This window comes from Lissotriton helveticus, chromosome 1_1 (genome assembly GCF_964261635.1).
Source record: "Lissotriton helveticus chromosome 1_1, aLisHel1.1, whole genome shotgun sequence".
Lineage (NCBI taxonomy): Eukaryota > Metazoa > Chordata > Amphibia > Caudata > Salamandridae > Lissotriton > Lissotriton helveticus.
The window spans coordinates 751529312-751817669 of record NC_136057.1 but is presented as its reverse complement, the minus strand read 5'-3'; the positions used below and the strand labels follow the sequence as shown (position 1 = coordinate 751817669).

At 46.2% G+C, this 288358-nt stretch overlaps 1 protein-coding gene across 2 annotated transcripts; it reads right to left on the bottom strand.

Annotated features, from left to right (window-relative positions):
* Positions 1 to 82551: 82551 nt before the first annotated feature.
* On the bottom strand, positions 82552 to 222491 carry PRICKLE1 (prickle planar cell polarity protein 1). Of its 2 annotated transcripts, none has more exons than XM_078674285.1 (8): positions 221950 to 222491; positions 93562 to 93740; positions 89565 to 89678; positions 88942 to 89079; positions 87633 to 87836; positions 86981 to 87167; positions 85271 to 86146; positions 82552 to 84491 (listed from the first exon to the last, which is right to left on the bottom strand). In XM_078674285.1, the coding sequence occupies exons 2-8, from the start codon at positions 93691 to 93693 to the stop codon at positions 83626 to 83628; spliced, it is 2517 nt and encodes an 838-aa protein (XP_078530411.1). In that variant the 5' UTR covers positions 93694 to 93740; positions 221950 to 222491; the 3' UTR covers positions 82552 to 83625. The 2 variants fall into 2 exon arrangements, with proteins under 2 accessions (XP_078530411.1, XP_078530412.1); XM_078674286.1 differs by lacking the exon at positions 221950 to 222491 and adding an exon at positions 103397 to 103582.
* Between the last annotated feature and the right edge of the window lie 65867 nt (positions 222492 to 288358).

Here is a 288358-nt window from a genome sequence, read left to right as displayed (position 1 = left end):
CTATCTGTGTTGCAGGGGTGCCGTGCAAGTGACATGAAAGGTTATTTAATGAACCTTCGTAGGCTCCATGCAAGTTAATACCTTGACACAGAAGTGTACCGCTTAGTGAATTTTTACAGTTGTTGCCACTAAGAAATACTTATTTTTTCCCTACACTATAAGATTTATGTGTATAAGGTAAATTCCCGGTTGACTTGATGTATCCTTTACCTAACCTTTCATACAGGCCTGCTGGTATATACTTTTGGCAATATTGAAACTGAAAAGTTGTTATCGGAATTGTAATTGTACCATGTATTATCCATTCAATGACAGGTCTCTCTGACATTGTCAATGGTAATCTCTCAAGTTTTTCAATGCTCAGTATCGTATAATCTGCTCCTTTTTGTGCCAAACTGATTTGTTTATCAGTAAGGTTAAAGATAGAAAATAATGACGTTATGTTGATTAGATGCCATGGCACGTAGCCTGAACGCAGATTTTGTAACGTCCAGCCTAGCTGTACAATAGAACGTAATTGGGACTGGCCATGTTGTAACATTAGCAAGTCCTGCTCTATTATATCAATAGCAGATGATAAAATGCTGTCCAGTGAATAAATTCTGGAGGACAGAGTCGTTAACCCATTGTCCACTACAGACAGTGATTTTTCCAAATTAATATGATCAATTTCTCGTATTTTTTCAGCAGTTTCAATTTGCATTACTTTCCAAGCTTCGTTGTAAGCAGCATATATACCGGCGTATATGAAACGTTTTTGACGCTGTTTGCGAGGTCCCAATATGAAATCTCGCAAGTCAGCACCTTTTTTAAGTAAAGTTAAGTGTTGCTTCATTTCAGGCAGTGTGGATTTCTGTAGCCATTCGAGGCATAGTTTCCCTACACTGTATGTTGTAATTATCCCTGGATGTTGTCTTTGGGAATATCTTGGGTCTGGCCTGTTCTGTTTGAACCCCTGTATTTTGTTCAGGAATCTATCTTGACAGTTATTAGTGTCTGTGGGCCAGATCAACCATTTTTTCCAATCAGGATTTGTTCTGTTTTGGATTAAAATGTGGGATATGTCTATCTCCACATCTGTAGTGCTATTACTATCAGGTATGGGCTTTGGAATAGACGGTTTGTTTAAGTCTTTTATCTTGGCTAAGCCAAGACAGGTTGTTTGTTGAATGGTGTCGTCAGGAATATTATCTGTTCTGGGATCATGCAGGCTCTAAATAATGATTCTAGACCTTGTACCTGCCAGTCTTTTGTACCCCAGATGGTTTTTGTCTCAATGTTGTTTTTCCAAAATTCAAAACCAAATGTAGACATTTTTTCATAAAATTGTTCAGAATAAATCAATTTAGTATTTGTCAACATGTTTTCAATTCCTGTCTTATTTAACATTTTGAAATAAAACGTTTCTGGATCAGTGTTGTTTAACCCTAAGAAGTATGGAAATTTCTCATAAAATGTTTTCGAACTGCCTTTTGGCGGTGTAGGACAATGTTCCCATTGGTTATAAGTAAAAACATTTCTAGGATTAGCAGATTTATGCAAATAGTGATGACCATAATGATTAAAACAGTACATTTCTTCATAGTTTGATGAATCCTGCAAATAATCATGTTCTGTGAATTTTGCTGACATTTGTAAATCTGACATCATATTATTAATATTTTCAAAGTCCCAATCATCAGAGAAAGTACTTGGTGTCACAAAGTCACTTAAGGAAACCTTGAACTGGTGTGGATATTTCAAGAGCTCAATCGGGCCATAGATTTCGTAATCCGTTGTGTCCCATGCTACACCACCCGGTATAGGATTGGCTGTGATGTTCACTGATGACAGTTCTCTTTTTTCAATGTGAGAAGATCTGTGAGGCTTTAGGACCAAGTCGATGTTCTGACTTGCTGTGTCCATTGTACTATGTTTTCCATCAATAAATCTACCCAAACTTAAAATCAAGATGAGCCACAGAAGGAGGAAAAGTACACCTAACACAATCCATAATTCAATCCATGGAGAAATCAGATATGTTTCTTTGATTTGATGAAAGAGTTCAGTCATTTTTTGTTTAAAAGTTTTAGTTGCTGGCTTTTCTTCATGTACACTCGGATCATCAGAAAAGTCATCGAAATTGATGAAGTAGCCAGATGCAGTTCTGTCAATTGTTGGAATTGCTTCCGGATTTTCATCAATCTTTGGATATGTATGTTCAGAGGCTACATCATTGTAGACTGGTGTTTCTTGACGAACTGTTGCAATTTGGGTTTCAAGAGGCACAAGTTCCATGGCTTTGTTGCATAGTCCTTCTTTGTTCACTCCAGGTTTATCAAAAGTGATAAGTCTCTCAGTTTGAACCTCTTGGATTGTAGCAAGGTTTGGTCTTCTGCTACTTCTTGGGAGTCCACTGGGCCTACTACTTATTATTGGCCACATGATTGTGGTTTTACCAGGTCGATTGATACAACCCTGTTTTCCTTTTTACCAGCAAGGGGCGGTAGTACTACTGATCTTGTTCCACTGACAGATAAGACAGGTACTGCTTTTCTGTAAGAAGGCCCAAATTCCTTCTTCATCGCGATCTTTTCTCTGACTAGATCCCCAATCTTTGGAATCCAGACAGGTCTTGCTGGGACAGGTGGTTTTTCTTCAGTGGCCGTTGGCTTTATCTTTGTGCTACTTAGACTTCTTCTTGTTTCATTTAAGTCCTGTAAAACAGCCAAACGATCTTTGATATCAAAGGTTTTTTGTTTCACCACTGAAGTCTGACAATCTAGATCCTGGATGATCATTCTAGTACCAAACAAAAGTTCGTACGGAGTGATACCTCCTAGAGAATTTCTTGGCAGATTATTAAGACTACGTTGGACACTTGTTAGATGTTTGACCCACCCATCACCCGAACCTAATACCCTCGCTGTTATAGATTGCTTTATGTCACGTTTTTTTCTCTCCACTACCGCATTTCCCTCGGGATGGAATGGACTAGAGTACCGCAATGCAATGCCTATGCTGGCCATGGCCTCCTTGTAAGCTCGAGAGCTAAACGCAGGACCCTGGTCAGAATGTAGCATGCCAATTGCGTATGTGCTGATAAAGACTCGCAAATCTTTTATAACAGTTTTGGCGTCAGCCGAGCGCTGGGGCCACATCTAAATGAATCTCGTCTTAATAATTATGGGATCGCATTTCTCCGTCTGGATTTCTGCGTATAGATAGCCTAATGCTTTCTAATAAAGGTGTCCTGGCAATTGTCTGCTCCGGTTCACAACTGCGATTTCTATTGCAGTTCTGACAATCCATTGCAAAGTTATAAATGTGCACGCTCATCCCCGGCCACCAGTATTGTGATTGTAATTCTATTAGAGATTTCAAGATCTCTTGGTACAGCAGACCAATTCCCATGTGTGCTTCTTGAATCAAGTAAGCTCTCCGGTTCATGTTTGGAATTACTCTATCCCCCACTCCAGGGATTTGAGCAAAAGGAACGGAGTTCGCATCAATTATGTATTTATTTCTGAGTGGATAATTTAGAGGTAACGCCGCATAGTTGCCTTTCATTGAGGCTTTTACTGCTAGTAGCGTTTCACCGTCTATTTGTTTTTTAGTACGCTTTTTTGTAGCTACGGAAGCCGATTGAACAGATGCAACGTGAACGCCATCACGTTGATGACTCAGTGTATGTATCACGTGAGTCTTTTGTAGTTCTTTCTGCAAAAGAACTACCTGTTCCCAAAGTTTTTTATGCTTTATTGTGGCACCAGTCTCATCTTTGTAACCGTTTTTGATCCATGTCTGCATGTCATTATTGTAAGACTGTACGCAAGAATGCGAATTGCACACTATTATTGTGGGGGAATTCGCGATCGGCATTTTCAACCCCCATCTTTAAAGATCTTATTTCAGCTCGCTGAGCTGTACAGTATCTGAGTGATTCAGTTTTAGTGACCATCGGTCTGAATTTGCCTAAGCGCTAGCGACCTTTAACAATCGCGCACGCTGCATTATAAACGTGTTTTTCCACAACGTAATGTTGTGCAAATCTGTCTGTGTAGATTACACAGGTGTATTGCACGAGAGGCAGAATTTCGATTGGCAGAGGATATTCATGTTCGTAGTCTAGATCTTCTAGTTTTTTCATTTTCGGATCAAATGCGTGTTTCACGTCTGTTGCAGCAAGAGAATTTTCCCATGTATCCATTTTGGATCTAATGCCACAGCATTTGTAATGCGTGGTCTTGTTACTGCCTCAAGGGATGATACTGCTGTTAATACAGATATGCTCTTGCCTTGGGCTCTTTTTTTGCTACAGCAGTTTGAACCGCTGTTAGAATTTTTTCAGTAGAACTGAATTTCATTTCAGCTTGTGTGTACAAGTGTGATTTATACGCTATTGGTACCGTTTCTCCCTCATTAGAGGTCAGGTACGTGAATCCGCATCTTCCTGGGATGATTTGGATTACAAGGTTGCGTTCATTTGCGCGTGTTTGCAGTTTTGTTTTAGTTAACATGTCTGTTTGTAATGATCTTAAAATTTCTGTATGTTTCTGAGTCCAATTAATTGGTTTGAAATCAGGTTTTATTAATTCGTAGAGAGGTTTAACCCTCTCTGCATAATTTAGAATGTGTGTTCTTCCGAAATTCAGGAAACCTAGTATTGATTGTAAGTTCTTCAGCGTTTTCGGAGCTTGGAGTACTGCACACTTCTCTAAGAAGTTGTCTGCTAGGCTTATGCCTTCACTTGATAATTCATATCCTAAAAATAGGACTGTTAGGTGGGCAAATTCGTGACTTTTTAAAGTTATATTTGTACCCATCAGCTGCGAACCCAAGTATTATGGTGTTCACTCTTTTCAAGTGTGTGTCCAGGTCATCGTCTGTAAGATAGATGTCATCGACATAAGATAATGCCTCATCATCGTACATTTGTAGTAACTCTGTTACCCTTGCTGAGAATAATCCTGGGTTATTCTTGAATCCCTGTTGGAGACGGCAAAATTGTTTTTGGGCCCCCATTGTTGAGAAAGCGGTCAAATACCTGCTTTCAGGTGCAATGTTTTGACAAAAGAAACCATTTGAAATATCTAATGTCGTTTTATATTTTTTGCGCACAATGTTATTCATTAGTGCTGCACTGTGTGAGTTTTGTACTGCAAATGTTTTGCAGCATGAGTTTAGGTGTCTATAGTCCAAAACTAGACGATATGAATCGTCTGGCTTGGAGACAGGAAACAAAGGATTGTTCATTTGCGAGGTGCATGTTTCAATTACCCCCAGATATTCAAGTTGATCTAAGATCTCCCTGACTTGTTTTTTAGCTTCTTGCTTAACAGGATACTGCCTTTGTGCAGTCGGTTGATTTTTTAACTGGATTTTGTGGTGAGGAGAATCCTCATCCCATCCTACGTGATTTTTATATAATGCAGGGGCTTGGGCCACTGCCCATTTTCTTGCAAATGTGTATTTTTTATGAATTGGAATTTGATTTGAGAAGGCAGGCATAATCATTTCTTCGCCATGTGGGCACTCCCTGACAAACTCTGGTGGCTAGTCTTTTTCTGCTAGAAGGATATCATAGCCTTTCGAAAGGTTATCCCAAAAGAGACCCCATAATTTCCTAGTTTTGTTCCCCTCTATACGTAATGTTATTTCATATAATTTATGGGGTATGCTAACTCTGGTGTCTGCAGTTTCCACTTGAATGTATTCATTCGTGTCCACTGTCTCCAGAAGATTCATCCGGATCTTGCGAGCTATGGTCACTTCTGCTGCGCTGTCTAGCATTGTCTGGGCTCACTCTCCGTTTTTCAGTTGTGTCCTCAAAATCCTCGGCATATTTTATTTAATACTAGTTTTTCGGAAATTGTAATTTTTTACTTTGATGAGCCGGTTCCTTGTCTTTGGACTTGACGTGCTCTTCCTTGTGTACTGACCGTCCTCTTCTTTCTGATATCTGTGAGGAATTCTGAAAAGATCGAGAGGGACGTGTATCAATATCTTGATATCTGTCAGGTTTTCTCAATTTATCCCTATCTCTAAGGTTGTATCTTTTCTCAGAGGGCTCCCTGTGGGGAGACTTGCCTCCTCGTTCTGGAGATCTATCTCTCCGTTGAGGAGACCTTCCTCTGGACTGAAATTGTTTTTCTCTGGGAGTGGTTTGTTTATTACCCTCCCACCTCTTTTTTGGAGTGTTGAGATTATTCTTGATAAATGTTTTTTCAGGATTTTCAGTAAGTTGTGGTTTTAGTGGTTTCCCACCCAAACTATCTCTACCTAGTTCTTCATAGGATTTTTCTATGATTCTGGCAAGTTCAAAAGGTTGTTCTGCTATATCGGTTTCTTTCAATTTCTGGCGGATCGCCACAGATGCTGCTTCTCCTTTTATGTTGGCTAGTAGTATAGCTGAGACTTGCTTAAAGTCTTTCAGTAATTTCATACCTAGAGTTAAAGCAGGTTCTGGACCGTATTCATTTTGAATCTGTCTTAGTACGTCTGGTATAACCGCCATGGACGGAACACCATGTGTTTTTGTGTAAATCGAAGCAAAGACTGTGCCCCAAGTGTCACAGTCCTCCACATGTGGTGCGATCCCCATTGGAAGACAGATAGTCAGAATTCTGTGTTTCTCATTAGGAGTACTATCAGGAAATACTGCCTCTATTTGAGTGATTTTTTGAGCTAACCAGAATGGAATTTGTTCCCGTTTTGCGGGTATTTTGCCAATGACTGATTGTATAGTCTGTGGTGTGATTTTATTTGTATTCCCCTGGTGAGGGGTGTGTTGAGGAATTCTTATTGCTGGTTGGACTGTTGAAGTCCGCATGACATATTGGACCAATTGTCTATGTATTTTAATTAGTAGTTTTAGCTGAACTAAAAGTTCTCGATCTGACATTTTTTTAATGTCGGGATGTGGTGTGTAGCTGGCTAGAACCGGCCATGTGGCTCCTGGTCTACCTAGTGGACCGAGCCTGGTAATGTGATTTTGATGTTTTAGGGCGCCATTAAACCAGAGATATGATTCTTATGCCTTTATAAGGACATGATTTGTTATAACCACATAAGGGCATGAATCGGGAATATTTAAATAGCGTCCTAGATACGTTCACAACAGCTTGTGGACAAAAGCTGTATCACTCGTCTCCAATAGTTGTGTAGTTTGGGGCACGACCATAGCATGTGTAATAATCCAGCGTCAATCAGTTTACAGGGTGGGCAGCATGTGTATGCCCTATTGAAGTACCTGTTAATTTTGTCTGGACATAGGTATGCCTGGTGTACTATGTAAAACTGAATCAGACGAAACCTGGCATTTCTGGAGATTAGTCTGGGACTTTCCAACATCATATTCCATTCTTTAGATGTCCACTGGTGGGCCAAATCTACCTCCCAACTGCCCTGCAGCGGTTTCAGATCAGTTGCAGAGTGTTCTCGGAGCGCCTCCACTAACCATTTAATAAGGGGTTGTCCCGTGCCCATCACATGCATGTATTGCATCAGTAATGTGTTTGCAGCTCCAGCGAAATGCCCCTCCCCCAGTGGTGCCCCAGTGTGCTTACCCCTGAGGCGTGGTTTAACAAAAGTCCAGATGGGACTCCCTCCACGTTTACCAGATCTACAAATGTCCGCAGCGCTCCGTCTTTATAAAGGTCTGCTAGCATGTGGATTCCTGCCTCATGCCAGGCTGCAAGCTCTGCCATTCTGACCCTGCCCCCTCCCCATGGCATTCCCAGTAACAGAATAGCTGCTGCATAAGGCATGAAGTGCCTAGTTTGATTTAAGGCAGTCAAAAACGTTTCTGAGCTACCTGCACCAGTAGAGGGAGCAATTTGTGTAGCCCAGTGCATGGGTGAAAAATATGTGAGGCATATCTATAGTGTATGGGCGGCCATACCCCATTGTGTGTGCGAGATGTAGTTCCGCCATCCAGCCAGATAGTAGTGTTCCATGTTTGGTAGAGCTAGTCCTCCCTGAGTGTTGGGTAAGTATAACTTTGCGAGTGCCACCCTGCACTGTGTGTTGCACCACATGAGGTCTCTAAGTGTGCCCTCCAATGAGCGAAAAAAGGACGCTGAGAGGTAAAGTGGGATGTTAGTAGAATAGTACAACAGGCGTGGGAGAATCACCATTTTAATGAGCACCATCCTACCTGCAACTGAGAGGTTGAGTGTTTTCCAGAACTCTATCTGTGCCCTCAAAGCCGTGACTGCTCTGGTTAAGTAATCTAAGATATCCTGGTCTGTATGATATATCCTTATTCCCAAATAACAGAACATGACTGGTTGCCATGCTACTGGTGTGCCGTCGACCACCAGAGAGGGGGCTGCTGCGTTGAGGAAAAAGGGGAATAGGCATGATTTCCCCAGTTAATACGCAACCCTGAGAGTCTATCAAACAGTTTAAGTGTGTCCGGTATAACTGATGGTATTGTCTGTAGGTTCCTGATGTACAGCAGAATGTCATCCGCATAAAGGGAAACACAGCATGCAACTCCATACCTAACTGGATACCCCAGTGCCCGCCGATTGTCGCATGGTCATCACCAGTGGTTCGATAGCCAGGGAGAAGATTAATGGAGTGAGGGGTCATCCCTGCCTGGTGCACCTGCCGATCTTTATAGGCCATCAAAACAAGGTTTCCATGTGTACCCATACTGTAGGTGCCCTGCATAATAATTTGGCCAGCCTTAGAAAGTAAGGTCCAAACCCGACTCTCTGGAGTACCACAAACATATAGGGCCATTCAACAGTGTCAAAGGCTTGTTCTAAGTTTAATCCTAGGCAGCCCACCTCCAGCCAATCCCCTGTGGCATTCCTCATTACCCGCAAGAACCCGCAAAGAAACCGAAGCTAGAGACGGAGCGGACGCCGCTGTGACGAGGAGCAGGGAGGCCGAATACAATTGAAAAAAGTACAGTGGGCTTAGAGGAGCAAGAAGGACAATTAAAATCCAAAGCTTCCTGCAGTCGACGATAATTGAGTGAAAATCGCGACATTCAGTCTGAACCACTAATAATTAGGACTCTTTACGTCCTGCAATCTAACGGTGGCTTCCTCGCACAGTGTGGAAGAAAAGATCCTGAACCAGATCAGGAGATATTCGGAAACGGTACTATGTATGACTACCGGCACCAGCTCTGATAAGACTGTGGCACAAAAACGGCACCATAATTCAGGTGGAACTAATTAAAAAGACTAGCTTTAAAGAATCAGTCCTGAAGAAGGTGTGAGATAAGAAAAACCGAAACGCTGCGTCGACCAAAAACTGTGATTCTTTCGTATTGACTTTTTTTTAATTGTGTATTTTAAACGTTTTTTACTGTGTATGAAAATGTGTTTTTAAATCATGATTCATGTATAAAATTGTGTTGACCACATAGATATGTATTTCTAAAGATGTGACATGTCCCAAAAATTTTCTGCAAAATTTGTTTTGAAATATATTTTTGTATTAAGGAATAATAAATTTATGTACCTGATATCAGACGAATTTGTTGGTGTAATTGGAACTCGTAATTTGCAACTGCACACACGTGTAACCCAGAAAACAATATAATATATATAGTCTGTTAACGTATCATATATTGAAGATTGGATATTGTTCAAAACCATAGGGTTTGGTCCCAAACTTTGAGTACTTGGAGATATACAGGTTACCCATATTGAGGTGCAGGCCATTTTTGTCCTGCATGAGTAAGGGACACCCCATATATTTTTCGCAATTTCCCCCTGGTCCCACATAACCAGTAAGAGGGGGCCTCCCATCACTTTTTTTATTCCTCATTACCCGAAACACCCTGCATATGTAAGGGAAGTAATTTGAGCAGGAACAAATCCATTCTGGTCCGTATGTACAAGGTGTGGAATAATTGGTGCAAACCTTCCTGCCAGGATGGCTGACAGTATTTTATAGTCCACGTTCAATAACTCCAGGGGTCGGTGTGAGCCTGTGTATGTAGGGTTTCTTTCTTTGTTTGGGGAGGGTGATTAGCATGGCTTCTGTGAGCGAGGCTGGGAGGCATGTAGTTTGCAGTGCTTCAGTGTATACTTGGTGTAGCTGTGGCCCCAAGAGGTCAGAATACATTTAGTAAAACTCATGTGGAAAACCATCTGGGCCTGGGACTTTTCCAGATGGTAAGGCATGATTGGGCCTCTTACTTCCTCTAGTGTGAGCAGCGCTTCTAATTCCCTGCGTTGCTCGGGCGTGAGATTAGGGAAAGCAAAAAGGAAGGTATGTATGTTTGTCTTGGGTACTTCCAGTGCTGATCGATATAGTTGTGTGAAATGTATAGTTAGCTCGCTGTGGACTTCGTGTTGTGTGCATTTTAGCCCACCCTTCCGGGATCTAAGTGTAATGATAGGACCCGATGATTGATCTTGTTTGATTAACCAGACAAGAAGGGGCCCAGAGCGGTACGCCTTAGCATGAATTTTCACTCACTGTGCTGTGTAGTTCAAGCATCTTAGGCGTTCTAGGAGCTCTGCATGTTGATTGCGTGCTACTAACAACGGGGTAGAGTTGGGGGCTTCTGTTATCGCTTGTGTCTCTAGCGCCAACAGATCTCTTTCCACTTCCTGCATTTCTGATTTTATTTGTCTCCTCATACCACAGCCCAGCCCCAGGCACGTCCCACACAGCATAACTTTCAGGGCGTCCCATTCCACCAGGATGTGATGAGATAGGGCCTGTATTATTTGTAAAGTACTCTCTGATGGCCTCGCCTATTGATTCTCGAAAGGCTGAGTCTTCCAGCATTGCCGGTTGTAGCCGCCATGTAGGAATTTCCGGGGCACTGTTTTCCCAGGCAAGTGTGACTTAATGTGGGTTGTGGTCGGAGTGTGTGTGGCCCAGGTATTTTGAGTATGTCACATAGGGAAGCATGGAGGGTGCGCTCCAGAACCTGTCCAGTCATACATGCAGGTCATGGGTTGTGGAGTGAAAGGAGTATATCCTCTCTCCAGGATTACGATGTCACCAGACATCAACCTGATCCCAGCTACGCACCCAGTCACACAGTACAATCGAGTTCACGGATGTAGTAGTGCATCGGGGGTGGGATATCCATCTAGCCCTGTGTCCATGACACTATTAAAATCTCCGCCGATCAGCCACGGTATGTCACACCATTTGGTCAGTATTTGCGACAGTGAGCTCAGAAAATATCCCTGGTCTGTACATTACCCATCTAACCTACTCTTTAGAAACACATATCTGCCTTCTTTATCTGAAATAGCCTCCTCCACTAGGAAAGGGGTGCCTCGACGAATCCAGATCAGGGTCCCACGGGCATATAAGGGAAAATTGGTGGCAAAGACTTTCTCTCCACTTCCTCTGCAATCTAGCATTCTCAATTTGAGTAAAGTGTGTTTCTTGTAAGAGAGCAATGCGTACATTGTGCCTCTTAAGATATGAATACACTGCATACTGGCAAGAGGCTGTGCAGAGTGCAAGCACATTCCAAGTAAAAATCTTATGGTCTGTCGTGGCACTGCTATAGGAGAAGAGGGAAGTGCTACCTGGACCATTTGCGCAAACATATGCATAGGTTGATTACCTCCAGTGTTACCACCTATGCCCCCCAAAATTGCCCAGTTACTAGATTTGAAACTAATGACCCCACATGGCCATGTAGGAATACTAAAAATGCGGTACCTATCAACAACAGGAGCTGCCCAAACCTTAGCAGGGAGAGAAACTTCCTGTGTAGCCAATCAATTCCCTGTGTGAAGGAGAAGGGGTGGCGGGCCTTGTTGGGCATGCCATAGAAGAAACCCCCAAGTACAGTGTAGTGTTTAGAGTGAGGATAACATAACGGGTGTTCTGCGCGTTCCTTGATGCATTAACTAAATCTTGAACCCCCCTTCAGAGTTACCAGTGGAATAGGATTACATTACCAACATGCATTGTGGTGCGGTCCTCCAGGGAGGCCGCGGATCTGGAGCGAAAATTGCAATATCATATAATGTTGTATGTGGCATTATATCTGGTAACTGTTGTGAGACAGTGTCCGATGGGACTACCGCTGATGAGCTCTTATCTTCCTCTCCCTCACCAAGGACCCCATCTCCACCAGACTCAACTTCCAGGAAGCAATGAAAGACGTCACGTCCAGGATGAGCAGCAGCTGCCTGAAGCTCAACATGGAAAAGACAGAGGTCCTCGTCCTTGGACCCTCCCCCTCTGCATGGGACAACACCTGGTGGCCCACCACCCTTGGCACCCCTTCCCACTCCCATGGACCACGCCCAAAACCTCAGCATCGTACTCAACTCCTCCCTCTCTATGACCCGGCAGGTCAACGCTGTCGCCTCCACCTGCTACAACACCCTCTGCATCCTCCGCAAGACCTTCAAATGGATCCACCCCCCCGCCCGAGTCAAGAAAGACTGTCACCTACGCATTTATAACCAGTAGACTGGACTACGGAAACGCCCTCTATGCCGGTATCAACAATTCTCTGCTCTGCAAACTCCAGACCATAAAGAACAGGGCAGCCAGACTCATCTTCGGCATCCCTCGACACAAACGCTTCGCCCAACACCTGTGCAACCTCCACTGGCTCCCTGTTGAAAAGCGAGTAACCTTCCTCGGGCTTCAGGTCTGTTAGAGTGGTGCATTTTCTGTAGGTCTGCTGTCTTACTCTGCGCTGCCTCTGTGGTGGTCCGGAGGGGGGGTGCGGGTCTGGGTCCTGGGAGTGGTGGCGGTCCCGTGGGGCTGGCGGTAGATGTTGTGGCTCTGTTGGGGCTCAGAGCTGCATGATGAGTAGCTCCATGGCGTTGTTTGTTCTTTGGCTGTGGCTGTGTGCAGGGCTCCGTTGCTTACTGCAGGTAGTCCTCCGTCTTTACACCTGCTTGAGGCAGGTGTGAAATACCTGCGGCTACCGCGGCTTGTCGCCTGTTTTTGGTTAGCTTTGCGGATCTGTCACTTCCTTGTGAAAGTGTTGTTGTTGTTTTTTCATGTGTTTCTGTACGGGAATGCCTACTCTACATCTCATTAGCGTTAGTTGGTGGTGTCCGCCGTGGTGTTAGGTTTTGGGACTGTTATCGCGGGAATTCTGACGATATCTGCTGTCAGCACCAGCTTGTGAATGGTGGGGTAAATTTATCACGACTTTGGCTGCGATAAAGTGGCTTTAATTTGGCGATAGCTCTTTGTGAATATGCCCCCTAGAGCTTTCTCTCAATACTGTGGAGGGTTAGCATGCATAAAACTGACAGGCTCTTTTGTTTTTAAAGATACACAACAGCAGGAGGACGAGCCCCTCTAGGATTTTCCTCTTGTCTCCCTTTTCCTTTTGGGATGACAATATCGAGTGGCCACAATATCATTACCAGATTATCAAGGGCCAAAATATCGGAAGGTAAGTCTGTATAGGTTTTCTATACTTAACTCCACATATGTACCTTGATGATATATATCTACAAGGTACATAAATGTGGAGTTAAGAATAGTAACTCTGTACCTCCCTCTGTGCACTTACCTCCTTGATATTTTAGCTTTTGAATTTTTGTTCACGATATTTTGAGCACTCTATAATGTCTCCACAATGTTTCTGGCCAAAATCTTATATGTGGACCGGTCCATTGCTCAATCCAGTTGTTGCTGTACCTCGCCAAGTTTAAGAATAAAAGCCTCCAGATCACCTGATCCCACTTCTGACACCACTCTGTGAAGGGGTGGGCAAGAACAAAGACTAGGATGCTTCGTTTTGATGTGATTAGCAATAGTAGTTTATTTTTCACAACCAAAGAATAACAATCAGTCTCTCAGGTACAGGCTTCAAGATTTGAAAAGTAAAGTCTTTCTTCTCAAGAAGTAATCCAGTGTTTTTTCTTCCTCCTCTGGGTGGATATGTGGTGGTCCAGCCAATGGTTCCCTTGAAAGAAGAGGCAAGAGAACACCAGAGAAGTATCAGGATAAATAAAAAATAATAAGCCATAAACCAATTTCTGGTTCTGTATTACTAGCTGACCCTGTGCTCCAGTATGAGGCAGGAATCGTGTCATAAATTTATACGAGGAAAAATGGTTTTAATGTAGGTCTCTACATCTGGGTTCAAGGCGGCTATTTGGTTTGCCATATGTATTTGCCAAAATTCCTTGTCAATTTTTCGCTCAGTGCCAGGTTTTGATATCCCCTCCCCCTTATTGTGAGCACAAATGGAGTAGATGTACTTTCCCTATTTGCAAGATTGTATTGGGTGAAAGAATTCTTCCCCCCTTTTTACACTGGGCCCTTAAGTTAACACGTCACCTTGTACATATAACCATAGGTCTCACATAACTTCCAAATTTATAGTCACTCCATAGAGTGTACTACGCCAGGTTGACGGCTGCAAATAACCAAAACATAAACAAAACAAATGAAAACTCATAATCCGCTTGCACGCGTCTCCATTTCTCACCCCCATTCCAGACTTTTGTGACTCCCCAGACTTGCAACAGCTCTCCTGGGCTGTAGCAGGAAAACTTATAACCACTGGCGAAGTCCACCACTCCTCCGTCTAGATGCCCTCATTGGGTGCTTCCTCCCCTCAGATGTCGGTGTCGCCTCTGTCGCAGACCTTTGGATAAGTGGCTCCTCTGGTTCCTCCTTGTGCATCCATGTTCGCAGTCTCCCAGTCTCTTGAAGGATCTCATTTCTAGATGCTCTACCTCTCAGTCTCATTCCTCGGCATCTTTGTCCTTCTCTTCGATCTCTTCTCCTGTTTAAAAGTATAGTTCCATTTAAATGCTGCCTGCCCTTCCTTCTCTCTCCTCCCTATCTCTTCTTTTTGTTGTCGTTTTTTAATCGATGTTTTTCGGATACTCTCCTCTGTTTTTAAGGGCCCTATTGGTTCTGTAATCACTCTTGGTGTTGCAGAACAAGGAAGTGATATGTTCCCTCTTCTTGTGAAAGTAATGTCCCTGAATGGTAAATGGAAGTGTACTCCAGCCCTCAGTGTCTGAATGCAAGTAAAAGTGGTATTGCGAATTATTTTGGCTCTGATGTCACGGTAATTTAATCTAGTCAATGGACTACTCTCCATGCCCTGAGTGTACCACATTAAGCGGCAGCAGCAGCATACTGTGCCTTGACTCTAGAAAACCTTGTTCCTGCATCAGTGTGAGTGTGGTCTGCTGAGCCTCCTCATGGATGGTTCTGCTGTCACATGAAACTCACAACCTTGCTCTAACATCAAGTGTGCATGACATTTTTGGCAAGTAACGGTAGTAGGAGTCTGTATTGTGGAACTCTGAATTCTGGCACCCGTGGGATCCATTTTGGATGCCCCAGTTTAGCATGGCAGACTGTGGTAGTGTATTACCTTTATTCCTGTGGCAGGAGGATAGAGATCCAGACACTGAAGTGAGGAGGGTGGAGACCGTACTGCCTTTAGAAATCCCACAAGGGTCTTGTTAGCAAAGGACTGCTGATTAGTTCTGCCTGAGCACTGCCATTTGTTGATTGGTGGGACTGTATTTTCTGTTGTTAAAGTTGAGGGGGTTTCTAAGCAGGCCTTTCCCTTTTGTTGGGCTCTGATGCTGCTTCAGGAAGGCTGATGACAGCCAGCAGGGAACGCACACTTCGTTATGTGCAGGTTATGTATATTCCTGCTTGGAGCCATTGCTACATGCTGTGAGCCATCACTTAGCACAAATGCTATGTGTGGGGATCAGCCTAAAAATGACATCTGAAAGAGAAACAACCCAAATAATTCTGAAGCCTCAGGCAGTGGATCCAGATCCACAGTCTGGAAAATGTGTATAAATATAGGAACCAAACCACCTCACTTTGTTCTAGTCCCAAATCCATACTGGCCAAAGATGGGGGTGTTTCACAGAGTACTCCAAGAGTTACTGTGCAACCAGGGATAGTATTTGCCTGCCAGCCAGTGTCCCAAAGGTGAGGGTACATCACCACAGGTCTGCACTTTTTGCTGGCGGAGGTGAGGGTCTTCATAAAGTGCCTAAAAACCTGCCTGATCAAAGAGTGAGGGAGTGTGCCTGACATTGTAGAAGGTGAGACTGACCAGGGAGAGAAGTCCAGCAGGTACCTCATGTGAGAAACCCCAGAGAAAGCAAGTGTCCCAAAAAGAACGATACAGGAGTGACCTGTGCTGTTCTGTTTTCTGGGCTCAGTTCACAAGGGAGCTGTAGCAAGGTTGTGCCAGACTATCTATTGCACTGAAGCCTGGCAGCTCACCGTGAGGTCAAACAATAGTGCTGGCGATGAGGAAAAAAAGGGGGGCCCTCTCAAAGGCCCAGATTGGTCTAAAAGAGTTGCTGGCCTCTAACTCATCACCATGAGGAACTTGACCTGCAGGACGCACCTGTCACTTCTAACACCTGACCACAGTTGACCAAGAGGGCCACCACTGCTGGAGTCGGGTACAGCCACTGACCCCTCTTTCCTGAGACTTTCCTGCAAACTTGTCCCCGAGAGAAGCCCCCACCTTGGCTCCCCGTGTGAAAGAAGAGTCAACTATTGTAATTGTATTTGCATTTATATAATGCATTTATTTAAGGCGTCAAAGTGCTTTTTTGGAGAGTAGCATGCTACTCCAGAACCCATCTAGGATTAGTGGTGAATTAGTATACTGAAACGTGAAAGTAATTTGAGTGGTGGATATGTTAGTCAGTTATTTGGATTGAGAAAGGATAGCGGAGGGTTAGAAGAGGGAAAAGGTTTGCATTTATATTGCGCTTGCTTCCCCTGATGAGGTGCTGACAAGATTTTTTGGCGAGTAGCATGCTACTCCGGAGCCCATAAAGTATTAGTGGTGAATTAGTATAGTGAAATATGAAATTACTTTGAGTGGTGGACATGTTAGTCTGTTATTTGGATTAAAAAGGATAATGGAGGGATAGAAGAGAGAAGGATTTAGACATTTTTGGGGGGGGGGCTCATAGCAGTAGCAGGAGTTTTGGGATGAGTAAAAGGGAGGTGGAAGGAGACGAATAAGAGGGATGGGTTTAGAAAGGTTTGTTTGGGAGATCTGAATAGTAAAAGATGTATGAGATGATGCAAGGAGGGGTAGAGTAGGGAAGAGTCTAGAAAGGGTTATTTTGGGGATCATACTAAGGGGTTTGGGATGAATGAGAGAGTGGCGGTAGAGAATATATTGACAGAGGTATAGGGTGAAAAATAGGGTAGTGCGTGGCAAAGAGTAATAGAATGAGATTTGAAATGAGTCAGAGAGTTGAGGTAGAGGATATATTGTGAGCGGTATAGGGTGAGAAATAGGGTAGTGCATTGGATATGCTGAATTAGAAGATAAGTAATACATATATAGATACATGGAAGTTATATGTGCATAAGGAAGGCAGTATATGTAGATTAAATATGCATTTAATAAACTCAGGCTTTCAAGTGTTGTATTTAAAAAAACATTATTCAATAGTGAAGCAATTGTAGATAGCTGTGTTAAAAGATTTACTTATTTATGCAGTCACATATACATGTTAAAACCACAGAATAATGTAACTATCAGTAAATGTACATTTTTTAAGCAGATCTAATGAATATATCTTTATTTTTTAAAAACAATTATTATACACGTTTATAGAACGCAATACACATATATAGGTACATATCTATAGTGCAAATAAATGCTTATATGCTGTATATTTCTGTTCAAGTATGGCGGTTATGTTGGGAAGAGCTAACTCTTGAGTCATTTTCTGAAGATAAGGTGGTTATCTGTGGATCTTATGTTGGGGTAAACAGTTCCATAGTTTGCCTGCTTGAAGAGAGAAGGATGTGTCTCCCATGGTTTTTTTCTTCTACGTTGAGATTTGGAGGTGAGGTGCCACTCTAGAGCAGAGGTTCCTTTGTTGAATGCGTTTGGTGATTTTATTCCTGATGAAGAGAGGTCCCGTTCCATGTATCACTTTGTTGATGATATAAAGCAGCTTGAATGTGGCTTTTCTGGCAACCGGTATCCTAGCAAGGCTTTCAAGGCAGGGGAGATGTGGTCTTGCTGCTTTATATGTAAGAGTAGTCTGGCAGCTGATTTCTAGATCTGTTGGAGTCTTTTCATAGTCATTAAGGATGATCCATGGTAGAGGCTATTGGCTTAATCGAGTTTGGACAGAACAAGAGAGATGGTAGACTAGAACTTGTGGGGAAATCCCAAATGGAAGAAGATTTGTCACAGAGTTTTTATAATAACAAAGTTTGAGCTTGCTAGTTTGTTCATTTGAACATTCTTTGATAGCTTGGAGTCCATGGTCATTTAGAGGTTTCTTACTTCCTTTGATACATTAGGCGTTGCTCCCAGATCATCAGGCCAGGCGGCGAGCGGGCCATCATTTTTCCAATCGCCACACGTGAGTATTTCCGTTTTGTAAGCATTCAATTTGAGATGGCTCCACGTCATCCACTGAGCCACAGCTCTGAAACGACTGAAAATAGGTGACTTTCCAATGTCTTTGGAGTATTCCAGTTAAAGGAGTATTTGCCTGTCATCTGCATAGTTATAGCATGTGAGGTGAAATTGATTGATCAGTGCCAGTAATGACTTCATGTGGATGTTGAAAAGCATGGGAGAGATGATAGAGCTTTGAGGGACCCCATCTTTCCTGAAGTAAGGTTTGGAGGAAAAAGGGGGTATGGATGACATTAATACTGTTGCGGAGGTATGATGTGATCCAGTCTAGAGCAGTCCCGTTTATGCCGACTTCGTAGAGTCTTTGTACAGTGTCATGGTCAACCGTGTCAAAGCCAGCCTAGAGGTCCAATGGTAGTAGCGCAGCAACCCCGCTGCATCAACTGTGGTCTCCAGGTCATCCCAGATGGCAGCGAGGGCAGATACTGTGCATCTTCTTGGTCGGACCCATTAAAGACAATGGGGTAAACCCTGTGTCACTCAGAACTTGGGTATAAGCGATATGAGCTACAGTGATTTCCATTGGGTAAAGCAATTGCTGAGCAAAATCTAATTAATAGAAGAAAATGTGTTTATCCCAAATAGCACAAAATGTCAATGAGTAGTCTCAAAATTATTTAAGACAGAGATAGAAGTCAAACACGCACCACAAACAATGAATCTGTATTCTCAAAATATATATGATTTTTATATAACAGTAAACTTTATAAATGGCTGTCACATACAAACATTAGATAACAAACAACAAAATAGTGAGGTGAATTTGGTGAGAACATATGAAAAAGGGTGCTCATGAAATTTACGACGGAAAAAAACATATATTGGGCACACAATAGAACAAGTTATAGATTTGTTCCATTTCAGAATAGAAAGTTCAAACTATTCTTTGGAAAGCCGTCCTCTTAGTGCAAGGATAGAAAGACTTATGAATTGGACAGATAAATAAAGTGTTGACGTTTTGACCCAAAGGTATGCGTGAATAATGAACGTCGCAGCTGGTCTTCCTCAGGACTGGTGTATGGACTGTGGACAGCTTCTATTCAGATACTCGTCCAATCCTGGATGGAGTATAATCATAACCAAATCTGGAGTTGCATATCATTAGAGTTGACAATTAGCAGAAAATCGCCTAATCCCATAGGCAATGAAACCCTGCAAATTTGAGTTTTGCTTTTCACAATGTATCTAAGCCTAAGATCTAATATCAGAAATAAGGTGCGGTCCTTCTTGGAATGAGAACATACAGAGTACACCCTCTGTCCACATTTGTGCATTGGTACATTTTAATAGCTCCTGGCTTGAACAGCATTGTGCCTCTTCCAACAAGAGTTATACGGTCCTCCTTCATGTTTATCTGAAATTTTCACTTCACGTAGCACGTCCATGCAAAAGCAGCAACCGACAGTCTATAATATACTAAATGGTCTGACATTAGCTCGCACATGTGATGGAATAACCTCAGTCTGTTGCTTACAGGGGTGAAATTGCTTTTTCACTCTTAAGGTTCTGGCCTCATCTGTGCCCTCTACCTTCAAAAGATATTCTGTTGGTTAGAGGATGAAGCCTCAAGTGTGTTTGACCAGATGTGACCATAGATAAGTACATATTGCTTTTAGTAATGTTGTGTGCTATCCTTTTGATGGCTTAACTTTTGATAGCTCTACCCTCGAGTAATGCTCACCAGTGGATGTATGACATTACAACGCATGCTTTTACATCGCATGCCTTTACAACGCAAGTATTACAACGCAGTCCATTACAACGCATAGTGCTTTGGGGTGCTGGATAGTGAATAGTTTAATTTACTATTCCAACTCCAGTCCCCGTGGACACTAGGGAAGGTTATTGGATAGTACATTAACCTATTCCCTATCCTAGAGCGCCCCCCAGAGCAATGCGTTGTAATAGTTTGCGTTGTAATGGTTGCGTTGTAAAGGCTCTGCGATGTAAAAGTTGCGTTGTAAAGGTTGTTTACCGCTCACCAGTATTATAGCATTACACAAATGTTGCATCTTCCCTACAGAAAGAAACCTTGTATTTAAAACATGTATTGGTGCAGCAATATCTTTCCTGGCTGCATTTCTACATCAAGAGGTTCAAAACCATGGGGCATATTAACATGTAAGTCCCTGTTTAATGATGTAAAACATAGTAGTTGTATTGTCTGCTATCTCTTTCTTTAAGGCTAACAAAACTGTTTTTAATTTCAGTATGTTGATATGTTTTACCGCATCCTGTTCCCTCCAGACTCCTCGTACCTTGAATGAGACCATGTGGTCTCCCCAACCCATATGTGAGGCATCTGTTGTAATTGTCACAGTTGGAGTTCTTGTGAAAATGTTCTCCATGTTATATGTTACCTGTTTCACCACACTATCTTCTCCTGTAACTCTTGCATGATAACCACTAGATCTTCCCAACTCCCTGTTGCTTGTGACCATTAGTTCAATAACCACAAGACCAATACATGAATAAAGTCTCGCATATGGGAATAAAGTGAGGCACAATGCCATCTTTTCTAATCATTTTCCACCAGTCCTCACTGTCAGAGCTCGCCCATTCCCATAAAGCTGTTTTTCCATCAATAGCGATTTGTGTTTTCTTTTCATTGGGAAACAACTATCCTTGATGAGAACCCCCAATTAAATAGAGTCCTCATTACCTGTTGTATATGTTCTCTGCACTTGTAGAAGTTTGCTCTTACTAACCAGTTGTCCAGGTAAGAATAGACATGTATGCCTTATCTTCTAAGTGCGCTGCTAGACACTTTGTAAACACTCTTGGTGCATATTTTATCCCAGACGCCAGTATTGTGAACTGGTAGTGAGTCTTGCTCACAAAAAATCTGAGGTATTTTTTGTGCTGTACATTCATAGTATGTACAAGTAAGCATCTTTTAAGTCTATAGTTGCCATGTGATCCCCTTTTTGCATTAGTGGTATGACCTCTTGCAACGTTGTCAGCTTGAATTTTTGCATTGTTATAAACTTGTTTATAAACCTGATAAAAATTGGTCGTAGGGAACCGTCTTCTTTGGAAATTATGAAATATGTTAAGTAATTTCCTTTGCTTATTTCTTGTCTAGTGTCTAGGTACTATTTTTATTGCTTTTTTGTCCAGCAATTCCTTTACGTCCTTGAGGAGACTGGATGTTTCTTCTTTGAAATGGGCCTTCAATTCTGGTCCCCTTGCTGGTAGAATTTTGTTTAATTCTATGCAATATCCGAACTGTATTTTGTTCAGTATCTATTTGTCTGAAGTTATCTTCCTTCACTCCTGTAGGAGGCGTTTTATTCTGCCTATTACTGGTGTTGTAAAACAAAGTACAATATCCCAACAGGTAATACTTGGTAGACAATTACGTACGTATGCTGAAAGCATTACAAGAACGAAAATGAAGGAGACTGTTATTCAATTGGTCTTGTGTTGTTATTCATCTTGTATTTGAGAAGAATTATTATGCAAAGTCATTTTTATACAGTTATAGCAGCACTGTATTTAGATAAATCATATGACAACCAGATATGCACTTGGTGCTCAAATATGTACAAGTGAACGGTGGCGATGCAAGTGATAAAGTGGACAGCGTGAGCGGCGCAATGTGAACACAGGTGAAAGTATCATACAGTGAGTGGCTAAGTGGAGAAAACAAATCAAGTGACTTATAAAATAAAATCACGATTTAAAAGCAGCCATAGTAGAGAATGCGCCTATTATTGCGCTGTAGAGTCGACGGTGTTTCGATCCTCAGTTGTTTGGGATCGTCATCAGGACAAGGTTGCCTGTAGTAGTGCTGCTGCGGGGCGAAAAGGGTAGTTCAGGGGAGCGGGGAAGGCGTGTCTTAACAGAACGGGGGCACATTGGAAGGGCGGATTAGCAAGGATTGTAGGTGAGGGGGAAAGAGGCATGCTTAGAGACTGGGTGGCGGAGCGGAGGACTATGGTAGGGTAAGAGCCCATAATTGTAGGTGAATTAATAGGGGCCCTGCGGGTAGTGTGTAGGACCAGGCGGGATGGCGATTGTGAAGGAAGGGCGTAAGGTAGCTGAGTACGATGAAGAGGAAGGAGCCGTGGCAACGCGGAAGCAAGGATGGACAGGAGGAGTGGGGCGGGAGGGAGTGAACGGGAGAGGAGGGGGTGCGATGTGGCCCGGGGTAGAAGGAAAGACAAGTGCTCCATAGCCGCTAATTGAGGGTGGGTCACGCATCGTTTATTCAAGAAGGACAGTGGGTGAAGTGAAGGTCAGGCGGGCGCGGGGATAGGAATGCAGAGGGGTCGGCATGCGTGAGACTGGGCAGATGGGGGAAGCGGGATGGTAGAGAAAGCGATCGACGGGTGCCGTGTAAGTGATCGGTCGGGCCAAAAACAATTAAAACAGGACGGCAGGAAGGGGGAAGAGGGGATGCAGGAAAGTTCGTACCTGGTGGTAGGGAGCCGAGGCGCGGCGGAGTGGTGGATCGGCAAAGTAGATCCAGAAAGGAGAAGCGAGCAGGCGTCTTCTGGGGCAGATCTGGAACGAAAACATGGGTTGGTCTGAAATTTGCGGAGAGTGGGACGGGGGGTGGGGCGCGAGATATGAGGAGTACTAACTTGTGAAAAAGCAGGTCAGAGCGCCGGAGTCGGACATCTCAGAGGGCCAAAGCGATCGGGTAAATCGATAAAGTAGAGCAGGCAGGACCTAAGGGAAAAGGCGGCGGGAGATTAGTGTACATAGGAAAACAGAACAATGAGTGTGAGGGCAGTGGGCATAGGAGTACAGAGAGCTACCTGGATAAATCATGGTCACTACAAGGAATGGATCCAGTGTGGTCCCAGCAGTGAGAGGGGCGGGGTCGCTCTGAGTGGGAGGGTTCTGGGAGGGGCGGATGATGTCTCAGCCGAGGGATCAGGGCAAAGAGAGCATGTGTGTAAGCCAAAGTATACAAAGCCAAACAGCGCGAAACTTTATTAAAAGGCAAGTTAAACAATTGCAGAAATAGCCTGTCTGCTGGTAGAAGGGCTGCAGGAGCATAATTACAGACATGTAGGAACGGGCCGGATATAAAACATGATCAGAGAGGGGAGGAGTTCCTGGCAAGAACCAAACAGGAGAACCATTGCGATGACAATTGTCACAAAGAGCCCCAAGTGATAGGGGCAAATGTATGCAGGTGGCCAGACCCTTCAGCAGTGCTCTGGTTGGCGTAGTAAGTAGAGAGCTCTGCAGGAGGCTATTGGTCTAATGAGGTTAAAGCACTGAATAGGGAGTTAAGACAAGAGATGTTACTTATCAACTATGTTGGTGTTGCGCATAGGAGTCCTAGATCCTTTGTTTATGGCTCTCATTGGTAGTGGTCGTGAGAGGTTGGAGATCTTTTGCTAGTCACTCATTGGTGGGGGGTTGAGCCTCCTCAGTTTGGCTGACCCTTTCCTCTTGCTCTTCCCCGCAAGAACTGGCATTCTTGCTGTTGGTAATGCCAGCTCTGTTGTGTTGTGGCCGAATGGGTGCCTCACTGGAAGCTCTGGGGAGATGTTCCAGCCTGGAAGCTGCCTCTCCCTATAAGTCTGAGTAATGGTGCTGTCCTTCACATTCCTCCATGAACCTGCAAGGCTCCCATAGATTTTTCCTTTTTGATGTCCTTTAGTTGGTTGAGTGTTTCGTCCACCGTGCTGCCAAACAACTGCTCCCCGTTGAATGGGGTATTGAGAATGTTGGCCTACACTTCCGACTTGAAACTTAAAAACTTGAGGATGATGCCCAGCTTATTTGGAAGCTTGGTGTGTCTACTGAATCCCAATGCCGATTGCCACTTTCAGCCAAGTGTGCAGCCCACTTTCTGTATTATTCAAGGAGGTGATTCATCAGTTCTCCCATCTCCTCTCAGTGTTGATGGGAAAGTTGGTTTAGTAAAGCACTGGAATTTGCACCATGAGGTCCATCCTTGTTCTCACTTTTTCTGGTGGCGGCCCTAATGTAGGTGGAATGTTGCCCCCTTTCTTTGCTATTGATGTTATAATGGAGTCAGCAGGTACTGTGCCCTTTACATATTCTAGATCCTTTGACGAGTACTCCTACTTTTTCTCTGCCCTTGACGTCGCAGCTCGACAAGTGGCAGGTTCCTTGAAGGATTCTCTTCCTTGGTCTACGACACTAGGCTGCATGGGTAGGAATTGATACCTGGCCTGTGTCTGTACAACTGTTTCCAGCAGGAAACAAGACTGGGGTCTTTCTTCCTCCAGCTGTACCCCAAACCTGTCAGCAGCCTATTTTATGCCTTGGTTGTACATGCCAATGGCATCTGGAGGCAAAGGCCTCAGCAAATAACTGTCCAGTCCTTCATTAGGGTAATCTGTCTCTAGATCTTGCCACTAAGGCTCTGTATATTCTGATTCCTCAGAACCTTGATACATTCCTGCCAACTGTTCATCATCCTCTTCATAGAAGAGATCCTCTTCTTGAGGTTAATTTGTTATGAGCGCCTCGATTTCCTTGACCTCTTTCACTCTGGTGTTTTGATATCAAAGTCTTTGGCGGTATCCAAATACCCTTTAGACTTACGTAGATTTCTTTCCTTTGCTGTAGCAGGGCGGCCGTCTAGGCTTCGAGATGTCTTCTCTTCATCTTGAGTTCTCCCACCCTTTCTTCGGCATAGAGTCTCACAGTCTTTTTTTCGGCATTGAAGAGTCTTTCAAAGACTTTTGGACAACGAACTTCATGGGTTTTTTTGTTTTTTTTAAACTTTGTTTATTGGCATTTTCAATACAACAAACATAACACAAGGCAGTGAATCATACAGTTGAGATTAACAACAAAGCAGGTGATAGACATATAACATACAGTTGTTCAGAGCAACACAAATATATCTAAAGGAACATCTTGTTCAGGTCAATACATTATGTTCCACAACTACGACTGTTTGACCAGGATCTGAGAGCGGTAATGACCCCTCTGGGTGGGGTGCCACAGGCCTTATGGAATGCGGTGAAATAAGGGACATGGACTTTCTAATGCTCCACTTAACCGGCTTCTGCCTCGAATAGTCATTAACTCTGAGATGTACAATCAGTCTACCTGTGATCCAGTCTGATCAACTGGTTCCTCCCTCCACCCCCCCCCCACCCCCCCACCCCCACCCCCACCGTGCAACAAACTGGCCCATGTCAGAAACGGTTCCCATATGTCTTTTGGCCTAGATGCAGTTGGCATTAGTTCCCAGAAAGTTGTTAATTGTGTGTGACTGAAGGTAACATCCTGTAGCCAGGCTTCCATCTAGGGAGTCCCCCTCCTACCCCAGTATATGGCTACTCTGGGTTTGGCCAAGAGCATGTCATGCAATTTTCTGTGCTCTGCCGGCGTGTCTCTCACATAGCCCAGTAAGCTGATGTGTGGCTCGGGATCGATTGGTGTTTAGATTATATCATGAATTGTAGTAAAAATCTTGGCCCAGATTGCTGCCAGCAGGGGACAGTACCACGCCATGTGTATGAATGTGAGCGGGATAAATCCATACCTCCAGCATCATCTGCTTTGATCCCCATACTATGCATCTGGATATGAGTTCTGTAAAACAGATGCAGGAATTTAAAGTGGACTAAATGTAGTTTATAATTGGGCGAAAGAACAGTGAGCTGACCACAGCAGAACACCCACTGGCCCTCCATTAATGGAATTTGTAGGTTTAAGTTCCAGCCCTGAAATGCTTATGGCGTGATTATGGGGGCAGTGTTCTGCATATTACTGTATAGTCGTGTTATGAGTCTACGGGGGGAGGCCGTCTGAATGATGTTTTCAAATGCCAGCAAAGTTGGCGGGGGAAGGTCGCGTGTATTTGATTGCAAGTTGCCCTCAGTCTGTAATAGAGGAGGAGCTCCAAGAATGTCCTAGCCCTCCCAGCTGTGGTTTCCGGTGGCGCTATGAACTTATCGTCCGGATACAGGTCTGCAAAGGTATGTAGGCCTATATCCCTAGCTATGGATCTGCTGGCGCCTTCTAACATTGCAGAGATCATGAGTTTATGTCCCAAAGGAATGGAAGGGGCATACAGTATTGACAGTTGGGCTCTATCTCAAAGTTATTCCCATGTCCATCTCCGGGTCTTGACCGTGTCTACGCCGTCTCGTGGTCGTCTGTATGTCTGGTATAGTGCCGAGCTTCGATGTTTTGCTTATGACCTGTTCAATTTTGACATTGAAATGTCCTTTCCTTGTCCGTTCTTCGACGACTTGTATTTTTTGGGAGCTTTTCCTCCTCTGGAGTCCCCTTCGAAGGATTAGAGGGGCTCCTTGTCTTGCAGCATACCTGCAGGCAACAAGTGCTTTGGTGCCAAGCTCCCTTCAAAGCCCTTCAGTCCATTTTTCGTGAATCAGGCATTTTCTGCGAGGACGGTGATTATCTTACTTCGGATCTCTATCTTTTTTGCCGCCTGGCCAAGACGATCCGCAGATCTGCATCAGATGTTTCACATCTGCTTCTTTGACGATGTTTTCCTCTTCTTCGCTTGCGAGACCCAGGTCTCTTAGGGTTGAAGTCGTATTTTGCCCTTGCATGTTTTGATGGCCCCATCTTTTTCACTCTCCCCGTCAGCATTTACAAACATGAGCACAGAGCAGGTGCTTCAGTTTTCGCTTCAGTGCTCTATGGGCAGGCAGAGGTTGCAGACCGGGTGTTTGTCCTTCTGCGACAACTTGTGGTGGCAATTCTTGCAGAATTGCAACAGTGTGTTCTCATTAGGCTGCACAGGGTGCTCCCTGAATGGGCATTCCCTAAATCGGTCAAGGAAATTAGTCTCTATCTCCTAAATTCTCCTCCGGTATACCTCTTCGTCAGTGTTGTGTGATGTTGGTGAACATTTCGGCTAAGTTCTTGCTCATATGGCAGATCCTTCGGCAAGCATCCAGGCCCAATGGCAGTAAAAAGAATCTGAAGATAGTGACTAAAAGGTGGAAGATTCTGGAGGAAGCAGTACGATGTCTCAAAAGATACCACATGGGGGTCCGCATAATTTAGTCAACCTTGCTGCATAATTTGGTGCTTTCCTGCCGCATAATTCAAGTGGCCCTGCCTTTATCACTACCTACCCCTAAACCCAAAAATGACCCTTACCACCCTATATTACTACCAATTCTTAAACCTTAAAATGATCCTTACCATCACCGAGCCCTAAAATTAGCCTTACCACTACCCACTCCTAAACCACACCTCTAATTGTTAAAACATTATGGGCAGATTTACAAGCCCCTTGCGCCACTTTTGCATCACTTTTCCCATGTTAAAAGTGACGCAAAAGTGGCGCAAGGGGCTTGTAAATATATATATATATATATGTTTTTTTTGTTTTTTCTCCACAGTGAAAATGTAACTCATTAAACATGTGGACTTTTCGGAATTACATTTTTTATTAAATCTTTTTTTATTTTTTGCCATACTAGAGCGCGCATCTCCCGATTCAGGCAGTATGGAGGATTGGTATTGTGGACAAGTGCCTCGCAGACATGCGCATCACTGCTGCTTGGTCTCCAAGGAGCTGCTGGTGACGAAGGGTATATATTACCTAGTGGCAGTCTCCACCAGGTAGTTATAGTTAGATCTGTTTTTCTATAGAAAGAGGGTTTTTGGTCTACTAATAACTTTGGGCCGTTTGACAAATATTCACAAAACTTTCCCAAAAATCCACCTCGGCTCCTTCCTTTTAGAGCATCGCTAATCATATCTTAAATGCCACAATTTTTTTTGTGAATCTGTTTTTATTGAATTTTTCATCCAACCCCGATTTGACAATTACATATATATTCATTGTTGAGCATTTCAATTGTTACAGCTCGCACCACGTGCAAGTGTTTGCTCAAGGTCAGTACATTTCACAATGCATTATTAAAAAATAATTAAAAAAAAAAAGCAAAAGGAGCCTGGGAGGATAGTACCCACACGTACATTGTCAGTACTTTTCCAATGCTCAGATGAGGGGAAGGGAGGTGGGAACTAACAATGGGCAAAGTGCTGTGCTACGCTCGAGGAGTTTGCGAACTTTGCACTACTTCGCACTAAGCAAATTGCAGGTAGCACAGTGCAAACAAGCATAGCGGATTTGTTTTGCTTGCTCGCGGTCCTCAATGTCAAGTTGGCGACCGCGAGCGAGCAAAACCACATCCCGGCGGGACTTTTTCCTCGTTCGCGATCAGCAACATCAGATCGCCGATCGCGAGAGCGTGGAAAATAAACCTCCCGGTGAGATTCTCAATGTGGGGAGGTCAGGTTTCTCATTGCGAGTCGTCGCGTATGCTCGTGACCGCTCGCGATGAGAAACTACCAGTCCGCGTTGAGAAAGCTGCAGCTTGAGTAGATATCTACTCGAGCGGCAGAAAATGACCACTTGCACTGTGCAAGATGCGGTTTGCACTGATTGCACAGTGCGGACAAGCATCCGACACTGTGCAATCAGTGCGAACAGCATTTTGCACAGTGCACTGCGCAGTTCGCGTAGCTCGCTTTGTGTGAAGTGCACTTCGCGTAGCGCTACCATGCGAACTACGCCGAGGGTTAGTGGGAACATAAGGGCATGATATTCCGTCCATATTTCACAGTCTTGAATGTCCATTGAGGTGGGATTATTGGTACCTCTGCGTGTATATGCACGTACAGACATGCAGATCCATTGGTTATACTGGCGCTTGTGTACAGGTAGGCATCAATAAAAAGACTCACCCATGAACAAAAAAAGGGGGGGGAAGGAGAGGAAGAGGGAAACGTTGTATGTACTAACTGTAGGAGGGGAGAGGGGCGAAGGAAGGGAAATGTAAAGTAGAAAAGAAAACGTGTGTAGCAAACCATATCATCCGCAACCTCTTACATGTACATAGGCGGTATTACATGTGATCCATACGTAACGGAGCTACCAGCGGCCTCCCCGGTTCCAAGATGTGTATATATATATATATTATATCAACCAGCATATGCTTGCCAGCATGATGTGTAAGCTGCTCCGATCAGTGAACGTGCTAGTGGTCTGTGGCTTGGGCATCGGGTGAATCCGCAGGCGGTGTGTCTATGCTATATGCAGCTCAGTGTATAAGGCTTCCCAGAATGTGGCGATATGGATCTAACGTAGCCCCAGGGTTTCCTCACGTTGAATAGCAAAGCTTTCCGCTTTGGCTCATGCATGCATGGAATGATGCCAAGGGGGTGTATGAGGTGGGTCAGATGCTTTCTATTTTTTACTGAGCAGTCTCTTGGCCAATATCAAACCCAGATCCAGAAACCTGGACGTAGCTTTCGTGGTGGCTGTCCTACGGAACTTATGCAATAGATACACAGGCCATTTGAACGGCAACTCCTGACCATTGCAAGCATGTAATTATGAAGCAACTTCCCTCCAATGTATGCCCACCCTATGGCAATTCCAGAACATATGGTTTAAGTTGGCCGCTGGTTCCCCGCATCTCGGGCATATGGCATCTCCACGATTAAAGTATAGGTTAATTTTCGCAGGTTTGAGATTTGCCCTATGTATGATGTATGCAAAAAACACAGTTGATGGACAGAATGTAGAACAATGTCATACATTCACCCCAGTACAAGGATCTGGGCCTAAATCCATCGTTTTTTTGCACTCCACACCACCCTGGGTTAGACACTGGCTATATGCAAATCAGCTCTGACCCTGTGCCTCATGGGAACAGTCCAGTCCGAACTACCAAGCCATGTCTTTCCCAGACCGGAATCAAGCATCCAAGGACCGGTTTCTGGCTATCAGCCTTCATTCAGCCTGGATAGCTTGACTCCAGTGGTGTGGAGAGCCTGGGACTCACGTCTGAGCATACCCAGCCCACTTGGGGTGAAAATTGCAAAAAACACAGTTGATGGACAGAATGTAGAACAATGTCATACATTCACCCCAGTACAAGGATCTGGGCCTAAATCCATCGTTTTTTTGCACTCCACACTCCGCTCTATGTATGATGTATAGCTGTGTCTGCGGGTGCCGCTCGGAGGCTCATTTTGCTGATAGACTTTTCCTGGGGCAATACTCTGGCACCGCGGGACTGCGAGGACCGGCAGCCCGTGCAGCAACGTTCCGTCCTCTTCCCGCCCCCACCGCACCTGGCACCTTAAAGCAGCGCCTCGTGGCCCCGGCTTTGCGGGAGCTGTTCGGAGGCTCATTTTGCTGATAGACTTTTCCTGGGGCATTACTCTGGCACCGGCGGGACTGCGAGGTCCGGCAGCCCGCGCGGCAACGTTCCGTCCTCTTCCCGCCCCCACCGCACCTGGGACCATAAAGCAGCGCCTCGCGGCCCCCGCTTCGAGGGAGCCGCTCGGAGGCTCATTTTGCTGATAGACTTTTCCTGGGGCATTACTCTGGCACCGGCGGGACTGCGAGGACCGGCAGCCCGCGCGGCAACAATCCGTCCTCTTCCCGCCCCCACCGTCATTTCCCTATATCACCGGGTCTGCATCCCGCTTCCCGGGACGCGCGCTGGGCGAAGCCCGGGCCAAGGGCGGGCCCGTTTTAGCCCGTTCGAGACCGGACTGGGCCATACCCCTTGTCTCTTACACACACTCGAGGGGGACGCAAGAAGATCTGTAAGTTAAAATTTTTCTCTTGACTGGGGGATCAATTATTACGAGATGGCTGGTCGCGAGCTCAGGAGTAAAACCACACCTGCGATTATCAACACAGCAGGAACTTTGGACAACTATATTACTAGAGCTAGCTCGCTTATATCCAATGAAATTTCTATCCTGGAAAGGCGCTTATCACAAGAATTGTTAAATACTAAAAGATCGTCACTGGGACATATTAGGAATGCTAAGTCGCCAGTCAAGGGTGTGGCTATAATTAGCAGTTGCATTGAAATGTTGGATAATGTGGTAAACGAGGGGGCAGTCTACTTGGGAGGGGGACACTCTCGCAGTGCAGTAATAGTAATGACCAAAGTATTCTGGAACCTAACCCTGTACCTATTGTTACTATTGATTCTGAAAACACAATTCAGGGGACACAGAATGGTAACAATCTAAGGGGGCAGCGCAGGGGGCCATACCTAAAAGGAAACGCACTGCCCACAAATCAGGTGGCCGTAAGGCTAAGATCGCAAAACAAGCTGGTGGCTCAGATCCCCCCGAAGATAGAACCCCTACTCGTAATATGGTCGATCCAAATAGTGGTAATTCTTTCATTCAACAGGAAGATCCAATGTATACTAAATTAAGCATGGTATGCAAAGCTTTGTTAGACCCCCTGGTAGCCAGACTAGCCCAGATAGAGCTAAGGCTGTCTAGTATTGAGAAGGCTACTGCCCTGGTTGGAGATGGTATGGATAGAGTCAAAATGATGCTGAGGGAGGGAGCAAATGGTGTCAAGGAAGTACAGGGGGGGACCCACACTGATATCATGAATACCCTAGGAAGTCTGGGAGACACAGCCCAAACGCTACACAGTGACACCACTACTATCGCCCCGAGACATTCACTAGCAGAGATCACCAGGACAGAGCCCGACTCTGCACCAGCCATGCAGAGGAAAGTTAGCCCGGTTGGCCGACAGCATAATAAGCTGGCAATCAATTTACCCCCAGAATCAGGCACCTTTGTCGTTGTATTAACAGGGGTACCTGTGTTGGAGGATTCGGCTCGGGAATCTTTCCAATCATTGAAAAATAAGGTTATCAGCTGGTTGAGCAGGAATAGGCTTCTCCCTCCACAATGTTGAAGTGAGATTTTGATGGTACGAAGGGTGCACTGGAGAGGTAATACCACTAAAAGTATCAATGGGGATTGTGTTCTGGTAAACTTTCGAGACCCGAGAACAGTTACGCACATATGTTCTTGGCCCCATCGAGTCCTTGATACTCCTATCCAGTCCTTCCCTCTGTCTTTTTTCTACCAGCCTGGCCCTCAGAGTTTTGTCGGGGAGCTGGAGGATGGTTGGACAAAGGTGGGTTCCAGGGGAGGAGGAACTGGGACGGGGACAGGAAAGGCCAGTTTCTATCCTCCGGGCCCCTGCTTGACCTGTAATCGTTTCAGCCCCCTGGACATGGTTGATTGACTCCACCCACATCCGTTTCGGGAGGGCGCCGAGTCATTGGTCCGCTTCAAGTTAACAAGACCTAGTGGGCCCTCTATAACGAACCTTGATGAGGATTGCTGCACAACCAAGGAATGTACAAGGTTGATTGTGAGCACTAACAAAGCAGTCCTAAATTGCACAGACACCCCCCTTGTATTTTAACTCTCCAGTCCACAGTGTTGGGAAGTCTATCTCCTTGCGATGTGGTACAGGAGACTATGGAGCCTACTATGGGAGAGTATAACAGGGGAGGGAGGAGTGCTTCCAACCTTCACAGCCATGGCACTTTAACAATACTGTCATGGAATCTGGCTGGCCTCGGCAATAAGATCGATTTCCCAGAGTGGGGGGCATTTATAGACGGGAATAATGTGTGTCTTTTCCAAGAAACATGGGCCAGAGAGGACAAGACACGCACTGGATATGCCGCCTATTCTGTACTAGCGAGATGGGGAGGGAGGGGACGCCCTTCAGGGGGCCTTGCAATCTGGGTGGGTTCCCACCTAGGCTGCACGGCCAAGCACCTGAACACATCATCCGATGATGTGCAATGTGTGAACCTGGAATGGCCTAATGGTTCTAAGCTCGCACTGGTTAATGTATACTCTAGACCAGTGAGTGTCACCGCGGAGTCTAACACAGTGGAGGAACTGTCCTCATTCATAAGTTCCATACCCAGCGGCACCCAGTTTGTGATTGGGGGCGACATGAATTGCAACTTCGAGCTGCTGGCAGGCCTCACAGATGGAGGTCTCCTTGAGAAGGATGTTTGTTGGGCTATACCCACTCTAGAGTCCTCGCCTTCCAGGCCTTGGACACGTTGGCGGTACAAATCACGTCTTAAACATTCAAGCACTCCATCAGGGCGTGCAATGGCCGGGTTAATTCAGACCTACCCCCAAAATGGACTTTTAATAAGAAGGGCCATGAGTCCCGGCTGGACTACATATTTGTGGAAACTAGATCATGGGCCACAATAAGGGACTTTTCCGTAATTCCACGGGACGACAGCGATCACAACGCCCTAAGCTTAAAAATAACTATGCCTGGCGTTGTAAGGGAGACTCTTGATGCAAGTGGTGCCCCAGACTCGAGAACCAACGATAGGAGAAGAATAAAGTGGGCGAAAATAGTGGAAAGGCCAGAGCGAGTCTCGGAGCTTTATGCTCTTATCCTCCCTATTCTAGAGGAAATTAGCATTGCACTAAATGGTGGATCCATCTATGACAATTCTTGTAAGGTAGGAACCTTACATAAACAGTTATTAAATATTTTGTCAGATGTATTCCACCCTTCCACGGCTAAGCGGCCGCAGAAGGGTATTAGTCCTAATTGGTACAACTTATAGAAGAGCTATGGTTGCACTTGTTAGTCCTATTGAAAACAAGGCTACCAAGTAACTAGTTCAGACCCAGAGAGCTAATTACAAGCGCGTAATGAAGTGCGCAAGAGAGGAATGGGACCTTGATAATTGGACTGGTCTATCTAATGCCCTTGCAACCAGAGACTTATGAAGATTCTGGTCCATTGTAAATAATGGCTCAGCAGAGCCAGCTGCAGCTGTGGAGGCTAACATAGCTGAAGGTGTTTGGGAAGAACACTTTCGTGCACTCTACGCAGCAGGACCAAAGAACCCGCAGGGAGTCCTTGGGGAGATGCCGTTAGATCAGATACGGCAATCGGACATTATTGACCTCACTGTGAAGGAGATCGGTAACGCCATATCCAAATTGGCAACTGGGAAAGCCCCGGGGCTGGATAAGCTACCGGGTGATCTTTTTAAACATCAATCCGCAATTTGGGCACCATACCCCTTAGTAATATTTAATGCAGTCCTGAGAGGGATGCCAGTGCCTGGTACTTGGCTGGGCGCAGAGATTGTCCCTATCTTCAAGAAGGGTTCACCTCTGCTCCCAGCTAACTACAGGCCGATCAGTTTGATCGATGTTCCGCAAAAAATCTTTGGAAGACTAATACTGGACCGTCTGCAGGACTGGATGGAGGAAAATTCCATACTAAGCCCATATCAGGCAGGTTTCAGAAACAAATGATCCACCATGGACCAGATTCTTCGGTTGAACATGCTATTCTGGAAGTCGGTTAAGTTTGAGGGAGGTAGCCTCTAAACTGTGTTCGTAGATTTGCGAACAGCTTTTGATTTGGTCCCAAGACACAAGCTTTGGGCCGTTCTAGCCGAATTAGGTATTCCCCACCACTTGCTGCACATTCTAATACACCTACACCAGGACAATTTCGCACGGGTCAGGTGCGGAAGAAATGGCCACCTTTCAGCAAAATTCCCCGTTGACAGGGGGGTGAGACAGGGTTGTGTCCTAGCACCTACCCTCTTTTGCCTTTATGTCAACGGGGTAATTTCCCACCTAAATGGGATAAATCATACTGATGCGCCCAAACTCTCTGGTAGCAGGGTGCCGGCGATAATGTTCGCAGATGACACCCTGCTGCTTTCAAAATCCCCAATGGGGATTGAGAGGGTTTTGGATGGCTTTGTGGGATTTTGTGAGGAAAGGGGTCTGGAAATCAACGCTATGAAAACTTTTTCGCACTTTAACACTTTGTCTAAGTGTAAAGTGCGTGCGCACTCGGAGTGCTTGTTGTAAGATTAGCCTGCCCTCCCATAGGAATGCAAGGGGAATGTATGTGTCCATGGTAGTTCCTGATGTGTGGGGAGTGCAGGGGCGAGTTTGGTATGTGCAAACTCGTGAGATTAAATGCTGCGCGATGATGTGCGTGGATTTAATGTGTCTGCTGTGGAAGTGCCACTTCTAGAAGTTGGCATGTCTGTGCAGTGGATGTGAATTGACTGTCTGGCTTGTGATTGGCTGGAGCTGGCTGGTGTGCCTGGCTCCAGGAGTCAGGATGGGCCTGCCCCGGTGGTGAATGGAGAGATCTGCATGTTGATGGGAGGGAGGAGTGCACCTGGGACCTGAATAGGGCTAGGCCTTCCCTCCTTAATGCTGGCTCCGCCCCCTGTGGTGCATCTGATGTCCCTAGCCTGCCCTGTGAATGGGGAGAGGGGCTAAGCACAATAAAGTGCTCCAGAACCAGCTGCATCGGGTTTTCCCCCACCCTGCACCTTTGGGACAAAGGAAATGTGTATATAAAAAGGGGCTGTGACCCCATGAAAAATATTCTCTCTGGATCCTATCTTGAGGGGGGCCTGCTGCTGGGCGCCAAGAGGTACCGCCACTGGGGACTGCCTCCCTGCCTGGAGGACCCTGTGAGCTGGACCCTGGGCCCAGCCTTTGCCCCCCCTGCCTTCCTTCCCTGAACTTTCCCTGGACTTTTGGACTTCTGTCTGCCAGCGCCTGGGAAGCGCTGGCCCCCCTTCTAAAAATAGCGCATTGCGCCGCTGGAGCGGCGATCCCTTTTCTCAAGGGATTCCCCGGCGTGGGGATCCCCTTTGCTTATTTCCGGCAGGGGTGCCCGCCCCGCATCTCTGCCGTGTCGTGTTTTGATTGGTGGTGCGAAGGTGCCCACTCTGCGTCTTCGTGGTGTGTTAGATCTTGAATTGCGGGTACCCACCTCGCTTATTTTGTGCTATTGAGGGTGCCTAACCCTCGTTTTGCCGTGTAAAGCTCACCGCCGCGACCCGGAGGAAACCCGGAAGTCAGGCAGCCCTCGCTGAGACGAGGGCGGGCCCGACCGAGGAACAGGAAGTCCGGGCCGGAGGAGACGGGGAAGCAGGGCTCCCGCAGTTGCCGTGTGAGCCCTGCGTGTGTCTCTCACAGTAGAGCGGGGTTCCCATGTGGTGAGGATAGCCCCACAACCGCTTACAGGCCGCCAGAGGAGCCCGGTGAGGAGGGCTCCCCCCGAGCAGCCCCCGCCCAGCAGCAGCGCCGGGACAAAGAGGAGTCCCCAGCAGAGGCCCGGTGAGTGCGGGCGTCTCGAGGCAGGGGTGCCGATTCCGGTGAGGAGGGGCCTCGGAAGGCAGCGGGTCGCTCCCCTGCTTAGTGGGGCATTTCTGTTTAGAGCCCACGTGGCGCTTACATTGCCGGCAACACTTTATTTAGTGCCTGAGAGGCTTCACCAGTGCGGGGGCAGTTTCTGTTGGCATAGAGCGGCCCTGGTTGGCAGCGGGTCGCTCCCACAGTGTGCAGCATTTCTTGATGGTTCAGAGCCCCATGGCTCCAACGTGATTTGGGGCACATTTGTCTCAGAGCCCACGTGGCTCCCACATTGTTTTAAGGGCACTGCTGTTTCTCTAGAGCCCCAGAGGAGAGCCAGGGTGCACGCTGGTGCCCAGGCTCAGTTCCCCAGCTGCCCAGCACTTAGGGGGCAGCTGCATCGTTTAGGCCCTAAAAACCCTTGCGCATTCTTCTTTGGCTGCCTGCGCAGCCCAGCCCTGACATTTTGGACAAAGGGCGTTTGAGCCCCTGAGAGGCCAAGTTGGTCTGGGGGTCACTATCTAATGTAATTCTATGCAAGGTGATGGTATTTGTGTTCATGTTGGTAATGACCTGATGCCTAATGTGATTTATGCGTAATATGCAATGTCTTTATGCCATGATACCTCTAACTGTATTTATATGCTTAGGAGGTTGTGTTGCCGAGTATAATTTATGCTAGTGAGTTCATGGTTCCCTGCGTGATATATGCCTAAAGTGGTTAGGATTGCGTAGTGTGTACCTACCTGTTACCAGTGCTTACTGGTTGTGTTCTGCAAGTATTATTTTGTGCTACAATTACTCTACATTCTAAGTGCTATTTCTACCTTGTGCTAATTCTGACAGTGGCCCATGTGGCCCTGTCCTGTGTATATAATCCCCTGTAAATACTGCCCAGTGCCAGTTGGTACATTGTAATTATGTGATTATGGTCTAATGTGTTTATGGTAATACAAAGGCTATTTTTATGTGAATTACTTTTTGTGGTGTACCGAGGGTGTTGCTGCTGTGTGTGTGTGTTGCGCAAATGCTTTACATCTTGCTTCCGGGATAAGCCTGACTGCTTGTGCCAAGCTACCAAGGCGGTGAGCAGGGGTTATCTTGGCGTGTAACTCCCTTGCCCTGACTAGAGTGTTGGTTTCTGTCTGGCTTTGCCGCAAGCCTCAGCCAACCAGAAATCCCATTTCTAACATTGGTGGCAGCGGTGGGATTTGGACTTGTGTTTGCGCAATACCACAGCGACAACTGGTTGCACTACAAGCTCTGCATTTAGATAATCACATTTTGGGGAATATTGTTTTTTGTAGTTCCATTATTTCTTCTCCTAAAAGGTGTCCTTTGTGAATTGTGTACTCCTGTTTTAGCTCAGACACCAAGGTTCCTTGTGTTAAACTTTTCTCGAGAACGTATGCCAAAATTGAGCCTGCTTTTAATTTCTGTGGTCTGTTTAGATACAGTATATTGGAGTTGGTAAGGTTCTGTGAAGAGAGAGACATAGAGGTGGGTGAGTCGGACACCCAGTCCAAACTGAGGGACAACCTGATCCTATGGCAGAAGGATGAATGGGAACGTGAGCGCAGTGAGGAGGAGTGGGCCCGGGCCGCACGCCATGAGGGTGGTGGGGCTGTGGGGAGTCCTGAAGAGGAGGTAGAAGATGACAGTTCATGGATGCCAGTAGATAGTGAAGACCCCATATATAGGGAGTCCCTTGCTGGGTCCAGTGTCGGAGGCAGTGCCCCATCTCTTTCCCTTTCCCTGTCCCCAGAGGAGTGGGTAGATAGGAGGGAAGAAAGGGAGCACCAGCTGGCTTTGGAGAAGCTCAGGTTAGAGCATGCCAAGGAAATAGCACAGCTGGGTGAGCAGGAAAGGATGGCGGAGGCTGAGAGAGCCTTTGCCAGGGAGAAATTAGCTCTGGAGGGTAGATTACCCCCTGAGCGCAGTTGTAGTTTTCTGGATTCCCCAGGGAGGGTTGAGTCCAGTGGTGGCAGCAATATAGAGTCCAGTGCAGAAATTCCCCTTCCCAGTTCCCAAAGTATGATACCTTGTTCCCGAGAGGAGGAGTACAGGTTGAAGTTCAGGGACAGTAAGAAACTGTCCCACCAGTCTTGGGAGGAGTTTGTGGATGAATGTGAAGAGGCACTGGACCGTTGGATAAGGCTTAACCCGGAACCGGAGTTGGATGGACTGCTCAATATGGTTATCAAAGAGCAAATGCTCAGTATTTGTTGTCCAGGGTTGCACCAGCACCTGTTGAGGTGTGACTCTTTTTGTCCTTGGGAGCTTGCAGAGGAAGCAGAGCGCTGGGAAAAGGCCTGTGGTTCTGAAGAGGCCTTGGTGAGTGATCCCAAAAGTAGTGGTTCAGGTATCTTCCAGCCCAGCATGGTGGAAGAGGTTCAGAGTAGCCCAGCTAGGTCCCAGTGTAGCGAGAGGGGTGTAGGGGCTCAAGACCTGTCTCAGTGGAGTAGGAGTGAGTGTGTGACCGAGAGTCCCCAGATGCCCGAAACCCTGTCTCAGAGCCTGGATGGTTTCTTTTAGGGAACACCAGGTTGGGGACTTAGGATGTCCTGTTAGTCCATTTGAGGAGGATCTCCTAGTGTCTAGAGGACCCGGAGCATCTGTAAACAGAGCTCCCGTCGTTCTAGTGTCCGGCAGAGCCACTCCAGTTGGGAGGGCACAGAAGTCCGAAGTGAGGAGTGAATGGGGAATGTGTTCCCCAGTGGAAGAACCAGTGGGTCAGGGACTAGCCAGTTGGGCTACGTTCCCTTGGAGTGACCATGGTGACACCACTTCTGTTCTGGGGGGTCTTCACGTACTGTCAGGCGGACAGGGGACGGGAGATCTGCGCCAGACAGATGGTCACACAACATATGAGTCATGTGTTAGCCTCAAGGGGATAGTGTGTGAGTTCCCAGAAGTCCTGGAGTGCCAGGCAAGTATTCCGCCAAAGGTTTTAGACCAAAGGTTGGGAGGCCAGGTTCAGGATCCGCCTGACCTGGAGGGAAGGACATCTGTAACCAGTGTCCTGACCAGTTCATCTTCCAAGGGTACCACTCCAGTTGGGAGGGTGCAGAACTCTGGAAGGGGGTACAGAGGGTGGGAGTCCCCGCCTCTGACCCCGGTGCAACCTGAGGGGTTAAACCCTAGGTTGGGAAAGTGGTGTTCTATGGGCACCCCACAACGGAGGAGAGGGCTGAACTCTAGAAGGAGAGGTCGGGGAGGAGAGCCTCACCCGTGACTTCTGGTCCACCTAAGGGTGCAGACCCTAGGCTGGAGAATCAGTGGCAGTCTAGCACTGTCCTGAGGAGAGGAAGAATGGAGAATGGCTACTATGTACCAGGGGTTACTACCCCCCGCTCTGCGAATAGGCAAGGACCAGTGGCACCTGGGTGGCCTAGGGCCTGGTCCAGGCCGCGGACAGCTCGGGAGTACCAGTGGGGTAGCCCAGTTGTTCCAGACAGATTTTTCAGAAGGAACGACATGGGTTCACCGTGGCGTAGAACAGGAGGGTGTCCCTGCAGTTGCGGGCCCGTGTCCGTTTTCTATCGCCCAAAGCAGGGAAGCCCATCACGGTGGTGATTGGTCTGCCCTGCGTTTTGGATGGAAGGGGGTTGTGTTGGACTTGGCCCATTTAGCAGATTCACTCCTAAACTTTTTGCTTTTAGATGTGACTTGGTGTTGGTTGTTTATGGCTTCAGCTCACTTTAACACCCAGTTAAAGTGTAAAGTGTAAAGTGTGTGCGCACTCGGAGTGCATGTTGTAAGATTGGCCATTCCTCCCATAGGAATGCATGGGGAATGTATGTGTCCATGGTAGTTCCTGATGTGTGGGGAGTGCAGGGGCGAGTTTGGTATGAGGGAACTCGTGAGATTAAATGCTGCGCGATGATGTGCGTGGATTTAATGTGTCTGGTGTGGAAGTGCCACTTCTAGAAGTTGGCATGTCTGTGCAGTGGATGTGAATTGATTGTCTGGTTTGTGATTGGCTGGAGCTGGCTGGTGTGCCTGGCTCCAGGAGTCAGGATGGGTCTGCCCCGGTGGTAAATGGTGAGATCTGCATGTTGATGGGAGGGAGGAGTGCACCTGGGACCTGAATGGGGCTAGGCCTTCCCTCCACAATGCTGGCTCCACCCCCTGTGGTGTGTCTGATGTCCCTAGCCTGCCCTGTGAATGGGGAGAGGGGCTAAGCACAACAAAGTGTTCCAGAACCAGCTGCGTCTGGTTTTCCCCCACCCTGCACCCTTGGGACAAAGGAAATGTGTATATAAAAAGGGACTGTGACCCCATGAAAAATGTTCTCTGTGGATCCTATCTTGAGGGGGGGCCTGCTGCTGCTGTTGGGCGCCAGGAGGTACCGCCACTGGGGACTGCCTCCCTGCCTGGAGGGCCCTGTGAGCTGGACCCTGGGCCCAGCCTTTGCCCCCCTGCCTTCCTTCCCTGAATTTTCCCTGGACTTTTGGACTTCTGTCTGCCAGCGCCTGGGAAGCGCTGGCCCCCCTTCTAAAAATAGCGCATTGCGCCGCTGGAGCAGCGATCCCTTTTCTCGAGGGATTCCCCGGTGTGGGGATCCCCCTTTGCTTATTTCCGGCGCAGGCGCCCACCCCGCATCTCTGGCGTGTCGTGTTTTGATAAGTGGTGCGCAGGTGCCCACCCTGCGTCTTCGTGGTGTGTTACATCTTGAATTGCGAGTGCCCACCCCGCTTATTTTGTGCTATTGAGGGTGCCTACCCCTCGTTTTGCCGTGTAAAGCTCGCCGCTGCGACCCGGAGGAAACCCGGAAGTCAGGCAGCCCTCGCTGAGACGAGCGCGGGGCCCGACCGAGGAACAGGAAGTCCGGGCCAGAAGAGACAGGGAATCAGGGCTCCCGCAGCCGCAGTGTGAGCCCTGCGTGTGTCTCTCACAGTAGAGCGGGACTCCCGTGTGGTGAGGAGAGCCCCGCAACCGCCTACAGGCCGCCAGAGGAGCCCGGTGAGGCGGGCTCCCCCGAGCAGCCCCCACCCAGGAGCAGCACCGGGCCAAAGAGGAGTCCCCAGTAGAGGCCCGGTGAGTGCAGGCGTCTCGAGGCAGTGGTGCCGATTCCGGTGAGGAGGGGCTTCGGAAGGCAGCGGGTCGCTCCCCTGCTTAGTGGGGCATTTCTGTTTACAGCCCACGTGGCGCTTACATTGCGGGCAACACTTTATTTAGTGCCTGAGAGGCTCCACCAGTGCGGGGGCAGTTTCTGTTGGCATAGAGCGGCCCTGGTTGGCAGCGGGCTGCTCCCACAGTGTGGCAGCATTTCTTGATGGTTCAGAGCCCCGTGGCTCTAATGTGATTTGGGGCACATTTGTCTCAGAGCCCACGTGACTCCCACATTGATATAGGGGCACTGCTGTGTCTATAGAGCCCCACAAGAGAATCAGGGTGCACGCAGGTGCCCAGGCTCAGTTCCCCAGCTGCCCAGCACTTAGTGGGCAGCTGCATCGTTTAGGCCCTAAAAACCCTTGCGCATTCTTCTTTAGCTGCCTGCGCAGCCCAGCCTTGACATTTTGGACAAAGGGCGTTTGAGCCCCTGAGAGGCCAAGTTGGTCTGGGGGTCAGTATCTAATGTAATTCTACGCAAGGTGATGGTATTTGTGTTCATGCTGGTAATGACCTGATGCCTAATGTGATTTATGCGTAATATGCAATGTCTTTATGCCGTGATACCTCTAACTGTATTCATATGCTTAGGAGGTTGTGTTGCCTAGTATAATTTATGCTAGTGAGTTCATGGTTCCCTGCGTGATATATGCCTAAAGTGGTTAGGATTGCGTAGTGTGTACCTACCTGTTGCCAGTGGTTACTGGTTGTGTTCTGCAAGTATTATTTTGTGCTACAATTACTCTACATTCTAAGTGCTATTTCTACTAAGTGCTAATTCTGACAGTGGCCCATGTGGCCCTGTCCTATGTATATAATCCCCTGTAAATACTGCCCAGTGCCAGTTGGCATAGTGTAATTATGATCTAATGTGTTTATGGTAATACAAAGGCTATTTTTATATATAACCTTGTGTGGAGTTCCTTTTTGTGGTGTACATAGGGTGTTGCTGCTGTGTGTGTGTGTGTTGCGCAAATGCTTTACACCTTGCCTCTGGGATAAGCCTGACTGCTCGTGCCAAGCTACCAAGGGGGTGAGCAGGCGTGTAACTCCCTTGCCCTGACTAGATTGGTGGTTTCTGCCTGGCTTTGGTGTAAGCCTCAGCCAGAAATCCCATTTCTAACAGGCAGTTTGACAACCAATGGGCAATCCATTGTAGTTGAGAGGCTAGATCGTAATGTTCAAAACAGGGAGCCTCCAGCCCTCCTTGGTGTACCGGCAGATACAGTTTGTTAAGTGCCAATCTATGCCTGGCATTGCCCTAAATGAAGCCTTGGAGTTGTTTCTCAAAGGTGGTGAAGAAGGAAGCCGGCACGTAGAGCGGCAAATTCGTAAAGTGGTATGGGAGCCAAGGGAGTATAACCATTTTAGTGAGTGCTATTCGACCAGTGACAGTCAGTGGTAGCGTGCTCCAGAATCACACTTGCAACTTAATAGATGTCACCGCTCTCCCCAGGTTCCCATCAAAAAGATCGTTGGGTTGGCGGTAGATCTGAATTCCGAGATAGTGGAACGGTTCAGGCTTCCACTGTACTGGTCTGCCACACGTGGTAAATACCGGGTCGCTAAGCCCATCTTTGAATGGGTAAAGGTAGGATATGTCCGCATTCACTCTCAAACCAGAGTGCGTGGCAAACTCCTCCAACAGCTGGGCCTGCTGGACAGGGATACTTGTAATGTCCCTGACGTAGATGAGGAGAACATCTGTGTACAGTGAAAACTGATGGGTAGCATCTCTGAAGGGTATTCCAACCCCCAACTGGGTGCATAGCATTTCTATATCAACAACCTCAATTAGAAAAGAGGGTCCAAGGCCTGGTTTAACGACCCAAACTAGATATATGCCCCAACTTAAATATCATAACAACAATTATATCTAGGAGTCAAAGACAAAGAAACTCACTGTGAAAACAAATCCTCAACATGGAAAAACAATAAGTGTGTTTTTTTTTGTGAAAATTTCTTTATTAGCAGGATATATGAGGTTATGGTAAGCAGAGCATAACAGTTCGGTACATGAGTCACATAATTACATCATATAGTCGCACTGACAGGATATACACATTTTTCATTTTTCATTATGTCATTGTAACACCCAAACTAAACGCCCCCCCCCACCCTCACCCTCCCCCCTCCAGGCACTTCCTATTCACTTTTATACCAGCTCGTGGTGTCGGACATTTGTATACGTGTACATGGCGTGTGTTGCAGTATCCCTGTTGTATGCGCACTAGGGGCATGTGGGGATAGGCACTGTCGTGTCAGTGCCGTCTGTGGCCGTGCACCCGTAGATTCGTGCGATGGGTCCTACCTGTTGGCGGGCGCCGCATAAGTGTCAGTCTATGATGTGGAACTACCCTCATTCCTGGTGTCCCAAGGCTATGGCGTGTTCTGAGTCAGAATCGTTCCCCGACTCTAAGGACCCCAGTAAAGCATTCCAGTCTAGGGAGATGGGGTGTTTCCTAAGCCCTCTGCGTTCTTCACGCTGCAACGTCGTACTTTCAGCCTTTCCCCACCTCACTAGCTCCGCCCTCCATATCTCAGGGTCTGGTGGCTTGGGGGATTTCCACCTCATGGTGATCGCACGCTTCGCTAAGATCATGGCTAAGTCCGTGAACCGTGTACCTACGCTCTTTCTCCGCTCCACGGGGCCCAGTCCCAGGAGGGTATATTCCAATGTGTTGTATGGTTTGGAAGGGACTAGTCTAGCTAAATCAGACTGTACTGAGGTCCAGTAGTACCCCAGCTTAGGGCAAGCCCATAGCATGTGAACCAGTCGGGCATCCTCCCCCCCACACCTCGGGCATGTATCAGGAGTGTCTGGAAACATAGTGTGCAGGCGGTGAGGCGTCAGATATGCTCGGTGGAGGAGCATGAGCTGTATGAATTTAAGCTTCTGGTTCCTCGATACCTTTTTGGGGTATTTCAAGATCCTGTCCCATTCCTTATCTCTGAGCGTTCTCCCAATGTCGTGCTCCCACTTATCTCGTAATGGTTGCAGTGAGATGGCCCTGCCCTCTCTTATACCATGCGTTATCCACCTGGTCAGGTGGCCGCCAGTCCCCATTAGATACTGCATCGTGATTAGAGGGTTCGTGGGTGGCTCCGTCCCGTCAGGGGCCCATGTCTGTGCTATGTAACATTTCACACCTGCGTGTAGCAAGAACGACCTCCCCGGTGAGTGGTGTGTAATGCGAAAGTCCTCAAAAGTCATCATCTTGCCACCATTAAAGAAATCCCCCACCTGTGCCACTCCCAAGTCGTGCCAATCTGTAAGCATGTGGTTTGATAGTGTCCGCAGTCCAGCTGGTAACCCTAGTAGTGGTATCGTAGGGGCGTAAGTTAACGTGGGAGACGCGTAGTGCACAGCCCGCCTCCAGTGTTCAATCGCTATGCGTAGAAGGGGGGGGTGTGGACCTCGGGATCCCCGCCTTCGGGAGCAATAGGGCGTGAACCCTCCCTTTGTTCCATTCTGAGTCAGACATATCAATTTCGTGCAAATTGCGTCCTGCCAGCCAGTAGGCGAGCCATTGCAGTTGACATGCGAAGTCATATGCCCGGAGGTCCGGGACCCCCATACCACCCGCAGACGTGGGAAGCTGCAGCTTCTTTAGGCTAATACGTCGCCTCCCGGTGCCCCAGACCAACTCAGTCAACAGGGTGTCTAGTGTTTTGAATACCGTGGCCGGAATTTTCAGCGGCAGTCCAGTAAAGTAGTACAACAGACGTGGCAGGACTACCATCTTGGTAATAGTCACCCTGCCCGCCACCGCTAACGGGAGCGTGATCCAGAATCGCACCTGTGCTCTCAGTTTCGTAATTGCCCTTCCTACGTTGCCCTCTAGCATGTCCCTTGGATCTCTATACACTTGTAACCCTAGGTAACGGAAGGTGTGCTCCGCCACCTGGAATGAGTAAGGTGCAAAGGGGAGATGAGTATCCGCCCTGGCTGCAGAGAAGAAAAACCCATATGACTTGGGTTCACTAATCGTAAGGCCCGACATGGTACTAAAGGTATTAAATATTTCGGGCACAGGGTCTAAGTCCCCTCCCAGGTCTCCGAAGTAGAGTATAATGTCGTCCGCGTATGCCGATACCACATGCGTCGTCACACCCCTCCGTATACCTCTGTGTTGCGCGGACTCTCGGAGTTTGCACAGTAGGGGCTCTAGCGCTAGTATAAACAATAGCGGGGATAATGGGCATCCCTGCCTGGTACCCTTAGCCACTGCCAATTGTGCCGATATGCACCTGTTTGTGCGGACCCGTGCAGTTGGATATGTGTAAAGTAATTTCACCCAACTAATGTACTCTATCGGCAACCCAAAGTATTCGAGTACCGCAAACATGTAATCCCACTGGATGGAGTCGAAGGCCTGCTTCAAGTCTAGCGATACACAGCCCTCAGTCCCCGCCCCTCCCGGTGTACCTAGCATGATTTGGCTGAGGCGCCGCAGGTTCATAGCAGTGCTTCTGCCTGGGACAAAGCCACACTGGTCTGGGTGTATGAGCGATGGAATGTATTGAGCCAGTCTGTTCGCTAGTAGTTAACTTAATATTTTGTAATCCGTGTTGAGCAGTGATAACGGTCTCTAATTTGCTATACATAGGCTGTCCCTGTCCGGTTTCAGCAGTGATACTATTAGTGCCTGTAGTGTGGACTGTGGAAGACCCCGGGCCTTAAGCGCCTCCCTATATACCTCTAGTAGTCGTGGTGCCAGTAGATCTATGAAGGCTCCATAGAATTCCACTGGAAGGCCATCCGTGCCCGGGGCTTTGTTCCGTGGGAGGGCGCGAATGGCCTGTCGAATTTCTGCTATCGTGATAGGCCTCGCCAACTCTACCCTCTGTCTCTCCTCTAGCTTCGGTATGTCCAACCCCCTCATGAAGTCCCCGAGGGCCCCATCCACCATAGGGTCGTGTGGGCCGTATAACGTCCCATAGTAGCCCTGAAACGCTGCGTTCACACTCAGCTGCGTTGTTGCCATGGACCCCCCCGGTCAATTTCCTCCATTATGGGCAAGTGTATTGGGTCGTCTTTTACCAGCCGGGCTAATAAAGGTCCTGCCTTATCTGCCTGCGCATGTTGTCTACTCGTGTACTCTCGGTAGTCAAGGATACGCAGTTCCTCTAACAGTTCTGCATGTTGGATGTGCGCCTCCTGTGAAAGGCACATTCGTGCCGGCAGCTTCACTCTCCAGTAGTGCTAGGCGTCCCTCTACATCCCGGAGTTTGTCCATCACAGTATGCCTCATGCCCACCCGTGTGCTCATTGCTTCACCCCGAATCGTGACCTTAAAAGCATCCCACTCCACCTGGCGGGCGCTCGCTGACCCACCGTTTATGTCAAAGTAAGTTACAATGGCCATCTCTAGTGATGCGCGGAAGGTCGTGTCCTCTAATAGGTCTGGGTTAAGGCGCCAGGTTGGTATGGGAGTTGGGATCCTACCCCACTGAAAAACGACTTCCACTGGGTTGTGGTCTGAGAAAGTTTTTCCCATGTGTTCCGCCGTTAAAACCGACCCTAAGAGTGGCGTGGTGCAGAATACATGATCTATTCTGGTGTGCAACCTGTGTGGTGGTGAGTAGAATGTATATTCCCTGTCCAATATGTGTTTGCCCCGCCATGCATCTGTTAATTGCCATCCCTCCGCCCACTGCGCCAGGGCCTCCGCCTGTTTCCTACTTTCTGTGGCCTGTAATGGTGGGTGCGATCTATCCAGTGATACATCCAGCACAGCATTAAAATCCCCTCCCAGCAACCATGGAAAATCAGCCCAATCAGCCAGCACTCCGCTAAGCGTCACCAGGAACGCTGATTGGTTCGAGTTCGGTGCATATACACTTCCCAGCACAACAGGGGAACCATCCAACAACCCTTGGACAAATACATATCTGCCATTCGAATCCGCCCTCAGTTCCACCAGTTTGAAGGGGACTGAATTCCTCAGCCACACAGCTGCCCCTCTCGAGAAGGCTGAGTAAGAGGTGGCGAACAATTGACCCTTCCACTTTTTAAGCAATTTCCCACTTTCTGAGGTCGTTAAATGGGTTTCCTGAAGGCAGGCAATATTGACCTTCCTGCGATTCAGTTGAGCTAAGATTCTATGTCTTTTGTGGACCGACCCCATGCCACGAACATTCCAAGTGCACAATCTATAGTCATTAAGGGTCCCCATCCCTAGCAGCAGCAGGTGTAGCCGGTGGATTCCGCACCATGGAGCAGGTATAATTAAACAACCATAAGTCTCGTGCCCGTACAAGAAACAACCCCGTAACTCCCAGGTCCCCGAACAAAACCTTTCGGGATCCAAACAGTATAGCCCAACGTGGGCATGCCTTACAGTTAAACATGTCTATATGGTGGGGGTCTGGGGCCTCTTACACCAGTCCAGAGTCCGTTGGTAGCACTCCATCTCACCAAGAGCAAAGAAGGCCCCCCCTCCCCCCGATCGCCTTGCAGATAGTTCATACGTTACCATCCGACGTGTCGCCCAGCCACAGTCACAGGTCGTGTGCTTCCTGCGCCGTGATCTTGGGAAACAGCTGCAGGCGGTATGCACCTGTTACAACGCATTCGTTACTCCGCACTACCATTACAACGCGACTTTTATAACGCATACCATTACAACGCATTGCGCTGGGGGGCGCTATAGGATAGGGAATGGTATAATTTACTATCCAACACCTTCCCTAGGGTCCACGGGGACTGGAGTTAGAATAGTAAATTATACTTACCACTATCCAGCACCCCAAAGCGCTTTGCGTTGTAATGGTATGCGTTGTAATGGTCGCGTTGTAATGGTAGGTAGTTGTAACGGTATGCGGAGTAACGTCATACATCCGCTGCAGGCTATCAGCAGACCCCGACACCTCGGTGTGGGTGGCAGAACGGCTGGCTGAAGCGGCAGGGTCCCGGGCGTCGTGTTCAGCCAAGGCGGCCGAGGTCAGTTGCCCCAGCCCCTCGGTCCTGGCCGATGACGGTCCCCTAGAGTCCGCGTGTCGGTGCGTGTGATCCTTGGTCGCCCCCTGCTGGTGTCGGCCTTCTCGGCGCGATGATCCCCCACCGCGATCCTCTCCAAGGGGGTCCTGCGAGGTCGGGGGCGTCAGTGTCACTTCGATCCATTCCGCCGCTTCCTCCGGTGATTCGAAAAAGTAGGACCTATTGTTGTAAAGAACCTTGAGTCGTGCTGGAAACAGCAGTGCGTACTTCAGATCCCTGTCCCGCAGCATGCGCTTAACTCCCAGGAACGTCGAGCGGGCCCTCTGCACCGCCGGGGTGAAATCTGGATACACCGAAATAGTCTTGTCCTCAAAGCGCAACGGGGCTTTCTCTCTTGCGGCCCTCAGGACCGAGTCACGGTCTTTGTAGTGTAGCAGGCGGGCAATTAGGGGGCGCGGTGACGCTCCCAGTTTAGGCGGCCTCGCTGGCATCCGGTGCGCTCTCTCCACACTATAGAGTGGTGTAAGGTCTTGGGGATCCACTATCTTCTTCAGCCAGTCCTCTACGAATTGGGTAGGGTCCTTCCCCTCGCTTTTCTCTGGAATACCCAGTATGCGCACGTTATTGCGGCGGGCCCGCCCTTCCGCATCATCCAGCTTGTCCCATATCATTCTGATCTGCTTGTCCATTTGCTCGAGTTTCGTAGAATGGGACGTTTGTTGTGGTATGAGGTCGTCTAGCGCTATTTTGTGCTCCTTGACTTTCTCCGCCAGCTTCGTGTGGTCCGCCTTGAGCAGTGAGAGGCTCGTTGCCATGTTGTCCATTCGGGATTCTAGCGCCTCCCTGGACGCCTTGATTTCAACTAGTATAAGGTCCAGTTTCGCATCTTGTGAGGTTTTGCCCGTCGGGGGAATCATCTCCACGTTCGAGGACGCCAGCGGGTCCTCCGAGCCCGTGGACTGAAGATCAGCTCCAGCTCCCTGGTCCTGCGCCGTGGTCCTGTTCCTGCCCATATCGCGCGTTGAATGTGTCCCCAGTGCTACCGAACAATAAGTGTGTTAGCTAAAGGTGAAGACCCAAGTGTGCCCCCAAGTGTGACATAAATATATGTAAGCTAAGGCTCGAGGGCATGGGTACATTTTCCCATCAGTAGCCACTCTGCACCGCCCTTTTTGACATCATTTGGGTTCTCCTTGCCCAGGAGACAAAGAAAAAGAAAAGGAAAACAGCCTCTTGATGTTATTAAGGCTGCTCCAAAACCTTTGATGTAATGTAATGTCAGTACTAGGTCTTATAGATGATGTTTTAAGTATAAGTGGCGACTGAAAAAAAGCAGTGCAAGAATGAAAAGTGCAAGTGAAAAATCAATTAAAATTGGATAATACTGAGTAGATGTGAGACTTTAATTTTTCTTCTCAGTTTTCCAAATCTGAAAGGAAAAGTTTAAAAACATATTTAACATAATATCTGTGAGCAATGATGGTCGACATGTTTCAGCATTAGGATGGTATAGTACCAATGCTTTCTTCAGGACCCGATGTTAGCTACTGCTAGTATAAAGTGAAGTTAAAAATGTCACCTGCAAAATCCAGGTCAAATAGATCCACCACAGACTTTTGTCACATCATGTTGAGGAGACGAACACACAGGAGAAAACATAAAAATAAATACATATTAGCATATTTGTGGACTAGTATACAGTACCATGATGTTATCAAAACGTAAAACATCATGTGCCGGTATGTTTCTAATACCACTAAGGCACTGCAGTTATACTACTGCAGAATATCATAGCCACTCACCCATTAGTTGTGGTGATGGCGCTTCACCCCACCTGGCTGCAGCTCAGGTATAGAGGAGCATCGCTCTGCAAAAGAAAAAGGAGACATTCGAAAAAACAAGAGTAGGTTGAGCTAAAATTAAACATTATGTTTTCTTATTAAAAGGATGTTTTCGAATTGTAGACTACAACTCGATTCGTCTAGTCAGTTTGTGAGTCAATAATCGTCTTGAGAATATGGTATAAATGCCCCACTAGCTGATTTATATTGTTTGCCCGAGATTGCTGTTAAGAATGTATAACCTTTCACTAAAGACTCAGATTATGTTTGTCCGTTAGCGCGGACAATAAAGTTTAGTTTATACCATCACTCTCTCCTGACTCATTACGGCTTATGAGGAATTAAAAATTAAAATGATCAGGCAGCTCGTGTTTCAATTAAACCAGTTTGCAGCAACCACCCTGGTTATTTGTCAGTAAGCAGCAATATTGGCAGTGGACAGCGTTTTCTCGTATAACTGTAAGCAGCAAGCCGTTTTGAAAGTGTAAGTAGCGATAATAAAACATGGTTACGCTGTTAAAGGTTGTCCCCATAATCGGTCACCAAAACAAAGGTATAGCCTGTAAGCGCGTATAAGGAAAGCACTCAGACAATAGAAATATTACTATCATGCCATTTGTTTTGTAAAACAGACACTCACACGCCACTCGTTGTATCAGCGCGTGTACAGCAGACACTCGCACGTTTAGCGATATTGCTCTGACACCGCCTGATAAACAAATGATGTCCATTCCGGCTTACCTGCCCGTCGGTGTCTCCGGACCGGCTTCTGTGCTGTCTGGGGAGGCACCGAACTGACGCAATGCCGCCATTTTTAATCCCGATGTTTCCGTGCACGTGACCACGCTCATATGACACCGGGCATTCTGGGTAATGTAGTTCTATGAAATCGAAAAACTCGCAGATAAAGCTATTTCTGCCGGTTATATGCCATAAATTCATATTTAGAGCCTCATTTCGATTTATGCATAATCAGAAAGGGTCTACATTTATTATCACAACACTTTCAGAAGAAGTTTTTTAAAAACGCATTCGGCAGGAAAATCAAGTTGGAGGTATAGAAAGCCTCTAGGTTGATCTTATGAACATAGAACTCGTATATCAATTATTGGACTATAGTAAAAGTCGGGCAGTATGGTGCACGAACCTTCTTGTACAGTCTATAATGGCAAAATATCAAGTTTAGAAGCCATATTGAGGAAACAGAAGGAAGAAATTAAAAATTGTAAATTGTAGTGGGATCTTATAGTCTCCAACAGAATCGTTACATATGTTTGCGGGTAGGTTGCTAAAGTCACGCATTTTTGTCATCTACATAATACAGTATACAGGTGCCTTTACTGGCAAATTTGTTGTCGTTGCACCACAGAGTCCTAAATTTAGGCTGAGAAATGAGCATCTCACCTGGTTCAAGTTTAAAGCGACATCCAGGGTATAGGTTCATTTAATCCCTCCTTGTCGCTATTCAACTTGTACACCCACTTCTGTTCTTTCTTAAACAGAAATCTACTGACATCAGGGCAATGTTCAGGTAACAGAGGCTGTTCTAATACAGTCCAAACAAAATCATTCGGACTATGGCCGACTTCAAGGAAATGAGATGTCAAACGAGTTGCTTGCTTGCGGCATCGCACAGTACTCTTGTGCTCCAAAATTCTTGTCCTTATTTTCCTTGTTGTCATGCCAACGTACCGCTTCTTACAAGGGCGCGTGATTAAATAAATAAGATTGTCACTGTTACAGTTCGTAAATCAGGGCTGTTGCCAGGGTCTGTTGGTGCCAATATCAACAACTACTGATTTACACGTTTGTGGGCATACCGAGCAGGTCCCACAGGGGTGGTGTCCCTGTACTGGCGGCAGGTCCCATAACGTGCCAACTTGTCTAGGCACCTTCGTTTTTGGTCTTGTATGGACCAGTTGGTCTTTCAGGTTCTGTCCTCTTTTAAATGCAAACAGGGGCATGGGAATGTTATCACCACCTGTATTTAAAATGGACCAATGTTTACCAAGAAAAATACATACAAGGACCGGCTGGACAACAACGCACACAACTGCAAGGAACTCTTCAACATCGTGAAAGAGCTCTCCAACCCCAACGCCGGAAACAACGACATCACCCCATCGCAAGACCTCTGCAACTCCCTCGCGTCCTACTTCCACAACAAGATCGCGGACATACACAACAGCTTCAGCATCCAACCAACGCACGCCACAACCGCAGCAACGCCACCCACCACCACCCTCCGCGCCTGGAACCCGATCAGCACCGAAGACACCATCCGCACAATGAACTCCGTCCACTCCGGATCTCCGACCGACCCCTGCCCTCACCACGTCTTCAACAAGGCCGACGCTGTCATCGCACCCCACCTGCGGGACATCATCAACACCTCCTTCGACACCGCCACCTTCCCGGAGAGCTGGAAGCACGCAGAACTCAGCGCTCTACTCAAGAAACCTACAGCGGACCCCACCGAACTCAAGAACTACCGCCCCATCTCGCTCCTCCCATTCCCGGCCAAAGTCATCGAAAAGACCGTCAACAAACAGCTGGCCGCCTTCCTCGAGACTAATGGATCCCTCGACCCCTCACAGTCTGGCTTCCGAGCCAACCACAGCACCGAGACCGCCCTCATCTCTGCCACCGATGACATCCGAACCCTGATGGACAACGGAGAAACAGCGGCCCTCATCCTCCTGGACCTCCCGCGGCATTCGACACTGTCTGCCACCGCACCCTAGTGCAGCGCCTCGGCAACATCGGAATCCAGGAGAAGGCACTGGAATGGATCACCTCCTTCCTCGACGGAAGAACACAGAGAGTCCGCCTACCTCCGTACAAGTCAGAGGCCACCGAAGTCATCTGCGGCGTCCCTCAAGGATCCTCGTTGAGTCCCACCCTCTTCAACGTCTACATGAGCCCCCTCGCGGCCATCGCACACCAACACAACCTCAACATAATCTCCTACGCCGACGACACCCAGCTGATCCTCTCCCTGACCAACGACCCCGCCAGAGCCAACCTGCACGAAGGGATGAGAGATGTAGCCGAGTGGATGACGACCAGCCGCCTGAAACTGAACTCGGACAAGACGGAGGTCCTCATCCTGGGCTCCTCGCCCTCCGCCTGGGACGACTCCTGGTGGCCCCCCGCCCTGGGCAACGCACCCAAACCGACGGACCACGCACGCAACCTGGGCTTCATCCTGGACTCCTCCCTCTCCATGACCAGACAAGTCAACGCCGTCTCCTCGTCATGCTTCAACATCCTACGCATGCTACGGAAGATCTTCTGGTGGATCCCCACCGAGACCAGGAAGACTGTCACCCAGGCCCTCGTCACCAGCCGACTGGACTACGGCAACGCCCTCTACGCCGGAACCACCGCCAAGCTCCAGAAGAGACTCCAGCGGATCCAGAACGCCTCAGCCAGACTCATCCTCGACATCCCACGAAACAGCCACATCTCCGGACATCTGAAAGACCTGCACTGGCTCCCCGTCAACAAAAGAATCACCTTCCGTCTCCTCACCCACGCACACAAAGCCCTACACGACCAAGGCCCGAGCTACCTCAACAACCGAATCAACTTCTACGCTCCCAAGCGCCACCTCAGATCAACCAGCCACGCCCTCGCCGCCGTCCCCCGCATCCGAAGAGCGACAACAGGAGGAAGGTCCTTCTCCTACCTGGCCGCCAAGACCTGGAACTCCCTCCCGACCGACCTGCGCCTGACCCAAGACCACCTTTCCTTCAGGAAGAAGCTCAAGACCTGGCTGTTCGAGCAGTAGCGGCACCCCCCCCCCCTAGCGCCTTGAGACCCTACGGGTGAGTAGTGCGCTCTATAAATGTCTTGATTGATTGATTGATTTACGGATGATCTTTTGAACCTGATTCGACCTAGTATTAAAGGTATTAACAAACGTGATTCTGTTTGACTTCTCTTTGGGTGTAGTCACTTCGAGAAGGGCTTCTCGGTTATTATTTGATACCCGCTTTTTTGACTGACAGATTATTTTCCGTGGATATTTCTTTTCTTGAAGTTGCTCCTCTAATTTTTTAGAGTGTATCAAGAATGTTTCTTTATTAGAGCAATTCCTCTGGACCCTGAGGAACTGGCCGAAAGGCAAATTGTTCCTCAGGGCCCTGGGGTGGCAACTATCATAGCTCAATAATGCATTCTTTGCCTTAGGCTTTCTGTAGAGTTCTGATGCTAAGCACCCTGTTTCAGTTGCTGATATCTTCAGGTCCAGGAAGGCTAGATGAGTTTTACTATACTCCACAGTAAATTTTAGAAATGCATTACGGGTGTTCAGCCATTTGTAAAAAGGCTAGTAAATCTTCCTCACTCCCACGCCATATAACCAAGATATCGTCTATATATCGCTTCCAAGTCTGAAGCGACAATAATAATAATGAGAGTAAACACAGGTGGCGGGATTAAGAATTCGCCACAAAACATGTAGGGCCCAGTGTGTCAACCAGTCAGAGAGGGTCTGCGCATTAGATGTAGAGAGGGTCCTGTTGAGGGGCAGGAATTACCTGTCTAGGTCTAAATTTAAAACAGAATTAAAGTCTCCCCCAATAAGCCAAGGGGTCCCGCTCCAGGAGGCGACCACCTCGGATACACATGTGAGGAAAGAGGTCTGATATGAATTTCGGGAATAAAGGGAGCCTAAAAATATCTCTTGGCCATTTAAGTGCCCTTTCACAAAAGTGTATCTGCCGTCTGTGTCGTTGATGTCTTCTTCATAAATAAATGGGGTTCCCGCTCCGACCCATATCAGTGTGCCTCTTGCATGTGCCGAATACGTGGTGCCAAAAATCTGGCCTCTCCACCTTTTGCGCGAGCGGTCCAACTCTACTCTGGACATGTGAGTTTTCTGGTGTAGGGCTATTCCCACTTTATGGTGTTGCAAGTTCGAATATATGGAATAGCAACGTGTGGTATGTGCATGCTGCGTATATTCCACGTGGCTATTTGAGACTGTGTCATGTCTGGTTACTGAGTAGGACCAAGCGGTGCGGGGTGGACCGTGTAGCTATACAGTTGTAATGTGTGGGGGTTACGGGTCGGTCTTAAGTAACTAAAACTGAGGACGTGAACTCGAAACAGTGTAACGTAGAGGGCGAGCGCCATGGTGAGGCTCATCCAAACTAGTATAGTGCCAAACAGTGGCAGTAACCACACCATTGAAGGTATTGGTATGGGGTGGGCAGAGAGAACCTAGCTAGGTGCGTTGCTTCTCCACCCCTCTATGACGCGGAGTTGTCATCCGCACCCCCAGCCTGTGCATTTGCATGCACGTGTGCTAGATGTGTGTGACAACAGTCATAGTCAAACAACAGCAGGTGTAGGTGTGATATAATGCGACCATAGCAGTGATGGCACAATCGCAAAAGGCAGAAAGTAATACACAATCTACATAGGAGAAGCACTGCTCATGCAACAGTCTTAAAGCATTAAAGAGCAACATCAGAACCTAGCTTTGCAACATTAGTCTATACCTGCGTGCGGAGCCCCCGTCAGTGCACCCAGTGGTGGAAGACTCTCACACAATGTCATCAGCAGTCTGCGGGGTAACATCAGGCGGTCTGCCCCCATCAAAGTCATCAGGCCTAGGGGTGGATGAACCACTGGCAGTTGCTGATTCAGAGGAACTGAGTTCTGGAGCCTCCCGATATGTTTAGATCCCTACGTTGCAACTGCTTACAGGGCATTGCGGTTCTCTACTTCACCCTTTTTCGGTCGTGGTGCCGTTGCCTTCGAGGGCATGTCTCCTAGTCTTCTTCGCTTCCCACAGCGACTGGACCTCTTATTTACTGGTCTGGTTGCTTCCTCGATTGAGGGGCGAGTCCCGCCCATAGGCCTGTTTCCTCCAGTCAGTCCCACGCATATTCAGGCGAATCGAAGAATCGGGTAGTACCCTTGGCTACCACTCTCAATATGTCAGGAAACAGCAGGGAGTAGGGGAGGTCCAGCTCGCGTAAGTGGCGCTTCACAGTAGTGAAGGTGCTAGGTCGCCTCTGTACTTGTGATGTGTAATCAGGGAACACCATGATTGGATTGCCACTAACTGAGATCAGAGAACTTGCGAGTTTCCCATAAAACTGCATCTCTGTCTCTATAGTTCAAGAACTTGAAAAGGAACGATCGCGGCCAAGGCCCTGGAGGGGGTCTCTGAGCTGGTACACGATGTGCTTGTTCAACCACGAATTGCGGCGACAGTGTTCATGGAGGCAAAATGTCTTGTAGCCAATGCTCTACATATTGTTCTGGGGATCGGCCCTTCTCTCCCACTGGAAGGCCTACCACGCGGATGTTGTTGCAGCGGAAGCGCCCTTCCACATCTTCAACCTTATCTTCCAAGGCGTGCGCACGATCCAGAACATGTTGTAGGGCCGAAGCATGACTGTGGGTAACAGGTTTCAGTTCAGACAATGACTGGGCTTGCGATTGTACCCTCTCTCCCAAGGTATGGTGATCCGCCTTTAGGAGGGTAAAATCAGATGCCACCTTGTCTATTCTGGCTTCAAGCAACGTTTGTGTCTGTTCCAGAATATTGCCAATCTTCTCGACCACTGTCAGCACTGAATCTAGTTTTGCCACCAACGTCGCATTCGGAATGTCTTTAGTAGCGCCATGTTCCGCGTTGGGTAGGTCCAGGGTAGCAGCGCGCGCCGTAGTTTGCTGTGTATTGGTGTGGAGGCGGCCCATCGCTAGCTTTTGTGCAGAGAGCATTGACCCTGGGCACGGAGTGACTGCGCAGTGATATGTATCCAAGCAAGTTACAGGTATCTGGTTGCCCCTGTGAGCTGTGCATATCGCAGTGTGCGCAGCAGTCAATGCCGCAGTATTTAGTGGCATCGTTGATGTTCCATGCCAGGTTGATTGGGACCAGAGCCCTTGCAGCAGTTCATTTCTGTCCCAGATATGCCTCTAGTTATATATCCAGATTCGTAAGGAGGTGAAGAACCAGCAGATTTCCCTCTGCATCAAACTCTACACACACAGGTCCCACATCAGGGTGGGCAGCTGACATTAGCCATCTCTCACTGATATGTTTCAGGACATGCGGTGCGACCGATTGGGACCATCTGTGCATCATAGGTTGAATGACACAGGAGCTGGACATTTGCGGTGAAGGGTAAGTGGGGCCGGACCTGACTAGGTAAGTACAGGGCAAGTGGAGGAAGTAGGTTTGATGGCGCTCTGGGGCTGCTGGAGCAGACCCGATCCTCAGGGAATTTCAGGCTCTTCTCTGCCTCAGAAGTCGGTTGGTATACAGATTGCGTCCACACCCAAGCTGCTATCACAGATGGTTCAGGGCCAGGGTCCCCCCGGCGTCACAATTTGCACAGAGGTGACCGCCTATGCATACTTAGCGTGCATCCCACAGCGCCGAACCGGCAGCTCCACCCTTTGCATAGAGATCCTATGGTGATGTCTATGTTGAGCCTATCTTCTGGAGGCTCACCGGGGCCCCGGTACAGGTCATAGCAGCTCTTAAGTGAGGCCTCTCAGCAGCGGGCTGCACCGCCCCAGCCTCAGAAGTCGGGTCCGCAGGAGGCAGAGCGTGGGCTTCAGGCCAGGCCCAAGAGGCAGAGCAACTTCGGCGGGAGCATCGACCACGCTGTTCAGCATAGCGGGGTATCCAGCACTCTCCCGGGTGGTCACACCGTGGCCCTCTGCTGTATATGGCGCCAACAGACCCCGCCGCTCGCCGGGCCGTGTACACAGCAATGTCTGTCAGGGTCTGATCCTGCCTGTGATTGCTCTCTGTTCTCCCCGTAGTTGGTTCCGCAGCACGCCCCCACACCAGGGGCCCAATGATCCGGTGCTGCAGGGCCACCTCAGGATGTGGTCTGGGCAGCACTCTCCACGCGCCGCAGTGGCCCAACAGAGTTGGCCACGAGGCCTTCAGGTAGTGTCGACCTATCTGGTCCCACCATGCCAACACTGCACGGGTGAGGTCTGGCGGTCTCTGAATCGGTGACCTCCAGCAAGGGCTCGTGTCTGGTCTCCGATAGTGCAAGGCGCAAGCGCTCTGGTTTCGATGATCTGGGGCTGCTGCAGATTACTTAGCTGTGCCTTGGCTGGAGTCGCAGGCCCACACTCGCCTCACCTCCAGGCAGGCTGAGTGCCATATCTCATCAGAAGCAGGGGTCCCGCCATCTAAGACGACAATTGTAGGGTCGCATCGGGTACCGCAACTGAGTGCCAACAAATCCCCACCGTAATTTCAGGCAGATGGCGCGGATGCAGGGTGGAATTCAGGATAATAGAGGGATTCACGGCAGAGCTTCAGTCAGTTGCGCCCGCCATGTTGGCTCGCTGGCCATGCCCCCTTCTTAAATGCCATCATTGTTGATAATACAGTTGTCCCTTTTAATTGCTGTTGATATGCAAAGGCCCCAAATCACCTACAAGCTACGCCTGTTCGGCTCTGCCCCTTCTATGTTAGTAGTATGCAACAGTGCTGGCTCCATGTGGGCTGCAGGCGAGGCCCTGTCGCCAACCCCCTACTGTGCACGGCAAAAGGCTATGTGCAGTGTGGGATTGGCTGCCTGGAAGGAGCGGGGGGGGGTTAACCGCAGGGCCAGCTAACTCCCCCCACTGCAAACGGAAGAATACAAAGAGCACAAGTCACCGGGGAGGAGGGTGGGCGCATGTGAATTTACAGCACTACATGCCACAAACAGATGCTTACTGGGTAAGTAACATTCACTGTTTGATGGCATCGACCCGCAGTCTCCCTACCCAATCAGCCGGTACATCGAGGTGCTGAAGGGTATTCGGGGACCTGCGGGCGCGCTGTTCTGTGGCGGCCATCTTGGGGGTAGGTTGGCTCGCGAGGCGGCAGTCTAGTGGTGCAGATTAGCGCTGCCCGCGACGCCTTAAAACTGCATTTCCTAAACTCTGATCAGACCTTCACTTCCCTAATATCACTCGTGGCGGATGCCTGGTGGGGGAGAGTGCTGAACATTGCGCTGATTACGAGCGATTTCCTGAAATATTGTTTTAAAATATCTTGATGCACTGTTTTTAATTGTTGCTGCTGTTAAATCATTTTAGGAGCTGACTCCTAGCTCTTCCCTCTGCTGCTATATCCTCGGCACTTTGCACTTTATTTTCTTTGCAGGCACCTGAGGCGGAAAGCCGGGTGACCTTAGGCCTCTCTGCACTTTAGTCTCTCCTTATTCGTACTCACCTCTGTGTGTGCCGCGCTGCTCGACCCGCAGTCTCCCTACCCAATCAGCCGGTACATCGAGGTGCTGAAGGGTATTCGGGGACCTGCGGGCGCGCTGTTCTGTGGTGGCCATCTTGAGGGTAGGTTGGCTCGCGAGGCGGCAGGCTAGTGGTGCAGATTAGCGCCGCCCGCGACGCCTTAAAACTAGGTGCCCTCTTTCCGCGCAGCGGACGCGCGCTGCGGAGGCGCCGAAGGAGCGCCAAAGGAAAGCCCGTCTGCGCCGGTCAGCGTCCCGGAGGCGGCCGGGCGCGGGCCAGGCTGGGCAGGTGGGCTAGGATGATAGTCTATACAAGGGATGCTCTGCTCTCCCTGAGGAGCTCCCTTAACATTTGCCATAGGGTGTTCCCTAAACCTCCGCGAGGCATTATTAGATGTCCGGCCTGTGGCTGGCTACCAGGGGAGCGACTTGTCTCTTCTCTCAGTCCCCCCCTTACCAGCAGAAGATGCATGCTGCTTAACACCAGATCCCTGGGAAAACATGCGGCTGATGTTCACAACCTCCTGATGGACTCCACGGCTGACTGCCTGTTCCTCACTGAAACATGGCTGGGGGAGGATTCAGGGCCAGATATTGCCACGGCCATTCCCCCGAGCCATGTTATCTTCCGTAAGGACAGAGCCGGCGGGAAAGGGGGTGGTGTCGCTTGGTCGTTGATAGGCGCATCACATGTTCCATTCTTCCCTCGGACAACATTCACGGCTGTGAGGTTCTTGCCTTTTCTCTTTCCTTTTCTTCCCATCAATCTTGCATGGGTCTTTTGGTTTACAGGCCTCCGGGCCCCTTGGGTACGTTCTTTGAAGAGCTCTATTCGGCTATTAACACACTATGCCTCAGGTCTAAACACTGTCTGCTCCTTGGTGACTTTAACATCCATATGGACAGTGCGACTGACCCTGACAGCATCAAGCTCAAAGATATTACCTCTTCCTTGGGGCTTATCCCCTATCTTCGGTCTTCCACCCATTGTAAGGGTCACACGTTGGACCAGGTATTCTCTACGGTCCCTGTAGTCCTGGCCTCTTTGGCTCCTGTTTTGTGGACTGACCACTTCTTAGCGGACTTCAAGATCCCTTGCACGGAGAAGGCCATCCACAGCGGACAGTGGCGTGAAGCACGCCCCTCTAGAGCCTTTCACCGGGTTTCCCCTGCCATGCTTATGCAGGCTCTTGATACCCACCCGTGCCCGCTAACAGGCATCCTGGAGTCAGACATCGAGCTTTTAAAGCTCTGGCTGACTCAACGGTTGGCTGACTCAACAGTTAGCTGTCTTAGCCCCCCCCCCCAGCCCCACAGGACAGCCTCAGTCAAGGGTTCCGCCCCTTGGTTCTCGCCGGCCTTAGCTGAGAAGCGACGGCAATGCAAAAAAGCTGAAAGGGAATGGCGTAGGCACTACGACGTCAACTCGAAGGAAACCTATAGGGCCATGGTCAGAGACTACCATCGTGACATCATAGCCGGCAAAAAATCTTATCTGGCATGCAGGATTGACGAGGCCTCCAGTTCCTGTAAAGAAATCATTTTGTACACTCTGTCCTTTATATCTTTCTGATTAACTCTCTATTCCTCATTTTTCTCCTTAATCTCAGTTTTATCTACCTGACGATTGCTGCTAGAATTGTTACTTGCACCTCATGTCATTTACATGTCCCTTACTTTATCCAAGTTACTATTCATGCAATAGGAGTGCTCCTTTTAAACCTTAACTATCGATTGTGTATGACTTTTGTAATCATACTGCACTCCCCCTGTTGATTATTTTGCACACTATTTCGTTTATCTCAATCTGACTAGCTCATTATTCCTCATATCATCATGTTTATCTCAACTCTATTTGATTAATCCAGATTACTGCTGCTTTTTGCTCCTACTTCCTACACCTATACTTTTAATCATGCCCCAGCGCACCCCCCCCTGCTGTCTCACCCTCACCCATTTCTAAATCTGGCCTGTTCTCTTGGTCGATCCTCTACCCTTCTCATCTCTCCAAACACGGTAAAAAATCCCTCAAGCACAAACTTCTCTGTCTTCACCCTGAAACCCTATTTGCAGACCATCATAATACCCTAAACTCCTCCATCATCACCAACTACATCTTCTACACTAAACGCACTTCTAAATGGAAAAGCCTTTTTCTCCGCCACCTCCCTATCACTAATTCCCGCAATATCCCATATGGTTTAATTCTCTCCACGTCTCCCTCTCCCTCCTTTCCGGGTGATATCGATATCTCTATCTTTAATTCGGGAAAAATTCTTATCCAAGCCTCTGAAAACCACCTACTCATCTTTGAGCTCCACTTCAACTCCCTATCACAATCCCTCTCACAATCTGTTCCGGCCCCCTCGTCTCCCCTCCCCACCCCACCTTCAACACCTTCCTCTCCCATCTTCACTCCCACCCCACTCTCTCCTCCCCTTGTACGCCATCCCCCTCACCCACACCCTAACCCATCGACCCCTCCCAACAACTCTTGACCTCCCACGCCCCTTTCTATACCTCAATTAATGACACCACTCCTCCCCTCATACCTCAATCCCCTCCCTCCTTCACACTCTCCCCTGCCCCCAAACATGTCGACCTCCCTCAACCACCACCTACCTACTACGGAAATCCTGTCCCCATATCCCTTAACATCTCCCAATCCCCAAATACGCACAATACCCAACTTTCTCCTTATCTTCGAATGCCTCCCAGCCCTCCAATGTTCTTGTCATCCCTTCCTCTCCCATAACTCTACCCCCCCTCCATACCCTTGAACTCCCCTAAATCGCCATTACCTCCTGATTTCCCCACACCATCTCAGGCCTATTCCCTAAACTCTAATCGCCATTTCATGACCATACACTCTCCGCCTGTCGATCCCTCCCCGATTATTCCACCTTCTACCTCCGCTCTCTCCACCACCTCTACCACACCCCCAGCGTAGACTACCGACCCCCTCTCACCCCCCTTCGCTAGCAATGCTTTCTCCTCTACCCTACCCCCTCCCTCCGACTCACCCCTTGTTCCCCCATGCTTAACTATATCCCCTAATACCCCCACGCCTGACGATCTCCTCTCAACCATTCTCCCCATATCCTCTAGACCATCCAACCCCGCACCTACCCCTCCAGTCTCACCTAACTACCCTCTTTCATCCCCCCTTTTTCTTATATTTCGCTCTCCCTTAATGCCCTCCCTCCAACATACTCCCACTCTCCCTCACCCTTTGATCCGCCTCATTTCCTATCCCCCCCAAAACCCCCCTCACCTCTCTACCTCCTCCCCCAGCGACGCCCACCATGCTCCCTCCTCTGTCCCCTCCTTCTTCCCACGTGTCTCCTTACTCACCATCCCTTACTGACTCTTGACCTCCCCCACCTATTCGTCCTCCAAAAGCTGGTCATCCTTTGCCTACCTCTGATATACCCATCTCCTCTATCAACAACCATAGTAAATTGAATTCCCCACTCACACCTACTTCTAATATATCCCTTACCTCTATTAATACTCGACCACCTCACTACATTCCCCTCCCCCTCCTGGCTTTCCCCCCCTTCCGCTCCATGCTTCCCCCCCACCTCAATAACCTGTACTCACCAATCCCTTTTCTTTATCCGATACACGTTACGCCTCAATTCCATCCCAATCACTCCTTAAAGTTGAACTTTTACTTTCGTCCCTCGTATCAGAACTCTCCGCTCTCAGAACTGATATCTCTCTCCTCCTTAAAACTCACCCGTCTATTTCCGACCACACCTCTATGACATCAGAGTGCACCGTCCCGCTGCAAGCTGACACTCTCCTCATACCACCCCCTAGCAAATCCCCTTTTATATCGACCATCGCCGACCCCCCCCTCTCCTCCCCTGTAAACTCACTACCCGAATTAAGCTGAACGATTACCCCTTTAGCACTCCACCCAGCAACTGTAACTCTTTCTCTCCACCACATCCTGTTACTAGCTACTTAATCATGGGAACTAACTCTCTTTACTCCCCTGACTCCCCCTCTCCATCCCCGCCTACCATCTCCTGCCCATCCACAATACCTGTTCTTGTTAACTCGAACAGACTCCCCCCTCAAACGACATCTCCCAGACCCCCCCAACTACTTAGATCTATCCCCCCCTGTACTCCCACCCCTCCTCCTATCCCCTCTCCCCTTCGCTGCATGTTGATAAACTGCAGATCCGCCTCCCGCCATGCAACTGAGATTTCTGAAACCATTCAGTGAAAACATTGACATCGCTTTCCTTACTGAACCCTGGCTCACCACCCACTCCACCCCTATCCTCGACCTGCTTATCCCTCCTGGCTTCTCTATTATCAGGAAGGACAGAATCAAACAACTAGGTGGAGGCCTTGCCCTCATCTTTAAGGACAATCTCGACATCTCACCCGTCCTACTCCAAGAGCCTTCGTCTTTTGAATACCTCTGCGCCGACCTCTCTTTCCCTGGCTTCCCCACCACCCGGCTACACACCATCTACCACCCCCCAGGAAATTGCCTCCCCTTCACAGAAGAGATGACTGATCTTATTATCCAAGCCTCAATCTCTCACCCCAAAAATGTCTTCCTGGGTGACTACAACATCCACTGGAATAAGAAAGATGACCCTGCGGTCTCCCTTTTTAATGAAACCCTTGACATCACTGACCTGACCCAACTCTGCCTTGCCCCCACTCACATCAAAGGCGCCACCCTTGATGCTATCCTGACGAACAAGGATTCGGCCTCTCTCTCGAACATAACACCTGTTGATTGGTCGGATCATCACCTCATCCTCTTCACCCTTAACAGCCACTCCACTCATCCCGCCCCTATCAACACTTTCCCCGGTAAACCCACTCGTAACCTTCACCTCATCCCACCTGAAGAACTGGAATCAGCAATTAAAACTTGCTTACTCCTTCCCCCCCCCTCTCTTGGCACCAATGATCTCACCGATCACTATAACAAATCCATCCTTGATGCCCTTGACTTAATTGCCCCCATTAAGTTAAAAAAACAAAAAAACATCCCTCCAAAATCCTGGTTCAACGTTGAACTCAATAACGAAAGACGGACCCTCAGACAATCCGAACGCGCTTGGAGGAATCATCCCTCTTCTGAAAACCTGGCCCTACTGAGATCCAACAGAGCTCATTACAAAAAACATATCTTTAACGAAAAAGCCACCTTCATCCGGTCTCAACTTGACCAGGCCAGAAACCGTCCCCGGGAACTGTTTAACATTATTAAAAAACAAACTTCCTCTGACCTTCCAAAACTTGCTGCCTCTGTCAAAAGATGTGAAGAAATTGCCAGCTTCTTTTCAAACAAAGTCAACTCCATTGAACAATCCTTCTCTTCCCCTCCTCTCTCGCTCCAACCTCCCTCCATCCAACCCACCTTACCAAACAGGACAAACTCACCTCTCTCCTCCCACCTAGCAACCTCCCCCCATCCTCATTCCCCAACTCTCCCAATTCACCTACCTCCTCCTCCCTCATTCACCCAGACTCCACCCTACCCCTCCCTTCGTTCACCCCGCTTGACTCTTCCTCCACATTTTCCATCCCTAAAAATAACGCTTCATGGAATCTATTTATTCCTACCTCGGAAACCACTATCATCAACATCATTGCCAAACTCAAGCCATCCTCACATTCTAACGACCCCCTCCCCTCCCACTTAGTCCAACAACTCAAATACATCATTGCCCCAATTTGGACCACTATCATCAACTCCTCACTTTCTTCTGGCTACGTTCCAGCCTCCCTACAGCTAGGTCAAATCTCCCCTATTCTAAAAAAACCCTACTGCCGATACTAATGATCTTAACAATCTACGCCCTATCTCCAACCTTCCCTTCCTATCTAAAGCCCTTGAAAAATGTGTTCTGTCACAGCTTGACAACCATATCTCCTCCTTCAACCTACTTGACACCTTCCAATCGGGGTTTAGAAAAGGATGCAGCACAGAAACAGCCATGCTCAATATTACTGATGACATTCATCGCTCTCTTGACAAGGGCGAATCCTCCCTACTAATCCTCCTGGATCTCTCAGCGGCATTTGATACCGTACACCATCCCACCCTGTTGAACACCCTAAAAGTTCGCTTCGGTCTTAAAGGCACTGTTCTCCAATGGTTCACTTCCTTCCTCCAGAACAGATACCAACAAATTAAACTCAGTCATTGCCTTTCCAAACCCCAACCTGTCGCTCTCGGAGTCCCTCAAGGCTCTATTCTCTCTCCTACCCTTTTCAACCTCTTTATGGAACCCCTCACTCTCATTCTCAAACAAGCCAAAATCAGTTACCACCTATATGCCGATGACACCCAATTATACTACAAGATCAAAACCCACAATGACTTCCTTCACCTCAATGACACTCTGCTAAAAGTCCAAGCTTGGTTCCACCTTAATCATCTTAAACTGAATCCTAAAAAACCCGAAATTATCCTCTTCACTCCGAAACTTAACTCCATACCCATTCAACTCTGGACTAAAGACATCACTGCCCTTAACTGCTCCCTCTCCACCTCTAATTCGGTAAAATCCCTGGGTATCAGCATTGACCAGAACCTTACCCTCATCCTCCACATCACAAATACAGCAAGAAGTGCTCTCTCCACCCTATACCACCTCAAAAAAGTTAAACCTTTCATTCCAGCTGATGATTTCAAAATTGTCGTACAATCTCTTGTCCTATCCAAGATCGACTATGGAAACGCCACTCTGGCAGGCACCCCCAAGGTCCACCTGGCACCAATTAAATCTGTCCTCAACATAGCCGCCAGACTCATTTCTGACTGTCGAAAATTCGACCACATTTCCCCTGTCCTCAAAAACCTGAACTGGCTCCCAATCGAAGGTCGCTCCACCTACAAGATTGCTTGCATCACCCATAAAGCGCTTCACCAAGACACCCCCTCTTACCTGTCAAGTAAACTACAAAAAGCAGGGAGCTCTAGATCGCTGAGAAGTTCTAACTCCCTAGCCCTTATCCCTCCCAAACTTAAATGCAAAAAGACCCAATCTCGTTCATTCTCTGGTAATGCCCCCACTATCTGGAATGCACTACCCAAAGACCTTCGATGCAGCCCCTCCTATCCTCTCTTCAAAAAGAGACTCAAAGCTCTTCTCCTCAATAAATATTGGGGTTCATAATTCTCACTGACCTTGAACTTCCGCATCTTCCATCTCTCTCTCTCTCCGTCACCCTACATTCTCCCCCTCTCATTTCACCCTCCCCCTTCCTCACCCTCTCCCTGAGCGTTATCCTCAACTCCCCCTGCACCACCTCTAATCTGCTCTAATGACCATTTCTCTCACTGTATCTTGTCCATTCTAACTATATATTTTAATTAATATGTACCTGCTATGTTCATGTGCCATCACTATGTAAAGCGCTCTGATACTCTCGGGTCCAGCAGCGCTATATAAAACTTTTTAAATAAATAAATAAAATAAATAAATAAAAATCTTCAGGATAGTTAAGGACTTCATCTCCCCCCCATGGTGTACTCCGAGTACCATGCATTCAGAGTCCTGGATCACCGAACTTGCGGACTTTTTTGCCAACAAGATTCGGACGATCCAGGCCTCCTTCGGAAAGGCGGACTCGTCTACCATTTCTAATTGGCAATCTCCCCTTTCTTGCCCGAATACTGCTGGCCCCACCCTCTTGAATTTTCCACCGTTGACCCTACAGGCCTCCTTGGACCTGCTTTCCAATTTGAAATCGGGTTCCCCTTTAGACCCCTGTCCGGCCAAATTCTTTGGGTCTATGGCTCCCAGCCTTAACCATCTCATCAACCCGATACTCAATCTCTCCCTCAGTACTGGTGAGGTTCCCCAACCTTGGAAACAGGCCCTTATTTTGCCTCTTCTTAAAAAACCCAATCTGAACCCGGACTCTCACGCCAATTATAGGCCTATTTCCCTCCTGCCAGCGCTCGCAAAGGTGGTGGAGAAACACGTTCATGCCACTCTGTCCCACTTTCTCGAGACAAATGGTATACTCCATAAGTCGCAGTCCGGTTTTCGCTCCAATTTGAGTACGGAAACAGCACTGCTTGAGGTCACCGAGGCCATTAAAGAAACTTTGGACAGAGGAGGCACGGCCATGTTGGTCATGGTTTTTTTTTTTTTTTTTTTTTAAACCTTTATTGGAGAATATCAGCAAACAAATACGGGCCTACAACCCGGAGGCCGGCCTCGAAATCGAGTAAAGCACAATAGCGAGCAATCGGGCAACTCAGCAGCATATCAAAGCAAACCGGATTAAACCAAGTTACACTGGAATTAGGTGCGCTGCCGAGAGGCAGGAGAATTGAAGGTTTAATTTAAAAGTTTTTTAAAACGAAGTCCAAAGTAATAGGAGCCAAGAAGGATCAGAGTCCAAACAATCCGCACCAGGACCGAGACGGGCGACAGTATTCAGAAAAATTCACGATCATTATCTAGGAAACAAAAGGCTGGGGGAAAGTAGAACAGGAGAAAGGACGAGCAAACATTATGATAAACCCCAGCCACAACCCATCACGCACCAATCCACCCCTTGACCCGAAGAAAGAAGAGAAGAAAAGAATGAAAAAAAAAGGAAGAAGAAAAATAAGGCCCATAGTAACTGAAACTAACAAGGAAGAACACCCCCCACCCTACACGCATGCAGAGGCTACGGCCTACCCCCCCCTAGCAGGTGTCTGTCGCCCCAAGAGTACCCGAAATGTAGAAGCAAGAGAAAGAAGGAAAAGAAATCACAAAAGACCGGAGGAGGGCCAGGAAAATGACCAAAACAATCAGCACTTGTACCCTCGGCCACCATTCCCCGTATCCCGAACCAGCACCCGAACAACATGTAGATCCCACCATTGTCCATTACAGTCTCAACAATGCAAACAACCGGATGCAACAAAAGGAAAAAACATCCTCAACCTTGTCCCTTTCGATCCAGCATGTCGACGGAGTACAGTTCCAAAGCAGCCATCTTGGACGGAGAAGACAAAAGAAAGTTACACTGCAGAGCACAATGCCATCCACCAAAGTCAGTCCACCTCAGAGCCAAACGGTGAACGTCCAACCAAGAAGGGGCAATGTACAATCGAAATGTTTGAAGGGCAGCCAGCCAAAACCACAGGAGCAACTCCAAGATGGGCCAGGGGGATCCGCGACGAAGCCCCGAAACCGCCGTGTGGCGAGGCGTCCAGACACAAACCGCTTGCCCCTGCCGAGGACCAAGATCTCCATACGTCTCCGCATCAATACTGGGTAGCACGGAAGCAACCACATCTCCCTTCTCCAGCACCGGTAAGTACATCTGAGCAGACTGGTAGTCGTATAAAAACACAGGGTGTGGCGCGGTGTACCGCACCTGGAGCTCAGCATGATCATCCGAGGGCACTGCAAGCACAAAGATATCCAGTCGGCATTCCAGGTCCAGGGCCATGTCACGCACAGCTACATGTAGATCACCCAGGGCGTACATAACGTCAGCAATCTTAAGGGATGCCGCAGGATAAGAGGGCGCTGCCGTCTCGCGCACCCTGGGCGCGGGATCACACCGTCTCCCTCGAGACGGGACGCCGTCGGCCATCACATCAGCAGCCCACCAGTAGCCGATCCACAAATCACTGCCACTCCAGGGGGTATAGCAGCGGGACGGACCCCTTCGTCTGTCACCCGGCGACAATGCAGCGCAAACCGCTATGTGCACATCAAATGGCCGCCGGGGGTAGAGAGTCTCAGATGCAGAGCGCTAGGTCAAAATGGCAGCCGTCTCAGTGCTGGAGAACGAGAAGACGCCCCGAGCCGTCCACCAGCCGAAAGGAGGGTAGAATATATCTTCCACGGCGGAGATACTAGTAGAGAATGAAGACTTGCAGGACAGGGCGGCTCGCTGTAGCAAGGAAAACAATGCGGCAAGAGCAAGCCGTCAGCCGACCCCGTCCTGCTACAATGTCAGCCACTGTTGCAACTTGGGACGGCAGCCTCCGGAGAACAAAGACCCGGTCCCGGCAGGGCAGCACTGAAACAAAGACCGGGACACCTCGCCGCCTCTGGCAGCTGGATCGCGCCGGGAAGCACACCGCTGAACTCAGGATCGCCTCACGGTTACGGGACGCCGACAAGCGGGCAGGAGAACATGCAGGATCAGCAGCGTTTCGGGAGAAGAACGAGAGGGTCGGCGGAGCCGAGGGATCAGGCGGCCATCATGGTCGCGGGTTAGGCTCCTCCCATGTTGGTCATGCTTGACCTCTCTGCGGCCTTTGACACCGTCCCCCATGACCGTCTCCTTTCTAGACTCTGGGAGATTGGTCTAAGGGGGACGGTGTTCCGGTGGTTTAGGTCTTTCCTCTCGAACCGTCAGCAAACGGTCTGGGCCCCCCCCTACTCTGCCGAGATGCCGCCTTTGGAGGTGGGAGTACCGCAGGGCTCAATTTTGAGCTCGTCGCTTTTTAACATCTATAGGACTCCTCTGGCGGCATTGGCAGAGGGGTGTGGAGCCCAGATTGTGTCATACGCGGACGACACACAACTTCTGTTCATGTGTGATAAGGGCTGCGACTTTGACGGGACATCCGTTCGGGGCTGCCTTGGGGCGGTGTTTGACTGGTTTAGTCATAATTGCCTCAAGTGCAACTCCGACAAATCCGAAGTACTTTTTTTCAGCTGCCCCGTGGTTCCAGGATGGAAGGAGTGGTGGCATCCTGCCATGTTCCCTCCCACCAGTGACTATGGGTCTGCCAAAAATCTGGGCATCCAGATTGACAACAGCCTCTCCTTTAAAACTCAGGTGGCTTGTCTGGCCGGCAGGTGTTTTGCGATCCTGAAGATGCTGAGGAAGTTTCTGCCTCTTCTTTCTTTAGAGCATAGAAGAATCACGGTTCAGGCCCTGATAGGCTCGCGCCTAGATTATTCTAATATACTTTATCTAGGCCTTCCGGACTTCCTGCTAGCGCGTCTCCAGGTAGTGCAAAACTCTGCAGCCCGGGCTATTTTCGGACTTTCCAGGAGAGCCAGGGCCAGTGATCTTCTCAGGACTCTTCACTGGCTGCCCATCAAGAAGCGTATCACCTTTAAGGCCCTTACCATCGCCTTTAAAGCCCTTCACGGTATCGGCCCCGGTTATCTCCAGAAATGCATCAGTTTATATCTACCTTCCAGATCTCTGCGATCTGCTACCCAGGCTAGGGCCATCAACCCGGTGATCCGACGGGCGCGCTGCGGGGGTCGGTCTTTCAAACATCTTGCCCCCCCGGTTATGGAACGCTCTTCCGCTGTCTCTCAGATCCAACACCAATCTTCTTGCTTTCAGGAGGGATCTGAAGACGTTGCTGTTTACGCAGTGAGTCTTTTCATTCTGCTCTCAGTTCCTCTCTCTTTTGCCTTCCACTCTGGGTCGGTGACGGTCTTTAGCGCCGGGACACTCTTCGGAGTAGCCGTGCGCTATAAAAATACCCATATAACATAACATAACATATGTGGCTGTAGTTACACATGCTTAGCATAGACTAAAAAGTAATTCTCCTTGTAAGCGTTGATTAACTTGTTCTTGGTGCGTTTGGTTGACTTAAAGTACATAATACTGCTTGACCAACATTTGCTTGTTGCCTTGCCATCACATCTACACAATAAGTTTTTGTAAATGTATGTGGAGTAGTCCATGTTGCCGATTTAAATGTCAGCAATAGGAATATTCCCTATAAATGCCATAGAAGCGCCTTTTTGAGTGTAGAATGGGCTTTTGGTGGAATAGGAAGTGTTCTTTTGGCTTCAGCATAACTTGTTTGGATACATTCAACTATACAACGTGCAATACCCGATTTAGAAATTGCTTTACCCTGAAAATAATTGTGATCTACGGAAAGATTGTGTTCTATCTAAATAGAACATTAATGCTCTTTTGACATCTAATGTATGTAACGCTTTTTCAGCTACCAATTCTGGTTGAGGGAAGAATATAGGTAACTATGGATTGTGCAATGTGAAAATGCAATATTCCTTTAGTTAAGAATTTAGGGTTAGTTCTTAAAACCACTTAGTCTTTATGTACTTGAAAAAATGGTTCTTCTAAAGTTAATGCTTGAATTTCTCCTACTTCTTCTGAGTGAAGTAATTGCAATCAGAAAAGCGAGTTTCCATGATAGGACATGCAATTAGTATGTATGAAGGTTCAAATGGTGGACCCATTAACCTTGTTAGCACAATATTTAAATTCCACATTGGTGTAGGTGGTGCTTGAGGTGGATTAACTAAGTCCTTGTAAAAAGGCTTTAATTACAGGAATTCTAAATAGAGAAGTGTGTTCTCTATTCTGAAGATGTGCAGCTGGTGCTGTAAGATACATTTTAATAGAGGTAAAAGCCAAACCTGCATTTTGTAAATGAAGCATGTAACCTATAATGTTTTGAGGTGATGCTTGTATAGGATTAATGTATTTTGAATTGCAGTAATAAACAAAATGTTTCCACTTTGCTGCATAGTATGCTCTTGTTGTGGGTCCTCTTGCCTCTTTGAGGATATCCATACATTCTTTTGTTAACTTTAGGTATCCACACTCTAAGACTTCAGCAGCCAAATTGCAAGATTGAGAGATCTGGGATTTAGGTGCAGTATTGCTCCTTTGTTCTGCGTGAAATCTTGTTGGTTGGGTAACATTTGATGTGGTACTACTGACATCTCCAGCAGTGTTGTGTACCATGGTTGTCTGGCCCATGTTGAAGCAATTAGTATTAGTACGAGGGATGTCTGTTTTATTTTATGAATGACAAATGGAAGCAAGGAGAAAGGTGGCAAAGCGTAAGCAAATATCTTTGACCAATTGATCCATAGTGCATTGCCCTTGGATTGTGGATGTTGGAATCTGGAGGCGAAGTTTTGGCATTTTGCGTTGTTGCAAATAGATCAATATCCAGTTGTCCCCATTGTTGTAAGAATAGGACTTTATTTCCCACTCCTAGACTTGGCGTCTTCTGCTGAGAAGATCCGCCAAATGATAGCCTACTCCTGGCATGTATTCTGCAAGCAACTGAATGTTGTGCTGTAGAGCAAACTTCAAGATCTTCTGTGCTAGCAGAGACAATTGTGGAGATTTGCCCCCCCCCTCTTGTTTTTGCAGATAATACATGGTTGTCATGTTTGGTTTGATTAAAACAACCTCGCCTTTTAGGTTAGGTTATGTTATAACATTTTATAAAGCAGGACAGCTGCCCCAGCAAAGAGGTGTCCCGGCGATGACAGCAGTAAGAAACAGGTGAGGAAAGAATGCTTTTATCACCAGATGAACCACTAAGCGTTCTAGTTGATTGATGTGTAGAAGAGACTGACTGTGGGTTCAGTGCTCTTGCACAGTTATGTCCTGTAAACATGCTCCCCAACCTGTAATCGAGGCATCCATTGTAATGGTTGTTTGGGGAATTGGGTCCATAAAAGGCTGTCACTCCACTACTTTATATTGAGATTTCATGGAAAATGACAGTACAAGGTTCCAACAACAATGGTGTACATAAGTGCAGTGGGTTTGTGTCACCCAGAATATAACTGCTTAATTGTACTTTTACAACATTATAGCTTACAGAGCTTTGTGGAATAGTGCACAGATTAATACCACATTTAGTGATCAACTACTTAAACATGCCTTTTATTGTAACTTAACTCCCTCAACACCCCACCCCCCCTTTCAGACGTCTCCTGAAGCTTTGTGGGATATCATGCTTTCATTGATATAATTCCTATTGTTGTGTTTTTATCTGAGGTTTGTGAGTCAATTGTCTTGGTCTAGGAGTTCATATCGGACTTAGACCGTAGGTCAATTATCATCAGTGACCATTCTAGGAGGTCGTCCGCCAGTCTATCATCTTTCCTAACTAGTTTCATTCTTACTCCCTCAGCAGTAGCCCATTCACGCATATCTGTTTACCATCTGTCCAGGGTTGGGGGCATTGGTCTTTGCCATGCAATCGCAATGCGTCTTTTTGCAAGGATTAAACCTAGCAGTGCAAATTTCCTGCTTAATTTCTTCTTTTTTAGGTGAGGGAAGCAGACCCTGTAAAACTGTGCGTATTTCTCTTGGAATCGCCCACGCCAATGTCGTTTTTATTGTGTGCAACACTTCTTCCCAGAAGTCTGTCACCTGTGGGCATGCCTTAACTACATGTATTAAATCAGCCTCCGTTTGCCTACATCTGTGGCATTCGCTGGACCGCTCTGGATAGATTTTCCTGAGGGTCTTCGGTGTGAGGTAAGCCTTGTGAATGTAGTTATATTGAATAAGTTTGAAACTTGCATTGGAGCAGCTCAGTTTTACACCTTCATGTATCTTTTCCAATTCTTCTTCTGTAATTTGTCCGACCAACGCTATCTCCCACTTGTCTTGTAATGGAAATGGAGGTCTCAGCATGTCCTCTCTAAGTGCCCTGTATAAGTGTGTTATGTGGTAACCTTGTGCCATTTGCAGCATTACTTGATGGGTTCTCGTCATTAGGGGCTCTTTTGGGAACGATGGCCAAATCTCTCTGGCCACTTCTGAAATCTTAGCGTATTGTAAGAATTGCCCCGATCCCAGCTCGTATGTGGTTTCCGCATTTTCCCTTGTGAGGAACTGGCCATTATGGTATAAGTTTCCCATCAGTATACAACCACTTGCCTTCCATTTGGGTACCGACATTGACTCCGTGATTTTTGCGAATCCTGAGACCACCCACACAGGTGCGTCGGGCGCATATGGTGCAGGTTTCACCACTTTTCTCACCGTATTTTCCCATGACTCCGCCACGTGTCTAATAATATACGGTGCAGTCTCTGGGATCCCTCTCCCTAGCGTTAATAGCTGTGGCAACAAACCTCCTGTATAGGAACCTTCCAGGAGCCTTTTTTCCCCAATTGTCCTGGTCATATAACCAGTAGACTGCATGTTGTAGCTGTGCCGCCATGTAGTAATATTCAATACAGGGTACTTCCACCCCTCCCATCTGCTATGGTCTCTGTAGAGTTGAAAGGCTAATACGCTTGCTTTTATTGCCCCACTTCAGTTCCGTGGCCATCACTGTACTGGTTTGTTGGTGCTCCACCATTGCAGAGATTGGCAAACTTGACGGCTGATCAACACTATATCGTCTAAATGCCCCTCCGCTTGAGACCATTGTTGCACAAGGCATTGTTGTCGAGGACACATATTTAGTCTGGCACGAGGTACTATGGCTATGCATGAAGCCATAGTTCCTAGGAGACGCACAACTGTTGTCACAGATATTTGTTTTGAGGCTGAAATAGTGACACCAGATTTCCGAAAGTCTAAATTCTGGCTGCATTTGGGTAAGCCACTCCTGTCTGTCAATTTAGAATTGCTCCTAATGAAGGCTGTACTTGTAGTGGTTGCAGGTGTGATTTATCAACATTTCTTGTGAAACCTAGTTTGTGCAGTAAATTAGTTGTCGTTTGAGTGCTTTGCACATGTGTAATCTGTGTTGCTTTTCATAAGCCAATCGTCTAGATCTGGAAATAGGTGGATATTTTGTCTCCTTAGATGTGCTGCTACTACCGCCAGACATTTGGTAAATACTCTGGGGGCTGTGGTGGCCCCGAGCAGTAGAAGTTTGAACTCAAAAGTGCTGGCCATTGAAGGCAAAACCTGAGATATTGCCTGTGTGCTGGATGAATTGGAATGTGGAAATAGGCATCCTTTAGATCCAATGCCATCATGAAATCTCCTTTTTGGAGAAGTGGGATTATATATTGAAGAGTGACCATATGAAAATGTTCCGATAGGATATACCCGTTTAGAAGTCCGAGATCTAATATGGGTTTCAGTCCTTTTTAGGAACTAGAAAGCAAAGGTAGTAAACCCCCTTTCCCGGTTATATTGCAACTGATTCTATTGTTCCATTTTCTATCAGATCTTGAATTTCTTCTTTTAACAGGTTTCGATGTGTAGACATTTTGTGAAAACAAGGTGGTATGTTTGGAGGAGTCGAGATTAGCTCCAGACAATAACAATGTTGCATAACATCCAACACCCATTGATCTGATCTTTACCCATTGTGGAAAGAACTGGCGTAGTCTTCCACCTACAGGTGTTATGTGATTGGGTCGCTGGGAGAATGGTAGTTGAGTCACTGTTTGGCTGTAGGAGAGGAACTGTTTTTGTTAAATCCTGCTCTACCTCAAACCATGTTATTATTTCCCCTGTAGGATACTCTATATCCTCTTTAGGAATTTTTTTTTGTTTTGTTAAAACGGGTAAATGTGTCTGTGGAGGTTGTTTTAGATCCTCAACAATATGTAGTGACAAAAAGTACCCCTTTGAGACTGTGTTTGTTGTGCCCCCATTTACTTTGCTGACTCGTTGTCTTTTTTGATTTTCTCTACGAAAGTGTCCACTTGGGGACCAAAAAGGTGTTCACCAATAAAAGGAAGACCAATAATATTGTGATGTTCTTCTGGTTTAAAACCATAGCCTCTTAGCCATGCATGTCTTCTTACCATACAGCTGGTATTTATTCCCCTAGCTGCTGTATCAGCTGCATCAATGGCGCACCTTATGTTTGTGTTTGATATAAGCTTAACACCTACCCTATGCTGTAATTTGGAATGCCAGTTTTTTAGTATTGTTCTGCGATTTGTTGTAAAATGTCTTCTATTTCATCCCAGTGACCGGTCATACCTTGATAACAGACCTGTAAAGTTAACAATTCTCCAGTGGTTGGAGGATTGTGCAGCCACCCTTTTTTCTGCTGCATTTATACATTCACTCTCCTTGTCTGGTGATAGCGCATCACCAGTTGCTTGAGAGTTTACTCTTTTACGTGCTGTTGCAACTATTAAGGAATTGTGTGTAAGCGGAGTCCTAATGTAGGTAGGGTCTGTTGGGCAATGTTTATACTTCAGTCCACTCTTAAGAGTGATCATTCTAGATTTTAATGGCTCCTCAAAAATATCAGTAACATGTCTAAGCATACCTTTTAACATCAGTAGATATTGGGTTGATTTTCGTGTGGAGGAAAGAGTTTCAAATAAAAATCCATCCTCTATGGCCTCAGTATGCAAAGGTACCTTATGAAAATATGCTGTTCTACTTATTATGTAATAATATGTAGTGGTATCATCTGGTGTAGAGGGTTTAGAGCAGTTGTCTTGAAACTTTAACACCGCCTCCCCTCATCCCTCCCAGGGAAAAAATAACATTAATTCGGCCCCCCAGCAGAATTTCTCACAATGATTCTATTAAATTGTCAATTGTTAAATCTATCTTGATTATTTTAAACACGAAACATATTTACACACTGCTGGTAAATTCTGATACCGTTTTAAAAATGCAACTAAAATACATGATAGCCAAAAACATACTTTTCTGGTCAGGCAGGCCTTAGTAATGTGTAGTATCCACAGTGTGACCATTAGAACTGGGGTGGCGTTTTTGTACAATATTTGGAGCCCTTTAATATTTGAAACATACTCCCAGCTAACATTTCAGTGACAAAAGATATTAGTGATGGCCCGTTACAGAACGATTACTGCTGCACATGTATTTCCTGCTTAAAACAAAGCACTGCCATCAGCATTATGCTTCTTTTGATTGGGGCCCGGCACCCCCCCCCGGATCACTAAAGGCCCCCATAGGGCCCCCCTCCAGTTTGAAGACCCCTGGTTTAGAGAGATAACGGTCTGGATTCATGTCATTAGGAGGATCTGTGTCAAATGTATCCCAGTCATCTTGTGGGGGTAATGTGTGTTGATCATCACCCCTATCCTCTGTAAGGGTGTATTTACCCTTCTGATTGTATATCCTCATGTTTTGGAGACTGTTGAGGTGAAACTGTATGTGGTATTGGAGGAGTAATCCCAAGTGAACTGGTGGTTTTATCCTCCTGTTTTCTTTGCAGGAATTACATGTTCTTGAGGAGGTCTAGTATGTATTCTTCCTGTATCTGGATAAATTACAAGAGGTTTTTGTTTATTGTCCAATTGCTGTTGCAATTTTTCAAAGACAGGTTGAACCTCCTCTGAAGAATGGTCAACTGTACGTTTTTTTGACTTTATTTTGCCTCCTGTATGCCTGGTTGACAAGTGTTTCGGATCCGAGGCTTGAGATTTAGAGCTAGAGTCCGAAAACAAATTCAGATCTGAAGGTTTCGGTACCTAAGATGTGGACGAGTCTGCTTTGGATGTTTTCAGCTCCAAAGATTTTTAGGGTGAGCCTAGCGCAGCGTGCATGCGCTGCTCTAGGAGATGACCTTTTGGAATTGGTCTGCACTTTCCTAAAATTCGTGCTTGTGGCGGCATCCACCTTGCGGGAGCGAGCAGGGGCCTTCTGTTTCTAATTGGCATGGACGCACTTGTTCTCTTGGTAACAGAAGGAAGTCGTTGTTTAACACATCACACGTTTCCCATTGTACTCCCTCTCTCCTGCTGTGTTCTGCTGCCATCTGGTGGCGCAGGTGTCAGAGCAAATATGCACTACAGCTTTGCTGTGTTTTCTACGGTGGTTCATGGCGAATTAGTGTCAGTTGCCATTTCTGTTACACATAGCGACCTACAACAGTTTTAATCAAACATTTAGAAAAATGAAAAGATACGCAGTGCAGAGTCCTTAATACTGCCTATTTTCCACGCATCATCAGCCTGCAGGCGCGGTCTCTACACAGCAGCACACAATGTGCACCGATCCGTGAAAAGATCTGTCTTTGCCACTTATTTACAGCACACTGTCTCTGGCTGCATCTTTGCTGCCTTGGTTCTTTCTATTCTCCATTCTGCAGGTCTTTTTTTGATTTCTTTGATGTTTCATCTTCATCTCTTATACTGGGAAGCTGTTTTTCTAATGCTGCGAAAACCTATTAATCAAATAACCTTTAGTGGTGGACCCCTTGCCCCTGGACCCTGCTGCCCTGGCTTGTTCTGTTGACTAATAAGACAGGGGACCGGTTCCCAGCTTCTCTCCCCCTTCTGTGGCCCCAGCTTCTCTCCCCTTCTGTGGCCCCTTGGACCTCTGGCTTCACTTCAGGCCACCCCCCCCATAGCTAACCCTCTGATAATTAGAAACCTGCCATGTATCAGGTCATCTCCCGCCTCCTGCACCCGCCCCAGCTCCCACGGCGCTCCTCGAACTCTCCCATCCATTTCATACCCCAGTTTGCTCCATTTCCACATTTTTTGGACAGTTTGAAGCCTCACGTACAACAGGGGAGTCTGTCTTGCTTTGTTCCACCCGTGTTTCTCACATGGTGCTGTGATCTACCCACTGCTGAAGGAGAAATAACAGCTTGCACCCGGTGTCCAGTCTCGTGAGATCCATCTGTCTGGGTTTCCTCACCACTGCTGTTACTGCACTATTATCGATAAAAAGTTATAAAAAGCATTTGCAATGCAATAGGTCTCGCATTTACGCTAGTTTGAGCTATTGGCATTGGAAATGACAATGACTTTTATTTATGTTTTAAATTAAAAACAAAAAACAAATTAAAGGCATTGTCATTTACAATGCCAATAGCTCAAACTCGCGTAAGTACGAGACCGATTGCATTGCAAACGCTTGTATTTCTACTGATGGAATTATTTATATTACCCATGATGTCACATTTTTCACCAGATTGCTGCTTGCAACGCCGCATATTTACAGAACACCAACATCATCAGATGTCTGCTGGCTAGAGCGGCGAATTCCATAGGAAAGCAAAGTGATAAAATACTGAAAGAAAGGGGCATGGGCCTGCTTTTTTTGTTCAATATAACAGCTTGAAATCTCTAAACGAAGGACATTTCAGAAATAGGAAAATGCTAAAGAGTTTGGAATTATCTGTACACCATAACCTGTACAATGTACACCTCACCTACGCTACCACCATAAGCCAGGCAATGTTTCACTGCACATGGTAAGTCATGTTCTCTGCACATCAAGGTGCAGCAGAGGCAGAGCAAGGCTCCCCAAGGCATGAACAGTGCTCATTAGTGCTGAGAATTTTCAAAATAACTAACTGTACAGACACATGATGTCATACATTTTTGGATGCAGATTTATTCATTTGCTTAAGAATGAGACCCACAAACTTTGGTAGAATCCTTTCGTCAGCGTGTGTTGCATACTCATAGAGATCCCAATCCCACCCTATACTTTCCTTTTAAGGTCTTGCGTAAGGCAGCTTTAGTTGTTTGTTGTCAAAGACCTACTGTCTCAAAGAGATTCAGATATATACAAATTGTGGGCTTTGGGTCAGTCCACTGTTTGTTAGTGCTTGTCATTCTTGTCAATCTCATTTGCTTTCTAGCTATTCAATGACTTTCCTTTTTGTGTTTGACCCTCAACCAGAGCAGATCTTCATGACCATCCTTTCGACTAGATAACTTGTATCTTTACACTGCTTGCGTTCAGAAAAGAACAAAAATGCTAGAACACATTTTTATGTTAACTCTGACTTTCTAAGAGGGGCGTCCAGTTGTACATATCTTCCTGGTTATATATAAGGTAACAAAAAAAATTTTAACTTTTTTTATTGTACCTTTTAAACATGCTGCACAGCAGCCACACTGCTCTACAACACACCTTAAACACATTGGAAAAAACAATAGCTCTGGCTAAACACGTATACGGTCCCAAAGGCGAGACCTATTGGCTATGCCAATGCTCGTTTTGAATTGGCATCGATAGCCTTTGACTGTCTTTTAGGAGTGGAGCAGAGGCCAGACTTTCCATGTTCAGTCGTACGGTGCAGACCATGGCCCGAAGGAAGTGGAGGCACCACACCAGACTTTTGTACCATGGGTGTAACTTTTTTGAGGCAGTTTACTCATGGTTTGTTGCCCAGTTTTAAGGGCTTTTGCGTCAGAGCTTTGTTCTTGAGAGAAAGTAGCAAACAAAAGGAGATGATGGACGGAGTGCTGAAACTTTTCAGACACTCACCCCCATTCACAGATCTGGTTTGAATCCATCATCATTCTTTAGCTCACTCCGCCACCCCAGTTCAGACATGGCCATATGCAAATCAGTCTTACCTTGTGCCTCATGGGAACAGTCCAGCCCGAACTGCCAAGCCGTGTCTTCCCTGGACCAGAAACAAGCATCATGGGACCGGTTTCTGGCTAATCAGCCAGGCTAGCTTGAATCCAGTGGCAAAGTGAACAAGGGACCCACATCTGGGTATACCCTGCCAACTTAGGGCGAACAAAGCAAAACCAAAGGGGATGATGGACGGAGTGTTGAACATTGCAATGATTCACCCCCAGTCAACTGATCTGAGTTTAATCCATCATCATTCACCCCAGTTCAGACATGGCCATATGCAAATCAGTCTGACCCTGTGCCTCATAGGATCAGTCCAGACTGAACTGCTAAGCCAGGTCTTCCTTAGACCGGAAACAAGCATCCTGTTACTGGTTTCAGGTTAACACCCCTCATCATCCAGGCTAGCAAGAATCCAGTGGCAAAGTGAGCAAGGGAACCACATCCGGGCATACTCTGCAAACTTAGGGTACAAGACTTTTCCAAAGTGTTTTCAGCAATTAACTGAGTGCACAGCGGAAACTTACCATTTTAACGGTCTGCATTTCCAGCTCCGTTCAGGACCCCACGTAAATTTCAACAAAAAAATAAAATCAAAGCTTATACATGAGTGCTAAAGATATCACTTTGGGCAAAACAAAGTTTGCCTTTCATAAACTCTCAGCAAGAAGAAAGAAAGTAATGAATTGAAAACATTTTTAAAACGTTTGAACATGACTTGTACTGCATTGTTCATGTCCAAAATGGAAACTCTGAAGACCCTATATAGTTCTGTGTACAACAGCTGCCTCGCACTCCTGGATATTGGAGCATGCCACAGGGCTACACAATTGCACATAATTGAGTGGAGACACAGCCCATGTAATGAACCCACCCTATGGGATAAGAGGAGAGCCTTGGAAGTTTGGACCCATGTTCATTATATCTATGGGTGAAGAGACGGTGCAGCTGCCTGGGCTGTTCGGGGCGACTCATCTGAGCCTCTCTGCTCTGGAAGGGCACTGCGTGGTCTGGAACAGGAAAACTGACTGACTTCCAGGTTGGGAGCTTATTGGGAATGAAACACTAGGGCACATGGTTGGGTAAGGCAGTGTTATACCCTTTGAGACATTGCAGCAGGAATATGCCCTGGCTAAGACACAGCGGTTTAGATACCAACAATTGACACACATCCTGAAGAGGGGCAGAGTAATGGAGATGGACCTTCCCGACCATACTCCGCTGGAGAGCTGAGTCCGGGCGACTCAGTTACCCAAGAGCTGTCTCTTAGCTGTATCACACTATAATAAACAGCACATTGGATAACCTGGGGAAATTACAGGAGAAATTGGAGACAGATGTGGGTGCCCTGGAGGATGTGGACTGGGAAGCAACACTGATGCTCCCTAGAGAGGTTGCCATCTGGGCCTGGCACCGCCTGATCCAGTTCAGCAGCCTCCAGAGGTCCTACTACAACATGCCTCGCCTCCATAAAATGGGGAGTACAGAGAGCCTGGTGAGCCTTCACTGCAACACAGATGTGGGAACCTTCCTCCATACGACATTGGGCTATTGGGGATAACAATATTGGGCACCAATTGTCAACGAATTGGAAGACACGATGAAAGTTGGCAGTCCCAAGATTCCCCAATTGATTATACTAGGCATACCCAACGATGTGGACATCCAAAGGAAACAATTACTGTGTTGTATGCTGGGCTTTGTCGTTCCCAAGAGACCTGGCCAAATTTGGGGAGTGCCGGGGAGGGTGCCCACGAGGGCCATGTAGCGAGAGCGAATGAATCTAATCACGGAGGTGGAGAGAGTCGCTTATGAAAGCAAAGGTTGTCCCAGGAAGTTTGAAAAAAGTTTGGGGGAACTGGAGGTCATGGACTAGCGGAGGACCCTGGCGACACACCCGGTGATGAAACTCCAACTCAATAACATTACCAATGAGGGGGAACCTGCACTGGAGCATGGAGAAAGATATGCAGAGGGGTTAAGCTTGGGTACGGATTGCCTTCTGGGAGGAGGGGAAGAGCAATGGGTAACATGGATTAGGGATTCTGTGTACATACAAGAGCGTATTACACGTGTACTTCTGTTTGTTCTGTAAAAATCAATATGAAAACAAGACAGTCAAAAATAATATAGAATGGTTTTTATAAAAGAACAGCCATTGAAATTGCATGTTTGTTGTACCGATATATTCCAGGTCTTTTTGCGTTTTGTTTTACATTTATACAGTGTACAATGTCTGATCCATAAATAACACTTGCACAATTACAAGTATTTACACTTCCTGGCCATGCATGCAGGGCTTTCTAGCTAAACCAAGAGGCACAAGATAAAGGTTTTGCATCACAAAGTAATACAGATTTCCAAAATGCTAAGCTCTATAAAACCCTGACAAAAATACAAGCGACCACTGTAAAGCTGTTGTCAAGCCCACTCCCCACGCCATTCTAAAAGTGTGGCACGCTTCTTGCAATTCAGGGATATAAAAATATCAGGTTTTAAAATTTTAACTATACAATATGTACATTAATATTTGCATTATTAAATTATGAATACACTTATTCTACTAAATGGTACATTATAAATATAAACATTTGGATGTTTAACTGGAGCGCATGTAATACTCTATGTTGTAAAAGTTAGCTAATGAGTTTCAGGAGACAAGAGCCTGCTTTGTTTCCAAGATGACCTGCCATTTCGGGGAAAACTAAAGCACTATATATTGCATTCTAAATGACTAGTAACAATGTGTATACCCCCAATAAAGCAAACCCATAAACATTCAGAACCGCCCAAGTTCCCTCCTTAATGAGAACGATGTTTCCTTCAATCGGATCAATGGAATTCTTGTTCATTCAGGTTGTTTGGGAACTGTATGCTACATTGATTTAATGGACATATTTCTTTAGCACTATAGGTCTGTCTTCTGATTCAAAACACCAAGACTTAGGAAACAAGCTGTATTAAAAGCAACTGCAGTGCAATGGAGAACCACACGTAAAAAGTAAACCTGGCAATCGCGTAGTAAATGCTTTGAAAGGAAACATCAATAATTTTAAAATTGTAATTGCCATTAGGAATATTTGTTACATTGATAAAGCACTCAAAATTAACTTATCAACTTGCATAAATACATTAACTGTAGTTTTGATTGTAACTGCAAAGTCTTCTAACGAGTCAATATAAAAAGGTGCCCAAAAAGCTAGGAAATAATGCAGTTTTTTCCTTTGTGTCCCTTCTTTTTCTTGGATTTGGTGGTTCTTTGGCCCATCTGAGAACTTGGGTAGACAGTTTTTGGACAAGAAAGGTCGTCTGTGTAGTACTGATATCTTTGCGGCCGCGGCTGTGGAATAGGCTGTCCCAGAAAGTAGCCTTCCTCTTCAGAATCAGAAGAGGATGATGAGCAAGTTGAACACCAAGAGTCATCATCCTCACCGTACAGTGCCATCAATTTACCCGCCATTTGGTTCTGGTTTTGTAGTCCATAACTGGAAGAGGCATGCGCGTATTGTCCAAAACGCTCAGAATTCTGAACGTACGCCTGAATTTCATGGGTTTTATTGTGTAAAAGTCTATTATAGTCATCATGAGTGTAATGACGAAGTCTCTCCTTTGGAGGGGACTTTCGCTCTGAGACCAGGTTAAGGGCATTGTCAGAACGGGACTTCCTGCTCCTCCGGTGGCGACTGTGATGGTGACTGTGCCTATGGCTTCGCTCATCAATATTGTAAACGCGTCTGCGAGTCCGTTCACTCATTGGCGGATGGCGGACGTGTTCAGAACTCCCATTGTCAATAACATCGTCTGAAAACTTGACCTGCTGTGGTCTAGTCTGGGATTTGGATCTCCTCAGAACGGACACGTGCATTGGTTTTTCTTCTGGCAAAGGCTTTTCTTGACATAACTCGGAGCTTAAACTTTTCAAAGATTCAGCACTTCTGTGAAGCATGGACGAGTTCATTGTTCCCATGATGCTCATTTTCTCACAGTCTTCGGCCTCCATATCTTGGAAACTTTGCAGAGAATACAAGGACGGTCTTTGCTTGCCGTCGACATCTCCCGAAGCCCCTGAAACGAGAAACAACAATTACAGAACTGTACCTTCTAACTCTCATCTTAAATTCGATGGTGGAATCGCCACCTTATAGACAAACTAAAATTAGAAAACCCTTTGGAGCGCACCATATTCATAACGAATCTGACATATTAAAAACTAGTACGCGTCCTGATTTCAGTGATAATTATTTTGCAAGAATATACAGCTAAAGTCGTCAGATATGTTCCCTCTGTCAATTTATGCTTTTGTTCTTCCCTTCTCACCAGATCGAAACGTATATTGTAAACACCACACACCACTGCACTCTTGGAGGGCAATGTTTAGCTTGTGGAATTCTCTCACTGAACTCTTCTGCTCTGCACTGTAGAGGCGAGTGCAGAAAGTTGGGGGAAAAGGGCAGTAAGATTACACTGATATTCCCTCCCCGTCATGTCTAGCGCATTTTCAAATAAGTAGTATTATTTCTATTCATCTTGTAACAGTCTCTGTAACTTGTGCCAATAAAGCATATGCTACAAAAACAAGGATCATGGTTACTGCTGCTACAGTTTACCCAATTTGTTGGGTTGGAACATTTTCCGCTACACCGTATTTGGAAAGAACAGGCAAGGGCAGGAAGTAGATTTAAGCACACAGTTAATCAAACCTCAAATATTTAACCTAACTTTTCTACGTCCCAGTCAAGGATGTAACCCTGTCTGTCAACACAAATGCTTTACTAATCTACAAGCTCAGTTCATCATTCTAACAAATAACTAAATATTTTACTGAGCAAACACATTTTAAGTACCTGTGATATTGGACAACGCCAAGGAATCCAGGGAGTCTCGGACACTTTGCTCTTGAAGCTTCAGATCCTCAGACAAACATTCCAGGGAACCCTCGTACCAGGGGGCCTCCTTATGCTTGTAACCAACACTTCCATGCTCAATGTCCAGTTCTTGAATTTTTCTGCTGCTGGCAGGGCCCGGATGGCTACCATAAGCCGAATCACCAAGTCCATCTTGGGACTGAGTCCAGTACATATCGGACTCATATTTTTTGCTGGCCAGGCTTTGGCTCTTATCGGTCTTTTTCATATCTAGCCTGTTTTTGACTAGGTTGTCGGTGATCCAGTGCTCATTGGATCGATGATCTTCAATGGGTTGCTGGAAGATACCCTGGTCTCCAAATTTTAGCAACAGCTGTGTCATGTAGTCTTCGTGCTCGGCCCATTCTTCATGATCTTCTGGTGAATCTTGCTCGCCTCTTCCTTTCCAGAAAGAATCACTGTCGAAGCTTCCTCTTTGCCTTTGAAGGCTCAGGTCATCGAGCTTACGGGAGATTGTGTCGTCAGCATTGCCAGAAATGGAAAGACCTGGGAACTTGTAATTCAGTGCAGGTGACAACAAGAGGGACTGTCTACATTGGTCAGCAGACCGGCTGCTTTTCCCCATGCGCACACTTCTCCTCGACTCTCTTGACCGCGCCGACTGGAACGCGGAATCAGAAGAGTCAGAGGCATGAACGTCTTCTCCTAAACTGCATGTTTTAGAGCAATAAATCCGTCCTTGTTTAGGGAGGAAGGGGCACCCCAAAAGGGATGATTTGCACTGTGCACAAGCAAAGCAAGTCTCTGTGGCATGCCAATGCTGCCCATCATAGGTCATCTGAGCATGATCCACACCTAAAATTGGAGTGAGAAAAAGGTTGTGTTAGGTAATAACGGTAGGGACACAATGTAATGCAACATAAGCACCATGCCAAGATACAAACTTCAGTCCTATCTATCATGCACATAGTGAAAGCAAATTAAGTTAAATCCATCAGAACATAACAATGCGTGTCGGTGTGTACTAGGCAGCATTTCAATAAAAGGCAGGAGTTAAATATGAAACAATGCTATCTTCTAGAAAAACAGGCGTATCTAGACAAAGAAATATAGGTTTAGTGACTTGAACCCATATTTTTGTCACAGCATAAGATGGACCAGATCAAGGTAAAAAGGTTTCACTGGCCATGGACTATATCACACCGTACAGTGTTAATTGTAAAATCAAATCACCACATTTTGACCGGGGTCCAAACCTAACACTTTCAGAAACCCAGTAGTTGATTGTACTAGAAACACTCGCACCACCGATATTAAATCATAACAGGGCTAAAGGACCAGCAAGAGGCAACACGGGGACTGCAGCGATGACTTTTTATACAGTGCAATTTGTATTCATGCCTGACATTATTAAAAGCATGCAAACTTAAACGGATGTGTCCGAAACTCCATTATGTAAAATGTGCTTGCATAGCGAGCCCTGTCAAATCGGAGTGGGCGGCATAATTATTTCATCAGCCCTCCTGAAGTGCCATTGGAAGGGTGCCTCGGAGCTTGGCTGGCTGAAGTACTTTTAATGAACATAGGTCTCTTGAGTGTTGACAGTGGTAGTCTACACAACTCGTTTTCTGAAGCAGTGGGGCCAGTCCCCCGCCCCCCCACCCCCCATTAGGCTCTAGGTTTCCTTACCAATATGTTCACCGCAGGACTCGCAGTACTCGGCATAGAGTGACTCGAAGCATCCACAGCAGAAGGGCCGTCCGTCCTTCATGATATATCTCTGCCCACCGAGGACAGTCTCACACTCGAAGCAACAGAAATGCTTCATGTGCCAGTGGCGGCCTTCAGCCTCTGTGCACTCGTCTGCAAAAATTATCTGCAAAATTAAGAAAAAACTGATTTTCGTTAGTTAAAATGTCCATGGTGTAGCTTCTCAGAATGTGCAACTCTTGGGGGAGGGGTGATTGACAGGTCAGGCAGTGTGCATCAGCAGGGCAAAAGTTGTGCAACTGATGTTATGATTTTTCAAAGGCGAACATGCAGTAAGACACCCAGGCATACACTGGTACCCTCAGTGGGAATGTTCCACTCTTTTCCACAGTAAGTGCACTGATTGACTTTCCACCTTTGGCTAGATAAAACCATACCTAGGCAGAAGTGAACATGTGGTCTGAACACACAGGATAGAATGAGAGAGTTGGCAAATTTACAAATTCCAAGCAAGCGTTGCACTTTCTGGCCAGTCTTTGAAAGAAGCAGAGCCCCAGCATGCACGGGGCTAGCTCTACACACAAAAGGGCTTTAATGGCTTTGTTAACGCGCCTGGGGCGGGGCTATATACCTCGTCACACGCTGAACAGCGTGGCTTCAGCAGCTCTGCGTGGTGCCGGCCACAGTGGATTTTTCCGTCCTGGTAAAAGTAGATGAGGTCGACGAGAAGTTCACTGCAAGTGGAGCAGGCGAAGCAGGAAGGATGCCAGCACACGCCTGGCCCGGCCCGCGACGCAAACACGGCCACTTCACCTCCATTTATCTTTTTTCCACACTACAAAAGAAAAAGAAAAAAAAATAAATTAAAGCAGGACTTGTATTACAAGAATATCATCACATATGTTACCAGTTACACTCGAGATAAAATACCCCTGTATGCAAACGTCACACGTAAAACATTCTGATAATGCTCAACCATAAACCGACCCTCACCAGGACGGACATGACTGATGTGCATTATTTACTTTTTAAAGAACTCGCTTTAACCTGGCTTTCATTACTAGGAAGTGGTTTGATGATTACAGCCATCTGGCCATGATTGGACACATTTCCTATGTAGAAAACGTTTTAGGTTTTCATACATCCGTGGCGCGCTGAATGGAAGGCATTTGCTAAAGACGTCACTGCCTTAACCGCAACCTGCGAGGATAATGTGTACAGCAAGGATTACTGCTCCCTGGGCCAGGATCCCCGTTACTCTGCAGGGCACCTCCAGGCCTGGCCCACTAGACCAGGGTTGGACCTCTCGGGAGGGCGAGTGGTGAGGGAGGGGCGATGCAACATTCAGAGCAGGCTTCCATATTGTGTCTAGGGCACGGGCTAATCTTAACCAGAGTCTGGGCTGCAGGAGCGCTAGGTGGAGCCAGTGAGCGAGGCAGACACCCGAAGGGCCAGCAGGGGGCGGTAGAGCGCGACATTGGGAGCAGTATTGGAAAGAATACGAGGTCTGCCGGCCCCAAGGGCGCTGAAATGTCAGATAAACTGCAGGGGGAAAGACTTTAGAGGCAACAAGGAGTTTGCACGAAGATTAAACCAAGCAAGGGATTCAGGGAGTCTTCACATGGCCTAGTGTGTAGGAAGAAATAAGAACCGAGTGGCATATTGGTCCCACACTCAGAATATGCTCTGGTCTAACATGGACTTTGCCCTTAATGAAGAATAGCCTGCTATTAAGAAACCACCACAAGGCCCGTTTAAAGGAATAACAGTATTGAGTCCCGTGCTCAAAAAACAAACGGAGTGATCCTGCTTCTGTTAAAACCTTCACCTCCTGAAAGATGCACCCCAAAAGCTAGCACTTACAGGAACGGGTTAGACTCGGGATTACAGCCGGCCCCACCCTACAGCGGTTGCAGAAGCGGAAGTTGCGTGGGATTTACCTGCTCACAAACGGCGTGCATGGCTGCCCTGGAGAGCAGTCGGATGGAGCCCCTGCCCAGCGCCTCCTTCTTGCGCTGAGTGCTGAACATCTGCAGCTCCTTCTTCTCCTCCTCGCTCAACGACTGGCAGTACCTCACCTGCAGAGGGAAGAGAGCGGCGATTATTCAACCCACCCTACTCACAGGCTCACCCGTGCCCACCATCTGCCCACCTTTGCCTGTACAATGCAATCCGAGTTTAGCAAGGGTGGCCAAATAGATTTCAGCACAGAATACATTTTTGTACTGCCCAAAGAAAACAAACCTAGTCCAGAAAGGGTGCAAACTTCAAAATATCTGACCTTACACAAAGCCCTCACATGCTGAAGCTTGGGGTGTCTAAGCTTCTTGATAGCTGCTGGGTGGCTGCAAACACTGTAAAAAGTACCCTCCGTTTATTGCACCCCTCCTGCGTCACCAGCAAGACACCTCCCAAACAACTGAGCTAAAACGGACGAGCAAATACTGGTAACCCAACAATGCACCGTCCATGCGGGGCATACAGTTTAACGGCTTACTGCCCCACACGCCTTACAAGGTTTCCCAGAGACGCACGACCACAGTGTTCCCCCTTGAAAACGTACCTCGTTGTCATGTGGCGGGAGCTGGTACAGCAACTGTTTGCTGCGGTTCTTTTCTCCAAGACTATTAACATAGGGCACCTTCTCCTCGGGCAGGCAGGCGAAGTAGAGCTGCACCTAGGGTATGGGAGAAACAGGGTTAACAATCCAGCGGACCCCGAAAACACACAAACAAAAAACCCACAAACAAAATGCAAAGCACAGCGAATCACAAGAAACATAGCTAGGCAAAGATAGCAGGCGCATCTCTTGGCACATCACACGCCCCTCCCCCATGACCAGGATTTACCGAGAAGAGTTCAGGCTGCCAGAGGAGAGCAGCAACAGGATTTACTGTCTTCCCTTATTGCCCAACCACATGAGCTAACTCAGCAGAACTGGGCACCTCTGATAGAAGTAACACGCAGATGCTGAATTGCTCTCCTGGAATGCAATTTGCAGCGTCAATTAGGGGGTGCCATAAATTATGCACATTTAACGCTGCCATTACACCCGCCCCCTTGCCAGGCATAGTCAACAAATCTGTTGAAATGCCATGGCCCCCTCCACAATTACCACACATAACCTGCGGAGCTATTCCGAAGGGCCTCTGTAAAGAGATTTAATTTGCTCTCGCGTTTTACACGTTGGTGAGACTAAAGCGGGGTTTGTGGCCGTCCCCTCGTCTCCTGCTGTTCAGGTTCACACCGAGCATCAGCTTTCATTGCTTCCATCTGAGTCGTGCCCTGGAGCCCAGAGCCTGGTCCTCCTGGGAGGAGGGAGCCGGGGACACATTTCAACCAGATGCAAGTTCACTTTGAAGAAAGAGAACAAGTCCCTACAAGTTTTTATTGGGAATTAAAACAAAAAAAGATAACCCCCTCTCCCCGGGGCAAGCAAAGCTTACTTTTCATGTTCTCATATGGACACAATCATCCCAGTTCTTTGGGGCGGGTCTGCAGGTTGACAGATAGATGCAACATTAGAAGTTTCATTCAATGTTCCTTACAAATATGCACTCTAATCTTGATGTGCATGTAGGTCTCTCTTCTGAGACTGCCTACCAACGATCACTGGTGTTGCAGCGGAGAGCCTGATCCCATATTTGTTCAGTTTTAACAGGATCCTTTCCTCACATCATGAAAGCAGCGGCCACATACCGATTTTTCAAAGGCTCCTTCAGTGACTGGTGGCACATGAAGGCCTCAAAGAGGCCTAATAGGGCTTGTTGACAACTGGAAAGGATTTGCCTGTGGATTTAGGAGCCCTTGTAAGGTAACTTTTGGACACGGTTACGTTTCAACTGCAAGCAAGCAGTCTGGAGAAGAGTGGCAAAAGCCACATTCTAACCAGATGCCAGTTCATTGTCAAGAAAAATAGCTGCAAGCTTTTCTGGGGATTAAAACGACAAAAAGTAACATTTTTGTCTGCTGCTGGTAAAAGGTATGTTTGGATCCTCCGAGAATACAATACAGCAAGGTGCTCTTGGCGTGAATTCGCAGAGCGCTCATTGCCAGTGCAAGACAATATATGGGACACCCCGCTGAGACTGTGTAACACCAGGAAAAAGGTACTTTCAAGCAAATGTGGCACTTGCATCTTGTGACGTCGCAAATCTAAAAGGCAGGTTATGAAAAGAACACCCTCCCTGTGATGACGCCTGGCAACAATCTCTGGTGATGAGGCACAGAAGAGGAGCTGAAATAGACAACCTGTGATCTGCTTTATCTACGTATGTAAGGACGAGGAGACCTTAAGAGGGGATGCATTTTAGGAAGAGTGGGTTCTGGATGGTTGCGTTTATGCCACACACCAGGAAATGCACAGAAGGTACATACGCCAGCTATACATTGTTCTAAAATTCGTTGTGGCTCTGAAAAAAGTCCCAAGGAATAGGTGTGCGTGTAAGGTTTTATTAAGAAGGAGTTCTCAGATGAAATAGCTACTGATATGTATGAGACTACTAGATATTCCTCAGTCCTTTTTAGGAGCTACCCATCATAGTCAATCAAAGAATCTGGAGTCTGAAGAGGTAGGAAGGAGGCCTTGCATGGAATCACAGACTTGTAAAATGGGGCAGACAGGGTAAGACATTTAAGATCTCTCAGAACACATATGCATTTATGAAGCTTAACTTTCAGTCCAGTGGTTTGTGTGCACATGGCAGGACTGAGCCATCTCCACCTACAGAGTCAGGTTTCTATTTTGCGGTTGTTTGAACCATTGACGGTAGGGACTGAAGTGCATCAGGACCAATTTGCTGCCCTATGGGCACAGGTGGCTTCAAGCTGCTTTGAGAAAAAGCTGATTTTGAAGGTTTTACCTTTTATTACTTCCTGTACTAGTCGTGGGATGGACCATCCCGCTGTAGGTGTAACCTCTTGCCCCACCATTGTGGAGTCAAGCAAAATAAGTTACTGGCAGATCACCTTTAACCCCAAATCCGAACACCACCACAGATGTTAGATGCCTTCTCCCAACAAACACTAACCTTCAGCTTAGCTTCCTACATTCGGAACAACAATCACCCCTTGTGTTATTCAGATCTCGGAGGCTCTGGGCTGAACCCAACAGTAACTTATGCTTACAATTTGTTTAGTTCGCAAACTAATCGCTTGCTCTTACCAACTTAAAACTCTAACAATGCCTAGGCAAATAAGACAAGTATCTGGCAAAAAGGCTTGCGTTTCACGAGACACCATTTTCTGGATTGCCTTCTTATCTACTGTTAGGATGACACTCGCCCTTGTTTTATTTAGAAGCAGTTAAAATACCCCGTGGACAATATAGGATTATTATCCGTAGTTTTCTTCCTTCACTGTATTTGTATATTTCAGGATTTGCAAGCTGCAGCGTGCACATTTCAAGAACGGATGTTGTGGTGGGAATGTTGCACAAACATCTTGCAAGTTACTGGCCGCTATGCACTCCATGCCGCATGTCATCCGTACGGTTGTGTTGGTTCTTTGCTCAGTCCTGGTTTAAACAGGAAGTGCCACATGACTAATGATTAACACGGCAGTAATTTGTACCTGGTTTTAAAATACAGCAAACAGATAAAAATCGGAAATCAACCCCAAAAAAAAAAGCCCACTGAAAGAGCAGCTTTCCTTTGGGATGGTTTTACTCTATAAGGCTAAATCGCAAAATTAGTCATATCCTATTATAATAATGAAATAATTGTGAAACAAATTCCTGCTGCTACATTCAGTTATGACTGAAGGGGTAACTTTGACAGGATCCCACTTACTACTGGCAACTACTGTAAAACACATGCTGCTCGCTCAGCAGAGTAGTAGATAGCAGATGTTAATTCCAACGGGCCTGGTGATGGCTCAACCAGTGTGTACGTGTATGGAGCGAAGGGGTTAACCGTGGAACGCCAGGTCTGGCTATGGGCATTCGCAATCACAATGGCCGGTTCCATGGACTTTGTGCAGACCAGCTTCACCAGCAAACATACAATGGTTTGCTGTTCATGAAAACCTATAAAAGAATTTGCAAATATCATGGAGCCAGAGGGAATAACAAAGGCACAGCAGTGCTGTGTGTCATACTACACACATGCATGTACGAGTTATTTGATGACGTCCTTGCTTCGCCTATTGATCAGGTCTACAGCCCCAACGTCCATGTTTTATAACTTTTGCGGTGCAATTTTTTTCACCAATCTCCCTTCACCCCCAGTGTGCTGTTTATTCCGCCTCGGGCACCTTATTCTAGGTAAAATCATACCCAGGCAAAATGTGCTTAAATGTTGGGTGTTAATGACTTAATGTGCAGTAACCAAAACCCTCTTTGTGCAACAAGCTTGCATTGACAGCAGATTCTGGTTTATTCTAGTTGAATGTGCACGGTTTGGCTGATGGAGGAAAGCGATTTTTGCTCCTTGATTTGTTCTTTATTGGGTGGTCATGACCTACCCGCCACCATTTTCCAATGATTATAAATATAAATGGCTTCCAGTGAGATCCAGGGCGCCACTATTCTGTACACAACATGGTGCAGCAGCATCACCTACCTGCTCTGGCCGTAGGCCGGGCGGAACCCACGTGTACTCTTCCAGTGCACATCCAGAATCATCATCAGAGGTCGAGCTTCTTTGACACCCGAAGGCAAGCTTGTTGATCTTCTGCTCCATTTCCAAGGGCATCGTTAAACACAGAAAAGCCAACACCCCGAGGTCATCAAGCAAGGAGTCTGCAAAGACAGCAAGCATACACTGGTTTAGAACAGAGACAGTAAGGATCATCTCAAAACAAATTATTAGGGAATGACAAAAACAACTCTTGGAAATGCATCTCTGGACCTTCCAGTGTTACTGCCCACTCTTTTACAATGTAGTTACATCAGGTACCTTGGCAGCACAGCTCATCTTAGCAGGGAGAGATGGAGTCAACAACAAGACCCGTGACATTGTCTTCCAATTTAAGATTCACCTAGTTCTGTCCATTTGACAAGCAATATCTATCAGTGAATTAGCAAATGCATGAACATAGGGTACACTACAAACGTGATCAAATGTAGTTCCAACACAAATTTCATCGATCAAAATTGCATCCTTGTTTTTTTTGTTTGAGTAAAGTTCCACAAGAGTTTTTTAGGGAACAAGTGAACAAATGTATACAGTAAAGGACTGGGCACAACCATTTGGGGTACAGTACAGAGACAGCAGCTAAACCTAACTAACAGATGACCAGGTAGATGGGCCTGCCTTTCCTCATGAGCACCTAATGGCTGCCTTAAGGAAGAGTTTCCATGGGTGCAGAAGGCAACATGGTTGTGCAGTGGACCCCTCCATACTCGAACGAGTAGGCGGATGCAATTTCTCTGATGATCGCAGGGCAAGCGACAACTCGGATACTAAGAGGCGCAAGCACACACAACTGTTGATTGTCCAGATGTTTGAAGTAAATGGTTTTACAATGCAGTATTTGTAAAAATGTGCTGATTATGCGTAACATACCAGGACTATCTCTGCTCAGGGAAAGGAGGAGGTTAGATGGGTGGGCAAGTTCAGGGGTGGGGTTAGGAGAAAAGAATGAAACACAAACTCATTAGGCATCAGGAGAGATCATGTTAATGGAGTGCTTTTAAAGACTGGCTTTGGCTGTCTTTCGTACAATTTGGGTCGCTCTGTGTACTTTCAGAGTCAATAGACAACAATGTAGGTTGAGCATGTGCAACCAAACTTGTTAGAAAAGTGCCCCCTCATTTCAAATTCAGGGGCATTGACCCAGGTATTTTAGAGGGCATATGGCAGCAGGTATCCCACCTCACTGGGCAGCCCATTCCTCCACGGAAGCAAAACAAAACTCGCTTGTATCCAAGGGAAGACGGGGGAACAAGTACAAATCTACCCAAAACACATACACACACCGGAGTATGGGGATATAAAGCAGACAGAACAGTGTCTGCTGTGGCAAGCAGAGGCAATCCTACTGCCACTAGACCTTAGCCTCAAAGTCACAATAAATGTCTACAGCCAGGAAGGGATTACCTAGGTTTACCCATGCCAACATTGGATGGCTTAAGACCATGTCCTAGCTAGGGATGTACCAAATGCCTTTACAGCTCTTGTGGTGCACAGGGAGTGTGGGGGGACTGGGGGTTCGCAGGTACGATAACCTTGTATCGGCCAAGTCAACTAAACCCTTTTCAAGGGCAACAGTGACACAGGAAGGCAAAAAGAACATGAACCTTGACGGTAACTACTTTAGGCGCGAAGCCTAGTGAGTCGTGAAAGTGTGATGGGGACACATAAAAGGGAGTCTCTTGCCCAGTGTTGCGGTTGAGGACCTCAAGATGTCCCCCACACTAACTTTTGACGTGCCGAAGTGGGCAACAGCAAACCGGACTCAGTTTCGCTGTTCTACAGAACACAAAGGATGGACAGACAGAACCCATAATTTATTTAGTCGTCACATTCATGTACACAAGCGAACTACAGTACTGTGGTCTGCTCAACAGAAAGCAGCCCCCCTCCCCCCATGCCACCCAGCAGAGGCATTTGACTTCACTTCACCCCGAACAAAAAGTCACGCTGACCTCATTTCCGTGCGCACTGTTTGAAGGTTGCGACCTCTTGAACAGCCCTCATTGCGAACAGGTGCAACTCCTTGATGTCTTTGGAGCTGGAATCAAGGGCTGGGCCGGCCATACTGCCTTCATTGACTGCCACATGAAAGGGCCGTCAATGGCGGCGGGGAGCCCGGCCTGCAGGGAGTTCGTTACTGTGCTGGTTGCAAAACAAACAGGGAGGCGCAGCAATCCTGCGCGCGTAGGGAGCTGGCGAGGCCTTCTTGAAAGGCAACAAAATCACCCTGAAAAGATACAAGTCGCAGCGTTATCCAGTTTTCAGCCCTGCAACCAACCCAGCTCCTACTGACCTTACCGGGATTAAAGGATGAACTGACACCAGTGATTTAAACCTGCAACTCGCTGCTGTACAAAGGCCTCAGCAGCAGGTGCTCGACCCGCGGAGCTAACCAGGTCTTTTAAAAACTAAGAACACGGACACCTCCATTTACTTCTTGCACTATCATGAATGCAGGCGAGCTGGAGGATCATGGCGAGGCGCTGCAATATGCCATGACAGTTATAAGCACCATTTTGGGCGGTGCATAGAAGGGCAGGTGGATGTATTTTGTCTGCATGAAGCCATGTAGCGCTAGAAGGCACAGAGTGACGCTAACCACGGAAAGGACCCACAGTCCATGCACACGAGTTTACAGGGCACTGCAATATGGCGGCGCCCTTGACTGGCACGGGACAGCCAACACTTACTGCCCCTCGTTCAAAGACACCCGGTTCTAACTCTAGCCCCGCATTCCCTACGCCAGTGCCTGGGCAGTAGGCTCGCAGAACCACCGGATTAACAGTAGAGGATGTGAAAACAATGAAGAGATGCCTTGGCATATTTAAAGAATGGTACCAGCATGCTGCCGCGTGCCATCCTCGGTTCAACAACCAAAGAAAATAACTCACGTGACCTGCAGCCAAGGAATTCTAACAGGGGGCAGTGACTGGGGCCGTGAAGGGGGCCATTCACTCGGCAGGGTAACGGCCAGGTTGTGGCTGTGGGAAAATGCAGCCATGAAGTGTGCCTTTATGGGCCATATGTGAACGGCTACTGCCTACAAAGAAATGGCTGCGGCACTGTTTATATGGCCCCAACTGCGGTGTTAAATTCATGTCCAGATTAGCAGGCCTGCTAAGGAACACAACACAGACGGCATACCTCGACGGGAGCACAAACACGGCCCATGTGCCGCCAATCTCTCCTCGCTTCCATGTCGCATTTTAAAAGGTGGCAGGGCGCTGTGCGTGCAAGAGGGTAGAGATTCTACAAAGATGGGGTCATATTTAGATTCCTTACTGATCATTCCATTACTGTGAGTTCACACTCTCTTGTTCTGTTCATTACACCCCATCCCCCCCTCTTTATTACAGGCTACTGAAATGTGTCCTCATGTAATGCAAATGGTGCTATGTAAATATATATATATATATATATATATATATATATATATACACACACACTAGAAGTGACTTTCGTAGAGGAATGCGGAAAAAGAGCCTCTGAGAGTTTGGTATTCCAGGAGGAAGCAAGTCCATGTTGGTGCGTTAGATGCCCGTCTAGGGCTGGGCAAGCTTTAGACTGGTGGACTTGCAACCTGTGTCATAACTCCTTGTGTGTAGTGAGAGGGACAAGTTAAGAGTCTAAGAAGCAATGCAGTGCATTCCATTCTGCAAGAGTCACGCGCGCACCTGGAGGTGTACATGTTTCTCAACCAAATTGCACCTATCAATTCTATCATCCTAGTAAGGATGAGAGTTTGAACCAGCTCACTGGGATTCGCCTCAGGACAACAAACTCAAACTATACCAACACTTCCGGATGATTAAAGCCACATATTCTCCAGATAAAGGCTAAACAACAAATATCAAGTTTATGCAATCTCTACTCTGCTTTTTTTTTTTAAGACAGAACATGGTGTGAACCCCCCAGCTAGGGTGCTAGTCATTTGCATTGGAAGCAGCAGAAAGTCTTGGGGTTAAATGTAGCCCAGGGCTACATGTCACTTAATAGGGCCCTAAAGCGGTCCTCCCACCCCACAGTATACAAATGATTACATACATAAATACAATGGAGTGGATTGCTCGCATACTGGCCTTTACAAGGATTCCTTTCAGAGCGGCTGGGACAGCTACTTGGTTTCTGAGGACATGGCCCCCGGAGAACAATCGCCCTCGGGAGCAACAATGATTCTGTGCCATGTTTATTGGGCGTCTCGGTATTAACCATTACCCAGCTTTATGACAGGCGACAGCTAACACGCAAAGGTTATTTTAAAGTTTGAAACTAAAGGCCCTCTTGTTAAAGAGGGAATCTGTCCAGCCAACATTTATTAAATCCGACAAACTCATCTGCGTGACCTCTAGAGCAGCCTAAAAGTGAACGCGAGGAAGAGTAGGGCCATTCGATGTCCCACAATGATGACGCAATGCGGCCCAACATGTCGGCAACTCGGACTGTATAGAAAGGAAGGACTTTCTGCATTTGCACAAACCTGTCGAACACTAAGAATAAAAGCAAAGGTTCTGGACATTTTAATATCACACTACATCAATGGGTGGCTGGAGCCTTACCTCAGAGGGATACTGGGTGCACCACGAGATAAACAGCAGAAAGAATAAAATGGGGGCTTTGGAGGCAGGTTGCAGTTTCTCCAAGCACACTCGGGGGAAGCAATAACATATAACATATATCCCACATTAGATTTTAGGGCCGGTGCTTGATTAGCAGAAATTTCGGGTGAGCAGTGCAGGCTCCATTAAGTGTTTACTGTCACATCAGCAGACAACAAAATACCAGTTTAGTGCGCCTAGTAGTCTGGATGCACTACAGCAATTAAAAAGTGATGGATGGAATGCTTGATTTAATCCCAGCCACCAGTAATTACTCTGGGCCAAATCACAGTCCATATTTATTTTGCAAACCATAACACCGGAGTTTGGACCCAGACACATGCAAATCAGTCTTGACCCTGCCCTACTGGAACTGTCCATCCTAAACTGCCAGGCCCAGTTCTCCCTGTATTGGAATACAAGCAATTTAGGATGGGTTTCGTCCTAATTTGGACTCATTAGCCAGGTATATCATGAAACAAGTGTGCACAGGACCCACGTCTAGGCATACCCAGCCCACTCTGAAGTATACAGAAAGTGGTGGATTGAATGCTTTAATTAATCTCAGCTACTGGTAATTCCTCAGGCCGCATCCCAGCCCAATGTTATTTTGCATAATTATTTCATCTTTTGCTTTTTGGTATTCTGTAGTAGTCTGGATGGCCATTCTCTACATAGTCCCCGCTTTGACCTTGTATTATTGCCACTGGCCTTTTCGGTTTGCGAGAAGCCATTGAGTTACGCTGAGGGCTGCTTGCCAGCTGGTTAACCTAGAGGACTGAGTAATTACAGACAAACTTAAATTCTAAAAACTTTTAGCAGACAAGCTAGAAAGCCAAACATCACCAGGCCAATTCCAAACAAAAACAAAAGTTCAGGGTGTTGCGAGTATTCGCTTTCTCAGTTATGCAAGGGCGGGGCAATAATCCATGCTGGGTGGTAAAGCCGCTTCAAGATGGCTGCCAGAAAGAGGAAAGGGGCCAGACCTGGTGGGTTCTTGCCACACTATAAAACACACATTTTCCCTTTTAGGGCGCCTGGGCATCGGACACATGCTGGTAAAGCCTTAGGCAACACAGCTGTCAAAAAGTAAAGTAAAGTGCTGGACACATGGAACGGTTTATCGCATCCCTCAGATGTACGAAACCTTAGAACACATTTCTAAGCTGCAGCGTCAAACTGACAGGTCTGCCTCAAGGTGCTGGACGCTTTCAAGGTGCTGGACGCTTTCAAGATGTATTCATATCTTGTAGAGGCGATACCGATGCAAAAGGGCCGCCACGCTCTCCTCCTCCAAGTGCTTTCTCTGTTCCCGGCTGCTAAAGAAAGACAGCAGCCAGTAACACTCCCAGGGGCCCGGAAAGAGAACACCTGTCCGTCTCGCTGACGTTCTTCCTTTCCTAGAATGCGTGGTTGCAAAGTAATCTTTTTCATAGACGTCTTTCCGTTTCGAGGAAGCAGAAAGCCAGAGTGGAAAATGCAGGCACCTCAGCGAGGTTGTCGCTTATCTTCGAGTGACCAGTGAGCCGGAGATCCCATGGTCACACGCGACCAACTGGACCAGGTCAATATGCCTATTAATTTCCTCACCTCATGCCTGTCTTTTAAACTTCACGCTGCAGGGCAGTGGTTAACTTCTCATTTACACACGTCCGGTTAGCAAGGCACGTAGGAGGCACGAACTGACGTCACATGGGCACACCCAGCCTGATTTGCAACACTGGGCTGGGGGAGGTGAAGAGGATGTGTTTCAGGTGAGGTTGAACTAGAGGCAATTTTCGGAGATTTTCATTGGTCACCCAGCAGGTGAAACAGGAGTCCAATCTCAACCAGGCTAGTTGAACCCCAAATGTTATTTTCGGTGTATTTGTACAGCACATCTCTTCCATTTGTATGGCCATGTTGCTTGTTTTCGAATTTTGGAAGTTCTGTGATTCTAGTGGACTGTAGCCGTCTGTGGACTTGGACTCTGGTGGCGCCGCGGCCTGAGCGTCCCCACTTGTCCAGTGCTCAGTTCAATGAAACCCTTGGAATGACAGACACTTCTGACCTAGGAAGCTGCTATTACAGGCATAGAGACAGCCTCAAACATGGACCCCCTGCAAATTCTAAACATGAGGTTACACTGCTTCTGTAGTTTGCAGATTTCTTAAATAGCTACTACGCATAGACATCATTTATTTCACCAGCCTTCCATGGACGAGAGGCTGAGCTGTGGCTTTTACGACTCAACCTGCAGATTTTAAACAGATCCCTGCAGTAAGAGGGTGTATTACCACAGCAGGTGCATTAACCCTGGCAGGTCTCCCCTACCAGCCAGTTGGCCTTTCCACACAATTGTTTATGTTTAACACAGGCAGGTGGGACAATGGACAGGGAGACTAACGAGAAGGAAACCATAAACGGATGCTTAGGGAATGAGGATTTCACAGGTAGTAGGCCGTGGAGGGCTGTTACGACTGGGGGAGAGCCAGTCTCCTATCTGGGCAAGAGTCTTATCTGGGCCTGGCCTGCCACTTTGCAGACACTCTGACCTGTTGAAAATTCGTCATCTTCTCAAACGGACCAAAAGGTCTTCGATTTGAAGAATCCTGCAATGTACTAATTTAATTAAGCCCTGCTCTCGGGAGATGTTGCTATTTCTTAATGAATTAGAGCGCACAGATTAAATAAATCGGTACATTTCTTACAACCCCCTGCTGACTTCTTTCCATCTCTGGGTCTGTAGGCAACAGTGGCCAGCCTTTATTCCAATGCTCGCTCGCGCACACACACACTCAGATTTCACCCTGTCACCTGTTGGCTCCTGAACAGCACACCTCTTTGTTAAAGGCCCACAGTGCTCATTTGAAACACGCTTTCCAGAAAAAACACTTCTCGCCAACGTGTTTTGAGACGTCGCAAGACCTGGGCTGTAAAAACAAAATTCCACACATAACCCGGTTGCGATGGCCTCCGATCAATGCAAAAGCCGCAGAGGCATAGACGCAAAGGCCAACTCGCTGCTTGTAAGAAAACACTGCGCTGATTGAATTCAGGAAGGTACGCGCCTGATAGGGGGAAGACTTCGGATTTTTTTTTTTAAATCCAGTCGTAAATATTCTGTTCAATATTTCCTGGAACATTAGTTTCAGTAGTTCCTTGGCATTAGAAAAGATTGTCTAGGTTTATGAAAAGCACAGACAAGGAAATGGCCTGTGGAAACAATGGCACCAAACAATGCTGAGGCACCGTCTGCCTCGGAGTGGTTTTTCCTTGGCAGAATGGCTTTGGCTGTTGCTGGGCCTGCCGTGTATGTAGGTGGCTGGATCAGCCAGGCCCACCAACAGCCGCCCTCTTAAGACCATTGTCCCAAGGCCAAGCCACAGTGGGAGCGGACTGAAGCCGGGTCTAATCTTACAGGGACCACCTGCGCGCCGGCCGGCCCGGTGTCCGACAACGCAGGGCGCATGTCGGGCCCACCAATGCCACAGCGTGGCTGGGCCCGGGGGACGGCGCGCGGTGCCCTCTCGCATGTCAGGCCGAACAGAGGCCCGCTATTGCCCACTCCCAGCCCAGGAACAGACCGGCTTTCATAGCTGGCAGCAGCGCCGGGCCGCCAGCATCCAATTAACCCCGGATTTAGGATTAAGCGACAGGGAGCAGTGGAAAGTTAGTAACAATGGTGTGCAATGCCAGCTTGCTATTAGTTTTAGGCCTACGGGCTATTCTGCTTGGAGCTGCACATGGATCAACAGAGAATAACTCCGGATACAAAAAAAATGCATGCTGGCCAAAGCTGACACTCGCAGAGAAATGTTATCTTCACGTCCTTGACAACTTTAATTTTTATAAAAATAGGGACATTTGGTACCTACATAAAACCATAATCTTTTCTGAAGCAGAGTCGTGTTATTAATGACAACCGTCTTATCTTCTGCCTGCGACAACAGCAACAAAAGACACTCAAAACAATGTAGCCCGCATATTTAACCCCCCCTCGTTTCGTGTGCATTTGTAAATGAAACATCAGCACTTAGAAGTCTAGACATTTCCAGATGTCGCGCTTTAGAAGCATCACATAGCAAACCTCGCTACTGGACCCACAGCAGGCAATACATGATGTACAAGTTATACAGCACAAATGAAAACGTCCAATCAGCAGGCTTTTGAATCAGGGACCTGCACGTTAAACAAAGATGACAACAGCATGCACTCAACCCACTGGGCACTCTTACTGTGTGTGTGTATAGGGAAAGCTCTACAAATGCTCAGATCATTCATATTTTATGCAAGTGCTTTCCTCCATCCATCCACAGCGCAACATAGATGTACCTGTGCCGCTCTTTGCATGACACACGGAACAGACGTCACCGAGCAATATAGCCTCCGCAGCCCATCTCCGGGGGTGCACCTGAGCAGCGCGCGCTTGGGACACTACTAATGCGGCGCGCAGAAATACACCCTGAGCAACCAGCACTGAAAACTGGGTTACTCTACACTACCGCACCGTAGAGCTGCCTGGCGGCTTTTTATGTAAGGGGGTCTACGTGGACGCCCCCTCGCGCCTGTCAGTGTCCCCTCAGGACCGAAGAGCACCCTACGGCGGCTGACATGCTGCGCGGGACCCTCCTTGCAAGATGTACCCCCCCGCCCACCCCCCACCCATTACCCATTACCGAGCGGCAAACTCCAGCTCCTCTGCCTGAACGCAGACGGGGGACACCCCCACAAGACGGGCCAGAGGGATGAGCGATACGGTTATTATTAAACAGTCAAACTGGCACTTCTCCCATTACTGGGGCACCATCAAGTACTACAGCTTGCCCAAATTCAGATTGGCAAATAACATCAAAACCTGAAAAGACCGCTAAAACAATATTAACAGGTGGGCTATCCATAAAACCTTAAGGCGGAGTTTCCAGACATTGAAAAGTTAAAAATATATAATGAAACCAATTAGTAGCATCAGAAAAGATGGGATGAAATGACTCCGAAATTAAGCGAGCTGTCCCTTTTGCTCACCACTTTCTCAAATCCCCGTGGCGTGCAGGGAGCCCCCGCCCGCTGGAGGTGCAGGGCTCCGCTCAGATCCCGGGTAAAGTGCTACACAATCCTCCCAGGAGTGAGTGCTCCGGCGCCCAGCCCTGTCCAGCAGGGGCAGCCCCGGCCGAGAGCGCGCTTACCTTCGGTGCTCAGCACGCACCCGCTGCCCGGGATTCATCCACACTCAGCGCCGGCAGCAGCAGCATGTGCGACGCGCCCTCCCAGCCTCCACCGCTCTCTGTGGGAGCATGCACGGGCGGCCCCTTAAAGTCACCTCTCACGCGCCCACAACAATGATGTCAGCCAGTGGGTACCGCGCGGTCTGCATAACTTAACACGGCCAAAGCCGGGCGCTCCGGGGAAGCCATTAGCATACGGGCCCTCCCCCAATTCATCACCTAACTCTGGGCGAGCCCGCCAGGGCCCGCCCCTTCCTCCTACCTCCCAGTCTTTCAGAGCAGGCAGGAAATCCACAGAGCAGGTGAGCCTCCCGGTGCGCCTGGGACATCCACACAATAGTGTCCCGCATCCGCAATCAACTCAAAGACACGCCGCTCGCCAGTGACACACATGAGGCCCAGAAGTGGGACCTGCCAGGTGAATTCTGCATACCAAGCTAAAACCCTTTTCGCTCACCTCCCATAACCCATTAAGCCGCGTTTTCCTTGTTGCACCGGGGTTACAGATCTCAAGCTGGGCGCCTAAAAGACGCCCATGCCTTTGTTTTCGGCCACATACAAGCCGCCCCTGCTGTCACTCAACGGATCAGGCAGGAAGCGCGCGAGAGCAGGTACACAGGCCTCACTGGGGTCCCCGAGCACGTCTTCTAGGCACACAAGGGAATATGCATTCTGAAGAAACCCAGAAGAACCAGCTAGACAGGTAGCTCGGGGGTCACCAGGATAATAAAAATGCTAGGCATTGAAGAGGACACTAAAACAAGAAGAAACCATTCACCGCTATTCTAGTTTAGAAACGCGCAGATCACATTTGCTGTGAAGGCACTGGGTCACAATTTCACCAGCGAAGTAATATTGTAGTCTCCAGTCAGAACAAAAACTGCCAGTCCACCCCTTACAAAGTGGGCTCCTGTCAAAATACTATTCCACAAGGTACATTTTTAACTAGTCCTGGGCTAGTGAATAGTTACAGAAAACTAAAGGTGCCAGGTCTTAAAATGTTGCTTTCTTTAGCCTCAAGAAACATTTGGGAGTAGGAGTACTCCAAGCTTCTTAAACATAACAACACTTCAAATGATGTAAAAAGGTCTACTGCATTGGTTTTGTAAGCATATTACAATACATCTGCATCCTATCGATCCAGCAAAGAATGAGAGGTCTGTGTGTATGGAGCTATGATTTTATTAGGTATCATTCATTCTTAAGTATTCATTCTTTAGAATTATGATCCAGCTATTTACATTAAAAAAAGGTTGCCTGCTCTGGTGAACTAATGCATCTACTCTACGCATGTGTTTGACCTCATGGAAACAGGTTTGAATCCCTGCTGGTATGGACTGGCTCGCTTAGAATTAGTTGATGAATTGGGGGAGGGCCTTTTATCCTTTTGAGGTTGTTAAAATGAGTACCATTGAGTTGAGTAACAAGAAACATTTCTTATTTTGGCACCAAGAGACCCAAGGGTAAATGTGATGTTACTGTAAAGTGGCCTTATCACGGATGTACTGCAGTAAAACCAAATTGTAATCTGCCAAAATCAGTGTTAAATATGTGGTAATCACTTTTTCATGACTGTTTAAACCTGTAAAACTCTCTAAATGAGCACCACACTGTTATAATGGAAATCTTTTTGTTCACCAAAGTAACCAGAGCAGGTTAGTTATTTGACACCATGTTGTACTTTTATATCAATGAATAGACCAGAAAAAAATGTATTTACAGGCAGAGTGGCTTTGTGATTCCACGCAGCGTGGACCTCCCAGACAGTCTGAAATGGGATGTAGCGTGGATGCCTGGCTTACGTATCTCCTACAGTGTCACTTGGGGAGATGCCGGCCCTGGGCTCAAGGCCACCAGGAGCCTGTTGGAGATGGGACAAAGTGGGGCACTAAATCCCCATGGGCCTGACCCAGAATTTATTCTGTGAGTAGTTGTGTCTTACTCTTGACTTGCGTAGGAGTTACTCATGAGGCGCTAGTATTAAAATGTATGAATGAGTAACAGCCAGCACTGGGTTACGGACATCAGAAACATGAGCACCTGGATTTAATCCTGTGTCCCAGTGCTCTCTTCCAGGTATGGAGGTTTAAACCCTTGCTCCTTTACAGAGATTTCTCTTGCAGACCGTGCACCATCGTTATAATTATTTTCGGACTGTTTTCATATTTATTTATTTGGAGCTGCATGCATTCCTTGCTTTATTAAAAGCAATTTGAACAGCATAGTCTTTTTTTATAAATATGCTGCGCCCTAATTTAGAGAGACACGTCCCTGTTTTACTTTACTGTATTCTCATACTGGGAAATCCAGCAGTTGATAAAGGTTTACAATCTTGAAACGTCTGAAATGGCCCATTCAAATTTTAATTCCTAAGGAAAGAAGGATGTATGAAGAGGACGGTGTATAGTGGAGGTGTTTGCTACCCATTGCTGGACAATTTTAAATATTTTTCATTTTCTTAACTCAACCATCATGCCCTGTAATGCAAAGTTTTTTAAAAAAATAGGTAAAAGGCTGAATAGTTGTTGAACAGCTCTGCAAAAACTATAGGAGAGAATTAAACAATGCTTTGTAAGTAAGGACCCATCCTGTAGTTTATTGGATTGGTTTTGGTGAAAATCCATTAAGCAGTTTGAGAAACTTAAGAAAAAGCAATCGCAAGCATAACACCTGCCTTACACTGTGTGAAGGACTCAGAGACTGACCAGGGTACAGCAGCCTTCAGAAGGTGGGGATGGGTTAGTTTAGCAAATGGAGCTGCATGCCTCCAGGGTGAAGACCCCGCCAGCTCCGGAGAAGTTGCTTCTAACAGATCTGTGCTGCGTGCTTGTGCAGTAAGGAAATACCTTTTTCTCGTCACAAAGCCATAATGTACATTCATTGGGACAATGCAACTATCCGGGGAAATGCTTTGGCTATGTATTGCTCACAATGGAGCATGCCACATACAGGTCTACGTCAGGCTGACTAAAAGAATGACTAAAGTTAGTGATACCAGTACCACCAATTTCTTAAAAGTGAGTAGTGAAAGGACACTAGTCAGTCAAATCAAAAGGACGGGAGCAGGTAAGCTTCAGGTGAGGGGTAAACAAAAGGTGGACACGGAATGCTATCAAATAAACAAATGAGATTACCAATAAAGCCAACTAATCATAGGCAATGGCCAAACTATAAACCCACTAAAAGTTGTTGGTAAACTCACAATAGGTTTTCCTAAACAGCTAGCGTGTGAGCTGAAAAAATAAATGTGGCCCAGTAGCTCTTTAGAGCAAATTGTAATAGAAATCCCACATTCACCCATTTACTTGTACAACGCAAAGGGCCAGTTCCCGTTTATTAGAGCGCAGAGTGAAATAACAGAAGAGAAACTCCGTGGTCATGTTTCAATAAGTTTTTATACACAAAACAACGCTGCCAATAGCCACAAGGCTTCATCACTCCGATTTTACCTTAATGCAGAAATGTAACCTCTAAGCGACTGGTTTCTTGTTAAATACCTCTAAAAAGCACACATTAGACTCGTAAAATAGCACACTGCCCTCTGCACCTTAGTATGTATAAATAGCACATTAGCCTCTGCACCTTAGTATGTATACATGTGTGTAGTATATATGTCGTTTTTTCCCTTATTAAATATGCTTCTGGGAGTCTCAGGCTGGCGCTAGAGGGCAATGCTCCCGTGCAGGTCACGTGGTCCCACGCACCACCAAACAATGGCTCCCATTCTAATCATGAATTTACAAACACACGGCTGCAAATAGTTGCCCAAGGTAAACAGTTTGCTGAAGAAACTACAGGCTGCTTGCTTATCCCAGTCACACGTAGCTGGCGACGAAGCTACGCCGTTTTCGTCGGTATTTATTGGGGCTTTAGGAGGCGCTGCAGAGCCACCGTGTGCATACTTACAGCCATTCTCTTTCAGGCCTGATCGGCTCGCCGCCAGAGTGGATTCCATCCGTGACAATAAACGTTCAAAATGGGAGGCAGCAGTGACATTTTTGTCGCTCTGGCTTCCTAGGCCGCTTTTAAAGGTGTAGCCTTTCCTCTCGACTAAGAGTGGGGCTTTTGTTGGCTCTGAAAGGGCGGTCTGCAGCTTCCTCCCCTGTACTGGGAGTTTAGCTGTGAACACCTAGGTCAGGTTTCCCTTTCCCCTATCCCAGATGCACTAGGACTTCCCAGGGGAAGCCACGGACGAAGATAGCTCGGCACTCGGTATCGCTGTGCCAAAGCCGCTCGCATTCCGCTCGGATTGGGCTGGTCTCCCCTTCCGGGGGATAAGGCCTCGTTTCCGAAGCGGGTCACATAACAGATGAGAAACATCACGTCTGCAGGGCTGAGATACCGAAGCACACCCGCCCTCTTGCGGGGACCCTCGGTGTTCATTTACCACCCTGTCTGAAGACGTCCTCAGTAGGCTCATGGATAGTCGTGCACATAAGTGGGATTTTCTATGAATTTGTTATTTATTCAGAACTCTTCTGTGGGTGGAGAATCGTGGGAAGAGTCTGGCATGCGGTCAGCCGGTGTCTGACACGTCACACGTGACCATCTCTGCCAAGGCCTTCAAGGCTCTCCTATAAGCCATTCTGCCCCCCTCGAGGACTCACAAGTGGAAATCGGGGGAGAACAAATCGTTCGTGCTTTAATGCCATTAAGTGGTGGCGAGCTCAACAGAGCAGCAGACGAACCTCATTGTCTGGGGGAGAGCGCCCGCGCCTATCGCGGCCACTTCACACTCACTAGTGGAAGAATACAGGATTTGCCCCAGGGTGCCCGGACAGGTCGCCGCCGAGGGTATCACACGCCCAGACACGTCCCCCGGGGGCTGGCTCCTTCTCCCGCGCGCACCTCGGAGCCAGTCAGGTGACAGACAGCCTGGAGACTGCTGATCAGCAGGTGCTCGGGACAAACCATGCGCATCACTTCGGGGGTGCAACGGCCCTCCTCCACCGCTTAAAACGGGAACTTCCAATGTAGGATACTTATTTTGCATTTTGTAGTGTGTTCATCTGAGAATTGAGTTTTTTTAAACACACTTTGTACTCTGTTCTTTTTCTCCTCCTAGCATTTTAATGTTGGGTCCTATGCGCCTGGCCTTATGCCACGTCAGTGGCGTTCAGCGCCCATTACGGCTATGGGTCCACGGAAGCTAAGGCACAGGAAGCTCGTAATTTGCTCAGAATTCACACACTTGTGACAAGTGGGGAAACCGGGATTAGAATGCAGACCTTCTACATCCACAGACAACAATTTAGTAACAAGATACCCTAACCCTCCTCCCTTGCACCTGTAAACCACCACTACAAATAAATGTTGTACAATAAACCCTGCAGTGAAAGGGGCCAACCAAGCACGTGCATTTAAAGGTACAGCGCTGGGTCAATCCGGTAGTTCAGCCGGTAGCAACTAATCTCAAAGCATAAGTGATCATTTTGTGCGGAGGCCAAGCCTACTTTTATTTGCAGTTGTCCGAGATGCACGGAATTGCTGATGACCACAAATACGATTAGAACACCGTGCACGGAAATAACCTAATAAAGGCAAGTTTCCAGACGTAGGCACTTGCATTTTTTTTTATTTCTTGAATCAATATTGTTGCCTTGGCCGCTACACACTTGCAAGTCAGCCCAGCCCCGGGGGTCTTTGGTGCCCTAGGGATAAACATTCCTTATCTCACCCAAGCACGGGTTTTACTCCACTTGCCCACGTGCAGAACAGGTCGTTTTTTTCTGTTAAGTTGGTGTAATAACCCGTTAGGTCTGGCTTGACGACTCAGATGTACTCTACCTATTGTTACCAAGTAAAAATATATATACACAGACTGGACTGCTGCTCCGACCCGAGCAGTATGTCGGTCAACTGATGCTAGTGCCAGTTTGGTATATCATTCCACCTCTTATAGAGTGCATGCTTGGAAATGCAGTAGAGACCACTTCACATCTCAGAAGCACACTAAAACATCATATTTTACATTCTTAATTCCACATATACAGAACATCATTGTTTTCTACTTCTTTTCGCTGCAGCGGGCCTTTTAAATCTTGTAGTCAGGAAACGCATTCCCCACCTATTGGCTTTGCAAATGCTTGTTTAGATATGGGTTAAAAGCACAGCCGTCAATATACAATCACTCATTGGCTGAGCCCAGTGGACTATTCCTATCTCTCCTTTACAACTCCAGACGTCTATGCTCGTGCTGGTTTGCTTCTGTAGGTCGCGTTCTTATGCTAATGCGTGCATTACCATATTAAACTCAGGCGGATTAGCTTTTTTTTATATATCACTTCTCAACTAGTCCAGTGACTTGTAGGACAGTATGCAAGGTGCGTTCGATTTTTTTCAAAACAGACTTGATTTGGAGAATTGTTCCCAAGTTTAGTTACTAAAGGCTGCCTTCCCGCAGAGCTTAGAACACATCATGCAGCCTATGGTTTCACAATTCACAGAAAAACCTTTCAGGTTTCGTTTTATTGCATATAGGCCCCAGTTGCTTACAGGACTGTAGCGCCAGCAGACCGCAGGGCAAACGTGTCCATTTAAGACTCCACTAACAACAGACCAAACATTTCATGTGGCCTCTGAAGGATGAAAGGCCGAACAGAAACCACCAGTGCTTGAACCTGTGAACAATCTACCTCCTCGTGTTCAGATCCATTGGGATGCTCGTGGTCTTTACCATGGAAAACTACCCTGCGGGCTGACGTGTTTTACCCTCCCCGTGGGCTGTGCAAATGCCCACTCCATCTGCAGATTCCAGTTCGAGAAATATCCAAAGTGTTTTCGTTGCACAATTTAGGTTTTTTAAAAAAAAAAAAGAGAGAAACGTGTAAATATGTTAAAGATTCCGCAGACTGTAAGTGCAGATGTGGCGGTGGGGACAGATTTGCATTCCAAGAGCAGGGAGCCTGGAGAGTTGTGTATTAAGCGCCCTCCTCCCAGACAGCTTCCTGGCCGCAGTGTGGATTACAGACGGATCTCCCCTCTGATCTTGGGCAGCTCCATTGTGCCCGACTGCCCTTTGTTAAAAGTGTGATGTCCCGCTGTCAGGGCAAGGGCAGAGGGTGGGCTACCAGGAAATTCGAGGACATCAGAGACAGGCAGACCCCTCGGGAATAAGCGGTCTTCTCAGGGCACACATTCTCTGAAAGGGCTGGGAAATGCCCCCATACAGGACAGCAACGCGCTTGTGTCATACGCTGACCTTGCCCAGCCCTGCTAGCATCTGCCTATCAGCAAATCTAACACAGGGGCCAGCGGGGAGCTGCGGAGACACCTCCAGAGACCTTAGTGGAAGCAATTTGAGTTTGTGTTGAGTTAGCTCAGAAGGCTGCGTGTCTGCTGCCGAGACAACAGTGTACCCTTGGGTCACAGGTTCACCTCCTCACAGGATGGACTCCACCTCAAGCAGCCGATACAATAACACCCTATTATGTCATAAAGAATGACTTGTGATGCCAGACGCCAGTTCAGTTTCTTGCGCCTGTTAAATAACCAAATGATGGTGTGTGACAACACAGGCGCGCGTGCCTCCCCCCCCAGAAGGATGGGGAGGACACGACACAGGTACTTTTCAGATCAGCGAGGGTGTCCGTGGCACAGGGGATGCCGTGCTCTTTAGTGGGAGGAATGTTTCTGCTCTGATGTGGCGGGATGCGAGGCCTGTAACCTATTCATTATATACTGTGGTGGCAACGCTACAGTCGCAGCTTCGAGCAGGAATCAAATCCTTAACAAGAAACAGCATCAAAACCAGGCCTAGCCGAGACGAGGATCCAGACCAGTGTCTTGTGGTTGGCCCGCACACATGTTCAGCAGGTGCATTAACCCTACCCTCTAACCTCTCCCGCTAGAAGCATAGGAATTGTAGAGCCATGCACAGAGGCATCAGTTTGTGTTCCACGGATGCATGAGGCGGCTCTGGTGACGTCATTTCTTATTTCCTGCACACAGCGCTAGATTGTAGGCAGGCTCTGCCTTTGTGGAGTCAGTACTTGCACAGAAGCCTGCACTGTCGCACACCCCTAGGAGCGAGGTTATTACAAAATTAAGGGCGGCCGCATGTTCAGAGGCCAGGAATTCATAGAAGCCTCACTTGCAGCTGGCTAATGATTTTCAGAGCAGTGTGCCAAGTCCTATGCCAACCTGCACGTGGCAAGGGTTGGAGTGAATAGGCTTCCAGCATCGAGCATAACCCACCTCAAGCATGCCCCTTGCTAGAGGCATGAAATGCAGTCTAGACTGCAACATGCAGACACCCATGAGCTGTGCCGAGCATCAACCCGCACTTCAGCTATCCGAGGTCACATGGTAAAGCATATGGCAAGAGTAAGAGTCCACGTCAGCGGCAGGTCAAGTGTGTGCTGCGGGAATGCAAGTATCAAACTCCTTTCATGTGCCCTCGCGGGATAGACTTGGTCACTGCCAAAGAATGAATCAGGAAGGCAACAGCATCCCAAAAGTCTACCTCAGACGCCTCAGCTCATCTGAATAGTGTCCTACTGCAGATGATGTGGGATTAAGGAAAATCCCCTGGAAGGGAGTCTTCTACACCTTTTTGGAGAGGGATCCAAAGTTTCATTGGTCCTCAGAATTTCTCGATAGTCCCTCTTCATCAGTTACGGGCCTCCTTCCCGCCTGTAAGGTCTGACGGCTGTAGGCAGCGCCAGGCTTCCTGTAGAGTCAGCTCACTGTCAGGGCAGCTAAAGTCCTCCATTTCTTGCAATAAGGAACGAGACTGAACCCAATCTTGCCTGGATTTTTTTAATACAGCTCTTATACCTGGGAGTTTCCTGTTGATTTAGGTGCATCAGGGCCCTGAGGCGCAGGTGACGGAGGGAATTTGCCAAAGATTGGTGCTCAGGCTCTACAGTAAGCAGCAGTGTATCCTCTAGTTCACTCCTCTTGCATCAAGGCCCTTTTCTGGACCATACTTCGGGGAAAAGAACATCTATTTCTGTACCAGAGTGAATCAAACACCGCTGCAAAAGGAGAACTCTTTCAGATGGTCACTTTATTTTGGGTATTTCAAGTCCTCCTTGCCCAGGACAGTTCACCAACTTCCCAGCTGGTTTCACACTGATCTAGAGCCAGTCCTGGGTGGGCGAGACCGCGCCGCACTCTTTGGACCCTGCACTGTACTGTGCACAGTGTTGTTAGGGATCACACTACATTTTTAAAGGGTTTCTGGATTCAGCTACTGAATGGTAGTTCATTCAAGAGTGTGGGTCAGTGGCAAATGCGGATTCTTCAGAGAACCATCTTTCCCGGGGGTGGCACGCGCAGAGATGGTTTCCTTTTGTCTCCACAGCTCATCGCATTAGAACTCGGCGATATGGTGAGATCCCATGAAGGGGAGCTCTAAGTGCTGGCCAGTCAATCATTTTTCATAAGGAACAAAGTGATCCTCCACTCTGGAACTAATTTCATAATCTCTTTTATGCAGGAGAGCGGTCCCAGGCGTGAAGGGGCGGGGGAAGAGGGGTAGAGGATACACATAATGGCAGGGGGAGCAGGCTTTCTGTGCTTGACAAGTGAACGAGTCACTGAGCACGTTAGGCGCACGTTAGCAGTCCTGTCACAGAGACAGGTCTCACCTTTGCAACAATAAATTAACAGACAGCCAGATAATCGCTTTTTAATAATAGTAATTCAAATTGGCTTTCTCGCCCTGGGCAGGACCATCACGAACATGTTTGAAGAGGTTGATCGCAAGGCACTTGGTATCTAGTGGATAGACATATGGGGGGGGGGGGTAGGAGGGTGAATGCACCACGTAGCACGTTGGATAACAAATGTCTCCTTGAAATGTACACAAATATATTTTGACAGTGCATCTATGCACAAAACTTGTTAGCTTGCGTATTGTGATGTAATAGCCTGTTGCAGGCATGCATAGTACAGATCAGGGCTGTGTGGTCGAGCAAGGATTGCAATCATTGCTATTGAGAAAGCAAGCTGTAAGCAGTGTTAGCCAACATGTAACTTTACATACATAAATTCATACACACAATGAAACGCATAGTAGATGCACAGAGAGCAATATACCATTTACTACCGTTGTTGACTGGGGAGAGGCAATGCCTCACCCTGCCCATAACTATGATAATAAATAGCATATTACTCAAAACAGATCTGCTTCTATGGTTTACACCATGCAGTTTTTTCACGTGTACAGATGTGTTTAACCAGAACACATAGATTAAATCCATGCATGAAGATACATTCACAATGATGGTCTTGTAGTTAGGAGCTTCGTTTTCTCATGCCAGTTAGGCTGTACACTGGTAATAACATGGAATTTGACCTTTGTGCTGTAGTAATACATATGTGACTGTGTATTGTTAGGTTTGTTATGCACAGCGCATTATTGGGACACAACTGTCCGATGGGTCCTATACACATCTCTGCATTCATTACTTCAGGTTTTTGGCCAATGCAGCAAACAGTAAGGTAGTCCCCAGCAGGGCATGACATGTAGTGGAACACATGCTTTCGACTTAAATGCCATTATCGCTCAAATAAACAAGGACTGAAGCACATCCCTGCTCCTCACATACATTACTTTCCACAGAGTCCACCTCTCAACGTCGAGCACATGCATCACCAGTCTCCTTCCTGCTAGGTCATTGCTAATGGATGTTCTACAATCCCTCAGCAATGCAAGCGGACACCTCCACAGTACGCTGCATGCATGCACCACGCACAATTACAAACAGCCTTCTCAGCCACAGATGCATGCTCCTGTTTTCCACTGAGGGCGAGGTGCTATCGCCTCAGGACCACATTAGTGGTGGTGTGCTACACAAATGCAATGACGAGGACTATAAACCTGGTGCCCCGTGATGCAAGGGGCACACACAGCGTTATGTAGCGCACATAGACGCTAATGCCTACATTTCAAGTCTATTGGATTTTGGGCTTTTCAGAGCATACAGGGTTACCCCAGAAAAGTCACACTGTGGTATTTGCTATCTGGCAGTAGCTTCCTACAAAGGGAATGCAAACTGTACCAGGCTTGTTGTGTTTACTTCATTTCGAGTCTCCTTCTAGCCTCCCTCAATAGAAAAGTCAATCATTGCAAGGGCCATTTCCAACTCTAATCTTTGCCAAATATTTACCTGTTTCCTAAAAGGATGGTTAGATAGTTGGCACGATAAAAAGTACCATCTGTAGCACCTGGGTAGGCCTGTGGCTCAAACACATAAGCTGAGTCAGCTGTAAAATGAAGAAGAAATGGAATGTACTGACCGTTGCAAAATCACAGAAGCAGCAGTTTGTAATTGTTCGGTGCACCAGGGTATTTCAACAAAAAATGCTGTACATAGGTTGCAGGAACAGTAGAAGTTTTTGCAAGAGAATAAATACATGGGGGGAAACCAACGTTTCAGTATGACATGGTGGGGGATGTTGACCCGAAATGCCTTGCACTAGTGTCTCCAAAGCACAAAACACTGCTATGCCAAATCAATTTGGTGAACACAACACAGTATCTTGACTCTTAATTGAGTGTGTATATATCACACATATATGTGATGTGATATATATATATATATATTAAAAAAAAAAGCTTAACAATTGCTATTCAGGGATTTTGGCATCACTGGCCCAGAAGATCACTAAACTGAATTTGGCAGTGGTTCCCTCTCCTGGCCGCTGGTGTCTATTATTACTGTACTGGAATTGTGTAATTGTTATTGAACCATGAAAGGGTAGCTAGCAAGGACACTCTTCACAAAGAGTCATTTGATGGACTTGGCAGAAGTCTGCTTGTTGTGGCGCCGTGTCAGATTTGAGCAACATAATAATATCTCCTGAAGTTAGAGCGTGCACCGTCCTCATCCAGGCAGCAGTGCACGTTTGCTGTCCCTCCCCAGTTCATGCTGTGAGGTCGAACAGAAGCCATTTACTTGGGTTTATTCCCCAACTGACAGCGCAGGCTGGGTTTAAAGATATCTGATGGTGTTTCTCATAGAACATATGAAGGTAACCTTTGCTGTATATGAATACATGTGTACTAAGAACACCACCTGGTCTGTGATGGCACCATGCAGGTGCTGCATGGTCTGCAGCTCAGTCTTTGCTCACACACTGGGGTCACGTCCCTCCTTTATTAATTCACTATTAAGGATCACATGGGTACCTTTCCCCACATTCAATATATTCAATATTCTAAAACCAATTGTGCGAGGGTCGGCCTATTGCTAACATGCATTACACATGGAGATCTTTTGGCTCAAAATCATGTACATGTTAAGTTTAGAGTCCACTTGAGCAAAGGTTATGGGCTTGTCAGGTATCCATAGAATCAGTCCCACATTACCACATAGTGATCAAACTGTAAAATGTGATCACACAAGATTAAAATACCCAAAACTCAAGATTATATTTGGGATGTTAACAGGATGCCCGGTATAGCCCACTAAATATGGACCCATTTAATCAAATTACATTGTGTATCAACTTGTTGACAATTCACAACATGGCGGTATGCGGTTGAGATAATCATGGCAAGGCAGCCCACTGCATCTTACCCACCCTGGGGCTTTGTTTGAGCCTCATCCTACACATATAAGGATCCTCAGGCCACAAATAAATTCCTTGTATCCGAGGAAACCTTTCCTCCACGACTATTTTAGTGAGCAGTTAAATAACTCCCATCTACCCACCTTAAAAATACAACTCTTTGATTAACCCTACCAATAAAACTCTAGCCACAGGACCATGCCCTACTTTCAAAGCCCAGAACATCTCAAACATCCCTGAATAAGTGAAGTCCTGGTTGCTTTCGGTTTCCCCACAATTAGAATTTGCATATAGGGGGTGCCCATGGGGAAGACACAGGTGGCTGCTGTGGAGAAGCAGCGTGTTGTAGTGTGATGAATGCAGGGGACTGACAGTGGACAAGTAGGTATTATCCGATGGAGAACTGCCGACAGTCACACAGACCCTTGTATCCTCTCCAGTGTCCCTCAAAGTTTGAAATACCAGATTTTGCAACAGTACACATGTTGTTCTTGTACCCTGGATGACATGGCCAACATTAAACACAATAAATGATGCATCAAATGCTCAAGGTGCATTTAAGCTATTTAGCCATTGTTAAATAACAATAAATAGAACATTGGAACGTTGAGAGCTCCATTAAAGATTATGGAGTAGCTCCAGTCTTACAAGCCCAGAGCTCCAACATGCTAATGTTTGTCTTCATGTTTCTCCGTTTTTAAATTTAGAACATTCTACCCTTAGTGGGTGGAATGTTCTAATAGCCTTCTAGCCCGCCTGCATTGGGCTATACCGGTTGTTAAAGGCCCTCTCCCTTGTTATAGTCCCAAGTCGCTGGGTTCAGTGCCTTTAACCACCCGTATAGTCCAAGGCAGAAGAGCTATATTATGTTGGTCGTACATTCGTTCTGCAGAATAAAAAAAAATGTAGAACCGTTACTCTATTAAATTCATAATGGGTTTCTCCCTTTCATAGTGTGTATTCCCCACCTTTCAATGCTGTGAAATCTCTTATGTAAACCGCCCTTTTGCTACTTTTAACATTTTAAAGCGTATTAATACAGGACTTCAAAGTTCATGGTGATCACTTCTTGTGAACAAAAAAAAGAACTTTCCTGATCAACGTCTCCTTGAAGTTTTCCAGGATAACCACTCTTCAAAGATAAAAAGTTTGTGAGTAGAGTTTTTTGTCCAACTGAGAGAGCTTCATCAACACAAAATGTTTCAATTCACTTCCATGTTATCTTCCAAACTTCAAAAGCTGTTCCAGAGACCTTAAAGCAACTCCCAATCGCTCCGACCTTCCCTACTCATTCTCAAGGCTGCTGCAGTCATGAGGACATACCCCTATTGTGCGTCTCAAGGACTAGAACGTTTATATCAAAGAAACATTTGAAGGAGGCAACACGTTTTGTGGGAAAAGATAGGTCTTATTATTTCTTAACATGGGTTAGCTTTTAAGAAAGTGACCTCTCTGCTCTCTGTGCACAACACATAATTTCCAACCCCCAATATTATTTCCCAGAACTTAGTCAATCAATCAATCAATCAAGCATTTATATAGCGCACTACTCACCCGGAGGGTCTCAAGGCGCTGGGGGGTGGGGGGTCCGCTACCGCTCGAACAGCCAGGTCTTGAGCTGCTTCCTGAAGGCGAGGTGGTCTTGGGTCAGGCGGAGGTGGGCCGGGAGGGAATTCCAAGTCTTGGCGGCCAGGTAGGAGAAGGACCTTCCTCCTGTTGTGGCTCTTCGGATGCGGGGGACGGCGGCGAGGGCGTGGCTGGTCGATCGAAGCTGGCGTTTGGGAGCGTAGAAGTTGAGGCGGCTGTTTAGGTATCCTGGGCCTTGGTTGTGTAGGGCTTTGTGTGCGTGGGTGAGGAGCCGGAAGGTGATTCTTTTGTTGACCGGGAGCCAGTGCAGATCTCTCAGGTGTCCGGATATGTGGCTGCGGCGGGGGATGTCCAGGATGAGTCGTGCTGAGGTGTTCTGGATCCGCTGGAGTCTCTTCTGGAGTTTGGCGGTGGTTCCGCCGTAGTCCAGTCGGCTGGTGACGAGGGCCTGGGTGACCGTCTTCCTGGTCTCGGTGGGGATCCACCGGAAGATCTTACGTAGCATGCGCAGGATGTTGAAGCACGACGAGGAGACGGCGTTGACTTGTCTGGTCATGGAGAGGGAGGAGTCCAGGATGAAGCCCAGGTTGCGTGCGTGGTCTGTTGGTTTGGGTGCGCTGCCCAGGGCGGGGGGCCACCAGGAGTCGTCCCAGGCGGAGGGTGAGGATCCCAGGATGAGGACTTCCGTCTTGTCCGAGTTCAGTTTCAGGCGGCTGTTCGACATCCATTTGGCTACGTCTGTCATCCCTTCGTGCAGGTTGGCTCTGGCGGGGTCATTGGTGAGGGAGAGGATCAGCTGGGTGTCGTCGGCGTAGGAGATGATGTTGAGGTTGTGCTGGCGTGCGATGGCTGCGAGGGGGCTCATGTAGACGTTGAAGAGTGTTGGGCTGAGCGAGGAGCCTTGGGGAACGCCGCAGATGACTTCGGTGGCCTCCGATCTGAACGGGGGGAGGCGGACTCTCTGTGTCCTTCCGGCGAGGAAGGAGATGATCCAGTCCCGTGCCTTCTCCTGGATGCCGACGTTGCTGAGGCGCTGTACTAGGGTACGGTGGCAGACAGTGTCGAAGGCCGCGGAGAGGTCCAGGAGGATGAGGGCCGCTGTTTCTCCGTTGTCGAGCAGGGCTCGGATGTCATCGGTAGCTGCGATCAGGGCGGTCTCGGTGCTGTGGTTGGCCCGGAAGCCGGACTGCGAGAGGTCGAGGGAACCATTCGTCTCGAGGAAGGCGGCCAGCTGCTTGTTGACTGTCTTCTCGATGACTTTTGCCGGAAACGGGAGCAGCGAGATGGGGCGGTAGTTCTTGAGGTCGGTGGGGTCGGCTGATGGTTTCTTAAGTAGAGCGCTGAGTTCGGCATGCTTCCAGCTCTCTGGGAAGGTAGCGGTGTCGAAGGAGGTGTTGACGATGTCCCGCAGGTGGGGTGCGATGACAGCGACGGCCTTGTTGAAGACGTGGTGAGGGCAGGGGTCGGTCGGAGATCCGGAGTGGATGGAGTTCATCGTGCGGATGGTGTCTTCGGTGCTGATCGGGGTCCATGTGCGGAGGGTGGTGGTGGGGGGCGGTGGTTCGGTCGTGGCGTGCGTCGGTTGAGTGCTGAAGCTGTTGTGTATGTCCGCGATCTTGTTGTGGAAGTAGGAGGCGAGGAAGTTGCAGAGGTCTTGTGAAGGGGTGATGTCGTTGTTTCCGGCGTTGGGGTGGGAGAGCTCTTTCACGATGTTGAAGAGTTCCTTGCTGTTGTGTGCGTTGTTGTCCAGTCGTTCCTTGAATGCGGTTTTCTTGGTGGTGTGGATCAGTTGGTGGTGTTTTCGGGTGGCGAGCTTGAGGGTAGTCATGTTGTCCGGTGTTGGGTCTCTGCGCCAGGTTTTCTCGAGTGCTCTTGCAGTTCTTCTTGGAGCTCTTGAGTTCGTCGTTAAACCATGGGGCTTTCTTGCTGCCGGGTCTGCTCGGCGGGGTCTTCAGAGGGGCGAGGTCGTCTGCGCAGTCGCTGATCCACTTCGTGAGGTTGGTGGCCGCTTGGCTGGGGTTCGTTGAGCTGGCGGGAGGGTTCTTGCTCAGGGAAGTAGCGAGCTGGTCTGCAGTGATCTTGTTCCAGCTTCTGCGGGGAACCTGTTGCTGGTGATGGTGGAGCGTGGTCCTCCTGAAGCTGAAGTGGACGCAGCTGTGGTCCGTCCAGTGGAGTCCCGTGGCGTGACTGAAGGTGATGTCCTTGCTGGAAGAGAAGACCGGGTCGAGTGTGTGTCCGGCGTAGTGGGTGGGGGTGGTCACCAGTTGCTTGAGCCAGAGGTTGGCGAGGTTGTCCAGCAGGGTGGTGGTGTTGCGGTCGTTGTTGTTCTCCAGTCATTTTTCTATCCTGTTTGTCTACCAAATCTATTTTCATATGAATCTTTTCCAACTACAACCCATTTGTCTAAGTTTCCTCATCCCAGAATGAAGCACTTTAACTGGACCTGCGGTTGAAGTGTATTAAAAAAAAAAAAAGTACGGGAACTATTATGCTGTGCACAATGGGGGCGGGTAAGTAAGCACGAGGGTGGGGTCAAAAGCGTGGCTAAAAAAACTAAATATCTTGTAACTTTTTCAGCCATTGATCTTAAGGCATGTACATACACAATAACAGAACTTAAATGTAAAATAAATGCAAGTTAAGGTAATTATTGGAAAATTCACAATCGTACTTTATGAAACCTCTATCAGTTAATGCACTACAGAGGTCTGTGTCTTAACCAGACAGTCACTGAATTGAATCCTGGTTGAAGCAGTGGAGAATAGTTAGGGGCCAACACAGACCCTTTAAAAAGCACACACTTCACCTCTCAGCTGGTAACTCATTTCCAATACCACTCAAACAGAATACATCTGTGTAATCAGCAAGTGAAAAATGATTCCATTAATCAAAGCCAGTATTAGCTTCAGAGCTTCCTTTACATTTACAGATTGACCTGTTGAGCACATTTACATTTCTTTCAGGGAAGCAGACACCCTGGCAAGAAGGCTGGTTTAGCTGTCAGTCCCTCCCTCGGTTTCACAGCACACTTACACTGCAGCTGAAGCAGATCTGCTTCCAGAATTAACCATCCTGTGTCGGTTATCTTTTCACAGAGAGTAGGGGGAAATGTTTTCTTAAATTAAAAAAAAGTATGGTCACCTTGTGCCCCTTCGATCCTGCCTACTTGGGCCACTGGACTGGACATATACATTTTCATACCATTTACCGTATATAGCTATGATAAAGTCACTGTGGTTCTATTTTGTCCAAAAAGTTGATTAGACACCGATCTCCAGTTGTAGAGCGTAGACCGAGTTGAGAGACAGGCAGCTATAGGACCCGGATCCCCCAGCATAGCCCCGCCTCCCCCTGCAAGCATAAAGTACCCCACAGTTAAATCAACCAAGGAGATTTGTGTGGGTTAAAAACGGCCATGTTTAATATCAACATATCATAAACATGACAAGTCAAATCAACTGCATATTTCAAAATTACAACACACTTTTAATATTGACATTCATGATTTGCAAGATTATTATCTCCCCAGCACCAAGGGGCCTCCCGGGTCGCATCCCTCAAAATGAGTTTTCCACGCACCCCACCTCTGATCCTTGTCCGCCATTACCGGGGCCCGCCCCCGACCACCAGGCTGCCCAGGGACCCAGGAGGCTCGTAATCTGTCGTCCTAGCCTCCCCAGCCGGTGGTCACTTTTCCCCGGGAGAGCTTACCGTCTCTCCCCTCAGTGCTGACCTCGGGAGTACGCAAGGCGGACTCCCCTCCATTCTGTAAGTCAATGTCACTGTTCGTAGGTCTCTTTACCGCAACACGCCCCCTCAAAACTCTGGGCTACGGGACGGGTGGGTGGGAGTTAATAAAGTACTAAGGGGAGGACAGGGGGAGCGTAGAAAACGAGGTCAGCCGGTCCCGGGGCAGCAGAGGGAAAAGAGGCCGAGGCCACGGGCACTTGACCCTAAATAGGCCAAAGGTCTCCGCCCCCTGCTGCACCGCATGTGCGTCACTCCCCCTGACCCAGAAGCACTTGACGGCCGGATGCCAGTTGGGCGAGCCGTCCGTCCCCTACCTACACCTACGTGTCGGGGGGGGGGGGGGGCTTGGGTCCTAAGTGCGCGCTCCTTTAAACTCGCGCTTGGCAAAGTGCAGTGACGTGAGGGTGAATAATGTAAGGCTGTTTACAGCACACGGGTGTAGGTTGTGGCAGGGGTGCGGGTTGTACAGAAATGTCAACTCATTTTCACCTTGTCAACGGAGCAAGAGAATTTCCAATGGATCCAGAATAACCTGCAGTTTCAAGCCCTGAAGTTTACACATCACACCAGCGAGGAAATGACCAGGAATAAAAATGTAAATCCGATTTGCAAGTGGAGCCAAAAGCTTTATACAAACACATTTAACTTTGAAATTCTGCTAATTTCCCTGCAGGGTTGCTTGCAAGCCAGTTGGACACCCTGGTCATGATCAAGTGAAGCCCTCCAAAACTCGTTCCATTCATAGAGGTGCATCCACAGTAAACTACTGATAGATTTATGAGCCGCCATAACTAACTACTGGTACATCCAAAGTGCATAACCAGAAGACCAGCTGAAGCCCAAGGCATGTAGGAAGATCAATGGCAAAGTGGCCATTAGCTTCTCAGATTTTATGGTTACATGATGCCGCGAAGACAGTCCACTTCCTGGTGGAGATGCAAAAGATACCTTATTACAAGCAGCCTTCTTTTCGCCGCTGTGGATGCCAGAAAGAGTTCTTGCATTTTGCTAGGTCTGTTTACATGGCAGGCAAGGTTGTGAGTTTTGGCTAAGGTCCTTCTATACTTTTTCCAAGTCTTAAATTTCCGTTTGTGCACTTAAGCACATTGATCACTGGAACGTACACTAACGCCACTGTTTACAGCAAATATGAAAAAAATCGCTGACCAGCAATAATTAAATAAATATTAAATACAGATACAGCCACTTGGTTTGGCCTGTTTGGGCAAATGAAACATTTGTGCCACGCATAACTGTGCAGTGTGTGAGGGGGCTAGAGAAAATAATGTTGGGTGAGAGTGGACATATTTTATGTTTTCCCATAGTGCTGCCCATAAACCATCTTAAGTGGTGATGTCGCTCCACTCCATGCTGGTGTTTGTGGCAGAAAAAGCGACATGTGTGAGGTAAATGCATGGGTCCCATATAAGGCTGGTGCCAGGGACGAAGATTCAATGTTAAAATGCCCTTTAAGGATTTTTTGAGTTTCTGTATAGATAAGAACGGCTATGGGGAAAAACCTGGTCAAAAAGTAGTTCAATAAAGCTATACCTTTCTTACAACTATAATATACGTAAATGAACACTTGTGCTATGAGTACATATCACCGACGTTAATACCACTTGTGTATAAAAACATACCTAAAGATTGATTAAGTCCTCCAAGGCTTTACAATTAGTTTCAGATTAAAGTAAAGAACATTAGGATATATATGGTCGTTGTAATAAATACTTTAAAAGATTTTGTTCCCCCCTTTCGACAAATACTTCCCGTACATTTTAAAACACTAAACAGGGTCACATCTCTCGTCGACAGCCGTTTCCACGCTTATAAATCGTAGGTAGTTTTGCTATAGACTATAGTAAGAGAGAGGATCTCCATTTTACAGAGCACACTTGTCTTATGAATGGGAATTTCCTGAGTGGGTATTCCCAGTCAATCACCACACGCAAAGCTTTTTTGTTTTTTAACCGAGATGCTCACCAATAGTTCAAAGAGAGTTTCTGCTGCAGTTTAGAAAAATAATAAAATACAAGTCTGCATCAAATAAACAAACCTTTGTCAACTGTGGGGTTTTTACAGCAACTTGTGGTGGCAGTTACGGCAGAACTTGAACGGCGTGTTGTCCATCATCGAGCGTCCAGGGCCTCTCTGGTCGCGTGTTCGTCGACGGTCGTCGATGATCTTGATGAAAAACGCCTTCTCCTTGCTGACTTTTCGTCGATGAAGTCCCCTGGAGTCTTCAGATGACTTCTCCTTGTCTTTTCTGTATTTTCTTTATTCTTTCTCCAAAAATGTCTGGAGCCCAAACGGGAATGATCCAGACCCGACCGCGGAAAAAAATAATCTGAAGATGGCGCCCAATAGTGGGAGCTTCCGCAGGAAGCATGCCGACGTCACCGGAAATATACCCAAGGGGGTGTGACGCCGACGCCCACCTGGGCTAAGAAAAACAAAAAAAACAAACCAAAGAAAAGACTACGAATCCGGACCCAACCACAAGACCGCGGAATAATGCGACCGCGGAATAATGCACAGCATAGTGAATCCAGAAAGATTCACGCTGCAAAACTTGTTACCAAAAAGCGAATGGTTGCTCCAGAATATGCAAGTGTCAAGGAGCCCCATGTTAGTCACTCTTTGGAAGGAGGAAAGACTAGTGCAACCCCCTCATGTTTCACACCTGGACCTGCAGGTTGTACACAGACCCCTTTGATGTGTGCAGAATTTGGTCCGGCCACAGGCCTCCATTTTTTTTTTGTGTATACACATTTTATTCAGTAGCATCGAAGCATTCAAGAGCAATACAATGGGGATCCAGAGCTTACATCGTACTTTCGACAATAATTATCAACATCCATGTACAATGATCCACAGGCCTCCATGTAGCATCTTAGCAAAGGAATGCAAATCACTAATATTTGATCAGGAAATACACTAGTCTGCCCTGGACTGCAGATGTCTGGCTTCTCCAGTTATGTAAAGGAGTCAACAATTAACTTTGTTGAGTTCTGAGTATTGTACACATGCACACAGACTACAGTGAAAGAGGGGGATTTGGTGCCATATGCCTTAAAACGTAAACAGATATTCGAACTGGCATGCACAATTTTAAAACGGTGCAAAATCAAATTCGAAGAAAAAATCATTTAAAGTAGTGTTAACATTTGTACAAGTCAAGGGTGCACATGTCTAGTAGGTGTTTACTGTATGCCAGTGCTAAAACGACCACCTGTGTTCCATCAGCAGACCAGAGCTGACAACAGGTAAGTTTCAGTCCACTTTCAAGGTAATGGGGCGGGGCATGCAATGATAAAAGCAGAAAGAGCCCTGCTGGTTCACTCATAGGCTGCTTATACAGGTGAGCTGACTGATGCACCTAGAACAATAAGCAAAGAGTCACAAAGGAACGATCTCTTTAAACATAAACCTCACAATCTCCGTCTCATCATCAATCTAGCAGAACTGCTCAAAGGCTTTAGGAGTGTTCAGCTGGCCCTTTACACACTCCACACCTGCTGGCATTGCCTTTTCACTCAGGCTTCTCCCACCTGCACGGAACATGTCTCAACGCAGCGCAAAATCAGCCATTTAGGATGGATGAGTTAATGCTATGAACCGCGCGCGAATCTTCCGATAAACTTTCTACTGTATATAAAGCCCTGGATTTACCATCTGAGAACAAATGTCAAAATACCCATCTAGTGAAAGGAATGCAAAGTGGCAGTGGTTAGGTTGAACACAAGGGGCTGTGTTTGAGGAGAGGGGTGGGGTGGGGTGGAGGAAGTTGGGTTTTTGAACATAGTTAGCACTGCTGCTCAGTGCAACCTGCTGACACCTAGCAGAACCAATGCCAATATCTGTATGTATTACACGAGAGCACAGATCAATCCAACTACGTAGTTCATAGTTAAGAGGATATGTGAGAATGGCCGTCCTTAAATGCCATCTATATCTATTTAGCTGCAGCATGCAAACCAAGAAAGAGCCGGCAAGTTAGTCGACTTTTAGCTGTTACTGTCAACATGAATATTGGCCAACTAGATGGACCTGGCAGTCCTTGTATTCTACCAAGATGGCAACACTGTTTCCCCTTTGCCCTTTGCCTGATCTTTTGCAAGACTCCATAGGGATCATAAGACTATGCTTGCTGGAGCATTCTCCTGTCTGGAAGCACCTCTTCTGCTATCCAAGAACTGGCTGGGTTTCATTACTGCTGAAACCAACTTCCAATACAAACCAACACTCCTTCCGCGGTAAGAGCCAAAAGGGGGGATTAAATGTCAACTCCCACCAGGCTTCTGGCACAGACACACACACACACACACACTTGTCATTTTTATTTGCGCTGTTGCATATCAGTATTAAACAGGGCCCATAGTTTCATCAGGCCATGCAACAAACCCACTCCTCCTGCAGATTCGTCACTTCGATATGGTCCCTGAGATATATGCCTGTATTGTGTTATTTCTTTTCAAACAAATGATTTGTGCCCGGACATAAAAAGATCCCATGTAAATTTGGGCTAAAATCAACTTGTAAGATTCTGAGTGGTTGTATCTTTGTCAGACATACTGAGTTTTAATTAAGTAGAAGTATTTACTTCTTGAAGCAGCCAACATAGAATATACTCCAGCATGGAGGCCCATCGAGCAAATATGCACTGCATACTAATCAAATATACACTGCATGCTAATCACCCCTCATTTGCATGCTAGGTTCGAAGGTCAGGACCCCTTCCATTAATGTTAACTAAGTGCTCTCCTGCTGTGAGGGTGAAAAATCAGACACGCTGACTGCTGAGCACCCGCGCTGTCCGACTGCGCTCCATTCATTAGTGGTGCCACACATAACCAACAGCGGTGGATGTCAAGTGTCATGCTGTTGGCGTGGCATTCACCAGGCACGTAGCGGCACCTGACATGAATATTAAGCAGGAGATAGGCTCTATTGCAGATGTAAACAGCATTTCTGAACTCTTGCCCCGACACAATGTGTCGAGGCGGGCATGGCAGCTGAGCAAGACGAGGCAAGTACAAAAGCTCCTGAAAGGGACCTGTCAGTGTCACCAAGGACAGATACTTAAGTGAAAAATTTAATAGCCAACCTGCAGAACCATGGGGCATTAACACCGTTTTTTTTTACTTTTTCTGGTTAATGCATATTTTTAATTATGCACTTAATACACTGATATATATATTTCTCAACAACGGAATTGCTGAAATGGGCGATGCATTGAAACTGAAAAGTTGCATCTCTAGGACATGAGAGACGTTTCTGGTGTTAGTAGCAATGGTTGTAACTTGTCATATGACATTACACAGATTATCGAGGCACAAGTGACCATTCTCAAATTATTCCATCTGGTTTCTATGGCACCACAGTTGACAAATAGTCCACCTCAGTGCTTTAAACGGGCCAGTACTGAGTACCGGCACTTTTTTATTTTGAGAGGGCGAGTACCTGCACTTCTCAAGAGAGACATAATACTTTTAATTGGAGAGTACCGGCAAATCTCAGAAAACTTCTATTTTTCCACTTCAAGCACTGGTCCAGCTCACTAATCCAGAGGTCTTCAAAACGGGGCAGGCCCCCCCTGGGGATAGGGGGTCTTAAGTGATCTCTGGGGCGCCAGTCTCTGGCCAAGAGAAGCATCATGCTTTGCTTCAAGTGTTAGAAACAGGAGCAGCAGTAAGCCACATTGTAATGGACCATCACTAACTACTTTTGTCATTTATGCACCCGACAGGTAGTGTGTGTAAAAAGGGATAACGGAGCTTAACTGCTATGTTTAAATATGTTTAGACATATTTAAACATTGCCAATTTAGCAGGATAAGTTTAATAAAATTGAGGTGGGGGCCAAGGATTTTTTTGTTTCAGGGTAGCGCAGCATTAAGATGTTTGAAGACCATTGCACTAATCTAACTTCATTGAATTATGGGTTTACTTTATATGATCAGTACAATTACTTCCTTCCAGAAAAATTAACTTTCAGTGTATCAAATGTAGAAAAAAAATGGTATCCTCCAATCCCAACATTTTATCCATTAACCATCTCTCTCTGTCCATCTGATCAACTCCTCCTCACCAAAAATATTAGATCACTCACAACTTTTCATAATCTAGCCATGCCTCTTCCAGACTGGTTTTTGATCCAAGAAGTTTCAGCGACTTTTTGTTGCTTACATCTTTGAACAAGATGTCCCTTTTCCATTCCACAGGATCTCCCCTCTAAAGTGCGGACACCATTGGAAAGCTCGAATGATCAGTAATTCCGAGAAAGTTAACAAGATTTATTTATAAGGTTTTATATAGCGCTAGCTAGTCCCGTGGGTTTCAGAGCTCTTTACATACACAAAGGAAAAGAAAAGATTGCATAACAAAGCAGGACATGAGGATGCATAAGGTAAAAGCAAAGACATAAAACTTATGTATCCAGTGAGGGGAGAAGGACGCAGGTGGAAGACAGTCAGAAAATTAACATCCTTGAAGGTCAGAGTGAGTGGGGAGACCATTAGGTCCTTGATGCCTAGGATGGTTGCCTTGGTCGGTAAAGTATTGGTTGAGGAGAAAGAGTTTCAGGTTCTTTTTGAAACAAGAGAAGGAGGGGTTGCATCTGAGGTAGGAGGGAGTGCATTCCACATCCGGGGTACATTGCCAGAGAAGGACCGGCACTGGGTCGTATTCTTTTTCAGTTTTGGCGGGATAAGAAGAGAGTTGGTGCTTCTCGGAGTTCTGGATTTTCCTGCTTTTACTAGTTTGCTGTTTAGGTAGTTTGGGGATTGGGTGTGAAGGCCCTTGTGTGTGATGCAGGCCAGTTTGAAAAAATATCTACCTTCCATGGAAAGCCAGTTGAGTGCGTTGAGGGTTGGGGAGATGTGTTCAAATCTTTTTACACCAGTTATGAGTCGGGCTGCTATGTTAATGACTGACCTTAGTGGACACTCATGTGATGTGATATATTGAATCTTATGCGGAGTAACACAGATGAGGATGTTTTTATTACTTTGCACTGTTGCTTATTGCTCTCCCGTTTTCATTGTTAATAGATTTGTATGTTTTAATTGTGTGCACATTATGAATTTGTACGCAAGAGGTGTTTTTAATTATTGTACCGTTTACATGTAATTTTATTAAAATTATTTTGCATATTTTTGTAAATCAGTTGCCTTAGAGTATTGTTTCACATAATTGACTGTTGGGGTCCCATTTGGTTTTTGTTTGGTTACAACTGGTAACATTATGGGTGCTGTGGATGAATGCAGATAAGAGAGGAAAAAATGGTAAGGTTGAGATCTATGAACACCACTGATTTCAGTTTAGTTAAAGTTTCCCAGGAGAATGTTGTCCTTTATTTACCTGTGGTACCCCTTCTCTTGGGTGTGGGGTCGCTCCCATTCCTTGATTTTGAACTAATAGATTTAGAAAGACCTGTGAGTTTAGTTGTCCTTCATCCCATGCCCATTTTTAGATCTTGATTTTGACAGTGCAGCTTTCCAACCAATCTTTTGCTAACAATTTGCATAGTCTTTGAGTTCACCTCTTTCAACTGTTGGCTGTCTTCATCCACTCTCTTTCAGCTTGAGAGTTTGTCAATCACATCTTGCCTCAGCTCAATGGAGTATTCCTCTTTCACCCAATGCCAATGGCTGTTTGGGTGTATACTTTTGCCTCCACACCAGTACTAGCACTGAATTACATGAGGGTCTTTACAGCTATAGCCTTTTCTGTGCACTCTTGCATGTGTGTGATTTTTTTCCCTATGTCTCTTAATTTTTTTCGTGGTCTTATATGTCAACACTGCATGTGTTAGGACATTAAACCCAGCACTACCGGCTCCAGCAATGCTTTTTATGGAGTGTTCTTATTCAGGTAATCATTTAGGTTGAGTCTACCTGACAGCCCAAGCTTTACAGTTGCAAAACAAAATCACTAACACTTGTGCCCTTACTGCCCACCCACTCCTAACCATTGATTTGTTTTTTATTAATCACTCTCTTTCCTTGCTTCTCATTCAGTGGCTTTCCTTGTCCCAGCGAGGGGGGAGGGGGTGTCTGTCCATTGATTTAATTCTGAGAAGAGCCCAACAACTGTGTTTATTAAGTCAGATCACATTGAAAAATAATACCAGACTCTCACTCCATTATCATAGCTTTGTGTGGCCTGAAGTAGTCTGAATTGTCACACTTGTAGGAGTGCGATGGCTGGGGGTTATGTTGGTACTGTCATTGGCAGTGCTGGCAGGGTATGGGTGGTGCAGGCTGCAGTGATCTTCTGGACGGGCCTTTGCACTATTTTTGTTTTATAAAGTAAGCACAGCCCATGTCATTTTGTAGGCGCACATGCATGATGATTCAAGAGGGTGACTACAAAATGATACAGCCACTGCAGATGCATCATCACGCTCTTTTTTGTTTGTTTTTCTTCTTTTGATCATGCTGAACAACATCCTGCCAAAGCTGTACAGCATTGCCAAAAGGCATTGGCAAAACCAACTGAGAACTACTGGTTTTGCCAATGCATCCCCAGAGATTAAAAGCACCGCTATTTCTGCTTTACAACTGTACAGCATTTGCCGGTCTGTTGCAGGCTATTTGGGCTCAAGGCTCAACATCTGGATCCTTAGCACTTGGGTCAGACACTTGGCTGATCTCAGTCACACAACTATTTTAATTACTGTTTATATCATTATACCACTTGAACAAAGTGAGAGGGCTGTGTTATTACTGGCTGCTGAAGTCCAAAGGCTCGGACGGCATGCATGAATGGAGGCTTGGTGTTGCACCATACCATCACAGCACGAGGCATTCAGCTGGGCCAATAAAGACGAATATAGTGAGGTCATCATCCAATAACATTGTCCTGGGATTGATAGGCTGACATCATATTTGGCCTGCTTGACTAGAATACAAATATACATGCACAGTACATTACTGTACAGTGTAAGATCCACACATTGCATGCTGCCTTCTCTAATACAGCTGCACACAATCTCACTCAATGTATGGTTATGCTTCTCTGAGAATTCCCACCGTCACGACTTTACAGCCTATTCAGATTGAGCTAAATCAGCTTTTTGATTCTTCCAGCATCGTTTTCTGACCCCGTGTATGGGACTCTTGATTTAAAAATCAAAAATCGCGTTGCCTCCCTCTGTGAGTGCATTGCTATTTATGGTCAACGGCGTGGCTCTTTCTGCTCTTGTCGAGTTACTAACTGTTGCAGAGGACAGCATGACCTTTGAATGCACAGCAGGCCCACTGACTTCTTAAAAGAGGCAGACAGCACATCTGTGCATTTCCAGGGGCGGCTGGTGACATTTGAAAGTGGTGAGGCGTAAACTAATTTGCATATTGCACCGCAGCGATCGAGCGCAGCGAGCGAGCCCGAACCACCTTGCATCCATCCATACATCATTCATGCATCCACCCATCTATCCACCCACCCACCCACCCTGCATCCATACATCATTCATTCATGCATCCACCTATCCATCCATCATGCATCCACCCATCATGCATGCATCCATCCATACATCATTCATACATCCACCCATCCATCCACCCACCCACCCATCCCGCATCCATACATCATTCATTCATGCACCCACCAATCCATCATGCATCCACCCATCATGCATGCATGCATCCATCCATACATCATTCATGCATCCACCCATCCATCCATCCACCCATCCATCATGCATCCACCCATCATGCATGCATCCATGCATACATCCATCCATACATCATTCATGCATCCACCCATCCATCCACCCATCCTGCATCCATACATCATTCATTCATGCATCCACCCACCCATCCATCCATCCATCCATCCATCCATCCTGCATCCATCATGCATGCATCCATCCATGCACCCATCCACCGAACAATCATTAATGCACCCACCATGCATCCATCCATCATTCATGTATTTTTATGACCATATAAAAATAAATTATGGACTCTAACAAGCCTTTAGGATCGATGTTGAAGGATGTGCCAGTTTACATATTACATCACCCCTACCTTTTTATGCTGGAAACCTCCTACCGTGCATGTATTTTGCCATCCTGTAAGCCCTAGGTATGTACTACACAAATTCACATACAAACATACACCAACATGCATGCAATAATAAATGCATATATCATGCTATTTCGCCTCTACCGTTTGTTAACATTTTGAAATTTTATAACCTTAGTTCAAAGAGTACATTATATTTGTGGTGACAAAGTTGTTAACTCATTTTCTGGAAAATGTTTATAAAATGAAATCTGTTGAAGGCTGTTGTTGCAACTATCAAAATAGAAATTCTGAGAATTTTTACATTTCCAAAACCCCATGCCGTGAAATAAACGGGTGACCTGGAATAGACACACACAATTCTGCAGCAGATGCTTTAACACACTGAACTATCTCAAGTCATTTGTGCAAGCTAGTTTACTGGAACACCGAAAAAAACACACTCTTACCTTGCTGCCGGTCCCGGTCCGCGCCACCTCTGGGCTCTGCTCCCCACACGTCACAGGCTCACAGCGCCCCTGGCCAATCCTGGCGCCAGGGGCACAGGTACCCTCTCGCCCGCAGCACACCCATTAGGGCTCCTGATGGGCATGCGCAACGCCGCCAAAACACAAGTGCGCATGCGTGGGCACGGGTAAAAATTCACCCTCCGTCCCCACGCATGCGTACTTGTGTTGCCGCCTGTACAATCATGTCAATGAATCAACATGACGCCCGCCCGGCGGTCTGACATGTTGATTCATTGACATGATTGTCATGAGGGAGCTGCGGGCGGCGTCGGGCAGGGGGGGCTACGCCCCCACGCCCCAATGGACGAACCGCGCCTGTGCATTTCCTTAGATGCCTGAAGCGAGTTTAGCCTGACTCTCAGATACACTGACTCTGCCTGTAATTCAGAAGGGAAGTCCCGCCTTAAAACATGGCAGTTTCATTGAGCAATAAATAGAGGTTGCATAAAGTTTCTGTGGTTGGGACCTCTCAGTTAAGACTCATTTAAGAACGGTTGAGTCATACACGGGAAATGGATGGTCTACAATCTCTCAGGATGCCAGTGGAGGACCAGGCAGCAGCGGCTCCTCTCCTAAGGCAGAGGAGCGTTGCCCCACTGCTTTTCAGCAGATGCAAAAAAGGGAAAATGATTGATTATAATGCAATGTTTTTATCACTCTCTTTTTTCATAGTTGCTCACTTCTAGGAGCAGGGGGAAGACTGTGAGCACTCTCTAAGTGCATATGATGGTTTGGCAGGCCGTCTAGGGCTGGACAAACAGTCAAGCGAACTTAGCATGTTCTCCACCTGACTGGATTGCTCAACCTGGGTGGAAAAAATGCACAGTCTTCACTCCCTGTCTGAGCGCCGACCATGGCACTCAGACCAGTCACGACACTTGCCATGCTGGTGACAGCAGCGTTGTGATTGGCTTAAGGGAGCCGGTGTGCTTCTTCCAGGACTTGTCAGGAAGAGAAGTGGAGTAGCGATAGCGGCCGTGAAGAGGTAAGTGTTATATATATTTTTTCACCCCTGCCATCCCGATGCTTTCCAGCCGCCACTGTTACTAGGATCTTTGCTCAACATGAAACTCTATTTTTGAAGGAATTACCTACGCCCCTCTTCAAGACAGTGGCTAACAGAAGCTTATGGACATTAGAGGCCTTCTGAAACCAATTAGCTACAGATTATGACATTTGTGTTCTACAAAAGGCAACATTGAGTACAACACGGTAGAGAGCCAATAGGACTACTTCAGTGTCCATATGTCTGCAAATTCCGAAGCCACATTTCTAAGAGTGCCGAGGGCATCAGACGACCGAGTGCTGCATGTGCAAAGGGAAAAAGCGCAAAGGAAGCCAAACCAATGTACTACAGAGCAGCTGCATGCGCAGATTCTAAACTGCTGATGCAGGAAGGAGCATTAAAACCATGCAACCTTGCTTTAATATGTTTCACAATATAAACATGCTTTGAAGTGTATACTTTCATAGAAAAAAATGTGGTAAGCAAAACCATGAGCGGCCAAAGCCAAGATGAAAGGCATAAGAAAGATGAACTCATCAGTTTATCACGGGCCCTCTCCACTCCCTCCAAGTGAAGCGTAGGAAACGTGCACCACTCCAGGGCTGGCGGCCCATATTCTGGGAGAATCAGACAGATTGGACATCTGCTTCCCGACAGCCCTCTTCAACCTCCTCCAAAGTAGAGCTACGCCCTTGAGGGCTCAGCGAATACACGTCACCACAAATGACGACCATGTGAGAGGCGCACCGAAGGAAAGCGGCAACTGTGCACCCGGCGCTTCAGAAAGAAGGAAAATGAAGTCTGTCATGCAGATGCGAATCAAGAGAAATCACGCGGTTTCCAGGCAGGCTGGTACTTATCAAAGTGTAGTATGACATTTTTTAGGGGTGCGGAAGAGGTGGAGGGGCAGGGAGTCACAGTGGGGAAAAAATTCTGTACAAAACAAAACCGGAGCTCTCTTTATATCAAAAAGGTATGGCGTGGAAAGCATAAAATGGCAGATCAGAGGCGCACAATGGGATTTCACTTTGGAATTCCAAGGTCCTTGTTGCCCGTGTGAAGCCAGGCCAAAATGCACCCCTTCCCTTCAGCAATCCTCTGAGGCGTTCCAAGGTCTCTATTCAGCACACCGAGCAAGGACAAAACACATCCCTTCCGGAATATTCTGTGGCGTTCCTGGAAGGGTAAGGCTGGAAACTGCATCTCTGAGCACATGAGGCTTTACCTTCTGCGGGGGGCATATGTTACTTGGCAGCTATAAAATAACGGTCTCATCCACAGTTTTACTGACGCAGCCTCGACCTTGCCATGCTTGCACATGAAAGGGTACTATTGCCACCATTGGCCCTCACACAGCTGTAAAGTGCACCTGCGGTGCCCAGATGGGGCGCTGCATGCGTGACGATGTTCAGGACACAAGTCTATGGGGGCGGAGGCGAGGTCAAAGGACTCCATCTCCTGCCCATGAAACAAATCCTGCTACAGGCAGCCAGGGTTCCATGGAGCAGGATTCCAACCTGGTGTTTGCTGAAGTGACTCGAGACAAGTCAATGTGTGTCTTCGTTGTAGAAATGGTGGCCGTTATAATATCCAAGCAATAGTAATCAGATTCCTTAGTTCCCTCTCGAGGCTCCTTTCGAGCAGGCAGGAGCGCTGCCACTGGGTCTTTCTTCAGCTTCTTCACCTGTAGGGTCTGTGCCAAGCGAGCATGGCTGCTGCAGGCCCAAAGGCAGTTAACATGTGGTCCAAGAATCCATAACAACCCCAGGTGCAGGTGATCGCGGGGTTGGTGACTGTTTGGGATTTCCTGAAGTTGACAATATTTTTTTATACAGCAATTTCAAAATGTGAATGGTTCACTGTGCAGTGACTTTAGTGCTTGTGAATGGCACAGGAATGCACGAGAGACAGCACAAGAGAAAATGAAGCAGCACAATGCTCTGCTGCATCTGCACATGGATCCCAGAAGGCCGGCCGGGTCCCCGTGCATACAGGCCCACTGCGGAGACTGCGCATGCGCATCACTTGCACTGGTGGTCTTGTGTACTCTTCTCAGCATAGGGCTGTGGAACAAGTCCCGGCAAGGACTTTTGGGCAGTCCCAGCCATACATCATAACACGAATGTTGATTCACTGTTGCATCCTTTACAGATGCAACCTCAGACTGCAGAGGAGATGAAAGCGGCTGTCCCCGATTATATCCTGCAGTATCACCCATCTTTGGGAAAAGTCGCATACTAAAGCACATTGTAAATAGGTGTTTTTGTGAAACTGACAGACAAGTTGAATTCATATTTTCTTTCTGCTGTGCATCATCACAAACATCATACAACGAATAACCACTCACTTCGCAGTATATTATCCATATAGTCCGCCTTTCGAACTATGCACTGCTGCCGACCTTATGCTCTAAAAGCATCTTGTAAATAAAAAAAAATCCGGGTATTTGGAAATAAGAGTACACTGAATACAAGCTGCAGCACTCAAGCGTTGCCTCATCTTCCAGACACCAAGGCTGTGTATCCACAGGCGTTAAATGGATGTCCCGGGGGAGGGGGGCTCGGGGGTTACTTGTATTGCATCTTAGTCATAAGGCTCAGAAAGTGTGACTATTTCCCGAGTTACTGGTGACCCGAGGTAAGAGCAGGCGTCCAGGGCCCGGGGTGCCACAGGACGCGGACCCCAGGCCCTGCTCTGCATCAGAAAGGCCTGAGGTCACACCTGTGCTTATCAGGCCGGTGTTGACCAGGAGCTGCGAGGTGTTTCTCTGGAATAACAATAGGGCCCGGGCATCCGCCTTGCAAGAGATAGGGGCACTATCACAAACCCAAATACACCATTCTTCTCGCGCCTGCCATGCCCCGACTTGTTTCCCTTCGCGGCTACAATGACCCTAGCAGAAGCAGCCCAACGCGCTCAGGGCATGCTCACAGGAAGTGGTATCTGGGTCAGAGGTGGAGGGGAGCAGCGCCCCCCCCCCCATTATCCGCCAGGAGATATAACAGCCGAGTGGGCGGACGCATCACGTGCGCAGAAATCAGCGCGGCATTAAGTCGGTCAATAGCAGAAGCAGGTACACTGAGCCCCGCCAAGCCATGGCCATTGTTTTTCAATAAATTCTCCTTCGGGTCAAAGAGAGGTCACTTTTTTTTTCCGCCGCTTTTGTTAAGTAGTTCTCAGGACGTGTCCTCTATTGCCCATACTAAAAAATGGCACCATGCCATTATGCAAAGTCCGATTTGGAAAATGAATTTGCCCAATAACAATCAGGCCACCAACATACAGTGTGTAAATGCAAGCTGGAGTGAAAGAAAGTCACTTCATTTAGATGGACTGATAAAACATCACCCAGGGTCAAGGACTGCAACACTGATCGTATCTATAGGTGGCTATGATAACTGTACAAAAATTAATTTGTAGGTAGACCTCGGTAGCCATGTTAATGGTTTTGGTAGCTACTGATCAGTTAACTGCTCACTGACTGTGTGGCTCCATCCACGGTCCACCCATGAGCTGCAGGGGCGTGGTCATCTCAATGGAAGTAGGCAGCACCTACCACTGAGGCTACACGCACTGCAATGGTGAACACAAAGTTAAATGTAACTCAAATCTTAGTCTGACCTGTAAGCCCATAAAATGACTTTCACTAGGGTGACCAGATGTTGAGGAGCAAACACCGTTATAGGTCAGACATAAAAGTAGGACTAAAGCATTTAGTATTACTTCTATATCTGGCCTGTCAGTTTTTTGCGCAGGCTAGTAAATATGTGCACATATTTGCATACCCACGCAGTAGGATTGTAAATGAATGAGCATTTGCTTATGTGTTTATAAATATATGTATATACATATACACACGTACTTTTAACTGTGTGTATATATTACCAACTGGCGCTTTGGACCATGTTTCTATAGAAAAAACGGGTTTTGTCTTGCCTACATATTTGGCGCCGCTTGACGAATCTTCACAAAATGTTCCCAAACAAGCATTTACAATGCAACGGTTTCGCCTTTGGAAAAGTTAGAGCTATTGGCATTGTAAATGACAAAATTTGTATTTATGTGTTGGTTTTGAAAACAGATAAATAAATGGCATTGTCATTTACATTGCCAATAGCTTAATATCTCGCAAATGTGAGACCTATTGTACCCTACGGACGAGCTCAGCAGACAACAATTACTACCACACACACACTCAAAGCTACCCAAAATCAATCAATCAATCATCGCATTTATATAGCGCGCTACTCACCCAGAGGGTCTCAAGGCGCTGGGGGGGGTCCGCTACTGCTCGAACAGCCAGGTCTTGAGTAGCTTCCTGAAGGTGAGGTGGTCCTGGGTCAGGCGGAGGTGGGTGGGGAGGGAGTTCCATGTCTTGGCGGCGAGGTAGGAGAAGGACCGTCCCCCTGTGGTGGCTCTTCGGATGCGGGGGACGGCGGCGAGGGCGTGGCTGGTCGATCGAAGCTGGCGTTTGGGAGCGTAGAAGTTGAGGCGGCTGTTGAGGTATCCTGGGCCTTGGTTGTGTAGGGCTTTGTGTGTGTGGGTGAGGAGACGGAAGGTGATTCTCTTGCTGACCGGGAGCCAGTGCAGGTCTCTCAGGTGTCCGGAGATGTGGCTGCGACGGGGGATGTCCAGGATGAGTCGCACTGAGGCGTTCTGGATCCGCTGGAGTCTCTTTTGGAGTTTGGCGGTGGTTCCGGCGTAGAGGGAGTTGCCGTAGTCCAGACGGCTGGTGACGAGGGCCTGGGTGACCGTCTTCCTGGTCTCGGTGGGGATCCACCGGAAGATCTTACGTAGCATGCGCAGTATGTTGAAGCATGACGAGGAGACGCCGTTGACTTGTCTGGTCATGGAGAGGGAGGAGTCCAGGATGAAGCCCAGGTTGCGTGCGTGGTCTGTTGGTTTGGGTGCGCTGCCTAGGGCGGGGGGCCACCAGGAGTCGTCCCACGCGGCGGGTGAGGATCCCAGGATGAGGACTTCCGTCTTGTCTGAGTTCAGTTTCAGGCGGCTGTTCTTCATCCATTCGGCTACCTCTTTCATCCCTTCGTGAAGGTTGGCTCTGGCGGTGGCGGGGTCGTTGGTGAGGGAGAGGATCAGCTGGGTGTCGTCAGCGTAGGAGATTATGTTGAGGTTGTGCTGGCGTGCGATGTCTGCGAGGGGGCTCATGTAGACGTTGAAGAGGGTTGGACTGAGCGAGGAGCCTTGAGGGACGCCGCAGATGACTTCGGTGGCTTCAGATCTGAACGGAGGGAGACGGACTCTCTGTGTCCTTCCGGCGAGGAAGGAGATGATCCACTCCAGTGCCTTCTCCTGGACTCCGACGTTGCTGAGGCGCTGCACTAGGGTGCGGTGGCAGACAGTGTCGAAGGCCGCGGAGAGGTCAAGGAGGATGAGGGCCGCTGTTTCTCCGTTGTCGAGTAGCGCTCGGATGTCATCGGTGGCTGCGATCAGGGCGGTCTCGGTGCTGTGGTTGGCTCGGAAGCCAGACTGCGAGGGGTCGAGGGATCCGTTAGTTTCGAGGAAGGCGGCCAGTTGCTTGTTGACGGTCTTCTCGATGACTTTTGCTGGAAACGGGAGCAGCGAGATGGGGCGGTAGTTCTTGAGGTCGGTCGGGTCGGCCGATGGCTTCTTGAGTAGGGCGCTGAGTTCGGCGTGCTTCCAGCTCTCCGGGAAGGTGGCGGTGTCGAAGGAGGTGTTGATGATGTCCCACAGGTGGGGTGCGATGACAGCGTCGGCCTTGTTGAAGACGTGGTGAGGGCAGGGGTCGGTCGGAGATCCGGAGTGGATGGAGTTCATCGTGCGGACGGTGTCTTCGGTGCTGATCGGAGTCCAGGCGCGGAGGGTGGAGGTGGGGGGCGGTGGTTCGGTCGTGGCGTTCGTCGGTAGAGAGCTGAAGCTGTTGTGTATGTCCGCGATCTTGTTGTGGAAGTAGGAGGCGAGGGAGTTGCAGAGGTCTTGCGAAGGGGTGATGTCGTTGTTTCCGGCGTTGGGGTTGGAGAGCTCTTTGACGATGTTGAAGAGTTCCTTGCTGTTGTGTGCGTTGTTGTCCAGTTGTTCCTTGAATGCAGTTTTCTTGGTGGCGTGGATGAGTTGGTGGTGTTTTCGGGTGGCGAGCTTGAGGGCAGTCATGTTGTCCGGTGTTGGGTCTCTTCGCCAGGTTCTCTCGAGGGCTCGGCAGTTCTTCTTGGAGCTCTTGAGTTCGTCGGTGAACCATGGGGCTTTCTTGCTACCGGGTCTGCTGGGCGGGGTCCTCAGAGGGGCGAGCTCGTCTGCGCAGTCGCTGATCCACTTTGTGAGGTTGGTGGCCGCCTGGCTAGGGTTCGTTGTGCTGGTGGGAGGGTTCATATTCAGGGAGGTCGTGAGCTGGTCGGCTGTGATCTTGTTCCAGCTCCTGCATGCAACCTGTAGCTGGTGGTGGTGGACCGTGGTCCTACCGAAGCTGAAGTGGACGCAGCTGTGGTCCATCCAGTGGAGTCCGGTGGCGTGGCTGAAGGCGATGTCCTTGCTGGATGAGAAGACGGGGTCGAGTGTGTGTCCGGTGTAGTGGGTGGGGGTGGTCACCAGTTGCTTGAGTCCCAGGTTGGCGAGGTTGTCCAGCAGGGTGGTGGTGTTGCGGTCGTTGTTGTTCTGCAGGTGGAAGTTGAGGTCCCCTAGGAGGATGTAGTCAGCGGAGCAGAGGGCGTGCGGGCTGATGAAGTCGGCGATGTCTTCGCTGAATTGTGTGCGTTGTCCCGGGGGTCTGTAGATGAGGGTGCCTCTGAGGGTGGTCTTGGGGTTGATGTGGACCTGGAAGTGAAGGTGTTCGGCGGTTGTCAGGGTGTCGTCGGTGTTGGTCGTGATGCGGATGGTGTTCCTGTGGACGATGGCGATGCCTCCTCCGGGGCCTGCGCCCTCGTCTAGCACACTCCGCATCAAAGCACCTGCGGAAATCGGACAGTACAAGGGACAGCTGTAGGGTACTTGGAAGAACATGGGTTTTAAAACAAGTAGTGCAATACGACACGTATTAAACTGTGCAGCTACATATTTAATGATGTGGCGGCATAGTAAAAACATGAGTAGAGAGTGGGATACAAAACTGCCTCAGAAACCTGAGTGGTGACAGTTTAGCAACACTACGACACAGCACACTGAGTGAGCAACTGAAGAAACAACAAGGGTAAAGTAATCAAGGCCACTGGTGGAGCCCACAGACCCTGTGCCACCCTTCAATAAAGAACACAGGGCATGGAGTGCAAGACTATTGTTACTCCGGCTGCTACCACGTGTAGGTGCAGGAGTATAACCGTATAAACTACTCCCAGAGAGAAGTGGTACAATCAGTTTGGCAAATGCATGCACTCACTATACCCCAAGATGGAAAGCAGAACTTGGGAAATATGCTGGAGTTCATAGTAAAGAATTGCACTGCAAGTAAAGGAAGCGAATTCCCACGGGGTGTTCCGTCATCTGCATGTCCACAAGCAACCATCGAAGCAATAACATGAAGGGGTAGGGCAATCCAAGTGTTTACAGCAACGGGGCACACTACTGGCCCCCAGCTCCGGGACAGCTCGCCTGAGGTCGCTCCGCGCTTTACAATGCTGATTATTATTACTATTAAGTGACCAAAATACCAACAGTGCATGCAATAGAGAAAAATGTCAAAGTAGGAGATATTCGATCAATGTTTCTGAATAAGCCTACAAGTAAGGTTAAAATGACACCTACGGATTTACTATAACAATTACTGTTTTCAAAAGTTTCGAGCGTACAGTGTAGCATTGAATAAAAATAACAAGACTAAAATTGTGGGGGTGGGGGGTGAGTGAGTACAAAGTATGAGAAACCAATATTTGACTCATTCATAAAAACACTTGGTGGCTTTATAAAACAAGTCAAAGAAAAGTTTCAAATTTGAGTTTCTGGACCCATTATCACACACCCTGGCATGCGAACTATTAAAAAAAAACATTCAGGAAACGGAGAAATTTTACATTATTCCAAGGAAGCACATCGACCAAAACTACACAAATACTGCCAAACCCGAGCCCGACATCTGCTGTTAAGGAGTCTAACCAGCTAAATGTGGAAGTGAAGGCTCTGGTGTTTTATAGACGCAGGGGGCGGGGTGCACGAATATTTTGGTGTGCCTCTATCTGCAGAACAATGCAGCCAGGCTAGCTGGAGGGAAAGATCTAAAAGCGAGTCTGCGCGTCGGAAAGAGACACGGGCAGTGATTTGGGGGGGTGAACAAACATGGTAGGCGAGCGCGTGCCGTCAAGTTGCTGCACTGTACTTTTAAAAACCTAAGGCGTACAGGGGGAAACAACTGCATGCCGCCTGGGCTCCCAAAGAGAAATAGGCGAACCTCGGCTTATCGTTGTTGACATTCTCTGTGTGTGCAGCCCATATGCAGCCTAAAAGAGAGGGAGGGGCAGCAGTTCTCAAACTTCAAGGATCATTCAACCATATCGTACCCCTCCCAAAAAAAAAAAAAAAAAGTGACCAATTTGAACTTAGACTCACTTATGAAGAGCACCCCATACCAACTAAAGGCGCTGCAGACCAGCCCCATCGACACATATCCAATGCGTGAGGGCAGACTGAACTTGAACTGACGCCGGAGCAGTAAATGCAGATAGATTCCTTAGTTCACCCCCAGTTATCACTTTCAGGCAAAGGACTACTCGTGAATTGCAGCCCCCATGCCACCTAAGGCATTTACCTCCAACAAACACAGGAATCCCACGCTATTTATTAAAGTAATTAACTCAGTCACGGCACCGAACCTTCTTCGATAAATACTAAACTCTCACCCCACCCCCGTCTAAACTACGGCTTGAAGATATATAAAAAATAAACCACAAACGCCAGCATCAATAATCAGTACAAATAAAAATATATTGCATAGAAACACCCCTCAATCATAAGCCGTAGCCCCTTCACGTAAAACTCACCCATGAAACGCCGCCCTCACAGACTGTGTGCTACCAATTTTGAAATACACTTATGGACAGAATGCGCGCATCCACCCATTAAAGGACTATCACGTGCGACCACCTCAGTTAATTAATTTAAACTCCCCACTGCATCTGACGCGGTCCACTGCAGGTCACAAGAACTTCTCAGCATCACACTGGCTCCCGCCGGGCGCCCTCGCTCCCCTTCCTGACATCCGAGCTGCCGAGTCACAACAAAGGAAATGCAGGCAGAAATCACAGGCACCCACCTTCTCGGAGCTACAGAGCAGCAGCTGGGGTACGAGCCCCCTTGGTCTCCTTCCAGAACTTTCCTGCACGCCCCGGGTCAGGGGGGCTCCAAAGGCATGGGCGCTCCTTTCACTGGGGGCAGAGTTCATTCCCGCCCATGCTCCATTGATCCCGGCGCTCCCGCGTCCCTGCTGCTGGATGGCGTCACCGGAGCTCTGTCTTCGGTGCAGGGAGCCCAGGGCCTCCGCTCCTTAAACTGTACAAGCTCGGAAAGGCCTCTGATGTGATCCGCCAGACTCCGGTGGGTCTCCAGGCACACAGGACCCGTCTCTCTCTCTGGATCACCGGCAGGACACTGCTTCCTGGCTGCAGCCCAGCCCTCTGCTGATGCCGCACTTGGCTCAGCTGCACACACAACTAAACTGCAGTACAAACAAGTCAGGTCCCGGGCCGGCAGCCAATCACAGCGCGGCCCGGGGAATGACGTCACGGGGGTGTCCCGGCCGGCAGATTCGGGGGCGTGTTTCGTGCTCTCCCCTTCCCATTGGCTGGAAGGTAAAATTCCAGCCAATGGGAAGAGAGGGCGGGACTTAAAAAACACACGGAAACGCCCCCGAATCGCGTTTTCACAGAGAAAGCGTGATTGACAGCCAATCTCTTCCAATGGCTAACCTCCATTTATGGAGCTAGCCAATGGAAGACAGAGGCGGGACCAAAGCCCCATATGTAGGACATAAGATTTTGCCCTGGGCGGAGCAACTGCTACGCAGTTGCTACGGCCAGGGCGAAACCTAAAAAGTATCATAGCGGGTCTTGTTGTGCATGTTAAGTTTTGGGGTGATCCGTCAAGCAGGGCAAACAAAAAGAGGGGGGCGGGGAATTCGGAAAAAGTATGATTTCCCATGTTAATTCCTATAGGAGCTTTGAATACTACTACAGCTCTAACCACTGGACGGAATGACACACTATTTGGTAGGAAGGTAGATTTTGTTTTGCACATTATGCCTTCAGTTATCCGGTGTAAATAGTTTCAGTAGTTTTGGACACATTAAAGGAAATCCAAATTTATATACTGGCCACAACCACTTTGCAAATAACAAGCTTGTGCAGGGAAATACAGAGCTCTGATTGGCTGCCAACACTTCAACCAGGAAGTGTTGGCAGCCATCTTGGGACTCTGTTTCAGCCAAGTCCCACAAAAAAACCTTAAAAAAAAAAGAAAAAGAAAAAAGGGGTCAGGGTAGGAATACCCTGACACTCAAACTTTGGTCTTGGGGTCCCCCTGGGACCCTGCCACAGCATTTACATACAAAAAATAATTGCTACAAATACATGCCCCCCCCCCCCCCCCCACCAAAAAAGGTGCAGGCTCCTGCGCTGGTTTTAATTATAGCCCACGGTGGGCCAGGTGGGGAAAGAGTATAAAAACGGCGAGGGGGCTCACTAGGCCCCCTCCAAGGGCTTAGAAATGCCCTTTGGACCACCACCTTCCCGGGGCTAATAATTATAATAAGGGTGCCATGTGGACACCCTCCCCCTCACCACCGCCCCCCAGCCCAGGAGACCACCACCTTCCCTGGGCTACAGTTTTAAAATAATATAGGCGGGGCTGCATGACTTCCCCTGAGCCCCGGGGACCACCACCTCCGTGGGGCTTTAAACAAACTGACTAATAGGGGCCATGCGGACCCTCAAGCCCCAGGGGACCAACAGCTGCCTGGGGCTTTAAAAACATTTTTTTTTTTTTTTTTTTTTTTTTAAAGGCGGGGACCACGTAGTCCCCCTCGTGGGCTGTTCTCGGCCCCGGGACCACCATCTTCCTGGGGCAGCCCATGCAAATAGGAGGAGGGGAGGGCAAGCAGCCCCTACTCCTGGAGCCATACAAGGCCCTGGGGACCGCCGCCCGCAGGACCAGCTACTGCTATGTCCTGGGGTGCCCACCTTCGAGACATAGCCCTTAGCTATGACTCCCAGCGAAGTGGATAGTAAATGCTTCATGGGGCTTAAAGATGAACAACTATGAACAGCCATGACATGGCACTGCATACTTAAGCCATGCAATTCTGGGTCCACATTACTTCCAAGAGGTGCATGACCGTAGGGCCAAGGCCACTGACACTATGTGGCAAGGGAGGACCAAATTTAGTTGAAAGGGTTTACTGAACTTGCGACAAACAAAATGCTAATTTTGTGGCATGATGCGGTACATTTTGATAGCATCATTTCTTTATTTTGTCATTTTGACACGTTAACACTGTCTGGATAAAGGGTTCACCATATTAGTACTAGTTGAACACCCATAAACAGCAATATGTGGCTGAAAGGTGAACAGTCATCCTTTGCAAAGTGCCTTCCCTTGCGCAGCAGCAAGAGTTGCTGCATTTTTTAAAACTTTAGATCCGTTTGAACTAGAAGCAATATTTTTTGCTACTATCTGCAGAATAAGCAGGAGATGATGGATTATGTAGCTAGCAAGTGTGACAAATCTACAACTACCCGAAAAACAGAGCATCTGCACAATCAAATAATTCCCTTGGCCTCTGCCGTAGGGTGTTGGTGGGTCTAAAGGCCCATAAAAAGTCCTGCAATTCAGGACGTGAAGAGCACACTGCAATAACTCCTGGGGCCAAACAGACAATTATCTGCTACAAGAGTCTTTTACTGCCATGCTTCCACGTGTTATCCCAAGTACTGGGCTAGTTAGGCTCGGATTTAAGGTGTAATTTGAAATAACCCATGACAAGCATTGCTTGTCGCGATGTTCTATAAATAAACATGCACTGAGGAGGTGTATAATGCAGCCTTTCCTGAAGGAACATTGCCTCGTCACCTACTAAGACTCTAAATACCAAAAAGTGTGTTTTTAAACTGACAAATAATGGATTTTTTACTGTAGCACTTTCAGAACATTTTAAACAATTATGCCACCCAACAGCCAGTGTTTTCGTGTGCAATGTTCAGGATTCTTAGACTCAGACTGTAAGTCATCAGACACGCCCCCCCCCACCCCCATCTGACCCTATCTATGCATTTTAATCCAGGAATCAATCGTCATACATATTGTCCGGTTTTTGATAAACATGTTCATGTTCTATTCACATGAGCACCTGTGCACATCGCTAAGCGCATTTTCACTCCACTATTTTTTACTGAATGTGTGAATAAATTATGCTCAATATAACTATTTTACGATTTGTGAAAGAAAAAAAAAATACATTTTTCTCTTCTCTTATTCAACAAAGAAACACTGTGGAGATCTTCTGAATCCACAAGATTTGTTTAAAGTATTTAACTTCAACGAATCATGGTCCCAGGTTATGGTCATAGCATAATTGGGCATACCCTTGTTGTTACTTACAATGTCACATTCACTTCCATAAAGGAAACAGAAAGAAAACCGAGGCAGATTTTGTTGCAAACATCAGTTTTTTACTGGTTTGTTGTCTCCAAGGTGATTTGGTAGCCCACCATTTCAAAATAAGACCAGCATTGTAATGAACAATCCTTCATTTTGGAAGACAGTGAAATGTATGTTACATAAAGCCACACTTATAGATTATGCTGATGGATGAGGGACGTTTATGAGTGCATGATGTGGTTTCGAAACCGGTCTTCAAACAGGATAAGCTAGTTTAACGCTAAAGTAAACCGAGACAAGTACATCAGCCAATGTAACCTGTGTGTGGATAAGTTGTCCATTATGCTTTTGCAGAGCAGAGGTCTGTAGAGTGGATGCGATCTTTCAATACTCTTCCTCAATACTTGAAGAGAAGATGGGGAAAGGATATAGGGTCCTTCTAAAAGACGAAGAAATGCAAAAGAGTAAAAAAAAAAACCCCAAAAAACCACAAGGCAACAGGTCTTCTTTACTTATCCGCCTAGGACTTGCAGTGCAAGCCAGGGTTTGCCGTAGGGGGCCACAGGGACACTCCTTATTGGGGACAGGTACTTATTTTTCCACATCAGCTGTTTACCCCCAACAAGAGGGAAAACACAAAAAGCGAAAACATTAAGGAAAATAAATACTTAGAAGCCATCCCTAAGGGAGAAAGCAGGAACCTGTAAGAATAACCTAAACGGGCAGTGAGTGGTTGAGAGTGGATTAAGGAGGCCTGGGTGAATTTAGGCTCATGCAGTATGTTATTCAGTGCACCAACTTTAAATTGCACAGGCAGCATGCTTCTGAATAGACCTTTGGGCACCAGCATGGTTTCTTTTGCTTATTAAGCACTGACTTGGAACATTATTCTCGAAACCATCAGGACTGTCGCAACCCTGCTCCAAATTATGAATTCCTTAAGTCTCCCCTACTTAAAGAATACTACATCATGACGCAGGAACACTTTACAAACCAGCAAGCTCTCATATCACACTTTACTTTGCCGTTGACTCTGTACAGCACTCTGCTGCCTTTTCGGCTAGGTTAGTGCTATGAAAAAAACACATACAAACATTTGCTTGAACACAAAGTACCTGAACCAATGTATATGCATTAAATGAGGCAAGCCACACCACTGCCTGCCAGGGCCCAATTCAAGTCATCATTGAAACCCACTGCATGACAAATTATGTTGGAGCAGGAACACAATACTATTTCAATAATGCATTTTATTTAGAGTACATATAACAGAAATCCTACACCAAAAAACCAAGCAGAGGTCAATAATCATAATCGAAAACAAGATTTGGAAAGTACAAATATGGGAGCAAAAGTGTGTATACTTTCTCTGGTCTTTAGTGAGGGCACGAAATTTACAACATTAGCTCTGAACCAGAGTGTCTTAAAAGACGGCAGTGGAGTTGGTGTTGGGAGAATGGTCTGATGCAGAGGTAATTAATGTGTCATTTGTTGGACTTTGGGCTAAATTGCAGCTGAATAGGGGAGGTTTGGTATTAGCTGCAAAGACCTGAGGCACAGTGGTGCTGGTACCATTTTCTGACTAGAGATGCTGGCTAAAGACATCAGACACTCATCTTAGAAGGGTCCTAAAAATCCGTCTGTTTCTTAACGAGTGAGTCGAGTCCAGCAAAACCAACAAAACATTTTCAGGTGGGGAGTGTGTTTGTGAGAGAGGGAGGGAGGTAGACGAGATGGTAGTCAGACATATTTCATGAAAATGGGGTTCAATGGAGCATTATGACAATATTCTTACATATATGTATAAATTGCCAACTTTTATTTCTAAAAAAGTTATTAGAAGAACCATTAATAAATCAGAGGGGTTTTAGCCAAGCGTGCCACTAGTGTGAAATGTAGATGTAAAGGTTTGTTTTCTCATCCCACTTCAAAACCTGCGCCTCACCACATTCCAAAATTAAAAGTCCCAAATGAGTCTCATTTTTAATATTTGTAACGTTAACATTTAGCTCTTTTTCTTTTTGTTAAATCGGAAGGCATTTCACAAGTCACCATAGGGCCCGATAAGAAGAGTGACAAATGTGTATTAGCAAATGCCATATTTTTGAAGACACATAACTTAAATATAGATTTACGTGACAATGGAAGGTGCAGTGCTTTCCAAAAAGCTGCTCTCTAGGTTCTCCTCAATCGCACTATTCTCTCACTACCGTTGAACATACAACTTATACTGTGTGATAAAAAGGATTGAAAGGCCTCATTGTTTTCCACTGTTTCAGAACTGTGTCCAGTTCAGGGGGTGCTGTAGCACCCGCAACATCTTTAATTCCAGTGACCCTTTTGAAGCATGAGGCACAGTTGCTCTGGTTGGGTTGATATTCTTGAAAAACAGCAAACGTTGTCATCTGTGCCTTCCACACACATACGAAATGGGGTCATACCTAGCGGTTATAGTGTCTTGTAAAGTTGTAAAGGTACAGCAGTGGGACTAGAGGACTGGCAGTTAGTTAATTTAATGCCCCAGAAATGCTGTTTATTTTTACAATATGAAAAGGTTAAGTAGAGAACAGGCTCTCTGCAGATATGTCAAACAGCCCAAAATAAAAAATTTAAAACTCGGTCAGATTGGGTCTCAAAGATGCAGAAAATTAAGTCACACAACGTTAATATTATCAGATCAAATCTTCCTTCTTTACCTTAGATGTTATTCACCTCTTCCCCTGGAATTTGTAAAGATAATCTGTTGTAACCCAAGTGTAAGTAAAAACATAGGCCATTCTATAAGGGAAGCGTGTTAAGGATTTATAACATTGGAAACCTAGAAGATCGCTTCAGTAACTTCATTTTTGAAGATGCATGAACAACAATGCCCACGGGAAGCAACAAGTCTGTAGAAACACACGAGTCCCGATCAATCAATGAGAAAGGAGATAGTCTCCTTTCTGGTTGTGGAATATTTCCCTATATGTATGGTAAGCACAATGTACCATAAATAATAAATAACAAAAACATGGCTCCTAGTTTGTAGGGGACAAATATTGGTGTATACCCCATGTACTTGACCAGAAGCACTCATCAAATTAAGTGAAATTTCAAAATAAGCACAAAAGGTAAAGTTTAAAGTTGGCAGTGTGTTTTTTTTGCCGCTTTTTCCCCATAACAGTAACAAGGCCTATTATATTGTTCCAAATTTAAAGACGACATTTCACATAAGACTGCGTGGGTCAAATGGTGCCATCAATAATAAAAATTTCACCCCTGCTTCCATACACCACGAATATGACCTTACATTTAAAATGTGTTTTTAAGGTTTCAAATTATTATTCATATTCATTCTGTGAAACTCAACAGTGGGTCCAGCTAACCTTAAGGAGTTGTTGATGCAAGTTGAACTTTGTGTGTTCTATTCAGCATAATAGTTGTATCAGCTGTACATTATTTCAAAATAAAAGTTTTACTGAAACAACAACGTATCGCAAACGAAAAGATTCGCCTAATAAATACTTATTTATAAAGAATTAATACAAAAGCCATAATAATTCTTGGTTAAAAAGTTTTAATGTTTTAAATATATTAATTATAATAGTTTTAGGCTGGCAGTGTAACTGTAAAGAAAATCACAAGATACTGTGCCAGTTACTGCTAAAGCCAACTACCAATGATCATTCAAGACACTCAAAAGAAATGAAATATTCGGGAACAGACAGCGAATTCCTAATGCTTAACACACTCGCTCAGCGGCATGGCAACACAAGGCCATCTTTGTATTGAGAAGGAAATGGATAAAGAATTAAAAACTCAGTGTACGAATATGCTATATTCCATATTAAGAGAAGGGAGGCAACTGAACAATTTCACAAATCTAGGGGTGAAGGGATGTGGGGGGGGAGGGGTATGCAATAATGGAAAGGAGCAAAACCATTAGACTAACCATGTTTTCAAACTCACTAGTTGTATCATCAGAAGTGTAAGGTGTATGGGAAGGAAGAAACACCTATGACACAAAGGCTGGAATAAACCCGCAGCCACCAATCGAAACAGATCTGAAACCGACCATCTACTTTAATATATACTATACGAATGTTAGAATACTCTGAACTAAAAACAGTGACAAGGGTCCAATGGGAGTAAACAATAAGAAACTTTGTGGAGTACAGCTACTCAAGAAGAGGCCACAGGTGATCTGAAAATACCTAAATCCATAAATGTCGGTAGAGATTTATTCTGAACACTGTGCTTTCCAGTAAAAGAAATATATGTAATAAACGTTTGGAATCATTACATATTGGTACGTAGGCCTGCAAGTATACATATATGTATAAAAGATTTCTATAGCGGAGCACTGTACAGTGTCGCAGACTAGCATAAAGGCCATGAGTAATAGGAGTGGAAGCTGTGTCCTCACTTGCATGCATTATTTTATTCTCAATAGAACTACAACCCGGGACCCACACTTGGAGTGAACCGGGCACCTGCTCTGATGCTGGGGTACACTGTAGAAACGGGGCGGGGTCATCTGGAACTTTCTGGCTTGCAGGTGTAACTTCCGGTTACAGCGCACTGGTCATTTTCTGTTAAATAATCTGAGTTAAGTTAACTTCAGGACTTGTCAAGCACGAACCATCCTTGCCTTCCCCTGTGCTGCCACCCAATCACCTGCCATGGCACAGTTTCAAATGAGTATGGTACATTCTGTGCCAGTGTTGGTTTCGGTTCTCGAAGTCGAAGAAAAAAAAAGTCAGGGTTCGTTCCAAAAATAATAAGTAATGTTATACCACTTTGATACTTTGCATAAACTCTCTGGACTGACCCAATTCATTTGGATGGGTATGCAGCATAAAGGCATGCTTGGATTACAAATAAACCACGGCCAGAGCCACAATTTGGTTACATTCTACACGTCATACATTTCTTTTTTTGAAGAGGTTACAGAACGGCAGACAAAACCGTAACATCAATACATCTGATGATCTGTGGGACACATGTCCCTAACAGACACAACAGCAGCAATTATGGTTAGACAACACTGCCCTGGAACAAACTGTGTCCGAAACAGAATGTACCACTTCAGTTTTCAACCAAGCAGCAAAGCCTACACTTTGCTGTAGCTGGGGAGAGCTATCCCAGTGTTGTGGTTTTTGTGGGACTGCCACCGCCCAGCCTTCTATGGTTAAATCTACATGGAATTCACGAATTCCTATAAGTGTCTTTAACCCCTTCCACGCTCATGACGAGCTGGGCTCGTCATGAGGTAGCCTCCTCGCACGGTCATGACGAGCCCAGCTCGTCATGTAAAGTGCGGTTTTAAACATCTCAGCGTGCGAGCGGAATTCCGCCCGCACGCATGCGGTTGATGGATTGGAGTCAAACTCTGTATTTGCACTGTTCGCGTAACCCAAGTTTAGCCATTTGCTGCTGGACTAAAGGGGACTACTCCGATGTACAACTTTTATTTATTTATAAAAGGGATTGATGTTGTGTTAACAAGTTGTCCTTTGTCCCTTTAAGTACAACGTGTTATTGTACCGTGCTCCCCCTCACGACACTTGTGTTTGTTTGATTCTGACCTGTGTTCTTCTGTCCCTAGGTGTTCTGCTCCAATTTCTGTGGTTAGAGCAGTTGCACCTAGGACACCAGAGGAGCGGTGGTGGGCTCTCTGCTCTACCACAAGTTTCTAGGAATAAACGTATTCTTCGGCACTTACTTTGTTTGCAACTTCATTGCTTTATCAGTGCGACACCACTTCAAGGAATGGATTTCCACTAAGAGCGTGCGATAATCCCTTCACGTATTCTAAGTCATACTTTGGAGTTCTGCCCTAGCTAAAAAAATGTAGGTATCTTCATTGATGGTACTCGCGGATTTTGCTGCACCAGGCAGGGTTACAACATATTTGCAAAAGGAACACTCGATCTCTGTTGTCAGAAGGCACAGATATGGTGTAGGCCTTCAATTTACACCCCCCACCCCCAGCAGCACGATTAGGCCCCATGAACATAAGGAGAGATGTTATCTACTAGATATTAGAATCAGCAGACCCTGACTGTGTTCCCCTACATCACCATGGGCTTAGGCCAACACACTGGAAGAGCTCTTTCGGCCTTGACAGAAACCACAAACAAGAGCATCCATTGATGGCAGGATCTCGGGGGGGTATTTGCAAGCTTCTCTGTGTACAGAGTCAAACTGTAGCAACAGAATAAAGGCCTAATGAAAGGGAGAGAGAAAACTGGTCTTCACAAAACATTGCTAGAGCGGACAGGACCTCCTCGCAATAGGTTCCTCAGCCAGTGGCAAGTTCGAAGCAGAGCAAAGTTTACCACACTTTACTTAAAACAAGATCCGAGGATACATTTTAAAATAAAAAAAACACAAAATGGTCCTGCTTAAGAGTTTCTAGCTATGTACATGATTAACTTCCAGAACAAAATGCATAAATAAATTAAAATGATAGGTACTCTGTTGAAGGGTTTCTGGAGAACTACAATGACTGCAACAAACTTTAATATAAATGCTCTTTTAAAATCCTTGAAACTACATCCTGTTACTTCACTATAAAAATAGGGGTAAATGTGTCACTAATTGATTCATGCTGTAACTGCAGGAAGTGACATCATATGCCCTTTAAACCCAAAGAGGCACCATTAAACTTCTTTAAACAATTTGTATTGAAATCTTGAAGCTGTAGCATGTTAATGAGCCTTGACTGCCAATGGTAATTTTAAAAAGCCAATAGGTCTGTCGCTCTTGTCAAGGGCATCCCTCGACCTATTGGCTTTGCCAATGCTTTTTGCAGAAGCTATTCCATATTGGCAAAAATTAAAAAGTATACTGGTGCAAAACAGCATGGGCATAACAAAAAATGCGATGACCAATACACTTGCATGGACCATCAAGAACGCGTGCATTTATGATGCTTTGGTGGCCCCAGCTTGCTTCATCACGCATGCCTCTCAATCAGTGGCATAACCAAACTTGAGGGGGCTCCCCTGCAAAGGTCATGGGGGGAGGGGCCCATGTTGCGGGCCCTGTCTGGATTCCAGGCCAGGGACCTGATGCTTGTGCACAGTGCCAGAGGGGGCCCTCTGGAGTTCGGCCCCCCCCCCCACCTCGTACTGCAGGGGCTATTGTTATGCCACTGCTCACAATGCATGCACACGTTTCATTAAAGAGCCATTTTGATTATATTTAAATTTAGCATTTCATGAGGACGGATGCCAAAGTGCATTTTTTAAAGATGGGGTGGCTTAGCAGCAAATTGCAACTGACGAGTCCTCAAAAAAGAAAGAATGATGCAGTTTGAAAAAAATACATTGAGGAAGCAGGTAGTGGGGCAACAGTGGAGAGGATGGTAGGGAACAAGCAGCGCGAATCAAAAGAGAAGCTTGGTTGAGATGGGATTGCTAAATTAAACAATTATGAGTGGTACTGGAAGGAGAGGTGGAAGCAAAGAATGAGCTTTATCGAAAGTCACGGCAATGCAGCAGGGAATGGAGCATGCGAGAGGAAAGCTGCATGCAGGCTAAGATCTAGAAAACACATGCACTCCTATGGAATGCTGAAAACATAAGAAAAACGTTGTATCTTGCTATGGCGCCGTGAAAAGATACAAGTCATTTCATCAAAAGGATGGTAAAGAAGGTATGCTCCGGGGGAGGGACAAAGACAAGACGACGAAGGAAAACCAGCAAATATGATCCAAGCAAATGAGATAGATTATAAAGTCAACCAATGGTATGCAACAGGCTGACCTTCAACAGTTGTGGTGTTTTCCCCCTCGGCACCCCCTTCCTCAACGTGCCCCATTGTGGTACAGTTGTAGACCAAGATTCCAGATCCTGGTTAAGTCTGTGCAAATACTACCAATGCGGTCATTAATGATAATTAAATATAGCTACATAGTGCACCCCACACAAGGCTCTATCGGTTGGGACTGCAACAATTGGTGCTATTAACGCGGAATTGACTAGGTAGGCAAACGCAACACTTTCATGAGAGCTAACTCACCCAAGGGGCTGTCCTGTGCTTTGGATTCAGTTACCTTTCGAGATATGTGGCACATACACTGAAACTGGCAAGCGAAGATGGACCTACCTGGAACTTACTGAAAATCTATCTTAGGTTTCCTGCTACTTTCTTCCCACGATCTAAATAGGATTACTAATGAGACACATGCGTTATTATGAAACCTCACGTCCAGATCTCTTCTTGATACAAGTCAGCCTCGGTTTGTCCCTCCAGATTAAAAAGGAGCACGCTCAATCATCTATAACAGGATGACACACAGATGCATGGGATCGCTGAGGTTACTCTGCCAAATCCAAACAAATATTGCCAGTCGCCAAACCCAGAGACAAAGCACACCACTATAAAGCGGAATACGAAAATAATTGTGTTTGGCCAGGCAGGCTTCCAGCTTTTTTGATCCAGCCGTGTGCCCATCTGCGGCGGGCTTGTGGTTGTTTACTTTACTGTGTGAAGCACACAGTACCTGCACTATCCCAGCATCCTTGATGACCTGAATGATTTCAAAATGCGCTATGAGTGGCTCATTCGTCGGCCACTCTCTGGTTGTAGTTTATCTGGTGAAATGCGCCCCCCCCCCCCCCCCCCCCCGATAAAGGGGCATGCCCCGGCACATCCCGAATCAAGCCACCCAGACGCCTTCAGTGTGCGAAGCAGCAGAGAATTTTGCACGGGGCGTCTGAAAACAAATGCATAAAGCTGATACTATACCGTAGATGATTATTATTTTTAATTCAAAAGCCCAAAAAGTTTGCAGCGCTCAATGAAAGCTTGGGAGTACCAGGACCAATAGAGAGAATGTAAGGGCATCCACATGGATTCTGAGAGATGTTTAAATTATTGTAAAAGCAAATGCTTTTAGGATGTGCAGATAATCACACCGTGGTTTAGGCTCCAAGAGAGGGGCCCCTTGCAGGACCCTCCCTGTTAATGTAGGATGAGGGAGTTATTGGCGATGAATGGTCTCGGCGTACATGGACTGCTCCTGTCAGGATGGTTGAGGAGAGGGTTTTGATAGGATTTGCTTGTTATTGAGAGAAGGATATTGTGAATCAAAGTTCATGGACACTTGAAGGAAACAGAAGAAAGGAAAGATAACTTGTTGTGGTATTTAATTTCGGCAGGCTTATTTCAGGACCCAGTTGGCAAAATAGTGGCTGTTAGTAATTCACCAGTGTGCGACCTCATTTGGAAATACTATTTATTCAGGCTCCCTTGAGCCGGTGGAGGTGACGACCTCGAGATTCCGCACCTGCGCGCCATAAGAGGTATCTGGACATATAAATATTTTCGGCAGCCCACGCAGCAACCCAGTGCACACGCCTAATCCCTGCTGATGAGCGGTAATAACCGCGAAACACGTGTCCAGGGATGGCAAGCACACCAGTGAACACCCTCAAGATTCAAGACTCGGGTAGAAGCGCACTCGCTGATACCTACTACATCGACCATCATGCTCCGGGGTCACACCCTGATGGGACGAGCAGTGTGCGACCTCATTTGGAAATACTATATATTCAGGCTCCCTTGAGCCGGTGGAGGTGACGACCTAGAGATTCCGCACCTGCACGCCATAAGAGGTATCTGGACCTATAAATATTTTCGACAGCCCACGCAGCAACCCCGTGCACACGCCTAATCCCTGCTGATGAGCGGTAATAACCGGGAAACACGTGTCCAGAGATGGCAAGCACACCAGTGAACACCCTCAAGACTCACGGTTCAGGACGCAATCCAACGCACCCTCCACCATGTTAGGTACTCTAAGCAAGCATGGGTTCCTTACATCCACCGTGCCCCAAAAACAAACAGCTGCTTTTAGAAGGAAACAGAAGATTCTGAAGATCATACTAGGGCATAAATAGAAAAAAAACTGGATATTCTCACCCAAATTTACTTAGGTACTGCAAACTGTACAATGCCTTTTGGGCAGGTGAAAATGCTGCAAAACACACATAGCAGACATCACAGTAAAGTAGCATTAATGATTTTTAGGTGTTTATCTGATCTTTAGTAGACTACCTTCTCTTTCTGGTATCCCTTTGCTAGAAAGAAAAAACAGCATTTGCAATGCAATAAGTCTTGCATTTTTTTAAGAGTTAGATCTATTGGCGTTGTAAATTGCATTGTCTTTTACCTCTGTGTTTTGGTTTGGAATGTAGTGGATGTATAAACAGAGACATAGCTGCAGCACTGTCTAAAGGACTTAGAATGGAGGAGTTACTAACGGGACCAGAGAAGCAGATGCAGCACTGCTTAGAAGACTAAGAATGAGGAATTACCGACAGGACCCAAAACCCCCCGCTAGCAGCGCTTTCTAGAGGACTAATAATGGGGAATTAACACTGTGACTAGAGACACAGCTGCAGCACTGCCTAGAGGACTTACAATGAGGAATTACTGACGGGACCAAAGAAGCAGCTAGCAGCAATGCACAAAAAGGTACCATAAGGAAGGGAGCAACCGTAAGAGCCAGGACTGGGAACAGCCAGCTATGGCAGGCGATGAGATCCCCTTCTAGCGAGAAGACGTAGAGAACTATAAAAGCTAGGACCCGGGATGGCCAACAACAGAGGCTGACGTTCTACAGGCCCAGGACCCAAACCAAGGAGAAGCTTGTAGGAGGCAGAAGAGGATGTCATCCGGAGTCCTGTGGGTAGAGACGATAGAGGTTTCCCCTATCCCAGCAGCTGCAACGGACTGCGCACCCTGGACAAGATAAAGGAGGTTTGCAAATGGAAAGGAACATCCGCTGCAAGCTGTGATATAAAACTCCCCTCCACCTTCAACGCATTAGTGCAGCCTTTTGGTAATATACAGCTAGTCAGAGGCATGAACACGCTTTACAGCAAGGCTGCAGGGAGTGCACGACGCCGTGCAGAAAAAAAAAAACAAGTAATGTGTGACACTAACCTATATACTATTGTGAAATAATGCATGTAACAGGGGAAGTCTCCAGGGTATGACCAAACCAGCAAAAGGAGGGACAAACGTAAAGTATAAACCAATCAAAACAAAGGATTTTTTAAAAGCACATGAAGGAGACAATCAAAAGCAATGCTTGAGCTGAGTGAATGCCCATACGCTGGATACACAGCATGCCTCACAGAGGAGCACATGATTGCTGCCAGAGCTCGACCTAAAAAACATATTACTAGGCTCCAAAAGATACAGAATTACAGGGAGAGCAGTTGTGAGCACGCTGTGAAACTGGCATGCCAACCCGGTTTTAAAAAACCATATAACTGCCATTGCATAACAAATTGAGTTACAGCCCTTACAATGTTTTACAAATCAGTCTGTCCTGAGCACCGAAATCCTCAGTGTCATTGGCAGTCCCTTTGACAGACCTTAGATGTAATAATACTCTCACACGACTGACTTTCCGGTGGATTAACTGAAGTTCTCGGCACCGCAGTTTGATTCAGTAGAGAGGATCCACCTGCAGCAATCACAACTTTGGTTCTTTTAAAGAAAAAGCTGGCCTCGATTCCCATCTTTGATAGATAGATGTTATGACCTTGACTGACGACCTTTTTGTCAAGGTTTGCACGTTACCTGCTGAATAACAATTGCGTTTAATCACCTAAATTCTCAATTCACTATTCTCTGTCACAAGTCAAGCGTCTGGACTTGTCTTTGTCAAGGCAAGTCTTTGATCAGGATAGTTATTCACATGACAACATGTCCTCATATTTTGCTTCAAAGCAACTCTTTAAGGCATTCCAGTCCGCAAAACAAGGGGAGACCCGGAAACATGGAGGTAGAACTATTAAAAGGCAAAGTACATACTCAAAAGTCAACAATGCACGCTGGTTGGCGTGAGGCGACAACACACATCTTTGAATACGAGAGTATTTCATGTGTAAAGATGCACATATGAATCTACTACCAATTCTGAGGCAGCGCCACAAAGGCTTGTGCTGCCTTCCTTTCCAGCATCTCAACCATGCTGGGCTAGGACACTGCCACTTGAGCCAAAGAGGGGATGGCTGGCCAAGTCATCTGGTTAGAAAGAACACACAAATGCTTTTTTGGGGGTTTTGCTTTATTTTCTAGCCAGTTTTATCTATGGGCCTATCTGATGGGTAGTTTGACTGGGCGTTATTTCTGGCTTACCGCTGTGTCTTGCAGTCCAGGTGTTAGTACCACCCGTACCACCATAATCTCAAACCGATCTCATAAAATGCTCTTTGGAAGGCTGAAACGGCAAGTGGGGCCACTGGAATTTGAAGCTGTGACCATAAGGCCAAACATGGGTGAAGCGAAACGGTGCATTAGTCCACTGAGCCACCGGATTCTGTTCCTGGCCTGTAATTTAAACAGTGCTGCTGTGGAGTCAAATTCTCCTTCCACACAAATGTGTGTAAATGTCAAACATGTTGTATAAAGAAGTGGACCTGTATTGATTTTTCTTTACATAGGGCAAACTACTCCAACTTTGGCGGTTCGCATCGGTGTAAATAATGTACCCATGGCACACACGTTCACTAGAAAGGATGAAGCGGAGTGGCTTTCAGCCGAGCATGGACCCTGTGGCTTGCAGAATACACATGGCTCTTTAGCAAACACTTAACTTGCTGAGATATTTTACTTACCGAGTCCAAAAGGACCTTGGCAAATGCCTGGTCCATCACAGAGGCAATGAGACAACCACTTCTGATCCCAGCCAGCAGGGGGCGGCATTGCTGCAAGATGTTTTAGAAGAAGCTCCCAGAAGCATAACAGGTATGTAAACTCATTTGTTGAAACATGCCTGTTTGTTAACGTGACTTATTCCCTTGCCAGAAACCACCACAGTCCTCAAGCAGAGCTAAGAACCGAACGGCGGGGAGAACGCCAGAATTTTAAATCGAATATTCTACTGGCCAACGACTGATGTATTAAGTTATCTGTGCCGAATCGGTTTACATTCCTTCGCATGATTTTCAGTTTTACGCTCTTTATGGCCGATAAACTGGGAAGCACGTGTTAGGCAGGAGAATGAACAACCACTGGTAAATCCAATATGTCTCACATTTGGGACCTATTGGCTTGGTCAATGATTTTCGGCGATGCCAACAGCATTCTAGGTGTTGTGCAGCATGGATACATTTATGATAAAAAAGCCTAGTATGTCCTTTTGTAGGCGTATGGACCACACAACTTTTTTAATCTATTTATTTACAGACTCATCTCGGATCGGCAAATAAAAAGAAAAGCATTGGGCAAAAGTAATTTCGGAAAGCTGATGTGTTGGGGGGGGGGGGGGGCGAGGATGGGATCTGTGGAAGTAATCCAGGGGCAAAGCGGTTGCGGGAACAACACGGGTGGGTTTGGAAGCAACATGGGGTGTGGGAGGAGCACACAGGTGAGATGAAAAGCTATGGAGGGCAAGGTAGAAAAGCACACAGCCAAGAGCGTTTGGAGCTGAGCAGGTGTAGAAGCATGCAGGTGAGAGAGAGCAGCGCAGAAAGGGGAAGAGAAGCATACCAGGCGACAGTTGGAAAACACATGCACTATTGTGGAGTACTTAAACTCAAAGAAAAGGGTGGCATCGGAAAAAGCAAGCCGTGTAAGGATATAGTGAGGTGTCCATGCTTTAGAGGAGGGATAATCACAAAAAGAGGAAGGAAGGCTCACACATGGGAAGGAAAATAAAGCAAGTGAGAGTGACAATGAAGCCAACCAATAGTAAGAATAGAGTGGGCTCTAAGCAGATTGTAAACTAACACCTCAACAGACAGTGCATGCTAAGTCTTCTAGGTGAGATTGGACAAAGAATAGCAACTTGTTTTGGTATATTACACATTTCTGGGGACACTAAGATCGTCAGTAGACCACATTGATATAGGTTTAGTTTATGCATAACGTACTTCCATTTAGGCAGATGAAGTAGCGAAGAACAGGGAAATCACTCGACTTCCAAAAGATCTCACAATGTAGTTATTCGACTAGAGAACATCCCATCCATTAGGACGCATATCTATTCAGAATCAGACCCATAACTAGGCTACACTAACTTGCCTTATCTGCTGATCACCTGCTACATGTTTAATTCATTCCAAAAATCTTTGGCAAGCCAAAAATAACATAACATGCTATTCTTGTGTCACAAAATGCACCTTCATAAAACAGAGACCACCACATAACATTCCTAGAAGGGCTTGAGAGTGTACTTCAAACACTATGGGTCACAACTTTGTTCCAGAAGTGAGGACATGCAGTCAGAGTTCACATACAATTTAAGTTTCCTGCTTTGAAACAACGTGGTCTTCAAGGGAGATATTTTGAGAAAATTAAATAGATTTTTATAAATGGTGATAGCTCACCATTCCTTTAATCGTAGTTCCTAAATAGAAGCGGCATTAAACAGTCCTCTTCTGGCTGCACGGCTCAAAATCTCCGGTTTGAAATCTTATTTATATGTATGCATGTAGACATATATTTGCAGGTATGAAGCAGTTGCCAGTCTAGATTGGTAAAATAGTCACACTGTTGTAAATATGAGGACGATACCAGTTATCTGATAACCTGTGTTAGAGGCTAGTAACAATTACATCCTTATCACAGGGATGGCAGTGAATCCCAAAAGCAGTGAATCCCAAAAGCAAACCTTTCATTAGATCAGATTGGAAAAACATCAGAAATCCACTGCTTCTGCATTATGGTCCCCGTTTTTGCCATCACTCGACTGACCGGTAGCCTTTAAGCCAGCACGCAATTGAGATACCTTCATACAAAACAGAACAGCTCCATCATTCCACTGCTGAAGGTCAGTGCTTCCTCAGCACCATGTAACCATGGGTTAACGTGCGCTGAATAAAAAAAAAAAAAAAGGGAGAATTGTGAGCTCAAAATGGGCAATGAGGGACTAGAACACAGCAAGCCATTAATCTTTCCCCCAAGGATTAGTGTGAAGACTAATCCAAGGCACATATGTGTTCTGCCCGAATGATCATATAGAAGCAAAGACCACCATGAGATTGCTCTGGGGTTGAAGGGAAGGCACCAACTGTGGTTGATGCACAAGAACATGTGGGCTTTAAACCCATTGCCCACGTACTTTAGGGCATTTCTACTACTGCCTTGTAACAGAAAGGCAGAGTCCCAATTGGCTGAGGCACCACAATCACATGATTTGTCAAAATCAGGAGATTTAAAGTAAATGAGGAAAGGTCCAGGAGAGTTGGAAGAACCATAACTTGTGGCTTGCAACAAAGGATTTGTTATTTATGTTATTGACAGTCAAACAACTGAGTCATCCAAGGAGATGGTGAAGGGAGACATGGGAGGTGAAGATTTAGGATAAGCTATGATCTCGGTAAGTAGCTTCCATGTTAAAGTGCGTGCCTATATGCTAAGCAGATTTCAAAAAGCGGGTGGTGATGAACAGAGTATCTGAGTTAATCAGAACACTCCTACCCAGTCAACAGATCAGGGCTTGATCCATCACCGTTTTTTAGCTCACTGCACCATCCCAGTTCAGAAACTGGCTATATGCAAATGAGTCTGTCCCTGGCCCAGTGCATCATGGGAACAGGGCAGACCAAACTACCAAGCCAATTCTTCACTGGAAAGGAAACAAGCTTCCGGGGACCGGTTTCTGGCATTACAGCCGTCTTCGGCCCGGCTTGCTTGAATCCTGATGGTGCAATGAGCAAGGGACTCATGTCTGAGCATACCCTTCCACACTCATGGTGGCCAAAATAATTTCAAAAAGCGGGTGGTGATGGACAGAGTATCTGAGTTAATCAGAACACTCCTACCCAGTCAACAGATCAGGGCTTGATCCATCACCGTTTTTTAGCTCACTGCACCATCCCAGTTCAGAACCTGGCTATATGCAAATTAGTCTGTCCCTAGCCCAGTGCATCATGGGAACAGGGCAGACCAATTTACCAAGCCAATTCTTCACTGGAAAGGAAACAAGCTTCCGGGGACCGGTTTCTGGCATTACAGCCGTCTTCGGCCCGGCTTGTTTGAATCCTGATGGTGCAATGAGCAAGGGACTCATGTCTGAGCATACCCTTCCAAACTCATGGTGGCCAAAATAATTTCAAAAAGCGGGTGGTGATGGACATGCTAAGCAGACCTTCGCAGCCAGTGGTACTAATTTGATACAAGAGAGTGAGGCTTATTTTGTTCCCATTGACCGGCATGGAACTAAGTGCTTGGTGTCTAAAGATTGAGATGGTATTTGGGTAGGATATCGAGATTCATCTACAACACTAGAGCGTGCCGATCTTCATTTGCAATCTGATTTTTACGCCTGCAAGGGCTCTGTCCAAGAGCTCACCAAAATGTAAATCATATGCCCAGATGTGATAGCAGTAGAGGTAAAAGGACTCAGAGAAGCTAAAGACTTATTGCCAGACTTCCTAGATGGAGCACTTTAAACGTTTTGTTACACATGCACTTCACACCTAGAGAAGCCACTTAAGTGCTTGGGTCAGTCCAAGCGTTATAGAAAGAAGAAGTTATAGTGAAGGGACACCTATTTTTGGTTTAAATTGAACGGTTATTGTGAATGAAGTGTTACCTTTCCACCTTATTGTGAATGAAGTGTTACCTTTCCACCAGTGTTGTGATTTCAGACGAGTGAACAAGTATTTTAAAAAGACATTTCCCATTTTCTAATTTCACCGCACAGACATGTTTGTGGATAGCATTTATTTATTCTACTTCTCGCCTTGGGTAAACTGCCTAGCTTCCCGTTTATTTCTCTTGAGGTGGAAGCCATGGTGGTGTTGGACATGGACACTACATGCAAAGACTGGTAACAATATCTAAATCAAATATTTAGCATTGTTGTGATGCTTACTTATGGCACGTGATAGAAAGAAAATTCTCTCCTATGTGGTTGGTTTGCCTTAGAAAATGTTAAGTGCGAAAAGTAAAAATAATGTTTACGAAGAAAATATGACAAACTAATAACTAATCAGCTAAAGAAAACAACTAGTTGCCTGCATTTTACGACGTTGCAAGGTGGAAAACAAAAAACAATATAATGTTTAGAAGAATTAAACTAAGTTTTCAGCTCTTTCTTGTTTAGGTAAGTGCTTTGAGGCGCTGCACTGGGATAAAGGCACTCGGACCACAGACCTCGTAGGAGGCAACCGCGAGCATCCCTGAAGCTCATACTTCTGCCTTGGAGGCAGTGCCCGAGATGGAGGCTTTGCGACCAGCCCTCACAGCAGCCCTTCAGTTCGGACTCTATGAAAGAGCTACAGTAGTCTGCAGTCACTGCGCTGCGGCAGCAGACCGCAGGAAGGCCGGTCTGGGCCAGCGGTTTATTAGATTCCGGGAAGCTGCCAGATGCAGTCTTCCATTCGGACCAGAGCATTACTGGATCTAGAATGCCACATTATTTTGTTCTGCGTAACACGCCTCCTCATTTGAAGACTTGGTCAAAATGTAACCAGAAAAATTTGTGGGGTACAAATTATTTTCAATGGTTGTTTTTTGTCTTTGGAGGGGAGTTGTATAGCACGCACCCAGGAAAGAAACAGGAGAGCTCCTGTTAACAAAAAACAAACAAAGACTAGGTTCACGGAGAGGATTTGCATATGCATTTGCTCCTCTGAGTGACAGCCTTCATTTTGTAGTAATATTTGCCTTCACATATCACTACCTGGTCATCAGCGATTCGATTGCCCCTTATATTTAATGTCATTTTAGTAACTCCAGCCCCCATGTGAACTGGGACCACAAGACATTCTGGTCATGGGCATGAAATATACACTGCAGAGGGGCCAAGTATACCCATGAACAACATCTTGAAAGGTACACATGCCAGACACACAGCGTGTAAATCATGGCATGATGTGGGGGAAGAGAAGAAGCAGCATGAACCATGTCTTTGTAATATACTTCTGTCCTAGAGGATTTTCACAGTTAGCCGAGCATACCAAGTTTGTCCCTACAAGCTCCCATTTGTATGCTGTCTGAACAGTTGAGTCTTATGCTTTAGTGCAATAAAAAGGTCGGGGTCTTAGGTCGGCCCCGGAGGTGCTGGCGATTCAGATTTTTGTAGCATTTCTTATTTTAACTGCCCTACCTTAAAACTAAAAGGTCTAAACTTTTAAACCATGTAGACCAATTACATTATTCAGTATCAGAGTTCATAACTGTCTTCCCCAACCCGGAGTAATACTCCAGTGCCTGCCCTCACTACCCTTGGTAAGTCAGGGGTGTGAAGGGATGAACTTGGTTATCCATTTCGAATCTAATGTGCGTTACCACGAGCATCACGGGTTGGGCTTAGCTGAAGCAAACGTCATTATTCTACCTCCTGCAGTCCCCATTACCTACCCCTAAAGAGGTATTTTGGACAGAATAACCTAAGTAGTAAGAATCGCGTTCTTCTTCAATAGTTAAGTGATATATTCTGGTTCAAGGAGGTAATAAACTGCAAAATCATTATTATACCTACTGTTAAAAGTTTTTTTCACACAGTCAGTATTAAATATACTTCATGACTGTACCCAGGGATAGCCATCTTTAAGCAAAGCATCCAACAGGGCATAGTTATGTCTTATAGGTTCCTGTCACAATGCTCGAAACAATACCCTAGGCAAGAAATACCACCCGTACAAACACATTTTACATCAACACTGTGCCAATAGGTTTTATAGCTGGCAATTACCAAACTACCAACAACACTTCACATCCAAAAAAACAGGAAACGGCCACTACAACGCAGCCGTTTCCACGCATAACTTAACCACGCATGCATAACAACGCATGCGTGGTTACAACAACAGCCTTTACTACGTATTTCGTAGTGAAGGTATGCGTGGTAAAGGCATGTGTGGTAAAAGGCTACAAATAAAAAAGGGGTTGGGGAGTCCGCCTCCCAATAAAAAAAATGCACCCGTTGCAGTTTCTATGTGGAGGCAATCCGTGTTGTTAGAGGGAACGGAAAGACACTTCCGTTTCCTCTTAACGACGTGCGACGTCAACAGGAAGTAGAATGAGAAGAGCGGACGCCGAGAGTTAAGGGGAATATTAGATTAAAGAAAGAATAAAAAAGGGGTCTGATTTAAGGGTTAAGTGGAGGGGTATTTGTAAGAAGGGTTTAGGGGTGGGGAAATAACCTTTACCAGGAATATGCCCTTACCATGCATGAATTTACAACGAAAATCGTAAAATTATGCGTGGTAAAGGAACATTCGTGGTAAAGGTTATGCGTGGGAAAGGCATTCCATTGTAACGCATGCGTGGAAAAGGCATGCGTTACAACAGAATGCAAGAACAGGTTGAGCAGATCTGTGGCACCCTCATGCCCACAAGATGTTACCAAGGCCCATGTAGGCAAAACGTTGGCAATTCCACGGTAGAGCACTATTCTCAAAACGGACATATTTGCACCACTTAGTTTAAACCAGTGTTTGAAATGGGAAAATAGAATGTACCAGAGTACCTGCTTGTTTCTGAGAAGTGCCGGTACTCTCCAAATAAAACCATTACGTCTGTCTTGAGAAGTGCTGGTACTCTCCTTCTCAAAATAAAAAAGTGCCGGTACTCCTTACCGGACAGTACCAGCCCATTTAAAGCAGTGGTTTAAACATTCTACATACACTCAATATGGTATCAAAGTCACATAAATGGCTATAATCACTGGAATGGACGGCTGTGAACACCAGCAGACTGAAATAGACAGAAAAACCCTCTGACTTTATAACAAAGGCAGTGGAATCTATCTTGGAAAGCAGTGAGTTGAATTTTGTAAATCATAGCATTCCACAAACAAACAGACAGATATCGATTGCAGTCTATGGTAAAGCACAAAATGAAACAGACACTGGAGACCAGGATTACTAAGGGGGTGCCACAGGGCTCTTGTCTGAGCCCTACATTATTCAACGTCTATGTGGCCCCCCTGGCCAATATCCTGAGAGCCTTTGGTTTTTGTCCAGTGTCATATGCTGACGATACCCAGCTGCTCTTTCCCTTTGACCATCTATCTCCAGAGGTATTACATTCTTTCTCTGAGGGGATGAGAGCAGTTTCCCAGTGGATGTCTTTGAATATGTTGCAGTGCAATGTTTCAAAGACAGAGGTTATGCTTTTCGGTGAGGCTAAGATCTGCTGGGCTCCTGACTGGTGGCCTTTACATCTAGGCCCAGTCCCCGAGCCTAAGCAGATAGTCAAGAATTTAGGGGTCTGTCTGGAACAAGAACTCAGCTTGAAGCAGCATGTTACCAAACTTGTTGGATCTTGCTTTCGGACCATTGGATTGCTGCGCAGAGTTTTTCCATTGCTTCCAGACACCATCAGAAAGACCCTGGTCCAGGCGTTGGTTATCAGCCGTCTCGACTATTGTAATGGTCTCTTGCTGTCAGCTAATGAGGAGGATCTGGATAGGTTACAGGTTGTGCAGAACACCGCAGCCAGGTTGGTTCTAAACGTTCCTCCGAGAACATCTTCAAAACCTCTTCTTGCCAGGCTTCATTGGCTTTCCATCCGCCAGAGAGTTGTTTTTAAGATCTGTTGTACGGTCCACAAAGGACTTCATGGTTTGGGTCCCTCCTACTTGGCAGATAAGTTTGTGCCATATGTTCCTTCCCGTGCTTTACGGTCCAGTGACCAAATGCTTCTCATGATTCCTAGGATCAAGCGGGTAAGGCAAGGGGGTAAGGCTCTGTCCGTGAGGGGACCGAGGATATGGAATGGTCTCCCTCTCCAGCTTAGGCAGCTTGAAAATCATCTGGCCTTCAGGAAAAAGCTGAAGACGTTCTTGTTTCAGGTCTAACCACACAGTTCAAGAACTAGTTTGGAGCCATGGAATTCGATCCCCTGCAGGTTCAGCAGTCAGATAGCGCGGAGATACTCCCTTGGGAGTTTATTCAAGCGCTCTATAAACACGCAAAATAAATAAATAAATAGTTCCAACTTAGAATGTCTAGAGCAGTCCAACAAGGAGAATCTGAGGAAGAGACGATGACTACTAAGGTTGTCGTTAACAAGTAACTTCAATAGTATGCATCTTCTCCAAGGGAGCACAAAAAGTAGAATGTATCCCTTCCATGGGACCATAATAAGCAGAATGCATCTCCTCCAAAGGACCACAAAAAGCTGAATGCATCTCTTCCGTGGGACTACAAAATGTGGAATGAATCTTGTATGAGAGACCAAAAAATAAGAATGCATCTCCTCGGTGGAACCACACAAATCTGAATGCATTGCTCCCTTTGGACCCCATTAGGTAGAATGCATCTCCCGTATAGGACCTCGAAAAGCGGACTACATTTCTTCAGTGGGACCATAAACAGCAGGATGCATCTCCTGTATATGACCACAAAAAGCAGAATGCACCTATCCTGTGGGACTACAAAAAGCAGAATTCATCTCCTACGAGTGACCAAAAATAAATAAATAACAAAACAGAAAGCATCTCCGCCGTGGGGGCACAAAAAAGCTGAATGTATCTCTTCTGTGGGACTACAAAAAAACTTCCAGGTTATGCTAGAAATGGCTAATCTCCCCTTTGCGAAGGAGACAATAGCCCCCCTCCCCCCACATGGAAACATGCCATGGTCAAAACCATTTAAAAGCTAATTAAAAACAACCTTGACTCCCTTTGTCCAGGATACTATAGATCCATAGAGTTACTCCCTGGTCTAGGCAAAGTACTACAGAAACATCTATATAAGCATCTTTAAGACCTTTTAGAAACAAACAATATCCTGCATCCCACCCGGATGGGGTTTCGCACTAAATACAGCACAGAAACTGCCTTCTTGTCATGAGTGAAGGAGGCAAAAATGCTGCTTGACCTCGGAAGTATAGCAGCCATCATACTCCTTGACCTTAGCGCAGCATTTGATACAGTGAACCATGATATCCTCAAAAGAACCAACAGTGCAGGTGTTATAGGACCTGCATTGAAATGGCTCATTTCTTTCTAGAAGGACAGGACCTTTCAAGTCTCTGATAAATCCGGATCATTGGATATTGTCCCTTTGAAACGTGGAGTACCCCGGGGTTTGTCACAGAGTCAGACGCTTTTTAATATATGCATGCGCCCTTTGGTAGATACTGTATTGTCAATTGTCATATGGTATTTCCATTGTATCTTATGCCGATTACACAAAACTGGCTTTCTCCCTCACTCCTGGACTTGACCCTCAATCCCATTCATTGGTACCAGCCAGTTGGATAGCTACATCCGGCCTCAAACTGAATGAGAATAAAACTGAGCTCATGGTACTAGGCAACATAAACCCCCACCTGGAACTATGTTGGCCAGATTGCCTGGGCATGTCCCCTGACCCCAAGGTCAGGGGGCATGCCCTTTGTATTAAAAGTTTGAGTGTATTTCTGGACAAATCATTAGGTATGGAAGACCAGGTAACCAAACTCTCTGCCAGCTGTAATGGCATTCTCAGAATGCTTTGCAAAATATTACACCTGCTTCCTCCTCCTTTCTAGAAGGCTTGTGGTCTAAGCATTAATTATTTCCCGCTTGGAGTATAGGAATTAGCTATACCTGGGAGCACCAAAAGCTGTAATGAAAAAACCTGCAAGTGGTGCAGAACACTACAGCCCGAGTTTTACTTAATGTGCCCAGATGCTGCTCTGCCCGGCCTGGCCACCCTTCATTGGCTACCTGTCGAGCAGAGGGTTACACTTAAAGCCCTATGCATAGCACACAGGACACTTCGAACAAAAGGCCCTTCAATTCTCCAGCCACTTATTTCACTCTACACGCCAAGCAGAACCCTTAGAACCACCAACGCCCGTTTGGCTAAGGTTCCACCGATTAGAAAAGTGAGAAGTGGAGGGCGGTCCTTAAGCTACAACGTGGCCAAGCTATGAACATCATCCCATATACAAGGCGACTCATTGACAATGAACGGAGGTTTCAGAAACATCTAAAAAATTGGCTGTTCGACAGATAAACCCCTCTGAGTGCAGTGGTGTATTCTATGTTGAGTTTCCAGCACTGGGATGCTTAAGAGTAGTCATTGCCTTTATAAATGTGCATAGAATAGAACAGAATGCATCTGCTACCTGGGGCCAAAAAAAGCAGACTGCATCTCCTCCACTGGAACACCTAAAATGGTAGCTCCATCTCTTTTCTGGCTACACAAGTAGCAGAATGCATCTTTCAATAAGAACAGAAATGGCCAAATACATCTCCTCCACGAGTGTACAAAAAGGTGGAAAAAATTATCTTTGTATAGTAAAGAATTCTGTTTATTTTCCACTGTAAAGGGAGACTTCGGGTACGTGGATTGGCAAGATTCAGTCATCAAATCAACCATACAAGCTTGAAGCAAACCAAAACACAAGGAGACGAAGATATGCAAATATGTATGCAGCGTAAAAAAACACTATTTTTTCTCCTCTTTTTCACAACTCAAACATATTTCAAAACTCCTTCCATTTCAAATTGAAAACTTTTATTAATTAATAATTTATTGATGTAGCTTACATCCACAAGCTATCCAGAAATAGAAGAAAAATACACTAATGCATACCGTGAGCTATGCCGCCTTAAAGTACACACAGCTATAAATTATGTCGGAACATTTATCCATTCAGCAAAAGGTGAACATTTTTGATAAACCAGTACTAGTTTGTTCTCCTGAGAAAGCCTGAAGGTTCAGAGAAATGTTGGGGGGAGGGAGGGCATGTCGTATGTGTGTGAGAACATGAGACAATATTGAAAGAGTCTCAGACTATCACAGGCCCTGAGGCTTGCCTCGTCACTTTTATAGAGAAACGACAGATTGTTGGCAGAAGTCTGCCAGGATAAACAGTGAATCTTGGCGTCCCACCACGATTTCCATTTTGGGATCCCTCTAAACCAATCACAAACTCTCTTTGGGATCTCAGAGGCTTGTGCGAGCATTTTTCAAATGTACTCCAATGTCGCACTTAGTTTCGAAGCAACACATACCAAGTGCTGATTTGATAAAAACAGATGCAGAAAAGATCCATTGGAGGAGTCCACTTAAACATGTAGACCTTTAACATGACAAACCTAGGTTCACATATTGAAAAACAGAAATATAGAAATTAAGCTGTATGGAGGAAGAGGCTAACACACTGCAGTACAAGGTGATCAACAATACAAGAGGTTGTGAGAGAGACCTTTAAGGCTGGAGTGCCTGCTATTACACATCAATCACAGGGGTGTCCTCGTGGTGCCACACAGGGACACATGCCTCATGCATATTTTTACATACAGGCAATAGATGAATTCCACTGTGATAGGAATAAATGGTTTCACGTTGGCCCAGGCATCCAGTTAATTGCAATCATTTACTTTCATTCGGAATTAATAGAAACCATCTGCTTAATGGTGAAACCAGGCTCTATAATTATCCGGGGAACAAATACGATATGCTACATAAAAGAATGACCGGGGAAGGAAGCATGTCAGACAAAAAAAATATATTAACCAAATTCAACAGCATTCATTATTTTAAACAGGCTGTTTTGATCAGCTGTTTGTAGACGTTATTTTATGATTTATGATTGCTTCTCTGCTTAATATATACATATAGATCCCTCAATTATATGCTTACAGTATGTTTTACAACTAATCACACTGAGGTATAGAACATAACTGTAAGAGGAGCAGAGAATCTCGAAACTGGAAAACAGTTGTTTCTATCATCTTTACTTCTTTTGAGCAATGTTCTTTTTTACATGTCAGGTGCAACTTGGTTTATTAACATGATGTCGAATACAAGAACAAACAAAAAACACACTAGGAGTTATATTTATGTTACAGAGGACACGTTTGTTGGATGCAAAAACGCTTTCACTTGCATTCAGAATTATCAGCATGTCTTATTTTGATCTCAATTTGGTGGATGCATGCAGCTTGAAGAACACATTTTTGGAAACTGCTAAAAGGGCATTTAGAATATTTTGGACAAAAAATGAACACAATCTCCCTGCTTCCGTTTCGAGCTGGAAATCCTCATAACTACTGTGTCTATCCTCCTCCACCCCGACAGTTTATGCCACTCACGTGGTAGAGCCGCCTGAAAGAAAAACTATACTCCATTCCATTAGAAACAACACTTCTTTCATCTTCTCTTCCGCTCTTGAAGGATACATTTTCTCAATTCCCACATACCCGAAAACTCTTCTTTTGCACTAGGTTGTCTAACAATATTAAAGACTTCCTCACCCAAGAAGATCCCTGGAAGAGTTACCAGAAGAGGTAATCAAAAGTCTGATTCTATCCTACAACACTCCCGCTTCTCCAGGACCTAAAGAAATGCTCTCCTGTATTACCGTCATGAAGTCATGAAGTGCGATAGATGCTATTTGGCATGACCAGAAACTACATAGACAACGCCAATCCCATAAAAGTCCCTATTACCTTTACTTCCATTACAAGTATTACAAACTCTTTCCTCAAGTGCGTGCTAAATAACTGTAGATCAACAGTCAGAAAACAACCAGTGCACATGATCTAGTCTATAGGACTGGATCCAGACATGATCCAGTAACATAATCCGGACAGAAACTTTTCTCTCGGACGCCTCTCAATCAGTACTTGAGCTCCTACTACCCCCAGGATTTACAATCACTCTTCATGACCGGGAAGAGAAATCTAATGGAAGGATTGCGATTATCCACAGCTCTTCTGTACTGTGCAAATACTAAAGCAGGGGTCTAGAAACATTTCTGTAATAAGAGCTACTTAGGTACAATGAAAATCGTTCCGAGCTACTATCCTTAGTGTTGTACTAATGACCATATCAGACAAGATTACATGAGAGGCCTCCCCATGCAAAACTTAGTAGCGATCACTTCAGTGCATCAGGAAGGGTTGGCAGCAGTTATGCAAAGAAGCATTGGCAAAGCCAATAAGTCTCGCCTAAAGGCGAGCTATTGGCTTTGAAAATCGTGTGGGGGTGGTGAACAGGAGATTGGGTGGAGGTCGTCAATGGTAGAGAAGGTGGGGGTGCATAACAGGACTGGTGAAGTATAGTTTTGGCTTCTTCATAGTGCTTTGTTTACTTTTGTCTGGGGGGGTGCGGGAAGGGGAGAAATGTAGAAGAAATAGGGACGGGCGGGAGAAGAACAAAGAAAGTAGAAGACAGAGCCAGCTACAAAAGATGCACTCAGAGTGGCTGGATCTCAGCGCCGGCTGAACATACTGCCTCTCTGGGCAAATCACTTAATCTCCCAGTGCCTACATAAAATGAAAGTGTCCTTGAGTAATGTAACTGGTGAACGTGTAATCCATTAAAAGATAGCGCCTGTATCCTCCATAGTGCTGTTCTGTATCTATTTCTATTCTACGTGCATCTGATTCCTGACTGGGCTCCTCTTATGCAAATAAAGAGACGCACACGGTCTCCATTATTTTCTTGTCTTCTGGCTCACCATTATCCCCTTGAGGATGCCAGCTCACAGACCTGTTGGGTAAATCAGTTGTGTCTTTTAGACATCGCGCACAGGTAAGGAGAAGGACGGTTGTAGTACTTGGTTGCACCTGGGCGGTAGAATTTACTTTATCAACGCCTGGCAGCTGGTTCCAGTAGCACGTAAATCGGCAAGCTTAGTCCCACCTCTCTTTTAGGTATCACACTCTGACCAGGAGGGGGCAGTCTTTCAATTTGGTTAGACACAGGCCGTAATGGTTGTTCCTCTGGCGTCTTGGACGTGGTTGTGTAAGCCACTATTTTAAGAGATGATTCCTCTGGAGAGGGTGAGTTATGTCCCAAAGCCTGCCCTGTTGCCCTACCAACACACCCACCAGAGACAGAGACAGTTATTCATGCTGGCCTTCCAATGGGAAGATTTGCGTTCTCGACCTAGGACCTTACTCTACGAGCTCTATTGGTCCCTGGTGTGCATGTGCAAGTCCTCGCTACTCCAGGTAGATAGAGAATGGTCCAGAGTGTCTACATTAGCGAGAGCCTCCTTTTTCTAATCTTCGTCCGGAACCAATTTTGCTCCCCCATAGCTGGTTGCCCTTTATGGATAGGGGCTTTCTTTATGCGGGAATTCTTGGGCTTTTAGGTTTATTTCCAGATGCACACTCATGTACCAACATTTAGCTCCCTCTGGGTCTCTTCCTTCCACTCTTGAGGCGTATTTATCCTTCTACCAGGATCTCTATAGAGACATATGTCCGTATATTGGTGAATCTGTGAAATTTGGAGACGGCCTATTCGCCAGATATTATCAAGGTTCATTATTGACTTGCACATTGGTCTTTATTATGGTAGGACCAACATGTTTTTATGCCATCACATAGACGCAGCTTGTGCCTGTGAGACTGCAGTATTAAATCAATGTATCTCGTTTTTTTTTACCTTTTCTTTACAGAGATTCTTCATATCTCTTATACACCAAACTTAGCTGGTGTACACCTGCCTTCAACTCCTTTTCATTGGAGCCAGATTTATAGCAGGTCCAACCGCTTCAAGTCTAAATAGAAATGTTTGTTTTTAGGGCCCCCAGATGGCGTATGGGTACTGGATTCCCCCAAGGATCCACACTGAATAGTCTGGTATTAAGTACGCTTTGCTGACTTTACACTTGAATATATACACTCATCCAGGTGTCTGTTAAAGACACACTTGTCTCCTTTTTCTCCAGTATGGTATAAGGATCTGACTTGCATGAATCTGTCTTTTACGCCTTGCTGTCACTTTGGAAGAAGGTTCTTGCTGTTTTAGTATGTCATCTATTCCAGCTATGTATGTTGCTCTTTATAGCCCAGTGTTTTTTCTGGTTCGCTCTACTTTATTTCCCCAGGAACCCCCTGGTTACCTCTCTAAGAATGTTTCCCCCCCTGAGGGTCCTAGTTCTATTTAGTCCTTTTGCACCCTGAAGAAGGTTGACCTCGGAGAGAGGCTTATATCGAAACACGTGTCTAAACTAATTCAACAACCATACAGATCAGGACATTCATCGAACTTGAGCACCATTTGATGGAGGATCCTTAGGCTATGTATTACTTGAAACTTTGCAATATCCAATACAATAATTTGTTACTGCCCAACTTGCTTTTTCCTGGGCTATAGGAAATTATTCTTGGTTGTTTTTATTGATGTGTGATATTTATACTAGAACGAACGAAGTGTGGGATTGACTCGGTATGCATGTTTGAGTGAATGGTAGTCAGAGTTGATTTGGGGGTTATTGGTATCTGGGGGTTCCCAGAGATTTCTCTATACATTTATGTATATATTGGATTATGGACTTCTTTCTTTGGTGTATATTGCATAAAAACGAATACACTATTTTATGTGTTAAAAAAAACAAATGCAAAAAGAACAAATGATGGACAGAATGCAGAACAATATCATAAATTCACCCCAGTACTTTCTGCTTTTTTTTTTTAATAGGATACGACACATTGCTTACATCCAGTTACCAGGCAGTATTTTGTTTTGTTTGTAGATTGATATATTTCTCCTGAACCCGCTGGTATATCCGTTAGCAGGGGCCCTCTTTGCTCTGTTTTTTTTTTGCTCGTGTAAAGCTAGCCAGTTCTGACTCGTGCATCACCCGACACACAGAGTTATATCTTTTTAACCCTCACTTTACTTTTTGATAAAAATAAGCATATTCTATTATTTTACTCAATTAATTGTGTGTGTTATTTTCTCACAGGTCTGAGGGCCTGAGAACGTTGTTGCCTGTTCCATGATGTGCCTGAGCCTGAAATATTAGCATTAAAGGGAAGAGTATGTAGCGTGACAGCCAGAGCTGCCGACTGTAGTACTGGGAATTCTGCACCACTTATTTTAAATGGAGTTTTCATCTTTTTCATGACGCATTTCTGCATGATGGAAAACAACAAGAATATGGAATCTAAGACCTGGAGGTTGTAGCACATGAAAACACTGGGCAGAACTTAAGAAGATTGCCAGGAGATGTTACAAATCTGATATAAAGTAGTTAAAATACATTGAGCCATGTATGTGTTTGGATGGCTGGGGAAATACAAGAGTAGCTTTCGATGTATTTACATATGCGGGCCATATATTGAATGCAGAGTCTCAATTGTGATAAAATCTGTTTGGCCTTTGTGTCATTAATACATTATTTATAAAATCTTCATCTCTTTCATGTGAAAGCAAAAAATACACATATTGGCAAAGAGGGCAGGGTGAATGGGGGGTGGAAGATATTGCAGCAGACTGACTCTAATCAAATGGAGCTTGGTCCGAGCTCCTCATATAGGAACAGAAGTGAGGTATCAGCTGCGCTAACAAATTAGGAGACAGCAAAGAATAGTGACACTGGTGTCAACCTGTGGTAAGCAGTGGGCGGGATCAAAGTTCTTTACTGAAAACAACAATCTCGCAAACAGGAGCATGCACTAGACCATGCTTAAGCAAATCGACCTAAAAAGGCTTTATCAACTTGAAATATCTCTCAGTGGTTAATAAATGACAAACATAGATGGAATGTAACAAGTGAATTGTCGTCTTATTGCCACATGATTTATCAAATATTAGCTTTGAACAGAACGTAGCATAAAAAGTATATTTTAAAGTGCATGTTCGCTCTGAAGGGTATCTTCGAGCTGAAATATTAAAGGACTATTGTTACCCAACTCAGTGGGTGGAATAGTTGAATTGGAAATTCAATTGAAAAAAATCAACCATTTTTCTCCAAACGTCAGCCTATGAGTTCTGACAATACACATTTTCCTCTCTAATATACGCTTTTTAATATTGGTAAACATATATTAATTCAGCTAAGCAAAAGCGTCAAATATAGTAGGGTGGACTGCACACACTAGCTCAAGAGTCACTTGTCAGAAAAGCCTGCAATAGAGATATCTGGAACATCTTCATTTGAATGACTTTCTGCAGTAACTAATTTTCGGATTACAATCCCATAATATTTCACATCACATATCACTCACCTGGAGAAAATCTTTGTCGAACAGCTCATTGAACGAGTAGAAACAGCCATGGCCAACTATTAATAACGTCTTCTTGGGGAACTGAACCAGAAAACCTTAACAACTTGTGTCCCATGTCCAACCTTCCTTTTCTAGAAAATAGTGTTTGAAAACTGTGTATGAAAGCAGCTGAAAAAATCTATAACTTTCTTGAGGACCACCTGTTAAAGTTCAGGTCTAGCTGCAGGACAGACGTGAATGTTACATGTAGAGGAGGATGCACAACGCATTCTGGGCCAATGGTGTATCCTGCCTCTTTTTACTCTTTGACCAGTCTGAGGATTTTTTAAAGTGAAGTGTAATTGTCTATCGAAAAATGCAAACAATGGAATCGGATCTCACAAATTGCTCCTAGCAAGTAAAACTGTCAAACTCTCTCGTCACCAAGGAGTACTACAAGATTCCATCCATCCTCTCCCAGAGACATTTTAATGTATACTTGGATCCTTCAGCTCTCTTGAGAAATTCCAACAACTTCTTTCATCTCTATTCATCTATACATGGGTGACACGCACCTATACATAAAGGTTTCCATGACGGAAATCATACCCAATTAGCAACCTCCAACCGTTGGTGGCACACCAGCCTCCGAAGTGGAACACCAGCCTCCGAAGTGGAACCCCAAAAAAGGGATTACCTTCTGCAATCTCAATGCAAAGCTGACTGAACACTTCAATTATGCTCGACTTAAGCCATCCATTTTGAAAACTGACGAAACCTTTAGAATTTTGTACAAAGTAAATCCTAATCTCTATGCCCTAGTTAACGAGATAGTGAAGACGCTCATTACCAAATTATACTCCCTAGGGAAATCAAGTCTCTTATCTCAGCAGAAGCCTTCAGTACAGCAGTTCATCACAAGTCCTCTGGATACTCTGTTATGGCAACTCTGTTGACTGTAATTCTCAGAGTTCACCTGGTTCCAATGAAGGCAGTCCTCAAGTCTGTGGCCAGAGTCCCCTGCTCCAGAAGATCAGAGCACATCACGAACATCCTGATCACTCTAAAATTGAAACCCCCAATCTAAGGCCAATACTATTAGTGTATAAACCGGATACTATAGAAATCTAAATATTGTCTCGCTGCTGGTATTCTGAGATTGCATTGTACCACTTATTCCTACGTAAACCGATGTGCTGCTCTGTGGGTCCGATTTGTACTATATAAAATGCCATAAAACATGACTAGATGCTTTTATGTACACGGCCTAGTTTTGAAAAGCTATGATAGTGTTTGCAAAATGTTCACAATCTAGTGTGCATTGGCGGCATTTCTCCAATTAGCAGCCTCACTTTCCAGCTTACTCCCTTTCAGCTGTTGGAAGGAGTCACACTAAGAACAAAGTGGCAGAGAATGTCGCTCTGGTGCTCTTACTGCCTCACCGGGACTCTGCTCCAATAGCCAAGTAAGGTGTGCATGGGGCTTCAACTTAAGAACGAGCCATTGATAAAGCAGGCACCACACTTTTTAGCCATTCTGCTATGTTGCGGAGATCCATTTTCATACAGGGTCATCTGTGGTGCTAGTTGTAAAGAGTAATGTAAATATAATGACTGGGTTGGCTCCCAGTTCTATACTAAAGAATACAATCTGATGTTTCCACATTGGTATTTGCACTGTGGTGTTTCCCTGTGAAGTCTGCCAAGTGCATAAAGAGGATAACATTGGTCTCTTCATAACGTCATCACTTCCAAGAGCTTTTTCTTTCACATCATCCTAAGAATCAGCAGTGACAACCTAAGCCAGGATCTCACGAATCCAAAATTACAGGAGTCATCACCTAAATACCCACTGCTCAATGTAAAGTGTTCCTAGATAGTCACATTAAATCACACAAGGGTGACAAGGATGTTATGCTACCCAAGTGTTACCATTCGTTTATTCATCCACTGGCTAAATATACGATGTCGGATTCTACCACTCAGGGTAGATCTCAAGGAGTGTCCTGTTTATATTCCTAAGCAAGACAGAAGGACAAGCCATAGACAGATCTGCTACAGGGCTATCCACACCACTGGAAGTGGTGGGCATTCAGGCCTGCTCAAAAGCCTTTAAAGCTCCTGGATTAAGTAAAACCAGTACATTGTGAGTACTGTTTTATTCCTAAACTTGTGGGGGGAAAGACTGAGAACAATGTTTTTCGATGTGGTTACCATAAGAAACCTGGATCCAAAGAGTCTTCCCTACAATCACCTACATACTTTTATCCCACTGTGAATTTTGTCACGGATTGGCAGATGCGCCTGTATCTCTAAGCATCTGAGGCTCTGTTAGGGGAGTTGTGCGTTTTATGGGTTAGCACCCACCGAGTAAATCTGCAGAGCTGCCATCTGCAACAAGCCCTTCGTTTCATGGAGGACAACTTATTAGCACTACCTGTGGGTCCAGATAGTAGTATGTTCAGGCTGCAATACAGCACATTTTACCCAACATTGTCCTGAACCTCGTCCTCGGTCTGGATAAGGACCTGGTTTTTATTATCAAGGTGGAATCCATTAACCGAACTGCGAGGAACTGTAGGACTTCCACATAACCACTAGTACCCCATCTACCTCCGTAATGCGTCTATCGCTTCACTCAACTATTTCAGGTGAAAACCCCTGAACTGGAAGTGTGGTTCCCACACCAATGCAGTAACCAGCAGGATATGTCTAGATGGACATCCCAGGCCCCAGAAGGAAATTCGCTTTGGAGAAGAAAGGAAGAAAATTCGAACAAAGCATTCGGAGGTCTGGCCTTCTGCAAGTATATACTGGACGGTGCATTTCCATGACCACAGCCTCACAGGGAGAACCTACTTTTCGAAGCAGGTAACTTTCTTAAACAGTAGCAATGCAGATGAAATGCTGACAAGTCTAGCAAATCAATGGTCTCTTTGTAGCAGGAAGCAATCAGGGGTACAACGGCCCTCTTGTGTTGTAAAAAAAGAAAAATGTTGTGTTCACTTCAGCCTGCATGATACTAAACAAAAATCAATAAAAGGACATCTCAGTATGCGTGCCATTCCTGAATTTATTTTCCTCTCTAATAAAAGAACACAATCGTCTATCCTAGAACCACTTTAACAGAAATGGCAATTACAACAAGCATGCACAAGGTTTCCCAAGGATTTATAGCCACTTTATTGAAGCGGTAAACTTACCCAAAAAGAAAGAAACCCACATGTTAAATAGCCTTAGAGGAACATTCCAACACGGCTTGTGGAAAGTGCAGTAAACATCCCTTTTTGCACAGCACCTTGCTTGTTTCAGGAACCACTTGCTTTGATGTAGCTGAGGATTTCAGTATATTTGACGGTTTTAACTTAATGGAGCTGCTTATTAGAGTTAGCCACACACACAAAAAAAAGAAAACCACTCAAACCTAATAAGATAATTATTTTTCTACGTTCTTTGATTGCCTGCTCAGATTGCTAGATAGGATTTGCTACAAAGAAAAAGTGCGCCCAAAGCAATTGATTTTAGCAATCAATTTGGATTGAAACCTTGTGACCACTTAAGTTATGGGTTTATTCCCCTTGGCTCTGTAGGACTGCCCTGGAGAATCGACTGCTGACTGAAAAGGAGAACAATCGAAGCAATGTATTAGTATAGCCTGCCTGTGGCACATTGACTTGGTTCCTTAGAAATACACGAGGCTGTACCACAAGCTTCTGTTTGAGGTACCTGAGAAGATACATAAAGGGGAACCCTTCTCCAGCCAATGGATAGTGGTAGCAGTTTATCTTATAGTAACGTGAGATGTATGTATGCTCAAAATAATCTATTTAGAAGAGTCCAGAGAACAGAAATAGTCTAGAAAGAAAGAACTTAACCTTGATGACCGGTGACACTGCCCTTACGGAGGAGGAGGAGGAGGAGGAGGAGGAGGACCACAACAATAGTGGTAGGAATTCACAAGTGAAAGGCTAGGTCTTCGGGAGCAGAGGCGACAGCTGTAGGCAGTTAGATATGACAGCATTTGAACTAGGCCTGAATGGGTCCTACTTACACAGGTGCAGACAGCTCCTGACCGAATGTGCTCTTCAGTTTTGAGTAGAAACAAACAATGAGATATTTGAGATCACCATTATTGGACAAGCCACACAAGTATTCACATTACCTGGAGTGCAAAACAGAGGGATAGCTTGATGGTAAAGGATGTGCAGCTGAATCCTTGCTAAGGCCAATAAGCATGCCATGCTTATAATCTTTCATAGGGGTGGGTGGATGTTAGATTACCATGCCATAGGGCATGCACATGCCCACACCCCAGAATATGATCCTTTATTATTCGCTTCATGTATACCGCTTTAGGAGTCTCTATACTGCTAGCACAAAAGCAGTTGGCACTCAACACCAAGGATGTCAATGATAGGTGCTCTTGCATAACCCGGATTTCTCCCTTATGTAGTCCTCTAGCTGCTTACTGGAGTTTGAGAATGGGTCTGGGTGCAAAGCAGAATTTAAAGTGAATTGTGTTGCCAAACACCGTGAGGCAGCCAAAGTGCCACAAAAGAGTTTGGTAGAAATAACGGTAATGTAAAAAAGCGGCCTTGGCAAAAACACAAAACTAAAAAGGAGGCAGAAGGATGGAGGAGAGGTTAAAAAAAACGCAAGAGCTCTGTGTTGACAAGAAGCTATAGAGCTTTGCAAGACAAGATCAAAACATGCATTTGGTGCCATCAGCGCATGGTGATTACTGTTGCTTTTGACTGAAATACCATGATCATGGAGAAATGTATTGTAATGAAAGATGATGCGTAGTCTGGGTCTTGTAATTACGCCAAGTATATTTATTCTTAAGTTATAGAAAGATAGTAAGTTCATTAAGTGCCTCTTAAGTTGTCCCTTAAGTTGCCCCCACCAGGAGCAGCCTCCTGGCTGCTCAGCCCTCCAGATCAACTGACACTCCACTCAAACAAACACACACCAACATTCTACATGACCTCATCACAAGCTGAGCAGGTAGGCAGAGAACTACTGAAAGGAGAGTGCAGCAGGTAAAGGAAGATTACAACACATCTCCCCCATTATAATATGAAAAACAATTAGAAAGTGTGAAGCTGTTAGACACACGTTAGAGCACAGGAGGATGCATTGAAAGCAGTGAAAAGAAAAGGGACATCACCTCCGATTGCTATGAAGACCATAACAGACAAATGTAAGGAAGTAGTGTAGTGGAACAACAAAAGAGAGAGGAAAGATGCATGAAATAAAACATGCCACCTACCCCTTTTATAACACCATGAAATAAAACATACTACACATCCTACCCCTTTACTCAATATTGTATAGAGATGGTGTGCACTTCTTCAGTTTCTTATGGACAGACAGTTGGCTTCTTTTGCTTGCTCTTCTTCAGTTTCGTATTGACAGTCAGTTAGCTTCTTTTTGCACTCCTTCAGTTCCATATGTATACGCCAATTCAATGTAGATCACGTAAGATCCCATCCTCGTCGCCAGTATTGTAATGAAAGATGATGCGTAGTCTGGGTCTTGTAATCACGCCAAGTATATTTATTCTTAAGTTATAGAAAGATAGTAAGTTCATTAAGTGCCTCTTAAGTTGTCCCTTAAGTTGCCCCACCAGGAGCAGCCTCCTGGCTGCTCAGCCCTCCAGATCAACTGACACTCCACTCAAACAAACACACACCAACATTCTACATGACCTCATCACAAGCTGAGCAGGTAGGCAGAGAACTACTGAAAGGAGAGTGCAGCAGGTAAAGGAAGATTACAACAAAATGGTATTTGGTAAATAGCAATTAGAGGTACCAGACTTTCTCCTTCCAAAAACGGCACTGGCGTGGGGCAACTTTGGCCACAAGTCAGGAATGGAAACGAGGGCATGCAAGTGATAAAGGTGCGCACATGACAACTATAATGTGTCATTGAGCATTCAGGAGTCTGGCTGCCATATTTTATGTTCTTTCCATTGTAGCCTGGAAGACTCTCCTCTACATATGTAGAACGTACTAAAAGGGACCTCTTGAATGAAGCAGCAATTATATAATTACTTAGATGTTTCCCATTTTGCAACTATTGCATGGTTTTGTGCACTTTTAGGAAAACGTATTCCACCCACTCAAGGGGGTGTCTGGATGAGTAAGCAAAGGCATAAGGACTGCTGTGCCAGTACCCCCGGGAATTACTCTTGGTCGGGATCCCCTGTGAGCAACCCCTGCTAGAGAGGGGTTCCATCAGAGAAGATTCGGTTTAGATTTTAAATTAGGAATGGCGCGCCCTGGGCCCAAATGTTCTCTGTAACAAACGTGCCTGGGCCTTACATCCGACAAAGGCCCATCAGGGATCTGAAGGGAGAATTGTGACGAAGCAGAAAGCGCGCGGCGGTTTCTGATTACATCACGGGTATATGGAGTCCCGGCAGGGTCACCAGAACCCGCATGGTGGTATCGCTTCCTCGTAATGAGTCTGTTGGTCTGCAACGGGAGATCTGTCACATCCTAAACCAGCGCCCCTGGCCCCTCGTGGTAGTTTCACAATGCCTGCAATGTTGTATGTCCTGGGTCTATCCCCCAGGCGTGTGCTTTGCTGCCAGACAAGATCTGAACGGGATAAGCAGCCTCAGCCTTTTGAAGACCTTAACAGAGTGTGTAAGGGAAGTGACTGCAGCGGTACTGCTTATCAAAGCAACATGCTTTGCATGCCTATCACAACAGGGAGATGACACCCGCCACAGTTAAGGGGATGGAGGGCGTGGGCTGTTTGCATTTAGTGCTTAGACCCAGAACGACATTATCTGCCGCTTCCCAAACTAGGTCACTGTATAGAATCTCTCTGTGTTAAACCAGAATAAAAGACATGTTGAGGAACAATCGGGAGTTCGGGAGATGTACTCTTTGGTCCAGACTTTTGAGTGAGTCGGTACGTTTTGCAAGTTCCTTAAAACTCCGTCCACTTCGACCCAAGTATTAACCATGAATATGCATTTTGATGTTTTATTCCAATGCTACTGTTCGTATTTCGCCTAAAATAGAGAAAGGGGGTGTTTCACACGCACTTTTTTTTTGGGGGGAAGAGGAGGGAGGGGATTGAGGGGGGATGGGGGAGCAAAGCACATTGCTTCAACACATTTTCCCCATTGGTTAAACTCTAGAATACAATACATCAGGCTGAAAGGCCCTCCACAAGGCACATTGAGGGGAAGAGCACTTTAGTTATTTAGGCCTGTTGCACTATTTACATTCATTTCCATTCCCCCAGGGGCCTTTCCAGACTCTGGCGCTCTGGAAGGCGGTGGCAGGCAGGCACGCAAGGCTCTGCTCGAGCCCTGCTAATGTCATCACTTGAAACAGGAGGGAGCTGCAGGGGGACATTCCAGTGTGTGCATCTCAGGCACCACATGTCCAACTCTTCCCAGGCCTCCCTTGTCCTTTCTCTCTGAAGCTTTTTTTTATTAATGTTTTATTTTAGTGTAAGGTAGGGATTCACTCCAGAGCCACATTTTCCTGCTGGCAAATGACAAAAGAGAAACAATGCCTTCTGTTTTATGCTGCAAAGGAAAAATCACATTATCCTCACACGTCATATTTCATTACAAGAAATAAACAGACCACCCTTCAAACGCACTTCAACGCACTCCCAAGTAGTGCCCGTGCGGAGCACTTCCTCTGAACACAGCAGGGGGAAAGAGGCATGTGTTGCCCTGGCTCTGTGTGACACAATAGCAGAGACAGCTGTGCATGCCCCCTGTCTGCTAGCCCTGACAGCCCAAGAGGGTCACCTTTCATGACGTTGCTTCAAGGCAGCAATCATTTTAGAAGATGCATACAGTAAAGTACTGCTGCTCTCTGTATGTTTAACCACTGCCGAGTTAAGAATGTACAAAACAACAATGGGAGAGGTAGGGAGAGTCAAGAGGCTTCTCTCAGTCCCCGGTTCAATGTAGATAAACAAAAAGAGAGAGGCCAAATCAGTCTCAGAATAGCCACTAAATTGGAGCGAGATAGAAAAGGATCACACACTCACTTTGGGTGAATAGGAAAGCCCTCACACACCGACCTGGTCAGTGTCATGCTTCATCATCGGGCCCCACCAAAGAGGCAGAGTGCCTCTTCGGTGTGCTACAACGCCAGAAAGACTGCGGAGCTGGTTGTGTGAAGAAGGGCGTGTTGTGAGGGTGAGTGAAATTAAAAGTGTCTGGAAGAGTATCAGGAACAATTTTTTTTTAATAGATGATGCCTAAGACACGTATTTACAAGTATTATGTGTCTGAATTTCGTTGCCAAGGTTTAGGAATGGTAAAATTCAGAGAAATACAATAAATCAGTCAGTCAACATGTTTCTGCCATTTAAAAGGCGTAAATTTACCAAGGCATTCATCAGGACTATACCCCGGCGGTATGGACTCTCTAATCGTCCACCCTAACCTAGGGACGTGAAAGTGAAAAAAAGGTGAAAAAAGTGCATAAAAAGGGAGAGCAAAGGCTCGATCCCAAAAAAACCTCCAAATTCAGGAGAGTTGCTGCACTTTGGCGCTACTTGCACCATGGGTCTCGGGAGGGGGGTTGGAGCGTGCCTGGCACATCGCCCTTGAAGCTCACAGCCCGCTGGAAACCTAGGATCGGCCTCAGAACCGGACCCCGACGATAAGAATGTATACATATTAAATTCCATAGGATTATATAGATGCCAACCTCAAATGTTCAGAGCTCTTACTTGCTTCACTGATGCAGTTATGCCATTTCTCTTCGACATACATGGCTGAACAATTTCTTATCCTATCACACTTTGTGATAGGGTGCTCTGTCCCTCTTGGGGTCAAACACAGCTATATTAAATCACTAAAGTAACAAACAATATCGCCTCTGGGTAAATATAGCTCGCGAGGGGGTTAACCACCCTGTTGCTCCGCGGAAGCTTCCAATAAAGTCCAAACGTAGAAAGAGAATTCCTGAACAAAGATAAACTTGCTGCCAACATGAACTGCAATCCAAAATCCTTCAACATTTTAATAGCCGGAAATCATAAGGGGGAGGGTTTGCAGTTCACTTGTGAATCTCCAGAATCTGGAAATTGCTGCCACAACCACTGGGCAAGGTAACTCGTGTAGCCTCTCAGCCGTCGGTTTTAGATCTCGCTAACAGGAAGCTTTATGGCACAATTCCAATACTTACAGCGGGCCTTGTATCAGCCCACGCTTTTCATTGGATTGCTGGTCAACCTTATTACCATACTATTCAATGGCTTACTACCATCTTGTGTTGGTCTTGAATAGTCTCTAACATTCTTTTCAGTGGATAACTAGTATCTTTCCATTCAGTAAACAATTTTTTTTTTTTGCTTTGGCACTCCATCGGAGTGGATGTGTTTTTTTTTTTGCTCTTTCATCAATGTGCTACTTTCCCATTCAGACCACCACACCTCCACACTTGGCTGGTTACTCTCCCAACACTCAGCTCATCTGTTGCTTACCCCAACCCTACATGTTAGCATTGTTTTTAAATAACCCCTGCACCCTTGCACCCTGCCCACAGAGCCACCTTCAGTGTTTACATGAGCTCCAACCCTTTGCTACCACAGCTCCTCCTTTAAAATAAAAACTTTTATGGGGCGCCAAGTATCTGCAATTTACTATCATGCTGTTCATTTCTAAAATGTGCATTTGCACACTTTTTGTTTTTTCTTTTAGTGTCCCACTCCAAGATGGGCATCTTGAAACTGTATTTAAAGAAAATGGTGGCCAGTTCACCAAGCATGTGTGCACAAGCATAGTGACGAACATATGAATACACATCTTCACACCGGAGCACCTCTAGCAACATGTATACAAGTGCATGCATAATGACACACTTGTATATACATCTTCACACTTTTTTTATGTGTACTCAGCATTGCAGAATACAGAAGGAAAAAAATACAAAAAAGTGAAGGATGCAATTCTTGAATTATTTCGAGACATTAGTAATTACTCTGTTGTTTTCAGTACTGGCAAGAACCATAGTGTTTCTTTTCGCCTATGCTGAACAGCATTTCAAAGAATATTGGCGAAGCTAAAAGGTCTGCATTGGCAAAGCAGAAAGGCTAGACCTACTGAATTCATAAATCAACACAAATGTTTGGTACAGGTCAGGAAAGTTGGGAGTTCACTGCATACATTTCAAGTTCGTATTGTAATTTGAAACAATGACGACTTATTTTATTCTACTGCCGTACTTATATGTGCCTTGTTACTCATTCAGATTTTCACAGGAATTTTGGTGCCACGTAGTAAAAACTGCTGAATGGATCATTTTTAAAACAAATATGAACTGATGTGAAGCTTGGTAAACCACACAATTTGTATTTGGTATGATGAAGGCCATGCCTATTACATGAAGCCTGGAGGGCACAGCTGTAGACTGCCCACTAGGGGAAAGAATGCGAAAGGGGAGAGGGTGCAAGACATGACTGTAGGATACACCCTGTACCCTTTGCCCAGAACCTGCATAGTTTGTCCAAATGTCATGCCCTGTGGTCTCTGGGTTTATACTCTTCATCTAAAGCCTGTAGACACAGCCAAATGTTGGGCCCAATAAACGCAAGCCAGAGAGATTGAGAGTAAGGAGAACCAGAGCTCTGCTGAGTGGGCAACGAAGTAAGTAAATCAGAACTCACCCAAAAAAAAAAAAAACACGGGACTAAAGGTAGTCTTCTAAGATCGGCAAGTAACCAAATTAGATAAAGGAAATCTGTTAATGTCACTAAAAAGGGACTTTATGGTTAGACTCAATGTAAAACAACTAAAAGCTCCAAGTGCACTGTTTAACTTCCAAACAACTTTGCTTGCGTCATCACCTGATGCCACAGAAGCCCCCCCCCCACAAAAAGCCCCTTTACGTACAAATATGGGCGATAAGAGAAGAATAGAGCATTCTTTACTATAGCCCGCCGTAGCAGGCTATACCGGTTTATACCGGTTATTAGAACATTGGAACATTGGTAGCACCATTGAAAACAATGGAGTAGCTCTGGGCTTATAATGGCTAGTATAAGCCCGGAGCTCCAACATTCCAATGATTGTCTTTGTTCACAGCTGTGGCTGTGAACAAAGTCTTCAGGGAGCCTGAGGGGATTGCAATCTCCTTGCGCTCCCTGAAGCCTTTGTTTAGTTTGTTATAACATTCTGCCCTCTAGGGCAGAATGTTCTAATAGCCTTATAGCTATAGCTAAGTGGAGAAGCGTGGCTCAGTGTTTAGAGGCGGCAGACCCGGAAGCTGAGATCGGCCGTGGACCAGGGTTCGATTCCCCGCCTCGGCGGGTCTCGGGCTCAAAATTCCACGGACTCGACAATTCTCGCTCTGGTGCCTACTCGACTCACAGGGTCACACTCTGCGACTCTGGGCAATAGCTTGCTTAATCTCCACTACGGCCCCTCGCGGCGGGATGCCTGGCTTTCACCTTGTGGATACCCTGCCGGGGTATCTCACAGGGGAATACCAGGACGGGTTCCCCAAGCAAGCGCCTTGATACCTTCGGGTGATGCGTGCGCTATATAAGTCGCAATACATAGCTCTTTGTAGCTGCGCTATAAGTCCTGCTCCCTTGTTAAAGTCTCTCGCCTTCGACTCTGGACTTTAACGCTGGAGCGGGCCTTTAATAGCCGGTATAGCCCATATTAAAGGCCAGCTCCCGCGTTAAAGGCCAGAGCCGAAGGCGAGGGACTTTAACAAGGGACGGGACTTTAATAGCCGGTATAGCCCTGCTACGAAGGGCTATAAAGCTATTAGAACATTCTGCCACTAACAAATAAAACGAAGGCTTCTCGAAGCTCGAGGGGAATCCCCTCGAGCTTCGAGAAGCCTTTGTAAAACATTGGAATGTTGCTCTGTGGGTCTTTATTGGCCCGTAGAAGCAGGGAGCACTCCATTGTCTGCAATGGAGCTCCCAACATTCCAATGTTCTAATACATGATACGACTGCAATAAGATGTAGATATTACGAATCAGTGTAACTGCAGCAACCACCACCATCATCATTTCCGTGTAGATCGTCTATGTTGACTGGTACTGCAGGCCAACAACTCCACTTTGTGTCTATGAAGAGATCTATGAATTAAGAGCAGAACTACAGCAGTCTCGTATGAACAGTTGCGTCATCTATAGGGGCATCCCGATGTCAATGGTACTGCAGCCTTACAACTACATTTAGTGTGTAGGAAGAGGTGCCTCACGTGAAGTGTAACTACACCAGCCTTTCATGGCCCCACAGAGTAGTGTCCTCATCTGCATGTTGATAATGGAATTCCAGCCATACCACTGCTCTGAATGCCTGTGAGCATGTTGAGGACTTGGCAGTAAACTGCAGCTTCCTTTGTCCTCATCTGAGCGCCAGAGCATGGCTTATTCGTCAGTAGAACTGCAGCAACCTGACTCTGGGTAGGACAAGTGTGCTTGCTAAGTCAGTGATGTCATTGATTAAGTCATCTGAGCCATCTGTGTGGACAAGGGCAGAGCATGGGCTGGTGGAAGGTCTGGGCCTGTAGCTAATCAAAGCAGGGAAATAAATCTTCACTTCCGCCTAGGCTTTTTGGATCTTAATCAGAATGCCCCTTCAACTCAAACTCAAGGGGAACACACACACACTAGTTATGTATAGCCAATATGAATGTATACAGCAGTACACCGCTCTTCAAAGTTCAGCACTACAACCTCATGCAACTCCTTCGTGTGGCATAACCAACTAAGGGGCCACGATGAACGCCTTCCGTGGCTTGCTCAGGGACCACAGCCCCCTCAGCTGGTCGGATGCTCCTCAGATGTACAGCACCCACCCTTTCATTCTGCAGAACAAGACACAAGAGTCACCTTCACAGCGAATTGGCGCTGCCTAATTAACAATGTGCAATGACGACCACTGTGGAAAGTTAAGAATATAGCAAATGCGGGAGTTTCAGCGTCCTTTATTCGATAGCACAGTAGCATTGGTTGTTCCGACACCTGAATGGATAACATTCGATCCGTCTTTACGTGGCTTTTGCTACTCTAACTGTGTATATATGCACACACACCACAAAGCATTCTGTCTGCTTTGGGTATTGCGCCACCTAGTGTTCTCGTGTTCGCCGCCCCTGCGGTTGCCTCTTGGAGCGGGGAGCGTCTGCTTTGTGTTGCGGGCAGCAATGCTGTGCGTCCTCGGACGCCGCTGCTCCCCGGCCATCGATCACCGAGCAGGGGACAGCACGCCCTACTCGGAGCGGTCACCGGAGTGAAGCTGAGCATCAGGCTTGACGTTTATTAATGGAGAGAGACCCAAGTTATCCTTCATCTGGTTAACTACTTAATTAAATTCCAGGCCCCCTTCCCTCTTAAAAAATTGCAACCCCATGCGGAGAACAAGGCGTGGATCGTGTAACACAGACAGAAAGGCGGATTGGGGGGAAGGGGGGCGAAGGGGTTCGGGATGAGGAGAAGGCTGGGCTAAATTGCAGCTAAACAGGGCAGTATAATGACGCCCAAGGACGGGCTCCTTGCGCCTTGCCCCTAAATCAAGAGAGCAAAACGCATATATCCCTTTTCTAAAGCTAGAAACTTGAAGGCAATATATGCAACAAAATGACCACTAGGAGAAAGTTATAAGTTTCACAGTTATGAAAATTACGGCACTCCAGCGCTGTATCAAAAATCCACGTGCACTATGGCCACTTTCACCGTTTTAAGGTTAAGCCGTGATAATATGTCTACATTAGAAATGCAAAGTTTGTTGGGAGCGGTATAGACCAGCACATCACATGGCATGTCACAGGGGTACAAAACCCACACTTTTATTGTGCATCCTACGTGAGGGATCGGCTGCGGGCACGCCCGGCCACATTATACGCACCCATACACGCACACATGCGCTCCCAGACCACCACTGTAGACATTCCTCCTTCCTGCTGAGGTTAGGAACAAATGCGAGCTGGGCCAGTTTTAAAACCCCTGATCCTCGGCGGATTCCAGGCCCTGACGGGACCCGGCGCGTGGTGGCACTGCAGGTGGACTCCACGGGGGTGCCCCGTCGCCCTCCGTGGGGAGAGATACCCTAGTCTGCTGGGAATGCAGAATGCCACCGCAGAAGAATGCCAAGGGGTCTGTGAACCTCTCTCCACTGCCTCCCTCCTGCTTCCACACCCACTCTTCACTGATGGAGCCTAGCCTCCTTCCTAGAACTGCTACATGCCCCCACCCACCTCTTGCACGGTGCTGGCATTGAAATGTAACCCCTCTGCCTCAAATTTACCTTTAGGCGCTACGTTTGTGGCCGTGAATTATGTGTGCGCACGCCAGTATCCCGCTCATTCTATATGTATATCTTTGCAAGTCCTATTCTTGGTATTTTTGGTATGCAAAGAGTATCCTACTCTTGTAGTATATTATCAGAGTTGCCACTTCTAATGCCACGTGTGCACTTCTAGGTATTCCAGCTCTTGGACCGTTTGCATACCTTGTTGTACTGCAAGAGTTCCTACTTCTTGGACTGTCCATATACAGAAATGAGTCCCTCTGCCTGCTCTGCAAGTCCATCTTAAGATATATCTCACTTCTTGTACTGTATATACAGTGAAGTATCCTACAAGTAGTAATGTTGGGGTGCCCTGTACTATCCCACCCCCTTGTTCTGCCCATATAACTTTAGGGATTATGCTTGTATGTATACAGCAGTGCCGGCTGGCAGGGAGAACAAAATATACATTTAAAAACACACTTACCTTCTCACAGCCACCATCTCTCCTCAGCTTCACTTCCTGAGTCTTGGAAGCAGGAAGAACACAGACTCCCCTAAGCCAATTGGTCCGAGAGCCGTAGTTCGGCGCTCAGATGGGGACAGGGAGCATGTGAATATTTCCCACCGGGTTGTGCATAACAGCCTGGTGGGAGTATGTAAAGTGCGCATTACTGTTTGGCCGCAAGACGAACAGCCAAGCCGCACACTTAACTGCATGAACCACTCCTCTCCCTGTGGCACCAGCCCAACCTCGCCCCGTATCTCCGAAAAATAAAATAATGTTATTATCGTTTATTTTTCCTGTTCTGAGAGCAGGGGGCAACGCTTCTCCGCCTTAGTGGAGTTGCGTTCCTGGTATGCAGTTAAAGAGCCCACCTTGAGCACTGTAGTATTCGAATTGCTGTAGGCATCTGATGAATTGGAAAAGGTGCAAATCAAATTTTACTTCCCATTTCACAGTAGAATCTGAAAGCAACCATGATTTGTTAATTAAACAGAATGATAGATTTATACGGACAGCCCTGGAGATCATCTTAGGAGATGAGGTTGCAGATACTATTTTTAAACACTGTAAGCTTGATTGAAGACAATGGAGTTGTGAAGGGCCAATAATGGACATTGGAGACATGCTCCAACATTCTAACGCTTGTCTTATGGTTAATCCCTTTTTAATATAGAACACTCAGCGCCAGTGGGTGGAACGTTTCAATACATCATAGATCTTCTGCCTCAGGTCAGTCCTCTGTCCTCTTTACAGACCCTTGCCTGCGGCATAGGCTATAAAGGGCCTTTAAGGACCGTTCTAGTGGTCTGCAGAAGGCTATAATGCTATATTAAGAGAAAATATTTTTGTGCTCAACAACATGGCAATTTTAATGAATTGGAAACTAATTTCCAGGTTGGTCTCAGGAGGAAGGAGTTTGTTTCTATAAAACCCTACAACAAATCGAAGTTCAAATAATATACTATCGAACAAAAATTGGTTACTGTAGGCTTCCAATTGTTTGTGGTAATTTTCGATAAATACCAGAAGCTCACTCTTTTTGCTGCAGTGATCAGTCTGGAGCTCTTTTCCAGTGTGCCATGCCATACACTTCTCAGATCAGTAATATCAAGCCGGAGTAAGTGTCTATTAAAAAAATTGTAAAGTATGAAACGTAGGAGGAAAGTCCACGTCGTGCAGGACTCCGCGACAGGATATAGCATAGATCGCTGGATCATAGGTACTCCTGTGGGACTTAGAACCCTGGGGCACAACTTCTTGTTCCTCCAGAGAAAATAGGCCAGCAGGTCCACAGGACATACCTTCCTAGGTGCACTAAAGAAACTTTATCTCCAAATTAAGATTCTCTCAGTTACAAATTGAGCTCCATAGATGGCACACTAACCCTCAAAGCTAGCTTTGGACGAATATAGTAGAGGGGGTGAACATTTGCATATTTCTCTTAGTTACAGATCTTTCTGATTACATTTAGAAAATGAACAAAAGATGCCCATATCACAACATTAATACCTCTCGAAAATTGATGTCTATAACACATCAGGTCCCAGGATGACGTCTGGGTAAACGGAGTAGTAAATCAATACATTGACGAGGATGTTCACCGCATGCGCGTGGCGCATTTTCCCGCTGTGCGCTGAGAATCGTGGAATCCCGCGGTTCATGACGAGCTCAGCTCGTCATGAGCGTACGAGAGGTGTACCTCATGACGAGCTGAGCTCGTCATCAGCGTGGAAGGGGTTAAGGAATTACATTTTTTTTTTTTTTTTATGTTCACTCAAATTGGTATATATCTGGTCTGCTGCATCACCTGTGGAGAGAGTTTGCCAGGGTGAATCGCCTACACCATTTGCTCACTTGTGCAATGATCAAGGAGTTAAGAGACTGATGCTTGCAGCTTCACAAGGTGCCGAGAGAGGCATGAGCCCCCTGTCTAGCAAAGCTAATCACTTGAACCTGCTTTAGTCATTAAAAGGAGTGATACAGGGTGAAGCCAGGCCACACATCCACGCCGGTTCCGAATGATCCTATATGAGTTAAACTTAATTTCGACCATCAGATTAATGGACATCTAGTAACCAAATTGCCAAAGACAGTGGAAGCAACACACATCACAGGGTTGACATCTTTTCCCCTCATTAGCCCCCTCAATCATTCCTCAAATAGCTGTTGTAGTGCCAAAGGAGCAGGGAAAACAAAGGAAAGTAAACTTTGTTCAGGATCCTGCTTCACTTCCTCCTCTATTATGCCTGAGACAAGGGGTAGAGAGGGCAGTACACAGGGTACCACAAGGACAAGTCAGGGACGGCGGATGATAACACCCTATCTCCTGTCTACGGTTAGTTGTCATCCAAAGCCAAATTCAGGCTATTTACATTTCAGAAACAACCTCACGCCAAGGGTTAGATTCGAATGCACAGTTGCAATATTCAGATATTCAAGCAATTTTATGGAAGAATTAATTGGCCAAATAGGATTGTCTATGACAGTGTTTACTATATCCATTAGAAAACACAACGTAATAGTAAATGAAGAAATATAGACCCCGTATATATTTGCCTTTAAAAAAAACGTAATTTCTATTAAAGTGCTGCATACACTTATGCGCCATAGATCCATGCACTCAAGCCATTAAATCGCCATATTCCAGCTCTATGTGGTATTTTTCTTTAGGATGCGAACAAAATAATTAAGTAAAAATTATAAACAGATAAAACACTCCCATTCCACAATCTTCATTAACTGCACAGATGGAACGTTTAAAACGGGTTAAATTCGACCTATGGAGAGAGGGGTCCCATTGTATTGAACTGTAAACATCCAATCGTGCCACTCTCGGCTGTCACCCCTGCCGAGAAAACAAAATTTGCTAACTCCTTTCCATGTGACAGGAGGTGAGGTTTTGTCACTTAAGGCGTTGGGATGGAGCCGGGGCAAACTGTGTGATATTAGGCAAATAGCCTTTTATCCCCAAGTGCCTCAATTAAAATTACTAATTGTTTCGAACTTCAGAAAATCGCTCTGCTAATCTAGAACTCGTTTCAAATAACTTTGCTGATTGACTGTTTGATCGCTATCGGGGGTGCTGGGTTCGGCTGTTGGAGTGACAGGGCAGCTGGCCATGAAACCATCATGTACCGGCGATTACTCTCTCAGTGTGAGGTTCCCTGCCACATGCCAACGTATTCCTGAAGATCGGGCTCTTGATGTGAAAAAAGTCAAACACAAACACAGGCTTAAAAAGTGATTTGGATAGGGCACGGCCAGCACTAAGTGACGCCAACGTCTCCAGGTGCAAGGGACCCTGAACAGTCCTGCAAGATAGATCTGCTGAAAACAGAACCGTTTGGTTGACTGTAGACAACAGGAAGCACAAGATTAAAGCAACAGGTTCATTACAGAGCAGAAGAGGTCGGTGTGTGTAGGTAAAAAGCCCAAAGGACCCACACCTACAGGTAGAAACCATCCAGGGTTACAATATTACTCATGGTGCAAGGCACAGCAAACTGCTTCTGACTTCCACACAAAGGTGAGAAGTGGTTCTCGCCTCTGCCTTCCCGACAGGCCTTTGACCCTGCACTTCTAGGCCTCCTCAGGATAAAGGATCTGTGAGACATCTTGGATTCTCCTTCACACACTCCAACACCAGCAGTGGTATTGTGTATGCTTTATGTGGTGAATGGACAAGGTGAGACCCTTAAAGGTGTCTCTTGCCACGTTAGGTCAGGACACTAACTAGTGTCCCTCAAAGTGCCAGAACATGCACTTTGTTAGCCTGGGGCAAGGCTGCTTGTAGGTAAGACCACTGGTATATTTGACTCGTGTTCCACACCTCATACATTAGTTCACTGTCAATAACCACCCATGCGTAATAACCCCGTCAACTATCATCTTCTCCTGTGGTCCTCAAGCAGAAACCAACAGGCAAAACCCCAAACTAATGGAGGGCAGCAGGCCCTCTATACTTCCCGTGCAGTATTTTCACGTCGAGTGCCCTGAAGGGTGCAGAATATCCACCTGCTGCCAGTGGCATGGACACAGTCAAAACTTGCATAGTTAAAAACAATAATCCATTTGTTTCCTCAGTTATTGTAAAGGGTGCAACAAAGTTTTACTCACACTGACTTACTGGTACCTAAGCCTTCGCACCCCACCCTCTCAAGGGAAGGGGCAACGAAGAACACCAAAGCAGGGCCAAAATGCTTGAATCTGCAGTTGTGCCAGAGCTGGGGGCAAAGGGCATGTTTAGGTAAAGGTTTGACCCACTTTATGCACATGGCAAAAACCTTTGCAACACAGAAGACCAGGACTATAGTGCAGTAAGCCTAGTAGATCAAATTAAGGAATTAATGCTTTATCACCAAGAAACCAGTGGTTGATTGATTGACACACTGTGTGGTGTACTCAGGCCCTACCTTCCACACCATTGATCCTAAATGACATTACTTTGGTGCACAACACAGCGAAGCAAATGCAGACTCAGACTCTAAAAGAGCAATGCAGGGACATGATCCCTTATCACGGTAATTTACCAATCCCTGAGAGGGAACTAAGAAAAACTCACCAGAACATTTCAAGTTTTTCAGGATAGTGACAAGAGCACTTGCTTCTTCTAGAGTATGCCCATCAAATATTGGAATACAAATGTTGAAACTAGTTGAAGTCAATGACACTGAACTCTGACAACCTATAGGACGAGGCCTAGGTTCTGCAAGAGCCTGCAAGGTGCCATGGCAGAAACAGGGATGGGCTTGCTTTCAAGGGCACACACACGGTGTCATAGTGCTGCAGCACATTTGGGTGACTTTTCACCCCTTATAATGGTCATTGCAGTAGTTTAAATGTGTACTTAATCATTCTGTCAACATTCATCCCCCAAGTCATACTGAGGCCTTAGGGGGGAAGTTTATGGAAACTTCTTAGCACTCACAGGGATATGCCTTTATGCCTGCACAGAATCACTATTTAAATCAATTCATAGGAACGGAAGCATTGAAATCACAGCATTTGGGAGAAATACTGAAAAGTAGTGACTGAAGACACGAAATTGCTTAGTGAGTACTTTTGGAGTAATCCAGCAAGCGATAGCCTGCACATATATATGCACATATATAGGGGATACCATAAGCATCACCCAGAACCTGGTATTCTCAAAAGACAAATCAGATGAGCCCACCTTCTTTTTGGTAAGGGTGGGTGGTAGATGGTTTTACTGTGAACACTTCCTTCACTTAATGAAATAAGGAGGAATTAAAGTTAGTCATGAAACCCTTATATTTAAAATCGAGGTCAGATGGTTAGAAATGTGTGCCATGGTGAGCAAGATATCCAAGAGTGCTTCCAACATCTCCACCCCAATACCACCACGATGAACGTATACTAGTGAGCTGATCGACTAGTCTTCGTGACTCATGTATGCTTTGCTTGGGAGTGGACAGCCATGTCCGCACTGACGACAGAGAGGGCGTTGTGAAACCACCTCTGGCCCGCGAGGTCTATCTGATGTCAGTATGAAAGGCCAGCCCTTCTCCTCTCCACCTTAGACTTCAGGAGCCACTTAACCCCCCCCTACTGACATTCTGATATAATCACCACCATGCCAGCTTTAAGAAATACTTATCTTTTGGCACTCAACTTGTGTGTGCTTTAACTTCCTTAACCTGAACAGTTCATAAAGTTATTTCACTATGAAATGTGGTCAGAAGATACATTTACTAATGCTTTCTCATTTCTTCCCACAGTAGATTCTTCTGAGTCTGTTATTGTCCTTATTTTCCTTTTCAGTTTCTAAATTGTGCCCTTTACATTTTCCCTCCTTTACGAATCCTTTATGGACCTTGCTTGTGGTCTGGGATGAACTTGTGTACCCAAGGCTTAAAGTGCTACACAAATTAAGCTGTTCATTCGTGCTTGGGCCTAGTTAAATGTTTCAATATCACATTTTGCAGAACAGATTATTCTGGGTTTGCAGGCGCCCACAAAAGGGTTAGCATAGCACAAGGCCTCTTCCTGCCCCAACTAGGGGGACTGATTTGAGCCCCCACTGCCCGGGCTGGGAAACAGCCATTTCAATGTGGTCATAACTATGTATTACCATTAACACAAATCCTTTATAATGAACATGCATTTACCATGCATGCCCACTACCACGAAACCTTTACCACAAATATACCTTTACCACAAATATGCCTTTACTACGCATGCCTTTTCAACTAATTTCATTCTAAAAAGGCATGAATGGTAAAGGAATATGCATGGTAAAACTTTTAAAGGCAAATACAATACAATTGGCTGGACTTATCAGTTGAGCCGAATCCGGGCACAACATAGATCTATACATAGAATATAATATAACAAGCTTCTGCGGCGCTGTCGACTATGGAAAGCCACCCGGCTTTAATTATGTCAGACACTGCTGTTTCCTGTACCCCACTCCATCCCGCCCCCTTGAGCACCGTGGCTCGTACTGTAACAGTAGGGTGACACCTGCGTACAAGTGCTAAAGCCGCCTACTGAGCTTTTCTCCAGTCCATCTTGGGACCACTAATAGGGTGGTAAATGCAGGGAAAGAGTACTGCTGTGAGACTAAGAGGGCGCCATATCTGGTCTGTAGCTATGTTATAAGTGCTGTCGCGTTCCTCTGTGCTTCTGGTTACCATGTGGGTTTAATAGTGGTTGTGTGGGTTTAAGCGTGGTTGTGTGTGTTCAGCTGTCAGTGCTTGTGTTAATGTTACAAGCACACACCTTGTAACATTAACACAAGCACTGACAGCTGAACACACACAACCACGCTTAAACCCACACAACCACTATTAAACCCACATGGTAACCAGAAGCACAGAGGAACATATATTGCTAATCACAATATTTATATCACCACGATATAAATATTGTGATTAGCAATATATGTTTGCTATTAGGTAAAGGTATGTGTGTTGACATGCTGTTCATGTGATTTTATGGATTGATGGGTGTTCTGTTGGGACATGCATATATGTGTGTAGATAGATGTCTGTGGTTTGTTAGTGTAAATAGGAACGCAAGTTAGTATGTGAAGCCAGTGGGTATCTGTGTGGGTGTATCTACCAGTGTAGATGTCAGCATATGCATTGGAAATTGTGTTTACTAGTATTAAGGGGTATCTATGAAGCGGATAAGGGATTTATACTTGTGTAGTAAATATTTCCACGCATATGTCTTTACTAACCATGTCTTTACAACAACATTTTAACAGTAGAGGCATATGCGTTGTAACAGCATTAGTGTTGTAAAAAGTTTCTTTATAAATGCATGTGTGGTAAAGCTGCATATCCTGTACTGACGATGTTGTAAAGGCATGCGTGGTATTTTCATGCACTGTTCGGTCATACAACTCCCCCCCCACCCCCAACCCCAAGCGTAGTACAATATTCTACTGCAGCTCTACATCACAGAGTTTGTTCTTCAGGGGTAGTAGGTAAGCTTCTGTAGTGTATGGTTCTGTCAAGTACGATAGTGTTGTCATACAGTAAGCTCAGTGAAATAATTTAATAAATACAAGTAGTCTCTATACCAAGTGTTCCAAACGCACGGATAATAGCACAAACTGCTCTTCTGGGATTAACATAATTCTGTAACGCTTCCCCCCACCTTAGAGAACTCCAGTTACCTCGTCCCTCACCCACCGTCTCTTGGCGGCTTCCATCCAATGCCTTCTATTAGACACTTAAACCAGCTGTGAGCAGCATCCTTTCTACAACATGCATGGGGGGCGCGAGGAGGGGGTGGGGGGGGGGATCCAGACAGACTGGGCAGGACCCCGATTCCCTGGAGACCAACATTTGACTTCTGCAAACCAAGAATTTTCTACCCGGTGAAAGGTTAAGCGAAAATCAGTTGTTTTTAATCTGCTTTTTTACCGCAGACTTCTCTTCAGAATGCACAGCCAAGCCCGCGCTTGATGGATGGCCTGTGCTTACCAGAAGCCCAGAGTGCTGCAGCAGATGTCGCTGTAGCAGGGTAAGGCAACCTACCTCAGAGTATGGGCAAGTCGCTTCATTGGCCAGCTTTCAATGTCACACCAACCACGCTTGTGTGTGGAGTCAGGCCTGTGGGTCCTAGCTGCTTCTTTATGCAAAGATGGGATTTGGTAAACACTTGTTAGCAAGCGCTCTTGGTCACTGCCTTGGCAGTTCATCACGAATTGAGAAGGTTTTCCAACATAGGGTGCAAGAGACAGAAATATCTAGCGCAGTAAAATGCATAAATGTCATGTGTCATGTGGTCAGAGCTTAAGTTTTTGCCACGCTCTCTGGATGCCATGTGCTTGCACAGAGATTTCCTTTTTTGGAGTGCAATTCTCCTCTCTCGCACTTGTTCACATTCTCTTTTCCCGGATCTGAAGGGGCATACAGGCATCGCATCACTCTGGGACTCGAGGTGTACTTTTGTAGCCTTGATGCAGTGGTTGTAGTGTATTGTAAAAGCACTTTAGTTATTGAAAAGTCTTGCAAATAAATAATGTTGCAGAGTTGGTGTTTCATGCGATACCACTGTATTGTTGTAGTGGGATAACTGCTAGGTTGCTTTTCCAAATATCAGTTACATAATGGAGAGTTGGTGTAGAACAGTTGTAGTTTTGTAGTCCTATTGTGTATGGTTGCCGCTCATTAAGGGTCAAGTTTTGCACAGTAAGTGTTGTAGATGTAATACTGCAGTGGGTTAGCGGAAGTGATGCGTGTGTACAGCATATTCATGGAGTAAGGGATAATTTAGGCCGAACGTAAAAAACTTGCATGTGCATGGACCGGAGATCAAACCATATTGAGATTCCGTGCAAAGGAACACTACTCCTGGAGTTACAATCAATCAGCATTTGTATAGCACAAGCACTGTCACCGGTAGGGGGTATGTGGGCACTGAGCGTGCTAGTGTCTGTTGAAAGCCAGGTCTTGAGCTTATTTCTGAAGCCTGCCAGGGAAAGTGCTGTGTGGAGGGGCAGGGCATTCCAGGTCTTGGCCGCAATATAGGACAAGGAGCGCCCCCCGCTGCAGTTGCAAAGGATGCGGGGGGGGCGAGGGAGGCAGGTCCCAGGCCTTGTATTAGTGCGTGAGGATGTTGAACTGATGTCTCTTCTGAATGGGTAGCCAGTGCAAGTTTCTGAGGTGGGCCGTGATGTGGGTCCGCACGGGGAGGCCTAAGATGAGTTTGGCCACGGTGTTCTGTATGGCTAGAGTCTTTTGAGGAGCTGGGTGGAGATTCCGGCGTAGATAGCATTGCCATAATCGAGGCAGCTGTTGACGAGGGCCTGCATTCCAGTCTTTCTGATGTTGATTGGGATCCATCTGAAGATTCTGCAGAGCATGCAAAGGATGTGGAAGTAAGAGGAGGCAATTGGGTTGACTTGTCATTTCATGGTTAGTTGGCTGTTGAGGATGATGTTGAGGTTGCATGCATGGTCTGTTGACGTGGGTGTTCAATACTTCTGTTCTGTCGAAAGTTGAGTTTGAGGCAGCTGTCCCTCATCCATTTAGCTACATCAGTCATGGCGTTTCAGAAGTTGGTTTTGGCGTTGAAGAGGTCCTTGGTGAGGGAGAGGATGAGTTGAGTGTCGTCGGCGTATGAGATTGAGTCTGTGGGATCGGACGACTTCTGCAATGGGAGTCATGTAGATGTTGAACAGCATGGGGCTGAGGGATGATCCTTTGGCTACAAAGCATATGGTGTCCTTGGGTGCAAAAGTGAAGGGAGGCAGTCAGATGCTCTGTGTGCATCCGGAGAGGAAAATACATTTTAAAGAAGATCCCGCCCATTTTGTAAAGTAAAGTTTAGTTGCTCTTAAAATGAGCCAATGGATTACAGTAGTTACAATTAATACAGATAAGAGTTGTTCCCCCCTCAGAAAAAATGTCCCATTCATTGAGAATCCTCTTAGAGGTAGGACTACAGAACTTGTGCTCACTTTCACACGAGGATGCCTAAGAGCAGCATGTAAAAAAACAATACAGCTGCTCCTCAAAAGAGAAGCACCAAGAAAATGCCAAGCACTGATGACAGATACAAACAGCAGCCTTGGTTTTAAAAGGAGGAATACTAGCTAGCAATAATGTGCTTCAACACGTGATGTGAAGATTATGTGAATGAAGGCAGGCTATTTTCCACCAAGGTTTATTTTGGAAACCACAACATTCATAAACCGTGCTTATAAATTAATGCACACTACAGATTATTTAAACATCTTAGGCGCTTTTGAAGTAGTCTACAACCTGAAGATAGCCCTACGTTTCTCAAAGGAAGTAGTCAGTCTGCTCTCATTATTAGCAACCGGTCAGTTAGATAATTCGTTCAGTGACAGGAACAGGATGTGACGGGATAGGCAGAAGATAGCCTCTCATATTCAGCCAAAACATCAATATGTAGAGTGTCAGTTTCCCATCGTCACTGCCGTAGGCCTCAAGGTGTATGCACCTGTGTGGTTGTATGTGAGCCACATGCAAGTCATACATTGAGGATGCGTTTTCTCTGTAAGCTAGTATGAGCTCTTAGCTTCTTCTTAAGCATGTGACCTAGGAGGCACTATGCTATCCAAGGAAATATCAGAAAATTAGCTATGGCAGCCTTCCTGCCCCCAGCTCACCCTCTCCTTTCCTGTAAACGTTACAAGATGTTCCTTCTCTTCCATATAATATCTCGCCCCATTGGAGTTATGCAGCAAAAAAATGAAAATTAAGCGGTATAAAGCAGCACATTTTGTGATAGTATCAGTTCATTATTCTGCCATTTTTACACCTTAACACTGTCTGGACAAAGGTTTCAACATATTAGTACTAGTTTAACGCCCAAATACAGCAATATGCAACTTAAAGGTGAACAGTCATCCTTTGTGAAGTGTCTTCTCCTACACAGCAAATTAGTATCTTTTGATCCATTTGAACTAGAAACTTTTTTTTGGTCACAATATGGAAATTATGCAGCAGATGATTGATTATGTGGCAAATGTGGTAAATCCATTATTAGGAGGGAAATGTTGCAACATTGCATAATTCCAGTGGCCCTGATAATACCCCATCCACCCCCAAACACTCTGTCCCTACTGTACAATGGATTGCTTAATATGCTCGTACAAATAGCTGCAGACATTTTATGTCTTCATCACACCACCACAAAGCAAACTACAGACTGTGTTAACCTTCCCACTGTTCAGGGCGTACATGTGCCAATGACAGGATGAGCTTTCAGACTGCAAGGCAGAAGTCTGCAGATGACCAGATCTAAGAGCAATGGATAATGTAAGTGGACACCTCCACTATCAAGGAAGGAGATCAGAATGTCCACCAGACCCGAGAACTAATGCTGCCTGTGTCCCATATAAACCGATTATTCTCATAAGGAAACAACCCGCTCTAAGCAATTCCTTCTGCTTCGTCCACTAAAGAAGCATTACATACCCAATAAACAAATTATGTAACTTTGAAGTACCCTCCAGCAGTAGATTAACAACGGGGAGCATATCTAAAATATAAACTGAGGAAAGTCCTGCACTGCCAGCTCTGAACCCAAGGTGCCTACTATTTGTAAAACTTAGACTTAAGAACACTAGACTTCTGTAATTCCCTTTAGTATGTCTGCAGGAACAAAATAAACCGGTCATGAATGCTCAATTAAACCAGCCATAGGAGAACAGACTATGATAAAACAGCCTTCAAATCAGTCCACTGGTTTCAAGTGAAAAGAAAGTTTACGCTCTGTGCCCAGTTCCTGAGGGCTACCGATGCTCATGCCCCACTTATGCCTGCAATAGTTACCACAATAGAATACAACATGCTGACAAATTCACCATTAGGTAACATGGACAGCGCCATCTGGTAGGTAGATTGATGACGTCAGTGGAGCAGAAGCCTCACACACCCTCAGGTCAAGAGCTGAAGTTCAGGCAGGTGAGCAAATGGTCACTCGATCCCCAGGCACTTGGGCAGCTATAACCAGCTCATCACTGACCCGTCTTCGCTCTAGGGCAACATATGTCTCTCTAGTGCCTATGGAATGACTACCACTGAATTAAACTGCTGTGTCCTGCAGTGGCTTCTGTGTGAAAACCTACCACAAACAAACAAAAAAAGACATTCTTCTTAAGGATTGAAAATGACACCCAACACTCTGGGGAAAAGATGGCAAACCTGCCAGACCATTTCAGTTGCCTGTGATTCTGTTGCAAGGCAGGGCTTCCCATTAGGGGCTAGAAACACATGGCTAGGGACAGGGCTTTTAGGTTGAGAGGGAGCACAGCCTGCTGGACCCTCTTCTCTGAAGCGAGGGTGTAAAGACTGATGCAGTGAAGTTGCTCGAGGTATCACAAGGGGAGAGGGAGCTGATGGTAGGTGATAGTATCCTCCAGAAGGCAGCAGAGGTCTTTGGATGTTCAAGGATAAGAGGAGCACTGAGGGAATGCAGTGAAGCGGGATGGTGAAATTGGGCTCTTGTCTTCGTTATGTCCAAGATATTTAACTACATCTAACCAGGGGTCCCAGAATTGTAATAAAATGTGTGGTTTTTTTTTTTAAAACACACCACACACAATAGATTGTTTACATTGCTTGAGGGCACAATCTGGCTAGAGGTCAAAAGCTGTGAATGCCAAGCAGGGCTGCTGCAAAGTAGGAGTACTTTGGCACCAGCATGGGTTGGATCCAGCTGACATTGGCACTATGGCAACCACTGCATTATGGTTGCAGACACAGTCAACAGCAGATTAGACACCAAGCACACATTAAACACAGTGTAGACTTTCCACATAGTAGGGTACTACTGAGTTCATGACATAAACAACCACAATAAAAAAAACACACCATCAGAGTGGCAAACAGAAAGCATTAGTCAAAGTAATTCACACATTCAACACAGGTTAGAGGTACCATAGAAGTGGAACTTACAGGGCTCGTAACAGCACTCCAACCTTCATAAAACAAGACGAAACACGCTAAACCACACGTACCCCACTGCTGGCCTGATTTGAAGGCATATATATGATTGATCCGAACAATACTCCATACCCTCAATTACCCCAGAAACATACTTGCAGAAGGACCCCAGCTCATGTGAACAAACATGCACAAAAAGTTTGTTGGCCACACCCATACTACTGATATAATCCAACTCAAACCACCAGAAAACAGACTCCAGTCTGACAGAATCCTTGAAACTAGGGACTGAACTCCAAAGCGCTGTAAAGTCCTACTAATGGTCAAATAGCACTATAGAAATCTACGTAACATAACTAATGTGCAGGAAAAGATTGTCCACAAGCAATGACCCTCCCTCTCCCACAACTCTCGACTTCTTACGTCAGTGTCGGACAGCTTTAGACAGGCCGCTACCATGCGTCAGAACCAATGGGGAACTATGTTGATTTATTTGAATTAGCTGCGGTTCAACAGTGCAAGGTTTCTTTTCAGACATATTTATGATTGCGAGTTAATAATATCTCAGGGACTTCTTTTTCAGAGGTATGTTTTCGTCATATTAGGAGGTTCTGGAATTACATTCACCCCCGCTCAAAGATGGTAATTAGAAGCATCATAAAAGTGGCATGTAGCGCTGCAGCTGTTTCTGCCTTTCAAAGGCACAGCGTAGTTCAAAACCGCGAACCTTCCGGCCCAGGCCTGTAGCGTAACGCAGATGTCGAGGCCATACTCTCCAAAGGGATGCATAGGGAATCCTGCACTAGCAGCTTCGAGGAAGATGGGAGGTCAGACAGGGTGAGGTCACTGCTGACCCAAGCGGCGAGTACCTCATCATTCAGCCGACCAATCACCACACCCAGCAGCACAAGCCAGCCAAACTTCATTACACACGCACTTTGCTGCATTTTTGCTGGCTACATACACATTGCTGTAGCCAGGTTACAGAATATGGCAGATGTAACACGATCAGGGCTCTGCACAAGACGCCATTTTCTGACAGTGGTCTCCCTCTGACGTCGCACCTATGGCGTCCCAATTAGGACACCCGTGCTTTCGGCACATCAATGGACGCTTTTCATGAGGGTTTGCATGTCAGAAGGCTGGTCGGCACAGAGCAGAGATAAAGCTTCAGATTTCCAAGTCCCAAGTTTGTTTCCAGTACAGTGTGGTGGAATGTCTGGTGAATGTGAAACTCTGGCAGACTTGGAGGACACTTTGTTGGCCGGTGGCCTGTCAAGCTGTTTAGCTCTATAGAAGGAGCTTAAGGATTTGTATATGATGAAACATAAACATCTGCTGCCTGCAGTTCACCTCCAGGCGCGCAGACTTGAAACATTTCGTGATATCCAAGTTTGCAGATATGGGTCTCCAATGTTATTACCTTCAGGGAGAGAGCCAGTTACTGGCTGCAGGGGTGGCGGCTATTATTAACTTTTCAATATGGCCATTAAGCAGAAAAGGTTCGGAAAGAAGGTGGTTGCCATTCACTCGCCAGAATCTCTTTCCATGAAAGATTTGTGATTCACATTTACAGAAGATGATCAAATGCTTGGCTGATTGGTAAGCAACCTACAGTGAATAATGTCCCTTTTATGACCTATAAGAGTGGCATTTATTTAACAAATACAAAAATAAATAAACAGCGATGCATGCAAGTACATGCCAACCTATGAATCAGTGGCGGCTCCTCCGCTAAAGCGGAGGAGTGCCGCCCCACGACTCAAAAGGAAAAATAAAATGATTATAACATATTTATTATAATTTGATTTTCCCTATTGCAGTCAGTGGCGGGGCAGGGCTGGCCAGAGCAAGGGAGGAGTGGTGTACACTACTTAAGTGTGTATGAACTGTTAGTCCAACCCTCTTGGGGCGACCAAACAGTTCATGAGCACTTTGCATGTTCCTACCAGCCTGCATTACACAGCCAGGTGAGGAACATGTACAGGCTCCCTCTTCCAGTCTGAGCGCCGATCCATGGTGCTCAGACCAATCACAACGCTGCATTGCAGTGTTGTGATTGGCTCAGGGGAGCCTGTGTGTCTGGGTGCTTCCTGCTCCTGGCCGGGACATAAAGATGAAGAAGACGGAGGAGAGGAAGAAGCCAGCCGTTAAAGTTAAGCCCTTTTAAAAAAATATTTATTACAGTCCTCTCACCTTCCCCCCCATCCCACCACCCCCCACCAGTAGCAGCCCCTACTGCTATGAATCCTTAAAAAAAAGCATAAGGGCTGATATTTTCAGTGGCTTATATATATTGATGAAGAGAGCTTGACTGTTGTAGCCCAGTCCTCAAAGCCCTTGTTGGATGAACTGCTCTATTCCTTTAACCCAACCTACTTGCAGTAGGCCACTTTTTTGCCTCCAAACTGGTTGCAGTCTTCCCATCGTTTATTCTAGGGTATTACACTACTGTGGTATTCTACCCCGATTGGCTACAGTACCCCACTACTCCAACCCAAGCTGTTTGCTAGACTACGTTCTACCCATCGGCTGCATCAGTGCCTAATTTCAGCTGGTGAGGGACCACTGACACTAATTTTTGGAGACTGGGGCGTGTGTTTCTGCAGCAGACATTTACCAAGAGCAAGCGAGGGAAAAAGAAACAAAGGAGAAAAATTGAGCAAAAGTAAGATGGAAAAACTATCACAAAGGGAAAAATCGGCAACCTGCACGAGTGAAATAAAGGGACAGAGTGCCTGATGATGGATTAACAAGTCATTAAGTAGATTCTAGAATACAGGCCCCCGGTATTGGGTGCACCAACATTTAATAGCAGTGGCTATGGGCTTTGCAGGAGAGCTTTGGGCATCAGCCCTCGTTCTTTCACAAATTGAGAACTGGGGTGCAGGGCCGGACAGGGAACCCAAAGGAGCCCTGGCAATTTTGTGTCTATAGCTTGAACCCTGCAAAAAGGCAGCAGAGAGCTGAGGCTGATTGGAGTACCATAGTTCTCTTCCTCAGCCTGCGTGCAGCACTCATCTTTCACTCTAGGCTTGGTGCAGCACCCCACTCCTCTACCCAGGCGGGGTAGAGTGCTTTAGTCTTCTAACCCACGCCTCTTGAAGTACTCCAGGCTTATACTCCACTCCAGTTACATTAATCCAGTCCTCTACCCCAGGGTATTTGCAGCCCACTTGCCACCATTTCTAGGCCAGTTGCAATACCATAGTCCTCTGCCAACGTCAGTTGCAGGAGCCTAGTTCTTTGCTTCTTGGGTGCTGCAGTACTACTGTCCTCTACCCAGGGCTTTAAGTGTGGCGGGTCCTCAGGGTCTCAGACCCAGAAGTAATTTAAAACAGACATTGAAACGGGTCCCCATCTGACCCCATTTTCAATTTCCTTAATTTACCGGCAAATAACACTGATTGAGTTCTGAACAAGTCATGCAAAAACAGTACGGTAATCCATATCGGTGGTTTGTTTTCTTTTTATATTTCACATGTTTTACTTAATCTTGCACCAAAATACCATCCCGGTGGTACACTGTTGGTAATTGCACAAATTTAGTTAACGTGTTTAAGCCACACCCTTAATTATATGGGGTACAACCTTTTAGAGACCCACCTCACACTGTTTGCATACACTTGAAATCCTGCCTTTACCTCAGAAGCGTAACATTACCCTAGGCCTGTACACCCAATGGACACTAAATCAGATCAAGGAGAAAACCCAGCAGGGCTCCCCAGGTGAAGGGTGATATTCCAATCATCACAACAATGGTTCTGCCACGTTTGTCTCTCCTTATCTTTAACACAACCGAACGTGCATTTTAACAAGATAGTCACTGTCAGATGAAGAAAGAACTGTGGTTGTGAATAGAGAACCCTAGCCCGGGGTACACTGATGGAGCCGAAGCATGGCAGAATACTATTCTGGGTTGTAATCAAGCCCGCCTATTCCTTGCGATCGAAGCAGCTTACATGTAGACTGACAGACTGGTGTAAAGGTTCCACAGCTACAGACGCAAAATCATTGTGCTTTTTAACAAATGGGTAAGGAATGAGAGCAGGTGCTGGCATGCTCAGCTGGTGGACCCACACTGAGGCTAGGCCGCCTTAATCCCTCTCAGGCGGGCCTGACCCTCACACAACACAAAGCATCTACCTCAGGCATGCAACAACCAACATCAGCTCCCATCACACATACCCAAGCAATAACAACCACAATCCTCACGCAAACACCCAACCAGCAGCATTCCCCACAAACAGCCATGCAACAACCAGCAGCATTTCCCACAGTCACGCAGCAACTAACAGCATCCTCGTTTAGCCAAGCAAAAAAAAAAAAAACCGCTCACACACAGCAACTTCTCCCTGAAGCCACACTCATCCACTGAGGCTGCAGAGAAACACAAAACGCTCTAGTGAGACAGACATTTTGAGACTTCTAGAGACATAACTTCCAGAAATAAATCAACGGCAGATGCATGCAAGCCCCTCAAATTGCACCAGTCAGGAGGTTTTAAGGATTTGCATTTGTACATCATTTTTCAGATGCAGAACAAATAGATTCTTTGTAGAGCGCGCAAAACCTGGCAGAAGGCTTCTACCCAACAAGCGTTAGGGCAGATGTCAGCCCTCGCGCCATGCAGGTGCAGAGCCATACGACTGGGAGGAGACCCGTGCAACTCACTCACCCGCACAGCCCTTCTTTGAAGATTAATGTATTTTGACTGCGGTCGTTGCAATTTTCTCTGGATTTAGGTTTTACCTAAGAAAATGGTTTACCACGCCCTTTCCTAAAACAAGTTTATTCTAGAGTGTGGCTTAAACGAAATGGGATTCGTTATTTACCTTCCAGACAGGCAACACGCGCTGCAGATGTACTTCAAATCAAGTTGTGTTTTAACTCGTTTTAAAAAGCTGGCACTAAAGCGTGGCGCGCTTCCATGGGTACATTAGCTTCTTTATTTACAGCGATACACATGAGGGATTCGAAACCTGGCCTGATAATGATAGGACTTGAATCTGTGGCCCATTCATAAACGTAGACCAACTTGTAACAAAAAAAATAACATGGCACCAGGGATATAAAAAAAAGAAATAAAAAAAAGACACCACTGGTAACCAAGTAGCCTTTACTGAAATTTAAAAAATGAACACAGGCGAATTCTTGTAATGCCCTTGGAAATGCTTTTTGGCAAACACGTGTTTTGCGCTGCCAATAATTTGCGCAATTGGACCGGGTTTAAAGAGAACTGTTGCTGGAGTCAGAGGCCCGTAATTGTGAGCTGTGGGATGCGTGCCCCAGATAAGGAAATGGCGGCTGGAAGCACGCGGTGGGAGCCAGGGTCTGTCTGCGATTTGAAACGCAGTATCTCCTCTCCAACAAACCTTGAGAAGGCCTTCAACGGAACCCCCCCAAGAAGAACACTGGGTGCAAATACAGCACATGGGGTGGTGGAGTGCTACAAATCACCAATTCGAGGAAACCTCCAAGTCAGGACAGAATAGCTGAATAACCACGAACACTTAACTGCGAAGCCCGTTTGGTTTTAGGGTCTCTAGCATCATGCTACAAATAAATACAGACATTTCTTGGTATCTTACTGGAGCTTTATTATCCACATCCAGTATCTTCCCTGTCCCTACTCTAACTAACTTAGTTCCTGTCCCCGGCTCCTCCCGTTCCTGCTCCTCCCTTCAACTCCACCCCCCAACCACTAGACTACATCACACAATCCTACATCTCCCCCCTTCTTAACAAAATGAGCTTAATTTCCACAGTGTTCGCAATTCTTCAATCCACCACACGGGTCGGCGGACAGCCTGTTCTTCAAGCCTCAGTAGTATCGAATCAGTGGTGGGCTTGGCTTTGGTCAATCTTTCCGTTGTCTTAATCAGGGCATACTTGACTACGTTGCGTGTGAACTGTTTATTCTCACATTCCACAGTCATCATGTTTCCTTCTTGTGGTGTAACTGCTGTTGGCTCAGATGCTCGATCTCTTTCATGAGTGGATAATGTTCTGGTTCTCTTCCGAGCACCCGCATCTACTTTTACTTCCTTTTGTCTTGTCCGGTCGAGGGCAACACTGCCCTCCAGTTCAGGGTCATGTATACCAGACAGTACGGTACTATCTGAAGAGATTGTCTTGGTTTGGTTCGGTAACTCATTCGCGGCCTCGGGTTGTCTGGCGAACTCTTGGGCTATCTGTGCATAGGCATGTTTCTCTCTCATCCGATGATGATCTCGCTCTACTGACACGTCCGGCTTTCCTTGCGGAGTGACTGGCTGGTCCCTTCCCATCCGGTGACTAAGGTCCACTATCTCTGTTTTCCTTTTGTAGGCCCTTTGAGTCAGCCTCGCGGACCCCTTCAGGGGTGACGGTGTATGATCTATGTCTGGATATACTTGTGACTGACCTGACAGGTTGTCTTGTGAGGTGACTGAGTATTCAGAGACCTTAGTGTGGGACATGTTGCTCTTGACGGGAAGGATGTCTTTTGGTTCCATGGTGCGTTCGGGTGGTTGACGCCATGGCTGTTGTCGGGACCATGACTCGGTCGACTCAAGGGATTGGACAGACATGCTTTTTGAGTCAGAGAAGTCTTTTGTCGACTTCCAGGATCGGACAGACTCGCTCTCTGAATCAGAGGAGTTCCGAGCCATCTTCTTTTTAAAACGTTCCTTTGAGAGTGTATCGAGTAATGGATTTCTGAAATGAGTAGGCCGTGACACGTTGTTCTTTGACTCAGGGTTGTCTTTAAGACGCTTCTCCGGGCGCCTACGTCGACTTGTCTTTGACGTTGTTTCATTTGAGAAGTTGTTCAACAACCACGTGCTTGTTCTTTGCGTTTGATCTCGAGGTTTTCCATCTTTGCCCTTCTCACATGATGTCAAGGACTTCTTCTCAGTTTCTTCGTTGTCACGGGTGCCATTGATGCGTTGGTCTTTTCCTGTTCGTTGTTGGGGAGGATCAGTTCGTCTTATGCGACCTGTTTCTCCTTCCCACTTATTTGGTGCTCGGACACCTATGATACGGGTGTGATGTGTTCTCCTGCTGGATGTTCCCTCGGACTCATCTTCACGACTTGGCAAAGAGTGTACCTGCGCCGACTTCCAGTATTGACCATTTTGATCTCTTCTTCTATAGTTTGTCTTCCTTACCCTCTTGTTGTGCAGGTTGCCATCTTGTCCAGGGGTGCGATCTGTCCCACTTGACGCTCCCTCCTCGTCAGACTTTGAATGACACCTTGAGGGTGAAGAACTCCTCGGGGTTGTCCTTTGACTGGTTGACTCGGAGTATTCCTTGTCACTTCCCTTGTCACTTTGTCTCTCCCGTTGTCTTTTCACTGGTCTGCCTTCCCTCTCTCTCCTTTTCGTTTTGTTTGTTTTCCGAGTTTTATCTGTCCAGGCATCTTGACATTTTGCCTTCAGAGCCAGGTCCTTTGATCTGTCTCTTGCTTTGACGTGCATTCCAATTTCAGCCTTCCTAATGATTTCTTCTAACGACCAATGCCCTCGCAGGATCTTGCGCTTTGTGTCGGGGTTTGCGCAGCCTTCAATTATCCTGAGTCGAACTGCGTCCTCATCCGTAAAGGTGTTGAAATGGCAGCCTTGTACCAGGTTATGCAACCGAATGATGAAAGTTGGCAATGTTTCGCCTAGTTCCTGCCGAGCTGTGTTGAAAACGATGCGATCATGATCCACATCTGCTTGTGCGGAGAGATGGGCACATAGCTTCTCTTGGAGTCTTTCATAGATTTCTGTGTCTTCTTTGGAAAATGTTCCGATTGGGCATCGGCCCTCAGGACCCACCAGATGGAGGAGTAGCATTAGACATTTTCTCTCTCTTTGTTCACCATTGGCGTCCAGGAAGTCACCCAACGTTGCCAGCCATTGGTTCCGTTTGAGACACAGACTCCAAGTATCAGTCTGCACCCCTGGGGGTGGCACTTCAATGCAGGGGTTGAACCGTTGTGCTACTCCTTCCCCCGCCATGAGAGGAGGATTCTGATCGATTATATTCGCATCCTCTTTAGTCAAAGGCCTTCGGTCTGGTCACTTGCTGGGACGTTGATAATCTTTGCAACCATCACAGTATGCGCCAGTGAATAAAACTTAGATTTCTTGCGTTCCGAAATGTCCACCACTCAGCTGCACTGTGCTAGACACAGGGCTCCTTCTCTTTCGAGTCGCATGTTAGCGGCAGGTGATTACCGACTCCTCCGCGGTGATGCTGGGCACGTTTGACATCTTTGTTCGTTCGGGTGTTCCCTTTACACTAGTGCAACTCCTCCAGTCACTTCAGTGTATGTTGTGCTTGTTTCTGGGGCTGTCCTTCGCAGTCTTGCCCTCTTCTGAATCGCATGCGATTCTGTCCAGCAGCTCTTCTCCCTTTTATGCTCTTCGGTATGCGTTCACCATTACCTTTACCTGTTGCTTGCGTTTGCTTATGCGCTTCTTCTCTCCAGTGCTTGTTTGTTGTTGTCTTTTCTGCGCTTTATTATTCTTCACTTGCATTCGCCAAGGCTTGTTTGCATGTGTTAATGCTTGTTTGTTAGTCACCAATGCTTACTTCATCACAGTTGCCAATGCTTGTTTCCACCTCTGCCTGACCTCAAAATGGCTGCTCTGGATTCTTGACAGGGTTTGGGACAAAACCTGCCTGACTCCAAGATGGCCGCCTGAACATCTCACTCTCCACGAGATTTGGGATACATTCAGTCTCCTGCTCACCGAGCCACACCAGACACTCACCGGGAGCTTCTTCCGCAGCCAGCAGGTCCTTTCCAGCGCAGCCCACGATCTTTGGCCACTTTCCACCCTTCAGGTAGGCCAGGGATGGACTCCCGATTTCTTCCTTGTGCCCACGTGCCGTCTCTCACGCATCGGGGTGAGCCCCGATGTCGGCAGGATCTGCGCTTTTCTTCCGGCGCCTCCTCAGGGTCTCTCGCTTCTCTGGACACCCCTCACTCCTCAGGGCGCCTCAAGAGGGCTGGGGTGGGCTCCCAGTTTCCTCTTTGACTTGCTTTGCTCAGTCCCGCGTCTACTCGGCGACACGGTGCCAAAACTCACGCATCGGGCGTGAGATTTCCGATGCCGGCGGCTCTTCAAGCTCCGGTTCTACCGCGCTCGACTGCGCTGACCGCCGGACTTCTTTGGGGCAGCTTTCTTCACCCAGGGCAGTGGTCCTACACTTCTTGGGGACAATGGACAGAGTCGGAGTGGGCTCCCGACCTCTGTTTTCTCCGCACACGCCGGATTACACGCTTCCGGCGGGGTCACGTTTCGGCACGAACTGCTCTTTCTCCTCGAGCGTTCCAGCGCTTGCTGCTGCACCTCTCTCGAGCGTCTCGGCGCTCGTTGCTGCGGCTCCCTCTTCACTCCCTTACCACTACTGGAGGGACAGGGTCACCTGCTGCTAGGCTATCTCTTTAGGCGGCAGCTCCACACGGCAGCGTTTTCTTCCTTTCGGCACTGCACGGGACAGGGCACTCTTGTGGGGTTCTGTGGGCTGTGTTCATGCCCATCCCACCCTCGTCGCCAGTTGTAGCATCGTGCTACAAATAAATACAGACACTTCTTGGTATCTTACTGGAGCTTTATTATCCACATCCAGTATCTTCCCGGTCCCTGCTCTAACTAACTTAGTTCCTGTCCCCGGCTCCTCCCGTTCCTGCTCCTCCCTTCAACTCCACCCCCCAACCACTAGACTACATCACACAATCCTACATCGTCTGTGCTTGTCTCGAGCCTGCCTAGCGCGACCATCATGGAGCGAAAGGTTCCATCTTGGAATGGACTCACGGTCATGCCTTACTCTTAGAGTTGTCACTCAAAGACGGTTTACTCCTTATTTGTTGTGTCGTACTAGAACGCTATTAAATTGGACAGGGCAAATTCCATTATGAAAACAAACTCGATGTTGGATTCATATGTCATCTGGAACTGCTCCCTTCACCCCAACCCTTAACTATAGGATTCATGCCAAGAAGAAGAACGGGACAACCGCTCTCTCGCTTACAGATACCCGAGAGTACTCCATCCAGTGTGTTTCTTGGCTTGGACAGCCGTCTCCTGACATTACAAATGCGCCTGCAGGCCTTCAAAAACCCCTCCTGCCCAAAAAGAAAATAGCACTAGGAAAAACAGATATGTCAGTCTATTTTGAAGATCATTGGACAGCCCAAGAGGGGCCAGCGATAAGTGATTTTAATGCACTCCCAAAGCCAGCACAAAGAGCATAGAACAGAATATCAGGGACCCCTGGGGGAATGGTTCTGTGTTTTTCATGCTCAGCGAAGCTTTCTTCGACAGCAGACCTACGGAAAGAATAGTTTCTGGGAAAACGTGTAGTCTTTGCAAATACTAAAGTGATCAGATTAGGGTTTTTTTGGGAAGAGGGGAGGATGATTGGCTTGCCATGACATCATCATAATTTAATATAACTTGTGAAAATTGTTGGTTCCAACGATTTCTTCTCAAGAGCTCACAGATCACTGAAAAATGCCTCATGAAATACAAAGTGGTCACACCTAGTGCATTATGGGCACAAAACAAGGACTCGCCTCCTGGTTTGGCGCTCAAACTAAATATACAAACATTCACTCTAGTGAAGGAGGCTATGATTGCTCCCGTGTACAATACAATTGACAAAGGGTCTACACATGGAATGACGTTTGTACCCCTTATAATAGAAACAGTCATTACACCTCAATGGCTTTGAGTTTCTCTTTAGGCACTTATAGCATACTGAGAAAATGCCAGGGTACCCGCAGCCCCACTCTCAGTCCCCCCAACTACACCCCATACAAGACTCTCCAGTCAGACACATGACATCACACCACCAAAGCACAGAGGACGAACACTATAGGTTCAAGGCCCAAAGCGGTGGAGGGCTTTGAATCTGAACAGGAGGGTAGAAACCAACTATTTATTCTTCAGGGAACTCTTATAATTGAGGCACTCAGAATAACCTTTGACTGGGTAACAGCAAGTAAGGAATATGGAGGTTTCACCCTGTGGACAACTAGATTCCTGCCACTCCCCACCCAAGACTTTGATACTTCACAACACTGTACACATCAGATTAAAAAGGTGACACAGCACTATAACATCCAATCAAATACATTATAATGGTACCAGCGAAGACGACCTTTCATGTATTAAAAAGTAGAAAGAAATGGGGCTACATTTTACATTTATTCGAATTGGGCAAGGAACAGTTATGAAAAGTGCTCTGGCTGAAAGGGTCTATCCTGAACAAATTATGTGGAAGTCAACACCTAATTAAAGTATGCGGTTACGATATGGAAAAAGCAAAACAGATCGACAGTCATATGAAGTACAATAAAATAATAATGTTTGTACTTTATCAGAATAAATACGAAAATAACATGAAAAGACATGCTAGGGGGATTCTACTGAGCCACATCTACATGGAACTGGACAGCTAATATATATTGGTACAACATAATAAATTATTGACCTCCTCGCCAGTGGACATAAGTGATATGTGGCAGTGGGGGGGGGGGGGACAACATTTCATTTACCATGCGTTCTCAACCAAAAATACCACTGCCACTCAAGCGTTACCACGCTTGGTGTTACCACACATGTTCCTTTACCAAGCATGTATTAACAACGATTTTCCTTGTAAAGGCACATGCATGGTAAAGGTAGTCAGTGCTGTAGACTCGGAGCAAATGGCCGGGGGATGGGAGGTGTTGGAGGTTTAAAAAAAAAAAGTTGTTGGTATGCCAAAGGGGTTTAGATGCGACTTGGTGAGTAGTTTCATAGCTGGGGGTGGATTTTAGGGCTCAGGGCGAGGGGCTGGGGGGGTGAGGTGTTTTTAGGGCTCAGGGCAGGGTAGTTTGCAGGGCTGGGGACCGGGTTTTAGGAGTCCGGGCGAGAAGCTGCAGTGTTTTATGCCCGGTAAGCCGGTTTTAGGTTTCAGGGCTGGGAGTGGGATGGTTTTCATGGCTTGGGGTGGTGTATAGGGCTTGGTGTGTGGGAGAGGCCGTGGCGTGGGCGCGAGGTTACAAAGCTGGTACTGTTACCACACGTAACCTTTACCATGCATATGCCTTTAACAGTCATGCCTTTAGAACGAAATTTGGTGTAAAGGCATATTCCTTGTAAAAACATGCGTGGAAAAAGTAAAGAATAGTAACGGTACTGCGTTGTGACCGCTGCCTTGTAAAGGCATGCGCGGTAATTGCAGGAGTCATTCCATCATAGAACGGGCAGTGTGGTATTGTGGCTAACAGCCAGTTGGAATAAGATGAGAGAATAACCAAAATGGACTGATATAGGCTCGGACAGGAAGTGATACTCTTATTACTTGCCAGAAAAAGCATGAAGATAAGAGACAAGCATTGGCAAACCCAAAATGTCTGGGTTTAATGTGCCAAAGCATAGAGCATTACTTTATTGGATCAAGAAAGGCGAGAAGGAGCCAGCAGGGCTTAACAGGGATGACTATAGTTGTAAAGTAGTCCCTCATACAGTTTAATGCAAGCATTCAATTTGAATTGGAACAATATACTCACATAGCCAAGAGCATTAAGTGAGAGGTGAGGGCTGAGCCAAGACTAGACTGGCAAACTCTCAATCCAATAGCTGAAAGAGCCTTATCGTTGAAAGCCAGTGGTTTAAAGGGGTGGGCCCAAAGCCCGATCTAAATAATATTCTTAGACATAGGTATGTTTGAAAGCTGTACTGTCACAGTCCAGACATGAAAAACAATTAATAATAATGCTCTGACGCGAATTCTCAGAAAAGCAACACTCACAATATAGTTGTTCATTCACAGAACTAGATATCAGATTCTTACTTGGGAAGTACAACTGTGGCAAGAAGCACAAAGAAGTGAGGCTTGCTTTAGTAAGCACAGCTCACATTTTAACAGCGAACGCCAACAACGTTAACATACTTAGACTGCTATAAACAGGCTTGAATCGCGTGCTTAGTGCAGCCAGGAAGACAGACTTTCAAGTACTTTAGTTATTTCATATGGAGAATTAGACACTGGGACATTTCGACCTCTCTAGGTGAAATGACAGTCACAGGGCTCAACCCTCGCTCATCTGAATGAGACCCCGATGGGCACAAGATGGGCTGGCATACCAGAAAAGGGCTGTTGGCCCCGAGCACGGTCTGTTCACATTGTAAGCCTTCCCATGACCAGTCAGATGGATATCCTCTTCAACCAATACAGAGCGAGTCCAGCTTGTGTGGGTACCAGTCCTGGGAAGAGGACAGCGGCACGCGAGTGCCATGGAGAGTGAGTATGTGCCAAACACTCCTTTATTCCGGGGGACGGATGGTACAGGCATTGGACGCTAATTTCAGTCTCAATGGTGATCACAGACTGAAAATCTGCATCTGGAGGATGAGGCTCACCAATGGTTTCTGCAAGACAGAACATCTCACACCACTCCTGAGTCCTCAGCCCTAATGGTTCTGCACCACACACGTGGTATCGGATCATGAGCCCGTGCTATCAGATCATGAGCGCGTGTGCGTGCGATCGCTGTATCTCCAATGTTGCTACTTTCTCGACCTTCCTAGGAAAACTCACCACCTGCATTCCAAGCTCTGGAGGTTCCCACTGGGGGAAATGAAAACAGTCTCAGGGGTGAGGCATTGCAGGCCAGTGGGTCACTGTGTAGAAGTTCATCCTCCTCTTACAAAGAAACTGACAAAAAAGAGGGCTACCTGCAGAGCCTAACCCTCTGGCTTCAAGGATAGTCCGTAGCTAACCCAGAGAGAAAGGTATGGTAGCAGGGCTGACCAAATCCAGAGGCTGGTGGATCTAATGGCCATTTGCATTTCTGTCATGTTATCACATCAATAGGACTTGACCAAGTAAGGATTTGTTTCTCAGTTATAAAAAAAAAAAAAAAAAAAACTTTAGACCTACAAAATGGGAGGTGGGGGGTACACTTTTGAAATGGAACATCATCATGATTTAATACTGCTGTACCCAAAGTGCATCAAAGGTTTCAAACTGGCAGGCACTGCACCTTGCATAAGGTTTCCAGTTAGATAATAGCAACAGACCAGACACTAAGTTACTGTCCCTGCCCCATAAGAGGCAATGCAATGCACTCAATTGGAACTGAGCGTATTTATGGTTCTCAAACCCATTTGACTTTGGCCAGACTAGATATCAGCCCGTTTCATAGACTGCCATGTTACCACCTAACTACAGAGGTTAGTAACACCAGACAACTTTCCCTTGCCAACAGGGAGAGTTATCAGGAACAGGCACCACCCAGGTACCTATGGGTGCCTTTGTGCTTTATATAGAAAACTGATGCTTCTTAAACACCCATCTGAATTACAGGTAATCACAGAGAGCCATGCTGTTGTAACCAAATCTGTCAAATCAAAATGAACAAATGAATCATAAAAGTTGCAGAAATTCTCATTTTTTCTGGAGTGGTCGTTTTGGCTGTGGGTAAATCGTCTACATCCATAAGTGACAATTATTCTTCAGTGTGAAATAAGACAGATCACAAGAGAGTAAAAGTTAATAGTCCTTGATGGACATGCTAGGAACCTGGGGGCTCAGAGAGACACACTGGGTTAAGTTCACTTTCTGATGCACAATTTCTATGTGAAACACTATGGTTAATAGACTTGTCTAATGTAATTCCTGCCTTCAGCTGTTTGAAGGATTGCTTTCACCTATGGTCACTTATTTTGGGCGAACCCAACTGACAGGGTGTTAAGTTGGTAGGATGTGGGAGTCCCTTTGGTTGCGGAAAACAAAAAGCAACTGGACTGACCATATGTCAACCTGGAGGTATACCTGGTTTGATTTATAAACAGTATGCAGGCACATGGTGACAATCGAACACGAGACGCCATGGTTTGACAGAGCGTGTGAAACTGAACACGATTATCTTCCATAAGGGGGGGAAGAGGGGCTGTACTCAAGGAAATTGTGCCAAAACAAGACCATGTGTAATCAACGCCCCCACACTGCATACTGCTGCTGCGTTAAGCAAATTCACACTACATTCTCCAGTTCGGAGTACCAAAACACATTTAAAAAACACTCATGCATGAGTGTTAAAAAACACTCATGCAGCAGGTAATCATGAAACGGCCTTGACAGATGATTATTTACTACCTGTAAAACGGACAGAAGTTTATATTTTGCTAATGCTCAATAGCATTCTATCACAAAAACTCACACCACACATTCGCAAAGTCTACAGGTACATCTGAATAAACTGGCGTTTTTTAGATAAATGAAGGCATTCCTTACATAAAACGGTCCCTGTGGTTTGGGACCAAGAAAGGTGATGTATGAAACTTAAATCTGGGAGGTAGGTTAGTTAGACACAATAACTCTGCATTACACACCCTGGAAGATCCAGCGCATGCGCGTGTATGTTACCAGTAGTTGTTGTTATTACTATTAGGCGCAGGAAAGGCCTATCTCAGCATGTCAGTTGAAGCCAATAATGTCCTAATGCGCGCGCACTACGCATTTCCGGCTGTACGTGAAGGTTGGGCCTTCCGTTTGGTGCCCCGACCTGGCTCTGCAGCATTTGCTCTGCGTCTGGTGATACTTAGAGGTCAGGGGCCGCTCCCCATGGGACTCCGCGCTCAGAGCTGGAATGCACGGAAAATGGGAAACGAAACATTTCAATCTCCAACGCACCCCGAGACAAATCGCGCATACTCGACTGAACAAGTCAATAACACTTCGATTTAAGGCAGTGATGCTCAGCTTTGCGCCACAGGGGTGTGTGCACGCACACAGGACCACAAACTCACGATCGGAAAAAGAAACACAAAGAAAAGAGCTGCCATGTTCCCAATCCCCCGCCAGCCATTACCTCAGAATGAAGTTAGTTATTGCTAATGGCCTTTTTTGGTTACACATTACTGCCGAGTAACCTGGATAACCCAGCAGTAAACAGAATCGAGCTCGCCAAGGCTTTAAAAGGCACATGCTCCGAGGGCCACTAAAAGGGATCAAGCTTTATTAATAGGGATCAATACAATCTCTGTCCTTCTGCAAGAAAAGGGCCTCCCTCGCAGGCTCCAGGGCCAGCCGCCCTGATAAGCAGCCTCCAAGGAATGCAGACACTCGCTATGCTATTATTGCTTTAACAAAGCCTTGAGTTTTGACTTAAAAACTCATTAAAAGACAGGTTTATTGCTGTTTGCCCAGTGTAAAAACGACCCCAATCGCTGTCTTATTTGTTTTTGAACATCTGCCGATGCGTCACAGACATTACATGCTAAAGTAACACCATTTTAAAATGCACAGAACAAAAAATGTCGCTTTTCTCAAAGGTTGATGGAAAGCATAAAAATAGAAAATGGCTAAATGTCATGTCTTTAAGTCATAAATCACATACACCCCATCTTTTACAAATAGGCTTGCAGTCTTCTTCGGTTAGTTCTTCCTACCTCGGGTTATATTTGAATAAAAATGACCGCCCCCCATCGCCTTTGACTCTCGTTTTAATAGTTGAGCTATTAACCCCGCACGCCCCTCCTTCCTCCCAGACGACACTGCATTTCATGCGGGTGACCCCGCGGGGCTCATTGCAGCCCCCTCCATGGTTCAGGGCGGCAGCGGCTTCAGGACCCTCGAATATAAAACATGATAAACTGTTCTCGCAGCCTTGGCTTTTGCTGGCAGAACTGATTGGATCTGTCACCGGCGGAATGAATTGCCTTTCCCCTTTGAGCGGAAAAAAGGGTCTAAGAAGCAATTGATTTACCCCGGGCGACTGCCACTGCTGGAACCGAGACACCGAGCGGGGCGCGAGCGGCTCTCCTGATAACTGAAACAAGTGTAACTGTCAACACATTCTGCATTCACCGTCTCTCGTGCCCCTGGTACCCGGGGCTGGTGGGGGCGTGGCCGGCCAGCCTCCGCACTGAATATGCCCGGCTGCCCTGGACATCCTCGGGGTAAACCGTGCGGACCCCCATGTGTTTCTGACATGTACAGATAACCGGCGAGTACCCCGTATTGCTTTGGGAAGCCCACAGCTAGGGCTCAGTGGCAGATTCCTTCCCTCACTCGAGGCCTCTGAAGTACCCCGTACTTAAAGGGGCGAGATGTAGTTGCATTAGTATGCCCCCATCCGCAGCTCCCCGTGCTTGCACTTTTTTTTGTGGCAGATTTAGCGCCAACTCGACGACCCGAAGGCACTGGAGCGCTTTAGAGTACCAGTGACCTTACATAAGGGCACATTTATTTGGTAGGCGCGGGGAGATTAAGTGATTTGCCCAGAATCACAGGATGCTCTAGCCGTAAGGCTACATCCTCCCCCCCCCTCTAACCATTTACATATTGGTCTGGCCTGCAGAATGCTGCTCTGGGGAAATGGGTAGATTTCGATATCTGGCAGACTTCAGCGCCTCGAAGCCGAGCCCTCTGTGCGCTTGTCACCGGTGGAGGGCATTGTAGGAGCCCCTCCCCCTCGCATTGACGATGCCCCCCCCCCCCTCATATGTGACTTTAAGAACTACTCTGGTCCCACAGCACACCTTGTTTTCCTTCACCAGTCCCCAGCTGGGGCTCAGCGGCAGATTCCTGTCTTGGGTCAGGCCTTGTACCTCCCACCAGAGGCGCCGAAAATAAGAGTCGGTTGTTTAAGTCTCCGTCCTCGGCTCCCTGCTTCGCACACGGGGTGGCAGGAACATTGTTTGACAGAAAAGGCTTTGCAAATACCGCGTGGCCCTTTCAGCGCGGAATCCCTCCCGGAGGGGCCTTCAGGGCGCAGTTGCTGCACTCGAAGCTAAAAGTAAAGTCTACAGAGAGTGGAGGTCTGAGCCTGGCCAAACACGGCTGCCCGCTCCCACGGGACCCAGGCACACTCGGGATAATAGGGGGGAAAGAGAAACACTGACACCTAGACGAGGATAATGAAGAAAGCACAGGCTCACTGAGGAAAGACCAGTTGTCACCCAAGTGACAGGCAACAGCTGAGCCCACACATCTGGAGGCTGATGGGGCAAACATTCGGAAACTCTCACCCGTCTCTCAGCCCCCGGCTTGCCCTAAAGCCTCGACACACTTTTAGGAGGCTACATTTACACAGAACCCCCCACCCCCCATAAAAATGCAGCAGAACCCACGAGTCAATTCTCTGGAAAGTGCGAAGAGATAGCAGTGTTTGTATGTTCAAAACATTTACATGCATATTCGTGTATGTTTCAAGGCATTGACAGACATGCTTTACAGATTACATGACGCATATTTACGTCCCAGATTACAAAACGCATATTTCTTAAGCACAGGACTTTTCCGAGAATCACACGGTTTTTGGTCAGGTGCTGCAGCCGGGATTCCGTGCAAGTGTCGAAGATTAGCACCGCAGCTCCACTCGAGCCGCTCACACAAGCATATTAATGTTTAGTTAAACCACCCGCATCTTTTTTCCGTGCGGGACTTGGACTGCCCGGCCTGCCCCCGCGCCGGTTCTAGGAGGCGGCTGCAACAAGTTATATTTATCTCCCCGGCCCGAATGATATTGTTGCTCAGCTTGGAGCAGAGGGCGCTCATTAAACAGCACAGTATGTGCGAATCCCGAGTCCAGCAGGGAACCGAGCCGCTCCCACTTCATGCGCTCCCACCCTTGGCTCCCCACAATAAACAAACCACTTGGTGAAATGGGGTGCGGAAAGTAGAAGGATGTGTGGCTGGCTGTGGGTTCAGGGAGCCCCTTAAGAAGATTTAACGCAGCACCTACAGCTCAGACGACGCAGCTCAGCTGCTGTTGATACAGCGCAAAGTTGTGGCAATGTTGTCTGACCTTTAGGGAGTTTGTCAAAGCTGAGCCTGCAGGGCTGTAAGTCAGACCCCACCCCACCCCTCCCCTCCCCTCCCTGGTTAATTTACACGTCGCCTCCTGGCCCCCGTTAAACTAATTAGGTCTCATGAGACTTTCTTCACACGGCGCCCTGCATTCCGCTGCACCCCCGCCCCCTCCGCGCAGACCAAGACAAATCTCTTTCCTACCCCATCACCATTTTTTTCCTATATATTTCCTATATATTTATACACAGCACACACAATTACACAGACCGTTCCTTACCTTACAAAGGCAGCGCTGGGAACGACGCAGCACAAAATCCCCGGTCACCGAGAGCACATTGAGGGCGCGCGCGTGAAAGGTCCCGCGCGCAGCCGCGGGCTCCGTTCCTCTCGCGGGCCCCTCACAGCTGCTGTCCGCAGCCTGGGGACATCTCCCGTCTTCGGGCTGGGCGCGAGGAGCGGGGCTGAGCTGAGGCTGTCCTCCCTCCACTACATTTAGGAAGCCGCCCTCCGTAGCGATGCACACAGGGTCTGGGCTGGCCTCGGTCTCCCCCCTGCACCGCTGCGCTTCAGACTAGTTTCGAGGCAGTAAAATGATCTGCGCCTTCTCCGGGGCTGATTGGCCCATTAGGGAGAAGGGCTGGCATTCCCATCCTGCTCGCAAAACCTGGAGTGGGCGCAGAAAAGTGGGATTGGCTCCAGTGCCGCAGGCGGTGCAGGGAGGGGGAGCTCAGGGCCTGGGTTAGATTTTTACAGACTGCGTGCTATGCGTGATTCCTGTGTGATTCTAGTGTGCATGCTCTGTGCAATCAGATAAGTATTGAGGAAAATGAACAGGAGGAATGTTATCTGGTATTTGACGCTCATTGATGCAGAAAGTGAAAGTCCTCTAAGGGACACACGTTTATAGTTTTTTTTGTGTGGGATTGTTGCCCTAACCAAAGGCAGTTATGACAATTCTGCTTTCAGAAAAGTTATTCAAAATGTTATTCCACTTTGAGATGATAAATAAAAAATAATGCGTACACCAATAGTATCATTTTTAATTTTGCTCAATTTAGTCAGCTTGTTCTCATCTTTTTATGAACTGGTTTGTGCTTATGTCCCGGCATATTGTTTTAATTTATTGTGAAAACTAAAGTAGTGCAGTTACTTTCTTGGCGTTAAGAACACGATGCCATTGAACACATAAAGAAAACATATACAGTGCAATAATTTGCTTGCATTATAACAGGACTTGTATATGTTTAAAAACTGTAATGTGAACAGTGAGGTCTTAAACTTCCCCAAAAGACCAGGTGTGGACATGAAGTATTTGACTACATCAACACAGGCAGAGAGAGGTGGAGTAGGATTACTCTTTGAAGGAGGAAGAGAAGGACACCTGGGTAAACAGTGTCTTTCTTCTAGAGTTGCAAAGGCGAGGTTCTCATCAAGACATTATCTTATGTTTGTCACCTCAGAGGAAAAGGAGCGAAAGGAAGGTAGACTCTAACTACAGGACGAAGGGTTCCATAACTCTGATTGGTGGCTTAAAACTGCACATTCCGCATGATCATCAGTGAACTTGAGATGGTCCATGCCCTCCAATGAGCACAACGGCCTTCATGCAGTTGGACAAAGATCCCCTTACATCTCTGGTGCTTCGGCTGCTGGTCGCATAGAAGTGGCAGAGGAAAAGGAAGAGGTGGATTGCAAAGGCTGTAGGATGGGGACAGATGCTGGAGAAGAGGGAAGATAGTAAAAAGGCTTGCACAACACTACTGGGGGGAGCTTGAATCCTGGATGGATGAGGAGGAGATAAAACCACTGACTCATGGTTGAGAGGAAAGAGTCATTCCATTAATTAATGCTATCACCAATTTTAGAGATTTAAAGACAGGGGACATAGTAGGAGTGGTTGACCATATCAAATACATAAGAGAGTCCAGTTAGGACAAAGTACCAATGCTGTTAGAGTGAGAAAACATGTAAGGACCAAGAAAGCTAGACAAAAAAACTCATTTCATGCTTCAAGTTGGGCGTAATACCAAATAGTTGATGTCTAGTAGTTTGTCAGTCTTCAAGAAATATACTAAACTGGGATGAGCAGCAGTGATTTAGTCAACACATGACCTCACTGAAGTCCCTTAGTGTAACTGCTAAGATTTGGTGGTGCTTAACCCAACATGTGTACTTTTGGGTGCAAGTCACTGGTCTCAGCATAAACATTCATATGGTTGGGGAGGGACCACACACATAAATTAGAGTATAACATCAAAGTATTAATAACAAATTGCAAGAAGTCTTACATCCTTTGTTTCCTATATTGGTCTGTAATGGGGCTTTCACATTCACGTTTGTTCTGTGAACCTATTGATATGTAGCAGTGACCATCATCCGAGCTAAAAGAGATATTGATGTTGTGATGCTGGATAAATAGGAGTCAGATGATGCCAACACAAACCATGTGTTCAGTATGGCAGGACAGTCCACATCTGAACAATGCATCATCTACAACATTTGTAGTTGCTCACTGACCAGTAGACAGGTCAGACAGTCCTATTCCAGTAATACAAGGGACTTAATAACACAAGTCAAAACAATTGGTGGCTGTCCTTGCTCAGATACACAAAACACTTTAAAGTTTTTTAATGTTAGGAGAATTTATTTCTTTTTAAACCTAACCTACAAATATTACCATACTATATGGTTATTTCACTATAGTGTATCTCAATTCAACTTAAAAACTACCATCGACCGTCCACCCATTAACTAAAAAAGTGTGGAAAGGAAAAAAGGCACCTCACGGTTGCAACACCGGGGGGGGGGGGGAGACAGATGACTGGTACTCACCAGCGAACCCCACTTCTCCTCATCGGTTGCCTTTTTCCAAAAGGAAAAGAAAATGTGTGTGTGATAGAGAGGAGACCTCTGACCAATGAAACAAAACAAAGGAAAGAAAGAGAACCAAGATGTGATTCTACTTTCGACAAACATGCCATAATAGTGCCAATGTAACAGTACCCCGTGAGAATATAAGAAAATAATTCTCACCAATTAAAAATTGGTAAAGCTTACTTGCTTCTAATACCCTTTATTTCTTGCAGTAAGCTCTCCCACATTAAACAAGCATTTACAATGCAATGGTTTCGCCTTTGGAAAAGTTAGAGCTATTGGCATTGTAAATGACAAAATGTGTATTTATGTGTTGGTTTTGAAAACAGATAAATAAATGGCATTGTCATTTACATTGCCATTAGCTTAATCTCTCGCAAATGTGAGACCTATTGTACCCTACGGACGGACAAGCTCAGCAGACAGCAATTACTACCACACACACACACCCAGAGCCACACACACACACCCAGAGCCACACACACACACACACCCAGAGCCAGCCACACACACACACACACACCCACACACACACCCAGATCCACACACACACACACACACACACACACACGCACACCCCCAGAGGCACACACACACACACACACACACCCAGAGCCACACACACACACACACCCAGAGCCACACACACACACACCCAGAGCCACACACACACACACACACCCAGAGCCACACACACTCTGAGGGGATTAGTGCCAGCCGGCAGGGTTTAGCAGTAGGAATTAACCCAGTGGGCTTCGAGCCTCATGGTTGGAATATGGGTCAAAGGTCCCTTCCAGGCATGTCCAGAACTGCAAGTCAACAGGCAATTGCTGTGTCAGACCTATCAAGCACTTTAACTGATCTCCGGCCCCGTTAGTGCATATAGTGTACACCCAGGGGGATAGTTTAGTCATTTAGATGGGGGGGTCGCTGGAACAGAGATTTCCCAACAATCAGTTGCATTGAAATGGCAAAATGGATGAAAACACTAATCAATTTAAAAGGCTTCTCTGCACCACACAAGATCCATCCAGTTCTTTGTTTGTTGTTGGCTTTTTTTTGTGTGAGAGGGAAGAGGAAAGGTGGATGTCACATTTCAAACACCCTCCCTGGAGGGAGTGTATAAAAGCTCTTCAAATTTTAACAAGGACCTGTATTCGTGCCATAAGGGCTGCTAATCTGAGTGGAAACCACACTACAGACACTGCTAGGCCGACAGGAGGCCCCTGGACTCAACTACACAAACCAGAATCCATTTAGAGGGGGGGGGGGTCACACCACAAACTCCCTCCCTTGAGGGGGTTATACAAGCTCTGCAAGTATAATAGAGACCACAGACATTGCTAGCCCGACTGGAGGCCCCTTGACCCAACTACACACAACAGATTCCATTTATTAGGGGGATGTCGCACCCCAAACACCTCACCCTTGCGTATATTCTGTGGAGGAGCACAACTCTATTACTGGAAGAGCTGCAGAACTGTGAGCCCAGAATACTGGGTTCTAATCACTGATTCAGCACCCAGAGAAATACTAAAATGCGTGAGTCTGGGCAAATGACATTACCTTCCTGTGCTCTACATTATAAAATGTACATCGTTCTGTAAATATGTGAAGAATGACAGCTACTGATCCGAATATCTCTTGCCACCCCTTATCTCACAGGTCGCTTTCCGTGATCAGCTCTCAACCAGACACACCACACTTTCCTGACTCTCCTGTTACAATAACAATATTTTCTGTAACGAGCCCTAATGCTCCTCGGAGCCAGGTGTGGGCTTATATTGAATAACTGGAATAAAAAAAAAAATACGTTTTAGCGCCATCTGCCTCAGGGGCGGGGTAGGTGCCAGGGCGTAGTTTCCCTTGGTGCAGCAGGTGCAGTGGCACCAGGGCTAAGAGGTGCCCCACTGAACCCTGATTATTGCTGTATTCCTCATTTCAAACGGCGGCCTGGGGGCATGATACTCTGGCCAGGCCACTGTGAAGTGCTGGGTGACCTGGCAACATCAATGTTTTGCTATTCCTGTCTCGTGTACTCACAATTGCCTGTAAGGCGTTCTGATACCCGCAAGGGTCTTGTTTGCGCTATACAAAACCTTCCAAATAAAAAAAAAACAAGAATCATCAACCGCGGCGGTCAACACCTCCCCCCCCCCAACCCCCTCCTCCCCCTCCCTCTCTCCTTGTGGTCACGACCGGTCTTTTCCCTCCTTTAAAAGTCAAACATGGCTCTGATCTGTGCGCTTTCGTGCTGCTGCGTCTGCATCCAACGACAGCGCATGCCCTGGCATAGAAGCATACTGCCCTCCATTAATGACCCCCCCATCCCCCCGACCCCACGTCTACCCGCTCCTCACTCAGGTTCACCAAATGATAGGTGCAAAAATGACTTTTTGTAGACACCCTTCAGTCACAGCGCACGGAAGCGCAAGGCTGGTGCAACATTTCTTAGCATCAGTGTGAAACGGCCAGGCGCTGGTGTACTTATGGTGATGCTGCCCTCGGCGGGGGCGAAGCTACCATTGGTGCAGGGGGCGCATTGGCACCGGGGCCAGAGGTGCCCCACTGAACCCTGACAATTGCTGTATTTTACTGCCCCAGAAGCGTGTCCCTGGGCGCAGGCCACGCCTGCCGCTCCGCGGGCCCTCGGGCCAGGGCGCAGAGGACGCGGCCACTCGCACCAGAGGCAGCCGGCGAGCTCTCCCCTTGAAAGCTGACGAAGTAAATGAAATTGGAACCGGAATCGATGCCGCAAAGACGGAACTTCTTCTCCCTGACTTAAAAGGCCTTTAAATGATTAATACAGAAACTCTTTAGCAGCCATCACCCGCGGCTGTTCGTGAGGGTCCCCGAGGCGGAACGAAGACCTTGGAGCTTAAGTCTCGTTCGTCGGCCCCATGGAGGTCAACCGGTCTCAGCTCCTCCGGGAAGCCCTACAGCTTGCTGGGAACACGAAGAGGGCGGGTCGGCAATGAAAATACATCTCTTGGAACAAAGAAAGTCGGTCCTAGCTGCAAGGGAGCGCCTTATGGCGCGTCACACAGGAGACGTTCTGTTTATCCAAAGGCACTTCGTATGATTGCATTTCTTTAGCCTATGATTCCCGGTGAGGGTGAAACGACAAGTCCCAGAATGCACCATGATGTTGGCTAAAAAGCCAGATCTGGCTGACGATGTACCATAGTCCATATGGGCCAATCAAAGCTGGTTGAAAAAGTACACCACCATCAGACACTGCTGGAAAGACTAATGTTATATTTTACTTAAACCATGACACGAGACAGACAGACAGACAGATCCAGTCGCTGCGTTCATTCCTCACTGCCAGCCTCCTCATAGCTGTAGGAGAACAGAGTGCAAACAGAGACTCCATTCACCAATGCCACTCAGTTTAGAGGACTGTTGACCCCAATTATAACGGGCACACGGACAGCGGGAGGGGGGGCGGGAATGGACAGCGGGAGGGGGGGGTCGGGAACGGGATAAAAACAAAAGGAAACAGAAAAAAGACATTAAGAGCGAAAACGTCAAAATACGTAAACATACAAAGGGAAAAAACATTTATAAAGAAAATGCTCCTTACCTGATCGCTTCGTGGAAACTTAAATCTTGCAGCCAACTCCAACACAGACACTTCCAAAAAGAACAAAACAGACCGACACGAAAAAAATAAATAACACCCACCCACCGCCGAGATGACGCGCACAGAGGGGAGGAGAGGGAAAAAATCGCGGGAACGCCCACGAATCTGGTCCGGCCTTGACGGACAGATCCGGCTTCCAATGGCTAGCTTCCATTTATGGAGCTAGCCAATGGGAGCCAGGGGACGTTCCCATAGCCCATATTTTAAACATTAGATTTCGCCTGCGCGAAATGCTTGCGCAGTAACGCCAGGCGAAACCTAAAAATGGCTCACATAGAACAATAATAACATGTTTCGTTGCTATAACAATTTGAAGCAACTTCTTCAGGGCTGGGGATCCAGAGTAAGTTTTCATGGGAGGTTCACATTAAACCTGCAATGGTAGTGAGACACAAACAAGAGAGAAAGGAAGGACCACACGTAAATCGCGATACATTTAAAAGTGCCATCAAGTTTCACAAAGGTAATTGAAAGTTGAAGAGATGCTTATAATTAAAACTTAACATTACTCATACCTAAAGGTTGCATCAAGATTGCGTACCTGCAACCTTAACGAGGGGGGAAAACGCGTCAGCTGATCGCGAACCCACACGGTGACTGCCACCTGATCTTGTCATCTATAAATTTTCAAAAAAAGGCCATACTATGACTAACAGAATTAGCCCAGATGACCCCCATGGGGGCATAGTACTTGTTCACCCACATCACGCCAACGTTTAAAATATGTACAACATGAAGTCTATGTTACGCATTCAAATTATTCACCTAGAATATCAATATTAGGCATACATAGGTGCAAAATGCGTAATGCCAGTTCTGGTCATTTAATAACACGATTAATAAATCATATAGTGTGTCTGTTTGCAAAACAGCAGGTTTCCGATTGCTGTCCCTGCAAAGCGCCAAACAAAAGTCTCGCGTACCGGGTACTCGAAGTGCCCGCATTACTTTCAAAACGTTATCTAGTCGCCCGGGGCTCTCATCACAAAATGCCTGTGACTGTCTTTGTCTCCCCAAGCCACTCAGTCAGCCACACTCTTACCGCGATCACGAAAGCGAAGTGATTGCACTCGTCCCGCCATTGTGCCTCTGCCACCACCTCATTTTAAACGGCAGGCATGCCGGTGGTGGCACCGGTCACGTGATGCGACGTGCAACGCATCTAGAAAGCCACGCCATTTTGGTTTGGGAGACTTGAGTATCCGCGGCAATGCTAACCGAATGTAATTGAAAAATGAGGCGCATTGCAGCGAAAAATGCCTCGGAAACGGAATTACTTAACATTCCATGTACTTCCCCTATTCAATTTTTTTTATATTCTTTTAAAATTTATAAAAAATTATTTTGTTGTTATATGAAACATCATGCTCAGACCCTCACAAATGCCTGCAACAATGCAGGTCACTCCCCCTCTTCTTTCATACCCTGGCGAGAAGCACAGCTATGAGGTAAAACAGTTTAAAACTGATAGTCATAAGTATGATATTTCTCTGCCCTGCTTAATTCTATATCTTGCCCGTACATAAGCAGTGAAAGCCTGGGAAGACAGCAAGAGGAACAAATTACCCACCAGCATCGCTGGCACCCTCTCAAAGATAAAAGAATAGAGTGCCCAACAGGGATCGCTATGCCCATCATATTGGTATTAACCTATAGCTAGACAGAGCTTTCTGCGTTAAACTCAACACCAGTGAAGTCCAAGGTACAAGAAAGCGGAAAAACTGAAAAACTGAAAAACACTAAAAAGTAGGCATGCAACATTGTTCTTACAGGGGTAATATAACAAGTAACAAAAATTGTAACAATGTAAGTCCTACAAGTGTTATAGGGATAAAAGGAAAACTTCACCTGCTCGTCACCTTATTCCACTCAATAATGTCATTAAGACCACGTTTGTCTGTTTTTTCAGAAAATATCCATTTGGCCTCCTTTCTCGCCAGGATCATTTCGATGTTATGTGTTTCACCATGAACCCTTTCAAGAACAGTCCACCTCAGGTCCCTGGGGTCATGCTGCTTTTCTTGAAAATGTTGGACGAATCTAGTTGTGAGTTTCTTGGCTTTAAGGGTGCTGAGATGCTCCTGCATCCGTAACTTGACCTTCCTTGAAGTAAGGCCGATGTAATGTAAGCCACATTCGCATGTCAATCTGTATATAACCTTTTTGGTGTTACAGTTACTAAAACCAGTTAGAAACCATTCACGTCCACTGTCCAGCGTCACGCTTTTTGTGGCTTTAGTCAGGTTGCATACTGAGCACCCACCACATGGATAATGGCCAGAGGGGAGGGTTGAAGTGGCAGGTAAAGTCGGCAAGCGTGTATGTACTAGCTTGTCCTTGAGGCTAGGAGCTCTCTTGAAGGCAAACCGAGGCTGTGGCATTTTGTTAGTAGGGGTGTCCAAAATGGACCACATAACCAAGTAAATGTAAATGTAAATGTGGGTGTACTTGTAAAGCGCACTGCGACTCCATGGAGTATCCTGGCGCTGAAGACCGCTGGGGAGCCCGTCCTGGTTTTCCCTGTGAGATGGTCCCTTTCTGTTTATCTCCGAAGTGAAACCAGGCATCCCCGGCGTCTGTGGGGGGCCGTTGAAGAGATGAGGCAAGCTTAATGCCCAGAGTTGCAGAGTGTGTTCCCTGGTTAGAGTAGGCACCGAGGCGAGAATTATCGAGTCCGTTTTGACCCTGGTCCACAACCCTGCCGCGTCGGGAATTGAACCCTGGTCCCGGGCCGTTCTCTGCTTACGGGTCTGCCGCCTCTAACCAGTGAGCCACACCACTCCAAAGTGAGAGAATGGACACTTGTAACTACGTAACCGTAGGTTAATTTGAATCACCCTCATAAACGCTTTGTTGATTGTGCAGTATATATTGTTTTTCTGCCCCACATACGCGTTACGGCATTATCTTTGGGTGTCAAAATTTGTGCTGTATGCCAGCCTCAAGCCTGAGGCAACCTCTTGTATGAGTAGTAGTGTCCAGAGATAGGAGGGCACCCCAAAAAAAGAAACGGAGGGTAATTGGAAGGCTATGTCTAAAAAGCAAGACTTCACCAGAAACGATTTTTAATTTAAAAATGGTGAGGTTTTGTTATTAAAAGTGGGTGGGTATAAACTTAGATCGTGTTACTAGATCTCTTTATATCACTTGTTGACAAAGTCGACATGTTTCTGCTCCATTTTGCCCAGCCTGGTCTGCGGAGCATTCGTTAGGACAAACAATACGAACAACAAATCAGTTACTTACACAATTTGTGAAGTACTCAGTAGTGTTAATCTTAAACACTCTGTTTCTAGATCGGTTGAGTTTCCTTTTGTACGGAAACTACGAACTTCAGCAGCGAGTGTTAGGACTCTCTGGTCCTAAGCCGCAGGAAGGAAAGTGTCCGTGTCTTGTGCTGGCTCTGCCCCTGGACGATCTAGAAACAGAGTGTTTAAGATTAATAATCAGTTGGGGTAGTGTTCTACCTCTTTCCCCATGAGTTAACACAATGAGTAGGGTGTCATGTTTAAGATCCAGTCATCTTGCAGCCCCATGTCATGTGTACTGCTTGCACTACAGAACCAGTCTGCATCCTGAATATTGACACCAGAATATCGAAGCCACACAATATTGAGGACAAAATATTGAAACTAAAATATTGACAGGTAAGTAAGTCTAAATTTTCCATTCTAACTCCACATAGATGCACCTTGACAATACATATATATATTACCTATGGCAATTGCCAGTAGGTAGTTATAGTTAGGACCTAGTTTCCATAGGAAGAGCGTTTTTTGTTTTGCCAATGTCTTTGGCGCCGTTTGATAAATCTTAATGACATTTTCAAAACTAATATGGCACTCAGTTTAGCTGCAATGTTAAAAGTTTCAGGGTGATCCGTCAAACGGGGCTGAGAAAAAGGGCGTAGGGAGTCCAAAAGTGCATTTTCCGTGGGCTAATTCCTGTAGTGATTTTGAACACGACTACAGACCAAACTGCTAGACGGAATTACACCAAATTTGGCAGAAAGTTAGCTACTGGTCCGTGCTTTTGTAATTTGGCTTAAATACATTAAGTAGTTTTAGAGATATTAAACAAAAAGCACATTTGTTTATCTAGAGGCGCAAATCCTCCATGGATCCTCCTCAGATTCTCTGTGAATTCGCTCATCCACATGCCAACAACAATGCTGTGATTGGATCGCCACAACCTGAGAGAAAAGTTGCGGCAACCCATTTGTTCATTGGGACTCGGTTTTTAGTGGGAAAAATAAAATTAAAAAGTATGTAGATGTGGAGATAGGAATAGTATGTATATGCTTCCCTATATGCACTTACCTTTCGATATTTTATCCCTTGATATTCTGTCCTCGATATTCTTGTACCATAATATTCTGGAAGTCAACATTCACTAGTACAATCTACTGAGCCGTATTTCAGGAATGAATCCATTATTACTATGTGTAATTGCCAATGTGCTTTAGTCATTGTCATAGAAATCACCCACATGGTTAATCCTGGTTTCTAGTCACTGTGTGTTTTGGATATCCTGGTTACCTCTTTGAATCTGGTGAGACACCAGACCTGGATCTCCAGGCATAGGCTGCAATTGCATTGAGATTAATTTGTTTTTATTTCTTTTCGAGGTTTATATAGTGTAAACTTCACCCGAAGGTATGAGAGCACTTCACAGAGTTTGCACATTAGCTTTAGAAGAGAGAATACAGGATAAAAATATGATGCAGTGTACAATATACAACTATACAGTAGAAGGAATAGTGGAAGTATGAAATAGTTAAGAGGTAACAATGGTTGTTTCATACAGGGGCAAGAGGGTTGGATGTACAATTCTATCCAGAGGTAGTGATGTTCAAGCTTGCTGGGAGTTGGGGAAGACATGTATTTAAGGACTTTGATGTTTTAGGAGGTAGGGCTTAGGTATTTGTTGAGAAGAAGTAGTTTGAGGATTTTCTTGAAGTGTAGGAAAGATTAAATGGTAGAAGATCCCGTGGCAGGGCATTTCAAATTCCAGGTGCATTCCCAGAGAACAAGCGAGTGAGGGATTTTTCTTTCTTGAATTTGGGTGAAATTAAGAGTAAGGTGTTTAAGCTTCACAAAGGTCTCTTTCAGCAAGCTTTGATAGTTTATTGGTGAGGTAGATAGTTTTTCAGTGTCGAGACCTTTATGGGTTAATCAGGCTGTTTTGAATATACTTCTCGCTTCAATTGGTAGCCAGTTGAGTTTGTGGGAGTGAAGTCATCACAGCATCTCTCCCCAAGAGGAGTCTAGCCACTGCAATGAGTGTGGCTCTAATAGATATAAGTTGGGTTTTTTGTGGTACCAGTGATTGTTGCATTACCATAGTCTACCTTGGAGAGGACTGGGGATTACACTACAGTCTTTAAGTGTTCCAGGGGGATGAAGGGTTTGATTTTTTTAGAAGTTTCAGTGAGAAGAAGGCACTTTGTGTTGAGGCATTGATGTGGTGTTTCATGTTCAGGTTTTTGTTTAGTGTAATCCCAAGAGGCTTAATGGAGTTAGAGATAGAAAGTTTGCAGTTTAGTGCAGTTAGGTTGTCAAGCCAGTTGTGGACTGGAAGAAACTTTCCTTAAGGTGTGATGAGGAGGAGTTCAGTTTTGCTGGAGTTACGCTTTAGGTGGTTGTGAGTCAGCCAGGATTGTACCATGCGGAGGGTGTGATATATGTGATGAATGTCTTTGGATGAAGAGATTTTAATGTAGAGTTGGGTGTCGTTGAGTGTCGGGTGCCGTTTGCATAGAGGTGGGGAAATGTTGACTTGATTCAAGATCGTTGAAAGGGGTTCCATATAAAGATTGAACAGGGCAGAGGATAAGATTTATCCTTGGAGGACTCCTTGTGGGACGAAAATTGCAGGTGAGGTAGAATTATTTAGTTTGAGTACGTGGGATTTTTGGTTCAGGGATGAGACGAACCACTGAACAACAGTACCAGTGATGCCTGCACGCGGAGTGAGAGTATTTAGGAAAAGTTTGTGGTTGAGCATATCAAAGCCTGCAGAGAGGTCCAGGACGATTAGAAAGCATGCCTATTCATTGTCTAGAGATCTGTCTCAGTCATCTGTAATGTTTAGGATTGCAGTTTTCATACTACAGTCTTTCCTGAACCCACATTGAAAGGTAATACACAGAAAGGATGGCAGGTTATAGGATGCGCTGAGTTGCGCAGAGTAACCGTATACGAATCAGAATGCTCAAGGATATAGGTAATGGCCATCCACCATCACCAATTGTGTAGACAAAGCCACACACATATAGTCAATAAAAGGGAGTTAATATCCTGAGCAATAAGTGTCCAAAAATAATCAAAACAATCCACGTCAGTAGTAACCACAGGTTTCTTCTTCTCTTCTTTATTTTCATATGACATAGTCCAACTTAGCTATGAATTCTAGCCAACACGTGTTTCATCTTTTGTGGGGTAAACCACAGACTTTCTTCAGGGCAAACTGTGAAACAGCTTGGTCAGAAACATAGAATTTAAGGTATTTCAAAGTAAAGTGGCCGAGTAAAAGAACCACAATAACGTCAAAACCATGATGGTTCAAGGCTTCAAGGAAAGTGAAAGAAACCCCAATAGTAATGTGCTGGCTTTTCAAATATTGTTCCAAGGTCAATGATCGGTAATCAAAAGTCTCTTGAGAGACACGACATTTCTCGCGGAGAGTGCTCCCGGGAAGTTCGGCGTCTACGTTTCTGACCAAGCTGTTTCCCACATTGAAAGGTGTTGTGCAGGTTGAATTTTCCAATGTGGCTGTTAAGTAGTGAGAGCACTCATATTTCTGATGGTTTTGGCAAGGACAGGGATGTTAGTTATTGGTCTGTAATTGTTAAGGTCATTTGGGTCGGCGTCTGTATTTTTTTGATGAAGGGGGTGACTTGGCTGAGTTTAAGGGAGGTTGGCATAGAGTGACTGGAAAGGGAGGAGTTACTGATTTTGGACCATGTAGGGGAGATGATGTGACTGACATTTTCGAGAGGGTCAGAGAGATGCGAAGTTGGCTTAATACATTCAAATACTTTGGTGGCTTCTTTTTCCAAAACATTATAAAATTTGGTCCAGGATGCATTGCTTTTTAGTTGCATAAGGTTGAGGTTAGTGCCCTGTTTCAATGGGAGGTGAGTTTACGAGGACTGTCATTGGCTTGGGGTGTGGCAGTGAGGAGGCCATCTTTGGTCGATGGGGGATCTTTGATGCAGGAAGTGTGGGTTGGGTCCAGTGAGAGTTCAATGCCAGTTATTTCTTCAGAGAAGAAGTTGGCGAACTCTTCACATCGCTTAACAGAGTCATCAGGTAGCTGTTGAGGAAAAGAGGAGGTTTGCTGTTTTATGATTTTGAAACGGTCTTTGGGTCTATTTCTGGAGTGGTCAATTTGGGCTTGGAAGAAGAATGATTTCTCTGTGTAGATATTTTTTTTATTTTAAACGTTCAGCTAGGAGGAGAGAGAGATGGGTCAGCAAGGGTTGTTGGCTCCATGTTCTTTCAGTCAGCTTAAGTTGTCATCTCTCATTGTGGATGACTTATCCAGGATCTGGAGAGAACACTTCTTGACTTTTTCACTTTTCAGTTTAAGTTTTGTAGTGAGAGGTAAGGTCATCAGCGGAAGAAAAATCAGGAGGCGATAGAATTTGGGAAGTGATTAGGGATTCTAATTCTGGTCAAGGGATTTGGTGCATATTTCTCGCTCAGTGTTTATGATGTTTAGTTTGGGTCTGGAGCTTAGGTTGGTTGCCATTGAGATTGAACAGAATTAGGTGGTGGTCGGTCCAGTCAGTGGGAAGGATGGACTGGAGGTGTTAGGGTTGGAAATGATTGCATCAAGGGTAGAGCCTTTGTTGTGGGTCTGTTTATTGCAGTGTTGGGTGAGATCTTTTGTTTCAAGGACAGTGGATAACTGTTGTATCTTCTGCATTATTCAAATAATGGTTTATGTCTCCTAGTATAATGTCTATGATGTCCTTCAGATCGTTATGTTTTATTAGGTCAGTTAAATCCTCAAGCAGTAGTATTTTTTCACCTGGAGGGTGATAGATGATGTGGAATTTGGAGTCTTTGGAGGGGAGATTAACACCTAGATATTCAAATATTAATTGACTGTTTGGAAGGATTTTAGGCATAGTTTGGTTAATTGTTCCTAGTAAGCTGCGCGCTCGGGCGGGCGCGCACAGGGTCTTTTCCAAGCGCACAGACAGTCTTACAAAGCGCACACGTCTCTGTTTAGCTAGAGCAGAGCTTTCCAATCTGTGTGTCCCGACACAGTACTGTGCCCCATGAAACTGATGGGTGTGTCGCGGGATGACACTACCGGTATTAAGGGCACTTGGCAATTAAGAGGCATTCCTTTGAAAGAGTGTCTTGGAGTCTGCTGCAGCAGCGCGGACTCTGAGACACTCTGCTCTTTGGGGGCCGGCGAATCACAAAAAAGACCCATTAACAAGTAAATGGTCTTTTAAAGACCTGCGAAGTACTCGGGTGCAGTTGTGTGTGTGCCCTGTAAGCTGGGGTGAGGTGAAAGAGGGTGACAGGCAGAGAGAGACAGAGGGAGAGGAAGGGAGACAGAGAGAAGTAGACAGAGAGAGAGAGGGAGACAGACTGAGTGAGTGAGGGAGAGGGAGAGAGAGAGAGAGAGAGAGGGAGGGAGACAGTGAGAGAGGGAGGGAGACAGAGAGGGAGGGAGACAGAGAGGGAGGAAGACAGAGGGTGGGAGAGGGAGGGAGACAGAGGGAAGGAGACAGACGAGAGGGATACAAGGGAGGGAGACGAGAGGGAGACAGACGAGAGGGAGGGAGACAGAGAGGGAGGGAGACAGAGGGGGAGGGAGACAGAGGGGGAGGGAGACAGAGGGGAGAGAGACGGAGAGAGAGGGAGACAGAGAGAGAGAGGGAGTCAGAGAGAGAGGGAGAGACAGAGAGGGAGAAAGACAGAGAGAGTGAGACAGAGAGTGAGTGAGTGAGACAGAGAGGGAGGGAGAGAGAGAGAGAGGGAGGGAGGGAGAGAGAGAGACAGAGTGAGTGAGGGAGAGGCAGAGAGAGGGACAGAGAGAGAGGGAGGGAGACAGCCAGAGAGGGAGGGAGACAGAGGGGGAGGGAGACGGAGAGAGAGTGAGACAGAGAGAGAGGGAGACAGAGAGAGAGGGAGAGACAGAGAGGGAGGGAGAGACAGAGAGGGAGGGAGACAGAGAGAGTGAGACAGAGAGTGAGTGAGACAGAGAGGGAGGGAGAGAGAGAAGGAGGGAGAGGGAGGGAGGGAGAGAGAGAGAGGGAGGGCGGGAGGTAGAGAGAGGGAGGAAGGGAGGAAGAGAGAGGGAGGGAGATAGCGAGAGAGGGATGGAGATAGAGAGAGAGGGAGAGAGCGAGAGAGAGAGAGGGAGACAGTGAGAGAGAGAGGGAGACAGCGAGAGAGGGAGACAGCGAGAGAGGGAGGGAGACAGCGAGAGAGGGAGGGAGACAGCGAGAGAGGGAGGGAGACAGAGACAGACAGAGACAGACAGACAGAGACAGGGACAGACAGAGAGAGACAGAGACAGGGACAGGTACAGACAGAGAGAGACAGACAGGGACAGACAAAGACAAATAGTGGCAGAGACAGGGACAGGGGCAGACAGACAGACAGAGACAGAGAAGGGGACAGAGGGAGAAAGACAGGGACAGACAGAGACCGTGAGAGACAGAGACAAATAGAGGCAGAGACAGGGACAGGGGCAGACAGACAGAGGCAAAGACAGACAAAGACAGAGAAGGAGACAGAGGGAGGGAGACAGGGACAGACAGAGACAGGGACAGACAGACAGATAGAGGCAGAGACAGGGACAGGCAGAGACTGAGACAGACAGAGAGGGAGATGGAGAGGGAGACAGAGGGAGAGAGAGACAGACAGGGTGACAGAGGGAGGGAGACAGAGGGGGGAGAGGGAGGGAGACAGAGGGAGGGAGACAGACAGAGGAACAGAGACAGAGGAACAGAGACAGAGGGAGGGAGACAGACAGACAGAGGAACAGAGACAGAGGGAGGGAGACAGACAGAGGAACAGAGACAGATGGAGGGAGACAGACAGAGGAACAGAGACAGAGGGAGGGAGACAGAGGGACGGAAACAGCAGGAGACAGAGAGCGGGAGACAGAGAGCGGGAGACAGAGAGTGGGAGACAGAGAGCGGGAGACAGAGAGAGGGAGACAGACTGAGGGAGACAGACTGAGGGAGACAGACTGAGGGAGACAGACTGAGGGAGGAGGGCGACAAAGGGAGCGAGACAGACAGAGACAGAGGGAGGTAGACAGACAGGGAGAAAGAGGGAGACAGACAGAGGGAGACAGTTAGAGAGAGAGAAAGAGAGACAGACAGAGTAAGTGAGAACCCACTGAGCTCCTCTAACGTGTTTCAGGCTCGCTACGCTACGCTCGCTCACTACACTGCCTTACCGTGTTCCAAAATGATGCATCTCCAAAAAGTGTGTCCCCAACATGAAAAGTTTGGAAAGCTGTGAGATAGAGATTCGCCAGCCACAGCTTTTAAATGGTAGTGCCGTGAAAAGTACGGCCTTTCAACAATATGCAGAGTGGCGATACAGGGGCTCTAGAAGGGGTGAAAAACCTACAAAGCCTTGTTAAAAAGTGAATGGTCTTTTAAAGACCTGTGAAGTACTGGGATGCGGCTGTGTGTATGTGCCCGGGAAGCTGTATCAGCCCGGGCTGACACACACAACGGGGAGGGGCTGAAGCACTTTGAACCCAATAGGTGTTGCGGGCCTGATCTTAGCCCATTGTGCTGCTTCTCTGGAGTCTGGCACACATGCAGGGTGAGGTGGCAGAGCGAGGGAGAGGGATGGAGACAGAGGGAGGGAGGGAGAGGGAGACAGAGAGAGAAGGAGACAGAGGGTGACCGAGGGAGACAGAGGGCGGGAGACAGAGGGAGTGAGAGAGGGAGGGAGAGAGGGAGGGAGACAGAGGGAGGGAGACAGAAGGACGGAGTCAGAGGGAGATAGAGAGGGAGACAGAGCGTGACAGACAGAGGGAGGGAGACAGATGGAGGGAGACAGACAGAGGGAGGAGGGTGACAGAGGGAGGGAGACAGACAGAGGGAGACAGAGGGAGACAGATGGAGACAGACAGAGGGAGAGAAAGGGAGGGAGACAGAGAGGGAGAGAGGGAGACAGAGGGAGACAGAGAGAGAGAGAGAGAGAGAGAAAGAGAGAGAGAGAGGGGGAGGGAGACAGTGAGAGAGGGAGGGAGACAGAGAGGGAGGGAGGGAGGGAGGGAGACAGAGACATACAGAGATAGAGACTGAGACAGACAGAGACAGGGACAGACAGACACAGGGACAGACAGCCAGATAGAGGCAGGGACAGGGACAGACAGATAGAGGCAGGGACAGAGACAGACAGAGACCGAGAGGCAGATAGACAGCGATGGAGAGGGACAGAGGGAGGGAGACAGAGGGTGATGGAGGTAGCGGGAGGGAGACAGAGAGAAAGGGAGACAGAGGGATAAAGAGAGAGGGAGACAGAGGGATACAGAGAGAGGGAGACAGAAGGAGGCAGATAGAGACAGAGGCAGGGAGTCAGGGGGAGACAGAGGGAGGGAGAGGGAGACAGAGGGAGGGAGACAGAGGGAGGGAGACAGAGGGAGAAAGACAAAGGAGGGAGACAAAGGGAGGGAGACAGAGGGACGGAGACAGAGGGGCGGAGACAGAGGGAGGGATACAGAGGGCGACAGACAGAGGGAGACAGACAGAGGGAGGGAGACAGACAGAGGGAGACACACAGAGGTAGGGAGACAGACAGAGGGAGACAGAGGGAGGGAGACAGAGGAAGCGAGACAGATAGAGGGAAACAGAGGGAGGTAGAGAGACAGAGAGAGAGAGGGAGGGAGAGAATAGAGAGAGGGAGGGAGAGAGAGAGCGACAGAGCGGGGGAGACAGACAGAGTGAGTGAGACAGAGGGAGGCAGAGGGAGAGAGAGAGAGAGAGAGAGAGCAAGAGAGAGAGAGAGAGAGCAAGAGAGAGATAGAGAAAGATGTGTGTATGCCGGGTCTGGTGGCTCAGTGGACAAAGGCGTCTGCTGCAGGTGCCTGTGTTCAACCTCATGGTCACAATTCTTTTTGCCCTAGCCCCGCCACGCCCCCTCCCCCACTGACCCCTCCCCCACCAGTTCGGCCCTCAGCCACAAACCACACTCTAAATTTGGACCCGAGAGAAAGTTTGTGAGTACCCATGCTTTAGAGAGTCTTTGCTGTCGCCCCTCTCTACAATCAGGTTACAGATGGTGGTCGGGGCCTCTTTCGGCCACCATAGCTGATGCTCAGTTCTACGACTGATATCAGCTTTTTATGCTTCTTGCACACTTCTTCTTTCAGCTAAGCATAATTTATTCTCATGGTTTAATCAGATCGTAGCTGCTTGGGCAGAACCGCGTAAATATTGAAAATGTACCAGGCCAATCTGAGGCAGACTAGGAGAAGTAAGCATGCCGGTTCCAAAGAAGCGCTGTACTTGGCGCTAGAGACAGGCAGGCGCGAAAATGAATACCCGAGCCAAGCCATAGTAAGTATTTGTAAATTACGTAGCATATAACATGTACAAATATGACAAATAATTGTTAACGTTTATTAATACTGTTTGTGTTTTAGTTTAGAACATAAATTGGACAACCTGATTTATTAATCGCGGTTTGAATCGAAGATACCATTTTTGCTTTGCGCCCTGAGATTGTTTTAGCACTGCGATGGGTGTTCATATCCGTCATAGAGCAAATATATATCATTTTGACTTTGGGTGGGCGCTTAGCTAGAGATTTAAACCATTCACATATGAATATGTCAGGTTTTGCTTTGATCTGAAAGAATGAAACATAAACTCATAATTTCTCTGCAAAATGTCTGTTTCAAATACCGTTTACCTTTCATTTACTTTGAATAGGGGTGATGTGTGAGAATCCATACAATCTGTGTAAGAATTATTCAGGGTCACTAGAGCACGACTCTGCAGAACCAAGCTGGCTCTCTCAGGGGGCCTCCTGAAAAGCTGGGGTCCTGCCCCATGCCCACTTTGCCTATGGGTTAAAAACATCACTGTGAGATAACTCTCAATATTTTTCAATGAGTATCCTGGGGCGTGGCCTGCCGAGCTGCTCCTTGAGTGAGCTCCGCCGGCCGAGACCCTATTTTTCAGAAATCCGCACATTATATGGAGACAATACCTGCCTTTTTGACTCACCTGAAGGCGTGTGACATGTGGTGACTGTCGGAGAAAGTTTGTGCCTTGTCCGATCTCTAATCGCTGAATTGCAGGCTCCGGAGTGCAGCGCGGGAGCTGAAGACACTGACTGCTGGAAGCATGACCTGGCTGCCCTGGCTACTTTAGGCCGTGGTCTCATCGAGGGCCTATGTGGACCTGTGGTGCCCAAGCGGAGCTGGCAGATCTACTACGTCAGAGGTGGAGCGCCGATGCCGGCATGTTGTGACCATCCCGTATGCAGGGCCGGACTGCTCGAAGGTAACCCCCGAGGGCCGAGACTAACTGTGTGAGGTGCGGCTGGATCTGCGCGTGGTTGCGCTGGGCTCGCCCGCCCCACTGATGGCCATTGTAGAGTGCGGGTCTCGGTGGAGGAGTCATCTGACCCTGATGTGAGGCGCTGCAACGAGAGGGGGGTGTGCATGAGGGCCTTCGCCTGCAGCCGGGACTTGATATAGCTGCGTGGGGCCCCGGCTGACTGGAATTGCGAGATAGCACCTGGGGCGCTATTTTGGGTGCACTGCAGCAGTGTTGTTCAAGTCGCGGGAGCACTACAGATTGTATCACAGTGAGGTTGGACCGCCCTGAGCCGCTGAGACGCTGCTGTGTGCTGATGGACAACCTGCAGTTGGGACAGAGAGATTGCCCTATTAAACTTGGAGATTTCTGCACCGCTGTGACATCGATAACCTGGCCCCTCGCCATTTTCTGAACCTCGCTGTATGGGCTGCTGTGGGACCACACAGAGGTGCACGCGGATGGCGCAGGGCGGATGGCTTGCGACTTGGCCAATGCAGAACCGGCCATAATATCTGTGACCCGAAGGTGGCGAACCCTGTGGCAGTGGCGTGCTATTTAGGCCTGGAGGTGTTTCGGCCGCTGCTGCTTGTGCCTGGAGGTGAGGCCTCAGATTGGCCCTGATACAGGTAGCTGTGATTGCGTTTGAGGCGCCAACTGTTAAATCCTACCACAGTATGGTCACCCTGGGGCAGTGAAGACTTGCAATTTGTGTGGGTGGACTGCGACGCCTGTGGAGGGGAGCTGCTTGTGGGGCACTTTTGGTGCAGGGAAGGGGCATCAGCACTGCTTCGCCAAACAGCCCAAACTAAGCTTTGATCAGTGCCGGTCCACCAGACAACAAGAGTCGGATACTGAGACCGCTGCGGGTGGGTCCGCTGATGGGCAGCGTGATGACCAGGGAGAGGACCTGCGCACTCTTATGCTGGAGATGCAGTACAATCAACACCAAATTAGATACCCTCACGTCGCAAATGGAGTCAGTGAAAACACAGGTCGCATGAACATAGGCTGGATGTCTTAGAAAATAAACATACCGACATGCATGAGTTTCAGGTGGAAACCAAAGAACAAGTGTCTCAGATGGACAGGCTCCTCCACGTGATCTGGGCTAAGTACGAGGATTTGAAGGTCAGATCGCGTCGCAATAATCTACGCATCACGGGTGTGCCAGAGACAACGGCGATCACGAAGATGGAAGTCTATGTGATGGATCTTCTTCGGGACCTGTTTGCTGCGCATCTTTCACCAGTCTTTGCAGTGGAGAGGGCCCACCGCACTCTGGGAGCACGCCCGCCGGTGGGGGCTCCTCCGCGGCACATATTGGCGAGGATTTTGAACTACCAGGATCGAGATGTGGTGCTGCGGCAGGCCAGAACAATGGGCATGATCACACACCAAGGGAATCAAATCGCCTTCTATCCAGACTTCACCCCAGCGGTGCTGGCTGCCAGAAGGGAATTCCTGCCTGCAAAGAAGATCCTATTGCAGGCACAGGTTCCTTACTCTTTGCTCCACCCTGCTAAACTCAAAGTCTCCTACGATGGCTCCGCTCATTTTTTCACGGACGCCAAGTCCGCCTTGAAATTTGCATGTGGGTGGTAAGCAGAGCAAGAAAAACCCGGGACCAGTGGATGCTGTGGAACGGCAGCTAAGTGATAATGACTGAATAATAGTCAATTGTAATCTCTCTGTAAAATTGTTTTATCCAACGCAACTGCTCATAATTCTGGTGAATGTCTTTTTTTGTTTTTAGGTTCCGGAATCTATTTTCCGACTTTCTCTGTAACACATGTTTGCATTGGCTTTTTCTTATTGATATAATAATTTGTCATGGTCCACTGCTCTGCATACGATAGGTCTTAATTGCACCCACACCGTATGCTAATTTCGACTAATTGGATGAGGCGGTCAGGATGGGAGAAATGATTGTAACCACAAGTTGAGAGATGGTAATAGTGTATTTTGCCTTATGACCTCATGTTTTGTTTGGTCAGTTACATTGCAGGTTTAGTCTCTTGCAGTATCTCGGCCACCCTGCTACGGTAGGGAAGTATGCCGGTACTCATGCGTCCCCATGGGAGATTTCCCTGATATGTTTCATTTCGAGTCCTTTCGGGGGGGTTATTGCTTCAACCTGATTGGGGGGTTGTTGTGGGTGGTGGGGTACCGGTGGATTTTGTTCAATGTTTGTTTGTAGGTTTGCGGCCATTGAACGGCAACATGGATACAAGATGTAAAGGCAGATCTCTGTGTCAGATAGGGCTCAGCGGTGTCACATTTGCAACTTTACTGACGATCACGAGACTAAGGTGAATTGTTTAACATGAAACATGCGAGGCCTTAATGACAGTAGGAAAGCAAGGTTAGTTCATGCTTACCTCACAAGACATAATATCGACATATGCTTGTTACAGGAGACTCATCTCCGGTCCCAACAATCGGCAAAACTCAGACATAGGCGCTGGGGCATGACATACACATCGGTGTACTCGAATTTCTCTAGAGGAGTGGCAGTGTTGGTGAGACGAGGTATAGACTGGAGAAAGAGGGAAGCTTATACGGACCCTGATGGCCGATATGTTATACTCCTGGGGTACTTGGGAGGCACCTTACTGACAATTGTAGCGCTATATGGCCCCAACATTAATTCCCCTGGCTTCTTTCAGGAGGTCTGGGCTAAAGTTAGAGCCACGGGGTGCACCACGGCTCTTTCGGGTGGGGACTTCAATGCTATCATTCATGATGACCTGGACGGACAGGGTACAGCAAGGACACATCACCCCACAGCCAGCAAAATATTAAACTCCCTATTAGAAGAGGGTGACATGGTAGACGTATGGAGGCTTCGCAATCCACTGACTAAAGAGGGCACCTGTTTCTCCGGCCACCATCGTGCTTGGTCTAGGTTGGGCTATTGGTTATTAACGAAGGATGTGGCTAGTTGGGTGGTGGACGTTAGGCACCTGTCAAGAACCATATCGGAAGACTCGCCATGCCTGCTGTCTCTTTCCCTCCCCAACACTACAGGGCAGGCCTTCTCTTGGAGACTGCCCCCACAGGAGCTCTTGGATGAGGCATTTAAAGAAGAAATATGCACTGATATTATTGATTACTTCACACTTAACACTGTTGTGAATGTATCTAGGACCCTAATTAAATATTCCCGATTCATGCCCTTATGTGGTTATAACAAAGCATATCCTTATAAAGGCATAGGAATCAAATCCATATTTAGTTATAGCCAATGCAGTCCAAATACGGCAAGGCTACTCCCATAGACTCCTAGAAAGCACAACGCGTTCTTTAACCAAACCAAGCCTCCAGCAGCCCGGGAAATCCCCCTGCTTTAGTTTTGATTTGAACTAGAACTCCTGGAGTCCAGAAAGAACTGTTAATCCTTAGTGACGTCTTATGTCCAATCTTACGTCAAACTCGGCACCTTCCAGGTATAAATATACCAACGTTGCCTTAAGCAAACACACGGTGGTTTGGAGCAGAGCGGCTATCTACTTGCCCGAAGCCCAGCTGATTCGAGAGTCGAAGGAAGCCGACCCTCCCATTGACGCACTGAGAGAGACGCTGTCTTTTCTCCTGCCGAGAAATCCAGCTCCAGTGTTTCCAGTCACCCTTACGGGTTTCTGGAAAATCGAGTCCTGAGAAAGAGATACAAGACCTCCTTCATTCTATAACCAAGGTACGGAGCTGATTAAATCCTTGAGAGAATTCTTGATTCAGATTCTTGGCAAAACCAACTTAACTTAAACTGCAGCTCACTTACTCCTTCCCACGTACTAGGCTTAGGTTAGGTACACCGGGGTAGGCGTATCTTAGAAGCACCAGTTGAGTACATTTAGTCAATTATTTTATGTATGGATATATTTTATCCGTTTTAAGTATCATATGGCTCAGAAACCATATAAATGCTTTTACAGTATTATTTCATAATACTCCTTTTACTGTACTCACTTTACTTTATGACAAGTATTGCTATTACGGCAATTCACTTCTCTTGCACGAGAAAGAGGACTGCGCAATAAATAACAACTTTTATTGAAAACCCCCGTCTCTCTATTTCTCTGCACTCTGGTGAGACTAAGCATGCACGATTGACTGAGTGAAATAGCTGTCTATTGTTTTCACACGACTCTGGAGATACACTCCTTATTCTGGGGGGAGCAAAGTTGTCATGTTTATGCGGTTGTCAGACACTAATCCCTTCTTGTCTAAATCAGGAAAGTTAACTCCTTCCTGTTCATTCGAGAACGTTTCTAGTGACCTCTGAGCTAGCTGGCATTCATAATTAAGTCTAACATATTCAGTAGAGACCTAGTCGACCTCAGTCCTACTTCTAAACTGTCGTTTATGTTATTCCAATGCGCAGAGCCTATTGGGAATATAGAAACTACACTACATGGCGCCCAACATTTGGTAAGGCGATAATCTAACGCAAGACACTAGAGTAACTCAGTCGTGCTTTTCACACAGACCCCTTTTTCCCATAAAAACTCCAAAAGACGTCTGGAGTGGGTAAAAGGATAATATCCGCCGGAACTTAGTAGGATGAGAATCCTATGTATTAGTTTTGGTTTAGTCAACGTTGAAGGATACAGTGTTCCAAAATATTGTGCGCCTAATCTTTGTTTCCTTGAAACTTGCTCTGCAAACAAAACTTTCTGTCAGAAAAATGGGGGAAAGTGACGATGAAAGAGAGAAAGCTAGAATATCAACTCAACTTTTAGTGGATGACACAAGTCTCCAAAATGAAGACCCGAATGTTATAATCATTCCGGTAAACGTAAGAAGAACTATAACTCTTAAACTTATAGCAAATGGACTCTCACCAAGAGGTGGTACAGTCATATTTGTGCTAGAGGCCCATGAATATCGGCAGACAGAGGTATTCTATTCATGGATACATTTTCCAGGAGCAAATGCTGTGACACAAGATTTCCACTACTACAAAATAGAGGAATCTCCAGAGGAATACGCTACTTTCGAGGACGCTGAAATTCCACTAACATACCAAGAGCACCTGCTCTGGTTTAATGGCGCCCTAAAACATCAAAATCACATTACCAGGCTCGGTCCACTAGGTAGACCAGGAACCACATGGCCGTTTCTAGCCAACTATACACCACATCCCGACATTGAAAAAATGTCCAGCGAAGAACTTTTTGTTAGGCTAAAATAATTAACAAAAGCATATAGAGAATTAGTTCAATTAACACTTGACGGTATAACCATCCGGCAGTAATTGAAAGAAACAGATATAGCAGAACAACCTTTTGAACTTGCCAGAATCATAGAAAAATCATATGAAGAATTAGGTAGAGATAGTTTGGGTGGGAAACCACTAAAACCCCAACTAACTGAAAATCCTGAAAAAACATTTATCAAAAATAATCTCAATACTTCATAAAAGAAGTGTGAAGGTAATAAACAAACCATTCCCAGAGAAAAACAGTTTCAGTCCAGAGGAAGGTCTTCTCAACGGAGAGATAGATCTCCAGAATGAGGAAGCAAGTCTCCCCACAGGGAGCCCTCTGAGAAAAGATACAACCTTAGAGATAGGGATAAATTAAGAAAACCTGACAGATATCAAGATAATGATACGCGTCCCTCTCGATCTTTTCAGACTTCCTCACAGAAATCGGAAAGAAGAGGACGGTCAGAACACAAGGAAGAGCACGTCCAGTCCAAAGACAAGAAACCTGCTCATCAAAGTAAAAAATTACAATTTCCAAAAAAAGAAGGTAGCTAGTATTAAAATAAAACATGCCGAGGATTTTGAGGACACAACTGAAAAACGGAGAGTGGGCCAAGATAGTGCTAGACAGCGCAGCAGAAGTGACCATAGCTCGCAAGATCCTGATGAATCTTCTGGAGACAGTGGACACGAATGAATACATTCAAGTGGAAACTGCAGACACCAGAGTTAGTAAACCCCATAAATTATATGAAATAACATTACGTATAGAGGGGGACAAAACTAGGAAAATAAAGGGTCTCTTTTGGGATAACCTTTCGAAAAGGCTATGATATCCTTCTAGCAGAAAAAGACTGGCCACCAGAGTTTGTCAGGGAGTGCCCACATGGCGAAGAAATGATTATGCCTGCCTTCTCAAATCAAATTCCAATTCATAAAAAATACACATATGCAAGAAAATGGGCAGTTGTCCAAGCCCCTGCATTATATAAAAATCATGTAGGATGGGATGAGGATTCTCCTCACCACAAAATTCAGTTTGCAAAATCAACCGACTGCACAAAGGCAGTATCCTGTTAAGCAAGAAGCTAAAAAACAAGTCAGGGAGATCCTAGATCAACTTGAATATCAGGGGGTGATTGAAACATGCACCTCACAAATGAACAATCCTTTGTTTCCTGTCTCCAAGCCAGACGATACATATCGTCTAGTTTTGGACTACAGACACCTAAACTCATGCTGCAAAACTTTTGCAGTACAAAACTCACACAGTGCAGCACTAATGAATAACATCGTGCGCAAAAAATATAAAACAACATTAGATATCTCAAATGGCTTCTTTTGTCAAAACATTGCACCTGAAAGCAGGTATTTGACCGCTTTCTCAACAATGGGGGCGCAAAAAAAATTTTGCCGTCTCCCACAGGGATTCAAGAATAGCCCAGGATTATTCTCAGCCAGGGTAACAGAGTTACTACAAATGTATGATGATGAGGCATTATCCTATGTCAATGACATCTATCTTACAGACGACGACCTGGAGACACACTTGAAAAGAGTGAACACCATCATACTGGGGTTCGCATCTGAAGGGTATAAATTCAACTTTAAGAAGTCACGAATTGCCCATCTACCTGTCCTGTTTTTAGGATATGAATTATCAAGTGAAGGCAAAAGCCTAGCAGGCAATTTCTTAGAGAAATGTGCAGTACTCCAAGCTCCAAAAACGCTGAAGAACTTACAATCAATTCTAGGTTTCCTGAATTTCGAAGAACATACATTCTAAATTATGCAGAGAGGGTTAAACCTCTCTATGAATTAATAAAAACTGATTTCAAACCAATTAATTGGACTCAGAAACACACAGAAATTTTACGGACATTACAAACAGACATGTTAACTAAAACAAAACTGCAAACACGCGCAAATGAACGCAACCTTGTAATCCGAGTCATCCCAGGAAGAAGCGGATTCACATACCTGACCTCTAATGAGGGAGAAACAGTACCAATAGCTTATAAATCACACTTGTACACACAAGCTGAAATGAAATTCAGTTCTACTGAAATAATTCTGACTGCGGTTCAAACTGCTGTAGCAAAAGAAAGAGCCCAAGCTCAAGGCAAAAGCATATCTGTTTTAACAGCAGTATCAGCCCTTGAGACAGTAACGAGACCACGCATTCCAAATGCAGTGGCATTAGATCCAAAATGGATACAATGGGAAAATTCTCTTGCTGCAGAAGACGTGAAACACGCTTTTGATCCGAAAATGAAAAGACTAGAAGAACTAAAATACGAAAGTGAATGTCCTCTGTCAATCGAAATTCTGCCTCTCGAACAATACACCTGTGTAATCTACACGGACAGATTTGCACAACACTACGTTGTGAAAAAACAAGTTTACAATGCAGCATGCGCGATTGTTAAAGGTCGCTGGCGCTTAGGTAAATTTAGACCGATGGTCACCAAACTGAATTAATCAGAAACTGTACAGCTCAGCGAGCTGAAATAAGATCTTTAAAGATGGTGCTTGAAAATGCCGATCACGAATGCCCCACACTAATAGTGTGCGATTCGCATTATTGCGTCCAGTCTTACAATAATGACATGCAGACATGGATCAAAAACGGTTACAAAGATGAGACTGGTGCCACAATAAAGCATAAAAAACTTTGGGAACAAGTAGTTTTTTTGCAGAAAGAACTACAAAAGACTCACGTGATACATACACTGAGTCATCAACGTGATGGCGTTCACGTTGCAGGGAATTCATTGGCTCACAGAGCCACAGCGGCAGCTGTCAAACCGGCTTCCGTAGCTACAAAAAAGCGTACTAAAAAAAATATAGACGGTGAAACGCTACTAGCAGTAAAAGCCTCAATGGAAGGCAACTATGCGGCGTTACCTCTAAATTATCTACTCGGAAATAAATACATAATTGATGCAAACTCCGTTCCTTTTGCTCAAATCCCTGGAGTGGGGGATAGAGTAATTCCAAACATGAACTGGAGAGCTTACTTGATTCAAGAAGCGCACATGGGAATGGGTCTGAGACACCCAGAGATCTTGAAATCCCTAATAGAATTACAATCACAATACTGGTGGCCAGGGATGAACGTGCAAATTTACAAGTTTGCAACGAATTGTCAGGACTGCAATAGAGATCGGTGTTGTGAACCGGACCAGACACCAGCTCGGACACCTCTATTAGAAAGCATTAGGCTATCTATACGCAAAGATCCAGATGGAAAAAGGCGATCCCATAATTATTAAGACGAGATTCATTTAGATGAGGCCCCAACGCTCGGCTCACGCCAGAACTGTTATAAAAGATTTGCGAGTCTTTACCGGCACATACGCAATTGGCATGCTACATTCTGACCAGGGTCCTGCGTTTAGCTCTAGGGCTTAAAAGGAGGCCATGGCCAGCATGCGCATTGCATTGCAGTACTCTAGTCCATTCCATCCCGAGGGAAATGCGGTAGTGGACAAAAAAAACCGGGACATAAAGCAATCTATAACGGCGAGGGTATTAGGTTCGGGTGATGGGTGGGTCAAACATCTAACAAGTGTCCAACTTAGTCTTAATAATCTGCCAAGAAATTCTCTAAGAGGTATCACTCCATACGAACTTTTGTTCGGTAATAGAATGATAATCCAGGACTTAGATTGTCAGACTTCAGTGGTGAAAGAAAAATCCTTTGACATCAAAGATCGTTTGGCTGTTTTACAGGACTTAAATGAAACAAGAAGAAGTCTAAGTAACACAAAGCTAAAGCAAACAGCCACTGAAGAAAAACCACCTGTCCCAGCAAGACCTGTCTGGATTCCAAAGATTGGGGATCTAGTCAGAGAAAAGATCGCAGTGAAGAAGGAATTTGGGCCTTCTTACAGAAAAGCAGTACCTGTCTTAGCTGTCAGCGGAATACGATCAGTAGTACTACCGACCCTTGCTGGTAAAAAGGAGAACAGAGTTGTATCAATCGACCTGGTAAAACCACAATCATGTGGCCAATAATAAGTAGTAGGCCCAGTGCTTTGTGGATTGCCGAAGCACTCACATATGAGTAATCAATGTCCAGTTACAATTTAACAAATTTACAAACACCAAGTATGACAGAAGTGACAAGATATCCAAAAGATGAGTGAATCTTGGAGTCTTTAATGAAGATTACAGCCAGCCGACACGTGTTTCATCGCCTTCGCGATTCATCAGGGCTGAAACAAACAAATGAGTAGCGTCTAGCATAATCTGTGAGCAAGAAACATTTATATACAGGGCCATAATGTCTGGCCATTATGTTACATGCACTAAAGCTTCCTCCTGCAGTGGACATATAGTGAGTGCAACATTTCACAAGTATTGACTCACTCGTGCTACCACAACATATCCGTGTCGAAATTTTAGTGTATACTACCGACTATACATAAAGACGTGCTTATATGTGATGGTGATGGTATTTGGACATGTGCGGTGACGAGATCACCATTGTTTCTCTAGGAAACACGCAATGACACATGCTCTATATTGATGGCTATGGTGTCCTAATCGTGAACGGCTCTTGCATCATCCATGCTGGTTCTTTAGTGAAAGTCGTGAGAGACAAGTGTCATTTTCAAAAGACATACCTAGAAGGCCGTATCGATGTCAGAAGGTCTCTATATATCCAAGAAAAGAAAGAAAAAACCGAAAAATCTCATCACTATCTGCGATTCCGGTAATATTCAGGCAAAAGGTCACCAAATGAGACTGTAGGCCACTATTTGCACGCCAGCTTACCGCTCAGCTGGTGATAATTCCGACCCAGCCGGGCCCGTGACTAATACTACTGGCGGTGATTCATCCAGCAGTGATCAATACTTCTGTATCTATAATCAAGTCAAATAATTTATGTTTTATTCATTGTAAGGAAACATTGTCCATTATTTGTAACTCAGATGTCACATGCATTCTCACTGGAGTTCTGGTATTTGTTATTCGAGATTTGATCCTTTACTACTACGTCAAAACATTAGATCCCACGTGCTATCACTGTCTAACGTGATACGCAGAATTCACCTATTGTTAATCCACTTACATTAATATACAAACTAATGTGTTCGGAGGTGACCCGATATACTTGTTCCGGTTTGAGGTTGTCGATATCACAAGATATTACTGTTAAAGGAATAACAATGATACATACGTTACTATCTCACACAAGTTATCAAGATGTTATTCATCGTTATACCACTGTAGATACAAGATTTACCTATTTCCTTTTATTTCACGGATACCTGTTGCGGTTCCAAAATTGTGGTGTGTTTCATGCTAGAGGGGAACGAGTAATGAGATTTCTTAGTTTCAAAGTTATACCACGTATCTGTGAATCCGAAGACCATCGCGCCCCTGACTTACCCGTGTTCGGCGTCCTCTGCGAGTGTGGCGGGTTCACCTCCTTCGCGCTCAGTTCCTGTTTGGACACGTGATTGAGTGCGAAGCGACGTATATGGGTACTCCCCTATGACGTAATTGATAGACTAGAGCGCGTTCGGTGCTCGTCTCTGCCGACCATGTTGCACGCTCTCTTGTTTGTCTAATTCTTCATGTAGATTAATGATAACGGTATTCATTGCGATCTCTAAAAGGTAGCAAAAGACGAAAAAACCACGAAAAAACAAAACAATCGCGATAAGTGGATCGCAACGAAAAAAATGAAAAATACGAAAAATATGACCATCACGTCTAAGAACAAGAGTGTCCATCAACGCTCACATATGAGAATGCGTATGGTCTCTGTGAAAGTTCGAAATTCCCATATTTGTTGACTAACGTCAGTATATACCGTGACATCAGTCTAAGAATGATTAGAACTGGTGGAGTGCTCACCGTGAATGATACAACTGAATAGATCCGTGAGAAACCCAGTCATACCGTGACTTATTTACTTTCTAACATGTTAGCAGTTTACATTTAATTATTTCCCTCAGTTGTCATAACATTATTTCATTGTACAGGAGAAAAACATCTAAGCATTTGGAGAGATTGAGGTATTGACGAAATCTTACAGGTCTACAGTGAGTTACAGTGTTCTTATATCTTAGAAATAATTCAGATTATGCAGTTCAAGCAGTATCTATTATTAGTCCCCCAGAAAAAATTGCATCTCCTGGTCGTAATTTAATCCTGACTGTACCGATTGCAAACGCATAATCCAAGTTGCCTCAGTGCGTCTTAATTTCAATTCTCGGTTACCACCTCTTATTGCCACTGGTATGGTTTCAATTCCAAAAAATTGTACATTTTTGTTCTGTCGATCTTTTTGGCACGAGGCTACATGCAAAGCCACTGGATATTTAGGGTCACAGTTTACAATCGCTCTTATATGTTCCATCATTCTTTCCTTCAATGGCCTGATCGTGCTACCTACGTAATGCTTGCCACATTCACATTCAATAATGTAGACAACAAATTTCGTAGTACAATTAATGTTGCTCTTGATAGTATAACAGACGTCATCAGGGCCTGTGAAATTCGTAGTTCCATGTTTGGCCCATTTACACATACTGCAGAACCCGCATTTGTGAAAACCCAGACCTCGTTGTGTCAACCAATTGGTACTCCTCATATCACGGGGTACTGTGGGACTCAACTTGTTTCTCAGTGTGTTACCTCTTCTAAATGAGATCTGTGGCCTCTCTGTGATGTACTTAGTCAATGTTTTTTCGGATTTCAACAGGCTCCAATGTTTAGTTAAACTTTTTCTTAAGTCCAGATGGAGTGAGTTGAAATCCGTAACCATTCTTATGTGCTCTTTATTATCTGAGTTAGACTTTTGTTTAGTGGTGAGAGTGTCTATTCTCCTCACCCTTTTAATCCTTTTTTCAGCTTTCCTAATGGAGTTGTAGGCATAACCCCTTGTAAGGAATCTTTCTTTCATGCTTTCAATGCATCTCCTGAATTCACAGTCCTCACTACAGTTCCTTCTTGCCCGAATAAATTCGCCAAAGGGTATGGCGTTAATCTGGTGTGAGGGGTGTGAGCTCGAAGCATGCAAGATTGCATTGCACGCTGTCGACTTTCTGAACAATCTACTGTGCAGACAGTTGGAAGAGATATAGAACTCAATATCTAAGAACTCTATATTCGTTTTGCTCCACTTCATGGTGAAGTTGATCTTCCATGTATTATCATTCAAGTATTTGAAGAAATTGTGTAAAAGCTCCTCTGAGCCTGCCCAAATGAGGATGCAGTCGTCAATATATCGACCCCAAAAAATTATGGAGTCGATATATTGTGCACCCTTTGTGCCCCAAATCAGATCTGCTTCCAGTGCCCCCATAAACAGATTAGCAAACGAGGGTGATATTTTAGAGCCCATGGCTACACCTTGTTTCTGTCGGTACCAGTTTTTGTCACACATAAAGAAGTTATTCTTAAGGACCAATTCTATCATTATCGATAGCATCTCGGTATGTTTCCATAGTGTGGCTGATCTGTTATACAGGATTTTGTTAATGGCCTCTAAACCCAGCTGTGTGTCAATGCTGGTGTAAAGGGACACCACGTCTAGTGTTACCAAAAGAAAATCATCTTGCCATTCCATATCTGCTAGTGTACTAAGAATGTGTTTGGAATCCTGTATGTAGGACGGCAAGTTTTTGACTAGCGGACCCAGATACAGATCCGCATATTCCGCTAGCCTCTCTGTTGGGCCCCCTATGCCCGAAACAATGGGTCTCCCCGGTGGAAATGGGAGTTCCTTGTGAATTTTAGGCAAGGTGTACAGCCATGGATAGGTGGGTCTAAACACTTTCAAATATAAGTATTCCTCCTCGTTTAATAAACCTGATTGTTTCCACTTTAACAAATGTGAGTTAATTTCTATTGTTAAGGGACCAATGGGGTTATATGTGAGGCGTTCGTAGCATATTTCATTTTGTAATTGTTGACTAATTTCTGATTGGTAATCTATGCGATCCATAATCACTACGTTTCCCCCTTTGTCTGCCTCTCGTATGATGATAGTATTATCGCTCATTAGTGTATTGAGTGCTATCCTTTGTCCCTTACTAAGGTTGTCCTTATATTTGAACATTCTGTCCTTGTGTAGATGGTTCAGTTTGTCGAGATCCTCTACCACCCGCTTATGAAAATTATCTATGGCATTGCCACCAGGTAGTGTAGGGATCCATTTAGATTTGGACTTTAGTCCACTAACAATGCTAAAGTCAGATTCTATATCCAACTCCTCTAGCAGTCTGTCCATCTCTAGAGGAGAATCCTCCATGTCAGTCAATGATAAGAGAAGATGAGTTGCATGTACATCATTTATTGATAAGGATTCAGTGGTGCTAGTAGCAGGTGGGTTGACAGCCCCTCTACCCTTTTTCTCCATACCATAGAAATGCTTTTTCAATTTCAGGTTCCTTATAAATTTAAACAGATCAATTTTCAATTTGCAAATATCCCCCGTTGCAAACGGGTTGAAACTAAGACCTTTACTTAACAAGGAAACCATATCTGGAGTAAGGTTTATTTTAGAGAGGTTGATGACCTGCACATCTCCCGTGTTTGCACCATCTAATTCCTGTTGGTCCCTGATCTCAGCTTCTTTCTGTAGTCCTCTGTGTTTCCGTCCCCTGCCCCTCCTGGTTTTGGATCGGATTGGTTTCTTGCTGTAGGGTATCTGTTGCCCTTCCTGATCCGTAAAACCTCTTGAAAAAAAGGTGGCATGCCTTGTCTGTCTTGGTTGTCTGATTCCCCTCCTGTGGCAACTATACTACTTGTGAGGTTATTCTAGTATTACATTGCTAGATCACACCATATTTTACCAATATGGATAGAACCAAAATGGCAGAAGAGCTCTTTGAAAATTTAGCGAAAGGGATGTCAACCCAAAGCGCTTCCACCAGCACTAATCCCCCTCGTACAGAGGGACTCAGAGACAAATTTGTTAAATTAGAACGCCTTAAGAAAATGGAGAATTCAAAATGGTGGGATGGCGCGACCCTCAAACAGTATTTGAGATTAAAACGCGTTCCCAGAGGTCTTAGAGGCCAAATCTTTCCCACCTACGATGACCTAGATGCCGATCTCATGATCAAATGGGAAGAATCTCTCTCTATCAATTCCACTACCCTTATGGAGATATTAATTGTTAGTGCGGAACGCAAGGGGGCTAAATTACAAGCAGAAATAGCTGTCATTGAACAAGAAATCAAGGATCTAAATAGACCAGAGAGCACTGTTAAAAATTACACCATCCTGGATGAAATCATATTGAAACACCAATCAGAAATTAAAAATAGGAAAGCCAGGCAACTAAGAAGGGATGAGTTGGATTACACCTGTGGTCGAATTTTTACTTTTGATAAAAAATATGATTCCCTGATCCCAAATAGCTCAAAGACCATGTACAAGAAATCTCAGGGTCCGGAACCCACCTCTGTCTCTTCCAGCAACTCCTCACTTAATTCCATCAGTACCACAGGAGGGGAATCAGACAACCAAGACAGACAAGGCATGCCACCTTTTTTTCAAGAGGTTTTACGGATCAGGAAGGGCAACAGATACCCTACAGCAAGAAACCAATCCGATCCAAAACCAGGAGGGGCAGGGGACGGAAACACAGAGGACTACAGAAAGAAGCTGAGATCAGGGACCAACAGGAATTAGATGGTGCAAACACGGGAGATGTGCAGGTCATCAACCTCTCTAAAATAAACCTTACTCCAGATATGGTTTCCTTGTTAAGTAAAGGTCTTAGTTTCAACCCGTTTGCAACGGGGGATATTTGCAAATTGAAAATTGATCTGTTTAAATTTATAAGGAACCTGAAATTGAAAAAGCATTTCTATGGTATGGAGAAAAAGGGTAGAGGGGCTGTCAACCCACCTGCTACTAGCACCACTGAATCCTTATCAATAAATGATGTACATGCAACTCATCTTCTCTTATCATTGACTGACATGGAGGATTCTCCTCTAGAGATGGACAGACTGCTAGAGGAGTTGGATATAGAATCTGACTTTAGCATTGTTAGTGGACTAAAGTCCAAATCTAAATGGATCCCTACACTACCTGGTGGCAATGCCATAGATAATTTTCATAAGCGGGTGGTAGAGGATCTCGACAAACTGAACCATCTACACAAGGACAGAATGTTCAAATATAAGGACAACCTTAGTAAGGGACAAAGGATAGCACTCAATACACTAATGAGCGATAATACTATCATCATACGAGAGGCAGACAAAGGGGGAAACGTAGTGATTATGGATCGCATAGATTACCAATCAGAAATTAGTCAACAATTACAAAATGAAATATGCTACGAACGCCTCACATATAACCCCATTGGTCCCTTAACAATAGAAATTAACTCACATTTGTTAAAGTGGAAACAATCAGGTTTATTAAACGAGGAGGAATACTTATATTTGAAAGTGTTTAGACCCACCTATCCATGGCTGTACACCTTGCCTAAAATTCACAAGGAACTCCCATTTCCACCGGGGAGACCCATTGTTTCGGGCATAGGGGGCCCAACAGAGAGGCTAGCGGAATATGCGGATCTGTATCTGGGTCCGCTAGTCAAAAACTTGCCGTCCTACATACAGGATTCCAAACACATTCTTAGTACACTAGCAGATATGGAATGGCAAGATGATTTTCTTTTGGTAACACTAGACGTGGTGTCCCTTTACACCAGCATTGACACACAGCTGGGTTTAGAGGCCATTAACAAAATCCTGTATAACAGATCAGCCACACTATGGAAACATACCGAGATGCTATCGATAATGATAGAATTGGTCCTTAAGAATAACTTCTTTATGTGTGACAAAAACTGGTACCGACAGAAACAAGGTGTAGCCATGGGCTCTAAAATATCACCCTCGTTTGCTAATCTGTTTATGGGGGCACTGGAAGCAGATCTGATTTGGGGCACAAAGGGTGCACAATATATCGACTCCATAATTTTTTGGGGTCGATATATTGACGACTGCATCCTCATTTGGGCAGGCTCAGAGGAGCTTTTACACAATTTCTTCAAATACTTGAATGATAATACATGGAAGATCAACTTCACCATGAAGTGGAGCAAAACGAATATAGAGTTCTTAGATATTGAGTTCTATATCTCTTCCAACTGTCTGCACAGTAGATTGTTCAGAAAGTCGACAGCGTGCAATGCAATCTTGCATGCTTCGAGCTCACACCCCTCACACCAGATTAACGCCATACCCTTTGGCGAATTTATTCGGGCAAGAAGGAACTGTAGTGAGGACTGTGAATTCAGGAGATGCATTGAAAGCATGAAAGAAAGATTCCTTACAAGGGGTTATGCCTACAACTCCATTAGGAAAGCTGAAAAAAGGATTAAAAGGGTGAGGAGAATAGACACTCTCACCACTAAACAAAAGTCTAACTCAGATAATAAAGAGCACATAAGAATGGTTACGGATTTCAACTCACTCCATCTGGACTTAAGAAAAAGTTTAACTAAACATTGGAGCCTGTTGAAATCCGAAAAAACATTGACTAAGTACATCACAGAGAGGCCACAGATCTCATTTAGAAGAGGTAACACACTGAGAAACAAGTTGAGTCCCACAGTACCCCGTGATATGAGGAGTACCAATTGGTTGACACAACGAGGTCTGGGTTTTCACAAATGCGGGTTCTGCAGTATGTGTAAATGGGCCAAACATGGAACTACGAATTTCACAGGCCCTGATGACGTCTGTTATACTATCAAGAGCAACATTAATTGTACTACGAAATTTGTTGTCTACATTATTGAATGTGAATGTGGCAAGCATTACGTAGGTAGCACGATCAGGCCATTGAAGGAAAGAATGATGGAACATATAAGAGCGATTGTAAACTGTGACCCTAAATATCCAGTGGCTTTGCATGTAGCCTCGTGCCAAAAAGATCGACAGAACAAAAATGTACAATTTTTTGGAATTGAAACCATACCAGTGGCAATAAGAGGTGGTAACCGAGAATTGAAATTAAGACGCACTGAGGCAACTTGGATTATGCGTTTGCAATCGGTACAGTCAGGATTAAATTACGACCAGGAGATGCAATTTTTTCTGGGGGACTAATAATAGATACTGCTTGAACTGCATAATCTGAATTATTTCTAAGATATAAGAACACTGTAACTCACTGTAGACCTGTAAGATTTCGTCAATACCTCAATCTCTCCAAATGCTTAGATGTTTTTCTCCTGTACAATGAAATAATGTTATGACAACTGAGGGAAATAATTAAATGTAAACTGCTAACATGTTAGAAAGTAAATAAGTCACGGTATGACTGGGTTTCTCACGGATCTATTCAGTTGTATCATTCACGGTGAGCACTCCACCAGTTCTAATCATTCTTAGACTGATGTCACGGTATATACTGACGTTAGTCAACAAATATGGGAATTTCGAACTTTCACAGAGACCATACGCATTCTCATATGTGAGCGTTGATGGACACTCTTGTTCTTAGACGTGATGGTCATATTTTTCGTATTTTTCATTTTTTTCGTTGCGATCCACTTATCGCGATTGTTTTGTTTTTTCGTGGTTTTTTCGTCTTTTGCTACCTTTTAGAGATCGCAATGAATACCGTTATCATTAATCTACATGAAGAATTAGACAAACAAGAGAGCGTGCAACATGGTCGGCAGAGACGAGCACCGAACGCGCTCTAGTCTATCAATTACGTCATAGGGGAGTACCCATATACGTCGCTTCGCACTCAATCACGTGTCCAAACAGGAACTGAGCGCGAAGGAGGTGAACCCGCCACACTCGCAGAGGACGCCGAACACGGGTAAGTCAGGGGCGCGATGGTCTTCGGATTCACAGATACGTGGTATAACTTTGAAACTAAGAAATCTCATTACTCGTTCCCCTCTAGCATGAAACACACCACAATTTTGGAACCGCAACAGGTATCCGTGAAATAAAAGGAAATAGGTAAATCTTGTATCTACAGTGGTATAACGATGAATAACATCTTGATAACTTGTGTGAGATAGTAACGTATGTATCATTGTTATTCCTTTAACAGTAATATCTTGTGATATCGACAACCTCAAACCGGAACAAGTATATCGGGTCACCTCCGAACACATTAGTTTGTATATTAATGTAAGTGGATTAACAATAGGTGAATTCTGCGTATCACGTTAGACAGTGATAGCACGTGGGATCTAATGTTTTGACGTAGTAGTAAAGGATCAAATCTCGAATAACAAATACCAGAACTCCAGTGAGAATGCATGTGACATCTGAGTTACAAATAATGGACAATGTTTCCTTACAATGAATAAAACATAAATTATTTGACTTGATTATAGATACAGAAGTATTGATCACTGCTGGATGAATCACCGCCAGTAGTATTAGTCACGGGCCCGGCTGGGTCGGAATTATCACCAGCTGAGCGGTAAGCTGGCGTGCAAATAGTGGCCTACAGTCTCATTTGGTGACCTTTTGCCTGAATATTACCGGAATCGCAGATAGTGATGAGATTTTTCGGTTTTTTCTTTCTTTTCTTGGATATATATAGACCTTCTGACATCGATACGGCCTTCTAGGTATGTCTTTTGAAAATGACACTTGTCTCTCACGACTTTCACTAAAGAACCAGCATGGATGATGCAAGAGCCGTTCACGATTAGGACACCATAGCCATCAATATAGAGCATGTGTCATTGCGTGTTTCCTAGAGAAACAATGGTGATCTCGTCACCGCACATGTCCAAATACCATCACCATCACATATAAGCACGTCTTTATGTATAGTCGGTAGTATACACTAACATTTCGACACGGATATGTTGTGGTAGCACGAGTGAGTCAATACTTGTGAAATGTTGCACTCACTATATGTCCACTGCAGGAGGAAGCTTTAGTGCATGTAACATAATGGCCAGACATTATGGCCCTGTATATAAATGTTTCTTGCTCACAGATTATGCTAGACGCTACTCATTTGTTTGTTTCAGCCCTGATGAATCGCGAAGGCGATGAAACACGTGTCGGCTGGCTGTAATCTTCATTAAAGACTCCAAGATTCACTCATCTTTTGGATATCTTGTCACTTCTGTCATACTTGGTGTTTGTAAATTTGTTAAATTGTAACTGGACATTGATTACTCATATGTGAGTGCTTCGGCAATCCACAAAGCAATTAGCAGTAGTTTGCTCTACTCCAGAGAGTGGTTTAGGTTTGTCCACTCGCCGTGAAGCACCATAGACTTTTAAGGAGCAGAAATAAATGCGTATAAACTGGCAGTGCACCCAACTTCAACTGTTTAAAAACCTTCCTGTTGTTCCAATTAGCCTTCAGTTGAGGGTAGCCGCCACGCAACTATACTACTTGTGAGGTTATTCTAGTATTACATTGCTAGATCACACCATATTTTACCAATATGGATAGAACCAAAATGGCAGAAGAGCTCTTTGAAAATTTAGCGAAAGGGATGTCAACCCAAAGCGCTTCCACCAGCACTAATCCCCCTCGTACAGAGGGACTCAGAGACAAATTTGTTAAATTAGAACGCCTTAAGAAAATGGAGAATTCAAAATGGTGGGATGGCGCGACCCTCAAACAGTATTTGAGATTAAAACGCGTTCCCAGAGGTCTTAGAGGCCAAATCTTTCCCACCTACGATGACCTAGATGCCGATCTCATGATCAAATGGGAAGAATCTCTCTCTATCAATTCCACTACCCTTATGGAGATATTAATTGTTAGTGCGGAACGCAAGGGGGCTAAATTACAAGCAGAAATAGCTGTCATTGAACAAGAAATCAAGGATCTAAATAGACCAGAGAGCACTGTTAAAAATTACACCATCCTGGATGAAATCATATTGAAACACCAATCAGAAATTAAAAATAGGAAAGCCAGGCAACTAAGAAGGGATGAGTTGGATTACACCTGTGGTCGAATTTTTACTTTTGATAAAAAATATGATTCCCTGATCCCAAATAGCTCAAAGACCATGTACAAGAAATCTCAGGGTCCGGAACCCACCTCTGTCTCTTCCAGCAACTCCTCACTTAATTCCATCAGTACCACAGGAGGGGAATCAGACAACCAAGACAGACAAGGCATGCCACCTTTTTTTCAAGAGGTTTTACGGATCAGGAAGGGCAACAGATACCCTACAGCAAGAAACCAATCCGATCCAAAACCAGGAGGGGCAGGGGACGGAAACACAGAGGACTACAGAAAGAAGCTGAGATCAGGGACCAACAGGAATTAGATGGTGCAAACACGGGAGATGTGCAGGTCATCAACCTCTCTAAAATAAACCTTACTCCAGATATGGTTTCCTTGTTAAGTAAAGGTCTTAGTTTCAACCCGTTTGCAACGGGGGATATTTGCAAATTGAAAATTGATCTGTTTAAATTTATAAGGAACCTGAAATTGAAAAAGCATTTCTATGGTATGGAGAAAAAGGGTAGAGGGGCTGTCAACCCACCTGCTACTAGCACCACTGAATCCTTATCAATAAATGATGTACATGCAACTCATCTTCTCTTATCATTGACTGACATGGAGGATTCTCCTCTAGAGATGGACAGACTGCTAGAGGAGTTGGATATAGAATCTGACTTTAGCATTGTTAGTGGACTAAAGTCCAAATCTAAATGGATCCCTACACTACCTGGTGGCAATGCCATAGATAATTTTCATAAGCGGGTGGTAGAGGATCTCGACAAACTGAACCATCTACACAAGGACAGAATGTTCAAATATAAGGACAACCTTAGTAAGGGACAAAGGATAGCACTCAATACACTAATGAGCGATAATACTATCATCATACGAGAGGCAGACAAAGGGGGAAACGTAGTGATTATGGATCGCATAGATTACCAATCAGAAATTAGTCAACAATTACAAAATGAAATATGCTACGAACGCCTCACATATAACCCCATTGGTCCCTTAACAATAGAAATTAACTCACATTTGTTAAAGTGGAAACAATCAGGTTTATTAAACGAGGAGGAATACTTATATTTGAAAGTGTTTAGACCCACCTATCCATGGCTGTACACCTTGCCTAAAATTCACAAGGAACTCCCATTTCCACCGGGGAGACCCATTGTTTCGGGCATAGGGGGCCCAACAGAGAGGCTAGCGGAATATGCGGATCTGTATCTGGGTCCGCTAGTCAAAAACTTGCCGTCCTACATACAGGATTCCAAACACATTCTTAGTACACTAGCAGATATGGAATGGCAAGATGATTTTCTTTTGGTAACACTAGACGTGGTGTCCCTTTACACCAGCATTGACACACAGCTGGGTTTAGAGGCCATTAACAAAATCCTGTATAACAGATCAGCCACACTATGGAAACATACCGAGATGCTATCGATAATGATAGAATTGGTCCTTAAGAATAACTTCTTTATGTGTGACAAAAACTGGTACCGACAGAAACAAGGTGTAGCCATGGGCTCTAAAATATCACCCTCGTTTGCTAATCTGTTTATGGGGGCACTGGAAGCAGATCTGATTTGGGGCACAAAGGGTGCACAATATATCGACTCCATAATTTTTTGGGGTCGATATATTGACGACTGCATCCTCATTTGGGCAGGCTCAGAGGAGCTTTTACACAATTTCTTCAAATACTTGAATGATAATACATGGAAGATCAACTTCACCATGAAGTGGAGCAAAACGAATATAGAGTTCTTAGATATTGAGTTCTATATCTCTTCCAACTGTCTGCACAGTAGATTGTTCAGAAAGTCGACAGCGTGCAATGCAATCTTGCATGCTTCGAGCTCACACCCCTCACACCAGATTAACGCCATACCCTTTGGCGAATTTATTCGGGCAAGAAGGAACTGTAGTGAGGACTGTGAATTCAGGAGATGCATTGAAAGCATGAAAGAAAGATTCCTTACAAGGGGTTATGCCTACAACTCCATTAGGAAAGCTGAAAAAAGGATTAAAAGGGTGAGGAGAATAGACACTCTCACCACTAAACAAAAGTCTAACTCAGATAATAAAGAGCACATAAGAATGGTTACGGATTTCAACTCACTCCATCTGGACTTAAGAAAAAGTTTAACTAAACATTGGAGCCTGTTGAAATCCGAAAAAACATTGACTAAGTACATCACAGAGAGGCCACAGATCTCATTTAGAAGAGGTAACACACTGAGAAACAAGTTGAGTCCCACAGTACCCCGTGATATGAGGAGTACCAATTGGTTGACACAACGAGGTCTGGGTTTTCACAAATGCGGGTTCTGCAGTATGTGTAAATGGGCCAAACATGGAACTACGAATTTCACAGGCCCTGATGACGTCTGTTATACTATCAAGAGCAACATTAATTGTACTACGAAATTTGTTGTCTACATTATTGAATGTGAATGTGGCAAGCATTACGTAGGTAGCACGATCAGGCCATTGAAGGAAAGAATGATGGAACATATAAGAGCGATTGTAAACTGTGACCCTAAATATCCAGTGGCTTTGCATGTAGCCTCGTGCCAAAAAGATCGACAGAACAAAAATGTACAATTTTTTGGAATTGAAACCATACCAGTGGCAATAAGAGGTGGTAACCGAGAATTGAAATTAAGACGCACTGAGGCAACTTGGATTATGCGTTTGCAATCGGTACAGTCAGGATTAAATTACGACCAGGAGATGCAATTTTTTCTGGGGGACTAATAATAGATACTGCTTGAACTGCATAATCTGAATTATTTCTAAGATATAAGAACACTGTAACTCACTGTAGACCTGTAAGATTTCGTCAATACCTCAATCTCTCCAAATGCTTAGATGTTTTTCTCCTGTACAATGAAATAATGTTATGACAACTGAGGGAAATAATTAAATGTAAACTGCTAACATGTTAGAAAGTAAATAAGTCACGGTATGACTGGGTTTCTCACGGATCTATTCAGTTGTATCATTCACGGTGAGCACTCCACCAGTTCTAATCATTCTTAGACTGATGTCACGGTATATACTGACGTTAGTCAACAAATATGGGAATTTCGAACTTTCACAGAGACCATACGCATTCTCATATGTGAGCGTTGATGGACACTCTTGTTCTTAGACGTGATGGTCATATTTTTCGTATTTTTCATTTTTTTCGTTGCGATCCACTTATCGCGATTGTTTTGTTTTTTCGTGGTTTTTTCGTCTTTTGCTACCTTTTAGAGATCGCAATGAATACCGTTATCATTAATCTACATGAAGAATTAGACAAACAAGAGAGCGTGCAACATGGTCGGCAGAGACGAGCACCGAACGCGCTCTAGTCTATCAATTACGTCATAGGGGAGTACCCATATACGTCGCTTCGCACTCAATCACGTGTCCAAACAGGAACTGAGCGCGAAGGAGGTGAACCCGCCACACTCGCAGAGGACGCCGAACACGGGTAAGTCAGGGGCGCGATGGTCTTCGGATTCACAGATACGTGGTATAACTTTGAAACTAAGAAATCTCATTACTCGTTCCCCTCTAGCATGAAACACACCACAATTTTGGAACCGCAACAGGTATCCGTGAAATAAAAGGAAATAGGTAAATCTTGTATCTACAGTGGTATAACGATGAATAACATCTTGATAACTTGTGTGAGATAGTAACGTATGTATCATTGTTATTCCTTTAACAGTAATATCTTGTGATATCGACAACCTCAAACCGGAACAAGTATATCGGGTCACCTCCGAACACATTAGTTTGTATATTAATGTAAGTGGATTAACAATAGGTGAATTCTGCGTATCACGTTAGACAGTGATAGCACGTGGGATCTAATGTTTTGACGTAGTAGTAAAGGATCAAATCTCGAATAACAAATACCAGAACTCCAGTGAGAATGCATGTGACATCTGAGTTACAAATAATGGACAATGTTTCCTTACAATGAATAAAACATAAATTATTTGACTTGATTATAGATACAGAAGTATTGATCACTGCTGGATGAATCACCGCCAGTAGTATTAGTCACGGGCCCGGCTGGGTCGGAATTATCACCAGCTGAGCGGTAAGCTGGCGTGCAAATAGTGGCCTACAGTCTCATTTGGTGACCTTTTGCCTGAATATTACCGGAATCGCAGATAGTGATGAGATTTTTCGGTTTTTTCTTTCTTTTCTTGGATATATATAGACCTTCTGACATCGATACGGCCTTCTAGGTATGTCTTTTGAAAATGACACTTGTCTCTCACGACTTTCACTAAAGAACCAGCATGGATGATGCAAGAGCCGTTCACGATTAGGACACCATAGCCATCAATATAGAGCATGTGTCATTGCGTGTTTCCTAGAGAAACAATGGTGATCTCGTCACCGCACATGTCCAAATACCATCACCATCACATATAAGCACGTCTTTATGTATAGTCGGTAGTATACACTAAAATTTCGACACGGATATGTTGTGGTAGCACGAGTGAGTCAATACTTGTGAAATGTTGCACTCACTATATGTCCACTGCAGGAGGAAGCTTTAGTGCATGTAACATAATGGCCAGACATTATGGCCCTGTATATAAATGTTTCTTGCTCACAGATTATGCTAGACGCTACTCATTTGTTTGTTTCAGCCCTGATGAATCGCGAAGGCGATGAAACACGTGTCGGCTGGCTGTAATCTTCATTAAAGACTCCAAGATTCACTCATCTTTTGGATATCTTGTCACTTCTGTCATACTTGGTGTTTGTAAATTTGTTAAATTGTAACTGGACATTGATTACTCATATGTGAGTGCTTCGGCAATCCACAAAGCAATTAGCAGTAGTTTGCTCTACTCCAGAGAGTGGTTTAGGTTTGTCCACTCGCCGTGAAGCACCATAGACTTTTAAGGAGCAGAAATAAATGCGTATAAACTGGCAGTGCACCCAACTTCAACTGTTTAAAAACCTTCCTGTTGTTCCAATTAGTAGGCCCAGTGGACTCCCAACAAATAGCAGAAGACCAAATCTTGCTACAATCCAAGAGGTTCAAACTGAGAGACTAATCACCTTTGATAAACCTACAGTGAACAAAAAAGGACTATGCAACAAAGCCATGGAACTTGTGCCTCTTGAAACCCAAATTGTAACAGTTCGTCAAGAAACACCAGCCTACAATGATGTAGCCTCTGAACATACAGAATCAAAGATTAATGAAAATCCGGAAGCTATTCCAACAATTGACAGAACTGCATCTGGCTACTTCATCAATTTCGATGACTTTTCTGATGATCCAAGTGAACATGAAGAAACGCCAGCAACGAAAACTTTGAAAGAAAAATTGACTGAACTATTTCATCAACTCAAAGAAACATATCTGATCTCACCATGGATTGAATTATGGATTGTGTTAGGTGTACGTTTCCTCCTACTTTGGCTCATCATGATTTTATGTTTGGGTAGATTTATTGATGGAAAATATAGTACAATGGACACAGCAAGCCAGAACATCAACTTGGCCCTAAAGCCTCACAGATCATCTCACATTGAAAAAAGAGAACTGTCATCAGTGAACATCACAGCCAATTCTATACCTGGGGGTGTAGCATGGGACAAAACGGATTACGAAATCTATGGCCCGATTGAGCTCTTGAAATATCCACACCAGTTCAAGGTTTCCTTAAGTGACTTTGTGACACCAAGTACTTTCTCTGATGATTGGGACTTTGAAAATATTAATAATATGATGTCAGATTTAGAGATGTCAGCAGAATTCACAGAACATGACTATTTGCAGGGTTCATCGAACTATGAAGAAATGTATTGTTATAATCATTATGGTCATCACTATTTGCATAAATCTGCTAATCCTAGAAATGTTTTTAGTTATCACCAATGGGAACATTGTCCAACGCCGCCAAAAGGCAGTTCAAAAACATTTTATGAGAAATTTCCATACTTCTCAGGGTTTAACAACACGGATCCAGAAACGTTTTAGTTCAAAATGTTAAATAAGACAGGAATGAAAAACATGTTGACAAATACTAAATTGATTTATTCTGAACATTTTTATGAAAAAATGTCTACATTTGGTTTTGAATTTTGGAAAAATAATATTGAAACAAAAACCATCTGGGGTGCAAAAGACTGGCAGGCACAAGGTATAGAATCATTATTTAGAGCCTGCATGATCCCAGAACAGATAATATTCCTGAATGACACCATTCAACAAACAACCTGTCTTGGCTTAGCCAAGATAAAAGATTTAAACAAACCGTCTATTCCAAAACCAATGCCTGATAGTAATAGCACTACAGATGTTGAGATAGACGTATCCCTTATTTTACACCAAAACAGAACAAATCCTGATTGGAGAAAATGGTTGATCTGGCCCACAGACACTAATAACTGTCAAGATAGATTCCTGAACAAAACACAGGGGTTCAAACAGACCAGGCCAGACTCAAGATATTCCCAGAGACAACATCCAGGGATAGTTACAACATACAGTGTAGGGAAACTATGCCTCGAATGGCTACAGAGATCCACACTGCAGGAAATTAAGCAACACTTGACTTTACTTAAAGAAGGTGCTGACTTGCGGGATTTCATATTGGGACCTCGCAAACAGCGTCAAAACGTTTCATATACTCAGGTATATACGCTGCTTACGACAAGGCTTGGAAAGTAATGCAAATTGAAACTGCTGAAAAAATACGAGAAATTGATCGTATTAATTTGGAAAAATCACTGTCTGTAGTGGACAATGGGTTAACGACTCTGTCCTCCAGAATTTATTCACTGGACAGCATTGTATCATCTGCTATTGATATAACTGAGCAGGACTTGCTAATGTTACAACATGGCCAGTCCCAATTACGTTCTATTGTACAGCTAGGCTGGACGTTACAAAATCTGCGTTCAGGTCACGTGCCATGGCGTCTAATCAACAAAACGTCATTATTTTCTATCTTTAACCTTACAGATAAACAAATCAGTTTGGCACAAAAAGGAGCAGATTATACGATTCTGAGCATTGAAAAACTTGAGAGATTACCATTGACAATGCCAGAGAGACCTGTCATTGAATGGATAATACATGGTACAATTACAATTCCGATAACAACCTTCCAGTTTCAATATTGCCAAAAGTATATACAAGCAGGCCTGTATGAAAGGTTGGGTAAAGGATACATCAAGTCAACCTGGAAATTACACATAAATGTTATATTGAATGGAAAAAAGAGGTATTTCTTAGTGGTAATAACTGTAAAAATTCTCTAAGCGGTACACTTCTGTGTCAAGGTATTAACTTGCATGGAGCCTGCGAAGGTTCATCAAATAACCTTTCATGTCACCTGTATGGCACTCCTGCAACACAGATAGAGCCTTTTTTCAGACAGCTTTCCAACGGCAGCTACGTTGTAATAAATGACCGCAGCTGTTGTGGCATGGTGCCAGGAAAACCCTATCTCGTAACGGTTACTTCCAGGGTCATTTGCTGTATGCAAGAATTGTATCCAAACAGCAATCCAGACAAGGAGGCAACATTATGGCCTTCTGTGAATATCTCTTCTATTTGAATTGATACTTTAAGCAGAATGAAGTCTATTCTTTTACAAAAAACTGTGCCTTTAACCTCATCCAAAGAGACGTATGATCTGCAAGTTGCAAGGACAGCGGCAGAGATACATTCCCTATTATCGAAAAAATTGCCCCGTACATTTCGTAGAAATGTTAGGTCAAATTTTAAACATGTCTGATACCAGTGGCATCGCACATGTATTTAAGACCATTTTTTCGGGACTGTTAGCACCCTTTAATTTAATTTAATTTAATTAATTTAATTGTGGGTTTATATAGCGCTAGGAATCGACTCCCGGAGGAGTATCTCCACGCTTCGACCGCTGGGGAACCCGTCCTGGCTCACCCTGAGAGATGGTCCCAGATGGGTATCTCTAAGGTGCGACCAAGCATCCCCGGCGATCTGGGGGGGCCGTTGTGAAGATGAGGCAAGCTGATGCCCAGTGTTGCCGCGTGTGGTCCCTGACTAGAGTAGGCACCGAGGCGAGAATTATCGAGTCTGCTGACCCTGGTCCACGACCCTGCCGCGTCGGGAATCGAACCCTGGTCCCGGGCCGTTCTCTGCTTATGGGTCTGCCGCCTCTAACCAGTGAGCCACACTTCTCTTTGAAACAGTGAGCCACACTTCTCTTTGAAACAGTTCTGGGCATCTTCCCGAATTTTGTGCATTCTGTATTCAGCGGACTGCCTCTTCTTTTGGGACTCGTAGCAGGAATTCTATTTTTGTTCCTTCTGCTCCGATATGGCAAGTCAAGCCCTGGACAAAACTCAGGCTACAATGGAGGAAACGATCGTCGCTATACGATACCGAGAACGGATCACTAAAGTCCTAGGCTTTGCCCGGCTAAGAGATCTGAGTACTACCTGGTTTCTTTCATTCAGACCAATCTGGCAAGATTGCATCTTACCTGTGCTTCGATGTCTGCTATGCGGAGAAGAATGCGCGTTGGACGTCTCTCTTACACTACCATCAGCAGTACCTATGGATATCGATACTTTGCTTGGTTCGGTAACGGCCCATGCAACGTGTTGTCCCCAGCGGCTACCTATTCTGATGACGGCATTCGTTGAGACTTCACCATTACAATTAGGTGGCGGTGAAGTACGAGATGAAAGCAGCACCACACAGGTACAACCTTCTGTGAACATTGCTGATCCAGACATCGATGATGGCAATGATTCTCACATATGCACTATTGCAGCTTTTTCGAACTTGGTCGAACTTTCACCTACTGTTGTAGACCAATTTTTCGCCAGCCTGTCTGATTTGATGTTCTCTCCTAACAACGAGAATAACTTTTAAAACAACGAGCACACAGCGTTCCCTGAACTCTGAATTCGGCCTTCAGTTTTTATAAACAAGAATACTGAAAACAATTGGAACTATTTTTTCCCCTGAAAGCGAAATTATTTTTCCATTCACAAAATATTTACCTTTTTTCTGGCACACGGTACTCTGCTTAAAGTAGAACTATTCTTAGAGAACAGAACTTCTATTTTGAAACTCTAGAGACAATATTTTGATTCAGCCTCTAGCACGTGTACCGTATTTTATAAATATGTGATGTAATGGTCTCGACCTTCTTTTCTGTATTAAGAGCCATTTCATAAATGTAATTTTTGCAATTCATTCAGCAAATATTTATGTATGCATTATCTGAATGATACCACTGCTTGAAAACCGTACAGTACAAATACTCATTTTCGTGTATATACCATATACCATTTCAAATGCAATTTATGTATTTTGGGGTGGGTTTGAAAACACATGCATCGTTATATGTTTAGTATTGCTTAGTATTTTATTAATGATTGACGTAATACGTGGAGTGGGTGTTGTGAATGTATCTAGGACCCTAATTAAATATTCCCGATTCATGCCATTATGTGGTTATAACAAAACATATCCTTATAAAGGCATAGGAATCATATCCATATTTAGTCATAGCCAATGCAGTCCAAATACGGCAAGGCTACTCCCATAGACTCCTAGAAAGCACAACGCGTTCTTTAAACAAACCAAGCCTCCAGCAGCCCGAGAAATCCCCCTGCTTTTGTTTTGATTTGAACAAGAACTCCTGGAGTCCAGAAAGAACTGTAAGTCCTTATTGACGTCTTATGTCCAACCTTACGCCAAACTCGGCACCTTCCAGGTATAAATATACCAATGTTGCCTTAAGCAAACACACGGTGGTTTGGAGCAGAGCGGCTATCTACTTGCCCGAAGCCCAGATGATGCGAGAGCCGAAGGAAGCCGACCCTCCCATTGACGCACTGAGAGAGACGCTGCCTTTTCTCCTGCCGAGAAATCCAGCTCCAGTGTTTCCAGTCACCCTTGCGGGTTTCTGGGAAATCGAGTCCTGAGAAAGAGATACAAGACCTCCTTCATTCTATAACCAAGGTACGGAGCTGATTAAATCCTTAAGAGAATTCTTGATTCAGATTCTTGGCAAAAACGAACTTAACTTAAACTGTAGCTCACTTACTCCTTCCCACGTACTAGGCTTAGGTTAGGTACACCAGGGTAGGCGTATCTTAGAAGCACCAGTTCAGTACGTTTAGTCAATGATTTTATGTATGTATATATTTTATCCGTTATATGGCTCAGAAACCATATAAATGCTTTGTGGTCTGGGGTTATGGGCGGACCGGAATAACAGGCGTGGAGGCCGGATATAGTGCGCTATTGCAGCAGTTATTTTATTGTCACCAATGGGTTAAGCAAGAGGGTGTGGAACAAGGCGGGGTTGGTAGGCTGGAAGTCCGTTCTCTGCCGAAGAGATGAGCTGGGCTTCGGAATGGCTTCGGCTCCTGAGGTTGTGATCCGGTGTCGCCTCGGAGGTAAAAGGGGAGAGAGAGAGGGGCAGTTAGTCCTTGACAGTTAGTGGACCGTCTCAACTGTCACCAATCACCGGGTTGTGCGGGCAAAAGAGACCGTGAGGAGGAGGCAGGAAAGGGAAGGGGCAAGAGAAGGCGTAGACGAGAGGGGAAGGGAAGAACGTGCAGTCGTGAGGGTGACGTGTACGGGCTATATTTACAGCTGGATAGGTGAAGTGAGCTCCAACTTATTTACAGTGCAGCAGTGGGTACTCCGTGAGGGGTTCTATATACACACGATATACACACAATATACAAATATCTACACGGAGACACGGAGATAACAAGGGTAACAGTGTACTCATGTGCCCCGCCGCAACTCTCCGGTGAGTTGCGGCCGCTCTCCAGCCACCTCCGGAGGACTCCACCAGTCTTCCGTCCAGACGTCCTCCTCTTCCTCGCTTCCGCTCTGGCACTGTCCGCTCTCCGTCCCAGGTTCTCCGCACGCTGTCTCCTGCCACGAGTCCACCGCATCGAACGCTCTCCTCTCTTCGTCGTCGGCTTTTCTGTACCTCGGGTTGTTGATGGGGGCGGGACATCCGAGGTCACCGGGGTTCACTTCCGGGTTGTTGCATGACGCCGTGAGTCTCTCCGTTTCCTGCATAGGAAAAAAGAGAGGAGGAGTCCTGGTCGTCAGGGACGCCGGAGGGTCAGTCGTCAAGGTATCCTGGCTCAAGGGCCGCCTAGCCGGGTTGCGCGGCGCTCCCCTTCCACATCCCCTTTCCCTAGCTGTCTTTCTTGTGGGGGAGAGAGGTGGGGGATATCGGGAAAGGTAGTCCGCATTGCCCTGCTCGGCCCCTTTTCGGTGCAGGGTTTTGAATCTGTAGGGCTGTAGGGCTAGGAACCAGCGCAGTACACGGTCGTTGTGACCTCGGTTTCGTGCCATCCACTCCAAAGGGGCGTGGTCTGTATATAGTATAAATTCACGCCCCTCCAGATAATAACGAAGGCTTTCGACTGCCCACTTGATGGCTAGGGCCTCTTTTTACACCACAGCATAGTTAGCCTCCCGAGGGAAAAGTTTCCTGCTGAGGTAGAGTATGGGCCTCTCCACCCCGGTCGGGTCTTTCTGGGATAGAACGGCACCCAGTCCCTGGTCTGAGGCATCTGTTTGCAGGATGAAAGGTCGTGAATAATCGGGGCTGATCAAGACTGGCTCAGACACCAGGGATTGTTTAAGTTCGTGAAAGGCTGACAACATTTGGGCAGAAGGGTGTTGCAGCTCGGTGTCACAATGTACTTGCAGATTGACTAACCTTAATATTCGGACACAGCAGGAGCGATGTAGTAGCTTATTTCACTCCTCCCTTGGAGCGGCACCCAAAGTGAGTTGATATATATATACAACTCTCCTATGAGGGCCTCACCCAGGGAAAGGGAAAAGTGGAGAAATAAAACATAAAGGACTGGCAGCCAGAAACCATCTACAATGCCCGGCGACAGGGGAGGTATCATACGTTAAGTCTGCATTCGGGTTCCTGCATAGGAATACAAAGAACACAAATAAATACACTCCAGTGTGATGTATGCAGTTACTAAATATATGGACGTGAGAATAACTTACTGCTATATGCTGCCACAATCTCCCATAGAAAAGATCTCAGAGCAAAAAGGCAAAAATAAAGTAAAAGTCAAAAAGAAACACAAGCTCTCCCCAAGAGTCCTTGAACTTTGAGTAAGTCTATCAGGACAAGAAGAAGCTACTTAGCTCAAACACGACGTCTCTTCCGCCTGTTTCTGAGTCCAAAAGCCTCGAGGATTTGTCTGGAAACAATAGGTTCTTGATTCCCAACACAATCGTAAAGTACTTAATCCGAGCCTCTCAACAGCTCTAGGTTTACAGGTAATTTCAGCAATAGTCAGAGTCCCATTCCCAAAGACATCCGTCTTTGATTTCTCAATACTGTCAGAGCAGCTCCCCAACGCGATACTGTGACCAAAGGGGCGCTTTCACGGTGCTCCGAATAACACTCCCAGCGCTCTCCCCCGCTGAAAAGGCAGCGCGGATCTGTAGCGCGACTCTTCAGGTCACTAGGGGTCAAATCCTTCATCTCTGACCGTGACTCGCCACGTACTCCCGCACTGAACCTCAGCGTGGCTTCCAAGCGTCTCTGAATACAAAAAGGGCTCCGAATTTCTCCTTCTTCAACAACACAGCTTCAGGTAGGCAATCAGGTGACAAGCACCGAGCACTGGCCTCAGAGAACGGATATAGGAATGAGAGGGGAAAGTAAGAGTGAGGAAACAAACAACAGACTACAGAGCAGGCATTCTGGGAGATGTAGTCTCTACCTACAAGCGCCTAAAATGTGACACTCGGCTTCTGTTCGCGTGCTCTTCTTCAGCAAGTCAGTCAGGGGGACCGCGGTTTGAGAGAAATTCGGGATAAACCTCCTGTAGTACCCTAGCAGCCCAAGGAATGCACTGAGGTCTTTCTTGGTCTGAGGGAAAGGGATGGCTTGGATGGCCTTTATTTTGTTGTCTTGCGGTCTGATCACTCCTTCCCCTAGTAGATAACCCAGATATTTGACGGATGTGGCCGCTAGAGTGGTTTTGGTGGGATTGATGGTAAACCCGTGCTTTCCCAAGGAAGTGACCACTTGTCTAAGATGGGAAAGGTGGTCCTTCCAGTCATCACTATGAATGACGATGTCATCCAAGTATGCTCCTGCGTATTGGGCATGCAGTCGTAGGACGATGTTAATGGCCCTCTGGAACGTCGCCGGGGCGCCGTGAAGCCCGAAGGGCATGACTCGGAATTGGAATAAACCATCCGGCGTGGAGAACGCCGTTTTCTTCCTGTCGTCCGTTTTCAGGGGTATCTGCCAGTAGCCTTTGCAGAGGTCCAAGGTGCTAATGTATCTGGCTTTGCCTATGCGTTCGATCATCTCGTCCACCTAAGGGATAGGTGTCGAAGCTCGATACCTTGTTGACCTCCCGGAAGTCTATGCAAAATCTTGTGGATCCATCAGGTTTATGGACTAGGACTATGGGCGAATTCCAGCTACTAAACGACGGTTCTATTATGCCCAATCTGATCATCTCTTTGGTCTCTTCCCTGATCAGGTTTCGGCGGGCTTCAGGGACTCGGTAGGGGCGCTGTCTCACCGTTTTCCCTGGTTCAGTGTGGATAGCATGCTCCATGATTGTGGTGTGTCCTGGTAGGGAGGAAAATACCGCTTGTATTGGGGCTAGGGCATTGCGAAGCTCGTTTTTGTTGCTTTCGGGTAAGTCAGGGTCCATACAACACTCAAAGGGCAAGCTCTCCGGACACCGACCACTGGCGAGTACCGGTTGAGGCCCTACCCATTGTTTTAAGAGGTTCACATGGTATATCTGTGTCTGAGGGCGGTTGGGGTCTAATTCTATTTCGTAAGTTACTGGAGTCACTTGTCTTATTATCGGGTACGGGCCTTGCCATTGGCCTAGTAACTTGTGGTCGGAGGAGGGGATAAGGAGTAGTACCAAGTCTCCGGGAACAAAGGACCTCATTCTGGCACCTCGGTCATACTGGCGCTTTTGAGCTGTTTGAGCGGTCATCAGGTTTTGTCTTACAATTTCCCGAATTTGACCTAAGTGAGTCTTGAGGTTGGCAACGTATTCAGGCAGAGGTCTTGTGCGATCTGGTTCGGCCTCCCAGGCCTCCCGGGCCATATCTAAGAGGGTCCGGGGTGGTCTCCCATACAAGAGTTCATAGGGGGAGTAGCCTGTACTGCTCTGGACTTTGCATCTTATTGCAAACAGGGCTAAGGGCAGCATTTCCTCCCAGCGACGGCTCTCCAGTCCGAACAATTTCTTCAGGGTGGATTTTAGGGTGGCGTTATACCGTTCCACCAGCCCGTCGGTCTGGGGGTGGTAGGCGGAGGTCCTGATTTGTTTGATGCCAAGCTGGGAACATACCTGGCGCATAAGGGAGGAGACAAAGGGGGTACCCTGGTCTGTCAATATCTCCCGGGGAAAACCCACCCGGGTGAAGATAGTGATAAGGGCTTTGGCGATGTTCTGGGTGGTAGGGTGTCGTAAGGGAACGGCCTCCGGAAAACGGGACGAGAGCATATCTACACCCGCTCTTGGATGGTAACATAGGCCCTATAAGATCCATCCCCACCCTACTGAAAGGGATGTCGATGAGAGGGAGGGGTTGGAGGGGTACCCTTAGTGGTCGGTATCGACTGTTTTTCTGACACTCTGGGCATTCACAGCAGTACTGACCCACTTGTTTGTGCACCCCAGGCCAATAAAATTTTTCCAGAATGGCCTGCCCTGTTTTGTTGTCCCCAAAATGTCCCCCTAACAGATGGCTATGAGCCAGGAACAAGACTTTGTCGTGAAAGGGCCCGGGAACGAGGAGCTGAGGGTTTTCTTGGGGTCCCCCTTTTCTGTACAACAGCCCATTCTTTTTGAAAAAGTAAGGACATACGTGTAGTGGATCCTCGTTTTCTACGGTGCGTGCCCAAGCGTCCTGCAGCACCGGGTCTTCTTGTTGGGCCGCCCGGAATTCTTGGTCGGTTTCCCAGGGATGGTCATCCACGTGAACGGGATAGGCAGCTGCGTAGGTTCTCTTCTCTTTCCTCTTTTGGCCTCTGGTTTTCGGGGTTTTGGCGGTAGGTTCCAAGGGGGGGTTGCTTTGATAGAATGGAGCTTCAGTCCACCATCTTTCTAGTGAGTCGGCAGCGTCGTGCAGTAGACGAGGAAGGCCGCTGTAATCGCTCCCCAAGATTACCTGTTCCGGTAGGTTCGGGACCAACCCTACCGTAAGGGGGCGTCCCTCGTCGGAGGAGGATTGGACACTGACCCTGACGGTGGGATACCTCTTGGTGTCCCCATGAACACATTGGATGTCCACTGTGCCGGTCCGTGACCTGATAGGTGTGGGCAACTCTTGGGGTCGTAGAACGCTTTGCCTGCAGCCGGAATCCGCGAGGGCCATCATGGGGTGGCCGTCGATCTTCACTGGACACCGGAAAGGAGGCGGGCTAGCGTGTGCGGTAAGGCAAACGTAGTTCCTCGCCAGCCCGACCTCCATGGGTTCTTCCTTTTGGTGGCAAAACCTTGCTATATATCCGTGTCCTCCACAGTGATAGCACTGGGGACCAGGAGGGCTAGGCCGAGGCACTATAGGAAAGGGAAACAAGGGAACAGGGTCCGGTTTTCGGGGAACGGCAGGCCTTTGGGGTCGAGGGTGACTCCCATAGGGGAGACGGGGATGGTGTTCGTCCTTCTTCTGGGACTCCTGTGCTCGGCTGTATGCACTCGCAATTTCCACCGCCGTGTCTAGCGTCAGGTGCGCATGTTGTCGCACCCATTTCTGGGTAGCAGGGTGAAGAGAAGCCAGGAATTGCTCCAAATATATTTTGGACAGTATCTCCTCCTTTGAGGCCGTGGCTGGTTTCAGCCATCGGTTGGCCAAATCCTGGATGCGGAAGGACAGGGCTCGGGGTGTCTCTTGGGGTCCTTCACGGGCTTGCCGTAGGCGAACCCTGTAGGTCTCATCGTCGATCCCTAGGCGTTCAAGGATGCATGTCTTTATATCCTGGTATGGCGTTTGGCCCTGCACGTTCGCCTGTTGGTAGGCCGCCTGCAGTTCCCCCGTCAACAGGGGCCCCAAGTAGTGTCCCCATCGGTCAGCCGGCCATGATGCGGCCTGCGCCAGGCGTTCGAAGTTTGTAAAGAAAAAATCCGGGTCCTCACCCGGAACGTACTTTTGCAGGACCACAGAGGGTAGGGAGGCGGCTGGCCGTTGTTGTCCCATGACGTCGGCTAGCCTCCCAAGAGCCTGATCCTGAGAGGTTCCTTGATCCTTCAGGACGCCGTGAAGCTGGCCACGATCATCTTCAGCGGTTTTAAGGAAGCGTTCCATCATCTTCCCAAGCAGCTCCTGACTCTCTGCAAACTGCTTAACCGCGGCCTCCATGCTTCCGGATCCCACTTCTGACACCAAGTGTGGTCTGGGGTTATGGGCGGACCGGAATAACAGGCGTGGAGGCCCGATATAGTGCGCTATTGCAGCAGTTATTTTATTGTCACCAATGGGTTAAGCAAGAGGGTGTGGAACAAGGCGGGGTTGGTAGGCTGGAAGTCCGTTCTCTGCCGAAGAGATGAGCTGGGCTTCGGAATGGCTTCGGCTCCTGAGGTCGTGATCCGGTGTCGCCTCGGAGATAAAAGGGGAGAGAGAGAGGGGCAGTTAGTCCTTGACAGTTAGTGGACCGTCTCAACTGTCACCAATCACCGGGTTGTGCGGGCAAAAGAGACCGTGAGGAGGAGGCAGGAAAGGGAAGGGGCAAGAGAAGGCGTAGACGAGAGGGGAAGGGAAGAATGTGCAGTCGTGAGGGTGAAGTGTACGGGCTAAATTTACAGCTGGATAGGTGAAGTGAGCTCCAACTTATTTACAGTGCAGCAGTGGGTACTCCGTGAGGGGTTCTATATACACACGATATACACACAATATACAAATATCTACACGGAGACACGGAGATAACAAGGGTAACAGTGTACTCACGTGCCCCGCCGCAACTCTCCGGTGAGTTGCGTCCGCTCTCCAGCCACCTCCGGAGGACTCCACCAGTCTTCCGTCCAGACGTCCTCCTCTTCCTCGCTACCGCTCCGGCACTGTCCGCTCTCCGTCCCAGGTTCTCCGCACGCTGTCTCCTGCCACGAGTCCACCGCATCGAACGCTCTCCTCTCTTCGTCGTCGGCTTTTCTGTACCTCGGGTTGTTGATGGGGGCGGGACATCCGGGGTCACCGGGGTTCACTGTCGTAAGGGAACGGCCTCCGGAAAACGGGACGAGAGCATATCTACACCCGCTCTTGGATGGTAACATAGGCCCTATAAGATCCATCCCCACCCTACTGAAAGGGATGTCGATGAGAGGGAGGGGTTGGAGGGGTACCCTTAGTGGTCGGTATCGACTGTTTTTCTGACACTCTGGGCATTCACAGCAGTACTGACCCACTTGTTTGTGCACCCCAGGCCAATAAAATTTTTCCAGAATGGCCTGCCCTGTTTTGTTGTCCCCAAAATGTCCCCCTAACAGATGGCTATGAGCCAGGAACAAGACTTTGTCGCGAAAGGGCCCGGGAACGAGGAGCTGAGGGTTTTCTTGGGGTCCCCCTTTTCTGTACAACAGCCCATTCTTTTTGAAAAAGTAAGGACATACGTGTAGTGGATCCTCGTTTTCTACGGTGCGTGCCCAAGCGTCCTGCAGCACCGGGTCTTCTTGTTGGGCCGCCCGGAATTCTTGGTCGGTTTCCCAGGGATGGTCATCCACGTGAACGGGATAGGCAGCTGCGTAGGTTCTCTTCTCTTTCCTCTTTTGGCCTCTGGTTTTCGGGGTTTTGGCGGTAGGTTCCAAGGGGGGGTTGCTTTGATAGAATGGAGCTTCAGTCCACCATCTTTCTAGTGAGTCGGTAGCGTCGTGCAGTAGACGAGGAAGGCCGCTGTAATCGCTCCCCAAGATTACCTGTTCCGGTAGGTTCGGGACCAACCCTACCGTAAGGGGGCGTCCCTCGTCGGAGGAGGATTGGACACTGACCCTGACGGTGGGATACCTCTTGGTGTCCCCATGAACACATTGGATGTCCACTGTGCCGGTCCGTGACCTGATAGGTGTGGGCAACTCTTGGGGTCGTAGAACGCTTTGCCTGCAGCCGGAATCCGCGAGGGCCATCATGGGGTGGCCGTCGATCTTCACTGGACACCGGAAAGGAGGCGGGCTAGCGTGTGCGGTAAGGCAAACGTAGTTCCTCGCCAGCCCGACCTCCATGGGTTCTTCCTTTTGGTGGCAAAACCTTGCTATATATCCGTGTCCTCCACAGTGATAGCACTGGGGACCAGGAGGGCTAGGCCGAGGCACTATAGGAAAGGGAAACAAGGGAACAGGGTCCGGTTTTCGGGGAACGGCAGGCCTTTGGGGTCGAGGGTGACTCCCATAGGGGAGACGGGGATGGTGTTCGTCCTTCTTCTGGGACTCCTGTGCTCGGCTGTATGCACTCGCAATTTCCACCGCCGTGTCTAGCGTCAGGTGCGCATGTTGTCGCACCCATTTCTGGGTAGCAGGGTGAAGAGAAGCCAGGAATTGCTCCAAATATATTTTGGACAGTATCTCCTCCTTTGAGGCCGTGGCTGGTTTCAGCCATCGGTTGGCCAAATCCTGGATGCGGAAGGACAGGGCTCGGGGTGTCTCTTGGGGTCCTTCACGGGCTTGCCGTAGGCGAACCCTGTAGGTCTCATCGTCGATCCCTAGGCGTTCAAGGATGCATGTCTTTATATCCTGGTATGGCGTTTGGCCCTGCACGTTCGCCTGTTGGTAGGCCGCCTGCAGTTCCCCCGTCAACAGGGGCCCCAAGTAGTGTCCCCATCGGTCAGCCGGCCATGATGCGGCCTGCGCCAGGCGTTCGAAGTTTGTAAAGAAAAAATCCGGGTCCTCACCCGGAACGTACTTTTGCAGGACCACAGAGGGTAGGGAGGCGGCTGGCCGTTGTTGTCCCATGACGTCGGCTAGCCTCCCAAGAGCCTGATCCTGAGAGGTTCCTTGATCCTTCAGGACGCCGTGAAGCTGGCCACGATCATCTTCAGCGGTTTTAAGGAAGCGTTCCATCATCTTCCCAAGCAGCTCCTGACTCTCTGCAAACTGCTTAACCGCGGCCTCCATGCTTCCGGATCCCACTTCTGACACCAAGTGTGGTCTGGGGTTATGGGCGGACCGGAATAACAGGCGTGGAGGCCCGATATAGTGCGCTATTGCAGCAGTTATTTTATTGTCACCAATGGGTTAAGCAAGAGGGTGTGGAACAAGGCGGGGTTGGTAGGCTGGAAGTCCGTTCTCTGCCGAAGAGATGAGCTGGGCTTCGGAATGGCTTCGGCTCCTGAGGTCGTGATCCGGTGTCGCCTCGGAGATAAAAGGGGAGAGAGAGAGGGGCAGTTAGTCCTTGACAGTTAGTGGACCGTCTCAACTGTCACCAATCACCGGGTTGTGCGGGCAAAAGAGACCGTGAGGAGGAGGCAGGAAAGGGAAGGGGCAAGAGAAGGCGTAGACGAGAGGGGAAGGGAAGAATGTGCAGTCGTGAGGGTGAAGTGTACGGGCTATATTTACAGCTGGATAGGTGAAGTGAGCTCCAACTTATTTACAGTGCAGCAGTGGGTACTCCGTGAGGGGTTCTATATACACACGATATACACACAATATACAAATATCTACACGGAGACACGGAGATAACAAGGGTAACAGTGTACTCACGTGCCCCGCCGCAACTCTCCGGTGAGTTGCGTCCGCTCTCCAGCCACCTCCGGAGGACTCCACCAGTCTTCCGTCCAGACGTCCTCCTCTTCCTCGCTACCGCTCCGGCACTGTCCGCTCTCCGTCCCAGGTTCTCCGCACGCTGTCTCCTGCCACGAGTCCACCGCATCGAACGCTCTCCTCTCTTCGTCGTCGGCTTTTCTGTACCTCGGGTTGTTGATGGGGGCGGGACATCCGGGGTCACCGGGGTTCACTTCCGGGTTGTTGCATGACGCCGTGAGTCTCTCCGTTTCCTGCATAGGAAAAAAGAGAGGAGGAGTCCTGGTCGTCAGGGACGCCGGAGGGTCAGTCGTCAAGGTATCCTGGCTCGAGGGCCGCCTAGCCGGGTTGCGCGGCGCTCCCCTTCCACATGCTTTTACAGTATTATTTCATAATACTCCTTTTACTGTACGCACTTTACTTTATGACAAGTATTGCAATTACGGCAATTCACTTCTCTTGCACGAGAAAGAGGACTGCTCAATAAATAACAACTTTTATTGAAAACTCCCGTCTCTCTATTTCTCTGCACTCTGGTGAGACTAAGCATGCACGATTGACTGAGTGAAGTAGCTGTCTATTGTTTTCACACGACTCTGGAGATATACTCCTTATTCTGGGGGAAGCAAAGTTGTCATGTTTATGCGGTTGTCAGAAACTAATCCCTTCTTGTCTAAATCAGGAAAGTTAACTCCTTCCTGTTCATTCGAGAAAGTTTCTAGTGACCTCTGAGCTAGCTGGCATTCATAATTTAGTCTAACATATTCAGTAGAGACCTAGTCGACCTCAGTCCTACGTCTAAACTATCGTTTATGTTATTCTAATGCGCAGAGCCTATTGGGAATATAGGAACTACACTACAACACGGGGTCCGTCGACACTGAGGCTTCCCTATGGGAGGCGTTCAAGGTGGTCATTAGGGGTCAGTGTATCTCACGCCAGGCTTGTGTCCTCAAGGCCATACGCACTACTTTGGGTAATATTGAGTCACAACTTAAAGATTTGGAGACACGAATACAAGCGGGTGGGGAGGCCGCCCTTCTGACCGAGGTAAAAGTTAAGTAGTTAGAATATGAAGAAGAAGCGCAACGGGAGGTGAAATTCCTGGGAAAATATGCGGAAGCCAGAAGGTATGGTGAGGGAGACAGACCGAGGAGAATGCTGGCTGGTATGCTCCGAGCCCCCCGTTCCACGGCCTTTATCCCTGAAATCAGATGTCCACGGGGTGACATTGTCAAGGGCTCTTCAAACATCTTAAATGAATTTTTATTGTTCTACACCAATCTTTACACTGCTACACAAACTGAGTGGGTATTCAGGAGTTCCTAGATTCAGTGGCGCTGGTGTGGTTTAATGATAGACACAGGGAATATATGCACCTACCGTTCTCCGTGGATGATGTCAAAGATGTTATTGCCAGCCTACCGCTGGATAAGGCTCCTGGGTCGGATGGCCTGACAACCGCGTTTTACAAAACATATGCGGAGGAACTGGCGCCCAAACTCCTCGCTGTCTATGGGGAGGCACTTGACAAAGGTCTACTTCCTCAGTCAATGTGGGATGCTATCATTATTACCCTTTTAAAGCCTGGCAAACCTGAAACTGATTTGAATTCACACAGACCACTGTCACTCATCAACGTAGATGTTAAAATCTTGGCAAAACGAATAGTGAATAGGTTGCAACCTTTACTTCCATGATAGCATTACCTGATCAATCGGGTTTTCTTCCAGGAAGATTCACCTCCCACAACCTTAGGACAGTGTACTCAGTTTCACATTACCTGCACCCTGCTGTTTAGGCAGCGGCGGTCTTCTTGGATGCCACAAAGGCATTCGACTCACTTGAATGGCCTTACCTCTTCGGAATTTTGATACATATGGGAATTGGCCCCCTTTTCCTTAAATGGATACAATTGCTATACACTGAAGCGCTGGCTATGGTGCGGGTGAATGATATGCTCTCTGCCCCGTTTCATATAACGCGCGGTACTAGGCAGGGATGCCGACTGTCCCCTTTATTGTTCGCCATTGCGATGTAGCCATTGGCTGCTCGTGTCAGGCAACATCATACCGACAAAGGCATAGGATTTGAAGCTAGAAGTCTTTTGATTTCGCTATATGCCGATGATATCACATTGTATATTTTGAATCCCGAGCACAATCTGGATACATTGTTAAGGGAACTCATCAAATTTGGCGGACTCTCTGGAGTAACCATTAATTGGTCTAAATCTGTGGGATTTCCTCTCACTGATAACACAAGGGCAGTTGCCTCGGAGTTCCTGTTACGATGGGAAAACGAAGCTGTGATTTACCTAGGAATCTGGGTAAGCAGGGATCTGCAGGAGTTGTGGAAGTTAAACTTTGGGAAGGCCATTGCCTGGCTGGAAGGAGGTGCCTCTGTGGGCAAAACTTCCACTCTCTATAGCAGGAAAAATCACATTGGCTAAGATGGTTGTACTACCTAAATTTTTATATTTATTCGTGAATCTCCCAATTATACTCACCCAATCCTTTTTCAAGACACTGCGGTCTCTGCTAATATCTTTGGTGTGGGCCGGAGGCCAGGCCAGGGTTTCCTGGCCTGAGCTTTTATCCTTACAGACCAGGCAGGGAGGGTTGGGTGCCCCGGACATGAAGCTATACGCTCTCTGTGCGCAGGCGCAGTTCTTGCAGTATTGGGTACACCAATTGCCATTTCAGCCTCGCATGGCTGTTGAGAAGGATGCGGTAGCGCCTGTTCCACTCAGAGTTGCAGTGTATCAGACATTTAAATACCCCGCTGACAGCATAGACACTCCCGAGACTCTCAGTTGGGCTTGGAATGGGTTACGTAGAAGAGCAGGCGCACAGATTCTGTAAGCACCTTCAATCCCTCTGGCTCAGAAACCCATGCTTCCAAATGTTCAGGATGAAATCACTAAAAAGGTAGAGCAGACTATGTTGCTTCGCACCTTCGCTGATCTCTATCCAGGCGGAGTATTCAGGGACCCTCCGAGAGCAGAGGAAGGCCAGCAGTTATCTTTTGGATTGTCGTTTTTATATTATAAACTCCGTGCAGCATGTAGGGAGCTCCATGCAGAATTCCCATCCCAGCCCTCTCCACCGACTGCTCTGGAAAATTTGCTAGTTACGCCATTGCTGCGCAAACTTGTTACCAGACTGTATACTCATATGCAGAATGATGAACCTGTGGCTGTCTCTGCTGCTCACCTTAAATGGAATACCAAGATGGTTCCCCCTCTGTCTGATGACCAATGGTCATATTGCTGTGCCCAGATGACGGACTAATCGCCTAACTATAAACACCGGCTAATTAATTTTAAATTTACACATCGATATTACAGAACACGATCAGTTTATTTAAATGTGAGTCAGAGACGACGACTGCTGTTGGAGGTGCAGAGTGTCCGAGGCTTCCTTCCTTCATACGGCATGGACATGCCCAGTGCTCGCTGAGTACTGGTCTAAAATGTTTTATTCCATAAATCAGATTCTGGACCTGGCGTTGTCTCCATCCCCACTGCTAGGACTGTTAGGGTATGTCAGGGACACACATGTTAAAAAACGCAAATTACATGCGCTGTTACTGTTATTTGCTAAGCGACAGATAGCTTTATGTTGGGGGAAGAAGAGAAAACCCATGGTCCGGGATTGGATTTGAGAGGTCACGTATGGTCATACTCAGCTTGCTGTATTCTGGGAACTGATGCCACTCACCTCCAGACCCAAAGATATATGGGAACCTTTTATCGACTGGGCCCGTGCCAGATCTTTTGATCCTGATGCTGATACGGAGGCCTGAGCGACTGTTGGGCCCGTGTGATTACTCACCCAATGTATCTAGCTATATGCCATTGTTGGGTGTTGAGAAAGTCTGACCTGTTTGTATAACTTGTGGACGTTATAGAAGCCTATGGTTCACTACTGCCAAAATTAGTCTTGTCTCGCATTATTTATGCTAGATTGAAATTGCCGATTGTAAGGACTGTGTTGTACACCGCTGAGACCACTGTCTTAGTAACTCTTAAGAAATTGACCTGTGCCATGATTAGAATGTAATAATGGCCTTCCACACACCACTGTTTGTTTTGGTTTATGATGATGTCTTCATTTTGTTTTGTATGCAATTTGAAAATCAATAAATAAAATTATATATTAAAAAAAGAGTATCCTGATAAATGTATACAAGAACTACATTTTATCTTTCCTTTCTCAGGTTTGCTGAGGGATATTGACCTATACCACCTGCCGTTCTTGAATGTCCAACCAATAGCATGCTTTGCATTATGTGGCTTGTCAGTCATGTTCCAACATTTCAGTCATCAAGTGCAAACTGTGAACCAGGATTCAGTCACTTGAACATTATCAAGTCTAAATCAAGAACAAGACTGGAGGAGAATCACTTGGTTATGCTGATGATAACAAATGCCTATTTCTTAAATAGCAGAGTTGTAAAATACTTTCGGGGCATTTGTGACGCCCTTGCTAATCACCGCGCCCGGAGGCGCTTTAAATTCCGCTTGCCTCCGTTGGAGCGGGTTGTGTAAATTGGGGCATTTGTGACTTCACCTTGTGGCTCCTGCTGGTTCCTGGAGGGTCTCGACCCGACGCTGCTGCCCTGCTCTGTCTTTGTCCTCCCGCCGCCGCACATGCCATCGCGGCCGCAGTGAGGAGGACTACGTCATCCCGACTCCTCAGCGGCTGACGCCGCCCTTGCCAATCACCGTGCCCGGAGGCGCTTTAAATTCTGCTTGCCTCCGGTGGAGCGAATTGTGTAAAATACTTTCGGGGCATTTGTGACTTCACCTTGTGGCTCCTGCTGGTTCCTGGAGGGTCTCGACCCGACGCTGCTGCCCTGCTCTGTCTTTGTCCTCCCGCCGCTGCACATGCCATCGCGGCCGCAGTGAGGAGGACTACGTCATCCAGACTCCTCAGCGGCTGACGCCGCCCTTGCCAATCACTGCGCCCGGAGGCGCTTTAAATTCCGCTTGCCTCCCGCGTCGCGGGAACGCGCGTGGGACGAGCCGGGCGAAGCCCGGGCAAAGGGCGGGCCGTCTGTGGCCGTCCGGGGACGGACGAGGCCGGACTGGGCCATTCCCCTTGGCCCAAAAAACAGGTACCGTCTTCATTGTACAGGGGCTTAATGGTTGATAAGTAACTAACTGTCAAGTGGCAACATAGTGAGTGCAGGCCCCCACTAATCCTCCAGATGGCTAGTAATTTGCCTGACGAGTTCATGACCCCTGGCCCCCAGGAGTCAAGAAAATGTTTAAGCGGGATGGTTTTTTTCTACGGGCGGAATCGCTTATTAGCAACGAAATTGCACGTGTAGAGAAAAGGATATCCATGGATCCATCTACTCTATTGTCACATTTGGTACACATTTCTCCAGGTTTAATGACTGCAACCCAATCAGCCTGTAAATCATTGCCAGTAACAGTATTTACACCTGTGACACCTGAGGTCACGGACATTCATATTGCCCAAATACTTCAAACATCACAGTTAGACTCTGATGTCCCCTTGACGCCACCAATGATGACAAGGCAAAGAGGGGCTCGCAAAGGGTGCCAGGAAAGACCCAAGCCAAAACCTACCCAACAGAGGAAAGGAATACAAAAAAGTAAAAGTGTGGTGGGGCCAAATACAAAACAAGTGGTCTCAAAGACGGTTGCAACGAGAACATGCACACTTAAAAGTAGATCATTTGGCACCCAAACAGAAGTGGTATCAACCGTGCAAGGTGTTGGTTCAGATAGCATGATAGATTCTCTCGAAATGATAGTAGCAGACATTTTTAAATCCACACTTCAGTCCATACAGGAGCAAGTGGATGAACTTTTGGTCTCTAGATCTTAAGACTTGGATGAGCAAATTAAAGGTCTAAACATGGGTCTATTAGAATTGGAAGTAATGATAAAAAAGGGGAATGATATTTTCAAAGAATGTTCAAAAGCGTTTGATCGTGATGAAATGTCTAGTAGAGGTTCATCTGTGGGGAGTGTTATAACATCATCTGTGACAGCTGCTCCTCTTAATGTATTACCAGCTCTAAGCGTAACATATCAACCCCTAACTGAGAGGGGGATTATCTGCAATAAAATGAGTGGGAGTAGTGAAGGTCCCTCAGGGCGGAACACTATAACATCACCCGTGACAACCGCTCCTCCCAACGTAACATCAGTCTCAGGCGTAATTTGTCATCCTGCAACTGAGAGTGGGATAACCTGCAATAGAGTGGGTGCAAGTAGTGATAAGCAGCTCACAATAACAGGGAACCCGCAAGATTCTAGCAACTGTAAACCAAAAACGCCCAAACCAAGCATGCGTTCATCTAATTTTTTCCCCAATAATGACAATTTCAGATTGACACCAGCAGCGTGCCCATATGTCTTAGTATTAACAGGGGTGCCTGCACTTAGGCGTGACCAAAATGAATCATGGTATATGTTAAGAAACAAGGTTGTGGACTGGTTGAAAAAGTTCAAAGGTTTTAGCCATTCTAAATTAAATGAGATCATTATGGTTAGGAGAGTGGGGTGGGTGGGCGAACTCAAGAAAGATATTGAAGGGGATTGTATTGTTGTTAATTTCAAACGCCCCAACACTGTACGTCACATTTTGAGTGTACGTGATGAATCACAGTTGGCCCACACTAATGTACATGCTCTCCCTCTGGGCTACTTTTACCGTCCACCGACCCAGGGC

Coding starts and splice junctions, on each gene's coding strand:
- PRICKLE1 (XM_078674285.1), bottom strand. CDS start 93,693: ATGCCCTTGGAAATGGAGCAGAAGATCAACAAGCTTGCCTTCGGGTGT. Junction 89,679..93,561: donor CCGGCCTACGGCCAGAGCAG/GTAGGTGATGCT, acceptor CCCATACCCTAG/GTGCAGCTCTACTTCGCCTG. Junction 86,147..86,980: donor GTCCTGCGGTGAACATATTG/GTAAGGAAACCT, acceptor CTCCAATTTTAG/GTGTGGATCATGCTCAGATG.